Source organism: Vipera berus (assembly GCF_964194415.1).
Source record: "Vipera berus genome assembly, chromosome: 1".
NCBI lineage: Eukaryota > Metazoa > Chordata > Lepidosauria > Squamata > Viperidae > Vipera > Vipera berus.
The window spans coordinates 317,966,551-318,210,343 of NC_138202.1; the positions used below are offsets into that span (position 1 = coordinate 317,966,551).

At 37.7% G+C, this 243,793-nt stretch overlaps 1 protein-coding gene across 1 annotated transcript; it reads right to left on the bottom strand.

The window, feature by feature from the left end:
* Positions 1 to 78,590: 78,590 nt before the first annotated feature.
* On the bottom strand, positions 78,591 to 243,416 carry SRBD1 (S1 RNA binding domain 1). The gene is made up of 21 exons (XM_081315106.1): positions 243,286 to 243,416; positions 241,408 to 241,487; positions 239,886 to 240,063; positions 237,839 to 238,165; positions 235,335 to 235,501; positions 233,095 to 233,212; positions 230,231 to 230,369; positions 227,665 to 227,761; positions 224,816 to 224,951; positions 216,226 to 216,329; positions 214,622 to 214,729; positions 212,986 to 213,143; positions 210,833 to 210,923; positions 209,772 to 209,879; positions 184,292 to 184,383; positions 162,027 to 162,109; positions 103,136 to 103,242; positions 99,818 to 99,994; positions 97,721 to 97,873; positions 83,936 to 84,120; positions 78,591 to 80,255 (listed from the first exon to the last, which is right to left on the bottom strand). The coding sequence occupies exons 2-21, from the start codon at positions 241,485 to 241,487 to the stop codon at positions 79,966 to 79,968; spliced, it is 2,898 nt and encodes a 965-aa protein (XP_081171232.1). The 5' UTR covers positions 243,286 to 243,416; the 3' UTR covers positions 78,591 to 79,965.
* Positions 243,417 to 243,793: the final 377 nt, after the last annotated feature.

Consider the following 243,793-nt stretch of genomic DNA (forward strand, 5'->3'; position numbering starts at 1 on the left):
TGTCTAGTCATCAGATTCAACACTCTGAGCAATTCTTTGCAAAACAGCAAAACACTGGACCTAAGTGTGTGTTTTGAAGCATTTAAATGGAGATTCATGGAAGAATAATTGGTTACAACATGCAGATCAGTGCAGAAGCTGAATGGAAAGGGATTTTAGTAAGAAGCACATGAAAGGAGTATTGCTTGAAAATAGATCCACCCACTGTTGTTCAGTTTGCACAATGTTCATGCAAGATTCTGCTCTGCCAGCTATTGGTTAGAGATTCATTTTTTCAGAAGCCCTTTTCAGTCTCTCACACACTACCGCAGGAAAAATAAAAATAGGATTCAAGGACAGGATAGCTCAGTTATGAAAAACAAAGTTATAGGATTTAAAAAAGTCAGATTCTCTTATTACTAGAATAATAATGTTTCTGTCTGAATATTAACTATCCTGGCTACAAGAAATTGGTGGTGATTGTTCTTCTGAAACTATTTCATTGTCCCATGGCTCATTTTAACATTGTAAAATGATTTTTTTCCCCACAAAACCTGAAATAAAACTTTAAAAAGTTGAAATGTTTTGAGAAGTTTTTTTTACTAATGTATTGTTTTTAATTTACATACTAACCGTATTATTGTGCTGATTCCTTCTATCAATTTATCTATGCACAATGTGAAATAGTATCTACTTTATAGGTGACCTAGACTTAATAACTGGAAGGATTATCAATTATTTCCTATCAACAATCAGGGAGAAAGCTTTGTTCACCCCTTTTCTCTGAGCATTCTGGGCCTGCTAAGTGCTCTGGGCATCATTCTCCTTATAAAGAAGGATGTTTTACCTTTCAAATTTTAGGGAACGTCCATGGTTCTCTCTTCAAACTAACATCTGATTTAATTAGTAATCAAATCTATATAGGTGCCCATCTCATCAGAACCAAGCCTGATGAGTGCAGCATTTACTCTGTCATGTAACTTTCCCTTCTTACCAAGTACATTTGGTGGTTATTTAACTTTCTACAAGTTCTTTGGCAGTTTAGCAATATTTGGATAGCTTAGACAAATAAGGGAAGATGAATCCTTTTGAATGTGAGTCAAAACCTCCTTGGAATTGATCTGGTGCCATAGCTTAGCAGTGAAAGATTTCACCACTACAGTAAAGCAGTACATCACTGTTATAGTCACAAGGAATCTACCTGCATATTTATAATATATTACATCTAATACAAAAGACATTTGGCCTTTCAGCAAAGAGAGGTAACTCTGTCAATTTCAGTTTTTCCCAGTTGCTTGTAATTTTCCCAACTGAAAATTAATTGAATCCCTTGCTGCACAAAGTTGATACTACCCACAGTGGACGAAAGGTTGGTGAAGATGGTGGAAGCCGATGAGTTGTTTCATCAGCAAAAAGACAATAGTGCAATAATCTGTCATGGTCCAATTCTACACACTACACTGATTGTGCACTGGAAGACCCTTATAAACTTCTTGTGTTAAACAGAAAAAAAATGAACATTTATGTTTTTAATGATTAGACAGAATAGATTATAGAAAAAAGAAGAGTTATGTTGCAACCAGAGAGGAAGAGCTAAATTTATAACTGTACTTATAACTGCTATAAAGAAGAGCAGAAACTATTTTTGGTATATTTTTTCTTTCATTTCTGTTTTCATTTTACTGCTTCTTTATTATACTTTAGCTCTTTTTTATTTCTCTTTTGTTTTTCTCACTTTATATTAGCTTCTATTAGTTTTTATCTTCTTTTTAAAAATCTTTAAGAAATTATATTTAAAAACTTTTATCTCATTACAACTACAAAGTATAAGACACCATTTATGCAGCAAGAAGTTCAAAAAGAGGAAATATTACAAAAATTCAATGAATTCTGTTTTTGCATTGAGATTTTGTCTATTTGCTTTTCTTATTATAAAGATTTTTGTATACAGTTTCTCCAGGTTTTTTTACAAGTTTTAGCATATCTGCATTTTATAAATACAATTGGAGAACTCTTATATTCTTGCATTTTTAAAAGAGGGCTGTGTTTCAGCTAATATATCGTTTAAAATGCAAAATTAGATGTGTTTATATTGAAACACAAACAGAAAAGCTTCGAATATTTTTAGCTCTTACAGGGAACAAGCAGAAAAGTCCTCTTGCACACATAAACTGCTTTTGACTTTCCCTATGGATACTCTGATCCAGCTTTATTCTTATATAGGTGGAGAGATAGAAAATTAAACACCTACATTTCCATAAAGCATATGCAAAAAAAAAGGCAAGGGAACCATTTGCTTTCTTCTCTGAACTGTCTGAAATAATCTTTTTTCTTCTTCTTGTTGTTGTTGTTAGTTGCGAAGTCGTGTCCGACCCATTGCGACCCTATGGACAACGTTCCTCCAGGCTTTCCTGTCCTCTACCATCTTCTGGAGTCCATTTAAGCTCACGCCTCCTTTTGGTACTGTCCATGGGGTTTTCATGGCAAAGATACTGGAGTGGGTTGCCATTTCCTTCTCCAGTGGATCACGTTTCGTCAGAACTCTCTGCTATGACCTGTCCGTCTTGGGTGGCCCTGCACGGCATAGCTCATAGCTTCATTGAATTACGCAAGCCCCTTCGCCACGACAAGGCAGTAATCCATGAAGGGGAATCTTTTTTCTATTCCTGGTCAATTCTGATGCTAGAACTAGGGGGTGAAATATCAGTAAGGAACAAGTGAATCCAACTTACAGTATACACAGAGGTAAGCATTTTCAAATGTTACTTTTCAGTGTCAGCTCTTTTTGGGGGGGGTGGGGGTGGGGAAGGGGGAAATGTTTAAAAAGATCCACTCCTGGGTTTTCAAATCCATCTCTGAAAGGATCTATCACAGTCTAGCTGGATTAGCAAACCAGTGCATATGCATTAATAAATACAGTCCTCTGATAGGGACCTAAATACTGTAATTAAGTGGAAACCATATTAAAATACAGTCCTTTAAAGGTTTTAAACAGTGTGTTAAAGAGACACCGTTAAGGGTAGAAGGAAAGATGATGCTTCAAGGTGAAGCCAAAGAAACAAAAAACTGAAGGCAACCAATGACCCCAAAGTTACCTCTTAGACCTAGAGGTAACTGGTACAAGAAAAGTAATGCTATGGTTCAGAGAGAAAAAAATAGTACATTTTGGAGAGGGGCTGATCTCATTCAATTGGAAAGAAGGAAGATGTAGAAAATTTAGGAGAGCTTATTTATTTTATTTTATTTTATTTTAATTCCATTTATATCCCGCCCTTCTCCGAAGACTCAGGGCGGCTTTACAAGCTTAGCAGTAGCTTTCATTCTATGTATATGCCTGCTTATTAGGACTTTTGCCCCCCCCCAAGCGGCATTATTACAAAGTCAGCTTAATTGCCCCCAACAATCTGGGTCCTCATTTTACCTACCTCGGAAGGATGGAAGGCTGAGTCAACCTTGAGCCTGGTGGGATGCGAACCTGCACTAATTGCAGGCAGCTGGTGTTACTTAAGGAGGCATTAGCCCACTGCTCCACCAAGGCTCTTATCATGAATAAGTTGTGGGCTGTTTGCTTTTTCAGATCTGGAAAGACAGTATAGGCAGTCTTTGACTTACATCTGTTCATTAAGGGACTGTTCAAAGTTACAGTGGCATTGAAAAAGTGACTTATGACCATTTTTCATACGTATAACCATCGCAACACCCCCATGATCAGGTGATTTACTTTCAGATGCTTGACAACTAGTTCATATTTATGATGGTTGCAATGTCCCGGAGTCAGGTGATTCCCTTTTGCGACCTTGTGATAATCAAAGCCCTGGGGAAACCAGATTCACTTAACAACCATGTTACTAAATTAACAACCACAATGATTCACTTAACAAATGTGGCAAGAAAAGTTGTACAAGGGGGCAAAATTCACTTAACAAATTTCTCACTTAGCAACGTGAAACCTGGGCTCAATTGTGGTTGTAAATCAAGGAAGCAAGCAGTCACTTTGCAACAAGTAAGATAAATTTAAAAAATACAAAAAAAAATTACAAGAAATTCCAAAAGATTTTTAAAATGCTTACAAGTAGAGTTTTTTTTTTCACAAGCAGACAAAAAAATCTAGAGGGTCAAATTTAATGTTAAGTAAAATAAAGCCCTCCAAAGAAAGAAAGACAGTGAAGGATTATTTTTAGCACATGGAAACTTTTTGCAGAAATATATTCTGGCAATGCAGTATTTAGTACAAAACAGTAAAGGAAAACTCAAAGAATCATTGTTTTTAGAGTTATTCTTTCTCATAAGCCATTCTCATAAGAAAACAACTTCATTTCATGCCCCTTTCTCAGTACCAAGGAAAATATTTTAGTAGCAGTTACCAAATATTTTACTGAAGTGGTTCAGCATTCTGGTGGTATCAAAGTTTTCTTGATCCTGAAGATCATTCCTGAATTCCCAGTTCTGGTGGTTAAGAACGAAACAAAGACCACAATTGCACCAGTTAGCAGACATCTTCATTGACAATGGGCTAACTGAAACTGATGCACATAAACTTTCCAAAAATAGAGGACTGTTGCCAAACAGTGACAGATTTACTGGTCTCTAAAAAGATCACAATCCCTTCTTGGCCTGAGAAGAAGAAAAAAATATTCCAAATTTCCAGAGGAGGGCCATTGGCAGTAACAAACAAGCAAATAAATAAAATTTAAAAAATAAACAATCTTAAGAGCCAATTATACCTTACACTCCTGGTAAATAAATTGGATTCTCCCTTCAAAAAGCCATGCTGGTTAGGGATAATAGAAAATTTAGTCCTACATATTGAAAAGTCTGTTCTCAACCCCAGGTCAGAGTTCCCTACTGATATAATTCACTCCCTTTTTACCACCATGTTTATCACACAAGCTTATTTTAATCTTTTCACACATCAACAGTAGATAAGATCTCAAAGAAGCAAATAAGTGTTAAAAGAAATTCAATTAAAGGGTTTAAAAACGACAAAACTAGTTTTAAAATTATCAAAAGCTATGGAAGGGAATTTTGCTTCACTTAAAGAAAACGCACATATCAGCCTGTGGAGGCATTTTAATTATGGAAACCTGACACAAATGGAACATTTGCAATGGCTGATGCTGAAGCTCAGGCTTTGTCAGCATTAATGCACAGTGAATTTACCAGTCTGTCTGTTTTCTTTAATACATTTTGTTTCTGAATTCCATTTCAACAAGGCACTTCAGACAGCACATTTCAAAGGGATTATCATTGCACTTACTGTGTGATTAAAGCCACTCTCCCTCTGCTTTGTGCCTATAATGCCACCTTAGGCATGCAGCAATAATCCAGAAATCGCTGGCTGTCATGTCTTATTCCTTAATTATATTGTCATGGCACCACCCTTATGAAGAGTCATTTGCAGAGGTTCCAAAAGAAACTCAGGAGGAACTGGTCCTCTATTCTTTTCGAAATCTCTCTGTCTCGCTGTCTTTTCCTTTTCAAAACATGAGCATTCTTGAAGAAACAAACTATGTAGCCACAGGTTCCAAAAAGTCCCAAGCCTCAGGTTGATATTATCTATCTCCCAGATGGATGACAATTTGGTTTTGGCAGGACTCCACTCTTTTAAGTCTCAGCCTTACCGCTTATCGCAATTATATCTCCATTACAGTACTCACCCACGGTTCGCAAGCTAACTTTCTGTGTGCATAAATATAAAGTCTATTTAAAATCAATTCCTTTTTAAATTTTTTTAAATCCTACCCCTTCAAAATAAAGAGAGTGGATCCTTTACAAGAGGGACTTACCACTATGCAATATTTTTTAGCTATTATACTAGTAACCATTGCCAAAGCTGTAAAATAGAAAAGTGTTGGATTTCGCCAGTGATGTCTCCGGAATATCCTTGCAATAAAACCACCAGTGTGTACAAAGATAATTAAATCATGTCACAGTACCCAAAGAGCAGATATAATGTGAATCCAGCATGCTAGAGAGAAAGTTCATTAGAAAAAGAGAGCAAAGGATTCCTGCAGCCCTGAACTTGAAGTCTCTTATCTGGCAATTCAAACACATCTTCTCATCTCTTTTGTAAAGACAGAGCAAGTTTAAGACAAGGCTAGGAGGAGCACCATTCATATTACTATAACCAATTCATTCCACAGGTTAGATGCTTGAACATCAAAACCATACAAGCAATTAAACTTTTTTTTCTTCCTCTTGCCCTGAAGAACTCAAAGCTTGATCATGTTCAGAATAATAGGTGCAATAAGGACATGTCCATGGCTGCACAAGGGATGTGACCTTTTTTGCTGGTTAATGGATCCACTTACCTACAGAATATAGCAGGATGCATCTTGAAATAACCCGTCCCAATAAGAATTTCATACTAAAAATAACAAAATCCAGAGACAGTAAGACTAACAATATGCCATCTCATGAGAGAAAATTCTTAATTGAGAGATAGGCCAAGATCTATATTCAGCCTCAAATCTTATACCAAAAATTCCACAGAAGATACATTGAGACTTTCAATTGCTCTCTCATCTATTTAGAAATAAATATGAGAGGGGCCAGGGTAAGACAGTAGTACAAGCACCTAGCTTTCCCCTTTTGTAGTAAAAAGTGAAGGAGGAGCAGGTACATACCTGTCCCTCTTGCTATTTATTGCACTTCTTTTTCTCCGAGTAGAAATTTCTAACTTAGACATGTGTTAATCCAGTCCTAGATGTTTATACACTTGGAGAGAATTTGAGGGCAGAGGAATGAATTGTAACTATAGAAGAAGTCATGGAGTTTCTAAGAATAAAGGAATGACGGATATTTAAGAGCCACACCATGAGATATGAGCTTTCAGAAGAGAGGCCTCCCTTTGCTGACTAGAATGGGGTTCTTTGTCCTTGTATTCCATTTTCAAACTAGTGTTAAAGTTCCTGGAACATCACTCAGGGGCTTGAGTGAAGGGTGGTCTAAAACTGAAATAAAACCAATAAATCATGGTATGTGTCTTTCACAGAATATCCATATAACTTGTGGAGAAATAAGCAAGGACTTTTGCAAAGAACCTTTCCCCTATTATGTCCTTATAGGTTATATTCTTAGCAACATTATGCCATTTAAATGATCCAACCATCTGTAAAATTCCAACAGTTGTTTAGCTTGAACTATGAATTTGCCAAATAGGAGGTGTTAGATTACATTATTTTCAGTCTCAGTGAAACAGTATAACCCAGCTACAGTTAGCAGTTTTCTTTTCTTGAAGACTGTACTTTACCTGAAGAGGAAGTAGAGTTCTAATTATTTACACAAGACAAATGATTTTTAAATTACATCCTAAAAGGCTAGCAGATCGTTACTCATTTGAAAGTATGACAAAAAGGAATTTATAGTACTCTTTGTGCTTACATAAATAGAAAATGCTACCCTTTCTGTGGCATTTATCAGAAATGGGATTTTTTAAAAAAAATATCTGAAAGTGAAAGTTCTATTGATAAAAGTATGCTTTTATGATTTTAAAAAGTATTTTAAAAGATGCACATATTTTAATCTTCAATTATAGCAACTGCAATTTCAAAGAATTCAAAAGAAATACTTGAAAACAAATTCCACTACTCATTGCTGGGATACTTCTGCTTATCAAATCTTTTAAATTAGTTAGTGCAAGAGTTTCAGCATAATTTAGACACCTAATTGGATGTTCAGTAATTTTGTGTATACTTTAAATGTATTTCAGATGAATGTATTTTGATTTTTCCAAAAGTGAGGAGGCAAAAAAGCATAGATTTGCTCCAAATGATTTGTTCTGTATTACACTTGTGCAATATATCCATACTTTTTTATTTCAAAACACCACTTTCTGTCTGTATGCTTATTTCTGCTGACATGTTTCCTATGAACAATGGGATTATTTAAACAACATCAGCCTATTAGAGCAATAGATGATAGGTTATAGGTGATCTCATGTCAATAAACTGAAATAAAAGCAGTAGCTTCTGTAAAAATCACAGTGATCTAATAATTAAATTTTCATGACAACATAGCAGCTCTGGCCAGAACTAACTGAATCTTAGCTTTTTATGTTGGATCTGAGCATTTAGAATCAGGGTGGAAGCAGGAGATGACCTGGTAGAAATTCAGAGACAGAGCAGCAGCAGTCAGCTATATCTTTCTATGATATTTTAGAACACATCCATTAGTATTCTAGTTTATTTAAAAATAATTTCTTTTTAAGCTTCATCCATATACAGATAAAACTCATAAGTGTCCTGAAATCACACATGTTTGGGACCAAGGTTGGAGAAGTATTTATATCATGGATGCTGCCTAGCTATAATAAAAATGTTATCTGGAGGCACTATCAGATTGGGGAAAGTTTCTCTGTATAAAGGTAAAGGTAAAGGTTCCCCCGCACATGTGTGCTAGTCGTTTATGACTCTAGGGGCCGGTGCTCATCTCCGTTTCAAAGCCAAAGAGCCAGCGCTTGTCCAAGGACATCTCCATGGTCATGTGGCCAACATGACTAGACGTCAAAGGCACATGGAACGCTGTTACCTTCCCACCATAGTGGTCCCTATTTTTCTACTTGCATTTTTATGTGCTTTTGAACTGCTAGGTTGGCAGAAGCTGGGACGAGTGGATTTAACCCGCCAAACTGCTGACCTTCTGATCGACAAGCTCAGTGTCCTAACCCACTGAGCCACCGTGTCCCTCTGTATAAATACTTTTAAATGATGGCTGCTCAATCAGCAATGTACTCTACCTGAGGCTGCCCTTGAAGACCACCTAGAACTTTCAGCTAGTCCAGAATGCTGAAGCTGGCCCAGAATGCTGAAACCTGAGCAGTGATGGGCATTCCACGGTATGGCCATATAGCATCTTTACTTTGCAAGTTGCACAGGTTGTCAGTTTGCTTCTTGTAGATTCAAGGCACCTATAAAAATACCAAATGTTAAATTTAAATATTGATAGGAAACTAAAAAAACTAACAACAGGACATTGATTCTCTATAAAGATTGAATGTTAAAGCAGCTAGGATATGTATAAGCTAAAAATTATTGATAAATGTAACAATGCTATTTTTACTTAATTGATATAATAAGAACTGTATTAGTTCAAATATGAGACAGTAGATATCAAGGGAAAAAGAGAAGAAATATTTGATGTGGTAACATGAGATTTGTGCTAAAGATTTTGTATGTTATTGAATTATCTATTAACCCAGCCACCACACTGCTTTTTAAATACTGAAATGTAAAATTAGAAAAATCAATAAAATATTACAAAAAAAATCTAATCCAGTCTGAACACGTGACTGACTGTGTGACCAGCTTTAGTTGTTGTTGTTTTTATTATTTTTATTTTTTATTGATAGCCATGGCTATCAAATATCAGAAACATCTGCCAGACTATTCCACCTCCTTTACATGGATGATCTGAAGCTGTATGGCAAAAACACCATCTGAGATAGAATTTCCAAGTTTTAGGTGACCAAAGTTTCCTTTATCACAATTCATAACAAAGTCTAATATTCAAGATACACAACTTATTTATTTGAGTATGTTCTATTTCCCACCATCTTACATCATCTAGTTAATAATACAGTATAGCATCCTTATTTTCAAATAATTTCCAAATGTCTTAAATTTAATGACCAAAATTTCCCCTACTTCAACATCAAATATTTCCTCTCTTTTCCCTTAATATCTAATGTCTCATATTTAAGCTAATACAGTTCTTATTATATCAACTAAGTAAAACATGTTTATTACATTTATCAATAAATTTTTAGCTTATACTTATTTTAATTAGTTTTACATTCAGTCTTTATAGACAATCAATATCCTATTTATTTGTTCTCCCCAATTTTTAATTTCCCATCAATATTCAAATTTAACTTTTAATATTTATACTTCCAAGTTTTAAGTGACCAAAATTTTCTTTATCTCAATTCATAACAAAATCTATTATTCAAAATACATATCTTGTCTATTTGAATATATTCTATTTTAATAAGTAATATAAAATCCTCTCTAATAAATCAAAACCTCAATTTTCTTCAGCCTTATTCTGGCTTTCTTCCTTTGCCAGATCACCTTCCATGTCAGTGCTTTTAACTCATCAAATAGATCTCCCTCTGTTGTTATATATATTATTTGAAATAAAAGAGACCATCCAGTTACCATTTTTTTTGGAAGGGCTAGTGAATTGTCTCTCTATTATTCCAGATCCCCATAGTTGTCCTGATACGTTTGTCTTCCCTTTGGTCTGTTCTTCTTGCTCCTCAAGTTTCTTCTTCTGGAAAGTCTTTTCCATTTTCAGTGTTGTCAGTCCCTTTTCTGGATTTCCCATTGGCTGTATTTGTTGGTCAGTTGAATCCTCTATCATAGTATTTAATTGTTCCACTTCTTCTTCTGTTATCTTCTGTGTAGTTGATTCTTTAATTGTATTCAAAATTTGGGTTCATATATCTAGGCTGACATCTTGCTCTTTTCTGTAGCATCTTATTTCATCACAAGCTGAAAAAATGGTTTCATGTATTGCTTTCAGCATAAAAGGAATCTGTTCCTGGTCTTCATCCATATTCTCTTAATGGTGTGTTAAATAATTTTATAGCTGAGTATAGAACACAGCTGAGCTTCTCACAGCTGATATTTGTCAAGGTTGAAAAAGTCTTATCTGTAGACTGGGCTTCAAGCCAAGCCCCCTGTAGACAATAACAAGATGTCACCAATGCCATTTAAGGTGTTTTAAATCCAAAATTTTTATAATCCTTTTTTCAATTTTATTTCTTTTTTATAAATAAAAACCAAAGTCTTCAGTAAAGATAAGAAATTTTTTGGTCCCCAAATTTTAGAAGCATATAAATCCAGTTAGATTAAGGTTATTCTTTCAGTGTTTTAACTCCTCTAGAAAGTCAGTCACCACTATTCTTAGAGGGTGGGATAGAAGTTCCCTTCCCTCTATCCTCACAGGGGGGAAGATACTTTGGGAAGCTTTTACAGGAAAAGAAAATACTTAGGACTGAAGAGAGGTTCAGATCTCACCCAGTCTCATCTGTGCTGCTTTAGAAGTGCCTGGTGGTAAATTTGACAAGCTATATTTCTATGGCCAGTCTTTCGTCTGCCAGTTTAGAGGGCTGCCCCAGATCAAGCGGAAGGGATACTGCCCTCCCACGATCAAGCAGGGGTCCCCTCCTTGCTTGTCATCCCTACAGGGTGACTCTCGACCCTTTCCAGGGTCCCCCAGTGGAGCGAAACCGAATGCGGAAGATGGAGCTTACCTTCCACTGTCCGCGGCGGCCACAATGGCAAACTGGAAGTCTGGATTTGATTTTTTTTAATCCACCTAGCAAATCCTTCCCAATGTTTGATGATCTTAAAGGTATCAGACCAAGATGTAAGCTGTTCCAAGTAAAACTGTATTTTGCAACTGATTGATGATGTTTTGGGATTGCACCCAAGGCGCCTATCACTATTGGTATTATTTTGCTTTCTTTTGCCAAAATTGTTCTACTATTTGCAGGTTTTTGTATTTTGTGATTTTATCCAGTCCCTTCTCTTCATTATTATTTAAAGCTTTACAGATGAAAAGGTTTGGAAGCAGTTTTAAACATTGTTGTAAACACCTGTTGTAAATTTAGTACTAAATTTAATTTCAGAATGATCTTCCAAAGGTAGCTTTACATACAAATTCCGATAAACCAGATTTGACAACATGTTTGCCTTAAAAGAGTAAGATTATATCTTTCTAGGTGATTTGCAGTTGATATGTAAGATTCAATTGATGATAGCTGTTTTGTGCAACTCACGTCAGCATTTAACATTAACAACAAGTTAATTTGATAGAATTTGCTGTAGATTGAAGCATGTTTTCCATCTAAAAATCATTCTCATCAGAATGAAACTATTAAGGCATAATAGACTGAATTCAAAGTTACAGTTACTCAGTGGAGAAAAATAAAATTGTTGACTGCCCAAGAATGATCCAAGATGTTTAAATTTCAGGCCAGAAATCAGACTAAAATAACTAAAAATTTGTCCAGGAAATTCCAGAGTGTAGCAACCATCCAAATGAGCATCTCTGAAAAAGACAATAATTTATGATAACAATAATTCCCACATGATTTTCAGAGAAGCTTTTTAAGAATACCCTTTCACTATCTTCTTTTTCCAGAAAACTGAGATGAAGTCCTTTGCAAAATAGAAAGTTACCTGCTCAGACCAGATGTGAACTACTTATCATTACCATTATGAGTTAGGAGTAGCAAGGCTAGATGAACAGATAGTCAAACACATTATTCTGGTAATGTTATCACTAGAATTCAATAATTAAAAATCTGAACTAGATGATAATCTGAAGTTACCATGCATTCTATTTTTTTTAAGAAAAATCATGTAATTGAAATCTATACTATATTTTTCCCTCACATTGGATGTCTTCAGTTCCGGATATAAGATTGGACAATGTTATTAACAATTGTGGTGATAAATGCAATTTCATTAAGTCAGTGACATTTTATAAATAGACAAAATAAGAGGAAAGAATTAGAGCTTTCCTTCCTTTTGGCACAAAATTTATTGATTGCTATATTGTTTGTATATTATAAGTAGCCTGTTAGGTTAATATGTCTAGAAGTTGACTAATGTATACAGTATAATGGGTAAAGGACTGCATTGCTTTCATTATTGTTGAATGGACATGAGCTTTACAGGATAACACAGCAAAGGCTTCCACCTCCTTTGCTGCAGTTAACATAAGTACTTTCCAGTCTGAATAATTTCTAAGTAACTTGCACAGCCTGTGTGGCCTACAAAACATCTGGATAATCAGATGTTTAGATAAACAGGAGTGTTAATTGCATATCCATGTTTTGGCTGTGGACTACTTAGGAAACTGCCAGCTGTGTTTTTCAATATGCATTTGATTTCTATTTTATTTTCTTAATCGTAGCATTTTCTACAATATTTTTAAAAAGGAAACCAAATTATTGATAGATGATATTACTCGGGAGCATTATTGAGTCATCTTTACAGCAAGCCAGGGTTATTATTCCTCATATTACAGATGGTGTAGAAGAAAGGGCTCGGGGGGGGCATGAATAGGGTGGAGATTTATTACATTTGTTTATCCCTTCCCTTTTACAGTGAACAAGATGGCATGTCTACAGGATCCAAGCATTGGGGTGGGGGTGGGGGAAACAGTTGATTGAAACCTACAAATCCAAAGGATGCTAGCCATAGCTATATAATACCGATCTGTTCCGGGAACATGAAAGTGAATGCAGTATACATATTATCCTCTGTAATCACCTACCCACAAACTGTTCTTATGGGTCATGTTGAATGATTGCTAATTAGCCTGGGTTCAATTACCCCACAAATGCAGAAATTCTGCTATGTATTTATTATATTTTTTTTTCTTTCTCTGTCTTCTGCTCCTGTCCCATTACAAATAAATGGTATTGATTGTTTTACATGAGCAGAAACTAACACTTTATAGAACACCAATAAATATACAAACTCTTCTCCTAGTTTTGCAGGAAACATTAAACCTCACTGTTTGTCATTGCCACGGTGAATCTCTCATTAATCTCTGACCTTTCTGTTCAGTTTCAAAAAGAAAGCCAGGATATCATTTATATGTAGTTTTGAAAGCGCACAAAGCACATAAATCTATTAAGAAGCTTCTTAGTTTCAGATCCTGAAAGTGAATGGTTCCTCTTATCCCCTCTTCGTGGTTTGTGCCCTGAAGAAACAGGGGGCAACAAAGGGAAAAGGAGGCTGGTGCTCTTAGGCCAAGGATGAAAGGAAAACTAGGGAGAAACTGGCAAGAATAGCAATGAATAGCAATGAATGGCAAGAATAGCAATGGCAAGCTGGCAGGAATAGCCAACACTCCAGAAGACAGTCTTAAGATACAGAAGGGTCTGGACAGACTTGAACACTGGGTGCTATCTAACAAAATGAAATTCAGTGGTGAAAAAAGTAAGGTTCTACATTTAGGTAAGAAAAACCAAATGCATAGATATAGTATAGGTGGTACCTTGCTCAATAGTAGTAACTGTGAGAGGGATCTCGGAGTCCTAGTAGACAATCACTTCAATATGAGCCAGCAGTGTGCTGCAGCTGCCAAAAAAGCCAACACAGTGCTAGGCTGCATTAACAGAGGGATAGAATCAAGATCACGTGAAGTATTAATACCACTTTACAATGCCTTGGTAAGGCCACACTGGGAATACTGCATCCAGTTTTGGTCACCACGATGTAAAAAAGATGTTGAGACTCTAGAAAGAGTACAGAGAAGAGCAACAAAGATGATTAGAGGTCTGGAGGCTAAAACATATAAGGAATGGCTGCTGGAATTGGGTACAATATGTCTAGTTTAATGAAGAGAAGGACTAGGGGTGACATGATAGCAGTGTTCCAATATCTCAGGGGCTGCCACAAAGAAGAGGGAGTCAAGCTATTCTCCAAAGTGCCTGAAGGCAGGACAAGAAGCAACGGATGGAAACTAATCAAGAAGAGCAACCTAGAACTAAGGAGAAACTTCCTGATAGAACAATTAACAAGTGGAACAACCTGCCTCCAGAAGCTGTGAATGCTCCAACACTGGAAGTTTTTAAGAAGAGACTGGACAGCCATTTGTCTGAAATGGTGTAGGGTTTCCTGCCTAATCAGGGGGTTGGACTAGATGACCTCCAAGGTCCCTTCCAACTTTACTATTATGATTATGATAATAACATTTATGATTAAGGGGGGGATTTTTCTTCAAGATATTTGTTGAGCACCAAAAACAGTAGCAACCTCTGTGGATGTTGCACTATATTAGGTTTACGACTGTAACTATAGCAGTTAAGAGGGCAACAGTACCATTCCTGTTACTCCTGATAAATCTTTGTTCAATTGTCTCTTCAAATATACTTTTCTTAACTCACATTTTGCATTTGTATCTAACAAAGCCATGTCATAAACTGTGTATATTTATATTAATGAGAGTACATTTACATTGTCATATTGATGTCTGTCTGTCTGTCTGTCTGTCTGTCTGTCTGTCTGTCTGTCTGTCTGTCTGTCTCTCTCTCTCTCTCTCTCTCTCTCTCTATCTATCTATCTATCTATCTATCTATCTATCTATCTATCTATCTATCTATTTTAGAAAAGGCCATGATATATTGTTTCAACAGTCTGTCATAAATACAAAAAATTATAACAAAACATGTTCATACAGTAAGAAATTCAGAAAATAAACATTCAGTTTACAGTATATCCATAATTGTATAAGCTAAGTAGCTCATACAAGAAACAGCCTTCTTGTTTTTGTATCAGATCAAACCAATTTGCTAATTTAGTTTCAAGGCACAGAACAAAGAAACAAATCACAAATCACAGAACTGTAATAGGAAAAGAAAGGAAGATCTCCGCTGTTACCCCTTTGCTTTCCAAAACTCCTTGTGGCATTAGGTGCAAGTGTGTCATAAAGGATAAATTATTCAGAATTAACTTCAAGGAATTGCTACTAATAGATGCAACAACATATAAAATTACTAAGCAATAGTTGCTTCTGAGGCTAGAAGTAATAGACAAGTTTACATTAGTTGGTAGTAACATGCTGTTTTTTGGAAGATGGCAAGAATGATAGCTCAGTCTTATTTCTACTAAACATTGTTTTTTACACTGAAGAACAGCAACCTAAAATAGCTTGGTCCTCAAAAATCAAGCTACAGATGGACTTAGAAATCTAAGTAACTCACAAGTTGCTGAAACTTCAAGTCTTTAAAATGCACCTTGAATGATAATTATAACAAGTACAAAATACATGTAAATTTATAAATCAGACAGTATTTAGGGGTCTTGGTTATATTGTAATATTATTTTATGACAACTGTGTCTTATTCTTTTTCTATTGGGACCTGCTTAGAGTTACATGGTTGAGATGGATAGTTATGTAAATAAATACATTTCACCTTCACCCCTTCCCTCACTCCTCAGGGCATGATCCCATAGAAAACAACCATCTGGTCCTGGATAACAGCAATGTTGGCCTATTTTCAGGCCTGACTCAAAGCAGTTGAAGAAGGAAAGATGGTGAATTCCATGAAATAATGGAATTCACATTTACAGAGACACAGATATAGACAATTTAAAATCCATCATCTTGTTTATTTTGAGAAGTGGGGGAGATGGGGAGGGAGGGAGGGAGGGAGGGAGGAGGAGGAGGAGGAGGAAGAAGAGGAGAGAGAGAGAGAGAGAGAGGGAGAGAGAGAGAGAGAGAGAGAGAGAGAGAGAGAGAGAGAGAGAGAGAGAGAGAGAGAGAGAGAGAGAGAGAACACATTAAATATTGATTCTTTGTTATATAAGGTGATTATATATCCAGCAGGCAATTTGCAAATGTAAGTGCGATTCTGATTATCCACAGAAATCCCTCCCTTCACCCCTGTGGATTGTTTGAAATAATATGGAATGCCAAAGTCTTCCGTTTTCCTGTTTTTAGACAAAACAAGTATGTTTCTGATTTTAGATTAGAGGTCAAGTATTAATTCAAACCAAGAATCCCAGAAAAAGAAGTTGGAGTGAAGAAGGAATAGGAAATGGAAGCCATGTACAAAAAGAAAAACACTAGGTGTAAGTCTGTGACTTGGTCATAACTACAACTCAACAAGTAACTCTGAGCTTTGGTTTAAGTGATCCTATAATTCCTGTAAATTCTCTCTTAAATCTTGCTACATCTGGGGTCAATTCAAAATGTCCACCAATTGTTTTCCAACATGTGCAGCTTTGCTTGCTGCATGCTAATATATTGGCTGCTAACATGAGCCTTTGTGTTGTGCAGTGTGGCCTTACGTTTATCAACCTGAAATATAGATCTCAACTTTTAATTTATAATGGGAATACCTAACATAAATGTCATATCTGGGTGATTATATACCACTACTAGAATGTTATGAACTTCATTCAGTGATGAGATAAAACAAGGTCAGATGTCATTTATCTCTGATTTCTTAATTGTAACGGTAACTGTGATTGCTGAACTTGACTAAAATATTCATTTAAATAAGCAAGATTCAGATTTAATTAGGAATAATAACACCTCCTGCTTTTCTGACCTTTCCAATAATTGTGTGCAAGGTTCAGACTCTTTCAGAGTCTTTTTGTCATTATTTTGTGGTGTTCCAACCTTTCAACCTTTCCAACACCATCCATTGACCAAAGTCACAAGACAGGTCAGTATAGCCCAGAATTCCTGCAGCTTATATCAGTGCCTTGGGTACGGTGTACTTCAACAATATTTATAGAAAGAATCCTTGAGTTTATAATAATAATAAAAAAATAAAGTCTTCCCAAATATTGTTTCTCAGATATATTACATGCCATTAGATGTGTCATGTAAAGTTCAAGAGAGATTTGAAGAAAGCCTGCCAAAATTCATGCCTGAACATATTTATTAACAAAATATGTGCACACAACAAGTCTGTCTGAGAGATTAGTTTTCTAGACACTACATGATCTCTTGTAGAAACTCTCCAGTTGCTGATGGATTAGATTTTTGAAAACTTATGGCACAGAGATAAAAGAGTGGAAAATAAGTGACAAAAGCTAGAAAATCACTTGATTAAATTCAAGCAAGTAAGATCATAGGAAAATATGAAAGTAAACAAACAAGGCAGGGATCTTTTAATACAGTTCCAGGATGACATATTAATCCCCACAGCATAATTTTGAAATAATGGGCATGAGCCTGGTCAGCTCCTGCATCAAGTTTTGTTTTAAAAAAATTGATGTTGAAACAAGTAAAAAGGTAGGCTTGTCAGTTGGCTAGGAGAAAGAATGGATTGAGAAGGTTTTCTTTTGACATTACTGTAGTTTGAGATCTCAAGGCTATGAACTTTTCATAGCCTGAAGCTAATATCTAGAGGTCAGCTTGTTACTCAAGAAACAATAGCTGGTGCTATCACTTGTTGATAACAATAATAAATGGCATTTATTCTCCTAGAGTGACTTGGGTAGAAAATGTCTTGCTTTGTAATAAATTACATTCTACAATCCTCTAATAAAGCTGGAAAAAAAGACTCATGTTTTCCAAGTAGTTCCTGAAGAGCACTAGAGTGGTGTCAATCTGAAGTCTTCTGGAGTGCTTAACCTGCTGCTCCTATAGTCCCCTGCCACTGACTTTGCTAACTAAGGCTGATGGAATTTGAAATGTAAAACATTTTCTGTCCCTGTTTTAAATTCAGATGGAATACTAGCCCATCCAATCTTTCACCCTTTTTCCAAAGCAACCTAACAGCAAACCTGGCTATTGATTTTTTCTTCCCATATAAACTAAATTCATATGTAGTTAGAAATGTTTTTTTAAATCTATCTGCAATAGAATCACTTTCTTCTTTTGCTAACTGGCTACATAAAATGTATCAATGTGATCCCCCCCCTTATTGTAAAATCAGAGTACAAATGGGGGGGAACCCACCCAAGAGCACTCAGGGTAATGAAATGATGCAGCCAGCCTATTTTCTCAAGAAAAGCAATTTAAAATGACATGGTGTTAATGTAAGTCAATCCAGAAAGAAAAACAGCATGTTCACCTGCAAACAATCCCTTGAGACTGGTCAACACTGTCTCACAAATTGCTCAGTGTTTAACTTGAAGTCCATTTGTTAATTTTGTAAACATTGCTGTTTCTATTTCACATTGACATGATATTGACATTATGACTCTAATCCTGCCAGGAAGGAAATATTGGATTTCAGTCAGCTACAGGATGCTCCCCAACTCAGCTTTTACCTGAAAGGTCAAGGTGAAATGTTACTGACTTAACAGCCACAGAATGCGCTTCAGGTGAATTGACATTTGCCAAAAGTTATACAGAACCACTTCAATCCTGGGGTGTTCTTGAGTCTACTTTATCCTACAGATCAGCTTTCCCCCGCTTCCTTTGGAGAAGACCATCCTATGATGCCAATTTGGGCAGAAATAACTTCTATTCTATTTAGTGGTGTAAAAGCATGTATCATATCCTGATGCTTGCAGTGATTTTGTGCTAGTTTCTTCTTTTCTTTATGGGACAGGATATAATTCAATAAAAAAGATCTTGAATGCAGTCTTTGGCATCTTGGGCAGCTTTGAAAGCTGAAGCTTGGTGGACCATTGTTTTCAACTGGTATAAGGTTCTTTCACATTTCTGTTTTAATTTGCAGGATACAAATGTTTATAAGATGGCATAATTCAGGGGTTCCCAATCCCCAGTCCATGGACCAGTACCGGGCCACGGCATGCCAGCAACCGGTCTCCACGTAACCTGTCCCTGGTGCCCAAAAGGTTGGGAACTCTGGCATAATTGACATCCTGATGTTCTATTCCTTTATATGCTGAAAACTGATGCGGAATAGTCCTAATATACAATTTGCTTTGGGATTTTAGGCAAGGTAAAATATAATTATTTAAAGAGGATGTATTCTGTATTACCACTCTCTCAAGTTGTTTAGTATTGGTGCTATTACCTAGTCGCTTGTTACTTTTTACATTGACTATTATATGTAAAAATATTACAGACTTAGCTGTGAAAGCCATAGAAAGGAACACTCACACCATTAAATAAAAGATATAGATCAGACATGTCAAACTCGTGACATCACATGACGTCGCAAAATGTATCGGAACGTTTTCCCCATTGCCGGCAATGGGGTAGGCACGGTTTCTTTGTGACGTGTCTGGCCCGCGGGCCAGCAGTTTGACACCCCTGATATAAATCATTGGCCTTGATTTTGCTAGCAATACAAACAGGGAGTCAGTCTAGACAACTAGCACTGCCCATGTTTGAGAGGGCAAATAAAACTAGCTTTCAATGTTAACCACCATGGATGGATAATGTGAACTTAAAACTATTTGTTTGTTTGTTTAATGTAATTTATAAGCAGCTGCTATCTCAAAAGACTTGAAGCAATGTACAAGGACAAAAGCAGCACAAGCCAATGCAAAGCAATAAATATAATACAATAAACACTAACATCTAATATTATATCAATTACATCTTTGCTTCTACAAAAGTCTGGTTGTTTTTAAAACTGCTGGAAAACTGTAATAGTGAGAACCACCCCTGTCAGAGGAGGAAAGAGAGAAGTTGTTCCAGAGAAGGAAATTCCCACAGGGAATGCACACTTCCTCTTACTCTCAATAGAGAAAAAACTTCACCAGGGATTTTTGTTCCTGGATTCAGCAGACAGAATCTATAAATGATATGCAGCTTTATGGTTCTTGCTCTGTGCCACAGATCTCCATCATTGGATCCAGTGAACAAATAGTTCTCAGTATGCCAAACCAGCCTTTACACAGAGCTGTTGAAAAAGTTTTCAGGGGCCAGTAGACTTCTATACCTCTAAAAGAAGTAAAGTTGAAGGTGTGCATTTTGTTTTATTTTCTATGTTGTGCTGAGGATCTGTTCCCTTACTGCTCACTCCAATACATTGCTGCATTTACTATTGCCAGCAATGCTGGTCCAAATATTTATTTTAAGGATCAGAACAAAAGGTGTCATTCCCATTATGATGTAGTCTTGTAATCCATATACTGTAAACTATTTACATCAGCTATTCTGATGCTCTTCTCTTGGGTTATACTACTCTCCATGCTTCCAGATCTTAAATAAACTAGATATTTTTCATAGAAAAATGTAAATGTAAAGGGAAGTATCCCAGCAAGCATCTTGTTGAAGCCTAAATTAATCTCCTGGCTCTTCTGCCTTACCGTCAATATCTTTTCTCCTACCCACAGCAAGGACTTAGATGCTTGAGGAACACTCTCTAATTAATTACCTTGCAGTCTCCTGCTAGGTAATTGGATGGATTATGGACAGAAAGCAATTGAATGGCAATAGCAAGGAGGAAGTAAGACTAATCTAGGAGAGGCTCCACCAAACCCCTCCCCCAAGTTGCAGCTGGCATCAGAGAAAACATGTTCTTTCAAAACAAGCACTTTCCATCATCAAACAAACCAGGCAGACCATGGAACAGGAGCACAATTGCTCAGACTTCCGCTTCTTGGCAACCATCAAAGTGGATTACAGTAGTTTGCCTCCAAAGCCTGACATGTATCCCCACTGATTTTTTTTTTTTAAGTTCCTATTTCAAATGAGTTTCTATTTTCTTACACAGGAATTACAAGACTTCTCTGCTTGTGGAATGCAAATCACTAGAGCAATCTATCATCTCTACATGGGGCTGCCCTTGAGGACCACTCGGAAGCTCCAACTGGTACAGAATGCAGCCGCGAGAGTGGTGTTGGGAGTCTCCCGATACTCCCACGTTACACCTCTGCTCCGTGAGCTGCATTGGTTGCCAGTTGTCTTCCGGGTGAGATTCAAGGTACTGGTAACGGTATTCAAAGCACTCCATGGCATGGGGCCGGAGTACTCCCACGTTACACCTCTGCTCCGTGAGCTGCATTGGTTGCCAGTTGTCTTCCGGGTGAGATTCAAGGTACTGGTAACGGTATTCAAAGCCCTCCATGGCATGGGGCCGGAGTACCTCAGGGAACATCTGCTGCCGGCATCAAGCTCCCTGCGCCCTGTGCGTTCCCACAGAGAGGGCCTCCTCAGGGTGCCACCGATCAGAGAATGTCGATTGGTGGCCCCCAGGGGGAGATCCTTCTCTGTGGGCGCTCCGGAGCTGTGGAATCAGCTACCGGTAGAGCTCCGGACGGCGCCCGATCTTCGCTCCTTTCGTCGCGATCTCAAGACATTTTTGTTTGTACAAGCCGGCCTAGCCTGAGGGGGGTGTGTTGGGGTTGTTTTATCTTTCGCTTTTTAATTTTTCTGGTGGTTTTTAGCGTTGTATCTACATTGTTTTTAACTAGGGCAATTGTTTAATCTTTTTTTAATGTTTGTATTTGCTATTTTATTCTGCCCTGTGAACCGCCCTGAGTCCTCAGGGAGAAGGGCGGTATATAAATGTTATTATTATTATTATTATTATCATCTTTCTATTCTGTCACTTTCACCTTGACCCTTCAGGGTGCTGTTTGCCTGTGTGAATCAGTCCACTCCTGACTCTGCGATCCTCCCCAGGATATCAGATGACTTATGTCATCTGGGCTCATCAGCTCACCTCACTTGTTTCACTGCTGAGGTTGCTTTGATGTGAGTGGCTTAGCCTCATACCAGACAACCCTCAACAAAAGCACACATACAGGTGTCTCCCTGGAAAGGAAGGAGGGATATAATAGCTGGTTTTTCAGACCATGGTCATTTTATTTATTTTGTTCAAAGCCATTCACAACTGTAATCACTATCTTTGGGGACTTTCCTTTCTTGTTTTTCTAAAGCTCTTTCTCAATAACCTGCCAGGTGCTTTTGTTCCTTTCGATAGACAGATGCTCTGCTTGACTGAAGCTGTCCATGTGAATCATCTGCCATGTAATTTTCTTCCAATTATGAATTTGTTTCACTCTTTGAAGTTGCTTAAAAAGATGACCTGCTAACACTGATTTTTAAAAACCGTAATTACACCATTTTGCGGTTAGCATTAGTATCTAAAGTAATAGAATCTTCTGACCCTTTAAAGATGAATATATTTATTGTACATTTTTTTCAGATACTCCAAAATTGAAATTCACCAAATAGTATCTTATTTATCCTTTTCAAGTTGGAAACTATGGAATATAACAAACTGGGAGGTCTGAATCCAGCACCTAACAAACTCAGTAGCTATTATCTATTAAACCTAAGTTCATAGAATCATAGGCCAGAAGGGACCTTGGAAGTCTTCTAGTCCAGGGGTCCCCAATCTCCAGTCTGTGGACCAGCACTTTTGGGCTGTAGCATGCCAGAAACTGGGTCATGCAAACAAGCAAAGCCCCATCCATGGAAAATCAAGATGGTGGCCATAAATGCATAGTGAAAGCCCAATCCGTTTTTTACATACATTGTATTTGTGGACTTTGTGGGGCTTTGATTGTGCTGTTGTGGCTGACATTTTAACTTTTTTGACCCTTCATTATTACTTCCCCTATGGTGAAAGGTACAAATAAGAAATTTGTCCAGCATTTATCATGGTACTTGCACTTTGATTGGTAAAATTTTTTGCACTCTTTATATATTGTGTTCATATTTGGTAAAAAGAATTCATTTTCATTAAGCATGTATCCAGCTTGTTTGAAGTAAAAAAAAACTCTTCACATCATCTTCACATTATTACTTTGCAAAAGTCAATTTGCTCTTGATTAATATGATACATTGCTCCTGTATTTAATAGATGGAAGTTAAGGTGCTATGCCATAAGGTTTTATGGAAAAAGAAATGCTGCTAGAGTGGAAGGTGAGTAGAACAAGAAAAACCTTGAATCTTTGTTACATGGTGGAAGCTTTAGAATTAGGTTTTAAATATAGAATTTTTCATGAAAGCATTACTAGCAGGTTTAGTGGCAGCTCTTGTAGCAACCATTTGTATTTCCTAACCATTTCCCAAGTTTCAAATATGAGTAAACAGAGTAGATTTATAGTAATGTCATATTAAGTATGTTGAGGTCATAAATGACATGTGGTTGTTTTAAAAAAATCTCAGAAAAAGGTGACTCAAAAAAGGCATTCCTTAAAAGCCTGTAAGGTTTAATACTTCAAAGAAAGGAAAACTGGATAATTATTTTCCTTATGATACCATCAATGATCTCATTAGAACTCCAGGTTATAACTTAGAGACATCTCCTGTCTTGAGCTTCTGCCCATGTTTGCTGTTACCTAATGGATAGTTGGACATCTGCTATTTTTAACCAAGGGCACAGATTAACCAAGGGCACACATCTCAAACTCAAATCCCATTCAAGGCTTTGATGTGAACTTTTTGTTTGAGCTAGCTTTTCAATCCCAGCCACAGAGATGTACCAAAAGAGACATTCGCCTCTAAATTTTTCCAGCTGTCTTGTCTTGTACATGAGGTGAGATATTGTGAAATGTCATCATGTAATAAAGAGCAACTAAAGGATCTTTTGTAAATCCTTCCCTTTTCTATTTCTTCCTATTTCATAAAAGACTTGTGGATCCACTTTCATCTCACAAGAGATATGTCTCCTTGACTGGACGTCATAGAGAAGACCAAGGTAATTCCATGGCTGGCTGGTTGGAGAAAATAATTTTTTCTGCTACTGATAGAACTTGTTTGACAGCAACAAGAAGGAATTACCACAGCACATAGCTGGAATATTCCCCAGTCTTTTGGGAAACTTGGTATACTTTTCACTATGGGAAGAAATACAGTCAACTGAAATGACAGGTCTTTTTGCATTTGCTGGCTGAATTTTTTCTTAACTGTTGGTAGAAAATATATTGGTGTAGGCTTTCTTAGTCTCCTGTGACATGGACCAATCAGAGATCAGCTTCTGACCTTCAAATACAAAAGCCCAAATCTCTCCTTGTTCAGTTGCCTCTGAGCTGCTGAGAAATACACTACAAAGCAGCTCACTCTGCCTCTAAAGATGAAAGCCATATCTGCCAACAAAACTTCAGGACATTGGAAAACTAAAGTGATTTACAGAGGCTCTCAATGCCATGGCAACTTCTAAACTAATAGAATGAAAAATCAATTCTTAACATATTAATGGCAAGCAACCATGAACAAATATGACAGAGTACTATAAAGAAGTAACATATAGCTTGTTTTCTCAGTTTTAAAATCCTTGCTTATTTCTCTTCTAATAGAAGCAGTGGTGGGATTCAGTCAGTTTGCACCAGTTCAGCAAAACTGGTAGATAATTTTTTGTTGCCCAGGCCCAGAATGGACTTCTGGAAGCAACATCCACACAGAGAACCGGTTGTTCACATATTTGAATCCCATCACTGAATAGAAGGCATATTTATGAATCCAATCCTTGCCCAAGAAGTTAGTCACAGCCTATACAATCTAGCATGTGATAAGACCTAACTCTGAAATAAAGGAAAGGTCCTCCCTTTCCTTTATTTTTTAGAAATAGGTTTTAACATAAACTATTACTAAACTTTGAACATTGGTAGTATTGCCAATCAACTAAATTTTAGAGGATGGCACTGAAAATGTAGCTGGTAAATGTTGACAAGTGATTAATTTTGTTGATTGATTTAATAAGAAAAAAATAAAACCTAGTGATTGACTGAAAAAGAAGACAAAATCAGAGTAGGAAAGAATAGGTTATTATAGTTTTCAGTCAACCAAGTTGTATCAATTAAGTCTCTGTATTGCACAGCAGAAAAAAAAGCTTTAGATGTGTGTGAAATATGCCTTGCTCAGGATTAACACTCCAGGTATACAAGTAAGTGGACAGGGTACTTAGGGCTGTTAGCCCTGCCATCTGCTCCTCAGATGCATGCGCAGGGAGTGTAGTCTGAGTGCTTTTGCAATGGTTAATTCTTGATTAAATGTGGGGATTTGTATCTTAAGGAGGGTCCCTTTTCAAGAAACCATCACTGGATCCCACTATACTGGACAATTCCCATCAGTACCTAACCTCTTTTGGGGAAGCTGATTGAGAAGGTGGTTGTGCAATAGCTTCAGAGGACTTTGAATGAAGCGGATTACCTGAGTTCCTTTCAGTCAGGATTCAAAACTGAATATGCAACGGAAATAGCATAGACTGTGCTTCTGGATGATCTCTGGTAAGAGTGGGATGGGGGTTGTGCATCTATCCTTGCCCTTTTTGATCTCTCTGCTGTTCTATGTCTATTCCACCTTTGATGCTAGTTGGGATAGCACTGCCCTAGACATTCCAATCTGGAGATCCTCCTGGATTTACAACTCCTACTCAAAGAGCAGATGGCAGTCATGGCCATGAGGGCTTTTGCACAGCTTCCTGTTGTGTGCCAGTTATCCCCATTTCTAGTATGAGGAACTCTGCTTACTGTCACTCATTCCCTATTCCTCTGTTTGGTTTTCTTTAATGCACTCTACATGGGATTGCCCTTGAAAAGTATCCAGGAGCTTTAGCTGGTGCAAAATGCATGGGCAAATATGTGTACCCCTAGAGTACATGATACACAACTACTCTGTGAACTGCATCAGTTGCCAGTTTGCTTTCAAGTCCAAATCAAGGTATTTTGACCTTTAAAGGTCTTTGGGAGTACTTCTCCCTGATTACATCTGCCCATCCCATCATGTCTGGAAGAAGAAGCATTCTATAGGTCCTATCTGCTGGGTAATTACATTTGACAGGTTGTAGGAGGTGGGTCTTCTGATTTGTCATACTTCTGGTATTCAGCAGCAAACTGCCAGATTACTGAGATGTAATTTTCTGCCTAAGAAAGATGAAGTTTCATAGAAGAGAGTATCTGTAACTCATGGCTGAACTGTAGTCTTTTATGCTCTCTGAGCTTAGTGGTTTGCTTGAAGATGTCTCATTATCCAACTAGGTAGCATCATCACACAAGCTTTAAATATTTATTTCACTTTCATTTAAAAAGACCCTAAACCAGGGGTATCAAACTTGCAACGTCACGTGATGTGTCGTGACGTATCGTGACTTTTTTGCCATTGCCGACAATGGGGTGGGTGCGGTTTAGCTATGATGCATCCGGCCCGTGGGCCAGCAGTTTGACACCCCTGCAAACTAAAAGTCTCCCTAAAATGAAAAAAGTGATTAAAATTCTGATACAGAAGAATATCATTATACACATTATTGATTTCCCCTTTGTCCTATTTTTCTTTGTATGAAATGTGTTTACTAGATGTCTAGATTTAATTATACTTAAAGCAGACTCAATAAAATGAATAAATGTTTGACTGGAAATATTTAGAACAAGTCAACTGAAATGCATATGGCTTAATGTCATTTAAATTTAAATTGAATTAAATTTAAATCACATTGATTTCAATGGATGTGTTCTAAATATGAAAATTGGGGATACAGTTTAGGTAAATAACAACTTCCAAACCCTAAAGATATAATCAGGTCAGGATATCTGTCAAACTGGTGGAGGCATTTGTCATATACAATCTTAATTACCATTGATTTTATAAACATTTTAAATCGCCTTTTTCAAACTAAGTATAACACTTAACAAGGTTGGAATGAAATACATGGCCAATTAACTTGTTTTTATCAGTACAAGTATCTCTGCTGTCTCAGAGAAATTGTGCAGCAATAAAAAATACCATATATTCCTAAAAATAATATTAACAATAATAACAAAACTATTTTTTGCAAGCCACAATAGTTCTAGTGACATCAGCATGACTTGCTCAAACCTTATAAGCAAAATGTGATGTTTCTTCAACATTGGTGAAGAGTACTTTTCAATGACAGTGTCATGGTTCCAACAGATGAAACTCTTCAAAAGAACTTTGAGGCATTGTTTACCTTAAAGGATCTTTTATTTGAGTAGCAGAATATTGGCACTTACATAATCGAAGCCAAAAACTGCATTCCCTTCCCCTCAACACATAGTATCAAAGCACAATTCCCTTCTCCAATTAACAGTCATAAATCACATTCCCCAATTAGCTTGAAGCGCAGGCTTCCTCTCCAGCTCTCCAGCCCGCCAATTCTTTATCAGCTCGGAGTTCAATAACCTTGATTCTCATGCTACGTTTCAGTGTTGTTATGTCTAGCTGGACTGTCATTCACATCCCCCCTCCCAGCATCATCTAACTCTAAAAGCGAAAGGAAAAAAATGGCTACATTTCCATCTGTTGTCAATGCAAAAACATCTGAAGTTAGCAGCATTGACAGACAGGTTACCTCTATGTTTAGTTGTTGATCTATTCAATTAAGTACTTTTAATATATATGAATTCATAATTCTAAATGCCTAGAAATATATGAGATCATGTCAGAAACATAGCATTCCATCAATTTTTCATAACATTCTATTCCCTACACATATAAAAACACAGCTCAGAAAAATGACTCTTGTTATATACCATAAACTCTTCACAAATATCCCAAACATTAACATCAATCCTCAGAGAGTTCTCCCTGACAAGCAGTTTTATGAAGGGCAAAGTTGTAGAATTTCCTTCTGCTAGCCCCAGCCTATATCATAATGCCAAGCTCTTATGGCAAAGGAAATGTCTAGACCTGCTCTCTGGATAAAACTTGATGTGATGTCAAAAATAAGATTGCTACCAAAATGGTGACTCCACCTTTAGCTCCTTCTCCTCTGTTGCTATGAAAATACATGAGACAATGTCTCCACTTTTCTCCGCCCTGTCTCATTATCCCCTGCCTAAGCAATAACAAGGAAAGGGAACTTGATCCATGGTCAGAAATGTTCTGCATTTATCATTATGCCTGGCTTTGTCTTCTATTGAGAAGTAATTTGAAAGTACAGCTTTAATTTAAGGTAAACCAGAATGTTCTATATTACTAAAGTGTCTGTTCTGTGGCTCACATTATGGTGTGTCCCTTTTTCCCCTCCGCACAAATACTAAGTAAGGCAAGGCTGTCTCCTTTGCCTCAATTTTAAATCTTTTTTGTTTTGCCTTTGAGATTCCCAGTGAGTTCATTTCCGCAATGGACTTTGCCACAACTTCTGGTGCTAAGCAATTAATCAAAATGGGAAGGGGGCTTACTCCAGAAAGAGGTCATTTTATATTTGAGATTTCTCCCTCTTTCATTGTTTTGAATTTTCCTCTACTCTAGCTCCTCTGACCATCAATTCACACATGAAATATTTCTTCAAAGAAATGTTCTGACTAAAATATTCCAGAAAATTTGAACAGGAGGTATTGTATTTTGCAAAGAATTATTTTCTCACTCTACTAAGGCAGAACAACAGCAGTTTTGTTTCTAAGCCTTGGAGGTAAGGGTTAGTCTTGAAACCGCCATCTATTTTTGAGATGATACAGTTATGACTTCTTAAATCTGGAAATAGTAGAGTTTTTATTTGGGTAAGACACCAAAGTTTAACCAGAAACAGAAAAAGAACCTCAACAAGCATTACAAGTTATGAAGTCACACAATTCCTCCTTTTTTAGAACCAACAAAAAGGCAAGGTGACATAAATTGTATTGCCTCCACAGGCTAGTTTTAGTTACCAGACAAGGTCAGGTTACAGAGCTACTCTTACATAATTTTACGGAGGTCAGTTTCTTAATAATAATATTGTGGCTTTCCTGGATATTTGGCTTCCCTTCCTTCCCAAACAGCATATCCTCCCAACAGGAAACAGCCAACAATCATCTCAGTAATGCATGGAGAGGGAAGTAATGGGGGGATTCTGGCACCCATCTTGATGAAGGAGTTGTTGGATAGATTTTCCATATTAATGTTTGTTTTAACAATTCTGATTAATTGTAAAGTTTTTACCTTCAGGGGTTTTAACTATATTATTTTCACCCTGACCATTAGAAGATACTTCCTTACAAATTAAAGTAGCTTGGTTGAAAACTTGGTGTTTTGTTCTTAAGTGTGTGTGTGATGCTTCTGTTTGGACAGAATATCATGTTTTTATCTGTGTGGTTCTATATTTGTGATGGATTAGATCCATCAAAAGTATACTTGAGGAAATACATTTTTCTACTACCAAAGGCATTGCTTTTACCTGCCCTCTACTTGGGCAGGGTTTCTGGATCTGGATTTCATCCGATTGTGTATTAACAATAGAAAGCAAATTTGGTGTATTGGTTAAGGCACCAGGCTAGAAACCAGGAGACCATGAGTTCTAGTCCCAGTTTGGGTACAAAGCCAGTTGAGTGACCTTAGGCCAGGGGTAGGCAATGCTGGCTCAGGAATTCTGGGAGTTGAAGTCCACGAGTCATAAAAGAGCCACAGTTGCCTACCCCTGCCTTAGGCCAATTGCTCTCTCTCTCAGTCCTAAGAAGCAGGTGGACAGGCAGATACCACTGGGAAGAAGTGGTCCTACAAATAACCCAGTTATGTGCCATGTAAGAGTTTGTAAGTGATAACCAGCACTTTGAATTGCACCTGAAAGCCTATAGGGAACCAATACAGCTAAAGAAATAGTAATGTTGCATGGGCATAATTCCAAAGACTACAAAGACAGTGATTTAATGTAGTTTAGGTTTGGTTTTTTTTATCCAATTAAGTTTTTTTAAAAAAATTCAAAAGCAACATTACAGAATACACGCATTGTGAACCACTGACATACCGAGAATGTGGGCTTAAAAAGTATTAGCTGTATTAGCTGAAGTTCTATTATTATTTGATGACAGCTGCCAAAAATCTTCTTATAGAATTATACATGACATAAGCACAAAGCAATGAATAGTACATGAAAAATCTGGCAAGGCTGAGAAAGCAGGTGTTTCCCATGGCTTTCTATTCAAGGGCATGCTACACCTGAGGAACCTATGAACAGTTTCTACAGACCAGGAAAAGTGCACAGCAATGGAAAATTCAAGCAAAGAGGGACCCGCAAGTATAAAATATGGAAGAAAATGTGAACTGCAGCTAACTGTGCTGATATGCAATATAGTTGTCTAAAGTCTTAAAAATTGCTTTGAACAAAATGAGCTGAGCTACTGGTTTATGTGCTTCTGGCTACTAAGGGGCTAAAGGTGCTGGTAATTTCCAATGCTTCTGTTTTGTGCTTCAGATTCTTAATACATTTCACTAGGTTTTGTTTCTGCATACCTGGACACAAGTCTTAAGAGAAATTAAACTTACAGATTACATGTTATGTTAAACAACTAACCATTCAATCGCAGAATCATAGAATCATACACTTTAAAAGTTGAAAGGGACTTTGGAGATCATATATTCCAACCTCTTGACCAATGCATGTCATAACTGCAGCATCCCACATATATGGTAATCCAACTTCTGTTTAAACAAGGAAGGAGACGTTACAATTTCCCAATGCAGTCTTTTCAATTGTTGAACAGGTTTTACTCTTGGGAACTTTTCTTGATGACCAACTGAAATTTACATCTTTGTAATTAGAATTCATTGTTTCTTGTCCTCTCTTCTTTTGTCTTGCTTTAGGGCCCAAGGTGGATGTCTTAAAGGCACACACACTCCAAACAAAAACCAGTTTGGTGTAGTGGTTAAGACACCATAAAATTTTCCAGCATGTGAAAAATTGTTATTCAAAGATGATTTTCATTCTTCTTTTTTTCTTCTACAGAAAAATAATAGCAATTCTAAATCTACTGCAAACATCAAATGAACAGAATATTTGCTTAGTTATTTCTTAAGTCCAGGGCAATTTCACAAGTGTTCCTTCATAAGTTTATTCACCATAAATAAAAAGGGACATCCAAAACAATCATATATTATGTTAAATTGTAAAGGAGATATAAGCTGTGTATTATAAATAGCCTTAATTCAGTGATGTCTTACAGCAAAGGAGGGTCCAAAATTATAAAATAAAATTCTAAACAAAGTAAGTATATTTTTTCAATGGTGATAGGCATATGCTTGTGAACAAATGCTGTCAACTGTTTTGTAAGATGAAATTCATTATCCTTATATTCTGATGAACTTCACAAACTATTCAGGTTCTCAAATGATTTCAAAACCCTTTTTCTTCAGAAATTAATTAATGCAGCAGTCACCTGGGGGGGAAATTTCCTTTGAATCAAGCCACACCTTTGAAGCTTCACATAGCCATATTTCATCTATGCACACAGAATCTCCCCCCACCTTTCACTACAAGTGAACTGGTTGGCCCACCAATCTACAAATGTTGCAGCCACGGCTGATTTTCTTAAGCATCTTGTTTCTATAAGATTTGGAAATCACAATGTCTTCTCAGTACTGAAATATGTTTGTATCTCTATATATGTGTTGATATTTTCCAAGAATGTTGGACATATTGGTACATACATTGTCCAAATACTGTATATAAACATGATTAATTTGTCGTTAGTGGGTTATTAAAAGAACACAAACATATTGACATTTTTTCAGTTCTTTATTAAAACTGATTTCAGGCTGTTGTTTCCTTTCTATTCTTAATAATCCAACAGAGAGGTGACTGAAGCATGAGTGACATTCTCAAGGTCTCCTGATCTAGAAATGGGTACAGCTCAATCCTTAGGATTGAAATATTATTACAGAGATGAAGAAGGAAAGTTGCATAGAACTTGCAGTTATATTTTGGTGGTTCAGGAAATCTGAATGTAACCACTTCAGAAATATTGGTTCCAACGTTATATAATTGACAGGAATTTTATTTATTTATGACTGACATTTCTCTACTGGGCCATTTCAAGTGGCTCTGTGGAAATTACTGCAATAATAATAATAATAATCAGTGCTTTTTTTGTAAAAGAAAAAGGTGCCGGAACTCACACATGTCATACAACCCGCCTTTCCTACCCTACAAGGTTCCATTCAAAAAAGGTGCCGAAACTCCATTCTGAGCGTTCTATGAGAAAAAAAGCAATAATAATAATAATAATAATAATAATAATAATAATAATGATAATAATAATAATAATAATAATAATAATAATAATAATAATAATAATAATAATAATAATAAAAAATACAAACCTGTAAATAGAAACCTGTGAGTAGTAATTTTTTGCATGACCCTGGATTCATGTTGCCTCCAGTGGCTGGATCTGCAGAGCTGCAGGGGAAAAAAACTTTGCTTTGCAGAAATGGAAAATCCTTCACAGGCATGCTTCCTTCTTATAGACAGAGTCTATCTTTTCAATGAACACAACATGAACACTGACCCATATTCTTCTTTTTATACAGGCAACCTGCCAACAATTCTCTGGAAGTGCCAGGTTTGAAAAACAAGCAGAACATACAATGTTTTCACTCAGTGTTTTCCGGAGCTTCTTATGCCACCCTTTAACAGCAGATTAAACTTGGGTGCAGAAATACCATTTGGGCAAAGGAAAAAAAAATAAACATCCTACTGGGCAAGGAAACTTAAGGTAGATTCCTATTCTCCCAAATTGGGAGAATTGCCTAATTTAAAAAAACAACACCAAAGACTTGTTATAGCAGCCACATAGACTGCCTCCATTCTAAAATACTACACTAGATCTAAGGTAATATATATGCTTGGAAAATGTAGCAGGTAATATACTTTCTGGGGTTTTATAGGCATAATTAGAAATGAAAGAACTTTGGACAACTATACTGTAACATGATCATGGCCCTAATTTGGAGCCCATCCAATATTTGAAGACAATAATCAACCAGGACCATATACATGTGCATTGTACAGTGACATACACACATACAAATATTCTGATTTTACTTATGTTGAACTCTAGTGAGAAAGCACTTTAGACAGACATGAATAAATCACTACACTAAATTAAATTGAATTAGAGTGCTGATTTTTGTGCACAAGTGAATCCATTAATGTATAAGAAATTGTACAATTCATACAAAAACCGAAACAGTAATATTCTATGAAGAAATAATTACTAAAATGAGGTCTGACATGACAGAAATATGGAAGAAGATAATATACATAATTTGAGCATTAGAAAAGAACTGTAAACCAAATATGTATATAATTTACTCTGATGGGGGCAAAGGTGAGTGTTAATTAAATTCACACCAATGTTGTTATATATACCTTAGGTAGTGAATCTAATTTACAAAGATAATCTATGAGGCTCCAGGTCAATGAAGCTAGTGAGTTTCCTAGATATTGTTTCTACTAGTCAAGCAAAGGGGAAAATCCTGGAGGCATCTGCTGTCTCTTAAGAGTGGCTTCAAACGAGTGGTGCAAATGTAACGTTCTGGTGGATTTTGAAGATATTATCCACCTACGATCCTCACAGCCTTATGAATGATAGTACCAAAAATGAGGCTTCCCTGCCTTTCAGCCAAAGAACAGAGGTAAAGAGGAGAAATGAATTACCCTACTTCCCAGCTATTGGTAACATGATGACAAATTCAATTTGCTCATATTGGAAAGAAGGAATGATCTTTTGGGTAGAGCCAGCCTGCTTTGTCTCATTCCCAAGAAGTGAATTAAGCTTATTTTGAGAACAATGTATCTTTCTCAATCTCTCATTACACCTACAATCAATTCTCAGCCCACAGAAGCAAAGTCATTTCTCACAGAATAACAGTAAAGATTCCTTAAGCCCAACTTAATACCATGTCGTCCATGATGACTATATGGACAGGTTTATGTGATGTTATTGTCAAATACTCTGTACAGTTATAGTTTTTTATTGTTTTCTTCATCCATGTTTTTTTCAGTTTCTCAGACTAGCCTGCAGTGGTATTACATCTCTCATGTCTTTTAAGATCAGCTGAAGTTGGCTAGGTGCTATCATCAGATCATGGGTTTCATCGATCCATTTTTATATGTTTCTTTTCTAGGTTATCCATGGTATTCTCATAAGTGTTCTCCAAACTTGAATCCTAAACCAATCTTTAGAATTGAGCTGTTGGTTATAAGTGGCTTAAAAAAACATAGACCATTGGTTTTATGTGCTCTTAATGAGCCCTTAAAATGAGTATGAATTAGAATCTGACCCGGGATAAAATGCTCAATCATAACATGAGTAAGAATAAGCAGAGTCCATAAATATAACAAGTTTCTTTATGAAATGCATTTGGCGAGATGTATTTCACTGGAAGCTGTGAATGCAATTTTGCCCATACAGTATGGTTCTGAAATCAAAATTATCTCCTTGTTTGTATGATTTACTGCCTGCTCCAAATCAATTTAAACTTAAACCAATAAGCATAAGTAAGTGATAGCTGTACTGAATAAATAGAGAGGTAGCAAACCCTCTAATTCAAAAGTGTTTAGTTTTGGAGCACAAGAAGTTAAACACTTTCTTGCAACACATTGTAAACATGTCAGTGTGTTTAACATTTTTAATGTGCTCTCTTCCCCTGCCCACATGCATAAAAAATGAAACAGGTTAGGTTGTTTAACTAGCAAATGGATGTATGTGCTCATTCCTAGTAACAGATTTTAAACACTTTGGGGTGTATAAAATTATGATGAGCTTAAGATCTGACAGTATCAGCTTTTCTATGCTCTTAATTCAAAAAATTATTGATGCATTCGTTCTGATCTCAACAATTTGAAATGATTTAGAATGAAGATATTTACCCAAAGATTAGCTTTAGAAAAGAAATAACTCAAAACATGCAAAAATTACAGTATCGGTACAGGATGTTGCCCAAGAGGACTGATGCAGTCCTTTGTGGAAGTTAAGTAGTCCTAGGTCAGGCCAGTAGCTGTATATGAGATCACTTGGCTACTATGAGAGATTGTTCCCGTCATCGTCCGTACTAACACCACCATGACTATCACCACCACCTCCCTAAAAAAAAGGAAGAGGAGATGAGATGAGACAAGAGGAGATGAGATGTTGAGATGGTTATAACTGGGGATTAAGTTGCATTTGTTTATTCTACCTCTTTCATGGAATCTTTCCATTCAGAACATTTCTCAGAGAACCTTTGCTGTTGTAGAGAGCCAAGATGATCACCCTGGAGAAATGAGGCATTAAACCTGGCAAAGAGAGAAAGCCTTGAGAAAGAAGCTAAAACTGCCTCCCCCTCTTAATTCATTTGAGGGAGAAGAAAACTCAGGCTTTCAAGGTTCTGTTGTAACCTATATTAATACACAGTTGTAACCAGACTTATGGAGACTGTTTCCTGACCTGGCCTACCTCAAAATGCTGACAATTACTGCATGTATAAAATTCAACAACCATCATTGCCACCAACATTCTCACCATTATCGCTAGGTTTTAAGGCAGGGGTCTTCAAACCTGGCCCTTTTATGACTCATGGGCTTCAACTCCCAGAAGTCCTCAGCCAGTGTGCCTGGCTGAGGAATTCTGGGAGTTGAAGTCCATGAGTAATAAAAGGGCCAAGTTTAAAGACCTCTGTTTTAAGGGATATCTAAACTCTTCGTTCAGATTTAAATCCAAACAAGCTTCATTTTTGCCTTCACTGCTCTCTTTGGAGAACATTATCATCTTTCTTTCTTCAGGGACACTTGGCAGCTGCAATGAAAATGGAAAATGCTTGTCTGACCTATGGTAAGAGTATGCTATTTTGACTTCATTATATTAGTTTCCTTTCTTATCCCTTATTCCAAAATATCTTCTATTCAGCTCCTGGCAGCTCCATCTCTAGGACTGCATATAGTATTTAATTGAAAACTCTGCGGGGCTATGTTGGGTCAGATGACCAACTGTCTTCTCTGATAAAGGACAGTTTCATCAGATTAAAAGTATCTCAGGCTACCCAAAGATGCAGCAATGTATGTTAATTGAAATTTGCCCTGTGTAAGAAATGTGTTCTTTTGTAGAACCTGATTTGGAAAAAATACATCCTATGATTGGAGAACAGATATGGGAAAGCTTAATGCTAGATATGTTAAATTTCTGAATGCCATCTGCATTTTTATTGGCAGAGAGGAACTTCAAAGTGTCCACCTCCCCATTGCCTGTGTGCCTAAACAATCAAGCTAGTCTATTATGCTTCTCTGTACAGTTTTGCAATCTTTGGGGTTTTGTTTTTAGCAGATCTTATCACCTGGATTTGCCATTTTCCTACACAGTTTAAAGCTTAGAGTTTAGCTGTTGCTATTTTTTTAGGAAACAGAATTAAAAAGGATACAGTTTTTCCAGTTGTGTTATTTATTTCAGATTTTTTAAATTCTCCTAAAATACATATAATGAAAATATTCATTGGATTTATTACAAAACGTCTTGCCAAATCATGAAAATAAATATCTGATGACCAGATACTAGGCTGATGTTGACTTACTGTTTAAAGTTAACTGAAACACTGCTATCTATCCAGTAAGGAGTGATAGTTAAAATGTTGGATTTGGAACAAGAAGACCCAGGGTCAGGTTCACCTTCAGCTATGGAAACTCACTTTGTAAATTTCTCTTAGGCCAACCTACCTCAAAGATGGTTGTCAGGGAAAATTGGAGGAGGTAATGCCATATAGTAGGATATATAGGTAATCAGTAAAACAAATTTTCACTAAAAGTGAACATTTTAGTACAGCCTACTAATTCTTCTTTGAAAGTTAACTGATGCCATGTTACTATAACTCAATGTACAGTATTGGTGTGAAATTCTGACAGTCTTTGGATATCCCAAGAAGCCTGCTTACAGGTTTCCTATGTGTTATAACTTCAGTAAGGATCACACGAGACAGCTGGCTCAAGTTGACAACCTTTATATGTGAGGAACCGGGCGGCTGACAGACTTGCAGCACCTACTTTTATACCCCAGCTGGCGGGCTGGTAGCCAATCCGAATAGCGCCTGTTTCCCGCTGCTGACAAGGACCAATCGGCGGCAGCTGGTTTTGACAGCCAGGAGCTGTCAACTGTTTGCCGCGCCTGCGCAGTTCGTCGGCGCCTTGACAGCTGAGAGCTGTCAGCCGTCGCGCCTGCGCATTAACTCTGTCCTGTCCGGTTTTACCTCATAACTATTTACACTTTAATATTGTGGCATCAATACATAACGGTCTAACATTAAATACATAACACCATGTCAGAAGCCAGTATCTCTTTTGCTGCATGTTGTACGCTGACTCCCATTTCATTTCCTACCCCAAATGAAACTTGTACAGTTGTAAACTAAGAGTTGTCTTCTTCCCAAAGAGTCTGTCCATGTGTTATGATGTTCATATATAGCTTTCAAATAACAACCACTTTGATCTAATACCAAGGTTACTTTCACAGCAAAACAGCCATGAATTTTAGATAATGGGTGATTGGCAGTATTAGGATAATGGGAGGTTTCTCCACACAATGAACTGTTCCAGAAGAGCATGTTACCATCCAGGGGAAAGTGCTTTAGCTCATTCTTTTAAAGCACCTCTTTATCTGTGTGGATAATTCTGCATTTGCTTTGGCTAATTCTGGATTTTGCAATTCACAATCTATGCTCTGCATACGGCTTCTTTTCCATTTGCAGTTCCTATGGTTCTTTAGGAAATGATTGGGGGGGGTGTTCAGGGGTTCCATAGCATCCTTTAAAACTGAGGGCTTCTTTTCTGGTTTTTTAGGGCTTTGTTCTCCAAAGGAGAAAAAATATTAAAAGGTCTGAGGATTTCTACTGCTTCCTTTCCTGTGGGATCACAAGATGGGTAACTGAATCCTAATGTAGCAGTTATTCAGAGCTACATCATACTAAACATCAAGGTTCCACAAATTTTTATGGCTTACAGACATTGATTGCTCTCCTACATTTCTCCAAATGTGGTGAATAATTAATGGCTTTAGGATTAGATACTATTTTGTAGGATGCACTAACTGTTCATCATGGTTACTGTTGTGTAGCGGGTTCTTTGGCGCAGGAATGAAGACAAGAAAAGTGAGTTCAGGAAAGCTCATGGTTTATTGCTTGCAGAATCTGAACTGAGAATTGGGCTGTGACTAGCTGCAATTTATAGTGTAGCCCCTAGGCAGCAGCCAATATGTTCGAAGCAACTATTGCCACCTAGGGACAGCCAATAGCAGCACTGGAGACTAGTAGTCTGGGTTGCTGGAGAGCCATTAGCTGCTCCAGCTACCCACATGGGTATTACCATTGAGCCCAATATATAACAGTTACTATTTGAATTTTAACATTCACTTTTTCACTTTCACTACTGAAACTCATACTGAGCTAACATCAGTTGAATCTTTGAAAAGCAACATAACAAAGCAGGATAAATGAGAGCTCAGTGGCATCTGGACTGAATTAGAAAGGGCTCTTGGAAGACAGGTATATTCTCTTAGAATAGGCCCTATCCAGGAGAAGGAAGTCCAGACAAAGTCCCTTCACCTTTTGAAAAGCCACTCTATAGAGTTACTTTGTGGTAAGATGGGTGGCCAATAAATTTAATAAAAACAGTTTTTCCTAATCTCAGTATCCCTTATATATGTGGTCTTGAGCATCATTTACATCATGAATCAGTCCCCAGAATTTTCAATAATGGATATCTGATGAATGTCTAGGAGGGATATGACTTCTTTACAATTAGGTCAGATTGGATATTGAAAACTGGACCTTTTGGGGGGAGTGGTCAGGATTCTTCTAAAAAATTTTTTCCCCTACTCACCCATTAGGTAAGGGGTATCAAACTGCTGGCCCATAGGCTGATTGCATCATACGGAGACCGCACCCACCCCAGCTCTGGCAATGCAAAAAACATTGTGATATGTCACGACATATCACGTGACGTGGCGAGTTTGACACCTATGCACTAGGTGAACAATTTAAACCTGCCAACATTGATGATGTTACTTAGTTTGGTAATGAAATGTCCACAAGCAAACCCATTTCAGAGAGCACTGAGGATTCCACAATTTACACCTTAAAAAACAAATGAATGAAGAACAAATAACTCTTAAAATGCTGCTTAAATTCAGACTGAAAGCCACAGCTTGTGAAAAAAGAAAGAAAAACATACTGAGAAACAGTAAGTCAGCAAGAGCAGATGAGGGGGAAGTCTATGTACCTGGCTGAGCTTCTGAAGAAAAAAAAATCTTTGAAGTTATAGACCACCGATAAAAATGCAGCTGATCCTCCAAACTCTAACATCTCTACTGTTGTTTTTATATTTCTGAGAGTTAAGGAAAACAGCATGAATTTGTACATCCTATATTTTATTTTGTTTTAACTTTTTTCATGCAGTTTAATAAACTAACCCAGCCCCTGTAAAGGAATAAAATATAGTCTATATTTATTAAAAATTCAACATTTCTTCATAGGTCAATTTATTATTTGTACAAGATGAGTATGCCAAATACTATTCCTTCTTCTAAGTTAGCTATTTATCACTTATGATTTCTGTCAACTTTTACTGTCTACTCCAAATTTTTTGATGAAAATAAAATAAACATTTCCTTCCTCATCCTCTTCATTAATTTATTCCTACTCAACACACTATTTCGTTTTTGGAGGTAAACAACATACAAAGCAGGGAAAAAGAAGATAGAAATAATAAACATTAAAGGCATGAGATAAGAAAGAAACAAACATTTACTAGTCAGAGGACAGAGAGTTCTCTGAGGAGGACTGGAAGGAGAAGGCTATTCAAATAGACTTTTCCCTAAATGGGAAACATGTTTTTGGGAAAGGATAGCAAAACAAAAGCAAAATCCATAATAATAATAATAATAATAATAATAATAATAATAATAATAATAATAATAATAATAATAAAGTTGGAAGGAACCTTGGAAGGTCATGTAGTCCAACCCCCTGCTCAGGCAGGAAACCCTATACCAATTCAGACAAATGGCTGTCCAGTCTCTTCTTAAAAATCTCCAGTGTTGGAGCATTCACAGCTCCTCTTTGTGGCAGCCCCTGAGATATTGGAATACTGCTATCATGTGCCCCCTTGCCCTTCTCTTCATTAAACTAGACATACCCAATTCCAGCAACTGTTCCTTATATGTTTTAGCCTCCAGTTCTCTAATCATCTTTGTTGCTCTTCCCTGTACTTTTTCTAGAGTCTCAACATCTTTTTTACATCATGGTGACCAAAACTGGATGCAGTATTCCAAGTGTGGCCTTACCAAGGCTTTGTAAAGTGGTATTAATACAGAATAATACAGAATAATTAATACAGAAAAACAGACCTGGTCTGTTGCTCAGTGGTCCAAACTCCTCTTTTCTGATGAGAGCAACTTTTGCATCTCATTTGGAAACCAAGGACCCAGAGTCTGAAGGAAGAATGCAGAGGCACACACTGCAAGATGCTTGAAGTCCAGTGTGAAGTTTCCACAGTCTGTGTTGATTTGGGGAGCCATGTCATCTCCTGGTGTTGGTCCACTGTGCTTCATTAAGTCCAGGGTCAACGCATCCGTCTACCAGGAGATTTTGGAGCACTTCATGCTTCCTTCCGCAGACGAGCTTTATGGGGATGCTGACTTCATTTTCCAGCAGGACTTGGCACCTGCCCACACTGCCAAAAGCACCAAAACCTGGTTCAATGACCGTGGGATTACTGTGCTTGATTGACCAGCAAACTCGCCTAACCTGAACCCCATAGAGAATCTATGGGGCATTGCCAAGAGAAAGATGAGAGACATGAGACCGAAAAATGCAGAAGAGCTGAAGGCTGCTATTGAAGCATCCTGGTCTTCCACAACACCTCAGCAGTGCCACAGGCTGATAGCTTCCATGTCACGCCACATTGAGGCAGTAATTGCTGCAAAAGGGGCCCAAACCAAGTACTGAGTACATATGCATGCTTATACTTTTCAGAGATCCGATATTGTTCTATGTACACTCCTTGTTTTATTGATTGCATGTAATATTCTAATTTTCTGAGATTGTGGATTTGGGGTTTTCATGAGCTGTACGCCAAAATCATCACAATTATGACAAATCACGGCTTGAACTATCTTGCTTTGCATGTAATGAGTCTATCTCATATATTAGTTTCCCCTTTTAAGTTGCATTACTGAAATAAATGAACTTTTGCATGATATTCTAATTTTTTGAGTTTCACCTGTACTCACACTATTCTATGCAAATAAAGATCTTTAATGTAGAGACTACTTTCCAACCCAACATTCTATTATCCACATCCCACCAACTTGGTGGAAACATGTAGTGCAATAATTCATACTCTGGATATCCTCTTTTTTGTACTTCTATCATTATAAAAATATTTAACAAATAATATTGGAATGTATTAATGGGTCAAGTCAGCTTCATACCAAACTCAGCTCAACAGAATCATCCAATGCAGTATTTACTAATACAATACCTCTGAAGTCCTCATGCAAAAGGAACCATTTATAAAGAGTTTTGCCTATTTATAGACCCAGGCTTGGGAGAATACAAATGTCTGCTTTTTTTTTTACTTTAATCTGTTCATGTTCAGAATTTCAGGGATGCCCTCAGCTCTAACACAACACTTCCTGTTTTAATCAATAAACGTATTAAATCATTTCTTGATTTAAAACAATAGATCACAGTAGTTTCCCCAGTACAGATGGGTTTTTATTTGTCACTTTTGTTCCCAGAATGTAGAAAAGTTTCCCAATGGCACTCATTCAGAAATTTCTTCATTTGCTGCTGCATTTCACCAAAAGTATAAAAAAATAACTTAGATTTTTAAAAAGGAAACAGAAATCGGCAAAGCTGTGTTTATAAAATTGTGGCTGGTCTGTCAGAAAACCCATCTATAACTATTCTTACAGCTGAAGTTCTTTACTCATTCAGAAAAGTTTTAAAACTATAGATCTCATTGTTTGCCTTTTTCTAATCTAATTCCTTTTTTTGTGAAATGTGACATAGGATTTTGATCTTGCAAATGAAAGATTAAGGGAATTTGTAGCTGTATTTGTAGAATCTAGAATAATAGGATAAAACAGTTTTTTAAAAAAAAGAAAGAAAGAAAGAAAGAAAAAGAAATGTACATTAACCTGGATGAAATTTCTACACATATATTCAAAACGATTTATCAAAACTCTTTACCCAATTTACAAAACACCCAATAAACTTGCCAGAAATTTGCATATTTGTGATACAAGTCAGTTTAAGCTACCAATAACAGTTATATTAGTAACTTAAACTGATTATCTTCCCTTAAAACAAAATTGTACCTTCCCCTCTCTTAGTTGCCTTTAAAAATTAAATGGTAAAATGTAAAAATAAAGTAAGGTAAAGGTAAAGGTTCCCCCGCACATGCGTGCTAGTCGTTTCCGACTCTAGGGGTCGGTGCTCATCTCCGTTTCAAAGCCGAAGAGCCAGCGCTTGTCCGAGGACATCTCCGTGGTCATGTGGCCGGCATGACTAGACACCAAAGGCGCATGGAACGCTGTTACCTTCCCACCATAGTGGTCCCTATTTTTCTACTTGCATTTTTATGTGCTTTTGAACTGCTAGGTTGGCAGAAGCTGGGACGAGTAACAGGCGCTCACTCTGCTACGCGGCACTTGGGATTCGACCCGCCAAACTGCCAATCTTCTGATCGACCAGCTCAGCATCCTAACCCACTGAGCCACCGCGTCCCTTGCAAAAATACTGTAGCTCAATCTATTTTTTCATACTACCTTATAGTAGTATGAAGCAACTACTACCTAATAGTAGTATCAAGCAAATCTGAATTGACTCCTGTCTTTTTTCCTTAACGTATTTGAGAGGAAATGTCTTGTTTAATGACTGCATCACTTAGTGACAGAGCTGCTGATCTAACTGGGATTGTTAACCAAGGGCTTTATATATAGGTCCTTGGCATATCCCAGCTGCATCATTCCCATCCCCCATCCCTCTGGATTTCATTCCATAGATCTGGATGGACATGAGGCTTTGGTCAACAGGATTGAGATGACATTTTTATTCATGAGGTACTGCTGTGTTTTGATTTGTTTGTTATGCTTTCCTCATGGCAACGTAATATAAAGAGACTCACAGCATGAGGTTACAGTAATGTTTTTGTTACAATATGATTAAAGTGGCAAGCATTTGGCTAGATCCATTTTAGTGATAACTAGGGAAAGAGATGCTCAGAAATGTGAAAGCCCAGGAGGGAAAAATCCCTTTGTTTCCATCCATTTTTCTACCCAAGAATTTTCTTTCTTAAAATGGAGGTGGTTGGGGGAAAAGAAAAAGGGACTGAGAAAGATTTCTTGAACTTTTTGTTTGTTTGGAAATGCTCTAAATCAAGAAATGTACAAATATGTGATGAAGTAGGGAAGCATTTCTCTATGGAGGTATATTCCAAATTTGTCAGTTTCCAAAAGGACACAAAACAATAAAAATAAAGGTTCAGATAAAGACCATGCTGATATTGGTAGTTTGTACTGAATTCAAAAATGAATCTTGATTGCTGCCTTTCTTTTCTTTTTTTCTTTTCTTTTCTTTGCCTTCTTTTCAAAACAGAAAATTAAAGTTTCTTTATCTATTTGATATCGTAGAAAAAAAATCCAGAATATATTACTTTCAGTTTCATTACAGTGATTCTTCTCTTTTTAATGTTAATATTTTGCTTGCCTGTTTCTCCTAAACGGACAGAAATATAGATGATAAATCTATACTGCATTTTATAACAACTAAATAATTAAAGTAAATTCTATCAGCAAACTTATTGTAAATTTACCATATGTTTTCGATGTATTTTTATGTGCAATTTATGAGAGTAGAATCAGTAGGGTATGCATTGCTATGCTACTATCATTAAGATGTGGTGGGCCCACCTGGATTTCAGCACAAATTTTTGCATGTATGGATATAAATAAAAATAAAAATGCAGATAAATGTAGACGTATTTTCTTTGACCACATAATCTTCAGCTTTTCAGTAAGTAGACTAAAATATGTCTATTTTTATACTTGTAAAATATCATGTATTGAAATAACAATTATCAATGTAAGTAAACCAAATTAATAAATGCATAAAGTGATTTTCTATTTTTACTGCATTCATTTAAATTTCTCCCAAATTTCTATTTCATCATCTTTATTGTCCTCAAAATTTCCACAAATTTTGATCTTAAGAGATGCTATGCAGTCCAAAGTATTTGTTTGTGGATCTTCTAAAGGAGCCCTGATGTTAGGCATTGCAGACTCTACCATCCCCATAGGCTGATTTTTCTAGCCTAAGAAAATAGGGAAGACAATGGGAAAGACAATATGATCACCTGATGCATGTGGTAGCTTCCCAGTTCAGCTGCAGGCTTGATATAAGAAAGCCAAAAGGTTCAAGGAAGCTGATCAAGGAAAGTGCTACACGCCTTCTCATATAAAAGTTTTAGTTTTTTTTTTATCCCAACTTGTGAAGCTGAGTTTATTGTCCTTTTGGGAATGCTGTTCCATCACCTGCTTATCTTATACAGTAATTATCCCCTTTCCTCAAAATCTCAAGTATAAACTTTCTTTCTTTCACAGCTGCTTTGGAAGTATAAAATGGCCAGCCACTCAGGTATGAATCAGCAACATGGATAGCCTCTTCTGCTATATCAATATTGGCCTGCTCTGTTATGTGCAGATGTTTGATCACAAAACTACAACGGACTGGCAGAGGATCTTAGCTAGGTCAAGACTATAAATTTGGCATCACAAATCATAAGGGTTAATGCCTGTTATCTATTAAAATAATATTCAGTTAGGTATTATTATCTATTCACTATGGAATACTGTAAACACAGTAATCTAATGTGGGTGAATAATAATTTCAGCTAGAGGCTTGGAAAGGATACAGACCAAAATAATTTTTCATTTGTCCTATTCCTCTAGCCGAATATAACATAGCATGTTTGGTTACTGAAAAGGGGAAAAAATCAGAGGTATGTAACTTTCTTCAATTTCTATTTACTCACTTTCAAAGGACAAAAAATTAAGAGGTAATTCTGGTAGATGGAAGGAATAACACAAATCTCATCTCTAAACTTTTTTGTACTCTGTATTTTTATATGTGCCCTGTTCACCGCCCTGAGTCCTTCGGGAGAAGGGCGGTATACAAATATAATAAAATAAAATAAATAAATAAACTTTGAAATAATCATCTTCATCATCATCAAATGCTCCCAAACCTACTGAATAAGATATTCTCTGGGATCAAATTCATACACGAACAGGAAAGAGACAACAGACTCCCATTCCTCGACATCGACATAAGGAGACTAGACAACAGAGAACTGGAAACCTGCATCTTTTTTTTTTAATCCCATTTATATCCCGCCCTTCTCCGAAGACTCAGGGCGGCTTACAATCTAAAGCACAATGTGCTTAGCAATAGCCTTCATTCTATGTATATGCCTGCTTATTAGGGTTTTCGGGGGGCCCCAAGCGGCACTTTTACAAAGTCAGCTTATTGCCCCCAACAATCTGGGTCCTCATTTTACCTACCTTGAAAGGATGGAAGGCTGAGTCAACCCTGAGCCTGGTGGGATGCGAACCTGCACTAATTGCAGGCAGCTGGTGTTACTTAAGGAGGCATTAGCCCACTGCTCCACCAAGGCATCTACCGCAAACCCCCACACAAGGATCTGATCCTCAGCTTCATATGCAACCACCCCACCATGCACAAAAGAAGCCATGTCCAGATGCTCTTCAGAAGGGCCAGAACACACTGCAGCATCACAACATTAAGAAAACCGGAAGAGAAATGACTGCTTGTCGTCTTTCTCCTAATGGCTATCCAAAAAACTTCATATTCGGACACATAGCACCCAAACCACAACACCCCACGCAGTCAACCACCATGCAAAAATGAACCTTACCATATAGAAAAGGGGTGTTGGAAATGACAGCCAGAATTTTCCAACCCCTAGGAATAGTAATAACCTACAAACCCACAGCCACACTCTGCCAGGAATTATCTGAACCAAAAAAAAAATATAGAAGGATGAAAGAAACAATGTAATCTACAAAATCAGCTGTAACCAATGCAACCAATTCTACATGGGACAAACATCACCATCAATTAAAAACCAGGGTTCATGAACACCAGCTGGCAATCAAATGCCATGATCCCAAATCCTTAATCTCTACCCACACCAACACCAAACAACACCAGTTTGATTGGAGCAACACAAAAATCATTGGCCATGCTATCACCTGCCACGCTCATGAGTTCATCAAAACCTGGCACTCCACAAGCAATTCCATCAACAGACACATTGATCTACTGTCATGGTTCCAACAGATGAAACTCTTCAAAGAACTTTGAGGCATTGTTTACCTTAAAGAATCCTTATTTGAGTAGCATAACATCAGCACTTACATAGTCGAAGCCAAAATCTGAATTCCCCTTCCCTGAGCACATAGTATCAAAGTACAATTCCCTCCTCTAATTAACAGTCATAAATCACATTCTCCAATTAGTTTGAAATGCAGGCTTTCCCTCCAGTTTTCCAACCCACCAATTCTTATCGTCTCTTATTTCAATAACCTTGGTTCACACAATAGTTACAGTATTGTTATGTCTAGCTAAACTCCTATGTTCATTCCTCCTCCCCCCCGTATCATCTAATTCTAACTCTAATTCTAAGAGTAAAACACAAGAAGGTAAATGGTTGCATCTACATATGTTGTCAAAGCAAAAACATCCAATGTTAGCAGCGCTGACATCTACAACCAGCCTATGAACCCGTCAGAATCCAAATCAACTGCACAGCTGACCAGAGATAGCACCGACGCTCAACTAACCTACAGAAGCCCCCCCCACCAGCAGTTCACCTCCCAATGATCCTGACCTGATGTAACTTCCCCATCACAACACCCATCACAAGACTCACTGATGACTCACATCTGAACCATCACAAGACCCATCACAGACCCTCACTTAACACACCCAAACCTGAAGCCCTTATAAACAGAAGAACACTGACACTCGCATCCCCTAAACTCTTCTAAAAATGTTACCTAACTGGTAATGAAACATTCAGAAACCAACCCACAAGCTCAGAGAACGAACCTTCAGCCTCAAATAATTAATTATTGTACTGCAAAGGTTGGTTTTATAAAAGAAATTGTTATTCCTATTCAATATAACAAAATAGTGGACTTGTACCATATGAGCCATTTATCCAAATTATCTGTTAAACAACCAAATCCCCAGAGACCCTTAGAATTAGGGGCCCAAATCAAATAGTTTGCCATACCAACTCTAATATTTGTAGAAAAATGCATCTGTAGCACAGCTGGAGCAGCTGTGTTGGAAAATCAATCATTTTCTGGCAACTGAGCAACTGATTTTCCATCAATCACTACATAAGGCATTCTGTTTGCTTTATAAAACACATAAATTCTGCAAATGCAATACGTGTGTTCCAACTGATGCAGCAAGAGATAAAAGGCAGCTTGAAAGCTGCTATCAGAGTTAATTTGAAAGATGGTGCATTTAGATGTACCTGAAATGCTTCATTACAATAATAAACAGATGAAGAGCTCAGACTTTGGGGGGAAGTGAGGTTGGTACAGAAAATGTTAGAAACAATAGCTCTTCTCCATTACAAGCATTTTGTGCTACATGACAATGTAACTCTCTTCCTCATAAACCAGTCATTCATGGAAAGGAACTTATTTCTGGGTAGACCAAAAGCTCATAAATCCCACATCCTTCCACAATTTTCTCCAACTCAGACTATAATAATTTATTGGCCTATCTTTTCCCATCAGGTTGTCCAGCAAATCTTACCACCCTGCTTTCAGGTTCTTTGGAAAAATAGGTTGACCCTTCTTTTTTGTGGCAGCCTCTTAGATATTGGAAAGTTGCTGTCATCCCTAGCCTTCTCTTTGTGAGGCTAGACATACCCAGTTTCCACAACTGTTCATCATAGTTTAGCCTTCATCCCCCTAATCATTTTTGTTGCACTTCTCTGCACTCTTTCTAGAGCAGGGGTGTCAAACTTGCAACGTCACGTGACATGTCACGACGTATCGTGACTTTTTTGCCATTGCCAGCAATGGGGTGGACGCGATTTTGCTATGATGCATCCGGCCCATGGGCCGGCAGTTTGACACCCCTGTTCTAGAGTCTCAACATCTTGCAGCATAAAGATGCAGTATTCCAAGTGTGGTCTTACCAGTGAAGTATAAAGCAGTACTAACACTTTACATATTTTTGATACTATACCATTTTTGATGCAGCCTAGGACTGCATTGACTTTTTTGGCAGTTGCAGCACACTGCAAGTTCATATTTAAGTGTTTGTCCACTAGGACGTGTAAAATAATTGTCTGATTGCTATGCTGGAAACTATGCTTAAAAATATAGTGGCTGTTTTTCTCACTCTTCAAAGCTCAAGGAAAAGAAAAATGCATTCATTTCTTTCATTTGAACGTTCCTTGTAGAGATATCCATGGGTCGTGTGTGTCAAAAGTCAAGATGGTGATCACAACCAATAACCAAAGCTCTGGTCTCTTTTAACAGGCACCTTTACATATTTGTCCCTCCCCATGGACATTTCTGACCAGGGGCATCCACCCTGGTGGATCAAAGTCTGCAAAATGTAGGTGAAGCATTGTAATCAAATGCACCTGTGCCTAAAGATGGGGCTTCAACTGCAATCTGTTACATCTTGAAGATTTTGTTGCATCTTTGCAGATTTTAACTCCCTAATGCCCCTGATTTTGACATTGACCATATATTTCCCATCCTAAAGGAAAACAATATTTCTTCCAATTCAATTAACATGATTGAGCTTATATCTTTACTACAGAGCCTTGGTGGAGCAGTGGGCTAATGCCTCCTTAAGTAACACCAGCTGCCTGCAATTAGTGCAGGTTCGCATCCCACCAGGCTCAAGGTTGACTCAGCCTTCCATCCTTCCGAGGTAGGTAAAATGAGGACCCAGATTGTTGGGGGCAATTAAGCTGACTTTGTAAAAATGCCGCTTGGGGGCCCCCGAAAGCCCTAATAAGCAGGCATATACATAGAATGAAGGCTACTGCTAAGCTTGTAAGCCGCCCTGAGTCTTCGGAGAAGGGCAGGATATAAATGGAATTAAAATAAAAAAAATACTTTGACTTTTGGGGGGTTAGTAATATGAAACAGTAATAAAATATCATTTTAATAGTATATTAAATCTTTCTATTTTTATTCTTTTTAAAGAATGTTTAAATGTTAGGATTTTAATGTATTAATGCTGGAAACCACCCAGACTCGTTTTATGAGATGGGTGACAAATAAATTCAATATACTGTAAAAAGAAATTAAAAACATTTCATCATTTTCTTTTAATTACTGTTTTTAACTGATTGATAAAATCCACTTCATTGAACTGCTGCACGTAGTCTACAGGATTTATTTATTTTTTGTTATAGAATGTAAGCTGCATGTTATGATTAAACAAGAACAGATTCCAGTTTTTCTAGGGTGGAGATAACTGTCAAAATGGCAGATCTGGAGACAGATCACCCACAAGGATTGTGTCACAAAAGCCAAAATGGAGCTTTGACTCTGCACCAAAGACACGCATCTTTTTCACATTCACCATGTATGACAGGCTAGGAGGCTACCTTTGGTTGTACAGTCACAACCATCACCATGACTTTTTGACATCTTCCTTCAGATGACCTTGGTTGTGGATGGAGGGGAGAGGAAGTAAGGCAAAGATGCACTACCTTTGCCCTTTGCAAACTGTTTAAATATCCTTTGTGAAGCAAATGTTTATATAGTGTTTAGAGTCAATGCCTAGAAGCCAATGATTTTCCTTTGATGAAATGGAGAAAAATTATGCAACAAAGAATTGGTTAGCTTTTAAAGGAGTTTTGCCTGTTCCTTTTCCTTGCTGCAAAAGACTAACAAGGCTCTCTCCTTTGGATATGTTTTGCCAACCTGACTTATTTCTGTATCTTTAAGTAAAAACCTATATTCTGGATCAAAACTTAATCAATCTTCCACTCCAGCAAATCTGTCCTAAGTATAAGAAAACATAGTGGAATCTTCCCATTTATTAATTTTTTAAAGGGGCAAAAATCATTGAAAGATCTGAGCAATCTTGATTTATCTTAAAAAATAATATCCCTAATTTAGCTCTCAACCCATCCCTTTCTCCCTCCACCCCATCTGTATAATTGTCAAATGTACCTAAGGAAATAATTTACAGATTTCTATGCTCACACGTGGTTAAGCTCTGCAACCCTCCGCTGTGCATAGGTAAATCTCTTCCCCTTTGGGACCCTGATTATCACATTATCTCAAAGATGTTGCATTTTTAATTTCTCTCTGTTTCTTATAAACTCTGTTAATAAAATCTGCACCCTGCGGAATCCCCTCTGCTCATTAGCTATGATCCACCCTCTGGCGACAAAAGTCTGTTTACATTAGAAAAGAGATGATAAAATATGCTTGTTGCAGCTAGCCATCCCCCTCTGAGGATTATATCAGGAGACACGGCTGTCGATTCCTTCCTTCTGAACCTGGCTTTCAGCTGCCCTAGCATAGATTTCTTTCATTTCACTCATTCTGACTTTTAAGAAACCGCTACAACTCTCTCCAATCAATTTCTTAAATCACAAGTTTAATTATTTAAACAGAGTGAGCTTTTGCTCTTCATCGAAATCACAATCTTTACTCCTCGTAGAACAACATTAAATCATTGTTTAATCCTTATTACTGCCGTAGGCTTCTCTTGCCTAGTGCTGCACTGCAGAAATTTAATTTCAATATTTACCACTTAGATCACTTAAGGGCTGTCAGCTTTAATAACATTTTATCAATTGGATACTTATATTATTCTCAGTTTCATAAAAATAACAAGGCTGGGTTTTGCATTTCAATCATAGCTGGGCTACTCTGTTGATTGTTCAGGGACTTCATTAATGTTGGTCTGTAACGTGAGTGTTTTTCTTAAGTAATATAGATAATACAGTATTTACTAAAGAGTGTTGCTCTTCAGGAAGTACAATAGAAAAACATAAGTGAAAAGCTGTAAGCAAACAAAGCAAGTACACAAATGTCACTTTTGGAAACATTTTTGTTGTGCACCCTTATTCTGAGGGGGACAAAAGGCCACATATTCCATTTTTCCAATGTCCTCCTGATGTAATATGTTCTTCCATTGATGCATAAGAGACATTTCTAAGTTTGACAAGTATGCAGTTACTTGCCCTGAAATGCTTGGGGAAAGGTCAAAAATTAGAGTGGTGCTATATTTAACAATGAAAAACCTTCCTGTATTTGTCTTTGGGGCTAAGCCTACCTCAGTGTGTCCTTGAAAGAAAGTTACAGTAAAGGACTTCTGTATGGGAGCAGTAAGGACATCAAATATTTTCTTTTCCAAAAAAACGTTTGTTTGTTTTCTGCTATGAAACAGAATAACAGAGTTGGAAGAGACCTTGGAGGTCTTCTAGTCCAACCCCCCTGCTCAGACAGGAAACCCTATACCAGCGATGGCGAACCTTTTAGAGACTGAGTGCCCAAACCACAACCCAAAACCCACTTATTTATTGCAAAGTGCCAGGGCTGCATAAGCATTGTGGCGCCCTCAGGGGGAGCATGGGGGCATGGACCACTGGGTGGGTGTGGCTGTGGTTGTCATGGCAGACTGGGTGGGCATGGCTGGGGTGGGCATGGCCACCTCGATGTTTCTCATGGAGGGGACGCCTTTGGGGGCCGGGCAGGGTTGGGGGAGATCCAGGGGGTCTCTGGTGGGTGGGGTGGTGGGCAGGAGGCCCAGCATAGATGGGGGGAGGCACACAATCCTAGCCGGGACTGGGGGGGCATGGCTCTGATGGGGATCCGGCCTTCCCTGCTCTGGGTGGCCTTTGGCTTGTTGGGTGTGGGTGTGCTCTACCACCTCTACTTGGGCTTGCTAGCCGGCCGCTTCTTCTCCTTTGTGCTGGGTGGGGCTGCCGCTCTGGGTGGCACCCCAATGGACCTGCGCAAGCTGCTGGCAGCAGCGGCACGTGTGCCCACAGAGAGGGCTCTGAGTGCCACCTCTGGCACACATGCCATAGGTTCGCCACCACTGCCCTGTACCATTTCAGACAAATGGTTGTCCAATCTCTTCTTAAAAACCTCCAGTGTTGGAACAACCACAATGTCTGGAGGCAAGTTTTTGATTAATTGTTCTAACTTTCAGGAAATTTCTCCTTAATTCTAGGTTGCTGTTTTTGCCTCCAGTCCCCTAATCATCTCTGTTCTTCTTTGTACTCTTTCTAGAGTTTTCTCCTTTGGCTATAGCTCTTTCCAGGATTCCTCCTTTTGATAGTTTGTTCATACTTTTTGACTCCTGATGTAAACTGTTGTTATTTTGTTGTTGTTATTATTCGGAGCCACTTTCTGTAATATGGAAAGAGGAAAAAAAGTAGTGTCCAGTTTCAATAGAGGATACAACAACTCTATCACTCAGAGGTGGAGACAATGATGGTGATGATGGTGGTGATGATGATGGTGATGATGATGATACCGTCTTGTTTTCCAGAAGCTGAAGGCAGAATATATAGTGCTCCCTCTACCAGAACTTCTTTACAACGATCAGATGAGATTAAAAAAAGAATAGCTTTTTACCATTTACTCCAAAGTCAGTCATGGCTGGTCAGGTAATTGTGGTTGTGGTTGTGGTTGTGGTTGTGGTTGTGGTTGTGGTTCTAGTTCTAGTTCTAGTTCTAGTTCTAGTTCTAGTTCTAGTTCTAGTTCTAGTTCTAGTTCTGATCTGTTCATCCATCCATCTATCTATCTATCTATCTATCTATCTATCTATCTATCTATCTATCATCTATCTATCTATCTATCTATCTATCTATCTATCTATCTATCTATCTATCTATTTATCTATCTATCATCTATCTATCTGGATTTTATCTGAGATTAAAATTGGTGCCATTTGAAAAAGTAAATGAGCAGCTCAATAAATTTGTTTAATATTAAAAAATAAATGAAACATTATCTTAGGCGATATATTCATTTTCACAATCACAACTCATCCTAACTAGGAGAGTTTTGATATTTTTTCACCTTTCAAGATCTTTTTAAAAATTTATTTCTATAACACAGAATTATATATTTTCAAATGTCTTTATTGCCATCAAGCAGGTACAATCTCAGATATTTCATTGTCTTTTGTAATTTGGCAAACCAAACTTTTTCTGTACATGTTTGGTTTTTTTATGTTAATTTTTGTCTCCCAAAAATTTAATTGTTTTTAATCACCTGTCTTATTGTGCTTTGTACTTGCATAATACTTAGTGTTACATCATCTGCATATTTCTATTTAATTCCTCACCTTGAATTTTGATACCTGATATTTATTTTCCTTTCAAATCTTGCTTGCTAATACTTCTAAAGCAATCACAAATAGTAAAGGAGAGATTGGACATCCTTCTCCAGTATTTTGTTTATAGAAAAGTTTGCAGCTAGTTGTGACCTTTGCTGAGGATACATTTTTTTTCCTACCTGGGTTTTGTATTAAACTCCAGGATTCATTTTATTTCATATTGCTAGTAAAAATGGTCACACTATGGAGTGTCAAACTCAATTTCATTGAGGGCCACATCAGCATTGCGGTTGCCCTCAGGGGGCCGGGTGGGTATGGCCAGGGTGGGTGTGGCCTACTGGGTGGGCATGGCTAGAGTGCGTATGGCCTACTGGGTGGGCGTGACCAGCTCTACATCGTTCGCATCAAGGGTGCCTATGGGGGCCTGGGCAGGAGTGGGACAGATCTGAGGGTCTCTGGCAGAAGGAGGGTCTCTGGGCCAGGGCCAAGGCAGTGGGGGCTGTTCCCTCACTGTTTCCAGGATGGCTTCGCGGGCCACATGAAACCACTTCGCGGGCCGGATCCGGCCCCTGGGCCTTGTGTTTGACATGTCTGCACTATGTTGTCAAAAGCAATCACATTTGGCAAGATTTGCACTATTTTTTTCTTATTAATATATTCAAATGAGTTTATAGTATTATAATTCTGTGGTTATCCTTCATTCTCCTCGTGTGAATATAACTTCTTTGAACTATATGCATTATTTCTGCAAACAGTTCCTTAAATGTTGGCTAATATTGTGGGGAAAAATTTATAGGCAACTTTCAATAAAGAAAGTGGTCTAAATGACTGAAGTTTCTCTGGATCATTCCCTTCATATTGAATCAAGATAATGCATGCTTCTTCCCATGTTCGCGATACTAGTTTGATTTTTTGATTTCATCCACTGCTTTTGTCAGATTCCACCAGTTCTTCTTCTGACCCTTGATAATATCGTACTGCCAGCCTGCCTGAGCCTGGTGGCTCTCCAATTTTATTTTTATTTTAACTGTTTTTTATTTATTTTCTTTAATAGTGATGGGTTTACTTTGTATTTATCTGTGCTATTCATTAATTTTTTTAAACGCTGAATCTTCAACACATTTTTTCAAACATGTTTTTCCAATACTAGACCTAACATATATTTTCTTGAAAAAACAGGTTTTTATATGATTTCCAATCTTATGTACAGTACAGAAGCTTGTTTCCTTTCTTTTTGCTGTCCATCCTTTTTTCCCCCCCTAACCTGCTATGCCCCAAATTTCCCTAGTTTATTTGTTTGCATTCTCAAAATGATTTTGTTTGACAAACTTCACAGTATCTACTTTTGGAGTCCTTCATTTCAATTAATCTAGTTGTGGTTTAATCTTATTCGATTATTTCTAGGCTTGTCCTTTTGGATTAATTATAATGTATTTATTCTAATTGTTGAAGTTTTTCTCCCACTTGTGCTTTTCAGGTATTGTTCCCTTTTTTTCCCTGTTTGCCACAAGATATATAAAATTTCCTTTCATGTATGCTTTGCTACCAGATAGTTGCTTCTGGCTGCCTGCTGTTCTCTTTAAAATTAATTCATCTATGCATTGTTTAACCAGTTCTCAGATACAAGCCCAAATGATCAGCCCAAAAATGAAATCAATTAATCATTTCCTCCTATAAATTCCACGTTCCCCAAATATTGCATGCCCGTTGATCATAGGAACTGTAGTTCCAACATAACTGAAGGATGCCCACCTGGTGTATATATTCATGTTAACTAGATGGAATGACTTAGCAGGCCACGTCAACTCATTTATTGCTTTGCTTTTTGGAAAGCAGTTTTTTGTTCCTCCAAACAGCAGTTCAGTTATCATAAGCAACTGATAGGTGCTGTTCTGTAGCTATGTTATCTGCATACAGAGGACATACTTGACAAAGACTATCGTAGGATTTACAAGTAGTAGTCTTCCATATTGGTACCAGAGTGAGATCCAGCATAAGTAAGGTTCTGAATTTAGGAGCGTGACTACTCCTACAAGGTACAAATTTTGGGCACAAAAATATCAGATGCCAGCCTTCTGGCTACTCCATGGCTTCCATTTTGTTTCTTGGTGTGTTGGTGACATTCCATCAATGCAAGCTGGTTTCTGTACCCAGAATAAAAAGACATTCTGTCTTTTGCCTTGGGCAGCAAAGTTCAGGCCAATTTATGAAGTGATCCAATCTTAAGAACAGTATGATCCTTCCTAGGCTGGGACCTAAGGTTCGGCAGCCACAGAATGTTATACTTCAGTTAGTGTTACTGAATGACTCAATCAAGATTTGATACACAACTGGGCTACCACTCCACTATCTTTATTTTTTATATACTAAAATATTTCTAATAGACCTTGTAGACCTTGACCTCAGAGTTCAGTCAAAAAATGTCACGTGTAAGGAACCAGAACAACTCCACAAATAGGTCAAAGCAGTTACTTTATTGTTGATCACCTATATTACAAGAATCTCACCAGACAAGGCTCTTCTAGTCTGGTCTATGACATTTCCACTCGAGGAGCAATTTCATACTGGCAAGCCTCTTAACTCCACTCTCCCATTCAGTCAATGATTCCATCACAAGAAAGCAGTAAAACAATCAAAGAAACAAACTCTATGAAAAAAAGATAGTACAGTCTGAATACAAATTGGCGAACTGATGCTGAATCCCAAAATGTTGGGTAAATAACCAAGTCTTCACTAGCTACCCAAATGAAGGCAACCATGGCACCAAAGTTACTCCTGGTTGGAAGCCATTCATTACTCGGGTCCCACAACCATGAATGCTCTGTTTCTCATTTGCACAATGAGTGCAGAGCAGAACCCCTTCTTCAGATTTCAGTCCTTGAGCAGATATATACAGAATGAAGAACCCTTGAGAGTACAGTTTGTTAGAGATTAGTCATTGCTCACAGTTTGAATTCAGTTCAGAAGCATATTGGCAGCTTCTAAAAGATGCTCAGGGTTCCAAGTTGGTTAATTATCCAGAATCAATTAAGTAAAAAAAAACCAAAATAGAAAAAAAGGAAAAGATTCAACATTAGATTCACACTATCAAGATTGCCTGCAACACCATTGCTCAATAAAAGCTGTATTGTTGGGAGAGAACCAAAAAGTAAAGAACAAGTCTGAATCCTGTGCTTTTTCATCTGCAATCATACCCTCTTTTCCTCATTTCACAAAATAATTTATTCTTGGAAGGGAAGAGTATCAGTAGAAAGATATTCTAAAACAGGGTAAGCAATCTGCAACCGTAGGAACTTATGGGGATTCCTATATTGTTCAAGTCATATTGATAAAAAATAGTGTTTCCCACAAATCTGAAGCACTTTGCACATTAGAGGGAAACATGTCATTAAGACTCTTGTGTTAGTTTTCTAAAATAGAGTTCACATACTTATTCCCAGGTTTCTAAGAAGCCTCAAAGAAAAAGAAGAAAAAGAAGAAGAAAAGCACCAATAAAATCTCCAAAATTAGATATCTTTCTCCAACACATTGTTGTTAGCTGCGAAGTCATATGCAACCCATCGCGACCTCATAGACAACGTTCCTCCAGACCTTCCTGTCCTCTACCATCTTCTGGAGTCAATTTAGGCTCATGCCTACTGCTTCAGTGACTCCATCCAGCCACCTCATTCTCTGTCGTCCCCTTCTTCTATTGCCCTCAATCTTTCCCAGCATTAGGCTCTTTTCCAGTGAGTCCTTCCTTCTCATTAGATGGCCAAAGTATTTGAGTTTCAACTTCAGGATCTGGCCTTCTAAAGAGTAGTCTGGGTTGATCTCCTCTAGGACTGACCGGTTTGATTGTCCAAGGGACTCATAGGAGTCTTCTCCAGCACCATAGTTCAAAGGCCTCAATTCTTTGGTGGTCAGCCTTTCTTATGGTCCAGCTTTCACAGCCATACATAGCAACACATGCTAACTTTGCAAAAGTTTAATGTTCATCCAGCCTTATTTAGCTAAGACTAATAGAAATGGCACTGAGTTTTACGATTATGAATCATATTCTGACACCAAACTATTAAGAGTCAGCTGTCCTACCTCTCCAGAAACTAACTGCAAGCCACCTTCAATAGATCTCTTCTTAATGTAATACCCTCAAAAGTACATAATTAGACCAGAGGGAATTTCTTCCCAAATTGTGAATTTCCTCAGTAACACCTAACTATGAAGGCAAGCTAATACAGTGAGGGAATATGGGATTAATTTTGAGATTATCTGATTAATGGATTGCTGCCCATCAATAATTGACTTATGTTTTCCCCATGGTGCCATCTTTATTGGAATCTGGCAAGAGCATCTGCCTACAGAGTCTTTCAATCAGTCCTTGCAGCTGGAAGGATCTTTGGAGAAGTCACAATTGTGAAGCCCACAGGGGTGAGTACTTACACAAAGCAATATAGAGTCAGGCATATAAACTGGAACAATTCATCGGCTCGGCTCAGCTCTGCACGGACATTGTTAGGGAAATCCTGACTTTGTTACTATTTTTCCTTGCACAAACTGATTTCAGAAAAGTTATTTAAGGGCATCTGGTTAAATTGCAGCAAGGCCTTGAACAGAATTCTGGGCATTCTGCTTCTCCCATAGGAAGAAACTTTCTTCCCATGTAATTAAAAAAAAATAAAGCATGCAACAGTTAAATCTTGCAAGCAAACATGAAACCAATTAGAGCATAAAAGAAAAATGAAACAGCAAGCAAAATAATCAATAAGGCGTCATTGAACATCTTTGCTTAAGCAATAACTAGAACCTTGTTAAATCTACGGAGCTGACAAATTCTTTTCTAAGAACTCTATGCCCAGGATACAGATTTAGACTCCAATTCACTGCCTTCCTGCCTCAGCCATCTGAAAAACAAAATCCATTTAGCTCTTTTGGGGACCTTGGATAGATTTCCCTTTCAGGCCTTGCTAATCCATTCGCATGTTCCATTTTTCAGATTTTATCTAAGGAATCCTGGGATTACAGATAAATATCAGGCGCTTTTTCTTTCTAATTAAATTCTGTGTCCGTTGATTAAAATTTATGGCTATAATGCTATGGAAGTTGGCTGGGATTTACTCTCTTCAGAGCTAGACTGCCATGTTCTTTGTCAGTCTGAAGTCCTATGGCTATGAAGTTCATTTCTTCACCAATCCTGGAAGATAAGAGGACTCAGCAGAGTCTGAGCCATGTTGCCCTCACCCAGTTTTGTCTGGAAGAGCATCCCCTCAATCTTATTTGAGGCAGGAGGGAGAGTGAGAGTAGAGAACTAAAAAGCTTCAAAAACAGGAGCAGTGCATAGACTCTTTTACAAATAGAAATGTCAGAAGTGGTTTCAGAGGTGAATTTTCTCCACTGAAGCCTATTAGCTATCTGGAAAATTAAGTTGGCAGCTACTGCAGATTTTCTGTTTCTATATAAAAATACATTTCAAGAAAATGAATAATTACTTATTGGTATGAGTAATTCTATTTCCTATAAATAACATAATAACCATGCTTGCATTTTTTAAATAAAGAAATGTGAAATAACCTAAAATGTTTACTTCTATTATGTGCTGTAAAATGAATAACTTAGTTATATTTTACCTTCTATCGCAAAGGTGAAAACCTACATGATTTGGACCAAGAAAACTTGCCGAAATTAAAGTTTGTTAACATTGCCTAAAATTTTAAATGCTTCTGTTTAAGCCTTAATGCTTAAACATAAGCAGTTAATACATGTTAACTGAACAAGAGACTTTAGGAATGACTTTGTATGTTTTTTTTATAGAAATGCTGTCTTTCAAAGTGACAGGGCAAGAGTGCCATGCTTAGGACAAGGCAAACCACTCAGCTTCCTTGCCTCTGCATCCTCTCTAAGCTGGACAGTGTAGAGACAGTATACTGTAAAAGGCTTTATGATACTTTGAACTGGTCTATCTAGTGGTAACCAGTACAGTGCCTTCAAAATAGATGATATTCTGCTGAACTGGTTAAAGCCAGGCAGGTGGGGATAGCAATAGCACTCAGCAATAGCATTAGGCTTATATACCATTCCATAGTGCTTTACAGCACTCTCAAAGCTGTTTGCAGAGTCAGCCTATTGCCTCCAACAATTGGGGACCTCATTTCACTGACCTCGGAAGGATGGAAGCTGAGTCAACCTTGAGCCAGTCAGGATCAAACTCTGGTTGTGGGCAGAGTTAACCTGAAATACTGCACTCTAACCACTGTGCCACCCAAGGATAGTGTGAGTCCAGCCTCCTGTTCTATTAGATCTGATTGATGCTATCCATTCTGCTGAAAGATCTAACAGAAGGAGGGACTGCACCATTTCCCATCACTTCTTGCTGCAAGTTATCCATAAGAGCAACCAATATGGCTTCCACCAAGAAGCCGGGCTTGCACTCCACTGAAAAGAATCCATCTCATCCAGTCACTTTCATACTTCTACTTCTGACTCAGGTAAGCATGTAGGACAAAGACAACAAAGTCTGCTCATAGTTTCACTATTTCTACTGCAACAGAGGATGGTGAGCTACATGTTGAACAGGCTGGAGCTGGGCTGCCCTGGATGAGGTAGGACTGCCCTTGTGGGATTGCTCAGCTAGAGAGTTCCTAGCTACTTGGCTGATAACAAAAAGCTACACGGGTTTGAATGGGAGATAACCAGGTAATTCCAGGGCTCCAGGTTAGGGTAGGAAGTCAGGGGCAAGGCAAATCTCTCCCACACCATTGTAAAGAAAACAATATGGGAATATCCATGATGCTGAGCTTAATTTGAATAAACATTGACCTTTCACTGCTAATAGGAACTCCAGTGCCATCTTGAGTTGAAGGAAGTGTTTTAATAATTTTTGCCACATTATTCCCTTGATTTGAATTGCCCTGTAATGAAACAAAGATATATTACAAAGATATACAGTATATAGTATGGGGAAAGACCAGGTTTCTTTTCTCTAACATAAACTATTATAATTTGTTTTGGAATTTGCTGGGCTTCATTCAGTTCTTTAAATTTGGAGATCTGATCAGAACTGAGAAGATAAGGAGTGCTGCTGGATCAAAGCATCCATCTAGTCCTTCAGCTAGTTCATTTATTTGTTAACCGTAACCAGATGCCTCCAGGATGAAATCTTATAAACAGGACATGAAAGAAAATGGCTCCCCCATCTGTTTGTTTGCTTCTTTATTTGCCTTGCTTCTTCATTTGCTTAAAACATTTATATTAATTTTTTCAGTCTTCCTAAGCAATAATTACAAAAAGTAATTATCTCTTATATTTTAAAAAGACACCACACAGAAGGAAAAGGAGAAGAGGAAGGAAAAGGAAAACAAGATTGATTTGCTTTCATAAAGTTCTCATATGTAAATAACTACTATTACCCTAGCCAGTGATGTACTAGAAAACTCAAAGATCTTCAGATTTAGGATGCTGTGGCTGATGGTTAGGACCCTTCTGCCAGAGAAAAGTCAAAACAAAGCTCTGAATATATCACTTGTAACATTTTCTTATGTTACCATTTCTAAATTGTGATGTATACAGGTACATCCGATCAAAGAATGCTGATTGGTGGCCCCCAGGGGGAGAGCGTTCTCTGTGGGCGCGCCAGACCTATGGAACCGCTTGCCGGCTGAGCTCCAGACGGCCCCCGACTTTCGCTCCTTCCGGCGCGACCTAAAACGTATCTATTTGAGCAGTCTGACCTGGTCTGATGGGTTAGGGTTGGGGTTTTAATATATCTTTTATTGTTTTAATTGCAGGCATTTATTTAATTCATTTTTAACTTTTGTATTCTGTTTGTATTTATTGCCCTGTACACCGCCCTGAGTCCTTCGGGAGAAGGGCGGTATAAAAATGTAATAAATAAATCTTAGTTTTAAGCCTAATACAAGATTCCTAGGCACTGAACTCTACTTAATGTAACTCTTAATCCTAGAAAGAGGCTGGTGGCACTCCTGTGGTTTACTTTCCACACATTAATCCTCATCTTCCCCATTGGAATTCCCCCAGCAACTGCAGTATAGTTCCTACTGCAGCCACTCTATCTCTGATTCAAATCCAATCTCTCCTTCTACTGCTAGTTTCATTCTCTTAATCTCAAACTAAATCCTTCCTAAAATGGAAGCACTAGGCAAACTAATAGAAGCTGACTAAAACTACCTATAGATAAGGATAAAACCAAATCAAATACCTACTTTAAAACTCATGGTATCATTCTGTCTAGTCAAATTGTGTGTGGGTCTTCCTCAGGTCCAAGCTAAAAAGAAATCTTGATAGCGCTTCTGACGGAATTAAGACGTGTCTTCTTAGACAAAGAAAGAGAGAACAGACAGCAAAGAAAACCATCTCTGGTTTCTTCACCGGAGCTACATAAATAGGAAGGTATGTAGAGTGAGGTGCTTCCTTGGATTTTTCATTGATTCTTAAGAATCAATGTTTTTCCTAAGATGCTGTCTCTTCATTGGGCCATTCCATTCTACTACTGTTTTTAATCTACAATCCTTGAAAAATCCATTATCACCTTGATTTCTGCTGGCATCAAAACACATAGACAATTAGCAAAATTTAATGATTGTTCTATCTCAAACTGCTGCAAGTCCTGAAGTGACATAATCCCTTTACCTCAATTCTATGCAAAGGGAATGAACAATAAAAATGATGCACACCTCCATTCCCTCTCTGTAATATTGATTGATTGATTGATTGATTGATTGATTGATTGATTGAATTTCTATACCGCCCTTCTCCCGAAGGACTCAGGGCGGTGTACTGGGCAATAAAAGCATTACATACAAAAGTTAAAAATAAGATTAAATTAATTAAGCCCTAACAATAAATAATTAAAAATACCCCAAACCCATAAACCAGGCTGGCCTGTTCAAATAAATAGGTTTTCAGATCATGGCGGAAAGAGCGCAGGTCGGGAGCCATCCGGAGCTCAACCGATAGTAGATTCCAAAGGGCTGGCATGCCCACAGAGAATGCTCTCCCCCTGGGGGCCGCAAGCCGACACTCTCTGACCGACGGCACCCTGAGGAGGCCCTCTCTGTGGGAGTGCACAGGACGAAGGGAAGATGACACCGGCAGCAGGTGCTCCCGTAGGTAATCCGGACCCATGCCATTTAGGGCTTTATAGGTAATCACCAGCTTTATAGGTAATACACTAACACTGTAGTACATTTTTCTAGTCAAGGTTAAAAAAAATCTGAGTGGTGCCTATGATGGAGACCTACACAGCTATCAAGCTATTCTGATCTTTGAAAGACATAATAGGGGTGAACGAAGTCTGGGAAATTGGAGGGAGCTGGGATGAAGCAGGTGTTCCTGAAAATCAGGAAATAGACCTTCCATATGCTTCATTCATTTTGAATAACATACAGTTGTATGGTTGCTAAAACTTATACTACTAGCATTAAATCAATTCAGCTTTCAACTAAGCCAATATCCTTGGATTAAAGACATCTGGAGATGGTTTCATACCAGCACACAGTCATCATGGGAAAATCCCTTAGCAACATGATTAAAAGACATATAAAGGTGAAGATGATTCAGTAACTAATAACCATGATAGCTCTATGTTAAATTTAGATTCTGAGGTTTCAAGTCTGACTGGCAAATCCTGGGAAGCAAGGGCGATTCAGGTTCTGCTTGTGCACTGCCTCTTTCCCTACATAGAGTGTAAGATGTTCACATCAGTTAGCAAATGCTAGTTGGCAAGGAGGAGCAGAGAGATGTAGTCAGAAATATGGTATCAGTGTGTGTCACAGCTAGCCTGCTGGGTTCAGATGCAATAATGTGTCATTGCTAGTCATGAAGGAAGACACCACTTCAGTCTTTTGTGTATGGTATGGAGTTGAGAATGTGCCCTTGCCTTTGTCTCAACTGGAACAAAAAAAATACAAACCAAGTTTGCATTTCCCAAAGGCATCTGTTTTATTGAAAAAACTGCTACCACAATTGCCCTTGAATTCTCAGAGCTTGAGAAAAGCATGGTTAAAAATGGTAGTAATTAGGCTGTGATGACAGGAAGCTGAAAACTGCAGTATCTAAAAGGAAAATTGACTTTGAGAATAATAGAAAGTCTGATTCCAAACCTTTAGGCAGAGAGAAAAAAGGTGCTTACTATGGGATGGTAACAACAGGGCAAAGAAATCAAAATGATATTCTGAAAGCATGAAGTCTGTTCTTTGATTGGCACATTACCCTTCTCCCCCCAATTTATCACGTTTTATTGGATTATAAAGTAAAACACAAAAATACAAAAACAAATAGTAGGACCCAACAGGGAGAGAAAAAGGAAAGAGAAGTGAGGGGGAGAGGAGAAAAAAAAAGCATTGACTTCTGACTTCCTATGTTGCAGTAGAATAAACCATTAACATCGGACTTTTTTTACTTTTCCATAATAGTATGAACTAGCTGTTTCTATAATGACAAATCAATCTAATTAGTAAAACCCAAAATCAAAGTTTCATTATTTCCCACCTCAAGCACAAAATCCAGAAGTGGTCTCCATGTGGAAACAAAAATATTTATGCTCTTTTTTTAAATCAAAACAATCAATTTAGCCATCTCTGCCAACTCCATCAGCTTCTGTAGCTGTTCATCCATAGTGGGAATCTAAATGTCCTTCCATTTTTGTGAATACAATAGCCTTTTCTGCTGTTGACATATATAAGAACAAAGTTCCAATTTTTTCCTAAGTTTTTTTCCATTATACCCAGAAGACAAATTTCCGGTTTCATCTTTATCTTTACTTTAAGAATTTTCTGTATTAAGATATGAATCTTACTCCAATATTTCTTTGCTTTATCACATGTCCACCATCAGTGATAAAAGGTCCCTTCTTTACACTTACATTTCCAACATTCATTTGAAATACCTTTATACATTCTGGATAACTTATCTGGTGTTAAATACCAGTAGTACATCATCTTATAATTTTTTTTCTTTTAAATTGTAATTCAGTGTAAGTTTTAAGCTTTTCATCCACATATTCCCCCATTGTTCCTGCATCAAATTATGTCCAAAGTTCCTTGCCCACTGAATCATACAGTGTTTTACATGTTCACTTTCCAAATTCAATTTCAATAACATTTTATAAACCTTAGTGATAATATGTTCATCACTACCATATAGTAAACATTTTGACAAGGGGAAAGTTTGTTAAAAGATGAAATGCAGGGAATATGGGTGAGCTATGAGAGCTGACAAAGTTTGGGATTGGCTCTTTGTACAAACTGGTCTAGTGCCTTTCAAAGAAAAACTTTTCTGTTCTCCACATTCTTCTCTGGCTTGGATTGAACTATTCTTTCTCCTCTCTTTACTGTACATATACCACATACCATTCTAGATGTTGAGACTCTAGAAAGAGTACAGAGAAGAGCAACAAAGATGATTAGGGGACTGGAGGCTAAAACATATAGGGAACAGTTGCTGGAATTGGGTATGTCTAGTTTAAGAGAAGGATGAGGGGTGACATGAAAGCAGTATTCCAATATCTCAGGGGTTGCCACAAAGAAGAGGGAGTCAAGCTATTCTCCAAAGCACCTGAAAGCAGGACTAGAAGCAATGGATGGAAACTAGTCAAGGAGAAAAGCAACCTAGAATTAAGGAGAAACTTCCTGACAGAACAATTAACCAGTGGAACAACCTGCCTCCAGAAGCTGTGAATGCTCCAACACTGGAAGTTTTTAAGAGGAGAGTGGACAGCATTTGTCCGAAATGGTATAGGGCACAGGTCTGCAACCCGCGGCTCCGGAGCCGCATGCGGCTCTTTCAGCTGAGGCTCCCAGTCCTCTGCCATGTGCAGTCCAAAAAAAAAAAAGTGGGACTAAAAAAGTTCAACCAATCAATTCAAATATGCAGGGTAGGCGCATATCTCACCTTGGCTCCACTCTTCAGTCAAACCCTGTTCTGCGCATGCGCGCATGTATGCGCATGTGCACACATTTTTTTTGCGGTTCCCAGTTTTTCCTTTTGTGAGGGAACCGGTTCCGAGTGGCTCTTTCACTGTTTCAGGTTGCTGACCCCTGGTATAGGGTTTCCTGCCTGAGCAGGGGTTTGGACTAGATGACCTCAAAGATACCTTCCAACATCATCATCATCATCATCATCATCATCATCATTATTAAGCTTTTATTCATAAAACATGAAACTCAGTTAACTGAACACTCAAATTGACTGGCATTAATGATTGACAGGGGTTGCTGCCAGCGTCCTAGGTATCAATCAGGTATCTCCTTAAAATGTAAGATGTTCCAAGTAGCGCAGTTTTTTGTAGCTTTGCTGGAGTTATTGCAGGAAGCTGCAATTTCTTGATGTATTTTGCAAAGTTTTTGGACATAGTTCCCAGTGCCCTGATGACAATGGGTATCACAGTTACACTACTACTACTACTACTACTACTACTACTCCTTCTCCTTCTCCTTCTCCTCCTCCTCCTCATTATTATTATTATTATTATTATTATTATTATTATTATTATTATTATTATTATTATTATTATTATTATTTACTAATTATGTCATTTCCTTGGTGGTAAGCAGAGCTATGCAAAGTATAGAAAAAGTATGAAATAGGAAGCCAAACAAATTAAGGCATTAGATAAGAAAAAGAAAACATATTTATTTTTTAAATTTATATGCTGCCCATTTCGCCCTTCAAGGCAACTAATAGCTAAATCTAGTTGAAATTAAACCATTTATGATACCTTGTCACACCTTGTAAATCAGACTTATTTTGACCATCTCCATACATCACTTCATCCGTTGTTTTGTGCTTTAAATTTCCCATCTCTCCCTTGCTGAGAATCAGATTTGCTATCAGACCAAGCAATAGAAATAGCATTTAGACTTATATACTTCTCCATAGTACTTTATAGCACTCTGTGGGTGGTTTGCAAAGTAAATATTATTTTCATATTGCCCCCAACAATTTGGGTCCTCATTTTACTGGCCTCAGAAGGATGGAAGGCAGAGTCAATCTTGACCCTGTCAGGATTGAATTCCAGGCTGTGGGCAAAGTTTGCCTACAGTACTGCCCTTTAAGCACTGCACCATCAGGCATATTATGATCCTTCCAAGCTTATTGTTTCTTACCCATTGTCAGGCCCCAAGAAGCAAGAACAACAACTGAGTAGTTTCCTTTATTGTTCTTCACCTGAAGACAGAATCTTATCAGACTAAAGCAGACTACCAGCCATATAAAATGTACAAACTGGGAACTATTAAGGAGAAGCAATCTTCTCCCTCTTTCTCTCACACAAACAATCTAAACTGAGTTGTCTTTTGCTTCTGTGGAATGCACTCCCTCCCTCCTAGGATTTCCATCACATTTACAGCTGCTATCTTGACTTTTAAAAGTCCCTTGCTGTAATGGTATGTAGGAATGACGTTGGGAGACAGGGAAAAATGTGTAACAGCCAAGTTAGCTCACAAAAGGAATGTGAGTATGGCAAACAGAAGGGCCCTCTCTAGTTTCTTTAGCTGAAAATGCAAAGGAGATAAATGTACTTTCCAACTTGCAAGATTCAATTAATGTAACTTTACTGTAAAGTAGAATTAGTCCATCTGGTTGTGCTTCCTGTCTGGGCTATCTCACTAGGCTGACATTGACCTTGCAAGTCTGAAAGTCTTCATGTTTACAACCCAAGAAACTAAAGAGGGTCCCTTCTGAGGTATTAGCCACACCCACAATCCTTTTGTGGCCTAAGTTGCCTCTTGTTTGACTGTTCCCCTGACTCTGGCTTTCCCTCATCTCCCAAGGGCATTCTTACATATCTTTACACCTGAGAATACACCTGCTGAGAATTCCGTCAACTCCATCTAATCAAAGCTTTCTTAGTTTCCACATCTCCTTGACAGAATCACTCTTTATACTGTATGTGTGTGTGTGTGTGTGTGTGTGTGTGTGTGTGTGTGTGTGTATGTATGTACTGTATGTATGTTTTTATTCATCCTCTCTTCTCTGACCAAATCACCTCAGTGGCCCTCTCTCCAACTGGTCACTCACTTTTGCATATGTGATTGGATGATTTCTAAGAGGGAAGAGGTGTGATGGTCTATAGTGATGCACAAGAGAGGGAGCATATTCCAAGGAGAGGAGTGAGACAAGAGGCAGAACAACCTGGAGCTGGTAGGAGACAGAGGAAGATTTAGGACAGCCACTCTGTAGAATCTCCCAGGATGTATCGATTAGGGTGAGAGTAGTATAGGTTTATTCTGGCAAAATTCTGTCTATACGGTGTGAGCAAATAAAGAACTGAACTTTGCTGGATTGCTTTATGTCATTCTTGGGCTGAGTTTGACAGATTTCCATCCTATTCATTCAGCACTTATTAGTTCTTGACCCTCCAGACCGATTGAGCTCATCTTCTTCTGAGTGGACAATGTTGTTCTGTTCAAAGAGTAAATGTGAGACAGAGTGGAAATAGTATTCAAATTGGAATTTTTTGTTCAACAGCATTATATGTCTAAATCCTATTAGCTGGAGAATAACTACTAAGGAAACTTAATGTGTTTGTAACCTGACTTTGAGCGTCCTAAAAGGAGTTGACTAGGCATTATTGAAAACATGATACAGAAATAGGAAGCTTTTTGGTTTGATCTAGCAAGTCTTTTTGCTTTTTTGTTTTTTTTCCCCAGAGAACTGAAGGGTGCTCAGGTCCACATGTTTATTTTCTAATTGTTATTCTATAGAATAGCACCACATAGCCAGTCCCAATCAAAGCCTGTAAAGGAGAGGACTAATTAGCTGCAGCCAAAGTGATGTGTCTTCACTTTCAATGGTTTTCTTCCTGGGGAAGGCACGTTTTTGCTAAAGAGTCCTGGAAATCATAAAGACAGACCTCATTGTGACTACTTCTTCATCTTGCCAGGATAGGCTGCAGTTTGGCCACAAAAATCTGAAAATGCTTTTAGCAGCTGTTGCTGATTAGGTAGCAGAATCAAAGACAAATCCAGAAGGATCTTGAGAATGTAGAATCTCTGGAACAGAGTAGTGCATAGAGGCTGTCTAGTGAAAATGATACTGGCCATAAAAATAGTCATTATTCCCCCTTTCCTCTCTCCCACCCCCCATTGTCTGAGCTTAGCTCCAGCCAGTTTGTCTTCATCCAGCTGATGATCTCATGCAAGAAATGAAAGAAGCACAGTAATAATAACAGTGTTAAATGTATTGTCCCATATAGTCACAACATGTGTCCTAGACAGGCGGGGTGAAATCATGTTCCAATAAAAGACCCTTTGGTCCAGCACCTAGACATAATAGAAGCTGCGTGGCAACCCTCCAAAGCAGGAGTCTTGTTCCCCTCTTATCTTTGCATGTCCTCACACCTCAGTTGTGCCACCCCTAGAAGCCACAGACGTCCAAACTGAGGAGGGAGCAGGGAAATGTATTTCCTTTACCGGACAGTATTGGGGAGGACTAAACATTTCACATACCCTAATGTCTCTGTTCTGACATATAGAACTTGGTTTTCAATGAGGACTTGTTTCCATCTCCTGTTTCTAATTCTGCAGCTTTGCCTTATCTGTGTCGATATCTCAATGGGCATGTTATCTATGCAGGCACATGAATGTGCAGATAAAGGGGGACCTGTTGAAAACCTGAGACCTGCCTCATACTGCAGGTTTGGAGAAGTGCAGTGCTTCTCTGGACTATTTCCATAACACCAAGCTCCTCAGTTCTGTAGTAAGCCCCTTTCCTCCTTACTAGGAATGTGCAGCAACGTTCTGGACCCCAAGGGAAAAAGCTGTTTCGCAACACATAAAGCATTTGTTTGCAACTCCTCGAACCAAGTACATTTTTCCTTAAAGAAAAACTGTAGCTACGGAGGACAGCTGTGAGATGTCAGGAAAAGGATGCATAAAGGCGAGGTTCCGTGTGAACACTCCCAAGGCACTTTTTGCCTTCAGATCTGAAGTGCTGCAGAGACTTATGTCTTATCCTTGTTGGTGAGAAATTGACCATTTCACATTATTTTAAGTTTAACCTGACCTAACACTCGAAGAAATCCTCCACAAATTCTGTCAAAAGCTCAGGAAAAAAAAGTTTAATCCCAGACTGACTCATATATTTGGACATAGCTGACAAACTTTGCATCATCTTACTGTCTAGTCTGGCCCTTGCTGCTTCAAGAAACTTTGAACAAGGTCTTCCATCACCAGGGCTTTTTTTCTCATAGAACGCTCAGAACGGAGTTCCGGCACCTTTTTGGGATGGAACCTTGTAGGGTAGGCAAGGCGGGTTGTATGACACTGTCCATCACCAAAACCCTATTCACCCATAATGAAATAAATAATATAAAATAAAAATACAAAGCACCTATTGTTACATTAATTAATTTTTTTCTTTATAAAAACATTTAAAAGCTGTGAGGGAAGAGATAAGGAAAAGAATTGTTACCTTCAGCATCTCCTCATCTCTCTGTGGTGACAGCTTAAAATCTTATTTAGGTGTTCCAATTATTGTTCCAAGTAATGTTTTCCCTTTCCTCCCAAGTTTCCCCCCCCCCCTACATATGATCTGTCATGCCTCTTTGATGATGTTGGAGAGACTGGAAACTACCTGATTCCTACCAGTTCCTTTAGGCTGATGTGGACATACCTCCTCCAACTATCAATCATTAGAAACTGCCTTTCACAGGCATTTTGTCTGCTGGTGTAATGGTTATCTGGCAGTTCAGAAACAGCCTTGGCATTAGATAGGTTCTTTTATATATGTCTTCAGTGGTTTTCCAGAAGAGGATTGGCCAAGTGTTTGAATAAACAGCCCAACATTTTTAGAGGAGTGTTAGAGCTGTGGTCAGAAATAGCTTAACAGGTTAGCAATGCCTGTGTTCTCCACACCAATGTGTCTTTCAGGCAATTTAAAAATCACTGGAACTTTTGTCCCAGAATTTGCCCATAGTCAGCTAAGCCTGCCCTGTGAAAGACAGCATTTGGCTCTTGTATTTCATCCTGGAAAATGATGTTGTGGGCAGGGATGCAGCAGGTGGAATTTTATCAGTTATTGATATTATGCTATCCATCAAAAAATGTAAGAACATCATTGCTAAGGCAGAGTAGGATTCAGCCATTAGGGAAGTGCAATTTACAGTATATTAGCATAGTTTTCTGCTGACTTGAGGAAGGCATATTACCGGTACTACAACTGTGAGGAAGAGATTACTCCAAAGAAATTATACTGCCACAGAGAAAACTTCCTTCCTGCTGGGCTAGGTAACCTATGCCTATAAAATATATTCTTACTATCCACAGGAGGCCTGCACGCAAGGTCTATACCAGGGGTAGGCAACCTCGGCTCTTTTATGACTCATGGACTTCAACTCCCAGAATTCCTGAGTCAGCTGACTCAGGAATTCTGGGAGTTGAAGTCCATGAGTCATAAAAGAGCCAAGGTTGCCTACCCCTGGTCTATACACAAGAGTAAACTCACTCAACTATACTGCTTTCAGTTTTGGAAGTAGATTCCTGTAGAACTATTTACAGTAGTTATTAAGATTATTAAACTAGCGGCTATTTCTCAGGATCAACAATTATTTGTCTGCCTGTGTGCCTCTGTCTGTCTATCTATCCATCCATCCATGACAAAAATCCTAAGTATAGCACAGCACATTTGATAGGCTCTACATCAGATTGGTTAATAACTGGCCAAAGTATTATTTTTTTAAATATTGATTGATTTCAAATATTGCCAATTCAAATATTGTGATCTCACCATTTACAAAAACTAAAAAAAATCAAAAACAAGAATATTAAACATGAATTTAGAAGATCAACAATGAAAAGCCTGTCAAAAGAGAGGTGTGTTCAAGATTTTTTTTTGTTTGTTTAAAACCAACCACCTCAAAAAGTTGTGCCCTTCAACTGAGTAACAAAGGCCTTCCAGAGAGCTATGGCAGTTACTGAAAAGACTGAAATGGCTTTGAGGATAATAGAAAGTCTGATTCCAAACTTTTAAGTTTGTAGATAGGTTTCAGTATTTTCTTAGGTAAGCTGAACCCAAGCAAGGTAGGTTTTCATGTGTAAATTATTTTACAGATCAAAGGAGCTCCAGTTGTCTTTGCTGATTGTTCATAGTAGACTATATTGTTTTTGTATCATTTACAACAGTGGAAAAAGTTGAGTTATCAGATATATAACAAAACTCAGTGCTTTTTTTCTAAAAAAAAAAGGTGCTGGAACTCGTCATCTTTGCGGGTGCAGGAGGCAGAGGGGCGGTGCTGCTGCGGTCACAGGTGCGAGGGGTGTTGGTGGCGGGCTGCCCCCCGGGGCCAGAGCCGGCGCGACTGGTGCTGTGGGACCCACTCTATAAAGCAGGGCTGTGCGGTGCAGGCGGCGGAGGTGGTGCGAGCCAGGCAATGCAGGGCGGCCACTTAGGCACGCAGGGCGAGGCGATGGTGGCACAGGTCCAGCACCAGGTAGGCCACAAGCCTGGCTGACATGGGTGAACACAAGGAAGGAGTGCACATGGACTCCGCAGAACCCACCTCCCACTCCTTGTCCTCTCTTACTTACCTAGTTGAGATGGTGTAGTTGGGCAGCAGAGAGGGATGCAAAGTTCCTGCCAACTCGCCTTCGCTGCAGACAACTTGCTGGTGCAATGTTTGCCGGCCAGGTTTTTTGGCACACTCAGCAGCAATTCCTATTGGCTTTCGAAAGCCAATAGGCTTTTGAAAGCCAATAGAGGGAGTAGCATAGCTTGTGCAAAAAAGCTTTTTTGTGTGTGTGCAAAAAAGGGTGCCAGAATGTTCTATGAGAAAAAAGCCCTGCTTTTATGTTTTAATCTTATGATTTTAAAAATATTGTAAGTTGCCCCAAACCTCGCCATGTGGATTGCATACAAATATAATTGGTAAATAAAGGTAGAACATATGTTAAATATACATCAAATGATAATATGCTTCCCTACAAAGTCAATTCTTGCTCAATGCCAGACCAAGGAGTTAACTCGGAAAGGCAAGAGGAAAATCTAGAAGAGGTCTGTGCAACTTGTAGAAGGGAAAGGCCCACACTGATAAATTAAAAATCTTTGTGGTCTGCAAAGGAATGCTGGTGGGCTAATCAATGATTTGGTGACTAGAGGAGCATCTACAGTGTTGGAGTTCGTGGTCATGGTAAGCCATGGAGGCACTAGGCAACATGACTTTCAGGGCAGTGGTGGTGATTTTATTACATTTTTTTAAAAAGAAGTCTGTGCTCAGTACAAGGGTGCTTGCTGGGCTGCATGCACAGGCCTGGTCTAGAATTTATTTTGGAGCATTCAACTATCTAGAGCAGGCATGTCAAACTCATTTTGAGGCAACTTCTTATAAAAGAATTGCCATTAATTTGTTTTAATAAAATAATTTAAATCAATTTTTCACTTGATTTCAAATTAAATGAATTATACTGGTTGACAATGAGATTTCTTTTAGTACAATTGCCAAATGCAATAAACTGGTTTTAGGTATATGTGTGCACTAATTATTTCAACACCAATACATTTTAACAACATATTCTATTTGTAAATGAATGCAAATGCAAATTATACAATTTTTTGTGCAAAAATAAAACAAAAGAGCCTTGGTGGAGCAGTGGGCTAATGTCTCCTTAAGTAACACCAGCTGCCTGCAATTAGTGCAGGTTCGCATCCCACCAGGCTCAAGGTTGACTCAGCCTTCCATCCTTCCGAGGTAGGTAAAATGAGGACCCAGATTGTTGGGGGCAATTAAGCTGACTTTGTAATAATGCCGCTTGTGGGGTGTGTGAAAGCCCTAATAAGCAGGCATATACATAGAATGAAGGCTACTGCTAAGCTTGTAAGCCGCCCTGAGTCTTCGGAGAAGGGCGGGATATAAATGGAATTAAAATAAAATAAATAAATAAATAAAAATAACAGATTTAAGAGCGGTTATCATTAGTTATCCTTAGATAAAAAATAATTCCATCATCCAAAACTTTGTTATACTGTATTTAACAAAGAGATGCTTTGGGATTAAAAAAAAAGACTGACTACATTTGATTGTGTATCTCCATGGCATTAAAACAAAATTTCAACAGTGAATGAAAAATAAAGGTTCCCTAAACGTCTGCTGGCTATATCTATACATTTTCCTTGATAGCACTCTATTACCTTCTTTTTAGACTTTTTTTCAACTTCCCAGCTTAAAAAAGGCAAGGCATTGGGAGCTGAAAGTTACAGACTGTTTAAGCAGGTTGCTAAGCAACCTGTTCACACTTGGCCCTTCTTACCCTCCCACTTTTAAATTAGCCTGTATGGATCACATTTCCTTTGATTTGAGCCATCTGAAGGCCTGTCACTGCGATGCATTCTGCTGCTCTGCAACCTGACTGCCTGAGAATTTGGCCCTCCGGAACAGTTTCCTTTAGATTTTTTTTTTGTGTGCAAAAAAAGGTGCCGGAACACCGTTCTGAGCGTTCTATGGGGAAAAAAGCCCTGGATATATCACATATAATTGAAGATTGTAATTAGTTGCATGTGCACGTTCAGCAAGTGTGATGTATTTGTGCTGGCACTTCTAGGCCTCTTTCCAACCACATCCAGAAAAATTTGTAACAAACATTGGAATTCTTAAGGCCATGTTTGGTATTTCCCAGCAATCTGTTACTGGAAGGAAAAAGCAATCCCTGCTGCGTTACTGATCCCAGAGAAGCATTTGCATGTATCCTTAGGGTGCCATAGTTATGGATGAGAAATATTGGTTGCAAAGTTGGCATTTCTGGATGTAATACAGATATTTTGGACTTATTTTTGTTTCTTTGCAAGTTTGATATTTTTAAAAAGGCATATGCTACTGACTACACTTATGCACATATGTAACATCTTTTGCTAGGATACATGACTACTGCTTGTCCAGAATGTGAAAAGTGAAAGATTGTGAATAAACAAAATTTTAATGTACAGATAATACCACCAGAAATTATTTTAGCCTTTTTAATAAATGTTGTTATTGATGTTAAGCTCACCATGGAAAACATCATATATTGTTATGTATAAAAGGTAAAGGTAAAGGTTCCCCCGCACATGCATGCTAGTCGTTTCCGACTCTAGGGGCCGGTGCTCATCTCCGTTTCAAAGCCGAAGAGCCAGCGCTTGTCCGAGGACGTCTCCGTGGTCATGTGGCCGGCATGACTAGACGCCAAAGGTGCACGGAACGCTGTTACCTTCCCACCGCAGTGGTCCCTATTTTCCTACTTGCATTTTTACGTGCTTTCGAACTGCTAGGTTGGCAGAAGCTGGGACGAGTAACAGGCGCTCACTCTGTTACGCGGCACTCGGGATTCAACCCGCCAAACTGCCGACCTTCCGATCGACAAGCTCAGCGTCCTAACCCACTGAGCCACCGCGTCCCTCATTGTTATGTATATACTGGGTTAATTATTTAAAGACTGAAGTGCAACATAACTAGATTCTAAATAATCTATTTTTCAAAACACACAACAGTCCAAACAGTAAAAGTAAAGTCCAAATTAAAAATATTTCATTCTTAAGAATTGTTTAATTTAAAGTGGTTTAGTTGTAATAGATGGTTAGATTCAAAATAGTTTTCAAGAGTATGTAGAAAAGATACTATTTTTTTTCTAGGATCAGCTAAATTGGACATATTATACTGAGAAAAATGTTTCTCAATTCTTTCTGTTACCTTTATTGATTTCATTGCAGAAATGTTAACATAGGAAATAGATTATTTTGTTATCTAATTTTACCTTCCAAAAGACAGAAGCAGATGAAAAATGTGAAGTTCTTTCCTGTTGGCTTTTTTGAATTAGCTGTTTTAGATTCTAAAAGTTTAGTTCCTAAAGAAGTAACCCTGTAAATAATTTTAATGTCCTCCTTTAGTGCAGGCTCTTTTATGACTCAAGGACTTCAACTCCCAGAATTCCTGAGCCAGCATGGCTCAGCTTGGAAACCTTTCCCTTTCCCCTCAGCATGGCTGGCTCAGGATTTCTGGGAGTTGAAGTCCACGAGTCATAAAAAAGGGCCAAGATTGCCTAGCCCTGCAATAGGCTTTCAGAGGGAGGTATTTTTTTGCAAAAAAAAAAAAAAAGGTGCCAGAACGCCGTTCTGAGTGTTCTATTAGAAAAAAAGCCCTGACAAAACTTAAAATAAATAAGACATCTAGATAAAGCCTCCAATACATTTTTTCATGTTTTTATGCTAATTTTTCAGTGCCTGGTATAAATTACAAAGAGTTTAGATATCTTTTTAAAAAGCAAATTGCATTCTCAGCTGCAGCTTTTCATGAATTATGAAAATGAAGGGCTAGCAAAATGATTATTTTATTCATCTTGAATGCCGTAAGTTTTTAATGCAATTTTACTCTCATGACCTCAAATTTAATCTATATAGCTGATCCCTAAAATATATGTAAATGGTATGAAAAATAAATTATTCCCATTTTCCTCTGGAAAAGATAATTTTGCCAGCCATCCCACTCATTTAGAAGTTCACTTCCTTAAGATAAAGCTCTTTAAAATCAGCTATGTATTATTGAAATTCAACTTATTCTATCTTACTTTTGTCATAGATAGGTGCACATGCTATGTGCTAAAGGATTTAATGAGTTTCTAATAATGAATGGATAATTGATAACTTTGCTACATCTTATATGATAAGGTAGATTATCTGGTTGCATATGGAAGAAATGCTTAGTCTTGATTAGCAAGATGTAAAATACAGTATAATGCTAAGTCACAGTAGATGGGTTTATACGTTAAGGCAGAGTCATAAACAAATAAACCACTATGGTTGAGTGAAAGATATTAATCAATTCTCAAGTAAAATTAGGACTGGCCCCGGTATAATACTGATCCACAATTTATGCAAACCATATTTTGTGTTGTTGTTAGTTGCGAAGTCGTGTCCGACCCATCGCGACCCTATGGACAATGTTCCTCCAGGCCTTCCTGTCCTCTACCATCTTCTGGAGTCCATTTAAGCTCACGCCTACTGCTTCAGTGACTCCATCCAGCCACATCATTCTCTGTCGTCCCCTTCTTCTATTGCCCTCAATCTTTCCCAGCATTAGGCTCTTCTCCAGTGAGTCCTTCCTTCTCATTAGGTGGCCAAAGTATTTGAGTTTTAGCTTCAGGATCTGGCCTTCTAAAGAGCAGTCAGGGTTGTAAGCCCGCATAAAATTATGCCTCACAATATGGTTTGCAGTCAAGTAGCTTGATATATACATAATGAATATATATTGAGGGAAGCTGGATTGGAAAAATATGAGTGTGGTTTTAAAACTGTTGAAAGACACATCAATCATGCACTATGCTGATGACACTACTTGCATAGCTGAAAATGCAACTGAAATAGGTAAAATGAGGACCCAGATTGTTGGGGGCAATTAAGCTGACTTTGTAATAATGCCGCTTGGGGGTGTGTGAAAGCCCTAATAAGCAGGCATATACATAGAATGAAGGCTACTGCTAAGCTTGTAAGCCGCCCTGAGTCTTCGGAGAAGGGCGGGATATAAATGGAATTAAAATAAAAATAAAAATAAATAAATAAATAAAATAAATATTAGGAACACCAAACTAATAAAAGGTACAACCACCCTCAAAACTGACAATTTAATTTAGATGCTACCTGACTAATCTAATTTAATTTAGATGCTACCTGACTTCTTATCAACTCTGGGTAGCTAACAGCATAAAACAAAATAACAAATATACAATAAAAACAAAGAAAACATATAACATCAAAAATTCCAGTCAGCAATAATAGATCATACAGCCCACAAGGGGCTCCACTGGAGAGTGTCCAATGATGGTCCCTTAAGAAAGGGTGACAACTATATCCTCTCCCACACTGAAACATTCACCATTATCTGGATACAACTACCAGTCACTCCTGGGAAAATTTGATCAGTCAGGAGGAACAGGGATCTACAACAAAGGAGAATGAATTCATAGCATCCAGGATCTTGTCCATTTCTTCATGGCTGATAGGTTTGAATTCTCCCTAGATAACAGGCCACATAAGCTTCAAGCAACTTCAAACTTCAACTGTGCAGTGGATTCCAACTCTAAAATGAATCTGAGTGAGTTTACCCAACAGATGACTACAGAATGGTCCTTATAGAGGCCCTACATATACTTCCACAGCCCCTCCTTACCAAAGGATTGGGTACACTGAAAAAGCCACCCAATGGCTCTCTCTGGATACAAAAAGGATTGAGAAATAGAAAAAAAATCACTGCCCTTACTGCTTCCACACAAGCACTACTCAGGAAACAAAAAGGTATGTGAAGTATTTACCTCTGCAGCCTTAATAAAATCTCTAGTATAGTGTCTCCAGTTAGCCATAATATTGGAAAAATGACATATGGTAACAACACAAACTCTATCTTTAGGTATTTGATCATGATATCTGATGCCAGTATGTTTGAAATATATTTAATAATTTGTAAGCTGCCCATAATCAATCAATCATTCCTGTTTATAATTTTTACTAAAAAATTTAAACAGACACAGAAGATAGAAACTAAAACTAATAAAAGGAAGAAAAAATAAAGCAAAAAGTGCAAGAAAAAGGAAAAAACTGAAGTAAAATAGAAAGGAAAGGAAAAAAATACATTTTTTATGCTGCCTATCTCATCGATATAGCGACTCTGGGCAGCTATTTTTCACAGCAATTATAAGGTACAAATATATTTTAATCTCTTTTAAGTACGACTCTTCTTTCTATAGCTTGTCTAATCATCAAAACCATAAATCACATTTTTTTCATTTTTACACACAAAGTCCATAAGAGGCTTCCAGTCACAAATAAGTGTAAATGTCTTCTCTGATCAAAGAAGTCAATTTATCCATTTCAGCAACATTTGTCAATTTTACCATCATTCCTCCAATATAGTATAGTCTCAAATATTTCCATTTGTGGGCATAAATAATCTTATCACAGTAATAATTTCCTCCTCCTCCTCTTTTCTTCTTCTTCTCCTCCTCCTCCTCCTCCTTCTTCATCACCTGCCTCCTGCACATGTCTAAGGGTATTTAGTCTCCATTATATTAATCATAAATGAGGAATGTGAAATATGCGTAAACAATAAAAACAAACAGTGTTGGTAAAACTGTTCCCACAGCAGAGTTCACAAAGTAGTTATCTAACAAAACTACTAAAAATGTTTGCACAAAGGTAACTATGTGCTGATTTCCAATAATAATTAAGACAAAAAGACTCAGGCAAATGTATTTTTTTTAATAAACATGTTTTTCAAGGAAACATTGGTCAATTTTTTTTAAATGAAAATGCTGTTTATCAAAATTACAATGTATTGTGTAACTCAATACATATATTTAAAAAAAATCTGCACCTGCTGTAAACAGGTTTTTCCAGGTTGATATAACACTCCCTGCAATTTGGGATCTAAACAAACTTGATTTCTATTATTGCTATTCCCTTTTAAAAAGAATCAGATAGCAAAAATAAAATAAACATAAATAGAAACTTTTTAAAGAAACATTTTTAGGAACAGATTCATAGAACCACTACTGAGGTGAGGCTGCAAAGGAAAGGACAGATTCTCTCTGTAAAAAAAAAACAGCCAATAATTACATGGAAGCTAATAAAATTTTACACATAATGTAATGCTGGAGTTAATTGCTCAAGTTACCCTTGAAATTTAAACAATTTTATATAAAAAAAACCTGGGTCAGGCCTGCATTATTTCACATTATGGTAATGGAATAAGGTGGTTGAATATTCCTTCATGCAGACAAAATCCTTCCTCATACAAAATTAAGCTGATATGGAAAGAGTAAGAAACTATTTTTTTCTGATATCCTTATATGCAGGGAATGTTTTATACAGGCCAGGCACAAGTTTACCCTAGAGAGATTTCTGATCAAGGATTTTTTCTGATATGATTTTTCCCATTAATAGGAATGAAAGATTGTGGAAGGGAAAATGGTCAAAGACATGAACTATCACAACCAAATTGTTAACTACAATTGGAGATACAATGTTCCATAATACTCACAACATTTGAATTTTTTTTTACCTTTTTTAAAGTTAAACTTGAAATATACAACTATGGTAATGGGAGTTAAAACAAGCACCTAGAAATCAAGTACACATTTGATAAGATATTGTAGGTTAAAACTTGACATTTTGATTAGTGGGATTTAGTCATTTCCTTTGCTTCAGGAATGATGGCTTGTTTCAGGCACTTATTACATGTTTCACAAATGCCTATGAAAGTATTCTATCTTTTAGTGGGTTTCATGGAAGCCAAGGGCTGGATGTAAGAAATAATTGACTTTTACAACAGTTTTAAAGAACCACTACAAGTAATTATAGCTAAGTTAACAGCCTTTGGACTCTACAGTAATTCATACAACTATAATAAGTTTGCTTTTTTGTCAATAGCCAACATGCTCTTTTAGTTGTAATTTGAATGAAGATTCTAACTTGTTCCTCCTTTTTCTACTACATTCTCTCTCTACTACATTCTCTACTATTTAATGGTTGAAATAGTAGCCCTTACTATGAAAAATGTCTACAAATTGCTCACAATACACGTATCAACTCTAAAGTTATTCTGGAATGTGGAAGATCAATTTTATGCACTCTGACTTCAACTTTTTCTCCTGGACCAAGACTGAGGCTTCTTCTTTTCTTTGCTTTTGAAAGTTTGTCTTCTGTTATGCTACGAATTGGAATGAGTCCTGCTTTACCCACTCCAATGTCAACAAAAACTCCAAAGAGAGTAGCATTTTCAACTCTTCCTGTGAGAATACTTCCAACTCTTAAATCTTCAGGATAAACAATGCTTTTTTTGAAATCAGGCTGATCAAAATCTGTATGAAAGGAAAAATCAAAATAAAAACACAAAGATGATTTTAAAGTAAAACTTTGGAAAGAGAACTTTCTAAATTCCAGTTTAGGCAATCTACAGATGACCTCAGTTTTATTTTTCAGATTCAGAATTTCCATTATAGATTTGTTTGGATTCCCACAAATGAAAAGCATCATGAACTGATGGTTATAATGCTATATAGAATGAAACATAACCATTAATTTCCAATGTACAGTAGCTGGGTAGATTCTGAGGGATAATTTTATTTCATGCTAGATGGCACTAAGACTATGAGAGCATAAGTGGTATGTCAGATCAGCACTCTTGTCACACAGTGACCAAATGTATTTTTATGAGTATCAGCCTGCCCATTGAGATCACTTGTTGCAACAGCAAAGCGGAAAAGCCTTGCTTAATGATCCGCACCCCCACTCTGCTTTCCCTGATGCATTCATTAAATGAATGTGAGGACTGTTAAACAAAGTACAGGGTGCCTCTGGCCTGGGGAGCAATTCATTGCATAATTAAAAATTCTGCTGTATAACCATATATTGCTACCATCTATTACTTCTATTATTTCTTTTCACTAGTGCTGGCAGCTGAAAAATAATGTCCGTCTAACCATCTTTTCAAATGTAAACCTTTTATTTTGCAAGTCACAGCTGGTTCTGAAAGAGTCAAGGTCAGTCGAACTGTATTATCTGTTGGCAACGATCTGAAATTTATTGGGATTAATTTCACCTTATAAGGGAGATGGGGGAGAATAAAAATTTAATAAATAAATAAAACCCACAATAGTGTTGACATAACACTCTCACCCCCAGATTAATTTAATCCCAGCCCTTTTGAAAGGCATTCAAGACTTGTCCCCCCCACAGATACTGGGTCTGAGAGTGATATGAATAAGATCTATAAGTAACAGGTAGCCAAGGTCTTTTACAGATTTCTCCCGAAGCATTCTTGTGTTTATTAGTGGTTGGGGACAAGAGAAGAAATATAGTTATAATTGCAGGATTAGATTAAGCCAACCATTCCCTAGCCCATATCCTCCAGATATATTAGACTATAATTCCCACCACTTCCAAACCAGCACTGTCAATTGTTATATCAGGCTGGCCAAATATGGGGGTTGTAATGTGATACATCTACAAGTCACCAGGGTTGGTGGACTGGCTCATAAATTAGCATGACAAATGTAAACTAGAGTGAAACTAAGATATATATCCCCTGGCTTCTCTGCTGCAAGTTCAAAAACTTTTGCTTCCACGTTTCATTAACAATGTCAATTGAACTGCAATTAATATGAAATATAGATTGTTTAAACAAGTCAGTTTTATAACCTATAGATTGATGTTCATTTGTTTCAAACAATAGTTGAATGGTACTGCAATGGGTTCTAAAAAAATAAAAGAAAAAATTCCATACTCCTTGCTGCTGTGCTAGAAAAAAAGCCATTGAAATATGAGCTTTACTCCTCTTGTGAATTCTCCCATTCTGATAGGGTTCCTGCCACTGTTTTAAAATATATATATTTAGTTAGCCATAGCCTATTCAATGCCGGAATTATTCTTATTTCAATTGCTGAGTTTCTATGAAGTGTCACAGTTCAAAGAAATCTATTTGTATGACTTCCTATGGCAACTGTTACTGCCATAATCTATGTTGGAGTTGAGAGCAATATTGCAAAAACCTGTTCGGAGTCTACAGCTGCTCCTAATTTCAGGGCAATTTAATTAAAGGTATGGTCCAGTTCACTGCATCCTATTGTCAATGTTAATCTGATCCTGAAAGCTCTTTGAGTCTATTAAAAGCAGTCAACACTTCACTAGGGATGTTTGAGGAATTTGGATATGAACTGACCTGAAAGAATGTTTGAGATCCACTGGCTGCCAAAATTACTAAACATTTCAGTAGTTAAATAATAGTGTACCAAAGCATGCTTTAAGATACGTATTTAGAAAGAAAATATAATTCATATATAATATGAATATATTATAAGTTCATGTTCATGAGGTATTTTAGAAATATATATTTAAATGTCATACGGTTATGAGTAATAAGCTATGATATGAGCTGTAAATAAATGGATTTAACTATTATCAGTTAGATCAGGGGTCTGCAACCTTGAGAACTTTAAGACTTGTGGACTTCAGCTCCCAGAATTCCTCAGCCAGCATAGCTGAAGTCCACAAGTCTTAAAGTTGTCAAGGTTGCAGATCCCTGAATTAGATAATTGCAGTACATGAGGTTGCCTTTGAAAACAGTATGGAAACTACAATGAATTCAAAGTACAGCATCAAAAATGCTGTCTGGGACTGGCTGCTTGAACAGTTTCTGCCTGCTCTTCCCCAACTATGTCAGTTGCCAATCTCTCTCCAGATGCAATCCAAGGAGCCACAATTGTTAGAATGCAGTATTGCAGGCTAACTCTGCCCACAGCCAACAGTTTGATCCTGACTAGCTCAAGGTTGACTCAGTCTTCCATCTTTCTGAAGTCAATAAAATGAGGACTTAGATTGTTGGGGGCAATGTGCTGACATTTGTAAATCATTCAGAGTGCTGCACACCACAATGGACTGGTATATAAATCTAAGTGCTATTGCTAAAGTTCTGGCTTTGACTTTTAAAGTCTTAAACAGCTAAGGACCAGGTTATCTGAAGTAATATCTTTTCCTATATGTAGCCATCTGGATTTTCAGTTTATCTAGTGATTTCCTTCACTAAAAGTCCCTTCGCTAAAGTAAGTGAGTGGCCCTTTACAAGGAGGAGAGCTTTTTCTGTGGTGCCATCCCATTTATGGAATTCCCTAACCTTATATTAAATATATTTCCCTAGAGAAGCTCAACCGGCACCGACATCAGCATCATTTTGATGACATATGAGGACATTTTCTATTTCCCCAGGCTTTTAAAATACCCTTTAATTCGTATTGTTTTAGTTTCTAAAACTGCTGCTGTCAACTTTATATGGTGTTTCTATTTTGTATTTTTATTCAATTGTATCATATATTTCTTTACTCAGAGTGTATTTTTAATGTGTTTTATTGTAAACTTTCCAGAGAACTTTAGCCATTGAATAATTAAAAATTAACATAAATATTTTAAAAAAATCAATAATATATGTTGCCTTAACTGTAGGTTGGACAGGAAAGCTATTTGATTCCAATAAATAAATATTGTGTGTGTATGTGTGTGTGTGTACATATATATATATCCTGGAAACCTATTGGTGAAAGCTATATAAATCACTTCTCACCAGCCTCACTGCATTTTCTGAAACAAATTTTACCATTCTTTTCACCATTTTACCATTATCAAAGTCTCTGACTTTAGAAAATTTTAGGGTAATGCCAGTTTAAAGAAATAAACATGGTTTGCAATAAATATCTAAGCCTAAAATAAGTTCTCCGGTTCATCTAACCTTTAGGACACGTGATTCTTAGAAAACAATGCTAGATTCATGTTTTTCATACTTCTCTGGTTTTGAAGTATCATAATTTAGAATAGAGATAAAATTTCTTAATGATAAAACTAATTTTTGTTACCTACCTCACAAAGCGGTCTAATACTTGTCTCCTCCCAAACAGCTTAATGTACATAACTGTCCAACTAAGATGTCACTAAAATGATAACAAAAACTGACATATCAAAGGTAAAAAAACAATATCTTCAAACCTCTTACCTTTCCGAATGTCAAAACTTTCTGGCTGAGTCAACCCTTCAATTATTATTTGCAGTGTTTCTTTTGTTGTATTCAATTTTTTTGTAATTCCATCCATCCCTTCTCTTTCAATTATTGAATTCACTTTCTGCTGCATTTTTGACTTTCCTATTTGGCAGTGACTTTCTCCAATAATTGTTAAAAACCTTTTATATAACATAGAAGCAGGATGAGAATAGAAAATATTATTACTTTTGAATTATTAGAGCACTCTAAAAAAATAAAGGAAGAAAAGTCTTTCAAGCCTACATTACATGGAGGAAAAGCTTAAATTGGCAGCACAAATAGACAGCAAAAAGAATATTTCTCCATCTCTCCATCTGCGTCTCATCATTTAGATAAGAACAGGTTTTAGCTGGAATAACTTTTCATGCATATACATACACACATACATTCAATTATGGCAGAGTTCCCCAAACTTTCTGGCTTTGCAAAGTGGTGGGGTGAGGGAGAGGACGCGTGCAGCTCCATTTGCTCAAGCAGCAGGCACGTGTGCATGCCGCTCGCTGAAATGGAGCATGTGTGAGTACACACACACGCTTGCCAGCTGCTCGTGCAAGTGGGGATGTGTGTGTGCCTGCCACTTCTGTGGCCCGGTTCCAAATGGCTCATGGCCGCGGCCTGGGAGTTGGGGACCCCTGAATTATGGTACTGGGAAGGTGAAAACTTTTCCAAAGTCCCCATCTAATAAATTTGGTTAGCATGCATAGTTTATGTTTAAGAAAGGGTATGATTAATTCAGTGGTTACTACTCATGAATTCTGCATATTAGCTAGAGTTACAAATAATGTTTTTAGTTATCAATTTTTGATGAGCAAAATCATGTCCTGTTTATGGCCATGTCTTAGCATGCTGTTGATGACTGTGGGAACAAAATGCTGGACAAGATAGGCCTTTTGCTGGTACATCAATGTGTTTCTTATGATCAATACACCTAAACCATCAGCATACATAATCTCATTATTGACAACAGTCCTATACTGACAATCATAAAGTCTGAGATTGCAGCAATGCATAATAATGTGGATATATAGTTCAGAGATCCCAAAGAACAATTTTGTACTGAATAATCCAGACTTCATAATTATGAGGGAGAAAGGAGAATGAAATATGTATCATGAGAGAATATAGAAGAGTTGCTTGCCACTGAAGGAATTGAAGGACTTCACTTAAGCAGATTCCTGACCAGCAAACAGCCGCAGGCAATGCTGACATTCGCTAAATAGTTTTTTTTTTATGAATCTGTATCAAATCTAAGCCACAAGAAAGTGTCATGATTTTACTGCCAGGAAAGCATTCCAAACTACAATTCTACTAGCTCATCACTGAGTTAGCACAGTTTTGCTCTCAGCAGCTTCTGACAATCTAGTACTATGAACAGCCAAATATTTTCTGGATGAACATATCAGAGATGATCAGCACATTCAATAGCAAAAAGGTGCTTTGCAGCTTTTATAGGGGAATGGTGTGAATTTAGCAGCTCTCTGAGGTTTGTTCAACTAGCTATACCCTTTTCTGGAATTACACACAGAAATCCTGAGTTATAGCTGCTTTAAAAAAAGTTACCAATATGTCTTACAATTGTATCTCTTTGTGCTCCAAATTTTCTTTTGGAATCAAATCAGAAGCACTGCACAATCCTACAAAACATACAAGTTTGCTATGTAAAATGAGCAGTTCAGGCACATGTTAACGTATGGATGCATCTTTTTTTTAATGAAATGAACCACAAATTGATACCCAGTTTGGTTTCTTTATTATTTGAACTTATATTTGACATAATATTAAGAGCTAGAAATCGCTATTGCTAGGCCAAATCATGCCCATTTTTTTAAAAAAAAATTTCTATGAAGGAATTATTTTTTACAGCTTTTTTGTGGGAGGCAAGGACATTTCCCTACTTTGTTGGAGGTGTTAGGAAAGGTAATAAGTACAACCTTGGTACTTCCGTGGGCAGTTGTGAGGACTGTCTTAATCTTCCTTCCTATCAGGTGCCTTCTGGGGTTTAGCAAGTGAACCTGCCCTGTCAACTGGTAAATCTCTGAAGAAAACCAAGAAGTCTTTGCAAGCTGATGGAAGCTTTTGTTCTCTTATGTTAGAGGAAGTAAGGCAGGTGCCCTCTTGTCCTCCCACAATGAATATTCAGAAGAAATCCTCCCCATTCAAAATTTGCCTTGCTTTCTTTAATCTCCCATCTTTCACAGAGGGAATTAAAAAGGAAATGAAAAAATCTAAAAACAGCTTTAGAAAATTTTTATTTTTTTTTATTTTATTTAGATTTATATACCGCCCTTTCCCGAAGGACTCAGGGCGGTTTACAGGGCATTTAAAAAACAGTCAATACAAACATTAAAACAAATTAAAAGAGATTAAATAGAACCCTGAAAAAATTAAAACCCAGTTAAAATTACAATTAAAAATATTCTCAGCCTGGGCCCGAGAGCTCGAAGAGCCAGGTCTTCAGGTCCCGGCGGAAAGAACGGAGGGTGGGGGCAGTCCTAAGCTCCGCAGGCAGCTGGTTCCACAGGGCAGGCGCACCCACTGAGAAGGCCCTACCCCTGGGTGTTACCCGCCGCCAATCTTTAACCGGCGGCACCCTGAGGAGACCCTCCCTGTGGGAGCGCACTGGACGAAGGGAACTTGATGCTGGCAGCAGGTGTTCCCTCAAATATCCCGGGCCCTCGCCATTTAGGGCTTTATAGGTCATCACCAGCACCTTGAATCTCACCCGAAGGGCAACTGGAAGCCAATGCAGCTCGCGGAGTAGAGGTGTTACATGGGAGTATCGGGAGACCCCCATCACGACTCGCGCGGCTGCATTCTGCACCAGTTGAAGCCTCCGGGTGGTCCTCAAGGGCAGCCCCATGTAGAGAGCGTTGCAGTAGTCTAAACGGGAGGTCACGAGCGCATGAGTGACTGTGCGTAGGGCATCTCAGTCCAGGTAGGGTCGGAACTGGCGCACCAGGCGAACCTGGGCAAAAGCCCCCCCTGGTCACAGCTCCTATATGGTCTTCAAAAGTGAGCTGCGAATCCAGGAGGACGCCCAAGTTGCGAGCCCTATCAACGGGGGGTAACACCTCACCCCCCATCGTTAGAGATGGAATAGTCTGGTTGACCCGAGATGCCGGTATGCACAGCCACTCAGTCTTGGCAGGATTGAGACGAAGCCTGTTTCTCCCCATCCAGACCCGGACCGCTTCCAGGCAACGGGACATCACGGCGAGGGCATCGCTGGGTTGGTTTGGGGTGGAGAAAAAGAGTTGGGTATCATCAGCGTACTGATGATACCCCACCCCAAAACCACGAATGATCTCGCCCAGCGGCTTCATATAGATGTTGAACAGGAGGGGCGAGAGAACCGACCCCTGAGGAACTCCACAAACAAGAGGCCTCGGGGCGGACCTCTGCCCTCCCGTCAACAACGACTGCGAGCGGCCAAGGAGATAGGAGGAGAACCACCGCAAAACAGTGCCTCCCACTCCCAACCCCCTGAGACACCGCAGTAGGATACCATGGTTGATGGTATCGAAAGCCGCTGAGAGGTCTAATAGGACTAGGACAGAGGAACAACCCCTGTCCCGAGCCCGCCAGAGATCATTCACCAGCGCGACTAATGCTGTCTCCGTGCTGTGCCCAAGCCTGAAACCCGATTGGTACGGGTCCAGATAATCAGTTTCATCCAGGAACAGAGGAAGCTGATGGGCCACCACACTCTCAACAACCTTCGCCAGAAAGCGGAGGTTGGAGACCGGACGATAGTTATTTAAAACAACCGGGACCAGGGCAGGCTTCTTGAGGAGGGGTCTCACCACCGCCTCCTTCAGGGAGGCGGGGAAGACACCCTCCTTCAAGGAAGCAGTTATTACTGCCTGGAACCAGCCTCGTGTCTCCTCCCGAGCCGCATAAACCAGCCAGGAGGGGCACGGGTCCAACAAACAGGTGGTGGAGCTCAGCCTCCTCATCATCCTGTCCACATCATCAGGGGAAACAGGATCGAACTCAGTCCAGATAACATGCTCAAGACCATCCGATTCCTCCATGTCAGACTCTGCCCAGTCAGAGTCCAAACAGGCCCGAATCTGAGCAATTTTGTCCGTCAGATGATGACTAAACTCCTCGGCCCGCCCCTGCAAGGGGTCCTCCCTCACCTCCTGGTTAAGAAGGGAGCGAGTCACCCTAAACAGGGCGGCCGGGCGATTATCTGCGGACGCGATAAGGGCAGAGAAGTAAATACCCACATAAAATGCACAATAATAAAAGCAAGATATGCCAGAAAACTAGGATTTTTTTTATGTTAATACTTAACGTTCCAGGAAGAAAATATAAGATTTCTGCAAGGATAGTATTTTGTACTAGTCAATAAAATTATATTACATACTGTATCACTGTATTGCTCTTGTGAAGCTCTTCCTCTGGGTCTTCTTACATTTAACTTTGGTGTATTAATAACTTGGATATTAGGAATATCTTGGTCTTTGTTTATTTAAATAACATATTTGCAGCTTTAATAGAAAATAATTCCTAGATGTTTCTAAAATGTACTTTAGATGCTTAGTCTAAATTTCTCTTTCAGCTTATCTTTGAGTAAACAGAAGATGCAACAATGCAACTAAGTAGGACAGGACTGGCGTTCATTTAGTTCTTAACTAACCACAAACCCCAAAGATTCTACTATGTTTATTCAAAAGGAAGAAAGACAGGTTAAATATGAGCACATTACATATTTCCATATAACTTCACATTTAGATACATTCCAAAATGGCAACAGGACACAAAATCCAATTAAAATGAACTGAATAGGTATGATTAAAGCAAAAGAAACCATCTGATTTATAAAATTAATTGAGCTCTCATCTTCCTACACGCTTTCTCAGTCATATGTAATAATCTCAGTACACTCATCCATCCTCCAACAGAAACAGTAAGAAGAAGAAAAAATGTGGGTAGGATAAGGGGTACCCATCATTAGAAAGGAAAAGGAACGGAAGGGATACTAATTAAGATGAAAAGTGACAAAGAAAAGGGCATGAATAGGAAAGGCAAGGCAAGAGAGAAACTATGGAAAGCTAATGCTGGGCTCAGCAAATATAAATAAATGGATGCAAAGTTTAATATCTTTTGATCATATATTATTTGATTGCTGAGGTGGATTGTAGGTAGCCTTAAAAACAAAAACAAAAAACACAAATAGCCTGCATTTATGACTTTTGCTGGTTTGTAAAGCAAAGGAAAGCTGAAATAAGACTGTAAGCATAGACATAGTTTCATAATCATAATCATAAGAGTAAAGTTGGAAGGGACCTTGCAGGCCATCTAGTCCAATCCCCTGCTCAGGTAGGAAACCCTATACCAGTGATGGCGAACCTTTTAGAGACCGAGTGCCCACTGGTTAATCGTTCTAACTGTCAGGAAGTTTCTTCTTAGTTCTAGGTTGCTTCTCTCCTTGATTAGTTTCCATCTGTTGCTTCTTGTCCTGCCTTTGGGTGCTTTGGAGAATAGCCTGACTCCCTCTTCTTTGTGGCAGCCCCTGAGATATTGGAACACTGCTATGTCACCCTTAGTCCTTCTCTTCATTAAACTAGACATACCCAATTCCAGCAGCCATTCCTTATGTTTTATCCTCCAGACTTATAATCATCTTTGTTGCTCTTCTCTGTACTCTTTCCAGAGTCTCAACAACTTTTTTTACATCGGGGTGACCAAAACTGGATGCAGTATTCCAAGTGTGGCCTTACCAAGGCATTGTAAAGTGGTATTAGTACTTCATGTGATCTTGATTCTATCCCTCTGTTAATGCAGCCTAGCAGTATGTTGGCTTTTTTGGCAGCTGAAGCAAACTACTGGCTCATATTGAAGTGATTGTCCACTAGGACTTCAAGATCCCTCTCACAGTTACTACTATTGAGCAAGGTACCGCCTATACTATACCTGTACATTTGGTTTTTCTTGCCTAAATGTAGAACCTTACTTTTTTCACCATTAAATTTCATTTTGTTAGATAGCGCCCAGTGTTCAAGTCTGTCCAGATCATCCTGTATCTTAAGCCTGTCTTCTGGAGTGTTGGCTATTCCTGCCAGCTTGGTGTTGTCTGCAAATTTGATGAGTTCCCCATCTATCCCCTCGTCCAAATCATTGATTAAGATGTTGAAGAGCACTGGGCACAGAACAGAGTCCTGGGGCACCTCACTACACTTCCCTCCATGTAGATGTGGTTCCACTGAGGACCACACGCTGAGTACGGCCGGTCTGCCAGCTACAAATCCATCTGGTGGTGATGCTGTCTAACCCACATTTTTCTATCTTATCAAGTAGTAGTTTGTGACCTACTTTATCAAATGCTTTACTGAAGTCCAAGTAAATTATATCCACAGCATTCTTCTGATCCACTAATTTTGTCACTTGGTCAAAGAATGCAATAAGATTTGTCTGGCATGATCTGTTTTTGACAAACTCATGTTGGCTTTTAGTAATGATTTTGTTTGCCTCTAGGTGCTCGCTGATTCGTTGTTTGATTATCTTTTCCAGAATCTTCCCAGGTATTGAGGTCAGGCTGATAGGTCTGTAATTTCCTGGATCCATTTTTTTCCCTTTTTCGAAGATGGGAACTACATCAGCTCTTTTCCAGTCCTCTGGTAGTTCCCCAGTGCTCCAGGATCTTTGAAAAATATAGTTCAGTGGTTCTGAGATCACATCTGGGTTGTAATCCATCTGGTCCTGGTGATTTGAACTCGTCTAGACTGGACAGGTGCTCACTTAACATTTTTTTGCCTATCTTAACTTGTCTTTCTATTCTGTTTTTTATGGCAATATTTTTGATAGGTTGGTCTGTTTCTTCCCTTTGTGTAAAGACAGATGCAAAAAACTAGTTTCACTGAGTGACCACTTCACCTAATGACGAAGTTGGCACTCCCAATTGTAGTTGCTATCAAGGACTACCTGTACTTTGAGCCTCAGAACTATATAAATTAAGAGTTAACAAATTTAATCTGTTTAACTGCTAGACTAATCAACTAAAACATTAAAATATTAACTGACATGGAGGGAGTAAATATTTTACTGAGTGACATATTTTATTAAGTTGTTTTGAGAACTAAGTCAATGTATATTTAAAATATGAGGCCATTTTATTTTGATGTAAAAATGTAAGAAAGTGATTTAAAAATGAACAATGCTCTTCTACTAAAGAGAAAGCAAAAATAACAAATTATAAAAACCATAATTATAAAGCATTTTTAGTTTTTCCTTTCAAATCCATGTGGTCATGATTGCTATTTTATTGCTGTAGTTCTATATTTTACTCAAAGCTTCCTGAAAAAATACATTTGAAGAGTGGAATGTAAAGAACAACACTGCAGTTCAAATTCCTGTTAGAAACTTTGACAGAGCTTTGGACAGATTTTTTAATGGTTAGCAAGCTATTTTTAAATAACTATTATTTAAAACATTTCATTGCCAATGTTAATCATTTTCCCCCAATACTGGTAAAATTCAGGCTTTCAGCCAATATATAATTTGCTTTGGTCATTTTGGTGGATAATAACAGAATGTAGATATTTTTGGGGCAAAGTTACATTCTATAAAGTTATATTGTAGCCCAGAGGTGTTAGTTCTATGATTGTCAAAGGTCACTAGATTTGCAGGTAGCAACAAAGAAAGGTTTCCAACGTCAGGTCTGTCATCTTTCCTTAGCTAACAATGTCTGCTTTGATTAGCTTAGTGTGGCGGCTCAGCGGTAAAAGATGCTGAGCTTGTCAGCTGACAGCCTAGGTTCGAGATCTGAGCACTGCACGAAGGAGTGAACTTCCGTTTCTTGGCCCAGCTCCTGCCCACATAGCAGGTCAAAAGCATGCAAATGCAAGCAGATAAATAGATACCACTTCACTGCACCTCAGCATATAGTCATGCTGGTCACATGACCCCAGAAATGCGTTTGGACAACACTGGCTCCCTTGGCTGAGAAATGGAGGTGAGCACTGCCCCCTAGAGTTGGACACGAACCAGGTTAAATCTTTACCTTTATTAGGTTAATGGCAAATTATATTTGATTTAAGAGCTCCTTCCTTGTTATGTGTTGGTAACTTTTCATGGAAAAATTCCAATTTATTGAAGTAAACTAAAATTGTTAGGGAAAATGCCCTGGTTGTTTCTAACCAATTTGCCCATTTAAGAAGAAGAATGAAAATTTGTGGAAAAATCCAACAGCCAAGCTCAGAATTTATAGTCAATCTTATAAATTTATATTCAAAGAAACAATTCCACTTCTTGTACACTTTTAGAGCAACATTTGATTTAGGGAAAACAGTCATTCCTATATCAACTGTGTTCTTAGTGAACTTCCTTCCTTCCTTCCTATTTCATGGCTCATTTTCACCCAAATAAATAGCCTTGGAGGGCATTTGGAAGAGAAATCAATATTAAAGACAAAACTCCATTTCAGCGGTAATGCATATTGACCTCCTCTATTTTTAAATGTCACTGCTAAGAACAAAGCAAATTCTTTTGGGTATAGAAAAACATCCAGTTACACCAAGGTCACAGAAAATGGAATAATGGTATAATATCATTATGCTACACAATGCTATGTGGAAGGAAGAACAACGCTGTAAGCAATTTCTCTCTGCCTTCATTTATTTTTTGTTGGGCAGAACAACTGGTATACTGAAGCCGATGTAAGAACACTAATTTGATATAAAATGCACACAAGCACAAAATTATACTATGCAGATATTTAAAGTTTATGAAAACATATGTTAAATGCTGAAATATAAATTAAAAGATCAGTGTTAGAAGTTAAATAGTAAACTCTTTTTATCATATACTCAACAAATATTCTAATTTTATTAATATTGATGATCCCACATGAAAATGCAATAATGGAGATAATATCTGGTATTCTTTCCCACCTTCCTATTTTGACATTCATAATTAAGTATATTGAAAAATTCATTGATGCATGTTGGAGGTTTTAGATACTTAGGCTGCAGTTCTACTTGCTATTATGCAGACGTAAGCCCTATTGAATCAAACAGAGCTAACTTTTCAATAGGTAGATATAGAAGTTAATTCTTAGGAATGTAACACTAGACACATAATACTGCTAGTGTTTATTTGAAGTAAGTTTTTAAAGGACTCCAACTTTGAAAATTTTACTTGAAAATGTCAATATTCTCATGCAAATACCAGCATTCATCACATTTTGGATAGTCACTGTAATCTGTACATTAGTATTTATTTTCATAATTCATGATGTTACCGCATTCTAGGTGAATTTGCTGAAACTTCAATAAAAAGAAATGCTAATTCATGTAACAATTTTTAAAGATAATGAATAGGTTTGAACATCAATTGGGATGAATGAAAATTATCATTTCCAGAAGTTTCTATAGTATACGTTAAAGATCTGCCAACAAATGAACCTGCTTGATACAGCAAATAGGCTAATTATTTGTGTAGACCAGGGGTCAGCAACCTGAAACAGTGAAAGAGCCACTCAGAACTGGTTCCCTCACAAAAGGAAAAACTGAGAGCCGCAAAAAAATGTGTGCGCATGCACGTACATGCGCGCATGTGCAGAACAGGGTTTGACTGAAGAGTGGAGCCAAGGCGAGATATGCACCTACCCTGCATATTTGAATTGATTGGTTGAACTTTTTTAGTCCCACTTTTTTTTTTTTTTGGACTGCACATGGCAGAAGACTGGGAGCCGCAGGAGATGGCTGAAAGAGCCGCATGTGGCTCCGGAGCCGCGGGTTGCATACTATTAGTGTTCCTAATATCTAGATAAATACTGACTGCTAAGAGGCTAGTTTAAGACATACTTTTGAAATTTCCTTAGTTTAAACAGTGTGATGGAACCTATTTCTAAAACTATGCAGAAAGGTACCACCGATCTATTCCAAAGAATAACTTACTAGCTACAAAAGAAAAAAAAAATACAAATTTCTTTGCTTATATCCCATACTATATGAGTGCATTTCTGCTTGGTCTCTAGTTAAGGTATAGAATGGAAGTCTTCCTACTTTTCCTCTGGCACGTATCTCAGCCTCCCAGAAAGGTATTTCTTGAGTGCCAGAGTGTCTCTGTAGGAGGCTTGGACTGCAGTTTTTGGACTGCAGTGAAAGAAGAGCAAATCTGATATAGGTAAAGGTGCTTTTCTGTCCAAGGATGAGTTATATCTGGCACTAACTGTACCTAGCCTTTTAGCTCTTTCCTTTAGATGTAGGAGGCAAGGTAGGCATATGGAAATAGGAAGGCGTGCTTTTGCAATCAACTGGATGTTGCCTATTACCATAATAAAAGGTGCCATCTTATTTCAATGTACTGATACCAAATAAATGTTACTATCTCTAGTTAGTCATGAAATAGAGAGGGATTCCCTTATTTTAACAATACTATTTTAAGTGGAAAAAATGTATCTGTGGCTGTTTTGTTGAAACTTCAGAAAGGAATTTTGTTGCTATTACTACTGTTTATATTGGACAGTTAATATGCGTATTGCCTTAGCCTTAAGAGGTAAAGTAAGATAGGCTGTATCCCAAGAAGTTTACAGTTTGTGATTCTTCAAACAGAATACAGCTGAATGAATGAACCTTTATTGTCAAAGTACAACCACGTATACATTAAGATTGGCTGAGCCTCCCTTCGTGCCCCCCCCCACAACTCACAGTGACAACAGACTCACAATCTTGTTACACCATGTGAGTTAATTGCACAATACACCGGCCTCGCAAGTCAATCATACATAAAATTATTTCCCGTTCAAGAGCCTGACAGCCCATGGATAAAAGCTGTTCTTCAGCCTGTTGGTACGGCTGGCTATACTCCTATATCTCCTACCCGATGGTAGGAGAGTAAAGAGATATCGACCAAGGTGTGAGTCGTCCCTGAGAATTTTCCTCACACTTCCAAGGCAGCGAGCCCTGGTGATGTCATCCAGTGGTGTCAGGGGACAGCCCACGATGTTTTGTGCTGTGCTCATCAGACCTTGGAGATCTTCTAATCCAACCCCTGCTCAAGCAGGAGACCCTATGCCATTTCAGAAAAGTGACTTTCTAGCCTCTTCTTAAAAACCTTCAGTGATAAAGCAGCCACAATTTCTGACAGCAAGCTGTTCCACTGGTTAATTGTCCTCACTGTTAGGACATTTCTCCTTAATTTGCTTCTCTGCTTGATTAATTTCGATCCATTGTTTCTTGTCCTGCCCTCTGGTTCCTTGGAGAATATGTTGACCCCCTCCTCTTTGTGGCAACCTCTCAAATACTGGTATACTGCTATCATGCCCCCCCTACTCCTTCTTTTCTCTAAACTACCCAAACCCAAATCCTGCAACCGTTCTTCATATGTTTTAGCCTCCAGGCCTTTAATCAGCTTAGTTGCTCTTCTTTGCACTTTTTCCCAACGTCTCAGCATCTTTTTTGTAATGTGGTGACCAAAACTGGATACAATATTCCAAGTATGGTCTTACACAGGCTTTATAAAGCAGCACTAATACCTCACGTGATTTTGATTCAAGACAAGAACGGCTAGAGAATAAAAGTAAGGAACTAGACATAAAAAAGCAAATAACATATATTATCACAGTGGTCCTAGAATATTCACAGTAAGACCCAGAACTGTGCAGTCTATTCTAGAATATGAAATGGAGAATATGGCTTTGACGCTACTCTTTAGGATAGTCTTTTCCAATCTCATGTTCTCCATGCAGACCATGGGAAAAGGTTGGGAGGGGAAGGAAAGGAATGGTATTAATGGTCTTTAAAGCCAAGTAATATTCAAAAAGACATATACCCAAATGTATATCATGCATATATCCCTTAAAATGTAAATGCTCTAAGTCCTCAGGAAATAAAACTGATAAACCAGATGTTGCAATCTGGTTTCATAATATTGTAATTTACTTATCAGCTTGTCTTAATGAGCATTAAACTTACCCTAATTTAAGCCACTGTCTTGAAAGGGTTTGTGGAGGGTTTTTTTTAAAAAAAAAATTAAAATATGATTAATTCAACAAGATTTCAGTTTAACTCAAACTTTTACTACATTTGCATTGAAAACAAAGGATAAAGGATCTTCTATAGTGCTGAGTTAGTGATAGTTAATTGTTACATCCATTATTATGTTAGATTGAATCTTTATAAGCTGAAAAGAATTAGAATTTTTGGGGGGGAGAGGGTTGTAATTTAGTAACTAAGCACATGCTGTTTGCCAGATGTCGTAAGTTGTAGTTGGCTATTTCTCTGGCTCCCACTTATTTGAGACATGTCAGAAACATGGTGGGTGTTGACAAGGAGATGCTTTGAGGATGCACACAAAAAACTGTTAAAGTCTCCCACCCCAAGCCTTTCTGACAGAGTTAAATGACACATCTATGACAATGTGTATGGAACAATTGTACGGCACATGTTATGTAATTGTAAGCATTCCTAATTAGAAGTCAAAATGACATGTGGTATTGAGTATTTCATCTAATATTAATTGATCAGAATATGCATGGGAAGGGAATTTACCTTAAATTCACTGCTGTAATTCTGATGAAAATATTTCTACTAAAATCATTAAGAGGAATTTGATATCAGTCAAAAATTCCCGTTTTACTCAAATACCTTTACTTCTGTGTAAACATTCTAAGGCTCCTGCACAAGGGACTAATCCATAATTAGTCCCTTGTGCAGCAATTGTTTCACTTTTGATGCTTAAATAAAGATTTTATTCACAAATAGTTATAGTTAAATATGAGCCAGCAGTGTGTTGCAGCTACCAAACAAGTCAACACAGTGCTAGGCTGCATTAACAAAGGGATAGAATCAAGATCACATGAAGTATTAATACCACTTTACAATGCCTTGGTACGGCCACACTTGAAATGCTGCATCCAGTTTTGGTCACCATGACGTAAAAAAGATTTTGAGACTCTAGAAAGAGTACAGAGAGGAGCCACAAAGATGACCAGAGGACTGGAGGCTAAAACATATAAAGAACAGTTGCTGGAATTGGGTATGTGTAGTTTAATGAAGAAAAGGAGGAGGAGTGACATGATAGCAGTGTTCCAATATCTCAGGGGTTGCCACAAAGAAGAGGGAGCCAAGCTATTCTCCAAAGCACCTGAAGGCAGGACAAGAAGGAATGGATGGAAACTAATCAAGGAGAGAAGCAACCTAGAACTAAGGAGAAACTTCCTGACAGTTAGAACAATTAACCAGTGGAACAACCTGCCTCCAGAAGCTGTGAATGCTCCAACACTGGAAGTTTTTAAGAAGAGACTGGACAGCCATTTGTCTGAAATGGTATAGGGATTCCTGCCTGAGCAGGGGGGTTGGACTAGATGACCTCCAAGGTCCCTTCCAACTGTATTATTATTGTTGTTATTGTTGTTGTTGTTGCTATTATTCTTCAAAGGATTTAATTATCTTAATTTTTAAAAAATCCATTTTGCTTTCAAAGTGACAGAAGACAAAAAGCTTGCTAAGTAGATGCAAATAATAATGACATCAGCAAGTATATCCAGAAGGTTTACTGAGTACTGGAGAGACCAAACTGTCCTACGTGAAAAACCAAATGAAAAACAGAATGGAGGTGTGGGAAGACAAAGCATTACATGGCCAATATATTAAACAACTAGCAGGGAAAGCAGATAATAACAAGACCTGGCAATGGCTGAGAGCAGAAAAAGAACAAGATCAAAGGGACCACTCTGGCTGAACAAGGCCAAGCTTTAAGGACAAATGCATACATTTTTTCATAGCTTACCTCATTGCAATATTATATGATTCAGGGTGGATACATGTTTCATCCAAAGGATTTGGCTGCTGAATGACATTTGCTGCAGCTTTGGTTTTCTTTTTCCCCCCTTTCTCGTTTGTGACTGCTTTATGACCCCCAGCTGCAAGCCCACTCTGTTGACTGAGATCCAAATCAAAAGAGAAAAGGATGTAGTTATCATTAAACTAGTTAACATCATATGTTTCTTTTCCGTTTCTCCCCAATGGGCAAAGCTACAAAACCTCAAACTCAATATACACATTGCTAACAAATGAACAATATAATTAGCTAATCCTAAAATTTCTGCATATTGTGCATAATATGTGCTCTAATTTAATTATTTGTATTTCTGTCAAGCTCCCTTGAAATTGAGCAATTTTTTTTTAAAAAAAACACCAGGTTCAATATTTCAGGTACAAAGAATAATGTAAATGTTCACCCCATAGCTTCACTCATGAAGCACAGAGCAATTGCAGAACGCATGGCTTGTAGTTTCAGGGCATCAGATTCAATTTTTGACAACCTCAAAAATCTTGAAATGACACTGCTGGTCTGTATGGCTAATACTAAATTAATAGACTATAGTTAGAACTGTTGTAAGATTGATTCATATGTTTCCTATAAACTGCTCAGACATCAAACTGAGAATCCCTCTGCTTTTTTCTTGATAACTGAGATCATTTTTCATTTTCCCTGCTTTTGTGTGGGTGAGTTTGTTGACTTAAAACCTTAATATGTTGGTGTTTTTTATTTATTTTTTATTGTACACAGTCATTGTATCTGATATCCCACCCTATATGCCAAAGAAAACCTTACTCATAAACTTACTATTACACAGCCAAAGTGGTCCATGCACAGAACTATTATCAACTTATATTTCTATTTAATTGTTATGGGTTTTCATTGAATTCCAAGACCAATCATAGATCGGAAGATATGACTCCATATATTGAAAACATGTGCATCAATATGAGAGCCAGAATTCCTTGCACTGTCTTACAGTATGTTTTTTCCCCATACCAGCTGCATCCCAAATGCAGCTACAGCTTCCTATGATATCTTAGGTTGACTAGTACAACAAGTTCAAAGTTATTAATATGGGGAGAGAGGGGAAGGGAGGACCATTTAAGATATCTCTATATCCAAAGTTGTGTTAACCTTCAGCTTCTGAAATGAGTCTTTGTGCTTAGTCCCAGGATGTTCAATCAAATTGCTATTACGTTTCTGTTCTGCTTAAAATTTAATTGAACAGTCATTTGGTGTTTCTTTCCTTGGAAATGATGAGAAACTTTATTACAACATACAGTCTTTATGTGCCAGAGAATATTCGTCACTGGGCCAAAGTCAAATTGGCATTGTAAGACATAATAACATACAAATATGTGTAAGGTAGTTATTACTATTGAGGGCTGCAACCTCTAGGTGGGATAACGTGGAAAAAGAAGAGGAAAGAGATTCTGCTTATTCTCTCTTTGCACTCCCAATAGAATTTCTCTGGATGTTTTTTCTATAATGTTAGAATACCATCTCAAATTTAATTATATTTATTACATTTGATAGTTTCTTTGTAAGAGTAAACAATATTTATTAAAGTTAAATGGATCAATATCTCAACTTTTACCTCACATATCCTTCCAAGGTGATTCATAAGCAACATTTACTATTTTGTAAATACAAAACAAATGGTATCAACATATAACAACTCAGCGTGTCTTCCCACATGGCAGTTGATGAGGATGGATGGGAGGTTGGAGTAGTGGAAGCTTAGTGGGGAAAAACTGTCTTGTCTCCATCTGTATGCTTATTTCATTATGTTAAGAGATGGTAATTAATATCTAAAAGCTGAGTTATAAACTTCATAGCTGAGCTGAGATGTGAATCTATGACACGGCTAAATCACATTGGCTTTCTATGACCCCTCTTATGCTATAATTGACTAAATGTCAGACTACAAATTACTTTCATCCTAAATTCAGACTCTCCAGTCAAAGATTCTAACCTATTACGTTCTGGGGGTTTTCTTATATCAAATCTCTACTTACATGTGGAAAATAAGTAATCAACCTCACACCCTTTTAATGTTACCTGCAGAATGATCTGATGTATTCCTGATTGATTCTGATAAAGCCAGCACATTGTTGAAAGGATTTTGGTCCCAATCCTTTGACATCTTTAAGCTGTTCCCGATTGATAAATGGTCCATTTTTCTCTCGCCATTCAATAATATTTTTAGCCGTGTTGGCATTCAGTCCTGCAACATGTCTAACAAGCATAGTAAGAGAAGATTTGGAATTACATTTCATAAAAGGAAGCAATAAGCAATATCAAAGCAACATAATACAGAGACTGCTTGCTTTAGGGTGATTGGAAAAAAGCTTAATTGTAGCTGCCCTACTGTTGAAGTGATAAATCCAGAGATCTCCATTCAAACAATGGCTTTTTCAGCTAATAATACAGGATAGTGCAGTTTTACTAATTCCGAAAGCTTAAGTGTTGGTTGGTTTCCCTATAACATTTCAGACCTATGAAACCTTACCACAGTTATGTTTAAGAAAAACACAGTCGAGAAGGAGGAGAAATACTAGACAGATAGCAGCCAGGATATATTAAAAGGAGGGGAAACCAAAACGGAGGAGTATAGCAAAGGAGGAGCACAATAACTTCTCAAATACAGAAACTAAGCATCAGAGTACATTTAGTAATTGTGTGAGGAAGCCTCATTTTGTAAAACTGTAACTTAACACTTTCTTATAGATCAGGGGTCCCCAACCCTCGGTCTGTGGATTGGCATCGCTCTGCGGCATGCCAGCAACCAGTCCGCGCAAATAAGCAAAGCGCCATCCGCGGGATGCAGGCAGCATTCAGTCCGCATAAAAACCTTTCTCCATGGAGCCTTTCCCTGGTGCTCAAAAGATTGGGGGCCATTGCTATAGATCCAAACTCAGAAAGAATAAAATCAAGCAAGTAACATAACAATATGAAGAAAGAAAACCAGCAGAATTTCCCAATCCACGCACAGGACTATCTGCGCCTAGTGAGTCTAGGTCATGGTCTTGTGCCTGCTGCAGTAAGACCTGGATCTCAGGAAACAAGTTAGTTCCCTTGAAACCAAGATGGTTGAGCTAAAAATGGTTAGAGAGTCAGATTGGTATGTAGAAGAGATCTTTTGGAATGCAATAACTTTGTCCTACTCCCAATATAAAAACTTACCTACCATTAGGGTGAAGAGAAATCTTGGGGAAAAAGTACACTTACGAGACGAGACATTACTACAGAAGAAGGCAATTTCTTAGGTGACAGGTCTAATAACAAAGATTTTAATCTGAGGCTGGAGGGCTTTTGATTTAATATCTGATCATATAATACTCTGATGTGGGGTGAGATATAAGTGTTATGGAACCTACAGGAACAGTGCCTACAACGCTGTTACATTTAACCTTCATAAAAATGGCAAACAGCAAACAAGTCATGTGAAGTGACAGTTGATTAAAAATAGGGAACTACTGAAAAATGCAGAGCACTGGTGCAAAACAGACTGCAAGTACATGAGAGCCTAATCTCTTAATAATGCCTGGAAGTAATTTAAAGCCACAATGACTGATGGCCAATTGGAATGTATAAGAAAGGTTTAACCACAAAAAGACCAGCAAGGCTTTCTAGCAATTTTCAGGAAGCTATAGAAGTTAAAGCTTCCTTCAAGAAATGGAAATCTTATTCAAGAACTAAAAGGAGCAGTAACTTTGTCAGAAAAAAACCAGTAATATGATAATAGTGCAAAATAGTAGTTGAGAACTATAAGGCAAAAAACACATTAAAAGAAGCAAAAAAAAAACCACAAAACAAAAAACCCTATCAATATATTCAAAGGAGAAAGCTGGCACAGAAGTGATTGGGTCATCAGAAACATAACAATGAAATGAAAGTTTAAGAGATTGCAGAGGAACTCTGAATTATCTGCAGGTAACATAAACTTGCACAAGAAAGTTATCTGAACCTGTGTTAAATTTATCAGAAGGAATTCAAATAAATTAAGCAAATTGCAGAAAGTAGACATTATTCTAGGATACTTTGAGAGACTGCACAGCAACAACTCACCAGATCCTGATGATATCCACTCGAGAATTCTCAAAAAATCTCAGAGGTGAAAGTGTTTAATCTCTTAGCAAAGGACTAGAGGACTGGAAGGTAACTAATGTGACATCAATTTTAAAAAGGGAATTGGGAGATTATAGACTGCTCGGCTTAATATCTATTCCAGGGAAATTGATAGAAATAGGAATTAAAGAAAAATCAATAACTAGGAAGTCATAGAAATAAGACCTGCTGAAGTACGAATTCCACAAGCTAATTCCTGCCTCAATAAATTTACCTGGTAACCACTTTGGAAACAGCTTTTTTCTGGCTTACTTGCATCATCTGAGCAAAGTACACAGGACAGAGGTCTTTTTAATGGCAGTTTCCCTCCCAAGGTATGGATGCCTCCCCCCTTCCTACATTACTAACTTGTGAGGTGACAATGGTGGCCTTTTCTGTCATGGGTCATATCTCTTATATGTAATTTTGAGCTTATATTTAAATTATATTTGGTTGGATTTCTTGGTCTGATACTATCCAGATTATTGTCATGGTTCCAATAGAACCATGTGAATGAGGGGAGGATATAAACCATGAAATAAAGAAATGTATTTATAACAACAACAACAACAATAAAGTTGGAAGGGACCTTGGAGGTCATCTAGTCCAAACTTCTACTCAGGCAGGAAACCCTATATCATTTCAGACAAATGGCTGTACAGTCTCTTTTTAAAAACTTCCAGTGTTGGAGCATTCACAGCTTCTGGAGGCAGGTTGTTCCACTGATTAATTGTTCTAAATGTCAGAAAATTTCTCTTTAGTTCTAGTTGCTTCTCTCTTTGATTAGTTTCCATCTGTTGCTTCTTGTCCTGCCTTCAGGTGCTTTGGAGAATAGCTTGACTCCCTCTTCTTTGTGGCAACCCCTGAGATATTGGAATACTGCTATCATGTCTCCCCCTACTCCTTCTCTTCATTAAACTAGACATACCCAATTCCAGCAACTTTATAAATTCCAACAATTTTATAAACTGCTATGCCATATACAAACCACAGAAGGCTATTTCTGTTTTGGCTGTGGTGTTGGTGAAAGGGAGTGGAAGAACATTCAGATGTGCATATTCACTGCTAAGTAATAAAGAAGGGATTGATCTGTGGATACAGAGTTAACTTTAGCTCTGGTTGTGAAGGTGATTCCATTTACAGAACAAGTGTTACAGTCCTAGGAATAAAAATACAACTAGGGTCCAAGGAACTAGTCCAAAGATATAGAACCACTGTATGAATACTTTGAAATTTGAAACTATCTAAGTGAAAAATTTTCAAGCTCACCTTAATAACTTTTCTGAGCAGATGTTAATATCGACTCCTACGAAGCTAACACATTCCTCCACCACACCATCCAGGGTTGTTTTGAGTCGTGTCTGAGATACATCGTGCTGTAAATTGTGAGGGGGAGAGAAAGAGAAATCGAATAACACTTGAGTAGTATTTGATTACTATAGGATGGAAATTATTCAGAAATGAGAATTCCAGAGAATGGCAGTATTAATAAAACATGTGCGAGTATAACATTGACACATAAAAGAACCCAGCAGATGAGCATCTGATATACTGCCACTGTTTGTATTGTGGAACTGGTAGAACCCATTTGAATTTTACTTTTAAACTGCATATTCCCCCTCTAACCAGTTTTCAAGAACTTCAGATAGGCACCATATATATGACAGACAGCCTATCATGTTACCATTAAAAACAGAGACTCATAACAAGGCCAGACACATGCCTATTTTATGCAATTTTCTCTAAGAATGAAAAAGAAGAAATGAAGTGTTGGTTTTGCAAGTGCCAGTTTCCTCTAATGTTCATATTATGCAGTAAAGTATTTAAGAGAGTATTTATATTACAAAGTTTTAAATTCTGTAGTTGATGGTAAAGAAATTTATATTAAAGCTTTATGGTAAGAACGCCTAATAGCTTGATAGATTTGTTATAAAAACATTAAAAAGAAAATGTGAAACAGAAATTATGAGAAAACAAATTCTCTCCGTTAACAGTATATAAAAACTGGAATGTTGTAACAGTAACAGCTGATAGATACAGTGTAACAGGGATTGGGGTTTAAAAAGAATAGATCACCAAAATCATTTTACCGCTTAATCTGTTTCTCATTTCTGCACAATGTATTATTAATATTAGCCTGTGCCTACTAATTTATTTTAAAAGCTTTAAAAGAGTATTCTGAATTAAATCCAACTGAAAGCTAAGTAATTGGATGCTTAGCAATTGATTGGTGCAATTCCAACAACATTCAGGGGAAAATACACAGAAACACATGTACTGAATGGCTGTGTATTTACAGTACATATATATTCAGTTTGAGGTCAGAATATAATTACAACATGTTATAATTATTAATTTTAAATAAATATTATTTACGGTTTTTTTAAAAAAATGTTGCTAGAAGTGTAAAAGATCGATTTAGAATTCAGTGCATCAAAGTTGCCAGAAACTCTTAGCAAAAAGTTCTCCTCAAATAATTCTTTCCTTAGTGACAGAAATTCTGGTTCCAAACACCTTCGTTAAGCAAGATGGAGGTGACCACCTTGTTGTCAGGCCTCAAGTTTGTCCTGATGGAGTTTTAATACATGATTAACCCACCTTAATCTGCCTTCAAAATCTGCCAGAATTTCAGTACTTGGAACTACTATTCAGCTAGCTCTCCCTTCCCCAGGATGAAGTCAAATAATAGAAATTTCAGTTGAATACCTGGAATTAACCCTGATTAACCTCAATGGAACTTTTGAATGGAAACTTATTGCCTTGCATTGTAAGTAACATGATTGCACTTAAAGATGAAAATAAGAAATGAAATAAGGGGCGGGGGGAAGGGAAATGAGAAAATGAAAACATACAGGATATGTTTCAATACCATGAAAATAATTACTGGCACTGGAAACTTTGACAAGATAGGTTTCTAAGTTGAATATTCTTTTTTTAATATATATATATATATATAAATTTTCCACATTCTTAAATCGGTCTGAACTCTCTTTTTTATACACTGGATACATACATTTAGTATAGCAATAAATGAGGACACTACTGCACAAGCCTTCCAGAGCCAAGGTACATGAACTCTTTGTAAGAGATCTCCCTATTCTATTGCAAGACCACCTGCTGCCATTGTCAACCTCCCATCGCCCGGTTCGCTCCCACAGAGTCGGCCTCCTCAGAGTTCCATCGGTTAAGCAATGCCGGCTGGCAACCCCTAGGGGGAGAGCCTTCTTTGTTGGTGCGCCGACCCTCTGGAATGAGTTGCCTCCAGAGCTGCGGATGGCCCCCGACCTTCGGTCCTTTCGCCGTGACCTGAAGACATGGATATTTCAACAATCGGGCCTGGACTGACTATGGTTTTAAATTTGGTTTTATGGGGTTAAATTCTATGTATTGAACATATCTAATGTTTAATTCTTTTTTAAATTTTGTATTTTCATGTTCTTTTTTAGTTTTTATTGTTGTGAGCCACCCTGAGTCCTTAGGGATATAAATATAATAAATCAAATCAAATCAAATCAAATCAAATCAATCAATCAAGTTGAGGACTTAATAAAATTACCATGTTGCTCTTACAAGTCACTTATAGAAAACTCAGTTGATCTGTAGTGGTTTTGTGATTTTTGGGCAATTAGGTTGGCTTCTACCTAGGATCTAAGATTATTTCACCCTATTTTATCTTCTAAACCAAATAGCTCTTTTATTTATTTATTTATTTATTTATTTATTTATTTATTTATTTATTTATTTATTTATTTATTTTAATGTTATTTTAACAATATAAGGTATGCTACCACATCAGATCGCTTAGAATCATATTTGCATTTTATCCAAGTGTGATTAATAGTGGACTGATCTTTAATTAACTTCCAATAATTTCCTATTCTTTTATCATATTTCATCAGGTCTAAGTATGCTACTATTGAGATGTACAGCAAAAATATTGAGATATACTGTATATAATAAAGGCAAAGGTTCCCCCGCACATGCGTGCTAGTTGTTTCCAACTCTAGGGGCCGGTGCTCATCTTCGTTTCAAAGCGGAAGAACCAGCGCTTGTCCGAGGACATCTCCGTGGTCATGTGGCCGGCATGACTAGATGCCAAAGGCGCACGGAACGCTGTTACCTTCCCACCGTAGCGGTCCCTATTTTTCTACTTGCATTTTTACGTGCTTTCGAACTGCTAGGTTGGCAGAAGCTGGGACGAGTAACAGGCGCTCACTCTGCTACACGGCACTCGGGATTCGACCCGCCAAACTGCCGATCTTCTGATCGACAAGCTCAGCGTCCTAATAAGCAATAGTAAAAAATGTGTGTTCCTCAGAGTTGAAATGGTGGGGTTTTGGTTTTTACTGGTTCTGTTTCTTTCTTGCAATTTTTAATTACAAAACCAGATTAACATAAGTCAGTGAAGCAATGATGTTACCTAATATGGTAATGAAACTTTTGCAAGAAGAACGCCAAGTTCAACAAACACTAGAAACCCAACATAGATGATACGATAGGAAAATTTTCAGTGCTCACAAAAATACCAAATTTCACAGATATTCTGAAAGGCCATGTTGTTCACATATGCATCACGCTGCTGATTTGATATTCATTCTGCAATCAACCACATCAATATTCCAGAATCTTTTTCACAAGTACTAGAGAGCCATTTTGGTGTGAGGGTTAAGGCATCAGGCTAGAAAACGGGAGATCATGGTGACCTATGCACAAAGAGAGCTGGGTGACCTTGAGCTAGTCACTTTCTCTTAGCCCTAGGAAGGAGCCACTGGCAAATGAGTTAAAAAAAAAACCCCTTGCCAAGAAAACTGAAGGGACTTGTTCAGACAGTCTCTGAAAATCAGAAATGACTGAATGGAAGGAAAAAAAAATTATCACACAAAAAACTATGCATCTGTCTTTGTTAAATTATCAACTATTATTCATAGTCTAACTCATCATCTGTAATTCTGTCTTCTAAGGCATTAGTCATTCTTGCTTTAATATCTTTGGATAAGCATTCTGTCCACTTCTTCATTTAAATCAGTTATAAAAATATTGAAGAGTATAGGAATCTTGTGGCATCCCACTTGATATTTCATTAACAGTTTACTATGATTTTTTTGAGCCAGGTATGTTTTATCTAACAGACATGTCACCCAGTGAACTAACTGCTTATGGAATTTCCTAGCCAAATAAAAAATGACATTAGGGCAGTGTGCAAGACTTATCTCCAGTGAGTCCTTCCTTCTCATTAGGTGGCCAAAGTATTTGAGTTTCAACTTCAAGATCTGGCCTTCTAAAGAGTAGTCAGGGTTGATCTCCTCTAGGACTGACCGGTTTGATTGCCTTGCAGTCCAAGGGAATCACAGGAGTCTTCTCTAGCACCATTGTTCAAAGGCCTCAATTCTTTGGCTCTCAGCCTTTCTTATGGTCCAACTTTCACAGCCATACATTGCAACTGGCAAGACCATAGCCTTGACTATACGCACTTTTGTGATGTCTCTGCTTTTTAGTGTGCTGTCTAGATTTGCCATGGCTTTCCTCCCCAGGAGCAAGCGTCTTTTAATTTCTTGGCTACAGTCCCCATCTGCAGTGATCTTGGAGCCCAGGAAAATAAAATCTGTCACTACCTCCATTTCTTCCCCATCTATTTGCCAGGAATTGAGAGGGCCAGATGCCATGATCGTGGTTTTCTTAATGTTAAGTTTCAACCCTACTTTTTCACTCTCCTTCTTCATGCGCAACAAGAGGCTCTTTAGTTCTTCTTCACTTTCTGCCATTAGAGTGGTATCATCTGCATATCTTAGGTTGTTGATATTTCTCCCGGCAATCTTAATTCCAACTTTTGATTCATGTAGCCCTACCTTTCTCATGATGTGCTCTGCATATAAGTTAAATAGGCAGGGCGACAGTATACAGCCTTGCCGGACTCTTTTCCCAATTTTGAACCAATCAGTGGTTCCGTGTCCAGTTCTCACTGTTGCTTCTTGACCCACATATAGGTTTCTCAAGAGACAAATAAGATGGTCTGGTACTCCCATCTCTTTAAGAACTTGCCACAATTTGTTGTGATCCACACAATCAAAGGCTTTAGCATAGTCAATGAAGCAGAAGTAGATGTTTTTCTGGAACTCCCTAGCTTTCTCCATGATCTACCGTATGTTGGCAATTTGATCTCTAGTTCCTCCGCCTCTTCGAAATCCTGCCTGTACTTCTGGAAGTTCTCGATCCACGTACTGCTGGAGTCTAGCTTGTAGGATTTTAAGCATAACTTTACTAGCATGTGAAATGAGTGCAATGGTGCGATAGTTTGAACATTTTTTGGCACTGCCTTTCTTTGGAATTGAAATGAAAACTGATCTTTTCCAATCCTGTGGCCACTGTTGAGTTTTCCAAATTTGCTGGCAAATTGAGTGTAGCACATTTACTGCATTGTCTTTTACGATTTTGAATAGCTCAGCTGGAATACTGTCACCTCCACTAGCTTTGTTGTTGTTCAGCTTTCCAAAGGCCCACTTCACTTCACATTCTAGGATGTCTGGCCCGAGGTCAGTGACCACCTCATCTTGGTTATCAGGGACGTTAAGCTTGTTCTTGTATAATTCTTCTGTGTAATTTTGCCACCTCTTCTTAATCTCTTCTGCCTCTGTTAGGTCCCTGCCATTTTGGTCCTTTATCGTGCCCATTTTTGCATGAAACGTTCCCTTCATCTCTCCAATTTTCTTGAAGAGATCTCCCTATTCTATTGTTTTCTTCTATTTCTTTGCACTGTTCATTTAAGAACGCATTCTTATCTTTTCTAGCTATTCTTTGGAAATCTGCATTCAATTGGGTGTATCTTTCTTTTTCTCCCTTGCTTTTCGCTTCCCTCCTTTCCTCAGCTATTTGCAAAGCTTCCTCAGACAGCCATTTTGCTTTCTTGCATTTCTTTTTCTTTGGGATAATTTTAGTTGCTTCCTCTTGTACAATGTTGCAAACCTCCGTCCATAGTTCTGCAGGCACTCTATCAGATCTATTTCCTTAAATCTATTTGTCACCTCTACTGTATATTCGTCAGGGATACGATTTAATTCATACCTGAGTGGCCTAGTACTTTTCCCTACTTTCTTCAGTTTAAGCCTAAACTTTGCAACAAGAAGCTCATGGTCTGAGCCACAGTCAGCTCCTGGTCTTGTTTTTACTGACTGTATAGAGCTTCTCCATCTTTGGCTGCACAGCACATAGTCAATCTGATTTCTGTGTTGACCGTCTGGTGATGTACATGTGTAGAGCCATCTCTTGGGTTGTTGGAAAAGAGTGTTTGCTATGACCATCCTATTCTCTTGACAAAATTCTATCAGCCTGTGCCCTGCTTCATTTTGTACTCCAAGGCCAAACTTGCCTGTTATTCCGGTTACCTTTTGGCTTCCTACTTTAGCATTCCAATCCCCCATGATGATAAAGACATCATTTTTTGGTGTTAGTTCTATAAGGTGCTGTAGGGCTTCATAGAACCGGTCAATTTCATCCTCTTCAGCACCGGTGGTTTGGGCATAGACTTGGACTACTGTGATATTGAATGGTTTGCCTTGGATTCGAACTGAGACCATTCTGTCATTTTGGGGATTGTATCCCAGTATTACTTTTCCTACTCTTTTATTGACTATGAAAGCTACTCCACTTCTTCTCAGGGATTCTTGCCCGCAGTAGTATACCTGATGGTCATCTGAATTAAATTCACCCATTCCTGTCCATTTTAGTTCGCTGATTCCTAAGATGTCGATGTTCAGTCTTGTCATCTCTTGTTTGACCACGTCCAGCTTTCCTTGATTCATGGATCTTACATTCCAGGTTCCTATAGAGAAAAAATCTTTACAGCATCGGACTCTCCTTTCACCACCAGATACATCCACAGCTGAGCGTCGTTTCGGCTTTGGCCCAGTCGCTTCATTCTTTCTGGCGCTACTAGTACTAGCCCTCTGCTCTTCCCCAGTAGCATATTGGACACCTTTCGACCTGAGGGGCTCATCTTCCAGCACCATATTGTTTTGACTTTTGGTACTGTCCATGGGGTTTTCATGGCAAAGATACTGAAGTGGGTTGTCATTACCTCCTCTAGTGGATCACGTTTTGTCCAAACTCTCTGTTATGACCTGTCCATCTTGGGTGGCCCTGCATGGCATAGCTCATAGCTTCATTGAATTACGCAAGCCCCTTCGCCATGACAAGCCCGTAATCCATAAAGGGGAAGGTGCTTATATATCTCCCTAAATCAATCTAGGTTTCTTAATCTCTATTGATTCTCCCTTTTTAGTCATCTGTCACTTTATCAGAAGTTCAGGATTTTTCAAAGATAAGAAATAAAAGTTCATCCAGACCACCAAGTCGCTTTAGTATCCTAGCAAGCAATTCAGCTGGTTCTGGAAATTTAATCCTATTCAGAATGATAAGGTATTCCCTGACCCATGTTTGTATTACTCCAAAGCTTCAACTTTGCCCTTTCATCTTGCTCTTTACAACTGACTGATAGAACACATGCTCTCTTGTGGGGAAAATAAAGCTCAAATAAGCTTGAATCCCAATGATTCATGAATATGGCTTTTTATTTGTGTCTGTAAATGTGACTTCAGTTGATACTGCTTTCCTCCAGAATGTGTTTCTGACTTTCTTATTTAAGCTATAGCCATGAGATTTCTCAACATCTGTTGAGTATAAAACTGACGATAGATAGGAGTTGAGTAGCTGTGGATTTTAACTAAAATAAAATGTTTATTTGATTTCTAGGTCAGAAACTCTAGGGGCTACAGAACCATAGTTTCCTAAGGTCTGGTTTTAAATAGTTTACAGCAAATCACTGAAGTGGGAGCAATACAGATTTTCTTTAATAGCATCTTGTAACATTTATTGATTTGATTATAAATATATCTAAAGAGTAACAGAGTGAGCGCCTGTTACTCGTCCCAGCTTCTACCCACCTAGCAGTTCGAAGCACGTAAAAATGCAAGTAGAAAAATAGGGACCACTACGGTGGGAAGGTAACAGCATTCCGTGCTCCTTTGGCGTCTAGTCATGCTGGCCACATGACCACGAAGACGTCCTCGGACAAGCACTGGCTCTTTGGCTTTGAAACGGAGATGAGCACCGGCCCCTAGAGTTGGAAACAACTAGCACGCATGTGCAGGGGAACCTTTACCTTTTTATATCTAAAGAAATCATTTTTGCTTGTTTGATAATCTCAACTCATTATAAGCCTAGCTTTCCTAACATACACTTACCAAGCCCAAGCTACCTGTTCTGGGCACATCCTTGGTATTCCTTTGACCATATTTAGTTTTTGCTCTATTTACCTTCTGGGAGAAAAATGAAACTATTTGACAATTGATGGCCCTCAGAATTTATACTGCACAGCTGGTACCTGGCCAAATTCTACACCAGCATTTCCAGAGTAAACGCATTTAAAATATGTGATCCAAAATCCTGAAAGAACTGTGAAGAGCAGTTCCTTAGATGCAAGCTAAAGGCATCATCTGTATTCTACTGCAGTGTAAGTATATATGGCTGCTCTTAAAGATCACTCACACTGCAGCTAATCTAAAATGGAGCGGCATGGATAATAATAAGTATGCCACAGAATGCTCATGTTTCTGCTTCATTGGTTGTGCTGGTTGCCAATTTGCAATTCCAGATGGTTAGCACATTTAAAGCTCTTCAGCGTATAGCAGGGGTCTCCAAACTTGGCCGCTTTAAGACTTGTGGACTTCAACTCCCAGAATTCCTCAGCCAACATGGCTGGCTGAGGATTTCTGAGAATTGAAGTCCACAAGTCTTAAAGCAGCCAAGTTTGAAGACCGCTGGCTTATAGGCTCTTGCTATCTGAGGGACCATTTGTCTCCTGTGGCCTATCTCGGTCATGATTTGTCAGCTTGCTCCAGGTCCTCTGGATCAAATGGTCAAGGTTGACTCAGCCTTCCATCCTCCCGAGGTAGTTAAAATGAGGACCCAGATTGTTGGGGGCAATTAAGCTGACTTTGTAATAATGCCGCTTGGGGTGTGTGTGCGAAAGCCCTAATAAGCAGGCATATACATAGAATGAAGGCTACTGCTAAGTTTGTAAGCCGCCCTGAGTCTTCGGAGAAGGGCGGGATATAAATGGAATTAAAATAAAAAAAATAAATAAAATAAAAATAAAATGCAGGAAGGAGGCCTCTCTGAAACAGTAACCCCCTCCCCCAATACGAGTTTGGCCTCATTTCCACTTTTATTGAAATGGTTGTTTAAAATGTGGCTTTTCCATCAGGCTTTGGGCTAGGGTCGGTGGTTATAGACAGGAGTATATTTCATTGCTTGGTGGAGCAGTGGCCTAATGCCTCCTTAAGTAACACCAGCTGCCTGCAATTAGTGCAGGTTTGCATCCCACCAGGCTCAAGTTTGACTCAGCCTTCCATGCTTCCGAGGTAGGTAAAATGAGGACCCAGACTGTTGGGGGCAATAAGCTGACTTTGTAATAATGCCGCTTGGGGGGGGGAAGCCCTAATAAGCAGGCATATTCATAGAATGAAGGCTACTGCTAAGCACATTGGTTTGTGCTTAAATTGTAAGCCGCCCTGAGTCTTCGGAGAAGGGCGGGATATAAATGGGATTAAAATAAAAAAATAAAAAAAATTGTTTTTCTCTTTTTTAGTGTTGCAAGCTGCTTAGCATTGTTATGCGGTTGGGTATACATTACATGTGAATAATAATTATAATTTGTAGTTTCATAGAATGAATTATATTCTAAGCAATCTAAACTGTAATTCCAATTTTCTTTTGTAACATGTATCTTCTAGGTGAGCATTGGATGACTATTTTCTCCCAGCAAGAACACCATTTCCAAAAGAATGGGCAGGATCATGTTAATACAATGATTCATTTAGCCATGATTTTTGAAAATACACTTTTTATTTGGGCCTTTGATTTTTCTCACATTGGGAATCAATTATGCCATTTTAAACATTGCTATTTCCCAATAGGTCACATATTTTAATTCATGTTAGTTCCCACCAGGACATATGAATGATAGGAATGAGAATAATCTTTGCAATTGCACATGGTTCAGTTGCTGAATGACAAGCTAACAACTGCAGTTTTCTTAACATGGTGCATTCTGAAATCCTAAAATATATTCTCATGCAGTATTTCTCTCTACCATCCTTTATAAATCTTGAAATTTCATTATATGCTTTTACCATGTATTCACTGCTACTTCTGTCATACTGCCCACTCACCCAATTGTTTATTTTGTTATGTAACTCTGAGGAGTGACTGGATTGTCTGAGCAAGTAATTTAACAAAGCACAAAAGGGAGACACAGAGAGAGCAAGGAATCCTTTGAAAGGCACAGCTATTTATATATTTTATTCTTCAAAAAAAGCATTATTGCCAGCATGCTGCAAGTTTGACTAATAAATACATGCAGATTAATAGCTGCTACAAAGCTCTCACACTTCCATTAAGAAAGAAGCAACCACAAATTCCTAACAGTGAACAGATAACAGCTGTACCAGATGGAACAGGCATCTGCTGTCTATCTATGCATGATGGAGGGTTCTGCCAGGAGACAAAACCTCACATATTAAAATGCAAACAATGGGATTCTTCTTTCAACCTCATCTGAAAAGAAGAGCCCAAACTCCGACTCCTGCAATAGTATTTTTAATTAGAATACTGTCTTGCAGTTTGCTAATATTTTGCAAAATATTCAGAATGGAAAAGAACAGTAGAATATTTTACCATTCTTATGCTAGAATTCAGCTATGACAAGACTGACAACATAAAGACTTCAATTTTTCTTGTGCATTACTTATTCATTCTTATCCATCCAAAAGCAGTCGTTTTCTTTGAACATAATTTAGTAGTTGTAAAGGTTTAAAAAGCCTAATACCTTACTCATGGGGCATGAAAAATGGAGACTTAGCCACCTTCCAAATAGTTATCAATTATCTTAAATGAGAAAAGCTAAGGTTAGGAAGCCACAGCTAAAAGAACAATGATTAAAATCTTGGAGATGATTTTCCATTTCCAAAATGTTAAACATTGCAAAATCTTGGAAGAATTATGGGAATTATGTACCTTTAAAAATGATTTTTTTTAAAGGCAATATCCAGAATACGTTGTTTTGCTGAGCACACACTTGCTAAGTTTGGTTGCAAATAAAATTTGGGCTTTCATATATTTTAAGGCTATCATCAGCAAAACAGAAAATCTTGAAGGACATATCTTTGAAATGTCTGCTCACAACTGCAGCAATAAAAATAACAGTGTTATATACTGTAATTAATCATCAAAGAGATTTGATGATTTTAAAATTACACTTTAACCCTTAAGCTATATAACCAGCAGCTTGTAAACCTGGTTTTATTCTTGTTTCCCTTTGATGTTATTCACTAAAGTCAGAAGAAAGATTGTAAGAATTTTTGGTTTGCGTGGATATTGCTTTACATTATTTCCATGACAAATCTGCCATCTTAACACACAAAGTGGGCATGATGAAACTGTGTGCACAAACCACAAGGTAAACAACCATGCTTTTTCCAAATGAAAACTTACATTTAAAGGTGGTGAATGCTAAGAAAATGTTATATTAGCCATACTCCAGTCAAATTTGAAGACAGAGTCAGAGAGTACTGACCTTCAGAGAGTGAAGAAATATCATTTTTTTCTCTCATACTTGTATGATAAAGTGGAATATATATTTGCAATAACTTTACAGGTACACAGGAAGATTAGAATTTAAATAGAAATACAAGACAATTCACCAGGGGAAGGACACAATGACTAGTGAAGTTTGTTCCAAATACACACAATCACTCATGGAATTTTTGGATGGCCCAGATGACAACATCTCCTATGTAATATTTTCCTGTGATTTATGATCAAGTTCTTATTGAAGAAAAATAATTAGAAATAGCTGCTCCATGTTTTTTTAGGAAAGTGTTAGTTTTCCTTAGGATGGCACTCCAGGTGACCTCTAGATTGAGTGCTTTATTGCCGATGTGTCAATTCCTGGGGACAATTTTAAGACCTTTAAGTTTTTGCCTTACAGTTCTCTGCTAAATAGACTTGGATTAAACAGCCTTTTAAACAAATGATGCTTTTAAGCAAAGAATCTCCATAAAAAGCCCCTTAAGACAGGACTTCCCTCTTTGCTGAAGCATAGCACATGAAGGGACTTACAACTGGAATCACTCCTGGGATACTTACTGTAGTTCTGTGAATAACATGAATGTATCTCTGGCTGTAGTTTCAAATGTGTATGTCTTGTTATATTGCCTTTCTCCCCAAAATTGAAATTTACAATCAATACATGAAATTTTGCATATGGGTGGACTGATTGGTAGACAACAAACATTTTCCACATTTTCATGTGGAATTAATCAACAGGGAGGGAGGGGAAGAACTCTACATTTTAAAGATACATTTCTGAAAGTTCAGACTATAAATTTTAATCATTAGCGGGAAAATTTGGTTTTTATTGGAAAAACTCCTTCAATATACAGTCCTCTGATGTTTGATAAAAGAGTTTTACTTCAACATTCCCTTTTGAAGATTTTTTTTAAAAAAAAAACAAGGGGGCGGCAAATTAGGGAACTTTCTCCCCCCTAGTTTGTACTTTTATTGCTTCATTTGCTGGCTTTTCAAAGTAAAATCCTGTTTGTTTCGTGTAGCAGTGCATCCAGTGTTGATACATGAAAATATTCCCAAAGGCCAAAAGAAAAAAATCAATTTTTACTTCAATCAATCAAAACTTTTGACAAACCTGAAAATACTATTACATTTTAAATTGTGTTCTGGATTATTAATCTCTGTTGAATTTATCTCAACCATTTATTTGAAACAAAATGAAACACTATCAATCCATATGTCATGAGTATAACTGCACTGATTGCTTACAAAATAAACAGTGGGATTGAGTTCAAATGCAAAAACCTATACTATTATATAAATGTATCTTTGATGTACCATTCTGAGAAGATAAGAAGAGAGACTATTCAAACAGCCTCATCATCTTTATTAAATATTTTTAATTCCTACTTGTTATTTATTGTAAATTTGTTGGGACTGTAAAATTGAGACTGATGATCTTATCAATAAGGTTAATTTAAACAACAACAACAAAAGTATACACAGATTTAACCTAAATTCAACTGTAGAGTATCTGATTGACAGACAGAGGTGTCAGATGTAGTCCTTGGCATTTCTTGCTAAACAAAGGATAAATGCGATGGGAAAGATATTCTTAGAGCTACAATTAGAAAAGTTGTCTTAAAGCAAAATGGACAAGCATTCTGATGACAATAGTACTGTATTCAGCCATTTCTTGAGTTTCTAATACACATTTTTTTTGTCCAACTTACTGCCAAGTTGGAAAGCATTTTGTTCCAGATCCAAAACTCTATATCTCCAAGTACTGATTTTGTGCCATCAAGTTGTCAACTATGATAATCTATCCTCAATCTGATCTTTCAGGTATTCCAATACTGCAATCATTGCCATTGTAAATGAGTCCATTCATTTTGTTCCTGGTCATCTTCTTCTATTTCCTTCCACTTTCCACTTTTCTTCCTTCCCAGCATCATAGGTTTCTCTAGAGAGCTAGGTCTTTGCATACTGTGTTCAAAGTAGGATAATTTGAGCTTGGTCTTTTGTGCTTTGAGTGAGAACTCTAGATTGATTTGTTTGATGATCCATTTTTTTTCTAGGTTGACTGTGATATTTTTAGAAATCTTCTCCAACACCAAGTTCAAAAATCTTAATATTTTTCCAATCTGCTTCTTCAAAATCCAACTTTTGCCTCCATGGAACGTCAAAGCCTAGACTTCCCTAAACTTTCTGGCTTTGCAGACCTTTGGGGGGGGACGGGGAGAGGCGATGGTTCTGAGTAAGTGGCCAGCAAGTGTGCATGCACAGCTCCACTTGAACAAGTGGCATGCATGTGTGCAAATGGAGCACATGTGTACGTGCTCGCCCTCTGCTTGAGAAAGTGGGGATGCATGTGCACACATGCTATCCCACAGTTTCCATGGCCTAGTTGTAAACAGTGGGCCGCAGCCAAGGGGTTGGGGACTCCTGTCATAGGCAACGTAATTGTCTTCACTATTTGATCTTTGTAGGTATAGACATATCACAGCATCTGAGTACTTTTCCCAAGGTCTTTATGTCTGCGGTACCAAATTCTAGTCTAGTATATTTATTGCCTATTATTTCTTTACTTTTAATGGTTAATCCTAAGGGGCAGAAGCTATCGACCACTTTGACATACTCTTTGCCAATTCACTGTCAATCTCTAGCCATCTCTAGATACACCAAGAAGGATGGTAATACCAGAGACCTGTTGCCTGTCAAAGCACTCATGTCATTTGAATTTATTTATTTCTATGATTTTCATGTTGCTTCAAAGTGACCAATGCTGAGTAGCCTAAAGTCAAAATAGTGGATAAAAAATACAACCAAGAAAATCAATGTAATAAGGGAGAAAAAATCACAATAATTACAATCTCATCAAACCGTGTCATTGTCTATATTCAAAGACAAACATTCTAAGGTCACGTGGTTTCTGAAGTTCACTTGCTTCTTAAATACCATTAGAGACTGGGATAATCTTATCTCTGGGGGTAAATTATCTAAAGTGGAATGGGAACTTATAGAATAAACTTATTTTAAAACCTGTTCTTGGATTTTTCAACAGATGAGCAGTCTTGTTATATCTTCTTACAAGGCATATAGATTCCATGTGAAATAAGCAGTCATCAGATCCCAAAGTGGCTTTCTATTATAACAAGCAACATTTTGATTTGCATCTGGAAACAAGCTAATAGCCAGTGAGACTTCTTTTATAAACACGTAATAGGGCAGTAACAGTTTGACCCCTTAAAAAGCCAATGACCATATGCGCCAGTTAGGAATTTCTAGGTATTTGAGAGTAGCCCCACGTAAAATGAAGTGTAGTAGTCATGTTGAGAGGTAATCTGGGCATGAGTTCACAGGTAAAGCAGGTGAAATGTCTTCCAACTGTTCTTTTAGTTAAAGTCATGAGTTCAGGAACATCTCCAGATTGCAAGTCTTTTCCCTCAGGGATAGCACAGCCCTATTTAGAATCAATACTGGAGTTGTCCTGGAATCAAGCAGCTGGTCCATCTTGCATGGATTGAGCCTGAATCAATATCCAGAGCCTGACAAGCCTCCAGGCAATGAGATCACCAGACTGGCTGACAAAGTTTCATTAGAACCTTTATTATTTCTTTTTTTGTGTGTTGTCTGACATATTTCTATAGATATTCCATCAATTCCTGTAGCTTTCCAACTTGGCAGTGACCGAATGCTATTGTAACTTTCTGTCTATTTGATCTAGAATGTTGACATTTTTCTGTACAGAATTTCACTATACACTTTCCATTTTTTATTTCAATTAATAACCTCCAATCTATTGGTATCTTTTATCATATTGGTTCAAGCAGCCAAGCATGCAGAACCACTTGCTTTTTTAAAAAGACATATCTGATACTGTATAAACATTAGTACAACTTTAATTGAGTTTATACATTTTATGGGTATCTAAAAATATGCTCCTTCTCTGTGTACACATACACGTGCACACATACACACATGCACAAAATACATGCCTAAGCATACGCATGCTCATATTCAAATATTTACACAATATATTTAAATAATATGTACCGGTAATATAAATATTAAAAAATTAATAATCATAAATTTTAAATATCAATGAACTACTTTTTTATCAAGCACATATTGTCTAAAATATAATTTGAACATTTACACTTTTAATCATCGCTCCCCCAAAGTTTCAAGTACACAAACATATTACCACAAATTAATGTAATTAAGAAAGATTTATCTAAATATAAGATCCCTCAAGATATATTTGGAAAAACAAAGTTATTTATTATCCTTTTATGTTTTATATTAGACAATATAAACTCTAAATTTGTAGGAAAGAATAGCATTCCAAATGAGCTGGTTTTGAGCACTGATGTTCAAAGCAAGCCACACAGGCATAATAACCCAAATTACAAATTCTCTAAATTACAGAAACATTTCTGCAGTACAAGGTATTCACTATTTTTCTACCACAACATTTGCTCCTATACTGTACAAATCCAAGCAGGGAAGTCTTTCAGTAGTGCCTGTATCTGAATTCTGCCTGTCACATAAAGGTGTGAATAGCACTTAGGCTTATATACTGCTTTCACAGTGCTTTACAGCCCTCTCTAAGTGGTTTACAAATGTCAGCATATTGCCCTCCCAACAATTTGGGTCCTCATTTTACCAACCTTGGAAGGATGGAAGGCTGAGTCAACCTTGAGCCGATCAGGATCAAACTGCCGAACTGGTTGCAGTCAGTAGTCAGCAGAATTAGCCTGCAGTACTGAATTCTAACCACTGCGCCACTACGACTCTTGTGGCTTTGTGACTGCACAAAGCCTATGTTATACATGCTATATACCTTATGCAGGAGAGAAGCATATCACTACATTCAGCTAATAACCCACAACCATTTCACTGATATTTCCAAATAAGACAGAGGAGAGCATCTACCTAGAATATCAAAAAGTCAGGGCAGACTTAGTGCTAAGCAAAAAGAAACCAAACATCTAGCTCAGTGATCAAATACTCAGTTGTCTAAGTATTTACACTGCTAATTATTTCTGTATGTAATGCATAGTTTTAACATAATTTCCTATATTGTGCATACACACTGTATACATACATATTTTTAAACAAATGCTAACTATATCTATACCCTTTCAAGATGCATCTTCCACAGACATTGTGTGCAGATTCTTGATAAGCAAATAAGAAGGAGTATCAGACCCCATTCAATGTTGCCACTTTTGTCATAGTATTTTTGCGATTAACTCCAGATCCAAACTAACCAAGGATGGACAAGAACTAACACTTGCTAAATAACTAGTAGTCTTTCATGAACTTCTGAAAGACACCCAATCCTACCATTGCAGATCTCAGCCAAGGGTTCATAACTATGAGAGTGAAGCTACCATTGGCCCCAGCCAGAATGGCCAATGTTTAGTGATAATGGGATTTCTAATGATCCCACATTTTATTGATCACTGTTAATTATTATATAAGGTGCACATACGGTAAGTTCTTGACACTAAAAAACTGAAATTGAATGTTATTTGATTTACATCCCATCTTTATTTTTTAACAATTCCAGATGGTGTACATAATGTTTCCACCTCTATAGCAATCTTTCAAGAAAACATCAAACTATATCTAACCCTTAATTCCCAAATAAATATTTCTCTGCCTTCCTGGCTTGAATTACAATATGCCTCAAGAAGAACAGTGTGAACTGAGGGGTAGAAGTAGGACAAAGAAACTTGAAGTTTCTCTGAGGAGAAATATATAGTTTGATCAAAAGTATTCAACTCATAATGTTTAATTAACAACAGTATGTTTCAACTGCAGCTGGAATGCAAGCATCTTTCTTGGGTAAACTTGAGGGAAGATAAAATGCTGATTAAGTTGACTATTCAGCTGTGAGTATATGTGTGCTTGAGCTTCAATAGATTAGATTAACAGTCCCACATGGTCTTTTGGAGCTAGAGACTAGTCCGTCCTTATTTATCTATAGCATATAGCAGCATCATGTCGTTAACAGTTCAGAAAAAGATCTGAGTTCAAATAATACATCTGAAGTTTATGATCAAGTCGCAGCTTGCCTCTTTCAAACACAATATCAAGAACCACCATATATGATATTGCCTGGAGTTCTGAGGTCTTCTACATGAAAGGAATATAAAGTTCAAATATAGAGCTCACTAATTTTTTTTAAATTGTGATGGCTAGAATCCAGAGAAGCATACACATACAATGCAACTTTAGTTTTCTTCAGAAGTTTTTTTTAAAAAGATAACCTTGCAAAATCATTAAAATAGTGATCTCCCAATGTTCAACTCCAGCTGTCTTTAGTCCCATTCAGTAAAGCCAAAGAAGGTAGGTAATGGGTAATATAGGTAGTCCTTGCTTAATAAAAGTTTAGCAAACATTCAAAGATACTATGATGCTGGAAAAGTAATTTAATGATTGGTCTTCACACTTACAACCATCACAGCATCCCCACAATCATGTGATTGAGATTTGAGCACTTTGAAACTGGTGGGCATTTATGTCAGTTAATGACTGCATCACTTGATGGCTGAGTTGCTGGTCCTAAGCCTCATGTGTTACATGGAAAGAAAAGGATTCTTAAATGTTTAGTAATATATGTAAAACATAAACTGTGACATCAGGATTTGTTTGTTTTGTTCTTATTTAAGTTGTTCTTATTATTTTTTGGGGGGGCACGGGTAATAAAAGAGAGACCAAGGGGAAAAACAACTATCCAATAGTATCTAGAGAATGATGTTTTCTACCACAAAAGAAACTCTGATAGGTGCTGTGGATTTAAAATGTCTAAAACTAATTACAGTGACTACATGCTTTTGCATGTTGAGGACAGAAAATACCGTAGTTTAGTGGTAGTGCAAAGACTTTTTGTGCATGAAAATTCAGATTCAGGTTGGTTACCAATTTACTTAAAAACAAGAGTTAGGGGAAAAAAGCCATTTAGATCAGAGGTCCCAGCCTCCAGTGCATTGGGATCCGTGGCATGCCAAAATTTGTCCATGCAAACAAGTGAAGCACCTCGGCAGCACACAAAACCAAATCCCCTCTGGTCCACAGAAAAACCTCTCTCCTCAGAACCAGTCCCTGGTGTCCAAAAGGTTGGGGGCCGTTGATTTAGATCCATGAAGGAGAATAACAAACTAAAGACAGATTAGAGATCAAACTCGGTGTAAGAACCTTAATAGATTTACCACAAATGAGAATTGAAAAAAAATCATATAAAGCATGTTTTAACAGCAGTATACATTCATAAAAATCCTTCATTTCCTCTTCTGCTCCACTATATTTTACTTTTTATTGTTTGATTAAAAATAATATCATGAAACAAAGTAGTATTTCTAAAAATATGTATATTTTCACTAATAAAAATATTTGCATGTTTTTATTGATGGAATTTTATACAAATATATTTGGTGATATATTTGTGGTAATTTTTTTTGGGGGGGAGGGGTCATTTGGTTGCTTTTGACTCAGGAGTTCTGCTTAGAGAAATCTATGAACCAGAACTTATATTTGCTGTTGATCTGATTCTGCCACCAAACACTTTGGATATTAAGCTGAAGCATACTGTAACTTCTTAAATGCAGCTTAAAGTAATGGATCAATTTTTAGTCAGTGTAATTAGTCAAACTTTAAGTTAATCAACTGACCTATCTACATTAATAAATCAATATACATATCAAAATGAAATATTCTGTTCCTCCAATCATACTCCATTATTTTTTATAAGATGATAAGGATAATGATGGGGTTTTACTTCAGTCTTTGTGCTCATATTTTCATTTACTTTTATTAACAATTATTTCTAAGTTCTTATTTTAAACTAGAGATTTCAATATTTTGGGAAAAGGAAAAAAGTAGCATTGCATATCTAAAGTATTAGGACCTAACAGACAGCAATGTAATGAAAACCCTTAAATTTTACACCCCAACTTGAATTGAATCAAAACTACAATCCTATAGATGTTTCCTTCAGATATACCACATTAAGTCAGTGGGACCTATTCTGAGTAAATCTCTATAGGATTGTACTTTTGATTTTAATTCATACTTCCACAAAATTTTAAAGAAAAAAACACTTAAAATAAATACAATATTAATAAACATGTACTTAAAATACAATCTGGGATATAAATAAGTTGCATCCAACTGGACTCTTGTGTGAGCATTGTGTTTATGAGGTGCTTGCATTCCCCAGCATCATCTTAAGCTATAATAGGAATAGATTACTATTCATTGCTGGTTGGCTTGCAACGTGTGCACACACACACGAACACACACACAAATACCAATTTGAATCAAATTGTTTTGAAAAATGAACAGGAAAGCTAGACTTACTTTAGGAAGCCTTCTCATAAACCATTAGCTTACCCAGAAGCATATGATAAAATAAGTTAGTTATAATCCTCTCATCTTCTTCCAATTTTGCCTAAATATACATTTCAGTGATAAAATTTATGTTGCATTTTCTACTTTTAAGATTTACTCTTTTTTTCTTTCAGGCAAGTTCAATTAAGTCATAACTGTGCTATACCCCTCAGGCTTCTGAATGTAATGTTCTGTAAGGAAGAATATTAAATAGTATTCCAGAAGTTTAAAGATCTGGCAGCTGTAGAAAATAAATATCTTCTTACAGCTGCTTCCAAAATCAAATCTATTAAACTCTAGTAACAGTAGAGAAATTAAACCCTCTAAGTTTTTGTTCAAGAGCTTCCTTATGCAATTGTTATAATACCTAGAGTTTTGAGTGTCATTAGCAAATTACATGCTAAACATTTAAATCATAAACTGAAAAACCGGAGAAAGACAGAGTGTATAATTCAAGACAGGCAGGATTAAGAGAAGGGAGGTCAACAATAGACCATATATTGGTGCTCTAATGTCTTTCACACACACACACACACACACACACACACACACACACACACACACACACACACACAAAAATCACCCATAAAAATATTCTTCCCTCTTTGTGGCCTTTCTAAATTTTAAATGTACCCTCCATTCAGTTTCCAGAAATGTGAAAATTTAAAAAACAACTCTTGATAGGCATCTCATTTTTTAAAATACAGAAATTATATTCCAACACCACAGGAATGAGGTGCAATCCGCAACAATCTCTCTCAATTACAATAAGCATACAGAAAGGAGTGTGACAGAGAGGGTTTTTTGCCCATCTTTTTAACTTATATGTCAATCCAATTGTGGACCTTCTTCACAACCTAGACTTCCACACTCCTAAATTCACAGGATGCAAAATCTTTATACTCCTTTATACTGCTGCTGCTACCATTATTTATTATACCACTATAGGGCAGAAAAGAGCAATGACAACATATTCTATTAAACACTGCTTCTACATAAGCAGAGAACAATTAATCCATGCAGCATTAAAACTTTTTGAGATCAAATCACTGATCCAATACTTTACAATGCACAAATGGGAACTATGTGATAAAGGATGCATTGGAATCGGGGCAAGCAAAATTCTTGACACTGATCCTCACTGCATCCAGTGCAACAGCAAACACCAGGTTAAGGCTTGAGACAGAAATACCCACACTCCTTGTAAGGGTCTGGAGGATGATGATAAATTATTGGCTGAAAATCCAATTATTTTCAGTTGACCTGACACCTCTAATTTTCAATTTTCCTTCCAACTGGATCGATCAAGGAGCAGAAGTTGGTATTATACAGGTTTCTCACACATTCCTAAATTATTTAGGGCAAGACCAAGTCAAACAACTGTTCATTGTTGAAAATATATACCCATTAAGTCTATTAAGGCTAAAAAAATTAAAAACTAGTTGTGCCAATGTAGCAAAATAAATATGGGGACTGGGGAACCAATAAAATACTTAAACAAAATATAACTTTCTCCAAGTTGAGGTTAGCATTTTTAAAGCCAGGCATAATATCTTACCAATTGCATTTGCTGCAAGGCAGATACTCCAAAATTCCATTAACCAAGAGTACCTGGCCATGTGATTTAATTTATTTCTTATACATTATTGCACTGTAAATTCTACAGGGATGTTAAGTCTGCTTATATTTTGTCCCTAATATGTAAATTCATAGGAAAACCAGAAAATTTCTATGTGAATCATCTTGTAGAAGATTTGAAATCCTTCACCACTTGTGTAGTAGCCAAATTCTGTTTTGACACAATGAAAATAAGGCACTGGGCACAGGAATAACCACTTTATTTTATTTATCAGTTCAGGTTTATTATGCATTAGTTACTTTAAGGGATATGTATTTTTTTACTTCATAGATTATACTTTTTTAAATTTATCCTTGTTAACTTGCTAATCATTGTAGAATGGAAATGCTAACATATAGTGCTTTTTTGCTAAATAGTTACATAAGTGAATAGTGAAATATTCTAGGCACTATTTATCCTGGCACAGTATTCAGTATGAAGCTTAAAACAAAAGTTCATCTCACTTGGCATCCTGCTTTCCCATCTTAATTAATAACATAACAATAACAAGCAATAAGTTGATTACAGCGGCGACGCTGTAATCAACTTATTGCTTCCTCTGCTTACTTTGTTCTTTCTAGATGGCCGGGTACTCTTACTGCTGTTGGTGGCCTCGAAGGTTCCTGGGCTAGCCGGTTAATGCCGGTGGATCCCAGTGGAGCCCAGTGGTCCCTTGGAAGATCTATGTTTCCCGTGGCACCAGTTGTGACTCTGGTTGGTGCCATTGGACTTGTGGACCTAAAAGAATTAGATAATTTGGAAGACCCCAATGACTGCAGAACTGGCCATGATCAACTTTTTCGAAGGACAGAGCAGCGGAGGATTTGGCCACCTAGTAGTGCAGACTTTGATGATGTAACACACTATCTCATCCCTTCTTTCGGACTGTTCCTTATTGCCATTCACATATCGGCCCCAAAGGATTCAGAGTCCCCTGGGTACTGGCCACAGTGAGAGGGTGGCCTGAACTTACATCTGCTGCCCCTAGAGGTGAGAGCTCTAGGGGACATGCTGTACCCAGGATGGATGTTTCGGACTATTCCCCCCTGGTATAGGCTCTCCAACTGTCGTGAGAGGGCGGTGGTTGGCCTGTCCTGGGGTGGCACCCAGCTGAGTGGCAGTGGCTGGGTGGAGGCTCGGGACATCTATTTGCTCTCTGTTTGGTTCCTCCTTAAATCAACTGACTATGGACTGCCTATATCTGGACTGCTTTTATGCCTTGTTTTAGGTACTCCTCTACGGATTTGCTCGCCCTCAGGGGTGCTCCCCCTTCCTGGAGGCGGCCCGCCTTTCCAGCCGAGTATAATCTCGAGGAAGGTCCCATTTATTGGGATCCTGAGAGATGGCCGGGCACGGTTATGGGCCTCCGACGTAAACCTAATAGGAGGTCCTTGATTTGTTTTTTGTCAAAATTTTTTTGGGGGTTAGGGAGGAGGGAGGGTTCTTTTCTTGGTTGTTTGGACGAGGGGGGCAGTCCAACTACCTTTGTTCAGGCTAGTGCTGAGGCTGATCGCGGAGGGGAGGAGCGGGGGTCGGCTGCTTCTGGGGCTCCAGGGCCAGTCGTGGGATTATCCATTCCCACGACGATAGGGAATGGCAGCAGGTGTAGGAACAGAGGGCCGTATCGGTCTCAGGGAAGGCCTCTCCGCTGCTTACAAGCGGTGAGGCACTCCGACCCTCTGGTTCCGCCCCGAGGTCCCGGGAGTGAGGATGTGCAGCCTCCTGAGCTCCGGCTGGTGTATTTGAATGCCAGGTCGGTCGTTAACAAGGCCCCTCTCATCCGAGACTTGGTCGAGGGGGAGCAGGCTGACCTGGCTTGCATCACGGAAACCTGGTTGGGCCCAGAGGGCGGTGTTCCTCTGGTTGATCTTTGCCCACCAGGTTTCCGGGTGCTGCACCGGCCTCGGGCTCAGGGTAGGGGTGGGGGAGTGGCTGTTGTTATGAGGGAGACCTTGTGTCCGCGGGAGGCCACCGTTCCCCAGATAGTCGGGTGTGAGTCTCTCTTTTTGAGATGCGGCCCTGGTGCGCAGTTGGGCTTGCTGCTGGTGTACCTTTCGCCTAGTCACGCAGCAGCAGCCCTGCCTGAGCTGCTCGATGCCCTCTCTGGGCTGGTGGTTGAGTTCCCGAAACTTATAGTTTTGGGGGACTTCAACCTACCATCTCTGGGAGGATCATCTGAGTTGGCTCGGGAGTTCATGGCTTCCATGACGGCCATGGACCTGACGCAAGTAATTTCGGGACCGACTCATGAGGGAGGCCACACCCTTGACCTTGTTTTCTTATCTGGACGGTGGTTAGATGATCTTGGTGGGGGCTCTCCAATTATCATGCCCCTGTCATGGACCGATCATCATCTCCTGCGGCTGGTCTTCCGTTTTGCCACCCCCCGCCGTGGGTGTCTGGAACCACTCAAATGGTACCGCCCCAGACGCTTAATGGATCCCCAGAGGTTCCAGGCGGCGCTGGGGTCCCCACCTGCCTCCCTTGCTCACAGCTCGGCCGAGGCCTTAGTGGAAGCCTGGGAAAGGACGGCCACTGAGGCCCTTGACCGAGTTGTACCCCTGCGGCCCCTGACCCGGTGCAGATCCCGCCGAGCTCCATGGTTCTCTGCGGAGCTCCGGGAGATGAAGCGTCGGAGACGGGGCCTAGAGAGCGGTTGGAGGTCCAGCCGATCCGAACCCGACCGATTGCGACTAAGAGCCTACATTAGGTCTTATCTCGCTGCAATTAGGGAGGCGAGGTCCAACCACTTCGCCACCCTTATTGCGTCCGCAGATAATCGCCCGGCTGCCCTGTTTAGGGTGACTCGCTCCCTCCTAAATCAGGAGGTGAGGGAGGATCCCTTGCAGGGACGTGCCGAGGAGTTTAACCAACATCTGTCGGACAAAATCGCTCGGATTCGGACCGGTCTGGACTCTGACTGGGCAGAGTCTGACGATCAGGACACGGGTGGTCTTGTCGATATCACCTGGGAGGAGTTTGATTCTGTGACTCCGGAGGAAGTGGACAGGATCATGGGGAGGCTGAGCACCACCACATGTTTACTGGACCCGTGCCCTTCCTGGCTGGTTTATGCAGCCCGGGAGAGGACACGCAGCTGGTTCCAGGCAGTTATATCGGCTTCTTTGAGTGAGGGTATCTTCCCCGCCGTCTTGAAGGAGGCGGTGGTGAGGCCTCTCCTCAAGAAGCCTGCCCTGGACCCGGCTGTATTGAACAACTTTCGTCCTGTCTCCAACCTTCGCTTTCTTGCGAAGGTTGTTGAGAGTGTGGTGGCGCATCAGCTCCCTCTGGTCCTGGATGAAGCGGATTATCTAGACCCGTACCAATCGGGTTTCAGGCCCGGGCACAGCACGGAGACGGCATTGGTCGCGCTGGTGAATGATCTCTGGAGGGCTCGGGACAGGGGGCATTCCTCTGTCCTAGTCCTATTAGACCTCTCGGCGGCTTTCGATACCATCGACCATGGTATCTTGCTGCGGCGTCTCAGGGGATTGGGAGTGGGAGGCACAGTTTTACAGTGGTTCTCCTCCTATCTCTTGGGACGTTCGCAGTCGGTGTTGGCAGGGGGGCAGAGGTCGACCGCGAGGTCTCTCATTTGTGGAGTTCCTCAGGGGTCGGTCCTCTCGCCTCTCCTGTTCAACATCTACATGAAGCCGCTGGGTGAGATCATTCGTGGCTTTGGAGTTGGGTATCATCAGTATGCTGATGATACCCAACTTTTCTTTTCGACCCCAAACCACCCCAGTGATGCCCTCAACGTGATGTCCCGTTGCCTGGAGGCGGTTCGGGTCTGGATGGGGAGGAACAGACTCCAACTCAACCCCGACAAGACTGAGTGGCTTTGCATACCTTCATCCCGGGTTTATTCGGACATTCCACCTCTGGCTATGGGGGGTGAACTATTACCCCCCGTAGATAGGGCTCGCAACCTGGGGGTCCTCCTAGATTCACGGCTCACCTTGGAAGACCATATAGGAGCTGTGACTAGGGGGGCCTTCGCACAGGTTCGCCTGGTGCGTCAGTTGCGGCCCTATCTTAGCCGGGATTTAATTTAATTTAATTTAATTTAATAACATTTATATACCGCCCTTCTCCCTGAGGACTCAGGGCGGTTCACAGGGCAGAATAAAATAGCAAATACAAACATTAAAAAAGATTAAACAATTGCCCTAGTTAAAAACAATATAAATACAACGCTAAAAACCCCCAGAAAAATTAAAAAGCGAAAGATAAAACAACCCCAACACACCCCCCTCAGGCTAGGCCGGCTTGTACAAACAAAAATGTCTTGAGATCGCGACGAAAGGAGCGAAGATCGGGCGCCGTCCGGAGCTCTACCGGTAGCTGATTCCACAGCTCCGGAGCGCCCACAGAGAAGGATCTCCCCCTGGGGGCCACCAATCGACATTCTCTGATCGGTGGCACCCTGAGGAGGCCCTCTCTGTGGGAACGCACAGGGCGCAGGGAGCTTGATGCCGGCAGCAGATGTTCCCTGAGGTACTCCGGCCCCATGCCATGGAGTGCTTTGAATACCGTTACCAGTACCTTGAATCTCACCCGGAAGACAACTGGCAACCAATGCAGCTCACGGAGCAGAGGTGTAACGTGGGAGTATCGGGAGACTCCCAACACCACTCTCGCGGCTGCATTCTGTACCAGTTGGAGCTTCCGAGTGGTCCTCAAGGGCAGCCCCATGTAGAGAGCGTTGCAGTAGTCCAGACGAGAGGACACGAGCGCATGAGTGACCGTGCATAGATCATCCCGGCTAAGATAGGGCCGCAACTGACGCACCAGGCGAACCTGTGCGAAGGCCCCCCTAGTCACGGCTCCTATATGATCTTCCAAGGCGAGCCGTGAATCTAGGAGGACCCCCAAGTTGCGAGCCCTATCTACGGGGGGTAATAATTCACCCCCCATAGCTAGAGGTGGAATGTCCGAATAAACCCGGGATGAAGATATGCAAAGCCACTCAGTCTTGTCGGGGTTGAGCTGGAGTCTGTTCCTCCCCATCCAGACCCGAACCGCCTCCAGGCAACGGGACATCACGTTGAGGGCATCACTGGGGTGGTTTGGGGTCGAAAAGAAAAGTTGGGTATCATCAGCGTACTGATGATACCCAACTCCAAAGCCACGAATGATCTCACCCAGCGGGATGATCTATGCACGGTCACTCATGCGCTCGTGTCCTCTCGTCTGGACTACTGCAACGCTCTCTACATGGGGCTGCCCTTGAGGACCACCCGGAAGCTCCAACTGGTACAGAATGCAGCCGCGAGAGTGGTGTTGGGAGTCTCCCGATACTCCCACGTTACGCCTCTGCTCCGTGAGCTGCATTGGTTGCCAGTTGTCTTCCGGGTGAGATTCAAGGTACTGGTAACGGTGTTTAAAGCACTCCATGGCATGGGGCCGGAGTACCTCAGGGAACATCTGCTGCCGGCATCAAGCTCCCTGCGCCCTGTGCGTTCCCACAGAGAGGGCCTCCTCAGGGTGCCACCGATCAGAGAATGTCGTTTGGTGGCCCCCAGGGGGAGATCCTTCTCTGTGGGCGCTCCGGAGCTGTGGAATCAGCTACCGGTAGAGCTCCGGATGGCGCCCGATCTTCGCTCCTTTCGTCGCGATCTTAAGACATTTCTGTTTGTACAAGCTGGCCTAGCCTGATGGGGATTGTTGGGGTTGTTTTATCTTTGGTCTTTTAATTTTTCTTGGGGTTTTTAGCACTGTATTTCCATTGTTTTTAACTAGGGCAATTGTTTAATCTTTTTTTTAATGTTTGTATTTGCTATTTTATTCTGCCCTGTGAACCGCCCTGAGTCCTCAGGGAGAAGGGCGGTATATAAATGTTATTAAATTAAATTAAAAATAATAGAGTTGGAAGGGATCTTTGAGGTCTTCTATTCCATAGGCAGGCCAACAAAGGCTTGAAAAAAAGCATTCTGTTTCGTTGTTGGTCCCCATCAAGCACTACTCAATGGTACACCTTCTTAAACCAGATTATATAAAATATGAGTGGCAACCTGATGAAGTTCAGATATTTTGGACTGGAACTCCCCAAATACCTTGCTAGGGGTCTTATACCCAATATTCCGAGGAGGGAGTAGGAGAATAGTAAGGGTGTACCAGAATACTCACCAATGATGCAGCCATTTGAAAGATTAGCTATTGTTATAGTTAATATTTCAAGTTATCTTTTAATTTCAAATATATCTTTTTGGACTAAGCATTTTACAAAAATAACCTTAAATAATACTTTCTAGGCTATGAAAAAATATGAATTTGCATTATATCAGCCATGCCCACATATGCATAAAAATATTGGATATTTTATTTCTTAAGTTTCATGTCTTCTTTCCTTATATAGAATGATTCCAAAACACCTTTCCTGCCAAAATTTGAACTCTACCTACACTGCTAAAAGGCAAAATCTAATGCAACAATGTCTGTTTGGCTTAGCAAGTGTCCTGGAACTAAATAATACTAAAAGAATTGCTAATATGTCTATTTCAACAATTCTTGGCACCTTAAGCCAGAAGCTAAACAGATGGACCAGTTTAAAAGGATATGTAAAATGTCTGTCATGATGTTTCACCATTAAAGTGCATCCAAAGTCACTTTTATATATTCCTGTAATCATGCCTATCTGTAATAGCATCTTGTTCTCCAACTGGCTTAAGTTCTATGGAAACAAGCAGTAAATTGATTATTTACCTTTGTTTCCTTTCTTCCTCTTTTGATAACTGCCTATTTTGGAAGTAAAAATTTTACACTCAGCAATAGAAATCACAGAAATACTCAAGAGCACTGGCAGAGGGGTTGACTCATTATCCATCCACTCTGAGAAACTTAATAGATTGGTCCAGAAAAACTTTTTGTGTTTCTATATGCCAAGAAAGAAATTTTTATTAATGGTGCCTTAGCAAAATAGTAGAAGCTGCCATAGTTTAGTTTATGAGGAAAGACAATGACCTTTTTTAAGTGTCTGCACAAAAAGATGGAGCAAAGCATACTAGTACTGCTCATTGTCAATTCATCCTCATAGGCTTCCATCCATTCTTCATTTTATAAAAATTTCTGCACCATTCAGAATCCTCATTTTTCAGGAATCTAAAATGTATGAAGGTCCTCCGTGGTTAAAAGGTCCTCCATGACAGGAGGCCTCTGTGTGGTCTCTTTAGCTTTGTCTCTTTTCATGCTGAGATTTGTTCGATCGTTTAATATATGTAGCTGCCCATCTCAGGCAGCACTTACAAATAAGAACATAAAGCCATTATTAAAACAAAACATTAAAAAACAGTTAAAACGGTTCAAAGCTATAACAACAAAAAGATGTGAGAATGCACTCTAAATGTACATACAATACAGTCATTTAACAGGCCTCACACTTCCATGGGATCCCTAGGCCTAATGGCAGAATTAGTTTTTAAAGGGTTTTCTCTAAGGCCAATAGTTGAGGCCAATCTCACCTCAAGGGGATTGAGGTTCCAGAGGGCAGGTTCTCCTGAGTGCCACCAAATAAAGCTCCTTGGCAACGGGACACACATCACACCCCTTCTCCCAAATCTGATAATATGGGAGATATATCTAAGGAGGGGTAGCCCTCAGATTTATTATTATTTTTTATTTTAATTCCATTTATATTCCGCCCTTCTCCGAAGACTCAGGGCGGCTTACAAGCTTAGCAGTAGCAGTAGGGCTTTCACACACACCCCAAGCGGCATTATTACAAAGTCAGCTTAATTGCCCCCAACAATCTGAGTCCTCATAACCTGACCCGATGCCATACAGGGGTTTAAAAAATCATAACCAGCACTTTGAATTGAAGAAGCAAACTGGCAACTAGTGTAGCTCATGGAGCAGAAATGTAACATGTGCAGGTTTAGAAGCACACATAAATGCATTTTGAACTAGGAATGGTAGATAAATTACACTTGAATTTTTTTATGCAATACATAAAAAACTCAGAATAAACTGCAGATTTCAGATTTTAAAAAAATCAGTTTGCAAATAGAAAATTGTACAAGAATATACATATCAATGACACACATAAACAAATGCATATAATGGGAGAATAGTAAAAACAAAGACAATGCATGTACAATCGAATTTAGGAATATTGTTATGTATGAAAACTATCCTGATTCTGATTAGTTTCATGTAAATTCTGAAATTGCTTCCAGTATATAAAACTATTATTAAATGATTATGGAAACAATTTAAATCATTTGAGTAATGTATCTTCATCCACACTGTATGTTTTAAAAAATGCAATATGTATTAAGATTGTAAACCCATCCATACTTAGAAATCAGCAAATTACTTTACAACAGATGAATGTTCTGACAATTGCTGTAAACTACAGAGCTATTTTTCTTTTCTTACTTTACCCAAGTCTTCTGTTCCAATTTTTAGAAATAATGAAATACATTATTTTTGCTAAAAATATTTATATCATTACATAAATTTGCCATTTTAATAGGAAGGGAACTTATGGTGAATAGCTGCAAGGTTCTCTAATATATAGCAAAATGAGTTTACACTAGAAAACCAATAATTATATTGAAGGAGTGTACTTTTAAGACAATAGCCCTATCTGTTAGCAGGGGAGCATGTATATTTTGTTTTCCCAGCTGGTGAGGGGATGTCTGGAATTTACCCAGCATTTTTCTAATTTTCAAGCTGAACTGTGTTGTTCTTCAATCCTGTATGTGGAATGCAATGCCCTGCAGTGGATGTTCTTTGAAAAGTATCAGTAATATATCTTGGTCTCAGTTAGTCATAGGTTATAATATTTTGCACATTGTTAGACAAGATAGAAGTATTTTAATAGGAAAGGTGAATTTGATTCTTTCCAACAGTAATACCAAAATTAGCATTTATATCACAATGCAGGTGATTGCGAAAAGATTGTAACAGACACTACCATTTGGAATTCTTACAAGTAAGAATGATCAGTAACTCTGGTTAAGGATGAAATGTACATAAGAAGACCTGTGCATAACGGTATCTTCTCCAGTGACAAGAACTTTGCCTATGTGGATGAAAAGAACTGAATGGGAATTGTTTCTGTATATTTGGTTGTAGTGAATCTAAGAATAACTTAGTTTGTAACCATAAAATCACATAATTAAACAAAATCTAGATCTTTGCAACTCATTGTTTTTTTGGTGTAATTTCTGTAGCAAATAAAAGTAGTTCCAGACTATGTTCCTTACAGCAGCTTTTATTTACCTGAGCACTGATACTGCATTTTCCAGTTTTCTTTTTTTTAGAACGTACAAAATTCCCTCAGCTTGCCTTTATGAGTCATGTCCTCAAGTCCTGTGTCATCTTTGTAACCCTCCTCTTTTTCTAATCTGAGTATTGTTCTGGAAATGTGGTTCCCAGAATTGCACACTGTATTCCAGGTGTGATTACACCAGTATAAAATAGAGGGAAATAAGGATTTCGCAATGTGATAGATGCTCATGAGAACTGGAAGGACTTTCAAAAATAGTATCATTGCTTTTGAGAAAAATAACTTAAGAAATAAAATCTACAAAATTAGAAATACCCATAGCTGCAGACTGAGCTATACAAAGCAAACTTTCCACGAAAATTCATAGATGCTAACATGTCTAGTTTTTGTCTATCATAAACCAGGATTAAAACAATAGCAGTAAATTTTTTAAAAAAGAAAATAACAAAACCCTCTCAAGCCATAGTATTCCCCACATTTTCACCAATTATAAAACTAAAAGATTAACCATTGCGTGGTATTAACATATAAGAAACTGTAAAACTCAATGTGCTAAGACAGGTAAAAGAATATGGCATATCACATGTCCTGACGTATCATGACTTTTTTTGCACTGCCGGAGCTGGGGTGGGCGCGGCCTCCGCTTGATGCAATCGGCCCACGGGCCGGCAGTATAGCACCCCTGGCATATCAGTGCAGTTAATATTTGTAGACATTTGCCTTAAATCACAGGTTAGACATTGCTGTATTTCAAGTAAATTGATGTTCAAAATATACTTCCATGCATACTGTATTTTGAGCATGGTAATAGATACAAAAGGAAAAGTGAGAATTTGGATCAAATCCCTTCTTTATATACTTGACTTTCAAACAGCTGACAAGCCATTAAAGAAATGATTGGCAATGATTAAGAGAAAATTATGACATAGTGCTCACTAGCTCTCTAGTTTTCAACTGTAAATTAAAATGTAATCATATTATAATGATCAGTTAAGAGTATAACCTTTTTGTTTTCTTTAGCATCTCTGAAATAAATTGGGGGGAAAAAGCTACCAGGATTTGTGTATGTTTAATGCTTTAAGAGTGAAGTATAGAAACAGTACATTTAAAAAGTTTGAAAATATTATTTGCCAAAAAGACATATTATATATTTTCTATTATTTAGGCAAACTTTGGAAGAATTATCTGCTCAATGAAAAGCAAAAAAGAAGAAAATCAAATTACAATAATTATAAAGCTAAAGTTTTTCCAAAAGAATATCCAGTGGATCACGTACAAGAATGAATCAGAAAAACCAGTGTTAGGCCCTTGCAGTCTAAACTGAGCAGCAATATTAAATTCAAATGCATATTCTGTTTAGATTGGACAAGCCCCAACAGTAGAACAAAGTCAGTCTGTCTTAGTACCATAACCAAATTCTACAAGTTAACAGCTTTTTGTGAAAAGCTGCCATTTCAAAATGTCAATCAAGATGGAATATAAGTGGGAACTCCTGCAGAAATAACCAGCTGCAGGTTTAAAAAACATTTTTTTCATCTTCTTTGCTGAAAGTGGAAAAAATAAAAAGATATCTGAATAGGATTTCTTTTCAATCCTGTAACTGTAGAACAAGATCAACAGCAACATTAAGAGCAAAAACACAAAACAAAGTTGGTCATGCCTTAAAAAGTACTATTTGAGAAGTGGCAAATTCTAGTTGCTAAGCAAATGGAAATTCAATAATATGAACAACAACAGAAAAAAACTTTTATGAAATGGTCACTGGAGGCAAAAAAAAAAAAAGAATTATAAATTACATCACAGAATGGTCCCCAAATTTGTCACTTTTTCTGTAGCTGGTCCAACTTACATAATACAAAGTATGTATTTTTGATTGGTTTAAATGTCAACAAAAACTAAATAGCCTCAATTTTTTAAAAAAATGCCATAAGAATTAGTAGTATTATACAGGCAAATGGATCAATTTTGGTTCTGATTGGTTTCTAGTTCTCTATTATTATGCATATTTCAGGGTGTTTTTTGTCAAACCCCCCCCCCCCAAGATACAAATAGTGCCCACTGTCTTAAGGTTCCAGAAAGCCTTAACTCTGTTTTCAGGCCTGGTGTTAATTATGGTTATGAAGTGTATTTCTGTACTATTTTGAGTCAAGGCTGTCAGTTTATGTGGCTTTTAACTGTCTTAATTGTTTTTACTGGGTTTGTGGATGGATTGGTAAACTGCCAATATGTGGCCATAGCAAATCAAATGAATACCATTTCAGATTGAAGATGAGAAGGTGGATGTATGAATTCCTCCCTAAATATAAATCATTATTGTTCATTAAAATGCCCTGATGCTTCACTTTTTTTGTTTCTAGGCTAGTTTTAGTGGATGTAGAGGTAATTTGTTCTAACAATTAAGGCATCAGGCTAGAAACCAGGAGACTGTGAGTTCTATTTCTGCCTTGGCGTGAAAGATGTAGATCTAGATCAGTCACTCTTTCTCCCCTCACTTCACCTCACCACCTTGTTGTTGTAGATAAGATAGGAGAAGAAAGGAGTGTTAGGTATGTGTACCACTTTGAGTTATGTATAAAAGTAATAAAGGTGGGATTTAAAAAGACTACAATAAATAAATATACATTAAATGTCCTTTTAATCTAAGATGACAGAAATAAAATATCACACTGAGATTGTTTTTTATTTTTCTTTCATGCAAAGGTAGGAAGATTATGATGATGAGCAGAAAAAGAAGCAACTGTCTGCTACAAAACAGGATAGGATTGGTAGGACCAAAAGCAGTATCACGGAAGAAGCTGCTTCTTACAACTTCTTGACATGTTCAATGAAAGAGAAAACTAACATTGCTGCTGCTGCAGATAATTAAAATACAAAAAGAACTGAATCAGACTATGATAGTTTTGTTAAGATAAGAGAGTTACATCTCAATGCAGCATTTCTAAGGACACTACTATCAAAATCAGAGATTGATTGATACCGTGTATTATGCAACATATATGGACATTTTTTTAAAAAAATCAGCAGCATAGGCATATATGGTATTTAGCTAAAGTACTGCTAATCTTCCAGGCAACTGATGTCATTCTCTCCTAATGCCGCTGGAACCCTTGCAAAAACCACTTTGAAAGTCCTTAGTACAACATGACACCGAGTTGTGAAAAATTGGAGTTATGAACTCATTTCATAGAAAGGATGGGTTCAGTCTTGCCATAATCCATGCTAAACTGTTTTGCTATGTAAAAGCAGGAGGCAGATTTATTTTTTTATTTAAAGTACAATATATTAAAACTTTATTTTCAATTTCACAAACTCTTGGTATAGTTTAGAGAACTAAAAAGGAAGAATATTTGTTCCCAGGCTGAGACATTACAGTAGGGGTGAACAAGTTCAGTACTAAAGTGATTTTGCAGATGAAAATTGGCAATGGAGATTCCCACCATTTAGTGCAGGGAAACTAAAATAGTCAGAATAAAGATTACAAAATAAAGAACAGCCATTTTCTCTCACACATTCCCATTGAAGGAGACTGAATGAGAGAATGACTGGTTCAGTCATACAATGTGTTTTCATGGCTGAGGAAACCTGGGTCTTAATCCAACATTTAACCCACGTCACACTAGCTCTGTGCTGATATAACGTGGCAATGGATCTTTCAATTTTTTTAACTAATGGATTGAGGATTTATGAACAATGTAGTCAAGTTCTTTTATGATGCAAGTTTCCAGGCTTTCATTTCCGATTCATGGGTGTTAATATTGATATTACTGCAATCTACAGAGTTTTTAAAGATATAACTTTAACATGAAAATTTGAAATTTCTATTTTTTCCACAATTATATTATCAAAACTATTCTTCTTTAGTTTGCTGAATAAAGCAAAATACGTATTTTTAAATGTGGGTTGTTATACAGGTTTTTTAGTAATTCACAAAACTAGTTCTAGGACTAGACTGAAAGTGTTATGAAAGAAGAGAAAGTAACCGTTATCTAATTTATTATTACTGCAAGAGTTTCTGGATATTCTGATGCATGTATCGATATAACCTATATGACGTGGATAATATGTGGCTTCACCTGAGTGAAACTATTTGTTCTGCTGCAAAGGGAGCAAAAGATTTTTAGTTGGCTCATAATTACTGTTGCCTTTTTAAAAAAAACAAACAAACAAACCCATTTTTCTTAAAAAGCTATTATTTGTTTCTAATGTACCCACAACTGCTGTGTGTTTCAAGCATGTATTATAAAAATAAATTTTAGCATAGCGGTGCTAAACAAAGTAGACACACTTTAAGAAAACCTGTCAATCTGAATAGGAAATTTCCAATTTTACAAAATTTAAACAATATATCCTTCAAAATATTTCATACAAGGTTAAACACAGAAAGTGTTTTTAGCTATTATCATACTGTTTAAGAATAAATGGGCAAGAGTGGCATAAACTCTACATTTGCTTTCAATATGAACGTCCAAAGTTGTTATAATCAGCACTCATCTACATTCCTTGTTTATGGGAATGAAATATGTAGTCATTTGAAGTCCACAATTTGTATATTGTGTTTGTAATAACTACATATTTTACAAGCGCGTTATTCTTTCCATTAGGATTAAAACCTCACCAAATAGCAATTTGTGAAAGAATTCTAGCAGAGCCCTGAGTCCAGAACTCTGACCTCTGATGCTTGGCAGAAACAAACTCTAAGTCTAGGCAAAACATCTGGTTTCAGTTAGACTTCCTAAAAAAATAGCCCCTGTACTGGGGAAACTGGTATTCACTTCGCTTTGTCTATAGACTTTAACTGACTTCAGTGCTGCCGCAGGAAAAAAAAATACTCAACCAGGATGTCTATCAATCACTTCAGGCTTCTTGGTGGCCCGTGCAGAAGCAACCGTTTATATTCAAGAGACACTGTACATTATTTGTTAATTTTTCCTTTACGTTTTTCCTTTAAGTTTTTCTTCTATTAGAATTTACATCTCCAATATTTATTTCAAAAGTGATCACCAATTCAATCATGCCATCTCAAACAGCATTTTGATTTGCAAATGCAGATCTTAACTCCCCCAACCCTGATTTTATCTAGTGTAATACCTTTCTTTTTTCTTTGCATGATTCAAGTAACAAAAATAAGTAAACAAATCCTAAAGCATTTAAATGCATGGATGAATCATTCATGAATTCAAGTTCATTGCTAAATGCAGTCTTTAATGCATTTTTAAAAAGAGGAAAAAATGAAGCTGCATAAAAAGTGAGAACTTATGTAGCACAGAAGTAAAAGACCTTTTCCTCAAATCAGGGAATTCACAGCCTTCATTTTTTAAAGGTTGTTTAAAAAATGCCAGTTAATATCTTAACGTATTTTGCACTAACAGTAGTATTTCATAAGCCAGATTCTTAAAATGCCAAAATTTGCTTGGAAATTGAGAATTTAAATTCAGGGCCATGCTAGCATCCCCCAACTTGATGCCTTCTAAAAGTACTGTGACCACAATTCTCAAAATTCCTACACAACATGTGAATGTCCGATGGTTCAGAGGGAAGCATCTAATACACATATTATGAATATACATCATGTTTTTTTGAGCTTGACTCACTGAAATTATTCCACCATTTGGAACAGGTACTATATAAACCATCTCCCAGATATGATTATCCCTCCTCTGAATACCTGAATTGAGGAAGGAAGGAAGGAAGGAAGGAAGGAAGGAAGGAAGGAAGGAAGGAAGGAAGGAAGGAAGGAAGGAAGGAAGGAAGGAAGGAATTATGTATCTCTAAGCTCCTTATGATGGTTAATCTGCTAACCTCATTTGTTTTCATACTGATCAGTCTAGTCTACATGTGTCTTCAACACAAATCTGTAACCCTTATTCTCATATAATACATCACGGTTAACTAACATAAAACATTACAAATGCAAGGACTTCAGATTTGCCTTTTGCCTCTGTCTGGCTGCTTGGGAACTCAAAATTATTTTTTTCTTCCTTTTTTCACTTGCCAAAATGTTGTTAGCCTGGAGAAGAATTTTTGTAAGGTTCATACAGCTCTATAAAATACATCATTTTATTACTTTAGTTTATTTATTTTTGTTTATGTCTCTAAGGTGAAACACTAGTGGCAGCAATGTTACCATTCAAACAAGCCACTGCTTATTTTATAAATGTACATTTGATAAATAGCGTTGCATTTGCATGAATGAAGAAATTACTAATCACAGTCATGTCTTTTATTCAGTGAAGGATATGAAAAAAGCCATTGTAATATTACAATTTTTATTTCTTTAAAAAGCACATAATGATTACATTGTTAGTCAAGTTTCATCACACTTGTCAGATGCAACAGAACAAAAGCATCATAAACCTACTGTGTATGAAACTTTTAAAAATGCATTTGGGACCCTCAATACCTCTATTTAATGTGTTCTTAATACAGAGATATTTTATTTAAAGCTGAAGATCAAAAAGCCTAAGAGATTTTACATTTGGGTTACAGTTAGGGTTACTGCTATTGTTTTAGAGTTACAATTAAATGAGACTTGGTGAAATGCTGACCTGAACACAGTTCTACGAAAAGCAAACTTGACCACAGTGGAATAAAGAACTGGTGAGTAAACCAGCTCTAAATAATTCCCTTCTGGACAAAAGGATTTCCCACAAGTACTCCACACAGTTGTTTCCTGCAAGACAGGCAGTTTAGAGCTCAGGGAGACCAGAGAATATCTATCTTACTGAAACGGCACTCAGTGCCTTTAAGAATGCTGGGTTCATATACTTCCTTTTCTTAGCACTTTTGAAAATTGTTTAAACTGCTTCTCAGCTAACAGGAACCTTTGGATCAACAAGATTTACAACATAAAACTTTATATATTTTTCTGAGACTTCTGGTTTTGCACCGTAGCGCAGTGCTGAGGGATTGAGGAGCTCTGCACCTCACGATTAGTTTCGTCCTGCCAGGAGACCCTAAATGAGTCTAAAGTCACCCTGGAGAGGCGACAAAGAAATAGGGGCGCCTCTATGATCATGGAACGACCGTGGTTGTCCCGCTCGATCCGTGGAAAGCGCTTTAACCCGACAGGAGAAAGTCTGGCCACACCTCGGTGACCAACCCAAGCTACATGCAGCTGAAGTCCAAGGCACCAACCAGAACAACGGTGAACAGTGTGCTTGAAACTGGGTGAGGAATTCAATCTTCTCTCTCCTATTTTGTATCTCATTTCCTGGAAAAGATCTCCAAGAATCAAAAATCTTCCCAAAGTGAGAAGGGAGGGAACTACACCCACACTCTCCCATAGATGGAATCAGTGAATTAAACTCTTATGGGGAACAAAAATATATTGAAATGAGGTTAAAAATACCAGTCTGGACAAATTTGAAAACTTAAGAAAACTGTTAAAATTCCATACTTGAAATTGTAAAAATTATATAAATAATAGTAACTCTTTGCTTTAAAAGTTGGAAAATGAACAACTACTGACACCTAGTGGAGGACTAGAGAAAACTATAGCTGCATTGACTCAGAATTTGGCAAGACACCCAGAAATAGCAAAAAACAGCTGGGAACAAAGCATTGAGCTATCTAATACAGAGTGAAACTATATATGTTTAGAAACTGTTGACCTTCTGGGATTATAAACAAACTGAACTGCATTCTTAAGTTTAAGAACTGTTTGCAGAGAAAGAAAAACCTTGGCCCTTGGCTAATCTTAAGGGGAAATCACTGGAAAGCTTTCAGATGGTAAAACACTTTGGATGGAAATCTGGCTGGCTGATAATGATAAGATCCCTGAAAAAAAGAACTGTTACCAAACACTGTTTTTCAGTGGTGCTTTGATACTTAGAATATATTGGATTACAAAAGCCATATATAAAGGTAGGAACTACACAAGATTTGGTTGTTTGGATATTAAGATGGACTGGTTTGATAAAGCTAATTAAAGAGACTGTCACTATAGCACCGGTGAAAGACTACCTAGAGGAGAGAGACAAAATGGATGTTGTATATTTATCTAAAAGTGATAGAAAACCACGCCTAACACCTCTTCCTGAAGACCCCAGCATGGAACATCAGAGATCTGCAGGAATAAGGATTTAAGACAAAGCCAATACATTCCTAGAGAAAATATATGTAATGCTGCGATAGATTTAAACAATTGTCTTAAATCATGATGAGATTAAAAACAACTTTGATAACATAAATGAACATATCTCTAACCTAAACTCACAATTAAACAACACTCAAAAAATGACGATAAAGAATGAACAAATAAATCAGACAATCGAACACAAATCAGAGGTAAATGACTTAAATATGAAAGCTTCAAATGAACTACAACTTAATACAAACAAACAAAAATCTGCAAAATTTTGCTACAACAAAGGAAATAAAAAAGATGTTTTATCTTCCAGGACTTCAAAACAAACTTGAGGACAAAAAAAGAAGATTTAATAAAATGGATTAAAGAGCTGTCAGGAGAATCATTAAAGTGTGGGAGACAAAAAACAAATATTCTATTTAACTTGTCTTTTTTACCCACAACAGTATCTACAAAAATACAACCTGGCAAGTTAAACCGACTGATTTGGAAAACGACCTGGCAAAAGAAGAAGATTGGAATTAGATTTAAGAGATGTGATTCAGTGTACTAGATGGAGTACTATATGACTAAACACCTGTTTGAATATGGTTAAAAATATAAAGTTTGGATATAAAGAGGTCCTATAGTAAGATTCCCTTTCATGGATTACTGCCTTGTCGTGGCGAAGGGGCTTGCATAATTCAATGAAGCTATGAGCTATGTCGTGCAGGGCCACCCAAGACGGACAGGTCATAGCAGAGAGTTCTGACAAAACGTGATCCACTGGAGAAGGAAATGGCAACCCACTCCAGTATCTTTGCCATGAAAACCCTATGGACAGTACCAAAAGGCAAAACGATATGACGCTGGAAGATGAGCCCCTCAGGTCGGAAGGCGTCCAATATGCTACTGGGGAAGAGCAGAGGGCTAGTACTAGTAGCGCCAGAAAGAATGAAGCGACTGGGCCAAAGCCGAAAGGACGCTCAGCTGTGGATATGTCTGGTGGTGAAAAGAAAGTCCGATGCTGTAAAGATTTTTTTCTCCATAGGAACCTGGAATGTAAGATCCATGAATCAAGGCAAGCTGGACATGGTCAAACAAGAGATGACAAGACTGAACATCGACATCTTAGGTATCAGCGAACTAAAATGGACAGGAATGGGTGAATTTAATTCAGATGACCATCAGGTATACTACTGCGGGCAAGAATCCCTCAGAAGAAATGGAGTAGCCTTCATAGTCAATAAAAGAGTAGGAAAAGCAATACTGGGATACAATCCTCAAAATGACAGAATGATCTCAGTTCGAATCCAAGGCAAACCATTCAATATCACAGTAGTCCAAGTCTATGCCCCAACCACCGGTGCTGAAGAGGATGAAATTGACCAGTTCTATGAAGCCCTACAGCACCTTATAGAACTAACACCAAAAAATGATGTCCTTATCATCATGGGGGATTGGAATGCTAAAGTAGGAAGCCAAAAGATAACCGGAATAACAGGCAAGTTTGGCCTTGGAGTGCAAAATGAAGCAGGGCACAGGCTGATAGAATTTTGTCAAGAGAATACGATGGCCATAGCAAACACTCTTTTCCAACAACCCAAGAGACGGCTCTACACATGGACATCACCAGACGGTCAACACAGAAATCAGATTGACTATATGCTCTGCAGCCAAAGATGGAGAAGCTCTATACAGTCAGTAAAAACAAGACCAGGAGCTGACTGTGGCTCAGACCATGAGCTTCTTGTTGCAAAGTTTAGGCTTAAACTGAAGAAAGTAGGGAAAAGCACCAGGCCAGTCAGGTATGAATTAAATCGTATCCCCGTTGAATATACAGTAGAGGTGACAAATAGATTTAAGGGATTAGATCTGATAGACAGGGTGCCTGAAGAACTATGGACAGAGGTTCGCAACATTGTACAAGAGGTAGCAACCAAAACCATCCCAAAGAAAAAGAAATGCAAGAAAGCAAAATGGCTGTCTGAGGAAGCTTTGCAAATAGCTGAGGAAAGGGGGGAAGCAAAAGGCAAGGGAGAAAAAGAAAGATATGCCCAATTGAATGCAGAATTCCAGAGAATAGCTAGAAGAGATAAGAATGCCTTCTTAAATGAACAGTGCAAAGAAATAGAAGAAAACAATAGAATAGGGAGGACCAGAGATCTTTTCAAGAAAATTGGAGAAATGAAGGGAACGTTCAATGCAAAAATGGGCATGATAAAGGACCAAAATGGCAGGGACCTAACAGAGGCAGAAGAGATTAAGAAGAGATGGCAAAATTACACAGAAGAACTATACAAGAATGAGCTTAACGTCCCTGATAATCACATTGAGGTGGTCACTGACCTCGAGCCAGACATCCTAGAATGTGAAGTGAAGTGGGCCTTAGAAAAGCTGAGCAACAACAAAGCTAGTGGAGGTGACAGTATTCCAGCTGAGCTATTCAAAATCTTAAAAGACGATGCAGTAAAAGTGCTACACTCAATTTGCCAGCAAATTTGGAAAACTCAACAGTGGCCACAGGATTGGAAAAGATCAGTTTACATTCAAATTCCAAAGAAAGGCAGTGCCAAAGAATGTTCAAACTATCGCACCATTGCACTCATTTCTCATGCTAGTAAAGTTATGCTTAAAATCCTACAAGCTAGACTCCAGCAGTATGTGGATCGAGAACTACCAGAAGTACAGGCAGGATTTCGAAGAGGCAGAGGAACTAGAGATCAAATAGCCAACATACGCTGGATCATGGAGAAAGCTAGAGAGTTCCAGAAAAACATCTACTTCTGCTTCATTGACTATGCTAAAGCCTTTGATTGTGTGGATCATAACAAACTGTGGCAAGTTCTTAAAGAGATGGGAGTACCAGAACATCTTATTTGTCTCTTGAGAAACCTATATGCGGGCCAAGAAGCAACAGTGAGAACTGGACACGGAACCACTGATTGGTTCCAAATTGGGAAAGGTGTCCGGCAAGGCTGTATACTGTCGCCTTGCCTATTTAACTTATATGCAGAGCACATCATGAGAAAGGCAGGGCTAGAGGAGTCAAAAGTTGGAATTAAGATTGCTGGAAGAAATATCAACAACCTAAGATATGCAGATGATACCACTCTAATGGCAGAAAGTGAAGAGGAACTGAAGAGTCTCTTGTTGCGAGTGAAGAAGGAGAGTGCAAAAGTTGGGTTGAAACTAAACATTAAGAAAACCAAGATCATGGCATCCAGCCCTCTCAATTCCTGGCAAATAGATGGGGAAGAAATGGAGGTAGTGACAGATTTTATTTTCCTGGGCTCCAAGATGACTGCAGATGGGGACTGTAGCCAAGAAATTAAAAGACGCTTGCTCCTCGGGAGGAAAGCCATGGCAAATCTAGACAGCACACTAAACAGCAGAGACATCACCCTGCCAACAAAAGTGCGTATAGTCAAGGCTATGGTCTTCCCAGTTGCAATGTATGGCAGTGAAAGTTGGACCATAAGAAAGGCTGAGCGCCAAAGAATTGAGGCCTTTGAACTCTGGTGCTGGAGAAGACTCCTGCGAGTCCCTTGGACTGCAAGGCGATCAAACCGGTCAGTCCTAGAGGAGATCAACCCTGACTGCTCTTTAGAAGGCCAGATCCTGAAGCTAAAACTCAAATACTTTGGCCACTTAATGAGGAGGAAGGACTCACTGGAGAAGAGCCTAATGCTGGGAAAGATTGAGGGCAATAGAAGAAGGGGACGACAGAGAATGAGGTGGCTGGATGGAGTCACTGAAGCAGTAGGCGTGAGCTTAAATGGACTCCAGAAGATGGTAGAGGACAGGAAAGCCTGGAGGAACATTGTCCATAGGGTCGCGATGGGTCGGACACGACTTCGCAACTAACAACAACATAGTAAGATTGCTAGATGGTGTATTATATGATTAAATACTTGTTTGAACAAGGTCAAAAGAATAGATAAAGCTTGGATGTAAAGGGGCCCTATAGCAAGAGGGATAAGATATATAAGTAGTATAATGTAACACCTCTTCTCCGCGAGCTGCATTGGCTTCCAGTTGCCCTCCGGGTGAGATTCAAGGTGCTGGTGATGACCTATAAAGCCCTAAATGGCATGGGTCCGGATTATCTTAGGGAGCACCTGCTACCAGCATCAGTTTCCCATCGTCCTGTGCGCGCCCACAGGGAGGGCCTCCTTAGGGTTCCGCCGGTTAGAGATTGCCGGCGGGTGATTCCCAGGGGGAGGGCGTTCTCTGTGAGTGCGCCCGCCCTTTGGAACAAACTGCCGATGGAGCTTCGGACTGCCCCCGACTTTCGCTCTTTTTGCCGGGACTTAAAAACCTGGTTGTTCGAACTGTCTGACCTGGACTGAGGGATTTTAAATTTTAAAGTATTTAATTAAATTATATTAAATTAATTTTAAATTTTTAATTTTATTGTTATTAGGAATTATGGGCTTTACTAATTTAATTCTATTTTATTCTTTTGTACTGTTTTAATTGCCCTGTGAACCGCCCTGAGTCCTTCAGGAATAGGGCGGTATATAAATTCAACAAATAAATAAATAAATAAATAATATATGAAATGTAAAAATATTGAGATGGTGTATTTGAATGAAAAGTTTGGATATTTAAATGTAATGAATTTTGAGAAAATTATAACTGCTAAGAGTGGTTTCAATACTGAGGGGCAATAAAGCTTAAATAAGAATTTTTTTTTAATCCCATTTATATCCCGCCCTTCTCCGAAGACTCAGGGCGGCTTACAATCTAAGAAGCACAAATCAATGTGCTCAGCAATAGCCTTCATTCTATGTATATGCCTGCTTATTGAAAACAGGACATATAATGACTTAATAAGGTGAGTTCTATAAATAAAATTGAAACATAAGCTGATTAGAAAAGATGTTATATGTTGATGCTATTGTTATATGTATAAATACTAGAAAAATGTTTATACCCAACTCTATATGTATTGAAAGCATTAAGAATTATATTTCTTTAATGTAGACAAAATGAGAATATTGGTGGAAGAACAGAGAATCAAGGAAATATATTATCAACTAACATATTAATCAACTATAGAAAATAATTATTATTGTTTTGAAATATATGAACCCAGACAACACATTGTTCACTAAGCACTAAAGATTGTTATTATAAATATTAATAAAATATATTTAAAAACCCTTATATTTCTTTTTCTTTACTTGTTTTTTCTTTTTCTTTTTTATTTCTGTACTATTTTTTATTCTTTTTTCTTACTTTGTATTAGTTTTTTTTGTTAGAAATTGTAACCTTTAATAAAATTATTATATTGTTATATTAAAGAGTTGCAATTAACTCAGCACAAATATAATACATTGTAGCAAAATAAAAATGTAAAAAATTAAATACTATGAATTATTGCAGTAAAATTGTCTGGGGAACACCCAAACATTGCTAGAGGAAGCACATCCCATTGGGGACCTTTATAATATTACTTTAGAGACAATTTTACATAATGGGTGCATCATTACTAAAGAAGTAAGAACAGACTGTGTCCGATCAGCATGGCATATTCTGTAGTCTATAAAGACTAGGCAAGGCCATATGGAAAAAGTCAGTTCTTCAATAATCTAATTCTAAGTCATTTATAATCTTATAAACCAAAATGACATTTTTTGGCAGGCACTGCTGGTCTTTCAGAGTAGACATTCTAATGTGTGGTAAAGAGATCTTACTCAGTCTAAATATTACATTCTGCACTACTTAGAGCTTGGAAATAATTCTCAAGGGCTGTCTTATATAAAATGTATTACCACAGTTTGAACTTGAGGATACCAATACATAAGGCCAAACTTGTTCAGAAGTGTGATTCAGAATAGCAGTAGCAACAGCACTTAGACTTACATACTGCTTCATAGTGCTTTACAGCCCTAAACAGTTTACAGAGTCAGCATATCAGGAAACTGATTATCTGGACCCGTACCAATCGGGTTTCAGGCCCGGGCACAGCACGGAGACGGCACTGGTCGCGCTGGTGAATGATCTCTGGTGGGCTCGGGACAGGGGTTGTTCCTCTGTCCTAGTCCTATTAGATCTCTCAGCGGCTTTCGATACCATCGACCATGGTATCCTACTGCGACGTCTCAGGGGGCTGGGAGTGGGAGGCACCGTTTTACGGTGGTTCTCCTCCTATCTCCTGGGCCGCTCGCAGTCGGTGTTGACGGGAGGGCAGAGATCCACCCCGAGGCCTCTCACTTGTGGAGTCCCTCAGGGGTCGGTTCTCTCGCCCCTCCTGTTCAACATCTATATGAAGCCGCTGGGTGAGGTCATTCGTGGTTTCGGGGTGGGGTATCATCAGTACACTGATGATACCCAACTTTTTTTCTCCACCCCGAACCAACCCAGCAATGCCCTCGCCGTGATGTCCCGTTGCCTGGAGGCGGTCCAGGTCTGGATGGGGAGAAACAGGCTTCGTCTCAATCCTGCCAAGACTGAGTGGCTTTGTGTATCGGCATCTCGGGCTAACCAAACTATTCCACCTTTAATGATGGGGGGGTGAGGTGTTACCCCCCGTTGATAGGGCTCGCAACTTGGGCGTCCTCCTGGACTCACGGCTCAATTTTGAAGATCATATAGGAGCCGTGACCAGGGGAGCTTTTGCCCAGGTTCGCCTGGTGCGCCAGTTGTGACCCTACCTGGACCGAGATGCCCTATGCACAGTCACTCATGCGCTCGTGACCTCCCGTTTAGACTACTGCAACGCTCTCTACATGGGGCTGCCCTTGAGGACCACTCGGAGGCTTCAACTGGTGCAGAATGTGGCCGCGCGAGTTGTGATGGGGTTTCCCCGATACTCCCATGTAATACCTCTACTCCGTGAGCTGCATTGGCTTCCGGTTGCCCTCCGGGTGAGATTCAAAGTGCTGGTGATGACCTATAAAGCCCTAAATGGCTTGGGTCCGGGATATTTGAGGGAACACCTGCTGCCAGCATCAAGTTCCCTTCGTCCACTGCGCTCGCAGAGGGAGGGTCTTCTCAGGGTGCCGCCAGTAAAAGATTGCCGGCGGATAACACCCAGGGGGAGGGCCTTTTCTGTGGGTGCGCCTGCCCTCTGGAACCAGCTGCCCGTGGAGCTCTGGACTGCCCCTGACCTATGTTCATTCCGCCGGGACCTGAAGACTTGGCTCTTTGAGCTCTCTGGCCCAGGCTGAGAATTTTAACTGGGGTTTTATTTTCAGGGATAATTTAATCTTTTAATTGTCTTTTAACTTTGTATTTTGTATTGGTGTGATTTTAAAATGCCCTGTAAACCGCCCTGAGTCCTTCGGGAAAGGGCGGTATATAAATCTAATAAAATAAATAAAATAAAAATAAATAAAATATTGCCCCCAACAATCTGGGTCCTCATTTTACTGACCTTGGAAGGATGGAAGGCTGAGTCAACATTGAGCTGGTTAGAATCAAACTCCTGACAGTGAGCAGTGAGTTAGCTTGCAATACTGCATTCTAACTACTTCACCACCATGGCTATAATACTTATACATTATCTGCAACTCGGCATAAAAAATACACATAATTACCTAGAACAGAGAAGTTAGAAACAAGGCTAACAGCAAAGCACATCCACCAACCAAAAAGAGGGATTTTCAAACAACAAACTCATGGAACAGGTGACTGATACTATTGTGGTATGCAATACATGTTCCATGTATGTGCTTATGTCCAAAGACCACCCAAACTATACATGCATTAGACATAAACTATGTAAACTACTGGAGGAAAAAGTAAGGACCTTAGAGACAACTCTAGCCAAACCCTAACTCTACTCAAACTGAACCAATTAATGAACAAATAACTCCCAAAGGATTTGACCCTACTGATAAACCCTTGAAGGAAGAGAAATGGAGGTATGTCGTACATAGAAGGAAACACAATACTCAATCCAACCCAACCAGAAGCAGCCGCACTAAAACTGAGCAACTGACTTCTCCCCTTAGATGGAAACACACAGACTCAAAACCTCCCCCTCAAAGAAAACATGCAGATTTGAAGAAACAACTTCAAATATCCCTTAAAAAGTCACATCAACAAACGCACCAGAGATAAAGAGAAAAGCACCCCAGACTGCAGCCCCCCAAAAAGGAAGGTGAGTGTTGGTAATAGGAGATTCTATCCTCAAAGGAACGGAATCATCCATCTGCAGACCGGACATACAATCCAGGGAGGTATGTTGTCTCCCTGGAGCAAAAATCAAACATGTGGCTGAGAACCTAACCAAAATAATTAGGCCTACTTATTACTATCCTTTCTTCCTCCTCCACATTGGGATGAATGACATAACAAAGAACCTGAGTACAATAGTGAGAGATCACAAACAACTAGACACTAAAGTTAAGAATCTAGGAGCCCAATTAGTGTTCTCATCCATACTCCCAGTGAAAGGCCAACACCCATTAAGGGAAAAAAGAATTCTAAAAATAAACCATTGGCTAAAGGGTTGATGTCACCAAGAAAACTTTAGTTTCCTGGATCATGGACTGCATTTCCTACACAAAGGACTCTTGGCAAGGGATGGACTGCACCTCACGAAAACAGGGAAAAATGTACTCGGAAAAAGACTGGCCCAACTCATCAGGAGGGCTTTAAACTAAAATTGAGAGGGGAGGGTAGGAATCTTTAGACCAATCTTTAGAATCTCTAGAACCCAAAACCAATCATAAATCCCAAGAAAACAAATCAAACAATGAGGTAGGAAGAGATGAGAAAAAAGAAAAACCCAAACAACAATCAGGAGATGCAGGAAACATACCTATGAAAAGGCATAAAAGTCTTAAATGCTTATATACAAATGCTCAAAGCTTGGGGAACAAACAGGGCAAACTAGAAGCAATAGTACACGAGGGAGGGTGTGACATAATTGGCATTACAGAAACCTGATAGAACGAAACCCATGAATGGACTGGACTGATGGATGGATACAAATTGTTCAAAAGAAACAGGTATACAAAAAGAGGAGGGGGAATTGCACTATATGTAAGAGAACACTACATATCTACATAAATGCACATGATCCAAGATGAAATCTCTCCAGAATGTATATTGGTCAATATAAAAGAGAAAAAAGTGACATTACCATAGGTGTATATTACAGGCCACCCAATCAATCAGAAGAAATAGATAAACTCTTTGCCAACCAGTTAACAAATGTATGTAGGAAGCATACCACAGTAGTAATGGGAGACTTTACCTATCCAGATATCAATTAGGAGACAAACTTTGCAGTAAGTGGGAGATAAAATGGATTCCTGACCAACCTAGCCGACAACTTTCTCATCCAAAAGGTGGAGGAGGGAACTAGATTTAAAGCCATACTGGACTTAATTCTAACTAATAGAGAAGAAGTGAGTTGAAGTTGCCAGAACCTTGGGCGAAAGTGACCATGTCATATTGAAATTTAATATAACGGAAACACTAGCAACAGAAAACAATCCAACCAGTGTCTTGAACTTCAAATGAGCTGACTTTAACAAACTCAGAGAGAACCTAGAAAAGATCCCATGGATGAAAATCCTACAGGGGAAAACAGTCCAAGAAGTGTGGGACTCTGAAAAATACGATCATAAAAGCCCAGACCAGCACAATATCACTGAAAAAGAAAAACAAGAAATTCAAGAAGAAACCAGCATGTCTGCATAAAGATCTCTCTGACAAACTGAAAGACAAGAAAAGCAAAGGCTCAGAACGAACAAAGACTTGCCACAGAAATCATGGATAATAAAAAACGTTTCTTCCAACATATTAACAACAAGAAAAAAGTCAAGGAAACTGTAGGTCCGCTAAAGAGAGAAGATGGCAAGGAAATAACAAAGCAGAGCTCCTTAACTAATACTTTGCATCAGTCTTCACACAAAAAGAAACTATAACCCAACATACCAAAAAAAACCACTGCAAAAGACAAATTAGAAATAAAAATTAAAATAAGCAAGAAAATGGTAAGACAACACCTATCTGACCTTGACAAATACAAATCACAGGGGCCTGACAGATTACATCCCAGAATTCTGAAGGAGCTGTCAGATGTTACCTCAGAACCATTGCACCACATCTTTCAAAAATCCTGGAGCACCGGGGAAGTACTTGAGGATTGGATGGTTCCCATCTTCCAGAAAGGAAAAAAAATGGACCCAGGAAACTACAGACCAATCAGTTTAACATCAATACCTGGGAAGATTCTAGAAAAGATAAACAAAAAACAGATCTGTGAACAACTAGAAGCAAACAAAGTTATAACCAGTAGCCAGCATGGGTTTGTTAAAAACAGATCATGCCAAACCAATCTTATTTCATTCTTTGATAAAGTGACCACACTAGTAGACCAGCGAAATACTGTGGACGTAGTACACTTAAGACTTCAGTAAGGCATTTGATAAAGTAGACCACAACCTACTCCTTGGTAAGCTAGAAAAAGGTGGACTAGACAACATCACCACCAGATGGATCTATAGCCGGCTGGATGGAGTCACTGAAGCAGTAGGCGTGAGCTTAAATGGACTCCAGAAGATGCTAGAGTACAGGAAGGCCTGGAGGAACGTTGTCCATGGGGTCGCGATGGGTCGGACACGACTTCGCAGCTAACAACAACAGCGTGTTAAGAAATATACAGGACAATGCCATGCCTGTTTACTGAGCAATGAAACCCACTAAAAAAAATTAAGTTCAATGTGCTACTCATTCATTAATCACTTTAATAAAGTAGCATTTTCAAATGGCAGAAATAATATTTTAATATTTGTCTTGCTTTTTTTTAGCTAAAATAAGTGTTTCCAGGGATAGCGCTTAACTATAAAATTAAGTTCTCCCCTGCAACATGACAAATCCAGAGCACACTTTTAAGGGGACAGCCTTTTGTGATTATAATTTAAATAAATGATACTGGCTTTTTGGTTTTAACTCCTGTCTATATTTATTTATTTTAGTGGAGTTACGGGAGAAGCAACTCCTTAAATTATATCTGGAGGCCAACTGGTAACTAGTGCATCTCATAAAGCAGTGAGGACACATCTGCATACTACAGCACACCCATGACAGCCCATTCCACTGCCATTCTGGACCAGCTGTAGCTTCCAGGTAATTTTCACTGGCAATACCATGGATGGAGCATTACCCTAATCCAATGGTGAGGTGGCTGTCTGGAGCATTACCCTAATCCAAGGCATAAGTGGCTGTCTCAAGGTATAGGCAGTACAAGAGATAACCTTGACAGAAATATGTAAGAAGTATCCTCTAGGCCAGGGGTAGGGAACCTTGGCTTTTTTATGACACGTGGACTTCAATACCCAGAATTCCTGAACCAGCCATGCTGAGTCAGGAATTCTGGGAGTTGAAGTCCACAAGTCATAAAAGAGCCAAGGTTCCCTACCCCTGCTCTAGGCAAAGAAGGCTGAAACATTTGATAAGTCCTAGGAAGCAAGACTGTTTTTGGAAGCAGCTCTGTTTCTCTCCATTCAGACCTGCACAGCCTCCAAACATTGGGCCAGGATTTCATCAGGCCAGGATCAAGATGTACTGTATATTTGGGTATCATAAGCATATTGATAAGACCTGATTATAAACTGTCAGATGATCTCACCAGTGGTTTCATGGTAATGATGTTAGATGTTAAATTATAGTGCAAAAAGAATTGACCCTAGTGGCATCCCACAGGTATGGAGCCATGGATGCAATCTCTTACACTGCTAACATTGACTGAATTCAGTCACTGTGGAAAGGAGGAAAGCTACAGCAAACCAGTGCTTCCATTCTAATCCCCAAAGCTGATCCAACAGGATACCATGATCAATGGCACTGAAAGCCAATGAGAGACCAAGGAACATCAAGATGCATGCACCATCCTCATCCCAGACACAGGTCATCACCAGGCATGTCCAAAGGTGCCTCTCTACTGTCTTCTACTTTCCTTACTCTTGCTATGGATAGCATCCTTTTTAAGGAGATAATCTGCTTAAACCACACAGCCAAAGGACAGAAGTTTCTGCTTGCCCATCCTTGCCTTAAAGGGAACAGGCAGTCTTTATTTTACCCTGGATTCATTGAATAATTCTTCTGGTACTTTTGTAAGGGTCTCCAGATCTGTAATCTGAAGAAATCTATATTCTTTATCTTGCTGTTTTTTCAGTGTTTAGTTAGTATAGCTGTACATTTCTACTACTGTTCTTTCTTCTTATAAAAGTATTCTTACCCTTCATGGTGCTGTGAAATTCTGTCACTGCCTTCCTCTCTATTAATCTTTAGTTTACTTTTCCAGCACATTGTCATCTTTATTTATTTTTGATTCTAAAAAATACAAACTAGTACCATCACTTCTTCACCAATAGCTGTGAGTTCCTTAAGCATTTTGTTATTAGTTTGGCTAGCATTTCATTTTCTGGCATAAAAACTTTTTATTAGTTTGTAATTTAAAAAATAATTAAAATAATTTAAAAACAGATTAAAGTTAAATGAGATACAGAGACTGGTAGGCACCAAAGGAAGTGTCTGTAGGAAAAGTGGTGCCCACATTATCTATGATTGTATGAGATGTTATGCATAGAGAGAAAGCCTATTGCTAGAATTACATCATCTAAAAATAATTACCTTATTATGGAGATAACACCATGGCAGAACATTAAGAACAGCTGGTGAGACCAAATTGCAGAGAATGCAATATAAATTATACTGGAGACAGATTCAGATGGAGTAAAGGAATATAAGAGACAGATGTTTCAATAATGAAGACTTTCCTAAACAAGTAGCAGAGGTAAAAGAAATGAAAAAGATTTAGAAAGCTGAACAGTGGGTAAAGAAAAAAAAGTCCTTATAAATATATGAATTGTTTTCTCAAGGGTCTAGGCTGAGGCTGGAGGTAGTCTCAATTCTGAAAAGTTTTAAATTGGTTCTAAAAAGCCTTATCAGTGAGGAAATTTATCACACATGATATCTAACATGAGCCTTAAGCCTTAAGCTATAATTAGTTTAATTTAATTTATTGGATTTTTGAGGCCATCTAACTCCAAAAAGATTCTGGCCAGCTTACAACATTTAAAATGCACAATTAAGGAAACATTACTGCTTGGATAAAGCCACATCAAATCCCCCAAATCTAGTACTTTTAAACCCATGTCTTGCTAAGTGGTATTCTAAGACTTATGTTGTTGTTAGCTGCGAAGTCGTGTCCGACCCATCGCGACCCTATGGACAACGTTCCTGCAGGCCTTCCTGTCCTCTACCATCTTCTGGAGTCCATTTAAGCTCATGCCTACTGCTTCAGTGACTCCATCCAGCCACCTCATTCTCTGTCGTCCCTTCTTCTATTGCCCTCAATCTTTCCCAGCATTAGGCTCTTCTCTAGTGAGTCCTTCCTTCTCATTAGGTGGCCAAAGTATTTGAGTTTTAGCTTTAGGATCTGGCCTTCTAAAGAGCAGTCAGGGTTGATCTCCTCTAGGACTGACCGGTTTGATCGCCTTGCAGTACAAGGGAGTCGCAGGAGTCTTCTCCAGCACCAGAGTTCAAAGGCCTCAATTCTTTGGCGCTCAGCCTTTTTTATGGTCCAACTTTCACTGCCATACATTGCAACTGGGAAGACCATAGCCTTGGCTATACGCACTTTTGTTGACAGGGTGATGTCTCTGCTTTTTAGTGTGCTGTCTAGATTTGCCATGGCTTTCCTCCCGAGGAGCAAGCGTCTTTTAATTTCTTGGCTACAGTCCCCATCTGCAGTGATCTTGGAGCCCAGGAAAATAAAATCTGTCACTACCTCCATTTCTTCCCCATCTATTTGCCAGGAATTGAGAGAGCCGGATGCCATGATCTTGGGTTTTTTTATGTTAAGTTTCAACCCAACTTTTGCACTCTCCTTCTTCACCCGCAACAAGAGGCTCTAAAACAAGACTTATACGTTGTTATAAAAAATTAGTGTGGCACAAATAATATGGCACATAATTCCATTTCAGTTGTTATTCTTTGTAATACATATCATTTTAGCTTAAAGGTGTACATTATAACTATGAAATCTGAATAACTGAAATAAACAACCAATACTTTTTCTAATATCCAGGGCAAGTAAAATTTAAATGAAACTATATAATCAGCATTTTCAATATGCTTTTAAATGGATACAGCAAAATAAGTTATTTTGTCATAACCACATTATCATTAGATATCATTAATATCTAATAGCCTCAGTTTAGCCTACCATCATCCTTTGATAACAGGAGAAAAGAATAATTGGTTCCAGATAATTAAAGAATCTATTATTATACTTGTTTACCCTATTCTCATACAATCAAACTAAATATAAATAAACTTCCTAACAGTTAGAACAATTAACCAGTGGAACAACTTGCCTCCAAAAGCAGTGAATGTTTTTAAGAAGAGACTGGACAGCATTTGTCTGAAATGGTATAGGATTTCCTGCCTGAGTAGGGGATTGGACTAGATGTCCTACAAGGTCCCTTCCAACTTTATTATTATTACTATTTTAGGTTTTACTACATTGCTGAAGAATCCTCATGTGGGTTTGAGGGAATCCCCATTTAACTATATAGTGGTCAATCTTTGTTGATCTAAACACTGGAAGAAATGTAAAATTAAACAGAAAGAGAATTGCTGATTGCCCACAAGCATTATATTTTTGTAAATCTTGAATACAAATTTAGAATAATCATCTAGATGACAGTAAGAAGGACAACATTCATCTTAAATAGCCTTGTATGTAGGTTGTTAAAAAAATTTACTTTAACTTGAAATCTTCCAAAGTTGAGCCCAACTTACTGAAGAAAAACACTAAACTATCTTTAACCCTGTGTCAATATATGATGCTACTGGGAATGGTAAGTGAATTAACTTTCGAAGGAAAATTAATAGCTTATGACTTACAGTTGTAAAAGCAAACAATGTAATTCTGGATTAGGGCATATTTAATTTTGGTTTAAAATAGAGCTTAATTTAATTTAATATAATTCATGGTATGAAATGAAAAGCAGAATAAAAAATGATATTTTAGAGAATGACTGATAAAAAGTGCCTATTTTGTTGTTGTAAGCATCAACAGTGATAACCACTGTATAATAAAAAAATGTTTCTATATCAAGAGTGTTGTTGAGGAGAAGGGAACCCAACTGCAGTTTATATTTGACACATAAAATCATGAAATAAAGATATCTTAATGAATAACCAAAACAAAAAGAAAACATATGCTTTATAAAAACACTTGGTAGATGTGTTCTGTTAGGTACTGTCTTAGTGATATTTAACAGGGGTACTAAAATTAATATGGCTGTGAAAATATTGACAATGATTCTGGAAGTGTTTTTGACCTTGATATTTACTGAAATAGCGAGTATTTTTTGTTTGTTTGTTTCTGCATTAACTGGAAAAATTCAAGGCCTCTCAGTGTGATCTCATGTCAGTTTAATCAGCCCATTCATGGTCATGAAATGCATAAAGAAATAGAGACAATTAAAACTGAATCTCCCAAAGTCAGTTAAAGGGGAAGTGGCATCTCTTTAAATTTTAATAGCTTTCTGAGCCCTTTCTACTTATATTTGTTCTCTCTGATTGATCCATTTATGTGCCATCAAGTTGCAACCACATATAGATTTACACTATTGTGATCTATCCCCAATCTGATCTTTCAGGTCTTCCATCTCCACTATAACTGAGTCCTTGTTGTTCACATAATACGCCCAAAGTAGGATAGTTGAGCCTGGTCATTTGTGCCTTGAGTGAGAATGCTTGGTTGATTCATTCAATGATCCATTGGTGTTTTTGGTTGCCCTGGGGTTCTTGGCACTATCTATCTATCTATCTATCTATCTATCTATCTATCCATCCATCCATCCATCCATTATCTATCTATCTATCTATCTATCTATCTATCTATCTATCTATCTATCTATCTATCTATCTATCATCTATCTATCTATCATCTATCTATATCTATCTATCTATCTATCTATCTATCTATCATCTATCTATCTATCTATCTATCTATCTATCTATCTATCTATCTATCTATCTATCTATCTATCTATCTATCTCTATCTTCCATCCATCCATCCATCCATCCATCCATCCATGCATGCATCTATCTATCTATCCACAAAACATTTCAAAAGCATTTCTATAAAATTTCCAGTTTTATTTTACAATAGTTATTGTTGCAGAACGAAATGTCTAAAACTAAAGAGTGAAAGAAGTAAGGGTAAAAATATCTTGCACATTAAACTACCAAGAGAAGACAAAAAGGCAAAAGATCAAGAGGAAAAGGTATAGCATAACCTCCCCCTTGTATTTACGTTAAGCATTCCCATTAAACATCATAAAATTCTTATTGATCAGGATCTTGAAGCAATACATGAAACTAGGAAGGTTAACTGTTTCCTTTTAAGAAGCCTATGTTTTGAAGCACGATTCAGATTTTATTTGACAAAAAAAGCTGTAGTTACATCTGGAATGAACTATGTTTCCCTTCTAGTGTTCAAAAAAGCAGGAAATTTATATCTCTTATATTTAAAAGATGCTAATTTCCCAAATGTGCCAAGGAGAAAAGATCTAGTATAGAGAACATGAAGGAATGTATTGCTAAAAAAATGTATACTTTGTTTATGCATGGCCTGACAATAAAATCTACTGCAGCACCTTTAAAATAGTGGATATTCTTACTCATGTTACATAGATGGCATAAAAAGCACCATAATGCTTTTCCTTTCCATTTTAATTAAGTAGCTTTATTGTAATAAACTCTGTGCCACACACATCACTGGCCTTTTTTTTAGATCACCATGAATGGCAGAATACCCACTCTCCTATTCCACGAGTCTCCTACATTGGATCAAGTGAAATTTATGTAATTCTCATTAAAATTGGAAATGAAAAGTTTGGAACCAAACTACAACTATCAACTAGAACTAGAATTTTTGCTTCTACCCCAGATTTATACAAGTCTTCCTTCTTCACTTGCCCTTAAACGTTTCTGTTGAAAACAAAAAATACGAACTATATTTAGGGGAAGAAAGATCACAATCACTTAATCCTTTTCTTTTTAGATTTGTTCTGTGCCCAAGGATAATCACTCCTTTGATACACAAGTTCAACAATTTGTCTCCGAAAGTGTCATTGTGCTGAATGCTCTGTTGGTTCACAATTCCTTTACATCACTGAGCATGCATCTTACATATCTTCTAGGGTTATGCTTTATTTAAAAACTTTTGACAAGCAAGCAATTTGGGTTACCTAAAGCTATTATTTATTCCGTTTTGTCACTGGAGGATTAAAGATAAACCACAAGGCACACTTGTCATCATGCCTACATCAAAAAATTTATTTCATTTCAACACGTTATCCATAGGAGTGCTATGAAATATCTGTGCTGCTAAAATTTAATAATGCTCTATTACTTGTGGACCAAATTTGAACCATACATTAGTAGACTTGTGATTAATAATTCCTCTATTTATGTAAAAGTTTCTGGTGATCTAAATGCAAAGGGCAAACGATAAGATGCTTTTTACTCAGTCCCATCAACCCCCTTCAGAATTAGTTGCATCCCCCCCCCCCTTACAAACTTAGCAATCTAAAAATTCAAAAGGATATTAGAAGGGACAGTGTTCATCACAAAACTTTATGTCTACTGAATGGATCTATCAGTAGCGATTTGCCTGGTAAATTTTCCCACTGGGTTGGCTCAAGGTCTTCCCTGATTGATTACACTTTAATTTCAATGGAATTTAATTACTCTTGTACAGAAAATTTCATTGACAATCAACTTGATAGTGACTAAGTGACTGTATTAGCTATAAAAGCATTAGTTATAAAAGCATTCAACAATGGCTTTCTGGAAGTAGAATCTGCTCCAGTTTTGGAATGGATCTAGAGCTAGGGTTCGTCCATGCTAGATGGATTCAGCAACTCAATGAACAAATTTCTCAGCTGCTTCTGTTTAATGCAGCATTGCAATTCCATTCTTCTACCGTTAAAGAGAATTAGGAATTCCCTTCTGCAGACATTCCCCTGATTGATTCAGTTACTCTAGCCAGGATTCTCCACCCAGATGTTGAGTAAGAGAGAAAAACTTGGGAGGCAAGTCTCATTCTCTCAGCTCTGGTGTGATTGAATGTTTATTACAAAGCAAGAAAAGAGAATTCATTAGGGCTTCCTGATAGAACTGAACAATAACATCTCACGCCAGAAACCCCATTATCTTCTGACGTCTCATAGCTTCCCACCCTATTAACAAATCCCTTTCACTTCCCCTCCTCTTACCTGCATCTGTGTGGGAGGAACACTTTAGAGCAGTGTTTATCAACCTTGTCAACTTTAAGATGTGTGGAGTTCAATTCCCAGAATTCCGCAGCCAGCACCCTGGCTGGGAAATTCTGGGAGTTAAAGCTCTGAATGGTCTGGCCAATTAACTGCTCTGAGGAAGCACTTGAAATCAAGTGCTGTAGTAAAACTAAGTTCCCGGTCTTTTTAAAGAGACCTAAACATGAAAAATAAATGGCCAAAGTACTGAACAAATGAAAACTTTTAATTATTTTGGAATGGTTTTCCATAGCTGAACCAAACAAAGTACACACCAAAATTATTGTTATGCAAAAATGTTCAAAAAACAGCAGCTGCAATTCAATCTTTCCACTTCACCAGAATAACAGAGCATATCCCACCAGCACTGAAATTATATTCAGCTAAGGCTCAAGCACAACCAGGGGGACTTTTATTATTTACTGATAAACCCACTGCTAATTGAAATATTTTACCTGGCTTTTACTTTATTTTTAATGTGTTTTGGTTTGTAATTCTGGTCAGTGACTGTAATAACAATATTCATTCAATCTTTGATGTAGATCCACTGACTATGTAACTCCCTTGCTCTGAAGGATCACCATGGATTTGTTATTTCTGAATAACACATGCAATGTCATCATATTCAGGAGCATATTCAAAAGAAAAAATGTGCAATTTTATTTTTAAAAAAACATTTTTCAGTTCAATATTCTGTCAAATACATTGCATTTGCACATATTTTATTTATGCATTTATTTACTTAAAACATTTATATAGCTACCATCTTATAAACCATTCTCAGTGGCTTTATATTATATATACCTATGGCACATATTGTCAATGCTGTGACAATGAATGTTCCCGCTCTGACAACTGAGGGAAATTGCAGCCATTTTTACTCTGCTTACAGCTTGCTTTTTCTGCTGTTTAGAAATCAGATGTAGAAGGGGGGATGGGGTAAATGCTTGAACTCAACTAACCATAACAATAATGCAGCTTCATGGGAACTCAAGGACACAAACCGATAATGTTTTGGCGGGCTAAGGAGCTGCAGCGGGAGCCCCGCTTCAGGCTAATTGGAGAATGTAATTTATGACTGCTTCATGGGGGTGGGAATTGCAACTTCTTACTCTTTATCTGGGGGAAGGGAATTTAGTTTTGGGTTCAACTATGTAGTGCCGATACTTTGTTTCCTGAATAAAATGTTCTTTAAGGAAGAATTTTTGCCTTGAAGTTCTTTAATGGGTTTCATTTATCGGAACCATGACACATATAATTTTCAACATCCAATTAAAAAAATCAGTGGATATCTATCTATTTATCTAGTGTGTGTGTGTGTGTGTGTGTGTGTGTGTGTGTGTGTGTGTGTGTGCACCATGCAACTATACAGTTAGCCAGATATCTATCTATCTATCTATCTATCTATCTATCTATCTATCTATCTATCTATCTATCTATCTATCTTTTAGATATACAATCTAGAAACTTTCCATTTAATTAATGAATTAATTTGCCATTTAATTAATGCAAAGTACATAAAGTACAGTAAGTACTTCTACAAATATTAGATGAAAAAACTGCAAAAGAGGGCATAGGCCAATTGTCTGAACTGTAAATCTTACAGCATTTTCCATTAAAAAAATCAAAATGATCATTGCACCTATGTAAAAGATAGGAAGATATGCAGATCAGGTTAGATGCCTGATTTGATGTTTTTAATAGGCAATAAATCTGGCTGCAACCCTAAGCCTCCGTCCTCATATTTAACTCTAGAAAAAAAAATATACAACAATTTATAAATATTACTATTCCATGAAACTTTTAAAACGACATATAGCTGACAATTGCCAAGCACTGTCTCAATTCTATTTCATATCATATTGAACTAAAGACTAGTCCAAGAGTCTTTAGACTAAAATGCTTTACACTGCCTTACCTGGTACATTCCAATTCCAATGTGTTTGGGGTCAATTTTTACTAGCTCAGCTAAGGGATCTTGTACACGTCTTGCAATGGAAACTGAGGGAAAAACAGAGCAAGAAATGACATTATGTGAAATGCAAGGCTAATAAAGTACTTTTCACTAGGTTTACATAGTGGAATGAATTTTCATTCTGTTTTTTAACTGCACAGAAAATAAAGCTGTAGTGTAAGTTAAAATTAAGCCTCAAATGAGAAAATACATATTGTGAAGACGAGCAGCATGTTTTCATTAATTTAACTTGAAAAAAATCTTGCCAGCCATGTACAGTGAAAAATAGAGTGATTATATTGTAAGAATGCAAACAACACATTAAGAGGACCACATCCCACAGTAATATTAATTAGTTTAGACAAATTATATAAACAATTGGAGTTTTTGTGTTTTCTCATTGCTTCTATTTCCATATATTTTCTCTCACTCCGTTTCCTCAACTCAGAACAGCTTACAAAATACCAACTTAAATGCCACAAAGGCAGAGGCCAGACTTTATGTAATTTTTACATAAAAAAATCTGTGCTATATTGCCATACAACATAATGGTAGACCATTAGAAATAAAAAAAAACATGTTTAAGTCAGTATAAAGGGCTGTTTTGAGTCAGGTACAGTTATTGATTGATTGATTGAATGAATGAATGAATGAAATGTATTCTACAAAACTAACTTTTTTCAAATTCAATATTAATTACAAATTTGACTTTCAGTTTGAATTATAGAAATACTACAAAAATGCCCAGGTTTCTTAATATTGGCGCATCAAATCTTTTGATTCTGAAATATCTGAAGGGTACTACATTAAGAAAGTATGCTCCAGTTATTCATTTTAAGCAACACAAAGTACACAATAATTATCATTTTGAAAGGCTTCTATTTTTTAGCTTAAATTGTTTAGGTATGCTCTCATTTGCATTACAGCTAAATATAGCCCTAGGTTAGAGGTCCCGAACCCCCAGGCCATGGCCCACTACCAGGCCCTGACCTATTCAGAATCAGGCCGCAAGAGCGGCAGGTCGGTGTGCACAAGCATGCAGCTCAACTTGCGCAAGTTGAGCTGTCCACGTTTATGCAAGCATGCTGGCTCGCTGCTCACACCAGTCGAACTGTGCACGTGCTGGTCTGCTCCTTGCGCGGCCCGGTTCCCCAGCTGGGCTGCCAAGCTGCAAAAATGGGGGACTGCTGCCCTAGGTGACAGGGTTGTCCTGAGTAGGTTTTCTTTTCTTTTTGTGACTGATAACAACACTTGGGGATACAGGAAGAAATTGTGGATCAGTTGTTTTAAGATTAGTTAGGCTAGAGATTACAGTTTGCAGTCACTCTTGTTCTCAGAGTGTGAAGAAGGTAGAAGAGAAACAGGGTGGAAGAACCCCTGAGTGGAGATGAGAGAAAAGAGGTGACAAGGAAGGAATAGAAATGTAGTGACAAGAGACAGGAACGAAAGAGAGAGAGGAGAGGAGAGCAAAGAGACAATAAGATATAGTTTGGTAAGACAAGAGGGGTAGAAATTTGTGAAGAAGGGTTGAACACTGTGAAGACCTTGCAAGAAGAGGCAAAGAGGGAGCCAGTCCAACCCATCTCACAAGGTTGTTGTTGTGGAAAAAATAAGAAAAGGAAGGAGTATTATGTACGTTCACTGCCTTGAGTTACTTATAAAGTACTAAAGGTGGGGGGGGAATCTAATAAATAAATAATTGCATAGACAAATGTAGCTTTAAAATAAGAATTAATTCATCTGGTCATGTTTCCTGTCTGGTCTGACATCAATCTGGTAAGTTTCCTTTCCTACAATTGTAACTGGTTGTAATAGAGAAAGAGTTTGTTTGAAAACTAAGTGGCCTAGTAGACCTGGCCTTGGATGCCTATTTTTCTAACTTGTGTTGGAGTGATAATGGGGCCTGGGAATTTTGACTACTCCACCAATACTTAGTAATGATTTCCAAATAGCTTCTCTTTGTGTGCCTATCCCAGGAAGTTGCTTGTTTTACTAAAGGACCGCAGTAGATGATGCAACAGAACTGATACTTAGGGCTTCTGTGGAGAAAGACAACGAATGGTAAGAGTTCATGTTCAGGCCTGCACTGTGAGCAATAAGAACAGCAAAGGTTTGGAATTTTCCACACACTGTCTGGCATCAGTAATTAGAGTAGCCTGTTTGTTGTTGGAGAGGGACAGGTAGGATGATCTGGCAACAGGCCAATGAAAGATGTCCACTAAGTATCCTATTGATAAAATCTGTCACATTCCCTTTGATCTGGGCTGTATTTGGATGCATCTTGATAAGATTATCAAAACAATGTTTGGAGAGGTCATTTGGAAATCATTTTAACTTACAGAGTCTGAGAAAGAACATAGCATAACAGTTACTCCAGAACAAATTAGGAACCCTTGAATAGTACTTTCTAACAAGGAAAATTCAGTGGCCAGCTTGAATTACTAGGGCCACCCAAGAGTCTGAGTACTACACAACCAAAATCATGTTCTATACTGACAGTATGGAGCATCTGTATCAAGGTTTCATAGCAGATAGAGCAATTAATTTCAGCAATTCCAAACAGACTCAGAATGAGTAGATTGTAAAAAAATTATAGTCATACTTAGAAGATGCTGCCTATTTAACAACACCGAGAAATTTTGTCCTATATGCATATACTGGTATCGAGGCTTGAATTTTGGATTTCTTCCCTTTTTGATTCTATTTGTTTATGTCTACTTGTTTCCTGGCCTTGAAGGTTTCTGCTATCGTTTGTTTACAAAATGGTTTTCTATGGTGTGAGAATCACATATTTCTGCCTGACCAGTATCACCCCTTACAATTTGCAACCATAACTGAAGGTTTCTAGTTCAATATTAGCAATGTCCAGCAACCAAAAGGAAGAAGCAGGGTTCTGAAAAAAAAAAGATATTCCAACAATGTGATCTTCCAAGTTCTTAGTTATAAACTATAAAAAAGTAAAAAAAATGACAAGACTGGCACACTAAGGCAGTTTGTTTACATTTGGTTGCCCCTCATTGAAACCTAACTACCAAAAACGCACAAATGATGTGTGAAGGAGGAAAGGAGAAAGAAGTGAGAGAAAATGAGTATGCAAGTTGTCTCACACTCCTGTTCTCATCAACCCGCTATGGGACTAATATATTTTGCAGAGTTCCTTTGAGAGGAAAATGGGCGGTTTTAAAAGTTTGATAAATAAATATGGCATGCTCCTCCACAAATATCCTCATTCTATGCCTCAGAAATCTACAGTTAAGTGGGGTGGTGGGAGAGATGGTGAGCGAAAATAAAGAACCAGGGGAAAGTTATATGCTGTTATTCTATTATTATGTTGATAACTTAAATTTACAATACCTGAAGAATACCTGCTGCTATTGATTTCTCAGAGTGGTTTATAGGTGCTTTATCAGATACAATATAGGATATAAAACTCTGTTGTTTATCTGAAATATTTCAAATGCCAGAACAGAAGCCACACATTCACATACAACTAATCCGTGCCATGACCTATCTCTTATTCCAAAGATCCACATATTCTTCTTTTGTAAAAGAAAAAGTTATACATTAAACTTTAAAGTTCATGGCTCGGTCACACACAAGGCTTCACATCCTTTAATACAAGTTTTAACATACATGAACAATGGCAGCTTCCAACCTGACTTAGAAACAACTATGCTAGTGACATCTGATCTGTCAGTTTCCATAACAGAGAACTTGTGAATTCAAAGACTTTGCATATGCCTTTCTTGTCAAAATCACAAAAGCTTAATCAGTACAAGTACTACAGCCTACAAAAGAAATGCATTCCTATAATAAACTCTTATAATTACCAATTGGAACTCTGATGGCATAGATCAAGGACAACTTTTAAAAGATAATATTTTTTACTAAGAAAGAATTAGAGGAAAAGAATTAACAATAAGACAAAGAGATAAATAACATTTACAATGTAAGAAAAAGCAGAATTGCAAAATGAATTTATCTGAGCATACAAAATGAAGCATTTACTATCTAAAACAATCTTCTCCAAAGTAGCATCCCTCGGGTATATTAGATTTTAAGTCCCATGATAAATTGAAGCTCAACATATCTGGAAAACACCAGGTTGGGAGGACTGAATGTGCAGAAAGAAACCAAAAAGAAATCAAATAGCACAAAGAATCAGAACACAAAGCATAATTCTAATGGGCAAGATATGTATACAAAGTTGGAATTATATATTAAGTAGAGCTGTGCAAACCACAACCCTTAATCATAACAGTGCTGAATTAGCCATGGTTTTCAAAGGTACAACTTAAAATCCTTTGCTGGTCTTCTGAGCACAAGCACATGCAATGCTCAAACAACATAGGGAAGCCCTCAAACAAGCCACACCAAACTATAAGATAAGATGAATACTTTGGTACATTGAGTTACTTTTGACTCATCATCAAAATTATGACTATTGCACCACTTCTGTGTTCACATAATTTTAATTCTAGCACTTGGCAATTGGCTCATATTTATGTTGGTTCTCTGGTCACATGATTGTGATTTGTGAGCTTTCCAACTGGCTTGCAACAAGCAAAGTCAATGGGGAGCTATGATGTCTCACTTAACAATTGTGATGATATGCTTAACAACTGTAGCTAAAAGTGTCATAAAATCTGGTTCAATCTTGCCTCACTTAACGATTGCACTGCTTAACAACAATTTTTTCAGTTCTAATTGTGGTTGTCAGTTGAGGACTACTGTATTGTTTGCCAGTCAAGCACAAACCTGATGAAAGTGGATGATGAAAAAAATAAAGACTAAATCACAATTTAGTGGGAGTACCTGGATAACATATGATGTACTATATATATGTATATATTTAGTGTGGTTGCTAAGAATTGGAAACAATATTTTAACTAATATCATTAATATCATATAATACTAGGAGACATATAATTGCTCATTAGTATTTTGTAAGGAATAAGCTTCTGGAATTTACAATAGAGATCCTTTGTTTTGGCAAACATAACATTATTTGTCACTGTAAACATACAAGCAAATTATACAAGGGCAATTCGGAAATAAACCTCCATTTGGTTATCAATGACAGACACTCGCAGAGACAGAATTTTTATTATACACATTAGAAAACTACAACATTACATTACTTTTTGACATAATCACCATTCAAATTGAGGCACTTGTCATAATGTCTTACAAGGTTTGAAATTCCTTAGTAGTAGTTGCTAGGCACGAAATCTGGGCTATGGGGGCGTGGGATCAAAAACATCCCAACGGAACTGCTTCTAAAGTTCTTGGGTTTGTCTAGTGCTGTGCGGGCGAGCATTATCGTGAACCAACACACCGGAAATCAGCCTGCTCTGACGCTTGTTATGGATGTGAGTTTTCATAACGTTTCACAGTAGACTTCTGAATTGATGGTTGAACCATGTTCCATGAACTTCACTAGCAGTACTCCTTTGGCATCTTCACATTTGGCGGGATTTTCTATGGCACCACTTCTGGTGTGGTGTTGGTTCACGATAATGCTCGCCCACATACTGCTAGATGCACCCAAGAACTTTTGAAGCAGTTCCATTGGGATGTTTTTGATCACTCCTCCTATAGCCCAGATTTCGATTTCAAATCTTGGAACACATTATGACAAGTGCCTTAATTTGAATGGCAATTATGTCAAAAGGTAAGGTAATGTTGTAGTTTTCTAATGTGTCTGTCATTGATAACCAAATGAAGGTTTATTTCCGAATTGCCTTCGTAAAAAATACAATAAATATTAAAAGTTTTAAAAATACATAAGTACATAAATAAAAGGAGATGAAATGAAACACAATCTACAATAACTTCTTGATAGTCACACAGACATATTACATATTATAATACTCTGGAATATATTTTCAAATACTTTATTTTTCTTGCTACAGGATACAAATAAGAATTAAAATAAATATGTATGTATGTATCAGGATTTCTAATGTTCCTTTATATCCAGGTCAAACATTTAGGATTATTCTTTAAAAAAACAAAACTATTGTTCAAATAAGATGTTTTAGACCAATGGGATAAAAACAAAACGAAAAATGAGAACTATCCACTATTTTTAAAACACACAAATCAAGACTGATGCAGTTCCTTGACTTCTATGGAAGGTTAATTCAGTTTATTTAGGAAATATCCCCCCAAGACCTTTCCTATCAAATTGAGACAAAATCTTTTAGGTCATCAATTAAGAATAGGGCACAACTGCAACATCTGGTATGACAACAACATATTGTCCTGTCAGGCAGCAAGTCTGTCTACATCTTCTTAGCTGGAAGGAGAAGAATCAAGTGGCAAAGCAAATTTTATGCACACACTTTTCACTTTGGCACCTCTGGCACATGACACAGAGTTTCAGCAAGGATCCTCTCTTATCACCTGGTATGCTTGAGGCACCTTTCAAATAAGCAATTCAACATCAGTATGGTGGTCTCAGCCCATTACCTGCTGCAAATCCGATATGACAAAGCCACTATCTAGCATAATGCTTTTTGCCAATAAACAGTAAAGTGCAATGACAGTGCTGTAGGAGATAGGAAGGAGTGGGCAGGGGCAGAAGCTCTTTTATGTCTGTTTTCAGACAGTTATGATGCTACTGATGGTAAAGAGAAAAAAAATAAAAAAAATCACCAATATTGCATATCCGATGTGTATGTGATATATACATGGTTGCTCAATGCATTTTTAGACTTGGGCATATTCAGCATCCTGTTGTGAGAAAGAGTCATTTACTGAACTGTTCAGTGGCAGCTATTTGTATTGGCAGCAGCAGTTCCTGTAGCCTATCATTTGAGACGTCTTGAAGCATCCAAAGCTGAAACTTTCATTATTCATTTGTGTTATACATTGTTTTTAAATGGACTGCATTTCTCACATTTTTAGGGTGAGGAGGGGAAGCCACACCAATTTTATTTTCTATTGCAACAGTTTTCTAGTAATTAGGAAAATTGGGCAACAGGTACCCTATATCCAGTGCAATTTGCTAAGGAAGAACTTTAATTACATCAATGTAGGCGCTGAAGATTTAAAGTGAAGATGACTGCTTGTTAAGATTCTTTCAGTTGTCGTGGACTAGAATTCTGGGAATTGGAACCCTGCACATCTGGAGGGCAGAGGGGATCCGAGGGAGAGGGAATGCTGGCCTAAAGTTACCCATTTATTTGGCCCATCTATACACATTTCCATTTAAAAGAGTTTTCCATAAAATAATTTGAAATATAAAAATAAAAATTATAAATCAAAACAATTTAAAAACATGTTTGTTAAAAACACAGGCAAAGACAAAGACCAAAGGGAAATATTCATCCAATGGTCAACAGATGACTGAAAGAGGCAATTGTAGGTGCCCCATTTGTTTCAAGGAGGAACAAATTCCAAACGATGGGTACTACAAAAAGAAGGGTTTCCTGCAAATTACTGCAGTTTTTCCCCCCTAATGTAACCAGATATCACATGCTCTGGTTCCAAGTTGTTTAGAGCAGTATATGTCAACAGCAAAGCTGTTATTTCATTAAAAGGTTCAAGGCCGCCAAGAAAATCAGGTCAAATGATACCAAACAGCACACAAACAAAAAAACAAAACAAAAAAGGAGAACAAAACTGATTCTAACATGCATGATACATTAAAAAACTAAATCTATGTCATTTTAAGAGGCAGAAAAGAGATATGTAAATCCCCAAAACAATGTATAAAATAATGACATAAAGAGTAGCTGCAAATAGGTGCAGGAAGAATGAAGAACATTTTTACTACAATGGTGTGGAATTGATTTATCTTAAAATGCTAAGAAATTAAAGACATAAATAAATATTAAAAGATATTTTCAATCATATTAAACAGGTTATAAATTCATTCAATTTGATTGACATATATTTTCCATAATATCATATTATTCCAGTGGGATCTGGAAGTCATCAAGAGCTCTTAATAAAAAAATCAGAATAGATTACTCATAAATAAATCTAACTGGCAGGAGAAATAGGAAAAATATCCCTATAATAGCTTAATTAATTAGTTGGCTCATAAGATCTATGCCTTTACTGATCATGGTGCTATTATAAGGATTATCCCTTTTTTAAAAAAATAAGCATTATGCCTTTTTAAAAAGCAAACTTTTTTTAGATCATTTTAGTCTGGGCTACCTGTCTGATTTAATGTTTTGGCTATTTTTTATGTTTTTTTCTAATATTGTGCACTGCCCAGAATTCAAGAAGTTGAGCTACCAATAAATTCAAACAAACAAATAAATAATAAGATTCTCTTTTAAATTCCTGGGATATTTAAGACAAGCATAGCAAAGAGTTTCCATAGGGAGAAAGAGTGCCAGTTTATTATTTTTCTCCCCTCTATTAATTCTTCAGGACAGATCAAATGTTTGCAATCAAGTATCTTCCTGATTTGTGCTTTTTCATAAACCAAATGCTCTAAACATAATTACTCTATTTTCCAAGCAACATCAAAATGGCATCAACATTTTAACCCAACAAGAGCTATGTATTTTAAATATTATGAACTTTCCAGATGCTAGGAGAATAGGCATATTTTTTACAAATGGCCATATAAACAAATACACGTCAACCACAAGCTGTTAGGATATAATTAGTTCAACCTCAATCTCCCCCTAAAGAAGAATACTCTGTATTTGTTTTTAAGTCTTGAATTTTTTACGCTGAAGCGTTCCAGTTCAGCATATATGTTCACTGCCTGTGGATTGTATTTCCTTGACTTTAAAAACCTAGCTTGCCATTAAAAGAATTCTTAAATAACTCTCTGTATACAGAGAACGGAGAGAAAAAAGAACAGTTATTTACATCCGGGTTCCCCAAGCCCCAGACCATGGACCAGTACCGGACCATGACATGCCAGCAACCGGTCTGCACAACAAGCAAAGCCCCATCTGCGACATGCAGGCAGCACCCAAAACCATGCACCCTCCGGTCCGCGAAAAAACCTCTCTCTATAGAACCGGTCCCTGGTGTCCAAAAGGTTGGAGACCTCTGATTTATATCATATAAGCTGCCCAATGTCTTTGGGTCTGGGCACACTAAGAACATTTTAAAAGAAGTAAATAATTTTTGCAGAATATATTTTAATTCTTATAATTTTAGACAGTTATACCTGGGACTGAAATGAATGTCAGGCTATAAGGAGAGATATAAACCCAGTATTCTATCCTATTTTCTCATTATTTCATCTCTTTATTCTAGCAGGATAGAACAGATTGTATTCCAAATGGTTCTCAACAGCTAGGGCAATTCTTTTCATTTTCCTGAATTTTAACAGAAAGACCAATGAAATCCTGCACTTATCCATAATCAATTTGTCACCTAAAGGTCTGTCATTTTCTGGGGGGTGGGGGGGTGGGTGGGTAATCCAATCTGACCCTAATACTTTAACTCAAGAATTCATCTCAAATCCATCCATGACATATTTAATATGATTTCATTTCAATTACTGATTAGATTTGTTCTGTTATGAAAGAAAATGACTTCTAACTGATTGCATAAATACATTATTAAGTATATCCATTGGCAGGCTAAAGGCTTCAGGCACATTAAAACCAATGAAAAACAGTGGACTTGCATCCTTTTGATTATTGGTATCAGAGTAACTTGGGCTCTCATTGGTAATTTCTTTTAATGTTTATCTGACATGTGTTCTTAAAAGGGAGATTTAGTTTTGCTATTTATACCAAAGACGAAGCAGGTGCTTGCCTTCTTCCATGTAAAATGTGCTGGTATCTTTTTAGACTGCTCCCTAGTCCTCCTGGATAAACCTCTCTTCTATGTAATTCCTCAAACCTGTGTTTATACGATGTAAACGTTCTAATGCATTTATAGCCATCTTAAAGGACAACACCCAAAACTGTATACAATGCTAGAGAGTCACCCTGTCTGATTTTATCTCTCTCTTTTTATATATATATAAATGAATAGCTGCCATTTATTCCCATAGATAAAATGTGTTTGAGGAAAAAAAATAGGCAAGGCTGGGGGAATTCTGTGAAAAGAAAGACAAGAGGATATATATATATATATACATATATATATATATGACATGGATTGGAATGATGTAGTATCCATCACAGCTTCTCCTCTCATTTGTCAATTTTCAGGGAAATTTTTGTTAGTGCACAATAATATTACTCACTTCTTTATTGTTCGAACATCTTGTGAACCAGAATGCTCAATTCCTGTAGACTTGAATTTTAACTTATTATTATATAGTAGAATATAGTAGTTTTCATGTTAAGAACTTTTTTCTCTGTATGATAGGATTATAGACACAAATCTGAATTCTAGTGGACCAAATAGGCTTAATTTAAGCAACTGCCCAACATCTATAGCTTGTTCAAAATTTTTCAACAATTCTTAAGTTTCTATTTGGATGACCTCTGACATGATAAAATCAATAAAATATAATATGACTATGGTTTAAGCAACCTCAGACATGATAAAATCAATAAAATATAATATGACTATGGTTTATGGTTTAAAATATAATATGATTATGGTTTAATTCTTGATATGAATTTGAGAAAAAAAATAACTGAATTAATAAAATACAAAACAGTCACAAATAAAAAATAAAATACACAAAGCTATTATGTAAACTTTGAAACTTTTTTGTACAAATACAGACCATATGCTTTAAAGCAAAATTCTCTTAAATGTGTATTTTTCATATTGGTTTAAAAATGAAACACTGACATTTAAGCATTCTCAACAGAGTGATCACAATACATTTTTAAAGAGGAATTATAATTATAATGTGGAAAATTTAAATTTAGCAATACCTCTGACTTGTGCCAATTAAAATATTGTTTCTCCTTATTAATTTCAGGAAATAATGGTGAATAACCTCTACTGGAAACATTGGATTTTCAAGTGAATATGTACAAGGTTTGGTAATAGTTTTTTTTCCCCCAGCAGATTCTTTCAGAGATAGTACCAATCATCTTAATTAACTTTTAGCACTTTGCTAGTGCATCATTTTCATTTCGATTCCAAAGCAGCTTTTATATTTAGTTCATAATTAATTAATTATTATGTTTAGATCTCATTTTTCCTGTCAATATCCAAGAGACTGTAAATGCAAGAATGGAAAACTGCGGTCCTTCAAATGTTGTTAAATGGCAATCCCAGCCATATTAATGGTATTGAAGAATGCTGAAGTTATAAATCAGTAACATCTGGACGTATATCTGCCCCATACTATCTCAAAGTTGTTATGAATATTCTCTGGTAGGGATTGCAGCTGCCATTATCTTTCACCAATGGACACATTGGCAAATGCTGACATGAACTGGAATTCAACATTTGAAGGATTGCACATTGCTCACTCCAATTAAATGGAGATAAATCTAATTTTCTAGCATGATATTTTGGCAGAATAAAATGGAATTGGAACAACATATGCATATAATATTGGTCAATAGTGTGCTGGAGTCAGCTTTCACCAGCTTGCAAGAGCCAATTGTTACTTTTTCTGGAATTTTGTGAGCTAATTGAGGCAAATGTTGAGCCTTGAGACCTAGTGCACCAATCAGCTGTTCTGCAGTTAGCAGCAATAGAGCTGACAGAGCCAATTCTTAAACATTTTGCAGCATATCATTGATAGTATTTGTTGTTCTTGGTAACCATCTAAATATCACAAGCATCCAAAATTAAGTTCAAGTTAGGTAAGTTTTGTTAACTCAGGACAAAATTACCAGTAAAACTAATCTGAAAACTGAATACCGTTTTACAAAGTTTATAGTGTTTGTAGCAGACTGCAATACCGGGAATAGTAGCATATGCAAATTACTTATCCTATTACCAGGACGGATCATTTAATTTTATTTTGTCAATATTCTTGCCTTATTTCTCCCCACCATAAGTGTAAATTATACCCAATATTTTGACTCCCTCTGAGGTTTTCTAATAATTATGCAGAACAGATTCTACCCAACGGAATCATAGGAAAAACTCTTATGAATTCCAAATGCAAATTTAATCACAATAGACTTTGATTCAAAACTCTGTTTTCAGAATGAGAGCCGCCTCATATGATTTGGATTAAGCTTTTGCTTCAGGACACAGAATGATTTCCCATTTAATTTGTCTGAAGGGAGCATTCAGTATAAAATCAACCTCATTCGCTTAGTTATACACAAATGTACCACAACTAATGTTAATACTGCAATATTCCAATTACTCTTGATAACCTCCAGTGCTGGCTGAAGGGTATAAACCTGTTTTTTGGTCCAAGGAACTTAGATACAGCAGAAACCAGATGCTTATTTTGATGATACTAGTCTCACTCAAGTAAGAATGTCTTTACACTGCAGCTTATTAAATATATACAATAGCTTGGATCCAGAAAGTCCCTTAAAAAAGCAGGATACATTCTTGTTTGTGCAATGGATGGAGCAACAGAATTCCAATAGTTGCTGCCAAGTTTTAATTAAAGGCACTGCACCACAAGTTATCCTGAAAGCAGAAGTTTAGGGCTGCAAGGAGTTGCAAGAGTAACAAAGAAGCTGTATTGTGCTAACAGAATTTGCTCATTGTTCTTTGGACTTAAGCTAAACTGGCTAGCTTGATTTATGCAATTTAACTACCACCACAATCTCACACATTATAAATAGTTAATGTCTGATAAGAATACTTAATCTTTCCTATTATAGCCAGCCCACAGAGTTCTGGTTAAGCATTCCGGGAATCATAATTCTAACATAGCTGAGGGATGCCAGGCTGGAGTAAACTGTACTGCAGCCTCTGTATAGTACAGCAAAAATGGGCTAACTATCCAAATCTTCAAAAAAAGCAGTGTACTTTAAGGGTTATAAATGTTATTATTAGTCTAAGCTTCGCAGTATATTTCAAGTTTGTAAAGATTTTTCCTATAAAGCTTATCTAAGCCAACATTTCAAAAAAGGTGGAACATTGTCCTTTGAGCACGGTTATCAAGCTTTCTATCTCTGCCCCAAGTCATCTGAGTAATGCTGTAGACCAGAGGTTTTGTCTCAATGCCTGGAAGCTGTGAGGGTCTGGATGGGGCACAACTGGTTGTAGCCTAACCCTGCAACCCTAGGAAACTGAGTAGTTCTGGATTTTGGACAGTTCTAGGAACCTGTAATGTATGTAAGAATGACCTTGGGAGATTTGGGGAAGAGATGCTGCCTAAGGAACAATCAGATTGGGGGTGGGGAGGAATTCACAGCTACACAATGGGCAGAGAAAGAAATTCAGAAAGGATCCTCCCTAACCTATCAAACTGTAAAATGGCATAAGAGATGTATTTTCAGACTTTCAAGATCGCTAATGTAGATGAGAATTAGCTCACCTCCTGATCTGTTTCCTGTCCGCTGTATCTGCGAAAGCTGACGGGACCATCCATCTTTGGTTCTGAATGGTGTTACACTGCCTCAGACAGAATTAGTGCACGATCTGGAGATCTTCCTGGTCTTGTGCTCATGCTCAAGGGGCAGCCTTGGCACGGCTATGGGTTGTGCATCAATTGCGCCTGTTCCTGGATGGGGAGGTCCTCCTCAATATTCACTCATGCTCTAGTGATCTCCCGACTGGATGACTGCAATGCACTCTACGTGGGGCTGTCTTTAAAGGGCATTCAGAAGTTTCACCAGTGCAGAATGCGCAGGCAGTTAGGGGTGCCTGTCATTTGGCTTAAGCGACACACTTCTCTATAAGTTGTGTTGGCTACCAGTATGCTTCTGGGTACAATTCAAGGTGTTGGTATTTACCTTTAAAGCCCTTTGTGGTTTGGGCCAGATTATTTACAGTGCTATTACCAGGGATTATTTTTCCCTGGTTGTCTCTACCCACCCTATCCTATCTGCTACGAATACTGTTGGCAGGACCTAGGAGGACAGCCATTTCTGTTGTACCACCTTCCCTTGGAATATCATTCGTTTGGAGATCTGATAGGGCCTGACTCTGCTAGGCTTTGAAAACCTGGTTCGACGTTCAGGCCCACAGCCTCAGAGTGTGTAATGGCTAGGCAGAATGTGCAATTTTTGTTTTTCCCCCGGTCTTTGGCTGTTACGTGTTTTTGCATATTATGTTTTTATTATTTGTAATATTGTTAGATGCCCAGTCATGAATGAACATATAAAACCAATAAGTAAATAAATAGATTAGTAAATGATATTTTAAGTTAAGGAACCACTGTCATCAAAATATGATGTGAATATTTATTTGTGCCTACAATTTAGTTTTTCCTGTATTAAAATGTCTACATGTACTCTTGTTGTCTTCAAAGAAACTACTAGCTTTGCACTTCTGCTGAAAATGCTTATGGCAGTAAGTTATTCAGCTTTTTGCCTAATAATATTTTTAAATCCTGGTAGTGGGTTTCTAATCCTGCATTAATTCACAGTGGTGCTCTACGGTTACCTACAAGTTTTATTCTCATATAACAACCCCTCTCCAGTTTGATGTTAAGTCTTTTTTCAGTGATAAAGTTTTCTAGAAAGTGACCTTTGCTTTGGAGCAGCCAAAGGGGAGCAATGATCTTTGAAAGAAGCTAAAGAAATTAGCTCAAGTAGACATAAAGGCACTATATTCCACACATCTAATCATCAAACAATTTTACTTTATCTGAAATAGTCAGAAGAAATTATATTGTCTCCAATCTTTTCCTTCCATTTTGGGGGTAATGTGACAGCTCTGAACAGTACGTCTCTATCTGTCAAGCACCCAAGGGTATAAACCCCTGTAGCATGACAGTCTCAAAGTCCCAACAAGCCCCAAATACCTAAAAGGCATTTTCTTGCAATGAAAAGTACAAGTGGTTTGCTGAACTTTTGAGTGTACAATAATCCAATGAATTCTGCCCTGTGGAGAGAAGACAAGCAGATGGGACTTGACAATCCTAAGCAAAGCTGTCTTATGTGACCTTTTGCTGTCCTTTTTTTTTCCCCACTCAAAAGCTGCCTTTTAAACTGCAGCAATTCCCATCCAAATCTCCAGCTATAAGGTGTTACTGTACAATCACAGGACTGGAAGGGACGATGGAGAACTTCTAGTCCAACCCCCCCGCTCAAAGCAGGAGCCTTAAACCATCCCAATCAAATGTTTGTTCAATCTATTTTTGAAAACCTCCAGTGATGGAGCACCCACAACTCCAGGACGCAAGCTGTTCTATTGATTAATTGTTCTCACTGTCAGAAAATTTCTCCTTTCTTCTAGGCTGGATTTCTCTGTAACAAGCTTCCACCCATTACTTCTTGTTCCTGTCCTCTAATTTCTTAGCAAATAAGTCAATTCCCCTCAAGTACTGGCAGACAACTGTCAGGTATACCCTAATCCTTCTCTTCAACAGATATACTTAGCTCCCTCAACCACTCATTGTACGTTTCAGCCTCTTTAATCATCCTTGTTGTTGTTCTCTGTACATTTTCCAGGTCTCAACATCTTTTATATATCATGGTGACCAGAACTTGACACAGTATTCCAAATGTGGTCTCATCAGTGTGGTGTAAAGCAGTACAATCACTTCTTGTTGTCTTGACAGTATCCCTCTGTTGATGCAGGACAGTGTCAAGACAAAGAAAAATGATATACGCTCACCTCTGTTGCACTCCAAAAAATATTAACATTTCTAATTTCAGATAAACTTCAAATAGATCTGCCCTACCATTCGCCTACTGATGCTATGCCAAGTTTTATATAAGAATACATGCATAACCTTGCTTAGTCAGGCCAAAGGTAATCTCAGTCCAACATTTTTCCACCTCATAATGGTCAACAAGATGCCTCTGGGTTGCTCAAAAGCAAAATATGGAGATAGTTCCCTTGCAAAAGAAATGTGGAGGTAAAACACTCTCAGTCTGAAAGTTTCATTGAGAGTTCAAGACTCAATGTCCCAGATAAACATGACCTCAATAATACTTATCCAATCTTCTCTTAAAACTATTGACATTAGTGGCCATCACTATATCTCATAATAAAGAATTCTACAGATATGTGCATTATACTTTTTACTGTTCCTCACTTTACTTCTCTCGCTTTTCAAATGTTTCTAATTCATAAAGCCCGTGATATTTTTGAGTTATTTTTCACACACATTGCTGTCTAGTTTTAAAACAGTAAAACCCAACATGCACAATCAATCCCTATAGCATTGTATACAAAGTGCAGAAAGAGAAATGGAGAAAGAAATATTTATTATTTTAGATATAACATTTCTTTCTCCATTTCTCTTTCTGCACTTTGTATACAATGCTATAGGGATTGATTGTGCATGTTGGGTTTTACTGTTTTAAAACTAGACAGCAATGTGTGTGAAAAATAACTCAAAAATATCACGGGTTTTATGAATTAGAAACATTTGAAAAGTGAGAGAAGTGAGGAACAGTAAAAAGTATAATGCACATGATTATTTATTATTTTATCATAGCAAAACAAACAAAATCTTACTTGATTGAAAACTTTAAGATGCCTGGTAACTGCAATGATATATGGTTAGAATGAAATGAACACATCCTACTAGAAGAATTGAAAGTGTCTCTTAATCAGAATTGCTAGATTGTCAAAAATATTGTTTTTTTTTAAAGGAAATTTGGTAAGAAGCATTTGCCCAAAGTGCAGGAAAGGGCAGATTAGTAAAATTGCCTCAAGCTAACATTATGTAATTTATTTATTTATTTATTTATTTATTTAGTTACATTTATATACCGCCCTATTCCCTGAGGACTCAGGGCGGTTTACAGGAAATTAAAAAATCCACCATACAAAAGTTAAAAAACCAAATTAAAAATATTAAATTGACCCTGTATACTTAAAACCCCAATTAAATTTGATGTGGTAGGGTATATTCATGAAGCAATTATTGGGCAAACTGCATTTGTTTATATCCCATTTTTATTAATTTTATAAATAACTGAAAATGGCGAACTTTTCCAACACATCTTCCTACTCTTATTTTCCCCACAACAATCCTGTGAGGTGGATTTGGCTGAGAGAGAATGGCTGGCCCAAGGTCACCCAGATGGCTTTCATGCCTAAGGCAGAACTTGAACTCATGGTCTCCTACTTTTTAGCCTGGTCCTTTAACCACTGGCTCTCATCATTTGCAGTGATGCTTTCAGATACCGCTACCTACACTGACTTTGGGCACAAGCAAGAGAAGATTAAGGAGGGACAAGACAAACACTGTCACATAGCTGAGGCTTAGTATGAAGAAGATGAGCAGTTTTGTTCTGTGCTAATTCATAGGATTAATTTTAAAAAATGGAAGAAAAAAGATTTTGCAGATTCTTTAGGAGTCACTCCCTACCAGTATGCAGCACAGATTAACTTGGGAGGCAGAAAGCTCTTCTGTACTGGAGAATTTACAAGGGGAATCAAAGGGCAACATCAGAATGAAGAAGCTCACCCTTATCCACCATGGGTGCCCTCCATCTGTGTAGGGCAAAATCTAGTATGGGAAATTCTGGGATTCCACATATCTGAAAGTGCCCTGGACAAAACATATTGCACTGCAAAACTCAGTTGAGCAAAAGGTTTGACTCTTAGAAGATGACCCATGTTTTTGTCGAACTGTATGTTTTTGTCATATGTTCACATGTTGTTTCCAAATGCACATGCAAATCAGTTTAAAAACATACCAAACAAGGATCAGGGAGAGCAGGTATCAAATTTGCATTTAGTAGTAATATATTGTTATTGTTGCTGTTGTAATTACATCATCTTAGATACTGCATCTGTGCACAATTCTTTTAAACAAAACACACATTTTCTTACTAAAAAGCATGCTGGGTAAATTTTGAACACAGATCCAGGATAACTGAAAGAGTATTACTTGTCAGAAAAGAAGGCATATCAGCAAAGAGACCTGGTAAGAGAATACATTGTTTTAATACCTGACCTAAACCTCAGTTTTCATTATTAACTTTTAAAAATAGTTCATCTTTCAGACATCACAGCTGGGAGAAACAAAGGGGGAAAAGTGTATGTAGTACAATCTCTGATGTAACTAGTGAAATGGAAATTAAAATGAAAGTATTCCCCTGTGCTTCATTGCACTGACTTATACAAGTAACATAGACAAGCTTTACCAAGGAGTTATTTTTGAAACAGGCTAGCATAAATGTCACTGTCACTAAGAGAAAATGTCCTTTCTTATCCAAGTCTGAAGAAAATTTTGTACTGTGGCTTGTCCATATTATTTTTTATGATTTAGTGCAATGAAGCACAGAGTTGCTAGCTTGATTTTTTTTATATTAAAAAGCGCACGCAGAAATATATGGAAAGGGAAGCATTTGTTATTCTGTAAAACAAAATTGAAAACTGTGCTGAAAAACTCCTTCAGATAGCAAGAATTCTTAAACCAATGCAGAAACTGCCAATCAAAACACACAGGGCAATTTTTCAATAATTTTACTAATTCATAACAGCCATTACCACATTCAGTTTTAAGGCAGCTCATCTCCATGATTTGGCAGCAGTACAACTGCTTCAGGTTATTATGGTGAAAAAAATAAAAGAATAATTTTTTTAAAAGTTCTCTCCTGTATTCAGTAGCTAAAACAAATGCACCACTTTAAACAGTTGCTGCTGAAATTACGTAAGCAGAGAAGTTAGTTCACTATATATCTGTTCTCTATCCTATAGAACCAAACACATACTATGCAGCGCTTGCAAGTATATTACATTCTTTTCAAGAGAAGCAATCATGGAGCTTTTAAAATAAAACTCGGGAATTATTCCAATATTTTTCAAGCACAGACATATAAATGTACTAATACTGAAAATGTATTTTTAAGCTGTATGTTGTACTAGCACAAATGTGGATCAGGACAAGAAGTGAACCCAAATTATTATTATATTTTTTGCAGTGCACACAGCTGACTTTTTGGCATTAGTTTTCTCATTTGTCCTGTAAGTATGGAGAATGGGTTAAAGAGGATGATGGTAGTGTGCATCTATTTATAATCCTGCCTTCTTACTGTGATATTACAACTAATCATAAACTGTACACGAGCCAGTGCATATGCCACAAAAAAGGCTAATGTAAAATTTTAGACTGTGTTAAATGAAAACATGATTTTTTTAAAAGATGGAAATAATGTTTTCATTTTCTTATGCTGAAAACTGTGGCATGTGACATAGAATATAGGTAGAATATATAATTTAATATTGTCTGGGATATGGAAAACAAATCCTACAGGAACAGGTTGAAGGCACCAACTATGTTTTACATGAAAAGAGGAACCCTGAAGACAGACATAACAGCATTAATCAAATAACTGAAAAGTTACCCATTATTTGTATCTCTTCCTCCAGTATCTGAGTAGATATATCTCACTCTTTAAAAAGCAGAACTACAACTAATGATATTAATCAAAGGAGGAAAGATCTTGGTTGAACTGTTAGGATCTTGGTAATAACAATCTGAAGAGAGACCCAAGTTCCTATCAAGAAAGTGAACTTCTCCTTGTCTTTAAAGAAAAATTCAGGGAATGCAGGAGACTGGACAAAAGAATGCTCAAGACTTTCCCCAAGTCTATGATTTTTCTGAGTATTGTGGGTTTTTCACCTTTCTGAATTAGGCCAGGATTTTAAGAATGTGGTTTACATCTAATCTTTCCACTGGTTCCGTCCCTTTCTCCAAAAAAAAAGGAAAAAGGAAAAAGGAAGGAAGGAAGGAAGGAAGGAAGGAAGGAAGGAAGGAAGGAAGAAAGAAAGAAAGAAAGAAAGAAAGAAAGAAAGAAAGAAAGAAAGAAAGAAAGAAAGAAAGAGAAAGAGAAAGAAAGAGAAAGAAAGAAAGAAAGAAAGAAAGAAAGAAAGAAAGAAAGAAAGAAAGAAAGAAAGAAAGAAAGAAAGAAAGAAAGAAAGAAAGAAAGAAAGAAAGAAAGAAAATGGTGTTTCAGGGTAATTAATCCAACTAAATTAAAACAGTCCATTAGGAATGTCTTTGTTTATACCTACTTATTAACTACTTCCAGATTAAAAAAATGATTATTTTATTTTCAAGTAAAAGCAGTTTGTAATCACTAACACATCACCAGCATCTGGAAGAAAGATGCTAATTAAGATTTCAGAAACGATGTAGGAAGAAATTCCCATATTTGCTACTCTCATATAACAGTTGTTTGGGATTACAGCACACTCATCTATATGACTGCAAATTAGTCGACATTTCATTCTTTCAGAAATTTACAAATCTGTGAACAAAAACATTTGGGAGGTACTATACCTTTTACTAAATAATAATTTTCAAGCCAGTTTTCTACAACTATTAATTATTTATCCTTTCTTTCTTCTACCTCTTCTCACGAGTCTCCCAACATCAAAATGGTGTCTCTTGGGTCACAGAATGTGTCTGTTTATCTTTGGTCGGCATTCAGCTCTGCCTAGATAAGGCATGTGCTATTTCCTTGGTGAAGGAGCAAGACCCTTCTTCCACCATACTTGCATATCCCTAATCGTCACAAGAAGCATTCGAACTTTAATGTTCATGATAGAGAGGCACAGCACTTTGCACCTGTTATCTGGATTCCTAGCCAGCTATTAGGTTTGAACTACAGAAACAGAGGAAATGGGGACCGAAGCAGCATCTTCTAGATCACTAATAATACGCAGCACTCAAATAGTTTGAGTGCATCAGTTTTGTCTGGCAGTAGAGGTAAACTAGTATTTTGACCCTTAAACCCCCTAAGTTCCGTTCATGAAATCTTCCTGAAGAGAGATAAATCAATAGAACTAAATAACTCATACATTCTAATATATTCTATATTTGTTCAGTTTTAATTAAAAAACATGGTAAAGTCTATATCTGTGATTAAAATATTCACATATCTGCAAGCCAATTCAGCCAGGTATACATGTTCATTACAGCTCCATACATAATAAGGCAGGAAAAGCATGCTAAACATAACTTCTGGACTTCTTTCCAATCTCTCTGACAATGGAGGCCATAGCAGCCATCTTCCATTTTTGCCTCTGTTATGAAGTAATGCCTCATTCATTCATGGATTGTTTAAAATTAAAACATTTAATAAAAACATATATAAAAGAAAAATAATATAGTTGAGCAGAAGAGAACTTAGGATTAGAACAGAGAATCAAAACCAAAAGGTTAATAGCATCTTCATTTAGAAGGGAATTAAATAGCTTCTTAAGAAGACTACATACTGGATGAGAGATATTTTATAGATATGAATTAATAAGAAAAAAGCAGGAATACACAGAGTTAACATGTAGTTTAACAGTAACAAAGTAATTGACAACAAGAGGATAAGTTGTTTTCTCCAACTTGGTGAAAGATTGATTGGGATGGGAATTTTCAGTCAATTTGGGAAAGACTCAAGAAAAATATGGCTTAAAATAATGTTTATATATAAATTTCCAGTTTAGAAACTGCTGAAAGAGATAGATCTAGAAGCATATCATGAAAAATGTAGAAACAAATTGCAAAACTTCAGAGATACAAAGTTCCAACCACATTTTCAATAACATTATGTAAGCTCACATATGTTTCTGACTGCCAGTGGAAATACTAAGAAAAAATTACAGTGCTTATGTAAAGAAGAGAGCCCTACGAAACTTTCTTTACTCAAGTTGAAATTAGTTTACAAAACCTACAGCTCATTTATGCCTCAGCTCATTCTGTACTATTTTTTCTGATTTAAATCTGCCAAAGTTTCAAGGGAAGTAAATAAAAAAAAGAATGGAAGACTGAAAATTTCTATTATTATAAAAGTATGTGGGTCTCAAGTGTCCTTATTAAGACAGAAAGAAAAATGTATCACTCATCATTCATCCTTCCTCTATTAATTTCTCTATTCTAGTTATTCCCATTTAAGAAGCAGGTTTAATAAAATAAAGTCTAATAAAAATATTGTGTACTTAAGTCCTTTACAATGGGAGACAGAATATATGCTATGCTATGTATAACAGGATTAGATACATTTTGCTATATGTAAATGGCATGTAACAGCATGTAAACAATGAGATTTTTCTCCCAAGCATATGTTGGATTAGCCAAGAAATGTAATCAATATCTGTAAACAAAAGAAATTATTCCACCTATAATTTGTTTGTATGGCTTTATAAAAGTGTTAGTTCAGAATTTCATATTCAGTAAATACTCACAAAAGGAGGATATGTCTAAAGCTCAAGTCACTCTTTTAATGGTTATAATACACATATATTCTGTTTCTGAAAGAAGTAAAAATATAAGCAATAGTTACCTGCACTTCGTAGGTTAGGATCTAAATCAGGCATTTCTTTATAAGCTTCTGGACTAACACTATATATGGAAGCTCCTGCTTCATTGGTAATGCTGTAAAATAAAAAGCATAGAACAATAACTTTTATTTTAACAATTGATGAAAAATATGAGCAACAAAAACCAAAGGTTGAGAAAAACAGAGTTCTCTTAGAGACAAAATGCACCAACCATTACCAAAAAGAGAAACTTGGCAAGATTGTGCGTTTGTTTGTGTGTATTCCCAAATTTAAATATATGTGGTATATTTCAATTCTTCACAACCTGAATACCAAACACCAAACTCATTTGAATGTCACCTGTTTAGAATACTTTCCCTTGTGTAGATAGCCTTATTTCAGTAAGATTTGTGAATAAATCTGACAACACTACATCCTGCTTTGGAATATCTTATGCTACACAACTTTCATACTATTTGTAAGTGAACGTTGTATTTGGAACACATCAAGTATGTAGTTGTAGTTGAAGTAAAAGAGATCGAAGAAATATAGATCTCTAGATAAAATAAATAAAATCTTTGAAAAGAACAAAACAGCAGCAGGCAATGATTAACTAAGTTCAAGTTGTATTATTTTATAGATTTAGGCCATTATCTAAAAGCCAGGATGACATGATTGTGACAAGCACAGGTCCCTTTTCATCAGAACATTTATAACTGAGTTTCTCATTGATGCATTTAGAATTTTGAACTATAGTTCTGTAATTGTAGGTAACTCTGTTAACAGCAGCTCTTCAACTGCAGCAATAACACGCCTGTCACTCCAAAAAGGCAGTATGCATCCACATAACAAGGTTATACAAATGTAACTTATATTTATATTACAGCATTCTCCCAATATAAAATTAAACATGACTTTCCTAAATTAGGATAGAACCAACTACTTCTTCGTAGTCTCTGCAATAACTCCCACCACTATCTCCTTCAAAAGCTAACCAAGTCTCCTCTGAAAGTTATCTAAATCACAGCATCACTGAAGGCCAGCCTTAATAGCTGAAGTTACAAACACAAAATGCAAACTTACATGGCAGGACTATCAGTTATCATCCGCTGCTGAGATGCCTTCAAATGCCTCTACAGCTTTAGACAGAGGCAGATGCAAAGGGGAACTGAAATAAGGATCAGAGCTGAATCTTATTTAAAAAGATTAACACAGAAATCCAGAAGAGGGGATTGGCTAAGAGAAAATGAATTCCTTTTCACCTACTAGTGCAAACTTTCAGGCTGAATGCACAGGAAAGGAAACAATGGAATTTCTGTTCATTGAAAAGAACCAGCCCTTCAAGATTTATGGGTCAGAGGCAACTGGACTCAATTTTATCCATTTACTGAAAATACAACCTGCATACAATTGCTTCTATTAAGAAGCATTTATTGTTAAATATTTTACAGTATAAATGTTATAGTACAAAATATTACAATATACTAATACAATATAAAATAATATAAGCTGCCTCTGAACAAATATATGGGCATATAAAATCACAGAAGTGCATGAAAAAACTAAAATATTGTTTTTTTAAAAAAAATAATTTGTGTGTGTGTGTGTGTGTGTGTGTATGTGTACAAAACTCTTCTCAATAGCTAAGATTACTTAAGAAGATACCCAAGGAATACGATCCAGCTACCTTGTCAAAAAAAAATGACATGAAATGTTTACAAGTTACTGAAATAATTAGACATTTGTCATTAATTTAATTAATTTATATTGCCTGTTTTGCTTTGTTTAGCTTTTGCCCTTCCAAGTTGCTAATTAAAAAGTGAACTCAGCATTCATCAAAGCTACCTTGTGCTACGATTTACAAAAAGCAGTTTCTAGTATCACACTTAAAATTGCTCTAGACTGCTAAAACCCAGATTACTTTTGTTGAATTATGATGATTAAAAAGAGCCCACATGGCAGTATTAAAAACATTGCACAGAAAATTTGTCCTAAGATTTTCTTTAGGAAGCCTAAAAGGAATTACCTTTCAAGTAATTTCTCTCAGCATATTGTCCTTTATTTCTGAACACAGCTGATAATGCTTTCAAAAGTACATTCTGTCTTTTAAATAAAGCATATAAGAAGAGTATCCACAAATTAACACAATAGTAGCAGGAAAAAAGATCAAATCACTATTCCTCACAATAAGGTCCTTTTATCCTCACATCACTATTGTCACAGATGTGCTTAGTTGTGAATGCTTTAAAAACAAATCCAGTAAACAAAAGTCCAAGCCACTTGACTTTATAAAGATGACACGTTATTCTAAATCTTAATAATGAAGTTATTCAATCTAAAAATGTTATTTTATTATTCATGACAAATTAAATAAATTTCATAATAAACATTAATAGAATGATAAAATAGAAGAACAGGGGACTGTTTCAATGGAAATACGCTGTTTATATTTCCATTATATATCTTTATAAAACCTATATTAAGTTTCCTAATTGCATCATATTGACTCTTCCAATTTTTCAAATGTGAAACATTAGAATAAATGGAACATACTTTCAAGCAAAGAATGTAAATTATTTTAAAATACTCTAATCTAGAAATGCAATTTTTACTCTATTCTGCAAAACATACATAACATGCAACTGGTATATCAAAATGCACAGTAGCAAATACAATATAGAAATATTAATTATTTTGCCCAATTACTAGCAGGAAAAAATACAGATAATACTAAGCAAGAACTTTCATAACTTTTGATGAAAAGTATGCCGTGCTCCAAATTAATTACATTTATTGCCGCACAAATATGAAAACTCTCCCAGGAAACTGGATGATATTGTGAACAGAAGGGCGCATTTATAAAAATATGTATTAATTTCATCCCCTCTTAACCCAAGATTTTACAGGCTTACCATGATTTATTTCCAAACCGCATAGGTAAACCTGCCCATGTGAACTGGATGGGGGTGGGAGAGAGAAGGAGGGTCTAACTATTCTTGATTACAGTTATCAATTACATATGCTTCCAGCAACATACCAGCAGTCACAGATGGCAATCTTTTGATCCTGGATAATACTTAATGTGGAATAAAACATGGGAAGGACGAAACTTGGGACGTAGACATTTTGACTTTTTTCAGTGGATATAACTAAATCTAACTGGAAAACATACCATCTCTTTTCTTGTGTTTCTAAGATATTAGAAACATTAAGAACTGAACTGAATAACAAAAAAAGGATCAGGAAAACTGACTATCAAAGAGTAGATTTTTGCAGGCTTGATAATAAATTATAAGAATACTTTGCTGTTGTATTTTAAAAGTGTGTACATATTTTTTGATTCCTCATCAGAGAATGACAAATTCCACAGGATATTAAAATCATGGAATGCTATTATAAAAATTATTACTGGTAAGCAGCAGTCTCCAAAACGAAATGTCTGTGGAGAGTCTCAATCATTCTGGTCATGGTTATCCCAAAGGTGCTTTTTCCAAAAGGCAACTGGACTTTTTTGGCTTGAAAACATTTTGCTTCTCATTCAAGAAACTTCTTCAGTTCTGAACTAAACTGAAGAAGCTTCTTGGATGATAAGTGAAAAAATTTCAAAGAAAAATGAACAAGAAAGCCTAGTTGCCTTTTGGAAAAAGCACCTTTGGGACAGTCTCCAGAGCAATCTTCCTCATCTTGATCCCTTCATGTTTATTGGGATTATCATTGTTCCAATTTTTAAATAACTAGGCTGGGAATTTGACAAATTATGGTTCAAACATCCAGTTGCGGAATCATGATACTGAATAGCTTTGAACTAGGACCAGAATTCTCATCTACATGTAACACTTTTAGGTCATCTCGATCCAGTTCTACTTGATAGTGGGATTAATTGGAAGCAGGGTGTAGAGAACTCAGATTTATAATCAGAGCTCTTTGGAGGGAGAGCAGGATAAATCTGTACTAAATTATAATCACTGTGGAAAGCTTTCCTTCACCACCCAGAAGAGAGGATCAGGTAGCATTTATTTTGTGTTCAAGGCATTCAACTGCTGGAAGCAAAGGATGATTTTCTGTACTGAGCTACTGATACATCTGGTCTGAGAAATTCAAATACAGAATCTTGTGTTTGGAACATGGCTTGCCCTCAGCAGAGAGATACTAATGAAGATAATAATATAGATCATTGAAATGAGATAAAGCACTTCACACATTAGAATACAAGCGATAAACAAACAATAACAAACAATTTAGACTTTTAAGAGACTTTAAGTCTTCAGGTTTCTAGAATTAATTCAGTACATATATTTTAACTTTAAAGTTCAATAAGTGGAAGACAATCATTTAAATAAATTTTAGAAATAATACAAGAAAAAAGTGTATATCATCTGGGTTTTAATCTGTTTTAAAATGGCAAAATAAATTGAGGATGAATTTGGCATTCTCTGTATGTCTTACTCATGCTTAAACCAAGTTAAAATATATAAAACAGGTGAAGTAGAAAATATTTATTGGAATCAGTTCCACTGTATGGAATAAATAACTTTTGTATTACATAAAACTTATTCAAAATTATTATTCAAAGGCCATGCTAGGTGAGAATTTTGTAAACGAAGTCTAATACTAGTGTCCCATTTTACATAATGGCAATGCCATACCTAATGCATACGATTGCTTGGTTTGCTCTGACAGACATGTCCTCAAATGACAATATATGTAGCATCAAAAATTGACCTATGGAATTAAGATAGCTTTGAGGAAACATTTCACCAAAAAAAGTTTCCTACAGATCTATAAACCCATTTGTATGGTCATTAAAGGTATGCGTGCTTAGACAAAGGGGAGGAAAAAACGCAAAAGGCTATTAGCTGTAACTCTTCTGTGTGAGATGTATTTTGTAACAGTAGTACGAAAAATGTAATCTATATGTTCTCTATAATGATCACCACACATCTGGATGATATAGTGACTGGACTACACAAATGCAAAATAAAAATTATTACACATCATTGTAGCTATATGGTCTACTTTCTCTGTGAACCCTTCAGAGCAAAGGGCCAGGATTTCAGGAAAGCAGGGAGAAGAAAAATCCATTGCCAGAACTCTAACGTGATATTGGATTTTATTCAATTCTTCCTGTTTTCTTCTTAAAATACATTCCAAAGCTACAACATTTTTATACACATACAACAATATTGGAGTCTTTGAAATGTATACTTAACATTGTATTTTTCTTTAAAGAATAAACATTTAGTTTGTTGCCCATATTTGGTGTCCTCTGCATCATTTGACTTGTTACCTTCACAAGATTTCAAAGTCATATTTTCACTTGTTATTTAGCTAAAATTCATTCAAATACCATCATAGAATTTCCTTTTGAATAATGCATAAAGAAGCTAAATCAAAGAACACCAGCATGAAGAGAATAATGGTTATGTCAGAGTTTAGATATCTAAAGTGTTGTTTTGGCACCATCTGGTGACTAACTACAATACTGCAAAAACATGGAGTGCTTCAGTATTTAAGATCAGCATTGGACAAATTGGTTTATAAATACATGAACTATCAAACTAATGAAGTTTACTCAAGACTGCTTTTAAGCTAAATTTATTAAGCAAAATCTTCCTATCACTTTCATCACTTTTTTAAAAAAATATTTCCCATATACAGGAATGGTATCAAAACAACCTTGTATTTTATAAAGAGAATTTTATATTCTATAAGGAATGCAGATCTCTATGACCATATTGGTATGTTGCAGTAAGATACTATGTTTTATTGTCATCTGTATAAATCTTATTTCTAGTAACTGATGTAATTTTATAGCATGCTTTGCTAAAATATGGAGAGCCTACTTTAGATTAACTTGCACCCCATCCATACTTTTGACTGTACTTTTTGGTTTTAAGTTGTATCTATCCAAATGCTAAATATTTTTTTATAAAACCATAATTTAATTAATTAATGTATATGACTTGTTTTTTTTTCAGACTCTTGTCTTACCACTACTGTTTGCCATTGCACTGATTCCTCTATCAACAATGCCGAAAGGTCAGGCCATAGCTATTAAACATCAAAAACACCTGCCAGGCTATCCAACATCCTTTACATGGAAGATCTGTAGCTTTAGGGGAAAATAAAGGGACTTGCTACTCAAAATTGGATATACAGCCAAAATATTCAATGGAGTTCGGACTGAAAAAAAAATGTTCCCTCTTTTACCATCAACCAGGGAAAAACAGTGAAAACTGAAGGAACCAAGATACATTATGGAAATATCATCAAGATTCTGGAGAACATCAAAAATACTGAAATCAAGAAAAACTGCAATATAATTTAGACTTATATGCCACTTCATAGTGCTTTTCAGCCCTCTCTAGCTGATTTACAGAGTCAGCATGTTGCCCCCAACAATCCGGGCACTCGTTTTACCGACCTCGGAGGGATGGAAGGCCAAGTCAATCTTGAGCCGGTCAGGATAGAACGCCTGGCTGTGGCAGAGTTAGCCTGCAATGCTGCATTCTAACCACTGCATCACGGTTAGAAGTGAATATATCATGAAAGTGAAGAAAATCTTAAAAGTCCAAACTCAGTGGAGAAAATAGGTGGGTATGTTGCAAATGAACCAGATAGCTGAAGAAGAAAATATGGCATTGGAAGAATATCTGAAGGGCAGTAAAGGTAAGATGTACTGAAGCTAGTATACCATGAAGGCTTACTGAATAATGGAGAATGGTGTACAAGAAAGAACAAATGAAGAATAGAAAAGAGATATGGCAAAGCAAAGAATTACATGGCAAGACTTTAGGCCAGTTGCCCTCTCTTAACCCTAGGAAGAAGTCAATGGCAATTTCCAAAAATCTTGTCAAGAAAACTGCAGGGACTTGCCCAGGCAATAGCCAGGAATCAAGACCAAGCCAATAAACAACAACCCCCTACTGGCACTACATTCAGAGCCTGCAGTATATTGTATGTACTGTCCTGAAGAATGCTGGCCACTAGCAAGCAGGTTGCAGCATTATACACCAATTTACTTTCTAGGTGGTTTTCAACAGCAGTCCTAATGTGGGTAGTCAGTTTCATTTGTCATCATTGGGAAAACAGCACCCTTTTAATTTTTTTTATTTTTTTTTATTTTAATTCCTTTTATATCCCGCCCTTCTCCGAAGACTCAGGGCGGCTTACAAGCTTAGCAGTAGCCTTCATTCTATGTATATGCCTGCTTATTAGGGCTTTCATACACCCCCCAAGCGGCATTATTACAAAGTCAGCTTATTGCCCCCAACAGTCTGGGTCCTCATTTTACCTACCTCGGAAGGATGGAAGGCTGAGTCAACCTTGAGCCTGGTGGGATGCGAACCTGCACTAATTGCAGGCAGCTGGTGTTACTTAAGGAGGCATTAGCCCACTGCTCCACCAAGGCTTTTTATATACAAAGTAAATGAAACACCACACACACTGAATTTTGATATTTCTTTAGCGCCCCAACATCTTATTCTTTTACTATGTGATACCATACCATACCATAGCACTTCACAATTCAATGTATTTTAGCTGCCCCTAACAAGCACATTTGCTTGGTCAAAACTCAGACTCCATTTTAGAAACATCCTCTGTGCACATGTCAAAATATCATTCCATCTCATTCATCTCTTTTCTTTGAGTGGATTCTCAAAGCTTTAAATTAAAAAAGAAAATCCCTCTTATGAAACAAACGCGCTTCCATATATGCTCAACTTGGATTTAAATCCCTACTTGAGCTCACTCATCACTTTTCATTATTCTCCCCATAAAGCAATACAAACACTTTGCAAAAACAAGTTTTCCAGGATTATGCCCTGCAAATGTTGTACAGGTGAGCGAAAAGAACACACATTTGCAACTATGTATCTCTATGCATACACAAAAGGAGGACAGATTTGCAGCATTACCCTCAGTCAAAAGCAACACAAAAACTGCAATAACGTAGAGCTTATTTCTAATGCTACTGCTTGCCATTGTGAGCAATTCTCACAAAGCACAGAAGATGATAAAGCTTTCACCATAAATTAAAACATAAATCCATCAGATGCAATCAGAATTCAAAATGCATTGGCTTAAAAAAATACCAGCCCAACAAACATCTGAACATCATGATAAATGTCAATTTCAACAAGCTGACCTATTAATGTCATGGTCCTTTCAGATAGCCTATCCTTGTAAGGAGGCTGAGCTAAAGTGACTCTGAAAGCCACTGAACCTATAGAGCTAGACATAGGGAGCAAGAAAAGACTGACCCCTGAATGCCTGGGACATCTTTTTTTCCCCCCTGCAGAATCCAGATTTTCTAGTATAATCTTTCTCAACTAGGATTCTGCAAGAGGTCATGCTTGGACACTTTTTTTTAACTTCACACGTCCTGCAATGCTAGAACCCACAATGGTGACAACCTTTATGTACTGCAACAGCTTCCTATTTTTGTAAATGTTGTAAACTGTGGATTGTACAGGTTAGTAATGAATTGTACCTATTGCCATTTTTATGAAGGGGTTTCCTGAGCCCAATGCTTTGATTGTTCCAGGTTTTAGGAAGACCACAATTTGGTTAAAGTCAGCAAGACAACACCCTCTCCTCAGCAGCTCCTGTTCTGTACCAGCCTGCTACCGGCCCTGCATCAAAAGCAGGGACAACCCCTTTTACAAGAAGGCAAGAGGCTGGAATTACGCCTGCCAAATTTATTACCACAAAAACAAACGGAACAAGACAAACCAAGAAACAGAAGCTTTAAGAAACAGGAACTATCCAAGCGGTTGCCTTCAGCAAACCAGCCCTCCCACACATTCCCCTTATATAGAGTTCAGGGCATGGCTTCTCTGTGCCTCCTTCCGAGGAGCCCCATTGCCTTCCTCTGTTTACTCCTAATTGACTGCCTCCTGCGTCGGGCGTCCTTGAACAGGGCCAGCTGTGGGTCATCTTCATCCACGCTGTCAGGCTCACACAGCTGGGTCTCCACCAGGTGGGAGGGGCCTGGCTGGGGGCTCTGCGGAGCCTCAAAGCCATCATCAGCAAGTTCTTCAACACCCCCCTCCTCCTCCTCATCCGACCCAACTGCCGAACCCACAGGCTGACCCTGAATCACAACAGCTCCCTGCATAGTGTATTCTCCTGTCCTACCAACAATCCCATATTCCCATGTCCCCCATAAAAATGATATAGAGAATAAAGAATTCAGAAAACAGCAACAAAGATAATTAGGGGGGTGGAGGCTAAAATATATGAAGAACAGTTGCAGGAATTGACTTTGTCTAGTCTAGTGAAAAGAAGGACTAGGAGTGACATGATAGTGTTCCAATATCTCAGGGGCTGCCACAAAGACGAGAGGGGGGGGGCTGTCAGTCTATTTTTCAAAGCACCAGAAGGCAAGACAAGAAACAATAGATGGAAAACAATCAAGGAGAGAAGCAACCTAGAACTAAGGAGAAAATTCCTAACAGCGAGAACAATTAACCAGTGGAATTGTTTGCCATCAGAAGTTGTGGGTGCTTCATCACTGGAGGCTTTTAAGAAGAGACTGGATAACCACCTGTCTGGAATGGTATAGATTGGACTAAAAGAGTGCAGGATTCCTTTCAACAGTCAAGGTAAGCCATTCAAAGCAACAAATTTATGAATTTGGAAAAAACTCTATCAGTAATAAGTAATAGTATTACTTATACTATAAGTAATACACACACACACACACACACACTTACTATAGCTTGCATACCTACTGTAAATAATAAAATACACATAATGTCTCAACAATATTTGTACCCAGTGATGGAAACAAATGTGTCAAAAAAAATTATTTGATTCCTTTTTATCTCCACAGAAAAATAAACTGCTTCAGAGGAGGAGGTGAAGAAAAATCCAACTATCTAGATCTTAGGTAAAGGTAAAGGTTCCCCCGCACATGCGTGCTAGTCGTTTCCGACTCTAGGGGCCGGTGCTCATCTCCGTTTCAAAGCCGAAGAGCCAGCGCTTGTCCGAGGACGTCTCCGTGGTCATGTGGCCGGCATGACTAGACGCCAAAGGCGCACGGAACGCTGTTACCTTCCCACCGGAGTGGTCCCTATTTTTCTACTTGCATTTTTACGTGCTTTCGAACTGCTAGGTTGGCAGAAGCTGGGACGAGTAACAGGTGCTCACTCTGCTACGCGGCACTCGGGATTCGACCCACCAAACTGCCGACCTTCTGATCGACAAGCTCAGCGTCCTAACCCACTGAGCCACCGCGTCCCATTATCTAGATCTTACCTTCATCAAATAATGGAATGATGGGGTGACGGCCAATCCATAGAAGTTCTTTGATTGAAAGGAGTTGAAAACTGTTATGTCATGAATTTATAGCAATACTACAGAATGATTTTTTTTCTAATACCCTTACTTATTATTTATGGTCCTATAAGAAATAATAAAGTATTAGACAATGTTTAGGCAAGAAGAAGGTATGTTGATATTCAAGTAATTACAAGTTTCATCAATAATGCATGGGGCTACATGGAACTATATATGGAGTGGGATACCTCAGGATTCTGTCCTGGGTGCAGAACATTCAACATTTTTATACATGACTTATATGATGGGATAGAAGAGATCCTCAATACATTTGCAGATGAAAGCAAACGGGGTTGGGGGTGGAAGGTGCGGGATTGTTAAAACCTTTGAAGACGGGATCTGGGTTCCAAGGGCTCTTGTCAGGCTTGTACAATGGACCTTATCCAGGAAAATGCAGTTTAGTAACAAGTGATGCAGATTTCTGCACTTAGGTAGGAAAAATCAGATGTACATGTATAAAATAAGTACCCGGTTTAAATAAATTTATGAGAAGGATCTAATGTCCTTGTGGACCACATATTAAACATGAGCCAGCAGTAGACTGCAGCTGCCAAAAGAGCAAATGCAATGTTGAGCTAAATCAATAGAGGTGTAATGTTCAGATCATAGGAAATAACACTTCTGCTCTATACCGCATTGGTCAGACTATACCCAGAATACTGTATGTAGAATGCCAAGGAACAGGAAAAAGAGCAAAGAGATGGTAACCAGCTTGGAGGTAAAAATCTTATGGAAAATAGTTAAAAGAATTGGGTATTTTTGGCCTAAAAAGGAGATGTCTAAGGAGAGATACAATAGCAGTCTTCTAGTGCTTGTCACAGGGGAAAAGATGTGGATTCATTCTCTGTAGTGCCTCAGCCCAGGGCAAGAACCAATAGCTGGTAGATTTAGAAAGAGAGATTTGAACTCTAAATAAGGAGTAATAAATTTAAACTAAGTAGTAATTATTCAGAATAAACTATTTAGCAATGAAACACTTGCCTTCTGGAATTGTGGATGCTTAGTCACCAGAAGTTTTCAAAAATTTTACAGAGATTTGTCTACGATGGTCTAAGGCAGGGGTCAGCAACCTGAAACAGTGAGAGAGCCACTCGGAACCAGTTCCCTCACAAAAGGAAAAACTGGGAGCCGCAAAAAATGTGTGCGCATGTGCAGAACAGGGTTTGACTGAAGAGTGGAGACAAGGCGATATATGCACCTACCTTGCATATTTGAATTGATTGGTTGAACTTTTTTAGTCCCACTTTTTTTTTTGACTGCACATGGCAGAGGACTGGGAGCCGCAGGAGACGGCTGAAAGAGCCACATGCGGCTCCAGAGTCGCAGGTTGCAGACCTGTGGTCTAAGGAGTCCTGCTCAGGGCAGGGTTGGAAGACCTCCAAGGTATTGTAAGCAAAACATCTTCCAATGTAACATTAAGCAAATAAAATAATATATTCAGATACAACAGGTTTTCTTAAAAGAAACAGAAATAAAAGCAATTAACGGTATAAAAAACCAAAACAAATAACAACCAAAATAGAATTTAAATATCTGAACCATCATTGGCTTAAAGAAACAATAAATAAATTGCAGTCCTTCACAAGGATTTGCTTTCTCTCTCTTCATTTGCACCAACAGGAGTAGCAAGCTTGCTCTGCAGGTCTAAACTATGCCCTGCATAATTGATCTGTTGCTTTGAAGTGTTAAAGAAGCCATAGCAACTGTCAAGCACTTTTTAAATTCTTGTTATGCACAAAGCATAAATTTACAGAATGAGTGATGCTGACATTGTATGTTTTTGTTTTAATAGTTCACTGATTGTTAACCAGTAACAGCCATGCTCCACATGGGATTTTCATGCGAGACTGCAGCCAGAGTGAAATCAGTTTCTCATCTCTTTCAGGCGTGACAGAAAGCACAATGGGCACTTTATACTATGACAGATAATTTTCAGCTCAAAACACAATATTTTTCCTTAACAAACTAAGATATGAATCCGTTTCTCCAAGTCTGCAAATTCATAGCTCCTCTTTTCATTTAGGTCATTATTAAAAATGAAATTGAAGCTTTTAGTTAACCACAATTTCTCTCTTCCTCAAAATAGGTCAGCCATGATATTTTAATTTCAAACTATGATAGAAGGTATTTGGTTTTATTTCTGGCCTCTCTTTGAAGAAAAGAGGAAAAGAACGGCAAGGTCTAATAGAAAGCTCATTCATAATATTCAGCTTATTAGGTTGTAACATGACTATTGCAAAAACATTACAGGATTTCATTGACTCCACTCTTTTTTAAGAAGCAGTGTAATAAAACAACAGTTTCCACACTGTTAATTATTTATTCTCAGACAAATAAGTGGAAACAGCAGAACAATTTTAGTACTATTCTAAAACTAAACCTCTCCTGTAAGTTCTTCAGCTCCACCACATAAAAACAAACTGTGCAACTGTGACACTGGAATCCTTTATCCATTCATCTATGAACCATGCCCTCAGCATGTATTTGTGAAGAGAAGAACGGTCAGATATCTGTCTTCATCGTGTAAGAAAGGGGTGCAAATGGCAGGTGTCACAGAGCATTAGCTTCACATGTGGTGCTCAGAGGCAGAAAAACCACCAGCAGTATGTGGCCATGTCAGAATGGCACACTGGTTGCTGTACAAACACATATCTGAAAAGAGCAAATCTCAGAATCTGTTAAATCAGTTGGGGCCAGATGCTGTTATCTTAACAAAGCTGGTTCTGGCCATTCTTCTTCCAAAAGAATCTGCAAAATAAAGTTCTGGTGTTATAACTTAAAAATGTGATGCTTAGTAGGGCTATGCAAATCCTTTGAAAGAGGACATTTGTAATGTGAAGAAGTGTCTTTTTTCAAGCTCACACAACTGGTTTGAAAGTTGCTCCTGGATATCTCCACTTGCATATTTTTATCAGCAAAGTGAAGTGGCTATGCCCATATATACAGGGGCAGTTTCCTGTATATCACACCAGCCTGAAAAAAGCACATTGTTTTAACAATTTCAAAACAGGTGCTACATAGGTGCTCCCATGCATTTCAAAGTCTCTGTATAGCTCCCTCTTTTTGTATATATATATTAAATATTTAATTCTTATATGCTTCATTAATTTCTACATTATAATTCCTAAATCTTTCTGAGATATGTACTTCACATTTTACATTCTTTATATTCTTTTTGCTTACTAAATGCTATAAAGACAATATAATAACTCTTTTATTGCTTACAGCATGTGTATACCACTGATTTTCTTTAAAAAAACACTTGTCTCATCTATTATAAATATATTGCTGTTTACTTTTAGGCAGTAATAGGACTGAGCATATCCAGACAATATATTTAACAGTCAGCAGAACAGCAATTGAATACCAGGCTCAAAATACAAATTGCATCTTCAGCTAGAAAAATAAAATAACACTGAAGCTTACATTAATAGACAGCTAACTGATGGACAGCCAACCTCTAAGCACATATTTATAAAATACATGCTTAAAGCAGAACTTGAATCATTCCTCATCAACCTGACAGATCTATTGTCACCACGTCCCCATCACCCAAATTTTAGATACATGGAGCTTATGAAAAGCTCTGAAAATATGCAGCCTCTTTCCCTGTCTTCTCTACTATTCCTCGTTGTCACAATACCAAATATTTTTTCCCCAGTTACATATGTTCAGCAGCTGTCATGAAAGATCCAGATCTGAATCCAAACTGGCCCCAAATATCAGGTAATCTGAGAATCCTTACTGCCCTGATCTTCAAGACAGAACGGCAGAGATATAACCTTGCTTTGGGAAATTCACATTAAAGCAGTGTTAAATTAGCCCAGGGTGTTTCAATGACATCATAGATTTACTGTAATCAGGTAGATCTTCAGACATTCTTTTAAGGCAGTTTAGGAAATGACATACGTGAGAAATAAGCAGATATGCCCGGAAATAGAACAATGCCATATTGAACTAGATCAGCCACCCACTCCTACCAAACATGACATGTAAAATCCATAATCAAGATCCCCACACTTCTCTTTATTTATTTCTTTTATTTGTTCTTTGGGGTCAAGCAGAATTAATGCTTAACCCCCTTCATGGATTACTGCCTTGTCGTGGCGAAGGGGCTTGCGTAATTCAATGAAGCTATGAGCTATGCCGTGCAGGGCCACCCAAGACGGACAGGTCATAGCTGAGAGTTCTGACAAAACGTGATCCACTGGAGAAGGAAATGGCAACCCACTCCAGTATCTTTGCCATGAAAACCCTATGGACAGTACCAAAAGGCAAAACGATATGACGCTGGAAGATGAGCCCCTCAGGTCGGAAGGCGTCCAATATGCTACTGGGGAAGAGCAGAGGGCTAGTACTAGTAGCGCCAGAAAGAATGAAGCGACTGGGCCAAAGCCGAAAGGACGCTCAGCTGTGGATGTGTCTGGTGGTGAAAGGAAAGTCCGATGCTGTAAAGATTTTTTCTCCATAGGAACCTGGAATGTAAGATCCATGAATCAAGGAAAGCTGGACGTGGTCAAACAAGAGATGACAAGACTGAACATCGACATCTTAGGTATCAGTGAACTAAAATGGACAGGAATGGGTGAATTTAATTCAGATGACCATCAGGTATACTACTGCGGGCAAGAATCCCTCAGAAGAAATGGAGTAGCCTTCATAGTCAATAAAAGAGTAGGAAAATCAATACTGGGATACAATCCTCAAAATGACAGAATGATATCAGTTCGAATCCAAGGGAAACCATTCAATATCACAGTAGTCCAAGTCTATGCCCCAACCACCAGTGCTGAAGAGGATGAAATTGACCGGTTCTATGAAGCCCTACAGCACCTTATAGAAGTAACACCAAAAAATGATGTCCTTATCATCATGGGGGATTGGAATGCTAAAGTAGGAAGCCAAAAGATAACTGGAATAACAGGCAAGTTTGGTCTTGGAGTACAAAATGAAGCAGGGCACAGGCTGATAGAATTTTGTCAAGAGAATACGATGGTCATAGCAAACACTCTTTTCCAACAACCCAAGAGACGGCTCTACACATGGACATCACCAGACGGTCAACACAGAAATCAGATTGACTATATGCTCTGCAGCCAAAGATGGAGAAGCTCTATACAGTCGGTAAAAACAAGACCAGGAGCTGACTGTGGCTCAGACCATGAGCTTCTCCTTGCAAAGTTTAGGCTTAAACTGAAGAAAGTAGGGAAAAGCACTAGGCCACTCAGGTATGAATTAAATCATATCCCTGTTGAATATACAGTAGAGGTGACAAATAGATTTAAGGAATTAGATCTGATAGACAGAGTGCCTGAAGAACTATGGACAGAGGTTCGCGACATTGTACAACAGGTAGCAACCAAAACCATCCCAAAGAAAAAGAAATGCAAGAAAGCAAAATGGCTGTCTGAGGAAGCTTTGCAAATAGCTGAGGAAAGGAGGGAAGCGAAAGGCAAGGGAGAAAAACATAGATATGCCCAATTGAATGCAGAATTCCAGAGAATAGCTAGAAGAGATAAGAATGCCTTCTTAAATGAACAGTGCAAAGAAATAGAAGAAAACAATAGAATAGGGAGGACCAGAGATCTTTTCAAGAAAATTGGAGAGATGAAGGGAACATTCCATGCAAAAATGGGCATGATAAAGGACCAAAATGGCAGGGACCTAACAGAGGCAGAAGAGATTAAGAAGAGGTGGCAAAATTACACAGAAGAACTATACAAGAATGAGCTTAACGTCCCAGATAATCACAATGAGGTCGTCACTGACCTTGAGCCAGACATCCTAGAATGTGAAGTGAAGTGGGCCTTAGAAAAGCTGAGCAACAACAAAGCTAGTGGAGGTGACAGTATTCCAGCTGAGCTATTCAAAATCTTAAAAGACAGTGCAGTAAAAGTGCTACACTCAATTTGCCAGCAAATTTGGAAAACTCAACAGTGGCCACAGGATTGGAAAAGATCAGTTTACATTCCAATTCCAAAGAAAGGCAGTGCCAAAGAATGTTCAAACTATCGCACCATTGCACTCATTTCTCATGCTAGTAAAGTCATGCTTAAAATCCTACAAGCTAGACTTCAGCAGTATGTGGATCGAGAACTACCAGAAGTACAGGCAGGATTTCGAAGAGGCAGAGGAACTAGAGATCAAATTGCCAACATACGCTGGATCATGGAGAAAGCTAGGGAGTTCCAGAAAAACATCTACTTCTGCTTCATTGACTATGCTAAAGCCTTTGATTGTGTGGATCATAACAAACTGTGGCAAGTTCTTAAAGAGATGGGAGTACCAGACCATCTTATTTGTCTCTTGAGAAACCTATATGCGGGTCAAGAAGCAACAGTGAGAACTGGACACGGAACCACTGATTGGTTCAAAATTGGGAAAGGAGTCCGGCAAGGCTGTATACTGTCGCCCTGCCTATTTAACTTATATGCAGAGCACATCATGAGAAAGGCAGGGCTAGATGAATCAAAAGTTGGAATTAAGATTGCCGGAAGAAATATCAACAACCTAAGATACGCAGATGATACCACTCTAATGGCAGAAAGTGAAGAAGAACTAAAGAGCCTCTTGTTGCGGGTGAAGAAGGAGAGTGCAAAACTTGGGTTGAAACTTAACATTAAGAAAACCAAGATCATGGCATCTGGCCCTCTCAATTCCTGGCAAATAGATGGGGAAGAAACGGAGGTAGTGACAGATTTTGTTTTCCTGGGCTCCAAGATCACTGCAGATGGGGACTGTAGCCAAGAAATTAAAAGACGCTTGCTCCTGGGAAGGAAAGCCATGGCAAATCTAGACAGCACACTAAAAAGCAGAGACATCACCCTGTCAACAAAAGTGCGTATAGTCAAGGCTATGGTCTTCCCAGTTGCAATGTATGGCAGTGAAAGTTGGACCATAAGAAAGGCTGAGCGCCAAAGAATTGAGGCCTTTGAACTATGGTGCTGGAGAAGACTCCTGCGAGTCCCTTGGACTGCAAGGCGATCAAACCGGTCAGTCCTAGAGGAGATCAATCCTGACTGCTCTTTAGAAGGCCAGATCCTGAAGCTAAAACTCAAATACTTTGGCCACCTAATGAGAAGGAAGGACTCACTGGAGAAGAGCCTAATGCTGGGAAAGATCGAGGGCAATAGAAGAAGGGGACGACAGAGAATGAGGTGGCTGGATGGAGTCACTGAAGCAGTAGGCGTGAGCTTAAATGGACTCCAGAAGATGGTAGAAGACAGGAAGGCCTGGAGGAATGTTGTCCATAGGGTCGCGATGAGTCGGACACGACTTCGCAGCTAACAACAACAAAGTCATTTGATTATGCCTTCCCACGCCCTCTCAAATTTAAGTACCTTTCCCCTATTGCTTCACTTACAGAAAAACACTACAAGAGATTTAGACTAGAGAAATGGATTGGAAGAAAAATATTAACACTTGATGTGATGTAATATAACATAACACAATATAACATATGACAACAGTAGCTAGAGACCATGTACCCTAAACAGACACATTACTGAGGGTGATAGTCAAGCCACCCACCATTTAAAAATTTCCCACATGGCTAGATTATCCTACATAATGGTGGTACTTGGAGCACTGTAAGAAATTTATAATGGTGATCAGGCATCCTGGAGGATGACTTTTTGAGAATCTTTTAAACCTGAGGAAAGGTATAATTTATTATTTCTTCAGATGTTTAAAACACTGCAAGTAAATGATAATTTAAAAAATTCCATGTAATATTTAGTTAAAACATGTGTCCCTTTTTGATCCCACAAAGAAAGTTAATGATAGATTGAAATATAAGGCACAGACTGATTATTATTTAATTATTATTTAATAAATTTATAAGACTATCCAACTCTGTCATGATCTGGAAGAAGAGCCAAAGACATTTTGATTTGGATTTATTCCCATCCTCACCCCAAAGCAATATTTATTATACCTACACCTGTGTGTAACCTTCCATCACATTTGTATTTACCAAGGGTTTTCAGATACAGATAAGCCAGCATACTGTATCTAATTCTGGGGAATTTGTTATAGCAATATAACTGGAGAGTGCCAGGTTGTGGGAAGTTGACCTCATATTTGATATACACATTACAAAAACAACTTTGATGGTTCTTCCACGGTATAGTAGCATTTTTTAAAAATAATAAATCTTGCAGTGAAGCAGCTATCAGACAAAAAGCAACTGCTAAAAGGCAAAACCCGCATCCTACATCTGAGCTACTTAGAAACAGGAAAGCATTGTGAAATCATTTTTAAAGCCTGTATTTTTCTTACAACACCTATGCAGACACACTTTCAAATAGCCTATGTGAAATCTTTTAAGAATAGCATATTAACTTAATAACAGCACAGTAACTTTTCTGCATCATGTTACACATACAATTTCAACTTTTATAGTATACATTTCAAGATGATGCTTTTTGAAAATCAGGATCACACATAAAATGTTTATTTGTATTTGTAACAAGTGAAAGTAAAAAAAAAAGAATTTGTAAAGCTCTGATTTCTTCTGATGAGTTGTCAGCCAAAATGACTTTGATATTAGTCAACCAGTCCAAAGTACTTCAACCATATGTAGAAATCAGTGATGGTCCAGGTGATGGTATTAATCCATTTTCACCATTTCATCAGAAATCTGTTGATGAACATCACTCCCACTCCCCCCCAAGAAACATGGCAAAACAGGAAATCCTAGTCTTGCCCAATTATATAATATGGCCACAATCAATCTGCATCATTATCATAGTCACTGAGGCCCTTAGTCTCAAATTCTGCTCAAATAAAGGGGAGTCCCCATAACCATCCTCATCTACTTTTTGTCTTACTAATGTAATACATTTAGTAAACTGAAGATAATTAACAGTGACTTTTCATGATGGTATCCATTTTATAGAAAGTTCCTTGTAGTAGAAGTTCAATTATTTAAACATTTTGATTGTCCAACTCCAGCAAAATAACCCCAAGCAATTTATATATAAAAAATTGAATAAAACCTAATAAAAAAACACAAAACCACAGTATATGATCTTATAAAATAGTTAAAACTACAAAAAATACACTGGCAATGCAAACATAAATAACATCATCATCCAATCAGGGCCCCAACACATTACAGTCAACCCTACAACATAGACCTTATCAGGAAATTGACTTCATCAGAAAACTAGAATCATAGTTTCTCGAGATAGGCTATAGCAGGGGTTTTCAAACTTGGCCCTTTTATGAGTTGTGGCCTTCAATTCCCAGAAGTCCTCAGCCAGCGTGCCTGGCTGAAGTCTACAAGTCATAAAAGGGCCAAGTTTAAAGATCCCTGGGCTATAGTTTTGAAAATCTGTGTTTTTCTTCCCATCCACTTATACCCCCATTAGTCAGGGAGGCATCAATATGAATCTCTTATACTTTCCTGATAGCGTAACGCCTACTTCAATATGTTACTGACCTAACAACTTTTGAATTTCCTGTCCAAGATCATCTCCATGGCTCCCTACACCAGGGGTTTTCATACTGTCGGCCCGCAGGCCGGTTGCATCATATAGAGACCGCATCCGCCCCAGCTCCAGCAATGCAAAAAAATGTTGCGATGTCACGACACGTCATGTGATGTGGCGAATTTGACACCTATGCCCTACACAGACCCCAAGACAGCAAAGTATCAATAGTTTTTCTAAAGCATAAAGGGTTGAGACCAACCATATATCAGGAGAAAGGCAATTCAATAAATTTGGGCCTGTCACCTAGAAAAGGTCCCTCCTGGTTACCACAAGATGGCATTGTTTCAATAATGGAAGTGTGCCTTTCCTATCAGACCATACAGATACTCAGAAGAGATGGTCTTCAAATAACTAGCTGATGCCATGTAGGGTTTTAAAGGAGATAACTAGTACCTATCCAGAGCCAATTAGGGCCTCGTGCATATTGCAGAGGGGTGGTGTCACATAGACATGGCAAGGAGTGACAATAGCAATTGAACTGCTACATTCTGGAACAACTGTAGCTTCTGGATGGTCTTTAAAGGCTGCCCCATTATAAGCAGGCCTACCAATCCCCAGAGTCACAACTGACATACTAAACAAGGCATGTCAAAACTGCCAGCCTGCAGGCCAAATGCGTCATGCCAAAACCGTGCCCACCCCATTGCCAGCAATGGGGAAAAAGTCCCAATACATCACGTGACATCGCGAGTTTGACATGCCTGTACTAAACTGTACAAAGGATCCCATGGCCATAGCTATCACCCCAATATCAAGCAATTGTGAATCAGTTCTGGGACCCAAGGAGTTCAAAACACACAGCCCTTGGCAGGGTTGATGCCTAGTTTTTTTCCTTAACCTTGTGCCAATTTTAATTTGATTTTATATCATCACTATATATGCAAAGGTTTTCTTGTGATTGCTTTCCTCACATGTGCTGTTAAATAATTAGACTGAAAGGAAAAGAATGGTGAATGCTCTTTTTAATAACTCTAAACAGAGAATTTGGGGATCATGCAAGGCTGAAAAGCAATACACACCAATCTTTTGCTATGGAAGACCACATTTTGCATTCCCACTAATCTTCTCCTAAGGAGTATTTCTTCTTGCATTCAATTACATTTCTATTTTTTCACATTTACAAGAAACAAAAAATAATGCAATGGTATGACCCATTTGGGTATTCCTGTCAGGAAGTGAGTCAGCATACTACTCCTTTTATTACATTTATATATTTTATTTCTTCCATCATGGAATTCAACTTGAGAAGCCTTGGAATGCCAGGTAATCTTTCATTCAGAGACAAATATAGTCTGCTTCAGAAAGGCTGCTGTAGCACGTGCGTTCATAACATGCCTTGGGCTTGTGCAATCAATGGTCTTAATAATTGTAACACATTGATTTAGAACAGCCAGATTTCAATTTGAACATCCTTTTTAAAGATAAAATATTCCAAAATGTCCTAAATACTGGTAAGCAAAATCTGTATTTAAGATTTGCTGTCATTCATAACAGGCGTCCCCTGTATCAGTCTGTGGCCTCTTAGGAACCAGGCTGCACAGTTAAAAGTAAGTGGCAGGTGACCACGTGAAACCAAAACCATTTCCTGGTCCATGGAAAAATTGTCCTCCATGAAACGGGTCACTGATGCCAAAAAGTTTGGGGACCACTGATTTATAATAATCTCTGGACCATAAGAAAGGCTGAGCGCCAAAGAATTGAAGCCTTTGAACTATGGTGCTGGAGAAGACTCCTGCGAGTCCCTTGGACTGCAAGGCGATCAAACCGGTTAGTCCTAGAGGAGATCAACCCTGACTGCTCTTTAGAAGGCCAGATCCTGAAGCTAAAACTGAAATACTTTGGCCACCTAATGAGAAGGAAGGACTCACTGGAGAAGAGCCTAATGCTGGGAAAGATTGAGGGCAATAGAAGAAGGGGATGACAGAGAATGAGGTGGCTGGATGGAGTCACTGAAGCAGTAGGCGTGAGCTTAAATGGACTCCAGAAGATGGCAGAGGACAGGAAGGCCTGGAGGAACATTGTCCATAGGGTCGCGATGGGTCGGACACGACTTCGCAACTAACAACAACAACAACATTCCCAATTTAAAAATCTTACTAATACATTTATTTGCCATTTTTGTACATCTAATTTTAATATGGCTTCCTACAAAACAGCAAATAATGTTGACTGCAACGCCTACTGGATATTTACTCTGAAGTAAATCTTAGCCTATAATCCCCTATATACTTACCTGCAAAGAAAGCCCTATTAAATTCAGCGGAGCTCATTTCTAGGCAATGTTAAAGAGACTGTACTCTTAATAAATTTTCACCATTATTTTGAAAATGTCAAAGAAAAACCCTTCGATCCTTTTATACCTCCATCCAAACATGAAACAAACTGATTTAGTTGTAGCAAGCAAAAGCTTGTAAAAGGATATAAGGCAGCTGAAATATTTGACAGACATCATTAACCGCCAGGGGATTTGTATCAGCCATTTTACTTTAAAAGGAGCTTTGAAGTTGACTATCTTTCATGTATTTCTTTCGTGGTACATTAACAAAGAAAACCGAGTGGAGGTAAATCAAGTCCCAAGGTCACCTCTAGAGTTACAGCACCCTGGGTACCTGATGAATTAAGAATTAATGCCGCATGAGTAGCAAACATAATGAAAACTATGGGCTGTTAACCAATCTAGTTTTACAAGTGGATCTGAACCCTTTTTATCTGCAACCAGAGCAAAGACCTTTTAATCCCTCCCACCATGGTCTTGAAATATAATTATCATAATGTGAACCTAAATGTTAAGTTGCCCTTCAAATGGAGAGAGTGCTGTGAAGCAGAAAAGTAAAGGTAATTAGGCTGGGTGAAATACTAGATATAGAGGAAGCAAGAGGACTTGAAAGTGGCATTTCTTAAAAATCCAGAGAGAATAAGGCAGATCTTCAGCAATATAGCACACATTAGAGTCAAAATGGGTGCATAAAGGTTTAGAAAGGGTTTTATGAAATGTCAGAGAATTAGAACATTAAACCAAAATGTTTACAAATGAAAGGCCTCATATGAAAGCCAAGAAGCAAGTCCATTGGGAAAGACCAAAGCAGTTGAATACAGTTTATTGGAAACTAGATCTCAGGTGCAGTTTGCTTAATTTTGGCAAGATGAAAGATGATCAATAGTTGCTCATTTCTAGAGCAGCAGGGAGGGGGGGAGGGATTGGGAGAAAAAGGTTTGATCAAAATTTAAAATTAATAGTACAACAAAAATAATCTCAAATAAGAAAAGATTACAGAAAAATCAGTACAAAGTCTTTCACTAGGCCTTAGGCTATGATGGGCATTGCGCTCCCATAGGATTTAACAGCTAGCTGGACTGTTCATCTGATTGTACGCTATTCTTTTCTTGTTTTAATATTTAATTTTATATGCTGTCCAGAGTCTGTTGGATGACCTTCTACATTTAATAAATATATATTGTATTTTAAGTTTTGCATTTTTAACCTTACATAATTTGATTTTTTATGTGTAAATAGGATATATAAGTCCCTCAGGGTCTGGCATATAAGCCTATAAGCAAACAGGGATGGAACTCCCTGTTTAGTGATTATTATTATTATTTGTATTTGCTTTGTAAGTTTTTTGTAGTTATTTCTGTAGTGTACTTGAATTATTTTTTGTACTCTTGCTTTTTTATGTTATTTATTGCTACGAGCTGTCCGGAATCATGTGATATACAAGTTGAATAAATAAGGCAAATGAATACACTTCAACATGATTTCAATTAATTATAAGTCAAGAAAAATACTTTTAAAAATGCATCATAGAAACCATTGAGTGTATGTAGGAAGAAGCTTAATATCTTCTAAGGGATACATATGATTCATTCTTATTTAAAATAAATATATACAATTATTTATTTTAGACTAAATCTAGACTCATCTAAGAATGTCCATTGAGATCAGTGGGAGCTAATTCAGAACATATATGCAGAAGGGGAAGTAGATGTTTGTGACTACTGCCGCCACAAATTTCAGTATACACAACAAGGATTATGGGATTAATAATTCAAGGTATCTTGAAATCACAGACTGCAATCTTTAATATTCAACTTTCTATTTTTTTAAAAAATTGTATTTGATCTTGCAGTGTTCCCTAGTCTTTTTCTTAACCACAGTGTCAAAAGCTTTACATCTATTTTTTAGTTACACATACTTCATTGTTATGCTCAGATCCTTAAACAATTAACAATTATGAAAACCAGATTCATAAATTTAGCCTATATCAAACCAATGAAAGCAAAAAAAGTCTATACATCATTTTTCTCTGCAAGCATCAGTGCTATCTCTTGCCCTTCAAGATTGTACAGACTAAAAGCACAACAATCTTTATTGTAAGTTTACATTAATAGAATCTTGCAAGACTGAAAATATTTCTCCTCTCCTTTCCTTTTGTGTAAGTCTTCAAGTCAACTTTGACTCCTGACAACTGCCTGGACAAGTCCCTGCGGTTTTCTTGGAAAGGTTTTTCAGCAGTGGTTTGTCATTGCTTTTTTCCTAGGACTGAGACAGAGTGACTGGTCTGCAGTCACCCAGCTGATTTCATGCCTAAGACAGAACTACAACTCCTAATTTCTAGTCTGATGCCTTAACCATTACACCAAACTAACTCTCCCTCCTCTCCTTTTACTCTCTGGAAAATTAGGGGAGGGGGCCTTCTGAAATGCTTCCTACACTTTCTCTCCTTCTATGGACTGAGATATCTTTTACATGTCAAATATTCAGTGTGCAAGTCTTTCTCCTTGTTGGGTTCCAGCACTAGGTGTAATACAAGGTGGTGATAGCATCAGGAAGTTCTTGGGGGCCAAACATTCTAGCAAGGCTATCACCAACACTAGACCCTTTATAGAAAACATAGTAATAATCATCAATGCCTGCGATAGCTGCTATTTGTTTTCCCCTGACTCTTCTTGGAAGAGAAACTAAATTCTGCCATGTCTTACTCTGGGATAAGGAAGAAATGCTAACAATACTTGGTAGGGCTACTTTAATAAATCCCTCCCAAAATCTAAGGAGAACCACCAAATAACATCACCAAATGTACTCTCAGTTTGTATGCAGTTTCCATTTTTAGCATTTGTGCTATTCTACACTATGTAATACAATATATCCTAAAAACATACAAAAATGGACTATATTTAACTTTATCTTGACATGAATTTTGTATAAACAATCTCTATCTGGACATTTCAAAACTCACAAGAAATTGACTTTTTTTTAGTCTTTCAATAAAAACGGTATTTCAAAAAGCGGGAAAAAAGAAAAAAGCAGTCGGATTTGGTATTATTTAGACATACATTTATCTTTAAACATAAAAACAGTGTCCATATATTAGCCAGAATTGTTTGTGTTCAGTGTGTTATAGGAACTGACCCACTGTTATGTGAATCAAGCTATTAGGGGATGCCTTATTTTGGTGTAATTGCCTGTAATTTTGGCAAGTTGTATGAGCACAGGAATGGTATTTTATTTACCTGGGATTATGGGTCAGACCTGAAAACAGCCCAGTGGAGTAGATGATGATATGATATGTAAAGGAATTATCATCCCAAAACATTTCTACAAAAATGATTTCTACTGGACTCCAATGAAAATAATGAAATACTGTTTTATATATTTTCTTACCAGTATGTGACATCCAAAGGTGCAAAGTATTTCTTCATAATTAAGTCAGCAAAGTAAGCTTCAGTTTCCCTACAAGCTGTTCCATTGCCAATCACAATAGTGGCACAGCTTTTTGGGACAGAGATGGAGGGAAGGAGGAAGGAGAGAGAGAGAGAGAGAGAGAGAGAGAGAGAGAGAGAGAGAGAGAGAGAGAGAGAGAGAGAGAGAGAGAGAGAGAGAGAGAGAAATAGCATTAATATTAAAGTCATCTAAGGCCATCATCCTCCTTCTTCCATTTTTGTTTCCTTTCCCACAGAACCTCTTCCAATGTAACATGGAAAAGGAAATCTGCTTGCCTTAAAAAAATCCAAAAGGAGTTTTATATACCTTTTCCTTTTCTTATCAGAGTTCTGACAGGAGTAATACACAAGTGAGGAAGGTATGAGGCGTATGAACATGCAATGGGAATGAAACCAAAATGACATTCTTGACATTTCACATTAAAGATAAGGCAGCTAGTAGCTGGCCACAGACCTAATACATGTTGCAGATGAACCCCTGCAACTAGAAGCTGCTTTGTTAATATGGGAAGGGACGGGGAATTCACATAAGAGAAAGAAGGTGGAATATGAGACCTGCTACTCACTTAACCACAGATTTGCCAAATGCATTCTACCTGGCTAGCCCCCAAATTAATGGAGCAATTTGAAAACCTTTCTACTTTGATGTAGGGAGGAAGTGCAGTACCTCCTTTTCAAAGGACCAAACTCGCTATTCTAGTTCAGATGAAATATAAACAGTCCATTTGCCTTCATCTATAATCCCGTCTCTCTTTCATTTGCGGCATTCCTGAACTATATACAGAAGGTTCTAACTAAATTTTACCATTTTGTTCCCTCTGGGAAATTAGCAGAGCCTGACAAGGAACGGTAGCCCTGTTACCTCATTAACACATTTATATTCTTCCAAATATTTCCTATAAAGATTCTAAAATATCAAAACCAAACTAATTTGTCTTCTATGCTGCAGATCAACAGTAACACACACTGTATAAGGAAAAAACAACATGAAGAAGAACATACTTGTGATACCACAGAAGTTTCCGTATCTTCTCAGCTTCATGGATTCCTCTACCAGAATGCAAATAGACAATATCTGTATGGAGTATCTGACCTAAGGTGAGAATGAAAGAAATGTAAATTTATTTTCCTAGGATCAAGTAACAACTATGAGCATGGTGGGAACAAACTTCAAGAAGCCTTGGGCATCTTTGTTCCCCAGTTCCCACCTCTCACTTTATTATTCAATCAATCAAGAGCAATCAAAGAATTTATATCACCTTCCTCAATCAATGTCATACAGATGAATTTAATGGGAGTTGGTATTTTATCATCATGGTGCCATGTTTTTGTTCAACTGTTGTTTTGTCTGATATTTTTACCCAGGTGTTACCAAGAGTAGCCAACCGGTCCAGTTGTATTTATTCATTTATATTAGATTTATATCCTGCCTTTACTGTGTCCAACTCAAGGTAATATACATAATAAGGGTCTTTTGTCTCTTATTTTCCCCTCAATAACAGCCCTGTAAAGTGAGTTAGGGAGAGAGAGAAAAAAAACTGTTCCAAAGTCACCCATCTGGAACATGTGTTTAGCTACAATTCTATTGAAAATATGAATGAAACATTCAACATGTACTCATTCCTTTGTAGTGGAAAGTAATGTGCATGACTGTGGATTATGGACAAAAATTTCTCCCATTATTTTATGGATACATATACTTGTTTAGCTCAGCAGAACCTGAGGAAAAGCAATGAATGCTTATCAACAGGGTGATATTCTTAACAGAAATGTGGGCACTTAGATTTAGGACTGCAGCTGATGCCTCTTCAACTAATAAAATCTTTTAAATTGTTTTAATTATTTGATTGTATACAATGTCAGCAATATTAGAAAAGGGAGGAGTTAAATAAGGAAGACATTCTTCTCATGCTTTATCATCCACATCAAGTGGGGTATCAAATTATTTTCCATGTGTCTTCAGTTCTCTGAGAAAAGCAACAGGAACATTTTTTTAACCTTTCATTTTCAAGAAATGCTATGCTGCCTTATGTGCAAGATGTTGTTTAATAGTTTTTCATTTGAAAATCATGCCATTGCTCAAGGGTTTCAATTTAGTTAAATATTATTATTTAGATGTGTCCTGAATTTGTGATATGAGGTGATAAGAAAGGCCAAACGTATTTGATTTTTTGTTTGTTTGTGGCACTATGCTTTTAAAAATTCCTGTTACTAATACTGTGGTGAATCACATTTTTTAAAATTATTCAAGTTTTTAAAATATAAATTATTGTTTTATTTAATTTATACAGCTGCCTTATTCACTAAAGCAATTCTGGGCAACTAACATGAAATGCTAAGAGCAATAACAGAAAGAAAAACAAACATGCATTCTAACTATCAAATTCATCATATTATCTCCTAAGATGGGCACATCTAATATCTAGGCTGAAATGCCAAGGGGAAAAACAAGGCTTTTAGTACTTTCTTTAAGGCTAGCAGGGTCAACACCAATCAAAACTCCTATCATATACCACAGATTGTTGTAATATGCTTAACAACTTTGATATTTCTCATTTGGAAAAGCAAACATGAAGAAATATCATTGGAATCAGTTGTTGTATAAATCACACTCATATACATTTCTCAAATATATTGCATGTGCTTCTGTTCTGTTCCAGGAAGGCAGCCCAGCTGGTAAAAATGCTAGGAGCAAGTATTAATTATGATTATTCATTGGCTTCTGCTACAGAATGAATTAAGAAGGGGCACAGGCCTTTCTCCAGTAACAATGAGGGATGTCTGACTCAAGCTGCCAATTGCTGGTAAACTCATGAGCAAAGATTTTGTATGGGCAATTTCATTATCCAAAAGAGAGGGGGAGGGAGAGGGAGAGGGAGAGAGAGAGGGAGGGAGGGAGGAAGAGGAGGAGGAGAGAGAGAGGTCTTTAAATGTTCTCAAACTTTTTTTATCTCAAGAAGTTCATAGTAGCCACATTTACTTAAAACTGGATAGATTTAGTGTACTGTATTTAGTTTTCCATATCAAAGATATAAGTTTCTATGTTTGAATGGAAGATGCTAGGTTCAAATAAATCTGGAGGACATCAGTTGAAGAAAGATGTTTTATGCCCATGTGAAAAGTAGGATTTCTCTCAGATGGCACTGCAGACTTACTGGTTGGTGAAATAATTGCTAGTTTGCAGCCGTGTGTGTACCCAGGGTCAACTCCCATCAATGTTCGCCCTCTCACAGGGCTTGTTAGAAGCAACTGACGAAGATTTCTTCCAAACATCATTGCTGATTCCTGTTCAGCATCTAAAGTCAGTTTTGACCTGATAAGGGAGAAAAAAAGTTGAGTTTTTCATAAATATGCAAAATTGTATTTTTTGATTCTCATTGAAAAGTTCCTTCTCTGACTTCTTCTCTTAGTTTATTTCATAAAAAATACACCTGGACATATTCATATGAAAGACATTTGATTGTTGAATTTGACTCAAATGAAGCTTTATTTTAATTCTCACCTATTAGGGAGCAGGACCCACAAAAACACCTGTGCCCATAAATGTGTTTTGAAATTACATGTTTGAACCTGAAATCACAATTTATTCTTACAATATCAAAAATTGCAATTTCAGCTAGTAAAAGAAGCCATTAGATTGTCACTGACAAAACAGATGGCTTCCGACTCTGTAGTCATTACATAGCAAAGTTGAGCCCAATATTATGCCAATTAGATTGTTAATCTAAGAGTGAAAAATGACAGACACAAAGATATTTGTAGCAGGAGCAATTAGTCTCCCCACTTCTCTTAAAAGAAGCATGACAAATGGGATTAGATCGACATGATGGAGAGCACTACTGAACCAGCGATTGTGAAATGGATATAATGAAAACAATTTTAGCAACTCAGCAGTCTGCATCAAGACCATTAGAACAATCTTACTCAATGATAGCAGAGGACAAAAAATACACAATATGGCATGATCATTAAAAAACATAAGCAAATTGCAGATTGGATACACAAACTGTCAACTTTTCCCATTTCCCATTTTTCTTTTTATCCTTTGCACTACCAAGAAAAAATATCTTTAACTTGCCAATGCTTGCACATTCTTAGTATCTGATATGAAACTGTTCCTGGAAAAACAACATGGGTCAAAAATCCTTCTGCTATCTCAGTCCTAGATAAACCTCCTTGGAAATAAATCCTGTGGGTTTTAGTGAACATTAAACACTGCGTGTCCGGATAAATTTGGGTAAAATATAACATATATCAACTGACTATTGGTAAGAATACATTATTATAGCAAAATCTAGATTAAATGGCTGATCAACAGACATGGAATTTTGGTATGGTATCTCTTAACATCTATTTCTCCTAAGTCTCAAAGTCAAAGAGACAATACCCCTTTGCATGATTGCAAACATGTAATACACAGGGTTTTCACTATCGGTGAGAATGCATATGCATTTCAGTCAAAACTATCCATCTTCAATTATTTTAAAATTAGAGAAACCCCTATGTGTTAAGCTTATCCAAAGCTCATAGCTATGATGGCTATCTAGAAATTCCCATGTCAAGAGGCAGTATGTCACTGACTATCATTTTTGGAAGACAAGAATGGAAGACCTTCTTGGATGTCTTCTGTGGATTTGGAAGACAATATCTTATTTTCTGCTTCTATTTCATAAGTATTTAGTTTAGCCTCTGTGAAAAACAGGATGCTAGATTTGCTAGGTTTGTAGTCTGACTATTAAGGACTACTATCTTTTTACTTATCCTTTTAATAATGAAGATATACTGTTTTACCTGAACTCTCTGCAGAGAAGGGGATAAATAAGACGTTTATATGAATCTTCTATTGAAGAGCGTAGTAGTTCCATTAATTCAGGACTAGCATAGCCCTTTGGTCTCCATCTGTAAATCAGAAAATTTTAAATTGTAGTCACCCTGGCAATCTTTTAAATCAAACCATGTCAAAAATAACAATAATAATAGGTATATAGGTAAACCCACTAAATAAACTCAAGAAGTGCTTTTCTTCATAATATCCATGACAATGATCAATCATTAATTCCTATGGAACTGTCAATATTTTCTTAGATTACAAATCCAAAATCAATCCAGGTAATTCCTGCTGATACAATACAAGAGAAGTATGGGTAGCATTTGTGAGCTAGCAGTTGCCACTTCAAATCTCGACATACCTCTTGAGGATCTATTCTATCCCTATCCCTATCCTTATTTCTATCCCCATCCCCTTCATCATCCTTATCCCTATCCTATCCCATAATCAGCCCAAATACTACTGTTCTTCCTTATTTGAGATAGCACACTTTTAATGTTAAACATGAATGTGGCCAAGTGTTCTAGTTCTAATTTCAGCTAACTTAAGCATTCATTAGAAAATATTTTACTACATTTGAAAAATAATTGTTCTACACTTATTTCTCACTGGCCAAAAAAATCTACCTTAAATAACAAAAAAACACACCTAAACAGTGAACTGGGAGTGGGGGAATAATTTGTCTGTTCATGATATATCACATACAAATGTCAGTGATTCAAAACTTCAGATATACAAATATTCACAGAAGATGTAAAAAACAATTTAAAAACAAGCAACATATGATTCAAAATCCCTATGTAGTTAGTGGAACGTCTTCCATTAAAAAGACAAATCTATGAGTTTACAGCCTAAACTGTATACTACAGCATTTACAAAATTAAACCTCATAATTTGAAATTCTGAAATAATGTTTTCAGAACATCCATGTATCATCCAATATGTCTAATTCTTGGCACTTTAGTATTTGGTACTAGAATCAAGTAGATAAGAAAACCTATGCAGAAAATGTGTATCTTGCCCCAATAATCATATGATATTTTAGGTGTTTGGCAACGAAGTCAGCTTTACAGCCATTTGTAGTGTCCCACAGTCACATAATTACAATTTGTGATGGGTTTTTTGCCAGTTTCCGGTGTTTACTTTTGGCTTCTAGCAAAAAAAAAAAAATAACCCATTGGGGAAATTGGATTTGCTTAACAGCTGATGTATTTAGCTTAACAATTGTTACATTTGCTTAATGACTGCAGCATTTAATGACTGCCCCCAAAATGTCCAAAAAAATTGGGTCTGATCACATGATGCCTTGATTTACAACCACAAGAAGTTACAACTGTAATTTCAGGCTAGTATGTTGAAGATTACCTGTACGCGGCCTAGAATTAATGATGGACAACTGGGAAGCTACAATCTCTGCCATGCAGATAGCCAGAATACAATTGCCTATCCTCATCTTGAAAAACTCAAATTCAGATGATTTTTTTAAAAATGCATGCATTCAGTATGCTTCATTAATGAGAACAACCACAAAACATTGACATAGGCATATTTATACCCCTATACAAACCTTTCATTTACACACCACCTAGAAAATTCGTTCTTCACTCCATCAGGAATGCTGATCTTTACTTTCAAGATTTTCAGATTCTCTCCTCGGTTAATAGCCAGAATCTAAATCCCAAATATAAATAGCAAGAATTTGTGATATGTAGAGATAGAGATATACACTGATAGATTGATAGCCAAAAGATTAAAAATGTCAGCCAATCAATATTTCTGAACTCCAAAGCCTATAAATCTGGGTTACGAGATAAACTAAAGAAATGTGATGATATGCTCAGTTATCGTTTCTTCCACAACAAAATTGCAAAATAAAACTTTGACAATTGAAGATACCTACGGGAGCACCTACTGCCGGCATCAACCTCCCTCCGTCCTGTACGTTCCCACAGAGAGGGCCTCCTCACGGTACCACCGGTCAGAGAATGTCAGCTGGTGACCCCCAGGGGGAGAGCATTCTCGGTGGGTGCACCAATCCTTTGGAACCGCTTACCGGCTGAACTCCGGATGGCCCCCGACCTTCGCTCCTTCCGGCGTGATCTAAAAACTTATCTATTCGAACAAGCCGGCCTGGCCTGATGGGTTTGGGTTTTAACATTATTTTAACTAACCTACTACATTGGGCACAATCATTTAACTTTAAATCTTGCATACTGTATTCATATTTTTGCTGCCCTGTACACCACCCTGAGTCCTTTGGGAGAAGGGCGGTATATAAATCAAATAAATAAATAAATAAATAAATAAATAAATAAATAAATAAATAAATAAATAAATAAATAAATAAATAAACTATACAGCTAAATATGCATAATATACATAAATGGAAGAATCCAGTTGTTCCTGGAATAAAGTCTATGACGTTTAGATTGCAGGCTTTATATGGACATATATACATGGCATAGCTGCAGCTGTTAATCCTTGATCCAAGGAAACTAGACAATTATCCTCCAATCTCCAACCTCTCCATTTAGGGGATTGTACTATGGAAGAGGTGGCAATTATAGCTCTGAAAAATATGAAACATTTAGACCTGTGGCAGTCTGGTTTCGGGCATAGTATGGAAACTGCATTGGTCACTCTCATGGATGACCTATAATGGGATTTGGTGGGAGAGAAGGAACATATCCTCCTAGAACTCTAAGCAACCTTTCAATCATAGTATCCTTCTGGGCTGCTTGTGAGGATTAGGGATTGGAGGCATCATTTTGAGACAGGTCGTTAGCAGTTGTTCAGGGGATAAGAGGCTACTCCAACAGGCATTCTATTATGGCGTGACTCAGGGGTTGAATCTTTCTTCTAACATCAGGAAGCTGTTGGAAGCTATTGGAAGCTGTTGATTTAGGTCAAAGTGTCAAGATGCTGTCTAACTTTACCCTGAACCTAATGAGAAGTCTTCATTCAGTGTCTGGAGATTGGCAGAATCTGAGTGGGCTAAAACAAACTCAAGCAAAAAGGAATACAGAAGTCTACCATTCCAGGATTGTACCAACTTTACTCTTCAATGGATTTCTGCTTTTCCAGAAAGAGCAGACTCACAATCTTCCTAGATTCTTAGCTTCTGGTCAAAGAACAGGCAAAATTGCAACAATGGTGTAATGCTGAGCTATGGCTGGTGCACCTGTTGCTCATCTGGACTACGATACTGTGATAGTCAATTGCTGTAATTTACTGTCCTTGTTGATTTCAGTTGGTAAAATGAGGACCCAGATTGTTGGGGGCAATAAGCTGACTTTGTAATAATGCCGCTGGGGGGGGCCCCGAAAGCCCTAATAAGCAGGCATATACATAGAATGAAGGCTATTGCTAAGCACATTGATTTGTGCTTAAATTGTAAGCTGCCCTGAGTCTTCGGAGAAGGGCGGGATATAAATGGGATTAAAATAAAAATAAATAAAAATTATTCTGCTGTAGATTTACATAGATCAATCATATTCCCAATAGCTGTGCAGTGTTTCTTTAAACATATTTTGGTTCTTTTCCAGATATTTAGCTGATAAAGAATTTATTCCTAATTTTCTTCTTAAAATTTGCATGTGATATCCTCTACAACACTGCATGTTCAAAGAAATTGCTAAAATGTAGTAGTTACTTTATTAATTCTCTCAAGACCCATTTTTCCCCATTTCCCCTCAGAACAATCGTAACTTGTTGGTTTCAGCTACGATAGTGTGACTGTCACAAAGTATACCACCAACTGGTTACTCTGAGAAAAAGCCTGCCTAAACCTTGTTCAGCAAGCTAACCACTATGCTGCATGTATTCCCTAACCAGTATCCTCCAGGTATGTCAGACTAAAACTAACATCATCCCAACGGCCATACTGACTGGTGATAATGAGAACTGCTGTCCAAAACATTTAGAATGTGTAAAATTGTATAAGGTTGCTCCCTATGTTCACTTTCTGATTCACTTGATGGAAGATTTCCATTAAATAAAACAAACATGCATTTAAACTGCCAAGAGAGAGAAAGCAGATGATTGCTATGTACACTTGCTGTCTATGTGCGCCTAAATGTTAACAAAACCATGCATTTTTAATACATTAGACTTGCAAAAACCATTAAAAAGCTGTTAAAAGTTGACATACTCATGTCATTGCACACACTGATGGATGCTATAGGCCTCTGCCTGTCACAAGCAAGCATTCCCTGTCCATCATAAACATTAATTCAATCACTATCTAACTCAGACATGTCACATATGTTAAACACAATGGTCTAAAAAGTGACCTGCAGACATCACACCAATTTATATTCTTCAGCTTTTCTGGTGCTTGTTGACATACCAGGCTTGACATATCACTGAACAGTACAGCAAACAATAAAAATTTCATGTGAAATATTTTAACATCAGGTACCCAGACTGCCAAAACAAAGGGCAAGTAGGAGGAAGAGGAGGCACGTCCACAAGCAAAGTGCTGCCAGGATTATTCCGTTGTGACAAGAGGGATGAAAACTAAAACACCTCTCTCAAGTGACATCTAAGTTACATTTTAAGACAAAACACACTTCATCAAGTGCAATTCATGGGCATCACCAGCCTCTGAAACCTCAGAGATATTAAGACTGTTGGAGAAAGCCTCTACTGAAGTAACATTAGCTATGTTTTATTAGATTTTCTTTAAAAAAACATCAAAAATAAATATGAATAAAGGTTCCCCAGCACATGCGTGCTAGTCGTTTCAGACTCTAGGGGCCGATGCTCATCTCCGTTTCAAAGCCAAAGAGCGAGCGCTTGTCCGAGGACGTCTCCGTGGTCATGTGGCCGGCATGACTTCTGTATTTATTGTATGTTATTGTTGTTAGCCGCCCTGAGTCCTTCGGGAGATAGGGCGGCATATAAGTCCCAATAATAAATAAATAAATAAATGACTAGACGCCAAAGGCGCACGGAACGCTGTTACCTTCCCACCGTAGTGGTCCCTATTTTTCTACTTGCATTTTTACATGTTTTCGAACTGCTAGGTTGGCAGAAGCTGGGACGAGTAACAGGCGCTCACTCTGCTATGCGGCACTCGGGATTTGACCCGCCAAACTGCCGACCTTCTGATCGACAAGCTCAGCGTCCTAACCCATTGAGCCACCACGTCCCTTAAATATGAATAATATGCAACAATTAAATTTGGAATAGAGATTTGGAGTATCTTCTATTACCTTGGTTTCAGTTTTAAAGAATAATAGATTTGTTTTATATGACTTAAAACCAGGTACTTCAGCAATGAAATTTTTTTAGCCTTTTGAATCACTCAGCGAACATTTATAAAAGGTTCACCCTTATCATTTGTATGCTGGAGCTACAACAAAATTTAAAAGATCTTTGATACATGTGTCACAGGGGCTATCTGTAATTCAAATTATCAACCTCCAAGATAAAATGTGTTAATTCTTACATATTTTGTTTAGATGAACTAGAAAACAGGTGATAAAGGTGCTGGTTGGCTAAAGTTTTCAAGGCATCTTACAATAACGATTTATACACAGGTGAGTATATTTGCCTACATGGGAGGGAGGTGTCTAATGATCACGATGCCTCATAACGTCTTGAAAAAGTATGATAGAACAATGAAAATGGTACCACAGGGAAGTGTATAAATTTATCCTCATTTGAGACTAAAGATTATTACCTGTATTTTATTGTTCTTTTATTGCAAGGTACATTTGTCTTGGTCAGATCTATGTATCATACAGTTACATCTGATGGCTTGTGAAAGTGTCATTGCCTAACATTTCCAAGGAACAGTTGCATGATATTTTCTCCTATCAGAAGCCAAGATGACTCAAAACTGTGTAAACAATGCAGATAATTTCTGTTACATTTGTGGCATGGTTACATTTGCATCTCAAAAGCACAGTATGACAGTAGTGATTAAAAAGGTAAAAAAAATAGGGGATCAGGACAACAGTTGGGCCCCTCATTAATGTTGCGTTACATGTGCAAATTATCTGCGTCTTTGGCTAAACAAGAAGAAAAAGTCCATGCCTTTCACAGTCCCAGTGGTGTGGAGGGAACCACCAATTATAGTAGCAACTGCTATTTTGCATGGTTCCCCCAATTGCAAAAGGGATCTCAAGAAAGAAGTGGACCATGGAATATCCAAACATTCCATCTGCACTGCATCCTGTACCACACAGTGAGGACTTGTCAGTTCCAGATCCACCAGAATCCTATTCTCTAGACTCAAGATGATGATAAAGATGATGAGCGGGATGCAGCTGATCCAGGGCCGTTGATGTCAGCGGATCCAAACTTTAGCCCACTTTTGGCTCCTCCTGAACCACATCTAATTTCACAGAGTGAACTAGACGACTTGGTCAGGGATTTGAAATTGCCTAAGAGTAAGGCAGAGCTACCAGGCTCCAGATTACAACAGTGGAACCTCTTACAGAGTGATGTCAGGATCTCCATTTTCCGTGATTGCCAAAAGAATCTGGTTCAGTATTTCTTAGTGGAACGTGATTTGGTTTATGAGCCACAGTGATTGCCAGTATGCTTCCAGGTGTGATTCAAAGTGATGTTATTATTTTTTTTATCCACTCTTTAAAAAAAAAGTTTTTAAATATATTTGGTGATCTCCGGGCAGTGAACATCCCTAATACCTCTGTCTCCTATATTCCTAGAAAAGCCCTATATGACATATGACCAGATTATTTGAAAGACTGTCTATCTCCTATGGCCTTTGCCCAGCCAGGACACGTTAGCCAAGCTGCTATTCTCCAGGTTCCTTTCACTAAACAATATTATTTACCAAGACCCAGGAAGCATGCCTTCTCTGTTATGGTACCTTTCTTTGGGATGAGATCTCCTCTAAAATTCATGTAGCCCCCTCCCTATTGGTGTTCCATAAAACCTTGAAGAGAGGCAAGACCAAATAATATTCCATATGGTCATGCTTAGAAAAGAGTGAAACAATTGGAAACTCTGTATGGGATTCAGGACATAATTCAAAACACGGGCAGGAAGTGCAAAGAAAACATTTTGAACTCTTGTCAGTCCCAAGGGGAAATCTACAATGTTTCCATCTTCCTCAGCCATTATCCTAGAATAAAAGGTACAAGCTCACTTTTATCTCTGGAGAAAACATTTTCCCTTTTTGAAAAGGCCTAATGCAACTCTTTTCACTTGGCTAATGGCCACAAGTCTTCACAGGAAAATGTACCCCCTTTTAGACTACAGCCGCATTTTCCCCTTCCTTGTTTGATGTCCATAGGCTAGATATGTTTCAAAATGCTCAAGTGACTCAGTAAGTCAATTTCCAAAAACCTTAGAAAGCACAAGTTGATCTCAGGAACAACCCACGCAGGGGTTGAGAAAAATCAGATAGCAGATTTGAAAAATCCAATGAGATTTACAATTTGGGCTTGGATTGGAGAACCTATATTCCTTCAGTCACAAATCTCAACAAAGAGGTGGAAAACGTAGGTATGATTACTATATATCTGATCCTACATCTTCTTGATAGTATGATACATGCCCATCCTGATACCACTTGAGAGACCATCTTCCTCGGGTCTCACAAGGAAACTGCAGTACAAGACCTCAGGAACAAAGCCTTTGTGCCTAGTAGCTACCTCATAAAAGGTCAGGGCAGGCAGGCATGGTCAGCAGCAAGAGCAGAAGATGGCAAAAAAGTGAGCTAGGACAGCAGAGGCTGCAGAGTACAGGCGACCAAAAGGCCACAGATGGCGGGAAATAGGTGCGAGGGGAAGTTGAGGCACCAGTACAGTTGTTAAGTGCAGGTGGGCTGCCAAGTGCCAGAATTGCTATCATGTGACTACAACAGCTGTAACTTTGGGGATGGATCAACACTACCATAACTTCAAACATCGCTGAATTGTCGTAAGTCAAGGACTACTGGTAAATAAATTTCAGCTGAATTTTAAAAATGTTTCGTATAAACTAATATTATGTTGCCATGCAAAGTTGACTAGTGTTCACTCCTTAAACACAGAAATTACAGAGCATGTATGTCTGGGGGAAGGAATCTGTTTATGTAACCCTTACTGTCAGGATCTCCATCGTTGGCCTGGTGCCTTGCTGGCATCCTGCCATCAAAGGAGAAGGGAGAGGGGAGGCATTTGGGGGTAATCCACACCTGGGCATCTAATGGTGGGAAATGGGGAGAGGGAGCTGACATGTGAAGATCAGAGCTGTTTGTACCAGTTGCGCCGGGCAACTTCAAGGATACAGTAGGATAGTCTACTACATTACATATTTACATATATCTACAATAGGGGTTTAAACTAAAATTCAGCAGCAAACTCCACATATTTTTAAAAAAGCCATTTTGATGACAACCTACTTCTATTTTTTTTAAAAAAAATTCTACTGTGGTGCTCTAAGAGTAGCAAGGCAGTATTTTTGTAAGAAGGGACGTGGTGGCTCAGTGGGTTAGGATGCTGAGCTTGTCGATCAGAAGATTGGCAGTTTGGCGGGTCGAATCCCGAGTGCCGCGTAACAGAGTGAGCACCCGTTACTTGTCCCAGCTTCTGCCGACCTAGCAGTTTGAAAGCACGTAAAAAAGGCAAGTAGAAAAATAGGGACCACTACGGTGGGAAGGTAACAAAGTTCCGTGCGCCTTTGGCATCTAGTCATGCCAGCCACATGACCACGGAGATGTCCTTGGACAAACGCTGGCTCTTCGGCTTTGAAACGGAGATGAGCACCGGCCCCTAGAGTTGGAAACGACTAGCACGCATATGCGGGGGAACCTTTACCTTTTCTTATTTTTGTAAAAAGGAAGCTTATTTACAGGACATTAGAGAGTGCAGCATTTTGTCTATCTATGAAGATAAGGTTAACAATTCGCTTCTTGTGGAGAGGACTGCTTTAAACCATTTATTCAGACAGCAGAAAGGTATACTTGGATAAGAAAGCAGAACTTCACTATATCCATCCTTCTACTGAAATCCCAAGTCTCTCCCACAGAAGAGTCAGCCCCCTCCATTTATATCCCTTGTTCAGGAACTTAGTTGAGAGGAGATAGTGAGTTTGGAAATTCTTTGAATGACAGATTCAATTTATCTGCTCATCATGAAGCCACAAGAGCCTCTTGGTTGGCACTGGCTGTTCCAGACCCTGATTGCTAAGCCTAAGTAGAATTTTACTTCTACTTTTTGCCATTTACTTTTGATTCCTGTCAAAGAGCCATATCTTTGGCATCAATGGCTGGGCTGCACTGCAGTGTAAGAGATGAAAGGCAGCAAATCATTAAATAAGGGGAAGGAATGGAATCCCTCTCTTCCTAAAGCAATAGGAACATGGCCAGTCTGAGGGGACCACAATAAAGTACTCCCAAATAGTTTCTCTCCACTCATCTTTACATTATTATCATGTGAAAACCCAGCCATTGTGGTTTGTATAGCTTACTGAACCACTATGGCTTATTCTATAAATTACAGGAAAAACAAATCAGGTTTATCATATTATCATGACCTGAAACCCATGAGGCATAGCCACTGGCTTACCCCACACACAAACAAGATACTGTACATCCAACCAGTTCACTTGAGTCTTGTCCATGAACATACCAAAAGTGATGCAGGTTGGCAAGAAGGAGAGAGGGGCAAGGCACACTAACCCGTCTCTACTCACTCCTAAGACCTTTCCACAATTTGTTACAGTTAAAATCTGGAAAAATCCAAACGCACCAAATATTGGCTTGGCCAGCTGAGACCGATCGAGAACAGTACAGGGAAACTTCAAAGTGACAATTTGCTTGCTTCAGGTTTGAAACAAAACATGTTTTCCTTTCCATGCACAAGACTGTCTAGGCAACAGGAAAATAGTTCAAGAACTAGATTGTTTATTTTATCTACTATATTTATATCTGGCCTTTCATTCAGGACCGCAAGGTTCCAGGTGCAGTACTCTCTTGCTCTTTTTCCCCATAAGACAACAACTCTTTGGGCTGCCAGAGAGTGACTGGCTCAAAGTGACTCACTAAGTTTCCGTGGCTGAGCATGAACTAGATCCCAGGTTTCCCCACTAGTAGTCAATACTTTAACTACCATAGTACATAACAAATTTCTTGCAAGAAATATATCTTTTTATTTTCTTATTTAAGAGGTACTTCTTTAGAAAATTTGCAAACATACCTGGTGATGTCGAATGCTTTTTATGTTGCAAGAAAAATTTTGGTACAGATGAAATTTGTTGACATTTTTTTCACTGATGTTTTTAGAAGTCACTTTTGCTAGACATGACTGAATGCAAACGTATTTACTTTGACATCTATATTTTTAAAACAAACAAAATCCTTTAGTCAAGAGAATTTCTCTGTACATCTGAATAATAGCAACATTAATAAAAATACGTAATTTCATTATCATTCTAAATTTCATAGTATATTAGAACAAACGTATTTTACAAAATTAATCTGATATATTCAGTGCTTTTTTTTGTAAAAGAAAAAGGTGCCGGAACTCACACATGTCATACAACCCGCCTTGCCTACCATACAAGGTTCCATCCAAAAAATGGTGCCGGAACTCCGTTCTGAGCATTCTATGACAAAAAAAGCCCTGGATATATTTCATTCATAATGCCAAGTCAGAAACGCGTTAGGTGCTTTCCAAAAACCAATACCCCCCTCCACACACATACAAATTTAATGACCAGGTGACTGCTAAGGAATATAAATCTTTCCGATCCTCATCATTCAGCCAGAACTGAAGAAGTATTGGATGAGCAGCGAAACATTATCAAAGAAAAAAACAAGGAAGTCCAGCTGCCTTTTAAAAAGCACCTTTGGGACAACCATGACCTGGATGATTGAGAATCTCTATAGACATTTGATATGAAAATAGAAATTTTAATGTCATGATAGCATAAATTATAAATTATAGCATAAATTATTAAATGTACAGCTATATTTAATGGCTATCCCATTTAACTTTAATTAGATATAAATGAATGGAATTTATTTAATTTTTTTCATCCTGATCCTACCTATTACTTTAGAATAGACCCTTTTGATATGACCCTTATAATCAAAGACAAAATCCCCTGTACTAAGTGATCTTGTGGATTGTGCTTTTGTCTTAGCTTAAAACCTCTCCAAGAAAAAGAAATTACAAACCAAACAAAGTAGTTGTTAATCGCATAGTAAGCCAAAGTCAAACTATATATATCATGCCTTCCTGCAAAAGAATTTGGAGATCTCACCTGGCTTGGATCCTGTGAGGAGTATGAACTAATCCCTGGCCTTCAAGTCTCCTGATTTTGAGACAGCCACAATTTAATTGAAGGGCAAGCCTGCCTTATGTTTCTTTAAGTCAGCCACTTAAAGTTATCGAGGTCGATAAACAGTGCTCTAAATGTTGATCTTGAATTGAGCCTTGGTGGAGCAGTGGGCTAATGCCTCCTTAAGTAACACCAGCTGCCTGCAATTAGTGCAGGTTCGCATCCCACCAGGCTCAAGGTTGACTCAGCCTTCCATCCTTCCGAGGTAGGTAAAATGAGGACCCAGATTGTTGGGGGCAATTAAGCTGACTTTGTAATAATGCCGCTTGGGGTGTGTGTGAAAGCCCTAATAAGCAGGCATATACATAGAATGAAGGCTACTGCTAAGCTTGTAAGCCGCCCTGAGTCTTCGGAGAAGGGCGGGATATAAATGGAATTAAAAAAAAAAAACTGGGTGGTGGAGGAGGAAAGAATTCCACTCTCAGAAATTTGCCTACTTAAGTTTCAGAATTGGCATCAGAGGGATGAATAGCTAAATTGGCAATCAACAGCAATAGCACTTACACTTAGTATATATTGCTTCATAGTACTTTTACAGCCCTCTCTAAGCAGTTTACAGAGTCAGCATATTGCCCCCAATAATCTGTGTCCTTATTTTACCAACTTCAGAAGGATGGAAGTCAACCTTGAGCCAGCTGAACTCCTGGCTGAGGGCAGAATTAGCCTGCAATACTGCATTCTAACCACTGCATTACTACAGCTCTTCATATGCTTCTATGTTTCTATGCATCTCCATAGATGTGAGGCCTCATTTGTAAGGCTTTCCAATAAATCCTATGGGCTTTCAGAGGGCTCTTTGGGGAGTTTCTTGAGAATCTAGTGGGCAGTTTGACCAAAGGTCTGGTTGCCCAGTGGAATAAAGATCACTGGACTGGATTGCACCAAAGTGCCCAAAATGCAGAACCAATACAGCCTCTTAGTTTATTGGGGAACTCGGGGAGATGAAATGATAGAGGAAATGCCCAAGAGGACTTCCTACTTTATCCTGACTGGACTTTGATACAAGTTCCCACTGAGGCTACGGTCTGATAAGGGAAGGGAAGGGGAGGGGAGGGGAGGGAAGGGGAAGGGAAGGGAAGGGAGGAGAGGATTTGCCACCCTGTCTGCATTGGCTAAATAGCTCCTTTTAAGGCAACTTGATCTCTTTTAGGGAAGAATCAGACAACTCGTGCTTCATTGGGACATCATTTCAGAGACATTTCCTTACTTAAATAGAGAAACAGAATGTCCACAGGCTGGCAAAAAAGCAGTGGGAGCAGGAGCATCTTCCGACTTCCTACCAGCTTCTCCATTGCATTTCCTTGTGGGAATCTGGCAGGCAGATTGGAAACTAACCTTCCTTCCTTCCTCCCTCCGTTCCATCCTTTCTTCCTTGCTCGTTCCTGTCCACTTCTTCTATCCCTTTCTTCTTCCTTCCTTCCTTCCATCCATCGAGACAACAGAATGACCACAGGGGTGCAAAAAATCAATGGGAGTGGGAACAACTTCTGACTTCTTGTCGGTTTCCCCACTGAATTTCCTTGTGGGAAACTGACAATAAATGTTAAGTCTTGCTTCCTTCCTCCCTCAAAATTTTTTGTCTGATCATATGGAAGAATATATTCAACCCAGGAACAAAGACTTTCATCAAATCTACAGGTCTGGCAAAATGCAATGTTACCAATCTCTAAGATAAGGATATGTCTCTGAAAAAATTACTTACAAATTTCTGATAAAATCCTTTGTTTCTTTATCTTTATAAATCATGTCGGCCAGGATATGCTGCACTCCCAATTTTACTTCCTCTTTGGTGGAAAGTCCTAAAGGAAAATATTTTGTTTTTAAATACCAAATAGAATGCCCTGCAAACATGGCAATACGAAGCTTTAAGGGGAGCTAACAAAATCCAAAAATCAACTGAAAATGAAAGGTCACCGCCCTGAGTCCTTTGGGAGAAGGGCGGTATATAAATAAAATTATTATTATTATTATTATTATTATTATTATTATTATTATTATTATTATTATTATTATTATTATTATTATTATTCAGTAAAGACTGAACCATGCAGCAAGAATTGTTCTGATGTCAAGCAAGAGAAGGTCACAGTTCTACTTACACCAGGCCTAACTGTTTCAGGGACTTCACATCCTTTTCCCAGTCACAGAAAAACAATGTTGCACATTTGTCATCTATGCTGCACCTGAACTGAAACATTTCACAGCTAACTCAACCATATAATTCACCTTTCACAGACAGCCTATGTGTAACAACAACTGATGGCTTCAAACCCACTTCCTGCCCAATAAAATACACTCAGAATAGACACCTCTTGTCTTTTTGATGAGTGCCAGACCTAGCCTGGTGACAAAACATCGAGAGAGTTATACAAAAAGTGTGAACCAATAATGTTCCTCTTGCTAAAATCAACAAGGAGGTCTTGTGGAAACTATCATAAAGTTCAGTTAACAGTACCTCCCAGCTACAGAATTTTATTTTAACAAAATGTTAGTAAAACATTTTTTTTCCAAAAAGAAAAACCCTGTTAAAAGATGAACTGGAAACACTGTTTAGGTCATTCTCTATAAGAAGCATATTTTTTAAAAAAAAATCAGTACATTTTGCTATCTAAGATTGCCCCCTACAGATTTATCTATAATTACACTATACTGTATACACATTATACTCTAACGTACGAAATAAAAAACATCACCTCTTTCAAAATTAATTTTCTTTTGTCTCAGAGGTCAGAAGCAGTGAATTGTAACACTTGCCCATCAGCTTTATTATCTTAGCATATTAACAAAAACCTTAATGGCAAATGATTAACAAGCTAACTGTTCTGTGGGGAAAGTAGTAAATAATATGATTATTTACAATCCATGACTCCTTCGAGTACCCAGGCCTGGACAATCTGGCTTAAGACAGAGCAGGTATAGAGATTATCTTGTCAATGATAACACTCTTTTTCTCACTTTACCTCAAAGCATTATTGTTTCCCTGATATAAATTAATGTTACCCAAGGTTATATATCTGTGCTCTATTAGACTCAGTCCCCCCCCCTCTTGAATGCCAAGAAAACCCTGGAACGTTGTTTTGGGAATGAATTACAGACCCACACACTTTCCTTAACTCCTTCCCAAACCATCCTATCCTACTATAGAAGAAAACAGAGATAAAGCAAAGATATCCAAGTACCATTAGCAAAGAGTAAGAGAGAGAGAGAGAGAGAGAGAGAGAGAGAGAGAGAGAGAGAGAGAGAGAGAGAGAGAGAGAGAGAGAGAGAGAGAGAAGAATAAACAATTGTGAAAATGAGATTTAAAAAACCACTTTGGTATAACACGTGACAGAGGGAAACTGCCAAGCTTTAAAGATTCTATTTTCAGACCTACAACTATAGGGTAGAGCTCCAACAATCTTTACATTGCCTATTGCCTAACTTGATCTTCCTCAAAGAGCTGACATCTATCTCTTTCAGTCATCCCCTTAATGATTAAGTGCAGATTTGCCTCTTCTTTATCCCTTTTAAGCAAGTTATTAATCTTTTAATATTTTATATTACAATGTGTTGAAACTGTATGTATGGCAGCATACTAAAACGTGGCTGCAAGCTTCAGTATCTTCTTAAGTATTTTCACTAATCAGGAGGAAGTTGATGTTGTTGAGGCTCATTTGGGATCAAAGATATTTATGTATTCTTGATTTACCTCAGCCTTTCCACCCTAGAGATCTCTAGGGATGGTAGAAAACAGCACCGGCCTGCCAGAAAACATGCATCTTTATTGGAACTAACTTCTTTGTCATAGTCAATCTCAGTCATTTTAATCAACAGTATTAAGCATATTTAAAAACTTTTGTATGCTTGAATAAACCTGAGGATTATTGGTGAGGAATGGAAATGTTATACATGAACAAATAGCTTTCCTACTGAAAAGCCAACAGTATACAGTATTTTAAAATAACAAAGGGAACTTCAGTGAATGGGGCTGGGGGAAAGAGTTCTCCAATCTACTTAGTTTCTACTCACATTCAGCAAGCATCTGAAGAAAAGGTACAATGAGAATATTATCTCAAGCCAAGTTAATTTACCCAGTACTGACTCTATTATCACCAGGCCTCCAGAATTTCTAACCAGGACAATAGATAATTCAGAAAAAGGCGGGAATCTGCTGCAAACAAAGCCGTTTGCTGTTCTCAAAGGGGCTACAAGTTTCCACCAAATTGCAGAACCATACTCAAAACATTTCTGTTTATATACTCTAATGCTTCTAAAAGATACACGCTTACCTTTGACATTGGACTTGACATAAAAGAATAAGTTGAGTTCCTTCGGATTCTCAAGGAGCAAGTTGGCTGCTTGTTCCAAGCCCAACTGTTTAGCTCTTTGTGCTTTAGTTCCTTTGCTTCCAGGTTTATATGGTGCATACTATAATAGATAATACTGTATGAGACTAAACATAAGGGCTACATAACATAAGGGCTACAATGTGTGTGTGTGTGTGTGTGTGTGTGTGTGTAAATTTTGCTTCTTTGTTAGCAAGCCAAAAAAATTACACAAATATGAGCTGCCACTGCTGTGGCTACTGCCTGTAGATGGCCTTGGGTTAGGCTAAAACAGGAAATAAGATTTGTCCCATGTTTGGGACCTAAGCAAGTGCATTCTAAATACTTAACAAACATTTAACATATATATACATATATACATATACATATACATATACATATACATACACACACACACACACACACACACACACACACATATATATATATATATATATATATATATATATATATATATATATATATATATATATATATATATATATATATATATATATATATATATATATATATATATATATATATATATATATATATATATATATATATATGTTAAATGCTTGTTAACTATTTAGATTACCTTGCTAGGCCCCAAACATGGGACAAAGGCCATCGACAGGCAGTAGTCACAACAGTGACAGCTCATATTTGTGTAAAAAAATTTTTTAGATTGCTAACAAAGAATTAAAGGGAGACTGATATGCATTTCAAACTTATTTGTTTTCATCAGTCAGCCATGCCCTTCTGAGATTCGAACCTGGGCTGATTGCACATTAGGCAGTTGTTTTTACCTCTAGGCCACAAGCTCTATCTCACTTTGTTAGCTGAGAAGCAAGGGAGATATGTGTTAAATGCTTGTTAACTATTTAGATTACCTTGCTAGGCCCCAAACATGGGACAAATCTTTATTTCCTGTTTCATATATATTATATATACATACACACACACACACACACACACACACACACACACACAGTGTTTGTGCACGCATGTACATGTATATAATTTTGTTGTCCCAAGCTTTCAAATTTTTCCGTCCTCAGGATGCAAACAAGGTGATGATATCTAGTATATAGAATAAGTTATCAGAGATCAATTAACTGATCCAATAGCCTCCTAGATAATTGATTACCTATACAGCATTTCAAGGTTTTTTTCTAACATTCAATTGTAACCTACCTTGTTTAACTTAAATCTATCATTACATTTTTGCTTCTTCATTGTTTTGGACATTCCAGCTAGAAAAGCCAAAGTCCTCCTAACCTACACAGTGAGCAAGCCTGCCATATACAGTATACATGTAACTTATCCTTTATCTGCTTTATTTAAAATATGAAAAATAGTAATAGTCATCTTTCTTCTTTTAAATCAAGTTAGTTCACACATGCTGAATTGTGACATAGCTGGTTTTGCTTAGCTTAGTGTGCTGTATGAAACCAGCCAACTCTAATATTTAACCCATGTTTTATATTTAGCATAAAGTGAGAATCTAACTGGGTGTCACTTATTCAATAAACATTGACTACTGTGTGTGTGAGAGAGACTCTAATGCTAGAGGCAAACCCTACTGAAATCGACTAAACATTATTTCTAATGTTGGGATTACCGGTATATAATAAGGTAGACCAAGAGTATATGCTGAAAATGAAACCCAGGCTTCCTGGAAATTTAGGAAGTCTTTATCAATGAAAAGATCAATAACTGCTAACAATCTTTCCTGGGTAGGAATACATTCATAATCCTTAATCTTCTCCTACGCTTCATAACTCCAAGTCTAATTTTTAGAACACATGTTTATAGCATAATTCTATATACTTATAAAAATATGCCAGAGGGGAAGAGGATAGCAGTTCACAGGGAGTAAAAATGTGGGTCTCAAATCTAATAATTTATAAAAGCCAGCTTCAAACTGTTGACTAAAAGCAACTATGAAATGAGAATGTTTTGAGCAAATGCTTTCTTCAAAGGCAAAGAATGTTCATGTTTCTGTACATACTATACTGATTGAAAGGAGAGGCATACTGTATTTTAGCTAAGGCTGAAGCAGTCTTAACTCAATTTGCACTATGTGAAATAGCAAAGAAATGGAACACTTTTAATTGCCTTACTTCCTTTCCATTTCAGATCTATTGTAGTTCCAATCGGTATAATAGATTTTGGATCCAAAAAACAAAATGCCTGGGTGAAATTCAAAGAAATTCAAATTCAAAGAAAATAATAATAACTACAGTGAAACCAAAGCTTAATGAGGCAGACTTTGCATGCAACAGATCAAACTTTGACTGTGCTTTTCATCACTTGTATAATGCTGTAATGATGCAAATAATGTAAAAACAATGTACTTGGCATTAATATCAAAACCCCTATTGGACATTGCTGAATAATAGATTCTTCCATTTCACAAAATGTCCATTAAAAGGAGACTTTACTGCACTACCAGTAACCACCGGGAGTCTGCCTCTTCCTTCCTTTTTCTGCTTTTGGTAAGCTGCCTTTATAATTCTCTTTTGCCTGAGAAAATAGCTTGTATCATATATGAACCAGGATCGAGCCATATTTCAATGGCTCAGGACATGTCCTGCGTTAAGAGGTCTCAGTTGTTTGCACTTCCAAATAAGACTGGGAAAATTAAAATCTTAAAGGGTGTAGAACTGTTATTAGATAATATAGTAATGATCTAATCCAGTATAAAATGGCTTCTAAGTGGTTATGGCCACAATTTCCATAAAATGATTTCCCAATGTTTGGGAAAAAAAATCGAACACAATTAAGGTATATGAAAATTTACATTAAAATATTATACTAACCACATGATCCAGCTCCTCCAAAGTTTTGCAGTTTAATAATGTAGTTAAAAGACTTCCTGTCAGTTTTCTTTCTTTTTCAAGTTTTTGTATTGAGACATGAACCTTTTTTGCTAAAGTCCTAAAAGCAAGCATAGGTAGCAGAATTAAAAATTTGCATTTAATAGCATATTTATATAAATGCTATTCCTAACTTTGCTGCATCCCTGAGCCAGTATCACCTCACTGTGAAACCTTCCATATATATTGTTCATAGGGACTCTCAGACTGAACTGTTCCACTGGCTCAATAGAAAAGGCACTTTCTTATGTGAAAATCATAATCAATGGATGAGTAGCTTCTTCTTTTAGAAACACAATTAAGGTAGTTTTCACTGAGAAAGAATTTTCAAGAGTTTCCCTGGCTTCTGTCATACTGGGGGGGGGGGGGGGGAATTGATGGCGGGTTTATTACCTTAGCAAGGGGAGAGGAAGAAAGGAATGTAACCTCCAGATGATCTATGGGGTGGGGTTTCTTGGGGATACTTAGTTTAACCTTTTGATCTTCTCCTAATAAATGTTCCTTTTGGAAGAGCCTGCTTCCATGAGTTCTGCTTTCTTGGGATGAGGTTTTGCGGTGGGCCCTGACAATCAGTTGGTGGGCCCTGACAATCAGTCATGGGGCAGAAACCTTTTCAACTTTTTTTTTCTATTGGCTTCCCTGATAAAGTTTGTAGCTGGCTGCTTATATCATAATCTCTTATATCAATCCAGGAATCAACTTTTTAAAAAGAATCCTCTCCATTATTGGAATTCAGACAAGTTGTGAGATCTGTAAACATTCCCCCATGAACTCCTCTGTTAACACTTGCAAGACTGCAGTAATTGCTTAAGGAAAAAGTAATAACAAAGTTAAAAACAATATTGATTTGAACCTATTTCAGTAAAAAGTAAAACAGGGCATACCAATACCACTTCAATGTGATATGACTCTTCTGATATAACTAGACTAATCTACATTCCAGCATTCTATTATTAAGGTGGTGATGTATTAGGGTGGGAAGTAGAAAATGTTTATGGAATAGAGTAAGAATATAGTTAAGTAACTAATATGTGTATTTTAGACATAATTTTTATGAAGTGAGATGAAGGAAATTTGGGTTATCTGAAAGTTGAATACTATGGATATTAAAGATCAAACTGGAAATAAGTAACTAAAAATTAAAATTAGGTAAAATTTAATAACAGGACATTGTTTATCCAGATTTATTCAGATATGTATAAGCAAAAATGTATTTATAAATGTGATAATGAAGTTTATACTGAATTTTGATACAATTAGAAATTTATTAGCTTAAATATGAAATAGTAAATGTTAAGGGAAACAGAGAAGAAATTTTTGATGATGTAACCTGAGATACCTACTAAAGACTGTATTACTGAATTATTGTTTAACCCAATTACCACATTGCCTTCTAAATACTTATATGTAAAACTGGAAAATCTTTTTTAAAAATGATAATATCCTTCAATAATGTCTCTGGGTTAAGAAAATAATTTAAAAATTCTGCCTATCACTGCTAATCATGCTAAAGCTTTTCCTTATTCTTTCTCCTCCCCTCAAAAATATGAATATTTTTCCTTTTCCTTTCTTTTCAATTCTCCAAAATCCTGAACAGAGGACTTCATTTCATTTTCTTTTATTCATTAAACACTGCAGGGAAAGGATAAAAATGATTATCGCCCATCAAGTCAGTTGGAAATGACTTGATGGGTAGGAACTGTAACTTTTTTGGTTTTTTTGCACTTGAGGAAATTTAAAGGTAAATAAGGTGCTACAGTTCTCAGGCTCTCAGTTGTTCACTGCTGAGAAGTCTTTCTCCCACTGAAACAAGCTCCCAGTACTGAAATGGGATCTCAAGTTAATAACAGCACCTTCCTTTTAGACATCATAAATGTGGCTGCTCTAAACAATTTAGATCTACTCAGAGTTCTAATAATAATAATAATAATAATAATAATAATAATAATAATAATAATAATAATAATAATAATAATAATAATAATAATAAAAAGACCTTGGAGGTCATTTAGTCCAACCCCCTGCTCAGGCAGGAAACCCTAAACTAGACATACCCAATTCCAGCAACCCTTCCTTATATGTTTTAGATGTTATATTATTTTATTGTATTATTTTATATGTTATATTATTTTCCATTGTAACTCTCCTTTTATATCCCCCCATCCCAATGCTTTAATACATACTGTAGTTCTTGCATTGTTTGTTGCACCTTACGCAGCACATCAGCTTCCATATTATTGATAAGTTCCTTCCGATACCGAACAATAAAAGGGATCGTATTATCATCATTGAAAAGCTTGACTATATTGGCGCACATCCATTCTTCAATATCAGTCCTTTGTGACAAAACCTGCAAGCCACAGTAAAAAGTCCCAAGTATGAATTTCTCACAAGATTCTGAAAATGTTAAGCTTGGAGAAGAAATGGTTATGGCTATCATCTTACAGCAATCTGCTTAATAAGGCAAACATCTGATAATAATTATGTTTATTTATAAAATACTCATTTTTCATTCTTAAAACCATATCCCCAAAATGATTCACATGAAAACTAGGCCTGAATGATTCAGCCCAGCTTTTTTCCAGAATTCCTGAAAATTTGAAGAGTGGAAAGGGAGCAAAACTAATAAATATTTTTGGGAGGATCTTCACCATTATAAAAATGTACTTTCCCAGGTGATAGTTACTTTATAAAAAGAGAATGGGGAAAAAAACCTTGTGGTTGCTACTCATCCGAGAGGTGAACCTTTTAGCATAGTATCTTAATTGTATTTCCTGGGTTCTAATAGAAAAAACATGTTTACAGGTATTGTCAGCCAAGTTTCAAAAGTAAGACTTTTGAACTGAGGGCCACAATCCAACTGTTGAAATAATCCTAACATGCCCACAAAATTTTTGTTATAGCTGAGGTGGTCAGGAACAAGCATCCATCCATTTATTGGAGGAGCAGTTTCTACATTTCAGCTTCCACTTACTTTTCTCTTTCCCCAGCACTTTGGGCTACTGTAACTAATCAATGTTGGGAGGGAGGGAAGGGGATTAGACGCTTTGTAAAAAATAAATAAAATCATTGAAGCAAATGTTTGCTAGAATGGAAAAAAGGGGGAGAGGAATTTAAGCTTCATCGAAATAAATAAAATCATTGATGAAGATGTTTATTAGAATGGCAGCTACCTTTAAAAATTACATTAAAAAATAAAGTTAAACAGTTTTAGCAACTGAGAAAAATGTTTAAATAATAATAATAATGATGATGATGATGATGATGATGAAGTTGGAAGGGACCTTGGAGGTCAACCCCCTGCTCAGGCAGAAAACCCTATACCATTTCAGACAAATGGCTGGCCAGTCTCTTCTTAAAAACTTCCAGTGTTTGAGCATTCACCACTTCTGGAGGCAGGTTGTTCCACTGGTTAATTGTTCTAACAGTCAGGAAGTTTCTCCTTAGTTCTAGGTTGCTTCTCTCCTTGACTAGTTTCCATCCGTTGCTTCTTGTTCTGCTTTCAGGTGCTTTGGAGAATAGCTTGACTCCCTCCTCTTTGTGGCAGCCCCTGAGATACTGGAACACTGCTATCATGTCACCCCTCGTCCTTCGCTTCATTAAACTAGACATACCCAATTAGAGCAGCCGTTCCTTATATGTTTTAGCCTCCAGTCCCCTAATCATCTTTGTTGCTCTTCTCTGTACTCTTTCCAGAGTCTCAACATCTTTTTTACATCGTGGTGACCAAAACTGGATGCAGCATTCCAAGTGTGGCCTTACCAAGGCATTGTAATGTGGTACTAACACTTCACGTGATCTCAACTGTATCCCTCTGTTAATGCAGCTTAACATTGTGTTGGCTTTTTTGGCAGCTGCAGCACACTGCTGGCTCATATCTAAGTGATTGTCCATTAGGACTCCAAGATCCCTCTCACAGTTACTACTATTGAGCAAGGTACCACCTACACTATACCTGTACATTTGGCTTTTCTTGCCTAAATGTAGAACTTTACTTTTTTCACCAATTTCATTTTGTTATATATATATATATATATAATGGGTACCTATAGCATCAAGTTACCTACCATGCTTAGAAATGTGAATGTGAACAAAGAGCTTCACCACCCACTAAAAACAGCAACAATTAGTATTTTTTCTTATAAATTACAAGACAAAAAAGAAATAGAAGGAACCCTCTTTCATCTCATAAAATGATAAACCCTTTCTTTCCCAATTTTAAAAAACACTGTATATGTTCCGCAAAGCACTCAGAAAACTGAAACATGCCTCTCATTTAGTATGATAAAAATATTTCCTTGGGGCTGGAATATATTTTTAGCACAGCATATACCAAATTACCACTTTTTAAATCCTGGAGTATTTTCTAATCTTTGACAAGCAAACGTTAAGAGTCAGAATTAAAAAAAAGTCTTTCATAATTTTTCTTTTACTTACAAATAACAAAATAACTTTTTTGATATTTTTGTGAAATGTAATACTAAATGTAACCTTCCTTACCATAGCTAATGCTCAGGATAAATTCTCATTAAAAAGAGGGAAGACAATGTGCTGCTTTTTATAAAAATAAAGGCCGACCCAAACATTTTTGGGGGGGAATACCTCCAAATATTACATACATCAGAAATAAAATGAATGTACAACTTCACTCGAGTTTCCTCCAGAATTATAAACAAACATTACATACCTGTACAATGTCCCAGTTCATTTTATGGTGCCCATTCAGTTTGCCACCTGCGGCATATTTTACACATTCCTCCTGAGGACATCCTGTTTTAAATTTTTTTAAGGGAGGTTCTTCAAATGTAAAATCTTCTTCAGACTCTTCCATCTTATATTTTTTTTTAGATACTGTAGAACTTGTGGATGGTTTATCTGCATTTACCGAGCCAAGTTCACTTTTAATGCTGCCAACCTTCTTCACTGGGAGCTTTTTGGTTGAACAGCTCACATTGACATCTTCCTCTGTCATTTTTTCTGTTCCTCCAGGTATGGCAATAGGCAAAGGTGAGCCCTACTCAAACCATCAAAATACATTAAGAGATATTAGTACTGACCACAACTAGTCTGAACATAAACCGCACCAATGACTTACTACATATCATTATAGCCTTTAGGATGATGGAGGAATGGAACAAGCGTCATCGAGTGGGGGAAAAGCTACTGTATATATCAGCATCCTGCTTAGTAAAATGTAAGTGCAGAAAACATGAGTGCCTCAGGAAAGACCATTGTTACTGTCACTGATTACAGATAAACCATCAGAAGCACCCAAACATAACTGCTCTTAAAGCCAACCTATTTTCTCCTTTAGTCCAAGATTCAAGATCAGTTTTCAGTCACAAAGTTAGAACAAAAAATGATCAGCCCTAATAAAATTTGCTTTCTCTGGTAACAGATTGCAATTAAGTGTGTTATGCACCACATGTGAAGCTTCCAGCAGCATTATTTGAGACTGCCTTTTCTCAACAGTTGCTGCCTATCCAATAAGACCTGAAAGGGAAGGCTCCTTTTGGGTCTTTACTCAGAGAGAATGGAAGACAACGGTGTTCCATGTTTCTTCTGTTGCTGCCCTTTGAGGTTGTCCTCGACTTATGACCAGTTGTTCAGCCACAGTGCAGTTACGATGGCGCTGAACAATGGGGACTTATGAGTCCTGAAGTTCTGACCATCACAGTACACACACAAACACACCACCCAGTCATGTTATTGTGACTTCTGAGATTCCCTACTGATTTCCCACAAGTCAACAGGGAAGCCTATAGAAAGCTGGTCCTTGCTCAACCACGGCAAACAGAACTGCTGTAATAGTCATTGATAAGCAGAGTGGTCACGCTTTACCACCACTTAGTTTAGTAATAAAAGGGACGTGGTGGCTCAGTGGGTTAGGACGCTGAGCTTGCTGATCAGAAGGTCGGCAGTTTGGCGGGTCTAATTCCAAGTGCCGCGTAACAGAGTGAGCGCCTGTTACTCGTCCCAGCTTCTGCCAACCTAGCAGTTCGAAAGCACGTAAAAATGCAAGTAGAAAAATAGGGACCACTACGGTGGGAAGGTAACAGCGTTCCGTGAGCCTTTGGCATCTAGTCATGCCGGCCACATGACCACGGAGATGTCCTCGGACAAGAGCTGGCTCTTCGGCTTTGAAACAGAAATGAGCACCAGCCCCTAGAGTTGGAAATGACTAGCACGCATGTGCGGGGGAACCTTTACCTTTACCTAGTTTAGTAATGGCAATACAACAGCTGCTGTTGTAAGGACTACTTGGATCCCTTCCAGCAGGACTTGAGTTTTGGTTGTTCCTTGAGACAGTATGATAGTACAATGTGAGAAAATTATTATTTCTTCTTGATTTATGATAAGAAGCTCCAATATACATCCAGAAGGTTCAAATAAAAATATAAATGCATGTTTCAAGGAACATACTTCACATCAAGTATGCTGGATAAATTACAGAGGTTAATGTGACTCGTGAAAAAAACATAGGGGCAGATCTTTCTTGCATGTAGCACAGTGTACATGCACCTGGAATTCCCATTTTTCCATTCCAATAAACCAGATAATTAAGAAGGTTCTAGGTAAGTCAGGTTGTTGGATCTATACAAAAGAACTGAACCAAATTAGAGGAAATTGGAATAGTGATGAATACAGATAAATCTCACAAAATAATCTATGCCCTCTCTTACTCTCTCTCAAATGTTTTGAAAACTAAATGGCTTCCTACTTCAATTACTTACCGGCTCCTCTTTTAACACTAGCTTCTTAGAACCTTTCTTAGCTACAGTGGATTTCTTCTTGGGCAATGATTTTTTTTCAACTCTTGGCACTTTTGGTTTTGGCACTTTGGCCTTACGTGAGGCTTCCTTTTTGGGGTTCCATTCCTCTTCATATTGTTCATCTTCTGATTCTGAAGATCTGCACAAGATATGGGAAAGTTTGTAATAAATGGAATTATACAGAGCGCTGTCCTTAAGATATGCAGGCCTCAACATTTAAAACAAAAGGGTTGCATGCATTTAGACACCAAAATGTATATGCTATCCTTGACAAAAGACTTGCATAGCTCACAGTTACATAGCCCAAATCCACAATCAGTAAATGAATTTATGACACAAAAATATCAAAATTCATGGTGAAACCAAACACGCCTTTTATTTATAACAAGTGACAGAATGCCAATTACACGTAATTTGTGGACATTATTGCCTATCTTTAGAACAGTCTTTCCCAACACCTGAAACAACTGTTTTTTCAAAGTTCCCATAATGCTCTAGATCAGACATGTCAAACTCGCAACATCACATGATGTCGCACAACATATCGGGACTGTTTTGCCATTGCCGGCAATGGGGTGGGCGCAGCTTCCGCGTGACACGTCCGGCCTGTGGGCCGGCAGTTTGACACCCCTGCTCTACCCAGCCACTCTAGATAGGCACCCCTGCTCTAGATCAGGGGTGTCAAACTGCTGGCCCGCAGGCCAGAGCGTCACAGAGAAACCGCACCCATCCCATTGCCAGCAATGGGAAAAAGTTCCAATACGTCGTGCGACATCACGTGACGTCGCGAGTTTGACATGTCTGCTCTAGATAGAAGGAAATTGCACCAATGTATTGTGGATACAATATTGCCACTAGCAATCTTGCTGGAAAAGCACTCCAGTGTTATACAACGTTACACAATTTTAAGCAGTTACTCATAGCCTGGTTTTGTATTTGGAGCTGCCAATCAGTCCATTGTTTCAAGCATTTTTCCAATCCACCCATAGCAAACTTTCTCTGCATAGATTTCACAAAACTAAACGAATAAAAAACGTAACAAACCAGCAACAACATTTCATATGGCTGGACAAATATAAAGTGCACAAAAGCAACAATTCTTGCAATTCCATTCCTAAATTCCATATCTACGATATAGCAGACATTTCAATTTGCATGGATAAATTGAATATTTATGTTCATCCATTTTTCTCCTTTCTTCTTTTCAAATTGTGAGTTCATAGGAAAGGAAAAGCCAAAATCAGGAACAGTGAACATAGTGAATCAACATACACACGATTCTGTTGATTCATCTGACATTATCACTCTTCTTTCAAACATTTTAATATTGTTAGGCTTTATACACAAGTCAAACATCAATGTATGTACACACTTATGCTTGTAAACTCCAATCCCAATATGCTAGAAATATCACTAGATTTTGTCCTAATACCATCTCCAGGTACAAAAACTGAACAGAAATTAGAACACAATTTTAACTCACGATGTAAGGAAGGAAGATAATTCATCTTTTGAAATGCCTGGTTTTGTTGCAGTTCTTGTCCGTTTAGAGAATGCTGACATCTGAGAAAAGAAAAAAAACTTACCTGTGAGTTTTTCCCCATTCCTGAGAGACTGCAAAAATACAGTTAGACATTGCACTTGCAAATCTGACATTTTTGAACAGACATCCTTGAACATCTATATCAACAACAGATTCTACACATGGAATTGAAAACTCTGCTGATTTTGTATACATCTGAAAGCAATTTCATAGGAACAATGTCCCCTTATCTTTCATTACATTTTATGTTATCTGTGTATGGATCTATAAGTAATCACTAGTACCATCAATGTACAAGAAAGAAGTAGATATAAGCAAGGAAAAATCACTCTGGAGTCTTAGATGGAGAATGTGAGAATTTTAGATCTCCATTCATCAAGTCAGCCTAACAGATTTCACTGGATTTTGGGGAAGATAACATGAAATACCTTATTTCTTAAATGAAATAAGAAATAAATTAAGAAATTGCAATGTTTGTAGGATGTGTGTGTGTATATATATATATGTGTGTGTGTGTGTGTGTGTGTGTGTGTGTGTGTGTCTAAAGGTCAGATAACAAAACAACCTAATAAAGTTGAGAAATGACTAGTGATCATAAAATGCAGATCATGAAAGAAAAGAGCCAGAAGAGAGGAGAATGAAGATACATTTTGCGTTTTAATTTTTTGTTGCTGATCACACATAGACTACTATATAGTTATATTTATGCATGCACTGTCAAATTCAGATTATTTTGGAGGAAGCAGTTTCCAGCCCCTGAAAACTTAAAGACACCAAGAGGATTCCCATTATTTCATTTTAGGAAAGTATTTAATGAATAAGGTATGAGAAAACAAAGTTGGAGCAACAATGATTTTGGATTACTACAAAGTAATTCTCAAACTTTTTGGTCTCAGGACTCTTACATTCTTAAAGTGATTGAGGACCCCCCCCCAAAAGCTTTGGTTTATGGGACTTTAAATACCAATATCTACTCTATTACAACAAAATGTAAGAATATTTGATTTCACAGATCTCCTGAAAGAGTCTTGGGAATCTCCAAACTACACAGAGTACTATTACTCTAACGTCTAACCTAAGCTGTCCACTGCTCCCACACATTTGGCAACAACACAATCGAAGGTGGATATTTTTTACTTAAATCTAAATAGAAGAATTCACTTAGCCCTAAGAAAAGGCCAGATAACAAAAGATACAAGTACCCTTACCTTACAGAATAGAGAGAGTGCAAAGGAAGACAAAGAACTGTAGTCCTTTCAGAAAAGCTTGTAAGCATGGAAAGAAGGGGTGTGTGTGTGTGTGTGTAAATAAGTATAATAAATTATTTGGGCTTTGTACGGATATATTGCAACTGGTCCTTGGACAACATAAAACACTAACCAGGAGGGCCTTTGTCATGATATAGACTGGCACTTCACATGTTTATCATATTTAAGGAAAAAGAGCCTTTGTAGCCTATGGAATACATGTTGTATTAATATGCATGTTGTGTTAATATGTGTGCCTTATCACTATGCATTTCTTATTGATATGCCTGTCTTGTTAGTATGCATGGTCCAGAATATTTGAAAACCAATTCTAAAGAAACAGAACCGTGAACTAGTTGTATATGGTTACTCTGAGAGACCAACTCTTTCTCAAAGTCGATATTTCATAAATCGGCAAAAATCCTGCAACACCGAACGGCAAGGATAACGAAAATAAACATTTAAAAAAAATCAAAACAGATGGATAGCAACTCTTATGAACCTAGCAGCCTACAGCTTTCCACGTTCGGCAGGTCCCTGAACGCCGGAAACCGCCCCCCCTCCCCATCACCTTTTTCGAGCTTTGGCTACGAGAGGATACGAAATTTCGCTGCTCGTTTCGCCTTCCCTTTTATAAGCCTGCGTCCATATTTAAAACCGGCGCCAACATCGACTGCAGCAAAGTCCAGGCTTTCAAAGCTGAGGAAGCAGCAAAATGACCGAGGGGAGGAGCAGGAAGTACGCATCGAAGAAGCTCCGGCTACAATGAAGTCCCGGCGAGTTGGTTCCTCTTCGGATTAGCCCAGTGTTTTCCAAACTTGGCAACTTTAAAATGTATGGACTTCAGCTCTCAGAATTCCCGACATGAAGGCGTGTGACATAAAGGCGGCGGGAGCGGCACGCCCTGAGTTTCCGCAGACGCTCCAGCGAAGCGGAATCTAATGCGATGCTTGGTGGAAAGTATCTTCCTCTGCTGCGCTCATTGGGTCTAGTTCAGGGGTAGGCAACCTCGGCTCTTTTATGACTCATGGACTTCAACTCCCAGAATTCCTGAGTCAGCTATGCTTTTGGAATAGTAT

Coding starts and splice junctions, on each gene's coding strand:
- SRBD1 (XM_081315106.1), bottom strand. CDS start 241,487: ATGTCAGCATTCTCTAAACGGACAAGAACTGCAACAAAACCAGGCATT. Junction 233,213..235,334: donor CAAACAATGCAAGAACTACA/GTATGTATTAAA, acceptor GCTTGCTTTTAG/GACTTTAGCAAAAAAGGTTC. Junction 97,874..99,817: donor TACATCAGATCATTCTGCAG/GTAACATTAAAA, acceptor TTTGGATCTCAG/TCAACAGAGTGGGCTTGCAG.